Source organism: Molothrus aeneus, chromosome 6 (genome assembly GCF_037042795.1).
Source record: "Molothrus aeneus isolate 106 chromosome 6, BPBGC_Maene_1.0, whole genome shotgun sequence".
NCBI classification, from domain to species: domain Eukaryota; kingdom Metazoa; phylum Chordata; class Aves; order Passeriformes; family Icteridae; genus Molothrus; species Molothrus aeneus.
The window spans coordinates 3,914,921-4,203,278 of record NC_089651.1 but is presented as its reverse complement, the minus strand read 5'-3'; the positions used below and the strand labels follow the sequence as shown (position 1 = coordinate 4,203,278).

The 288,358-nt window shown below is 38.7% G+C and overlaps 1 protein-coding gene across 1 annotated transcript; it reads left to right on the top strand.

The window, feature by feature from the left end:
* The first annotated feature begins 75,541 nt into the window (after window positions 1-75,541).
* Window positions 75,542-261,903, top strand: SPON1 (spondin 1). The gene is made up of 16 exons (XM_066551448.1): window positions 75,542-75,890; window positions 82,264-82,370; window positions 111,697-111,830; window positions 132,778-132,851; window positions 133,553-133,675; window positions 138,590-138,738; window positions 229,509-229,573; window positions 249,540-249,741; window positions 250,578-250,718; window positions 251,055-251,130; window positions 251,574-251,756; window positions 253,129-253,299; window positions 254,348-254,515; window positions 255,401-255,565; window positions 256,810-257,073; window positions 258,208-261,903. The coding sequence occupies exons 1-16, from the start codon at window positions 75,668-75,670 to the stop codon at window positions 258,369-258,371; spliced, it is 2,409 nt and encodes an 802-aa protein (XP_066407545.1). The 5' UTR covers window positions 75,542-75,667; the 3' UTR covers window positions 258,372-261,903.
* The last annotated feature ends 26,455 nt before the right edge of the window (window positions 261,904-288,358 follow it).

Genomic DNA, 288,358 nt, shown 5'->3' with positions numbered 1-288,358 from the left:
CATCACAGCCAAGCCATGGAGCTTAAACAAATGTCTGGCTGAGACTGGATATTAGAGAAGGGCTTGGAAGAATGTAAATACTGTTTGTATTCTGACAATTCATTGCAGTTTCCACAGCAGTTTAATAATGTAGGCAGCCCCTTAGGTCTTTCCTCTTCCATTTCCAGTAGGATCAGCCAGGCTATTTTCTGGAATATTGTATTTAAAATACCCTAAAATAATCACATTACATATTCAGTAGCATCTTGATTTCCCTGAAGAGCAGAATATTGCCGTCCCTGGCACATTGATATGATCCACATGTAATCAGATGTGTAGAGTAACACCCTGTTCCTCAGAGGCCAAAACTGGTCTGAAGGCAAAGCCTCTGCACCCACCCTTGTTAATATGCAAATCCTGCCCCTATGGAGTTGTTATTCTAGGCCATTCTTGGCTCCAAGCTTTTCCCAGTAGTGCTGAATGAAGATGCTCTTTCTTCACTGTCCAAAGCTGTCCATCAGTGAATTCCTCTGTATCTAGGTAGAAACCTCCACTGCTGTTGAGGATCCTGGGAAATAGGATGCAAGGCTAAAACCCTTTTATGAAAATTGAGTGACCAAGCAGCGCAATACAGCCCTGTCTGTGAGACTGCCAACTTGTGCCAGCTTCGGTCAACATTATTCTTTGCTCAGAGGTTCCTCAATGAGATCAGATTTTCTAAAACACTTTAGTCTTGTGCATATATAAGAAAGGAAGAAGGGAAAACATTTTTTAGGTGGTGCTGATGTGTTGTTATAGTAACTCCAAAAGTCTAGGAATTTGAGGCAAAACCCTTTAAACAGTTGGCCTCTTGCAATATCCCAATAGCCAAACGTTCCCATTGTGTTATTTCTACAGCACTATCTCCTTTGTTGGTGATTCAGTGATTTATCCAATTCTCTACGCTTAGCACACATACTGGAGGTAAATTATAAATAGCTGTACTGGTCAGGCCAAAGATCATCTCAGCTGGTGTTTGTTATCCAGCACCATCCAAACAGAGGAGGCTAGGGGAGAATGGAAACATTGACCATGCTTCACCTGAGTCCTCTCCTTGTCTCCCAAATCCTCAGAGCCTTCCTCATCCAGGAATGGTTTCTATGTATTAAGTTATCTTTGTTGGATTCTGTTCCAAGAACATGGTTATTACTCTCTGAGCCTGTTAACTTTTAATATCTAATATTAGAGGAGAGGAATTAAATCAGAGGATGGGTTAGAACTGGGTATACTGGATGAAGTAATGTAGCTCTGTTCTTGTTTCAACCATTCTCTCACTAGGAGACTTTGGGAAATCATGTAATCTCTCTAAAGATTTAGAATACTTTCTTGTAAAATGTGACTAGTACTTACAAGTCTTGAAAGCATTTTCCCTCTCTGTACAAGGAGCAAATAAAATATTATCATTTTCCATCCTCATCCGTGTCCTCTATATCAAAGAAGCACTGTGTAAAAAGCATAAGCCTAAAAGGAGAAAATTTATTCCATTTAGGCAAATTGCTGAGAAAGAATGCAAGAAAGACTCCTGTGAGGGGGCATGCTTTTGCTTGAATTCCCTATTTTAAGTACCTAAATAACATTTCTACCCACACATTTGGGTCAGGTGTAGCCTAAGGTAAATTTGGAATTTCTGTACCCTTGTCATAAAGAATCTATAAGTTGTGAAATTGGTTCTTCTCAGGATGCCTAGATAATTTACTCCATCCTGGAGCAGAGATTTGGAACTGTGAACAAAGGATATTTAAAGGCTGCTTTATGCTAATGACAGTATCTTAGAGAAGGAGGCTGAAATTAGCCCTGTGTTGACTCTGCAAGAACTCTGCAGCAGTGCTGCTGTTGGGTGAAGGAGGCATCTGCAGGAATTGTGAACACTCCTCCAGTACAGGCACTGCACATAAGGATACAACTTCACAAAGAGTCTATGAAAGCCCTGAAATGCATTCTTTGGGGAGGTTGTGTGGTCTCCAGCTCTGGAATTTTTAATGTTCGAACAGGATAAAGTGCTGGGCAGCCATATCTGATCTCCTAGCTGACCTTACTCTGTGAGATCTCCTGAGGTCCTTTCTGACTTCAGTTATCCTTCAATACTATTCCTCTTGGACAACAGAGACAACAAGATCATATCTCTCGCATCTTGAATAGTGTCTGCTACTGCATTTAAAACAGAGAGTCAACAGATTTTTCTCTGACTATTCTTTTAGTAAAATAGTGACCCTGCTTTTGCTTAATGATAAATCTGGTCTATGGTGACCAGACTTAGGAAGGATTTCTAGGATTTAGTCTTGGAATGTCAGAGAGGCCTTCATCATCATCAAGTGTCTTAAGTGAGTTGGAATGGCAGAAATTATCTCCTCCTGTGTATTTTGCTTTCCAGTTAAACTACATGCCTTGCTCAGAGTATTGATATTATGAACACTTCCACTCAGCATGTTTGTTTTTACTTTCCTTTTCTGAGGGTTCACAGAATTTTGTTCAATTTATAGTTGGAACAATTTTTCTTTTCTGCTACTGAGCTGGAATCTGTTCTCCGAGTAGTCAAATTGGTGTTAACAGATTTTTTGAATGTTTCTAATCTGTTTTGATTCAGAACCAAAACAGATGAGCACAGTGTACCTTAAGTGTCAATTTAATATAACTTGGCTGTCTTCAATGTAATCTCCAGTGGGAGTTTAACTGCTGGTGGGGGTTAACATCTCAATTTTCCAGGGCTGTCTCCAAAAGAGCTGTGCAGCTGTTTTGTGATGGGAAGGGCAGGATTCAGACTTCCACCTTAGAGGCCAAAATATTGACAGTACTGTTCTCTCAGCTGCTATGGCAGAGTTCCTTTTCTTTTTCACAGTTTCTGGCTACCTTATTCCTCATGTTCCTCTGGGAAAATATGACTACTCCTGTCTCTGTTACAAGGAATTTTGGGAGGAGTTCACAACCAGGCCTGCCCCAGACACTGCTGTAGTTTTCTCTCTTAATTTCTGAACTGGCACTAAGACACTGTTGGCACTGAAGTTGTGAGAAGCAGTGACGTCAAAATGAGATTTAGATTTGAAGCTCAATACTTTGTAGAAACACAAAGATTTGGAGACAATAGCTGAACATATTTGTGTTGATGAAAAAGAGTTTGTTTGCATGCCTGTAGCTGATTGCTTTATTACCTGTGAAAACTTAGCCCTCTTTTTTCTAATAAGTGTTGAAAACCCCACGACATTATTTCCATATATTAATTATTAAATATATTACAAAAAAAGGGTAAAAAATAGCAAATATGTTATACAGGCATAAAAGACAGGATGGTCCACATTCCTAAGAGGCAGCAGGGAGTGACTTTCCCATTGCACCTTTTTCCATGAAGGTGTTCTTTGTGCAGAACATATATTTAAGGAACACCCATTAGCCTGTTTTTCCAGGGAAAATGCACCCCATCACACAGCATGCTATTCAACAAGTTGCTAAATGTGAGTGGTAACACAGAAACAAATCAGCCTAAAAGGGCTTTGAGGTGGTTTTGCATGTGAGTGGAACACGCTGCAAATGCTCTTTCAGAATCCTAATTTGTAGAGGGATAGAACATAAGAAAATAAAGATAGTATAGAAAGTAATCTTAGCCTTAAGGAGTTGCAGCTGGGCCAATGAGCAAAGATTAGGAGCAGGCCTGACTTTACCAGGCCACAGCTGTAAGCAATGAGAAGAAGAGTGCTATAAAAGAGTGGTGTGGCTGGGTGAGAAGGGAACTGGAGTTAGTTGGCTGCTTTGGGAAGAAGAAAGCATTAGCGCTCTGAGGAGCTGCCCACGAGAAAACACCAAGAAGGTATGGAACTTTTGTGATAAGGAGGCAGCAGTATGGAACCCCTGCAGTGAGATAGCAACCCTAATTGACTTTCCCTGACACAAGCACATTAACTGGTGGGGGATATGTTTTCTAACATAATGTCTTTTCCTGGAGGCAGAATTAACAAAATCTCACCAATGTTGCACTGTTTTTCATAGAGAACTGTTTCAAGAAAATAACACTGACTGAAATAAGGAGGAATCAGAATGATCTGTCTTTTACAGTAGTCCTTGAATTACCATTCTGAAAGACTATAGATAGATTCATTCTACATTTAACAACTAAAGTAATCCAAACTGCAGTCATGATACTTGCCCTTTCAGGAGCTGATGTTATAGGAATGATGAGGATTGATATTTCTCATGTTGCTGGCGGTTTTAGGTGGGGTAACAGGCTGAAAGAACATGCTTTCATGAATTCTTGGAGGGATCTTTTCCCTGTGTGTTTTCAAGGAATTTGTTTCAATTTCAGTGTTTTTGGAATGCTGTTTTATGTACACATGTTCCTTCCAGGCTGTGAAAAGCTTTATGGGTTTAGAAGAAATTGGAGGAATGTGAGCTCTCTTAAGATACAGAGTTCCAAATGTGGAACAACAAGAAGAAAAAAAACCCAACAGCTTCTTAGAAAGCTTCTTTGTGCTTTTGACCTTTGAATAGTGCTCATATTCTAATCACTCTGACAATATGAACATAATTGGTAGCTGAAAGCCTTCCAGATGCATAAAGGAAGTACAGTTACATAATATCAAAGCTTTTAGTTCAAAACCCCTGTTATATTGTAAAACAACTTTCAGTCATTTCAAGAAACACCCTTACAGCATTGACTTTTAGTGATTCTGAATCTCAGCTGACATATGTTTCATACAGACAAACTGGCAATTTATCCTCTCTATTCTTGTTTTGTGGTTGGAATAGGTCACAACATCCTACCCTTTAAATGGATAAATGGTATGGCCTGGTTTGGTTTTTTTCCCTCCTGGATATCCAGAGAATGGCTTGAATTCAGAGATGTCAAACATCATTTGTACACCTTCATCCACTTCTAGTCACGTTTTCATCTAGAGGAAGCCAGCCAAGGAGGAAAGTTCTCTTGTAGTAGGAACTCTACTGACAAAGAGGAGAGTCTGTTTCCCAGGGCACTTTCACACACAGGATCTGTCTCTGAATGTCTGTCCTCCTCCTTTGTGCTCCTTCCTTTCACAGATTCATATTAGCAAGGAGAAGAAGTTGACTGCAAATTATTTGCTTTGCCTTTTTCTCACTGTTTTATCCCCATCCTGTATAATTGTCACATGAAGTGTCCAACAGAGCGAGTGTTAGCTTTGTGTTTTTCCAGTGGAGTAAATCCCAAACTCTTTAATCAAAACATCTTTGCTACCATTATAATCACCCTTTAAAGAGTAGGCTTCTAGTATCAAGTTATAAGTTTTTAATTAAGAAGAAAAAAAAATCTATTTTATAGCTTTTCCACCCCAACCCATGCTATGCAGCCAAATTATTTTGCAAATTGGTAAAAAATAAAATGAGACAACATTTTTCTTCAAAAATGCATTTTATTTTTCCTAGCATCTTCATACTAACAATGTGCTTCAACTTTAGTGTTTGTAACATTTGCTTTGTGATAAATTTAGCTATTATATTCATCTGTGTAACAACACTTCAGAGATGCTATTTAAAAACTGGAAGGTAAAATGCATCTTCATAGGTAGAAAGTTTTGATTTTTTTTTTAATGTGTCAGCATTGCAGGCTGACTTTTTTCTAAGGAATTACAGTTAGTGTCTTGTCAACAGATCGAGTACATCACTGAAATAATGTTCTTTGCTTTAAACCATCTGATCTGGATTAATTATCCATTACAGCATCAAATCAAATAAAAAGCCCGTGTTATTTTGCCGGTCTGGGCAGAATGAAATGTGATTGTTTCCCAGGGACAGCATAACTTCAAGACTAAATACATAAACCAAAGAACTGACAATGGGCTTTGTTTACTTGAGTTTGCATTTCATAGGGAATAAAACCCTGAGGACCATGTTACCTCTAAGAGGAATATTCTAAGCTTTGAGTGCAACTCTGAAACTTGATACTTCCGTTGCTGTGTGATACTTTTTTATTTAAAGAGCTACATGAGAAAAATACTCTATATTTTACTCGTGCTATCATTCTATGAAGTATAATATAGTCAATTAATCAAAATTGAGTTTGAAACAGTCATGCAAGCATTACTTTATGAGAGTTTTCTCTCTAAGATGTCTGGCAGATCGATCATTCTGCCTTGTTTAAAAAAATCAACAACAAAACAACAGTAACAACAAACCCCCCAACACTGCCATTATAATGACTGAAATTGTATGCCCTGCTAGTCAGTCACCCAGTAAATGAGTAGCAAGCCTTTTGCTTATCCCATCAGACAGTAGCTTAACAGATACTTCAGTAGTGGGAGGTAAAGGTTACATGGGCAGCTGAGTTTCAATTTACATTTTTAATAAAGGGCTGTGCCTATAAAGGTGGCTGGATTCCTTTTTTATTTTTTTTTCCAGAGGAATTGTCTTTTTGTCTGAGTTATGTGTAGTGAGGCACAAAGTGAAAATACTTAAATACTTATACTTGTCTTTTCCAGGTCCTCAGACTTGCACATATGCTTCATTTTAAATACAATTTCTTATAAATAACATTATTTTAAAATGCAATGACTGGCAATAAAATTAATCACGGACTTAACTTTCAAGGTCAGTGACTTTGACTCCAAATTGTTCTTAATGCTTTAGGGGTGTGTTAAAATTGTCCCCAAAGTGGCAGCTGTGGAGGCTGTTCCCTGTCCGTGTGTCCAGAGTTACAGAGCTGGGCGAGGCGTTCCTACCTCCTGCCCAATTTGTTGCTGCCTCTCAAAGGAGAGAGATAGTAGTCGCTCTCCCTGGAATTAAATCAGGGTTAATGGAGTTATTAATTCATCCTTCAGAACGGGTATTTCTCTAAATTGCTGCGCACCATGACAGAAAATGAACTTCTGGATAAGTAAGGGCAGACATTTCAAACTGTGGCTAGCCCTGTCCTAAACTCTGCTGATAGAAATATCAGTGGGAGCTTCTACATCAAATTCTAAAGCAAGGCAAATGTTAAGTGCTTTGGAATAATAAAGAGTAGTTATGTACAACTGTAATCTTATATAAAATATTGTTTGAACTGTTTCAAGGAAGCAAAATGAACAAAAGTGGTATGTGCACAGTACCCTTAACATGGGTCTGTTTTATGTGAGGGGGAAAAAAATCACAAACAGATTTTTAACTAGAGCTCTCATAAATTCTCAGCATGTCATTCTGAATGTTGATTAAAGTTCCACTTTTAAAAGACATAGTACAGATGTTAATGAGGGAGATACATACATACTTTTCTTTGCTCCTAGAAGCTGTGACTTTGTAGCCTTTTTGACAAAGATGAACATGCTTTTTTAAAAAAAAAAGAAAAAGCAAACAAAAACCCCAAGAAGTTTTTTGGAAGCCCTGCTGCTGGAACAGCAGCATTTTCAAGCAATGTGTGAGATGGAGAATTGTATGAGTCATGCCTGAGAGCAGTGGGATGATCAGGTTATTTGGGTCACACTTCTGTGCAGGTAGAGAGCTCTCCCACTGTTGTTAGCATTTACGCTCTTTTCTGTTACGTTTTTGGCTTCCTGTGGATTTCAAGTTCCTTTTCATCCGAAGCACGAGTGCAGGCTGTGTGTGGAGGGAATCCTTGGCCAGCTGCCCAGTGCCCACCCTGCTGCTCTCTCACCCTCCTCTTCAGAGCTGGGAGAGAAAAGATGGGCGACTGTGGGAATCCTTAACATCTGAGGGTTTTGCAAAAGACAGGCCTCAGAGACAGCAGAACTCTGATTAGAGCTAAGCAGTAGCTATAAGACTGGTCAGCAGAAAAATTATGTAAGAAGTAGAAAAGTAAGGACAAATAGAACAGTGGTCTGTGTATTAACGCTGGTCTAGAATAACTCCCTAAGCTACACAAAAGTTTATCTTGCGAGATATTAGGAAGTTCTAAGCTTAATAATGGAGCTCTGTGCATTGTGTTTTAAGGCTTACAAGCAGGTATTGTAGTCAAAATAAGCAAGCATTGTTTTAACCAAAGGTACGTGTGCTTATAGTGATTAGATAGAACTACTGTCAATGTGCTTTTGCTTTGTGTGATTGGGCAAAAAACTTATAAAGTGAGTTGTAACATTAAGTTCTTGGTCTGCTGCCTGGGATGTGAGCTGCTGGCATCTTCCCAATGTCATAACCATGGAATGAGAGCGATGCTGGAAAATCAAACAGCTCAAGGCACGTTCCCAGCAGTCCCATCCTCTTTGTGATTTGTACAGAGACCCCGGCTGGCAATAGGGGAAAAGCTTCTGGCTCGTATTAAGGACAGGGACAGGATGCACCAATTTCTGTCGTGGGCAAAACAGGCTCAGCTTGCGAGGTTAAACTATTTCAATGAAAATAGATTTGTACAGCGAGGTAAAAAACAGATTAAAGCACTAATCCCGAGCAGCGCAGGGAGAGGGGAGTGGCAGCTCCTCCTTCAGGCTCTCCCAGCACTGTATGCAGGGACAGTCACGCTCAGTCACGCCTTGTCCCTTCCCCTCCGGCTCCTCCGATGTCACGGCTACTTGTCACACTTGTCCCTCACTCCGGGTGCCCATTTTTAAGTGCTTTTGTTTGTTTTTTGTTTCCCCCCCCCCCCCCGAGGCACTGCCAGCCGAGCCCGCGGGGCCGGGCCGTGCCTCCCCTCACACGGGCGCGGCCTAGCACAGGGCGCGGTTATAAAAACGCGGCACTCCTCCGTCCACCTGCTAATTGAGAGACCTTTCAAAGACAAGAAAAGGAAAATTATCTTTTAATTTTCCTTTTTTAGGCCTTATCCCTTAAAAGTGCTGAAATTGACAGCTTTTCCTACAAAAGGGAGCAATTGCTTGTGCTCCCTGTTTTCTGTCTGCGCTGAGGCTGCAGGAAAAAAAACTGTGATATTTTATGATTAAGATATCCATCCTAATCTTAATATCAATCTTAATCTTATCAGTTTCTGGGATTGCAGTGTTTCTGATAGAAATGATGAGGTCTGGGTGTGCATCACCTCTCCTGACAGAAACAATACTGGGACATCCACAGAAAACCAACATTCTCATTGGGTGCTTCCTTTTTCATCTTCGAAAATCCAAAGTAAACACTAAACAATCAAATAAAAATATACAATTTAAATATGTATTCTACTCCCCTCACTCCCCCCAAAATTTTGGGATATCTTAGCTTTCATATAGTATGGGGGGGAGGGAAATCACTGTTCATCTTGACTTTGCCTGAAAATGCATTTACTTTATGTATATTTCACTAACCAGTTTCATGTTTTCATTAGACAGGAAGACACAGGCAAAAAATTCTCTCAGTTTTTTCAAAGCAACATTTGTTCCTAACTAATTTACTTGATCAAAAAGATTTTTCTCCTTAGTCTCATAGAAAATTCTGTAAACAGGGTGTTCTGTGGAGCAGTATTTATCTGTGAATTGCACTTACATCAACAAAATCAATATCTGCTGGAAATGCCTTGCAGATAGCTGTGGCAGCGTCAATCATTTGAAAGTATCTTTTTATAGAAGGCTTCTCAGGCTGTCTTCTTGAACTTTCCTTTGAATTTTTTGCATAAAATAAATTAGTTCTTCCATCAGTAAATTAGAAGATTGAAGTGAGTAGCTGTTCAAATCAACATGTTGTTATCATTAGGCACTTCAGATCCATATTAAAATGTGGATATATTAGTTGTCTTTCCTCCTCATTCCCTCACACCTAATCATAAAGCTGTCTTAGGTGCACGATTTGCAGCTGAGCTGTAAAAAGGGCATCAGTCTCTTCAGGCTGCCAGGAAGGCACAGCTTCAGGTAGTTACTCTGGCCATGGGGTGATTGAACTAGGAGATGGAAAAAGGCCTAATGAAATAATGTTCTGGTCAGACAAAGCAGCTCATGGAAAAAAAGTGTTTCCTTTTGTTCTGGATGTTGTTTAATCTTCTGGCACTTAGCTTGCATAGAGCTTTGTATGGTTTAGCTTTGATCAGCTTTAAATGTGAAAGAAAAATCTGTGCGTTGGTTTCATGTCTCTCTCAGGGTGCTTTCCTGGTGTGCTTGGAATGAGGTTTTCTCAGCCTAATTTGAATCTGTTTTCCCTGCATTTGAATCAATCTATTCTTAACATCTTTTCTCCTTTCATGCATTGATATCTGTGGTATGAAGAGCCATTCTTTAGAGTTATTGCTAAAAGAGAGTTTGAGAGTGTTTAAGGCAAGGCAAGAGTTCTTAACTACTTTGAACTTAGTAAGATTTAACTGTTATGTTTTTGTGTCAGCTGTGATTGTTAATGTGTCCCGATTTTGGTTCAAAAGCCACTGTCAATGGGTAATTGTTTTTTAACAAGTCAATCACATGTATTTATACATATTGAGAGACATCACCTCTTGTCTTTGTAAATATATTATTAAAATATCCAGTGTCTTGTATCCTTGAGCCCAAATAAGAAAAGTAACAGGCAAGGGAAAAGACTTGAGGCTTCCATTTACCAGTTGCTCATAGATAACTTCTTTCATGCTTCTCTGTTATGTGTAGACCTTCTCAAATCCCCAGGACCAAATAACCTTTTTCTACTATTAAATATTCAGAATTTTCCAGGGAGCGCTTAGGTGCTAACGGGAATGTCAGAAGCACAAGTACAACTGAAATAGCCTCTTGTAAAGTATTTCATTGCAAGTGCTTTAGGAGTGGTCACACAAATGCTTCTGCAAGCCTGTCAGGGTGGCAGTGTACAGAGGAATAGATGCTGTTATCCCAGGAAAGACAAGAGAAATTATTTCCTTCAAAACGTTCTTTGTTTTGCTTGGAGGGAGCAGTTCAGGACAAACAGTGATTTGGGGACATGATCAAGTTCCTAAGCCAGGAGTTTGATTTAATATGTTGTCTTTTCTCAAAACACCAAGGGAATGCGTGCTATTAAAATGCTCACGTTGCAGAAAGGAAGCACTAAAAGCTTGCAGTTTGTGAGATAAGCAAGTTTCATCTTTGAGTACCTCTATAAACTTTGTGAAGAGAAACCACGGACCACTTTAGGAGTAGTACAAGAGGGAAGAAAAGGGTGATGGAGTAGATAATTCTTAATACATAAATATGGTGAAAGAGCTGTTTAGACAAACTCTTTAATAAATAGGGTAGAGCAGATAGAAAGGAAATTGTGCTATTTTGTCACTGACTGGAGCTAGATGTGATCTAGAGATATTTGAACCTAGCCTCATCAAGGTTGATACAAATGTGTATTGAAACTGACTTGCTGATATAAAAAAGCACTGCAATCAGTATGTTTCTGAAAGAAATTGAAGTCACTAATAATGATTAAAAAAACAAAACAGTTCTGCATTGGAAAATGAGTAATTTTTAGCCAAGTGTGTTTATTCAAATGTTTATAAAAGAAGGTTGTGTGAAGAAATTCCTCCTTTTTTGTGCTGCTGTGGTTGGTGCAGCTGTGCATGAATGAAAGTTACTTCAAGCCACTTCAACTACAGAAGGGAAAAGCCCCAGAAGGCAGCAGTGTCTTTAAGTGGTCTAGAGCTGTGTCACTCTGAAAGCTATCTGTAAGGATATATGATGCTGCATCTTAGGATGTACACTGGTGAAATTACTTTTTTAGCTGTGTGCCTGTATCTTAGGGCTTATTCAGAGACTTTTGGCCACAGTTTGTGGTTTTTCCTCTTAAGTAGCTATGGAATGACTGACCAAAAACTGCTGAAGTTGCTGAAAAAACTTATTTAAAATTGAGCTCAAGTGAGCCAGGTCTTGTCAAATCTTGAGTTGAAGCTGATGTCATGGAGCTTAAATAGTTCACAGAAAACTTTTCAAACCTCTTGCTTTTTAGAACTGTAATCTAGATACTAAACCATTTTTAAAAATCTTTTTTTTAATCCTTTCCCTCAAGGGCCCTTAATTCTGAAGTATGCTCCACTGAGTGATTTTAACACATTTAGGTGCGAGAACCAATTCATTTTCTCTCTGCAAGGTAATGATTACCGAAAAAAAGAGAAAATTATACCAGCTGCAATCACAACTCAAAAAGCAAAAAAAAAAAAAAAAACCCTAATAGCAATCACATTCATCAAGATCTTAAAGAGAGAATGTGGTTGTCCCAAGAACTGCTTGTGACTGGTAGAAAATGTGAAAATATTTATCTAGTCTTTAGGTTTGCTTGTGTATTGCTCTCAGTAGAACATTGTGTACAATCTGTGGACTTTTTAGAAGCTTTATCAGTTCCTTTATTGTGGGAGCAGCTTGGGAAAGCAGTGCCACGTGTGCCTCTCCCACAGGTGCATGAATGTCCCTCTCTCAGTAACACCTGCAGCAGCTCTGGCACCCACATGTGTGTGGCACACAACAAACAGGTGAGCCCCAAGCACTCCAGAGCAGCACTCTGCAGCATTTGGGATGTCAGTGAGGAATTCTGGTTGCTGTTCTCCACGTTTGGATGATTGGAGAAGTGTGATTTGCCTTCCATAAACAGCTGGGTGGGTTTAGGTATTTTGCTTATTGTCTAAGTGCTAAAGTTTTTGCATGTAAACTCTTGCGACCCATCTTAAAATAAGAAAACTCCTGTAGAAGGAAAGTATGGTAATGTTTTCTGGAAAAGCAAATTTTACCAAGTTCTCTTCAGCTTTTGATAGCTCTGACTGAGAATCTGCTGCTTTTTTAACCTATATGAACCTATAAGGCCAAGAAATAAGACTTCTTTAAAGATACTGGGTTACATCTTGCCTCTTGGGTACAAAGTGGAACAAGGATGTGCTGTTTGTCTACCATGGTAACACTTGGAACTAAAACCTTGGCTTAACTTGTGTTATTTCACAGCTGGATGAAAGAATACATTAAGAAAGATTCAAATCAGGATTTGAAGCACTGTGCTGCTTCTAGGGTAGCACAGGTCTAGGTGACTGTGTGGGACACCAGTAAAAAAAACCCAACTCTTGCCAAACTTGACTGTTTTCAGATTCTTAGCCATTATTGGTGTTGTTCAGCTCATGGTGGCTGTGTGTGGTTGTGCAACCAAGGGCTTTGCACCAAAACCAGCTCTGATTGAGGCAATAACTGGGTAGGGGTTCATCCTGCTCTGCTGTTAGCAGTTCTAAACTATGATACAGATTTGGTCTGGGAAGCTGTAAGATGCTGTAAAGCAAGGAGAGGAGTGGACTGGAATGACAAGTTAGAAGATGTATCCTACAAGGGGTAGATAGCCATTATAAATCAGTTAATACTGGAGAAACACAGTAGATGTTGTCTGAACTCTGCTCCATTAAAATAAATGGAAATTTTGTGATCAGATCCAAGGAAGAACAAGAATAAACGCTCCTGAAAGCCCTGTCCCTTGATGCCAGTTCCTTATCTACTTGGCATTGTTTAAATCTGTTGATGCACTCATAAATTGCCTCAGGAGCTGGCTCTTCTGTTTCTATCCAATACACAGTTGGACTGAGGTTTTCAAAGCAGATAATTCATTAAAACTGATGGGGAAAAGGGTTTCTAAATTATTTGTATGTTTTGAAAAAATTTAGCCTTTGGGTTTTAATGTGCAGCCTTTAATATGTCCTTAAGCAGAATTCTCACAGGGACTTTTGTTTGAGTGAAACTACACAGTTTGATCTTTTGGCAAGAAGGTTTTGCTGGTTGCTGCAAGCAGAATTTGTGCAAGAAAACTTCTAAAGTACATGAGAATAGACCTTTTCCCAATTCTAAGTAGCTCCATTCCTTTTGCTGATTGTGGTGGTGATGTTGTGGTAAGCAAGAATTTATTAACAGGTAATTTGAAATGCAAACAAGATGGAAATAATTGCTTCAGTTGACATTCTACATGTTTCTAGTTGATGCTTTTTATTTCACAAAAAATTTTTTCTTTCATGTGCCATTATAATTTTAATTTTCACTGACTGCTTCTTACAAAATAGAGACAATGTTTGCAGGGTGGTGAACATAACTGTGTGTGTGTTCTGCTTCTGTTCTGAAGAGATGTTCTCAGAAAGATGAGTGCCATGATTTCCTAAGCACCATCAGTAGTGGTGTATTCAGCTGAATCTAAACTCCAAAATTCTGTGTGTCTGTATATTTTTGCAAAGATATTTGTGACTCAAACCAACATGTAACTCTACTGTTAAGAAAATCCAATTTACAGGTTTGAAAGAAAGTAATGTTTTGCATTTTCTTTTTGGCAGTTCAAATGATACCTTATTTATTTTGAAGTGAGCCAGAGCTACTCTTCAGATTTATATTATGTAAAACTGTTAGAAAATTACATATATCAAGAAAAAAAAAAGGCAAGATGTTCTGCTGTGATTTAAATTCTGTAAGACAAGAATTTCCAATTTTTTTTCCGTTTTTTTCAGTAAAATAGTGGTGATGGGGGCAGCATCTCACTCTTGAAGTCTGGAGAAAGTGTATAGGGACACTGTATTACATAATGCAGTGCTGCACTTGAAGTAGGCCTAAAGCTTTTGTTATTTAAAGCACAGGGAAATTGCAATCCTGTAAATTCCAATACCAAAAAATTCCAGAGATGCCCTGCTCCTGTGCACCTGTTGGGTTTTTTTTTGCATCAGTACTCTTGGAGCAGGCTCTGATTTTGGAAATGCTTTGAACTGCAGTTAACCTCACTTCTGTTTAGAAATGATTCTCAGTAAAAGGTACTCTGAGAAGTGTCCACTGCCCTTTTGGATTCCTTCAGGACATTGAATGAGGGAAATATCAGAAAAGAAGTAGAAGAAGAGTGGAAACACTTGATTAAATAATGAAGTCTGTGTGTGTGTAGCTCCCCTACAAAACTGTCTTTCCTAACACCAGCGTATATTTTATTTCTATAAGAGTTCCTTGGTTTGGTGGTGATTTATTTGGGGAACTACCAAACAAATGTCTGGTGGGAAAGGGAAGAGCCAGGTGGCATTTGTCATGAGATAGTTTTAAATTTTTCTTGCTGACAACAGCGGCAAAGGTCTGTATCACACTTAGGATTTCCAGGGTTATCCTGACCTGTGGCATGATCCTGTCATACTTCTTGCTATGCTTTATCTGGCAAATCAATGATAAAATCCTGCCACAGGATGGGGGCTAGATTCAGCAGAATTCATCTCTGTTTTTACCAAGCGCCAAAGTTGAGTCTTGATCAAGAGGTATTGAGGAAATTCATGCATTATTTATGTCTGTCTGTGTGGAGGATGATTTTCACAATGTATCTGTGTACAGGAGTCAAAATGATTAATAGAAACAGAGCAGTCACTTTATAAGGAAGAGACAAGGCTGGGGAAAAAGGCAGCTAGGAGATAATAAGGCTGAAAGCTGATATGATCAGTGTTCACAAAATCATGAAGGTCATGGGTAAAATGAATACAGAGTTGTTATTTCCTTATACTGCAATGTTTGAGCTGCAGTGTATTGATGAAACTGTTAGAAGTTTGGTTTAAAGCTTAGGAGAAAGCACTTGGAATTCTGAGATTTATTGCCAAAGGAGGATGTAGAGGCAGATTCGAATCCATGGCCAACAAGTCCACACAAAGACACCAAGGGAATAGGCAAGGGTGTACTTTCCAATATCTTTCACTTAATAAGATACCAGTGAAACATCCCAACAGGGATATCCTTGTGTTCCTGCGTTTTTAATCTTCTGTATATTAAAAACTGTACCTATAGATAGACCCTAGGATTTGAAGGGAGATTTTGATTTCAGCTGGATTAATGCTTCGTTATTTCATGAGTAGAATAATAGGAAGGTCTATCAAGAGGGGTGGTTTCAATCTGAAATGTGCAGCAGAAATACAGCATTCAATAATTCTTCAGCATATTGTATGTGGATCAACAAAGGAACGCTAAGAAATTCTGAGGTAAATTTTTGGTGAATCTAAATATGACAGTGTGTTGGCATGGTAATCCTACCATCTTGCTGCTTTACTCTTGCTGTCCCCAAAACAGGACACTTGAAATACAAAGTACATTGCAGCCGAGCTAGATGGGGTGTTTTGGTGGCTGGAGCAGGGGCTACTATTGTGGAACAGACATTTTTGCATAATCAAACAGGAGCTGGTGTGTGTTTGACAGCAGAACAATCGTGGAGGAGACATCTCAGAGTCAACGTGATCTTGTAACAAACACCTGCCTCTGTGGGACCACAGGGTGTTGTGTGATTGTAACAGGAGAATTTCAGTGTTCTCACGTGCCCAGTACCACTTCATACAAAGGGTTAGTGTCTGACTGATGTCTCATAATGAGCATTTGTCTCTGGATCCCCTGAAATGGTGACAGCTCTGAAACAAGTGTCCTGGAGGGAGCTCTAAAGATTAGAGCTCTAGATCTCTCTAGAGATTAGATTCACAGAAGTGCTGTATGTTTTCATACCTAATATCTGATTTTGTTAATTTTCTATACAATGCATCCTTAGAGTTTGACAGGTCTTATCAAAGTTTCTGTGGTGTTTTCTTCTCTAACTTTAACCTAACCTCTATAAAAGTGAGGGCCTGTCCAGTCTTGGAAAATTTCAAGTGAACCTGATCAGCTTGTCATACTCCTCTGCTTTTCTTTGCTGTGCTGTACTTTTATCTATCCCTAAGGCATCCTAATTTACAACTCCTTTTTTACTAGGCTATTAAAGAGATTTTGTGCAGTGACTTTGGTTTATTATCTGATGCTCTGAAACACTGGGTCAGATAGAACAGCACTGCATCAACTGGAAATTGATTTGAGGCAGGGTTTTTGGGGTTGTTTGTTTTAGTTGTTTTTTTTTTTTTCCTGATTTGAAATCTGTCTGATAAATCAAGCAGTTGTTTTTTGTGACCTTGCTACATGGTAAAGTGGGCAGATGAGGGGAAAACTGCAGCTTCCTGGGATTCACTGTATGCCACAAACATGGATTTTCTTGTTGTTTCCTTTTATAACAAAGAGGTGGCCCTCTGCCATCAAAAAGTGTATTAAGAATCAGAAATTCATTATGAAAGAAAAAGGTGGTTAAATTGCAGTTGCAAATATTTTTTTAATTAAATTGTCAGACTTTCACTAATATGAATAGCAGAGGTGATCCCTTGTTGTGGGAGATTTTAATGAACTTTATTTATGGAATGCATGAACAGCCTAAAGTTTTTTTCCTTTATCCATCATTTTCTCATAGGGCATAAGACTCCTGTTTCTCTAGTTTTGATCAGCTGCAGCTGGAATATTTTTCAGCTCTGACAGAAAGATTTCTGACCTTGAATCAGTGATTCTGGCTGCTAGTAAAACCTGAATGGATTGCTTGGACCAGAGAACAATTGACAGCTGTAGCACAAATCTAAGTCTGCTGAACGCTGAATCTCTTGTGGTTGAGACCTCAGGCTGCAAAAAGCAGACAGTCCATCTGAAGTTTCATATTTTTTCCTGGTGAAGGATTTCTGAGAATGAAGTGGGAAGTTTTTTAGAAAAAACATTAAGAGGAACTAGATTCTGTAATGAGGTAATGGATAGGGTAATAATGGGATAAATTCTTAAGTACTTGATTTCTTACAGGAAAAAATCTGATTTCTAACAAAGAATTTTGTAATAGTCAGAAATAGAAGAGAATGCATGAGCTCTCTCACAAAGCAGAGAGAGGGCATAAAATACTGTCCTGGACACACTGGCAAAGGTATCTGTATGTCTTCTCAGAAACATCCAAGAGTTTAAGATTAGGAGAAGAAATGAGTAAGGCAAGAAAATCCACAATTGTGGCTGAAGATATGTTCTTCCACCCTTCCATGCTTGAACTCTTTCATGAGATGGAATGGGGGTGTAATTTCTCTGTCTATTCTGTAGCACATCTATTAATAGCATTTTTTAATTTTCTGTAATTGCTGTCTAGTTTTTCTCGGCTGATACATGGTCTAGCTGCTAAATAAGAGAGCTTGAATAGGTGGGTCACCATAAAAGAGGAGTAGTTAATGTATGGAGAACTTTCTGACCTACAGAACTGTGGCAGCAGGAGCATTGAGCAGTGCTGGCTCCAGGCTTCCAGAAACCGTTTCTGAGCAACAAAGAAAACTTGTTTGGTTAAAAGGAATGTGTTGTACATGTCACTCAGTTCTTAAATGAAAAACAAAAAGTTGTCAACAACTTGGATCCTTGTGTGTTACAGTCATTTCCCACTAAGAAATGATGTTTCAAATAACCTGGTACTTCAGGCTCGAGTGCCTTGTAAAAGCAGAAATATTGCCTGTGGCTGCATTATGATGTTGAAAATTGTGTGGTTCTGTGACTGCCAGTCCCATTAGAGGCTCTGTAGGGATCAATAATTGCTATGAAAAATCATGTTTTTGTGCTGGAAAACAGATGCTTTATAGACAATTAAAAAATAAAAAGGCCCCACTTTTTCTAAATCAGAAAAGATTTATAACAAGAAATATTTTTGGTTTTATACATTTGAATTAAACAATTCATTTACTTTTGTTGAGATTTAAGTAGTCAAGTATTATGTGTGCTCTCTAGCCAATATCCTTTTTTGTTCTTTGTACATTTCATATTATTGGATTGAAGCATTCTGCTGACCAGTGTCCTGCCAGTGAGGCTTTGTGTCAAAATTCCATCTGTGTTTTAAGGTAATCATTGCCTGGGGGGGATTTGTGACTGAAGAAGTCAGTGGGACTTGCTTTGTTTTATGTCCTGCTCTGCATGGACTAACAAGAGTATGAAAAGATTAAACATGGCTCCAGTGGCAGGTGATTCCAGGACTTAGGTTGGGATTTCTTGCTTCAGCATTAATTGGACATTTTATTAATTATGATTCATACCAACTGCTCAGAGTCACTGGAACCAGGAAGAATGGCTGGGCCTGGGCTCAACCCTTACCCTAGAGCTCAGTAAAGATTTAGTGATTACATATATGACAAAGATATTTCCAAGAGGAGTAGGAGCACCTCTGTGTCTTGATGGGGAAAATGCAGATATAGGACCTCCTTCCTTGAGACACTCAAAATTCACAGAATAGTTGAGGTTGGAAGGGACCTATAGTCTAACCCAAAATTTAGTGAGACAAGACTGTAATAAGCAAGCTGACTCATCCTTCATATTATCCTTAATTTATTGTTGAAGTTATCCCTACTCTGAGGAGAAGATAACAAAAAGCAAAAGCATAAATTCCACTGTGAATTTGTAGTTTCATACTAATTTCATAAAAATCTCATAAACATCTGTGAGGTTTCTGTTTGCTGTTTCTTGGGAATTCCTTCCATAGGAACTAAAAATCCTCCCAGCTCCTGTGTTTGCAGACTACTAATCCAAGTCTGGATGCTGTTTTGCTGTTCATGGGAGCAAGTACCAAAATACTTTTGTGTATACTAAATGCTTGAACATGTGACTTTTTGAAGAGCAAACAATATTTATGTCCTTTCCTGATGTTTCAGAGGAATAGCTTGTATGATTAAAGGGAAATACTGCAGCACGTGGACCTATTTTCAAAATTAAACAGATTTGTGAATAAAAGGAAGAGTTTGGACACACAGAAAAAATAAAGCCCTGAAGCAAAGCAATCCATTATGAAATCCTTCAGTAAAAATATTCCTTTGATGTTAATTTTTATGGAAATATTGGTTAAAGTTGCATGTACTTTCCAGAGAGGTAGGATATGATTTTATGTTAGTTATTAAACAGGTCATTAATATTCAGTGCCAAAGTCATTATTTTCCAGCAAGTAATGTAATTCCAAGCTGTCCAGAGAGAAGGAGTGAGTCTGTGGTGCACATGCTTAGAAATGTGGGTATTTGTTAAGGTATTGGGTGTTCCTGGGCACTGAGAATCTGTCATCCTGAGAATGTTCTATTCTAGTGCATTTTAATGAGCACTGCTGAAGCTCTGAATGGTCTGTCAGCACTTTTATTAAGCATCTTATTATTATGGAGTTTATAGCTTGGCTGTAAAGCCCTTGCTGTAGGCTAAAAGTAGTTAAATAATACTTTCAGAGTGCTGTTTTGTGCTAAACTTAATCCAGATAGCTTTAGGCATTTTTCCATGTTCGTATCAGAAGGCAATATTCAAGTTCTGATTGAAATCTTTTGAAGTAGGGCAAGGCAAAATACAAATGGCCTAGACCTGCAGCTTCACTCACAGGAGGCAGTAAGACAGCCTAGTGCAGCAGAATGTATTTTTCATGGAATAACCATATACAGGGACTGCAGCAGTGGGACCCAGTGCTTCAGGGTGAATGATAAAGTCCTTATTGAAACAGAATCCTGGTTTGCCTGGGTAGGGTCTTCAGAACTGGAGTACCCTGAGGCAGGCTGTGAAAGCTCTAAATGACTCCCTCTGACAGAAATAGATGACATTGTTTCAAATAAAAACTATTAATTTGAGATGCTCTTGAAACGTCCTGTTACTTTTTTTCTGAGTAGTACCCAGAGAACAGCTCAGCAGTGTAGGGAGCTTGCAGGACTCTGTTTTCCCTTTGTTCATGGAACAAATGCTCTCATTTTGTACACCAGCAATCACAGTTTGCTGGGGCTGTTCTGCCAAGTCAAAGCAAAGAATTGTCAGGAGGAGGTGACAAAAAGTACTGCATCATTTTATTTTCACTTCAAGACCTTGGACATGGAAGTGTACCCCTCTTAAACTTAATAAAGATTGTTATCAGAGAAGTTGCATAAGCCTGTTGCTAAAGAATCTAATCTTAACAGATAAAAAAAAAGATAAAATATAATATGTTCTGTGAAAACATACTGAGTGCTTGTTTTATTTCAGTACAACATGAGGGGACAGATTGCCACATGGAGTACATGTTGCTTCAGTAATTCTCACAAAGTCTTTTTATCAGCTGACAGTCACAGGCAAGTTCCTGAGGGTGAAAAAATGTCCCCATGTTCTTGTCAGCAGTGCTATGTCTGGAGAAACTTTTCAGAACTGATTGGCAGTGCCTTCCTCCCTAACCAGCATGCTGTGGAAATATCTGGTTGGTTAGAAGAGCTCTGTCACGTAGCAATGTCACCCTGGCCATGAGTTCCAGTCTGTGCAGGCTCCTGGGTGTCAATGGACACAGCTCTGGAGCAAGTTGAAATAGAAGTTGGTAGAGGTAGACAGGCTTTATTAACCCATTGGTGGTTATTTGCGGTTCTCTGGTTTTGGTTGTTTTTAAATTTTTTTTCTTTTTTTTCCCATAATATTTGGTCCCTGAAAGCATGGGAATTCAAGGAAGAAAATCAGAACCAAAGGAGTTCTTCCTTTGTACATCTCTTTTATTTACCTTTCATCTTTATTGCTTCACCTGTGTCCCAGCAAAGGCAGCTGCCAGTTCCAAGACAAACCATCACCTGGTAAATAGTTTCAGGGAGCTTCTGTGAGAATCCAACTGCAGTGGAGCATGAATTATATAGAAATCCAACCTATGCAATTTCTGGCTGAAAGCTGATTTGTAAGTTTTTGCAGGTTAAAGAATTGTTTTTAAAATTAGCAATGAGTGAATATTAAAGGTGAAACCCAAGCACCTCTGAACACAGTCAGGAACCTAATTCTAAAAATGTGGGTGTGATTAATTGCATCAGGCTATTAAGCATCACAACTGCGCTAAATGTTGGACAATGTGAGAGTATCAACCTCTTCAGTTCTTCCACTTTATTACAGTGGAGCGTCCTCTCTGGTAGCTTTCAATTTGAACCACAGGTTATTCCTGTTGTTGAGTTTTCATCAGACCAATGGAAAAAGGAAAAAGATAAAGAGCTCTAAAAGATTATTCAGTAGTCTTTCATCTCAATAAAAACTAGGTAGATGACATTCAAAATCTCTCAAAATTTCTCAGACTTTGAGAGCACCTTCAAAGTAAAGGAGCTGTCAATTGTAATTTAAAATATACCTTTCCTCCTGTCCTGCTAAAGAAACTTATTTTTCCAGCATCCAAGGCAGCTGCACTTGCCTTCAAGTGTTTGCTTCAGTATATTCCTGCACAGAAAATCTAATATGTGGTTGCTGAGCTGCATAGTTTACAAGAGCTCATCTACAATGTGGAGAGTTTTTCACTGTATTGATTTGTGGAAACAGGACTGGTTTTTTTGTCCTTCAGTATTTAATTTGTTTTTGGTACTCTTTTCATGAAGGGTTATTTTTGCCATGCATAAAGTGGGTTGCTTTGTTCTATACATATATTGAAACATAAGGTTTCAATTAAATATCCAACAGAACAAAGATGAAGAGACATGGATACTTCAGGTACAGACAGCTGGAGCTAAAAGGTACTTAGATCACAGGATGTGATTCAGTCTACAGCATTAATCTCTGTTCTATACCTAGAAACATTTTTTCAACTTGAGGAAATGCTCTTATTTTTGAGCCTTTTTGATGCTTTCGTGTCTTTGAAGGAAACTGGTCAACAGTTTTGGAAATGTTAGGGCTGGAGGAGGGAGACTGGCATAGAGGGTGGTCATGTTTTCTGTGCTTCCTTAGGCAATCAAGCTCAAAATGAGCAGGGAGGTCTGTACTTACACCGAGTTTGATTATATATTTCAAAGCCCAACTTTATGTGGAAGTGCTTTGATGAATTTTTAAACAGTCTTACAGAAATTCTGGAGAAACATTTGTACTGCCTGTTACTTCAAAAAAGTAGTACTCAATTAAGGTACTTTTTCTTCAGTTAGTAGTTTTTTGCTTGTTTTTTTTGTAAATTCAAATGCTAACTTTTCATAATTACATCCTTGTTTCAGATGTGATGATTGAGCATAAGAAAATTAGAGGTTTAAAAAATATGTATATTCATATAATATGTATATAAAGTCCACTGGGATAAAAGAAATATGGCTGTAGTTTTAAATAAATTATTGAGGCACAGGATGAACACCTTATTTACATCATTGCAGATCCTTATCAAGTCTATCTCAGTTTTATGAATGTGCAGAAACAAATTCTGTGCCTGAGAGACATTCTCCAGGTGGGGTGATGTGAGGACAGAAGGAAAAAATTACATTCTCTTGGATAAATACCCCAGTGGCTGCTAAGGGCTAGTCAGAGGAAATCAGGAAGAAAATTGATGAGATTAAAAAAATAAAAGAAATATGCCCAAGAGGGGGTGTTTTAAGTGCTGGTGAGACAATTAAAAAGGGAAAGAAGAGAGTGATAGTGAGCTATACACAGGTTCTCCTACTTTCAGGTGATGACAATCCTGCCAGCATCTGCACTGCCTGTTTGAAAGGGTATAGTATTCATTTAGACTTCTGAACTTGTAGTATTTATTGTTAGCTTATATCTTACCTTAAACAGCTCTAACTTTTCCAGTAGTCTGAAATATGTCAGACTATTGTTATATAAGCCCTGTAAGCAGTGCTGATTAGACAGTGCCTCTTTTTCTAGCTCAGAAGCAGAAAGAACCATTAGGCTTATCCAACGTGACTTTTTGCATCTCACAGTCCATTACATTTCATCTGGATACCCTGTTTTACAGATGAAGACTGCAGTAAACAAGTAAATTAAGCCAATTAATCTGGGAGATAGTACTTTGTACAAGACACCGAGTAGCAGGGATCAAGATGCATTTGCTGTCAAGCATCTGCAGCAGCCAAAAAAATGGAGTGAGATATACCTAGGTGGAATCAATTGCTGTTTGATAGATATTTCTGTTGCATTCCAGCTTCCCCTTAATCTGGGATCTTTAATAAAGAGGCTACCTGACAGCTGGAGATGTTCTTATTCTTTTTGTTATCAACTAGGATTTCTTGAAACAATAATGGATGTCTCCAAAGGCAAGAGTAGTGATAATTCCATGAGTCTTTCTGCTGGTCTTGTGGCTTGGAGTCTGTGCTTGTGCCTTCCATTTGTAAATCAAGAACTTTAAAAATTTATTTTAAGGGGTTCTGTACCATTTTATTGTAAATCCCTTCTTCCTTTGGTCTTTAGAACAGTTGCAATTGGTCTTTTACTTGTGTTTACTTGAGTCAGATGGTGTTACAGCATTTAGCTGCATTCTCTTTTCCTCAACTTGTTTTTTCAACTTCCCTGACAACCCTCAAAGACCTGTCCTATGGTAAGGGATTTTCTGAGCTTCATTTTGAGATATTGCTCTTAGAGGAAAAAGGCAAACTCCCCAAGAAGGAAAAAAAAAAAAAAGCTAAAAATGAATGCAAAATGCACCTTAAACCTTTCCTAAAAGATTGCAAGCCCTATCAGCTGTAGTGTCAATGCCAGTGCAGGATGTGGCTATCCAGTGGAACCTTGAGGAAGATCATCAGGAGAAAGGAAACATGGCCTCAAGCTCCAGGCTCACATTTGCATCTTTCAAATTTGCACAATCTGCATTTGATTAAGGTTTGCTGGCAATAAGGCAGACCTTAGTTCAGTTCTGTCTTTAAAATTTCATAGGTTATTCTTCCTGAAGGTTAAATAGAAATTACAACATGCTTGGTGTTTCTGAGTAGAAGAATTGCTTTCAGCAATTCTGAGCAAACTGAGAGAAAACAGGAAATGTCAAATAATTTGGTTTATGAGAAATTTGGCTTTCTATTTCTGCTGTTTAGCAAAGGCTCATATCTTGAGATGGTCTAATTCCCAGGTTACACCACCCTCACATCTCCACAAGCTCTTGGATCTAGGGAGAAAGGGAATGCTGTGCTAATACAATCCATCTCTGTGGCTTTGCATACTTCATATTTCAGGAACTACCTAAGTAAGGTGAACAGTGGTAACCTTAGTAAAAAGCAGGTATTGAGCCATTTCCCTGTGTAAGAGCAGACATTTATTTATTTATTTGACCATATTTTCCCTGCTGGTTCACTGGCAGGATGTTCTCAGCTTGTGGCGCACTGAGTGAAATTTGTGAATGTAAAACTTTCTTAAACTATCTTAAGTTCATGACTTTAATTTTTCAAGACTTTAAAGTACTTTTGACAACTGCCAGATAGCTCTACAATTTACCAGAAAAAGACCATCACACTGTGAAGAGACATTTAAGTGCATATTTTTTCATGCTAAAAATAAATCCAATTATCGTTCTTTGTATCACAGCAGGCACTTTACAGAAAACTAATTTGTGAAAACAGAGAAAAGTATGCCCACCAAGGAATATATTTTAAAAATCAATACAGCAAGTAGATGTATATAACTTCACTGCATCTATTCTCTTTTGCTGTATGTTTTTATGTCCCCATTCTGTCAGTCTGCAGTTTTAAACAAACAGTTCCAAATGCCACTGATATTTTTGCTTAAAAGACAGAATCTGTAACCCTTCAGAGATTATATTAATAGCTGCAGCACTTTGCTGTACGTGGTATTTTAGCATTTTCCTTACATGCACAATCTAGAAGCACTAAATCTGTAATCACTAACCTTTCTTCTCTTACTAAAAAGTACTCTTAAATTAAATGATGCATTATTAATAAGCATTCTTTAAAATGGAACCTAGGAAAGTTAATGCACTTTATATTCTATTACAAAGAATGAGCTGCACTGAATTTCTCTGTCCACCTGTTCTGGCATTACAGTGCTTCCCTGTTTATTGTTCACATGATTTATTTTAGCTTAATTTTTGCTATCTTATAGCTTATTCCTTTGCAAAAATATTCACATAGGCAAAGGAATTCAAGGCCAGGCTGGATGGAGCCCTGAGCAACCTGGTTTATTTCATAAACATATCCAGTAGGTATCTTTAGTTTTTAATCCATACATTAAAGCATAATAATCAAGTAAGATTATCGTATCCAAAGATACTTTTCCAATCCTCTTTATTTTGGGGGATGGGGAGGGTATTTTAAGGAAGGAGTGTTATGTAAACTTTCCATGCTCTTCAGTATTACCTGGATCTTTTAAAGCCACTGCTGGAGCTTTGTGGTGCCAAGCCAGAGGGAACTTTGGATATTTTAAATAATTTTCTCAAAGTTTGGACACAAGTGATTTATCATCAAATCAGTACCTTAATATGGCATTGATTAGAGAATGTCATATGTGCAAATCTATTATGAGTTTTGCATACTTTCCTCTTCTGATGTTATGAAAGCATTGGCATGCATGATTTTAGGTTAGTTTCTTCTCAGAGAGGAATAATGTCTCTCTAGTGGGCTGGTAATGAAAGAAGACCTGCTTGGAACATTTGCAATTTATGCAGCTTCGTGGGAATGTATTTTGTAGACCTATCTGGGTAAATAAAAGTAATTGCTCACCATGGCAAATGTCTCCTGAATTCCACAGCTCTCAGGAGCTACCAGTTTTTCATCTCAGATGGGTAACTGCCCTGAGTTTTGAAAAGTCTGCTTACCTGGACTTGAACTCATGTGTTCAGCTCTCATTTTGCAGAATATTTACGGTGTAATACATACTATAGCATGCATTTCGTGGGCTCATTCAATGGCCATTGCACACAAAGAGGAGATCCAGGATATTGTAAGATAAAGTCAGTTTATCTTGTAAATGAAGCACACTGATGATTTTGGGGAGATAGAGGCATGAAGCATTTTAAAAATAGCTTAAAAAAGAAAACATAAAAGAAAATGAAAATTTTTTTGCAGGGCTTTCGTTGTGTTAAAGAACACAAAGCTTGTATTTGAAAAATGCACATATGCTTGGACAGCATTGAGATTGACCTTGTGCATGGAGTTTTTGAAATGGTACCAAAGGAAATGTTACATAGCTGAAGTATGATAAAAAGATTTTTCTGTTTAACTGTTCAGTGGAAACATAAGACATGTTGGTGTACTCCTTGAGTCTTTTCTCCAATATAAAATTCTGAATCCATATTATACAGATTATCTTCCAGAAGCATTTATAAACAGAGCAGTGCTTGGTGCTAGAATGGTTGATGTGGTGGTTCAAGCTTCTCTTTAGAGCTGTGGCTGGAGGTAATTGAAAATCCAGGTGTGCTAACAGTGCCAGAAAAGCTGGAGCAGATTGGCTGGAAGTTTTATAGGCACTCCAAAACCCCTGCTGTATTCTAGGCACTGGCTTTGTTGTCTGCCTAGTGGTGAGTCTGATTTGGAGGCATTAGACTTCCATAGGTCGCTAAATAACTCAATTTCTTGGGGGAAGCTGTTAGGAATCTGCCTCTGTACTAAGGTTTATATTTTAAATTAGTTAACTTGCTGGTTCCTGGGATGATGCATTTCTGCCTCCTGATTTCTAAATAAGCCTTTTCACATGCTTGTGTAATGTCTAGCAGCAGTAACAGGTATTATCCGTAAGCAAACACCAAGGAACAGACTGGTGCATTTGTACTAGGCTTTAGTTTGGGAATTTTTCTTCTTGCTGTCACATCAGGAACTCTGGAGCTAAAGAGAAATTTTCTGTTTTGACCAGAAGGCTTTGGTTTTTTTCAACCAAATAAACAAATCTTGGCACACCTTCAGCCATTCTTTTTTTTAAGGCAGAATTTCAGATCAAAACAAGGGAAGGTGTCATTCCACGTTCCCTTACGCCACAAAAGTTACAGTAGGTTGGGGCTAATGCTAATATTCCCCAAGGGTTGGATATTCCAGTACAAAAGCTGGCCTCTTCCTAATCTAAACACAAATTTAAGTCCTTAAACCTCCCTTTCCTGAGTACTCTAAACAAAATTATCTCCATTTTGAGAATATAAGTGGGCACAGGCTTAACAGCTTTTAAAAGTCTCAGCTTGGCTTTACTGTAACATCTGAGATGTTTGCATTAGGCAGGAAAACTGTTTATCTTTCCATCTCATCATGACTGCCCTTGTATTATATCTAGCAGAATTTTGCTCTAGCTGTCCAGCTGTGTAAATTTGTTGCCTGAAAGAGAAAACTTCATATTTAATGATTGAGCTTTTGGAAAGTAAATGATGTGATTGTTGTAGCATTAATCTTTTCAACTTATGTCAGTTGATTTCTTTGATTAAATGACAAATAATTTTCTTTTGTACAAAGCTATACATAGAGCTTCCAGTTTCTACTTCCACGCTATCTTTTGGGACCTTTTGGTGCAATGATTAAAGACCTGCTTTGGAGTGGTTTTGATGCCTTTTGACACCTTTCCCCTATTTCCTGTGGCTGTGCTATGCATTGCAATCTGTCAAGGATAAATACTTAGCCAGAATAATAATGGACTTTATATACATTATTCTGTAGGTGGTATAAAATACATGAGCAATTTAAAGAAATCTTGAGGGGCAGTGTCATTTAAAATTCCATGAAACACATTGCTGAAGTTAAACAAGTCCCAGATGCTTTCATTTGCCATTCTAAAGAAAAAAGAGTTGTCGGGCAAGATTTCCCAACTTAAAAAGCTCAGCAGAAATGGAAAGTGAGAAGTTAAAAGGGAGCAAACCTGTTGGGAGAGATTGCCCAAACAGCGGGTGGGTGATTGGTGCCTCTCAGGGAGGAGTCTAAATACCACAGAATATTTGGGGTTGAAAAGGACCTTTAAAGACCATCTAGTCCAGCCCCCACTCCTCCTTTATCTCTTGGCTGTTTTCAGCTTTACTGCCCCAAGGAGAGAAAAATAAACAAATAAAGCAAAGCATCAGAACCCAACAGTGATGTTTTTCTCTTTTATTTAGGGTGAAAAAAGGCCTTCTGAGCATACCGAATGGCCAGGAATATAGAGCACTGCCATGTAAACATGACAGAAATTCAATGCTTTGCTATATCCTCCCGAGAGAGAAGGAATATGCAGGGTGGATGGGTGCACACTCCTTGCTGTGTTTTGCACACAGGGTGTCTATTTCTTTGGTGTTTGTATTTGGGGCTGTAAGAGGAGCTCATGGTGCAAGGACAGTGCCAGAGGCAAAAGAAAAGAACTCTAAGTTTATTCCTTTGCTTGAATCTTATCTTCTTAACAGAAGCCTAGTAGTTCTGACAACGAATACGGAGATTATTCCTATCAAGAGAGTACAAAAATCAACATAGATTACTTATAAGAATAAATAATAGATAAAGATAATAGATACTTAATTATAAGAACAAATAAATACTCTGACTATAGAGATTATTTATTAAGAATTATTTATTAAGAATCTATTTATTTATAGATATTATATATTAATAATCAATATGGAGAGTATTTCTAGCAGCTAATAGAGAGAATATAACAATCAATAAATATTCTTTGTATAAATCAATACAGGGACAATTTCTAAGTCAATACAGAAACTGTAAAAACTACACAGAGTATTTCTAGCAACACAGAGACTATTTGTAAGAATAAAAACTGTATAAAAACTCTAGAGGGTATTTCTAACTATCAATACAGAGACTATTTGTAACAATCAATACAGAGTATTTCTTACAACCAATAGGGGGTATTTCTAACAAACAATAGAGTGCACCATTATACAGATTAATTATAAGAGTCATTACAGAGCCTATTTAATCAATACAGTGACTATTTTTTTTTAAATAAATTTGGAGACTATTTCTAACAATCAATAGATACTAAATCTAACAATCAATAAGAGTCTAACAATCAATACAAAAAGAAAAGACTTATTAAAGCACAAAGCCTTAGTTAGTGGAATGAACTAATTTGAATGGGAATTGAAGCAGGCTACCTGCAACTACCCATAGATATCCTTGAGTTGGGCTCGTGTGCTGCTGGATCTTCTGTGCTGGTGTGGTGCAGGCTGTGCCTGAGCCTCCTGGGCACCTTCCAGGGCTGCAATTTCCCTCTCCAAGGGCAGCTGGTGATGCCAAAGCCTCACCTTGCACACTTTAATCCTCAGGAGTGTTACCTTATTGTATTTGCAGGGTGCCCCATGGCGGGAAGGAATGAAGACTCTGACTCCATGTTCTCAGAAGGCTAATTTATTATTTTATGATACTATATTATATTAAAAAATACTATACTAAAGAATGCAGAAAGGATACTTACAGAAGGCTAAAAAGATAATAATGAAAACTTGTGACTCTCTCCAGAGCCCTGACACAGCTTGGCCCTGATTGGCCAATGAGTCAAAACAACCCACAGCAGAATTAATGAAATAATATATGATAAATATATATATGAGAAATACATTTATTTATATATAAATTAAATAATAATAAATGAAATAAATAATGAAACAATCACCTGTTGGATAAGCAATCTCCAAGCACATTCCACATGTGAGCACAACACAGGAGAAGCAAATGAGATAAGAATTTGTTTTCCTTTTTCTCTGAGGCTTCTCAGCTTCCCAGTAGAAAATCCTGGGCCAAGGGATTTTTCAGAAAATATGAATGTGACATTTCCTCCCTGCCCTTGGGAAAAATTCAGTTTTTTCCAAGGGCTGCAGCAGCTGGTTGACGCCCACCACAGCCATCAGCACCAGGCACATCTGCAGGATTTCTGCACCCCTTGAGAGAGAGAGAAAGGAGGGAAGAGCCAAGAGTCAGCCTGTGTTCCCTCCCCAGGAAGAGAAAGGAAAGAGGCTCCCCACTGGAAGGAAAGCTCTGGCATCCTTGAAAGATCCTTCAGAAAGGCTGGAGGCCAGAGGGGCAAATTCCAAAGGCAGCTGCCCAAAGAGGCTCCATGAGCACGTGGGGAGGAGGAAGGGGAGGAAGGTGTGAGACACAGGGACACAAACCCTGAACAGTCAGGTTTGAGGAGAGAGAAGCTCAGCATGGAGGATGACAGGAGAAACTAAGCCCAGTGCCCCAAGCCGGGGGAAAAGAGGAAGGGCCTCCCAAGCTGGCTGCAGGCAGACAATGGAGACCTTGCCCAGATGTTCCCAGATGGGCTGGGGAGAAGGAATCCAGGGCCCTGCATTCCAGCTGCTCCCAGCACTGCCTTAAGCCAAGGCCTGATGGAATCCTGCTCAGTGTGGGCTGAGCCAGAGCTGGACCCTGAAGGGCTGGCTATGAAGTCAAGGCCCTCTTCCCCTCCCAACGCCCTTCCCTTGGCATGTTTTTGTTCCTGGTTTATTTGCATTAACACCCTACAAACTGGCTTCCTTAGGTTTAACACCTGCATTGGCAGAGAGATGGCCTCCCCTCCTCACCTCTGTGTAGCTAAGGTGGGCAAAAGGAGAGAGCACATTCTCTTGCTGCTCCGAAATAAAACAGCAAGGTGTGCAACCCCAATGACCTGATCCTCATCCTGTATTGTCTGAGCTGTGGAGAGGCAGAAGCAGGCAAGGAGAAACTCCCCTCTAAGATTAGGGTGAGAAGTGCCTCCCTCCCACAGGCCTTTGCAGGCACATCTTAGTATCTTAAGTTCTCTTGGTTTGTACAGTTGTTCCACCCCAGTTCAGCCCTCATTCACCACATTTGCATATTCTCTAGAATGTTCTCCCCTCCCCTGATCCCACTGATCCCAGTTTCCGGCAGTGTTCCACCCCTGCTGCCCTACAGGTTCCCCTGCTTGGCTCCCCCTCCTCTGCACCACTTTCCCCTGTTCCCATTGCCCCTGTCCCTCAGATCTGCCCCTTTTCCCCATAGAAAACCCTCTACGCTCAGTCAAAGTTTGTCTTTGTCCCTGGACTCCCTTAGAGTATTGTCATGGACATATTTTATGAAAAATCCTTTAGTTAGGATTTTTCTCCTGAGGAAGCTTCAGCTTCACCATGTTTTGCTGCTTTAGAATGTGATTTAGAGAATTGTTTACCCAGCATGTGAAATTGTTTTTACTTGATGACCAATGACAGCCACCTGTGTCGAGGCTGTGAGCAGTCACAAGATTTTATTTTCATTCCTTTCTATTCCTTGCTAGTCTTCTGATGCAATCCTTTCTTCTATTCTTTTAGTATTGTTTTAATATATAATTTTCTTTTGATATAGTATAATATATATCATAAAATAATAAATCAACCTTTGGAAATATGGAGTCAAGATTCTTGTCTCTTTCCATGTTGGGACTGCCTGCAAATTCAACAGAGTATCAGTAAACTTCCTACTGTTTTTCAGCAGTTGAAACTGAATTAGAATAGCAAGGAGAAGGAAGTTACCTCTGCTTTTCAGCCTTATCTCCAGTCTCTGTTTGTAATGATTGCTGTAGATTTCAAGAATGCAAGTTTTTTATTAATCACTGGTCTTTAACTGACTTACATTTACATTCAGAGATTAATGCAGTGGCCTTTTTTTTTTTTTTGCTGTTTGATACTTGACTGTTATAAGTAATCTAATTAAATCTTCTGTATTTGTTTTTTGTGTTGCATTAGAGGAACTCATTCATTTGTGGTTTTTTGTTTGGTTTTGTTTGTTTATCAAATTGTAATAAAACTCTACAGACACTTGGCACTGCAGCATTTAGCATGTTACATCCCATCACATATAGAAATGGTCTAATAAACAATTAAATTGTAGCAAAAAATTGCAGAATTAGAGTTGAATAAGGTCGGCACCCAAAATTTAGAAATACAGATTTGCTAATTATGGAAAACCTCAACTGAAATTTCCAACAGGTTCTCTGAAAATGAGATCTAGCTTTAATTTTTTGAAGGAACCACTGTCAAATTTTCAATTTTCTGAACAATATTTGTGATTTTATTGTGATGCTTTTGCGGGAAAAAATTCTTACTGCAAAAGTTTTATTTAATTAAAAATATTATTTGCCATCAAAGCCTTTTTTTGCTAGATCCTAAAATGTAGCATGGAAAACATACAGGTATTTATAAGGCAGTAATTAATCATACAATTGATATCAGGACCTGTCTAACATTTGTTCTCTTATTCCAATAGCTGCTCCCCAACTTCCATCTCAGGTGATGGAAAAAATGTTCTGTTCAACCATCATCAATGAGCTCTCTGTCACTAGGCTTAATCCACATATGGTTTTTTTTAAATATTTTTTTCTTTCTTTTCTTGTGTATTTCACGTCCTTTTACTCCCACATTATTGCCTTAATGATTTTTTTAATTTCTGGGTGACTGTTAGGAATTGTCTGCCATTAGACAACATCTCACTTTCAATATTTAAAAACCACAAAAACTTCTGATGTAAGTATTGTTGACTATTAATTAAAAGTAAATCTATAGGTTGCTCATATTATTGTTTTGTAATAAATGGAGAAGTTGCTCCTTCCTTATGTAAGGAACAGCTAGGTAAATTCAGTGTATTGCCCTCCTCAAGGGCTACTGAACACTAAAATTGGCCAAAAAAAACCTGGGAAGCTGTGTACCAGGTTAATTTGTGTCAAAGCATGACAACTGAGACACATCATCTTGTAGGAGGTCTTGCACATCTTCTTTTGGAAATTTATAGATCCTGTGGAGGTGTTTTTGAGATTGGAATCAGGGAAGAAACAGGCATAAAAATAAAACATTTTTAGCAGTTCCCAGTATATTGCTCTTGTCACTACTTGTTTTATTTATGAGCCTATTGGACCCAAATACATACTCACTCTTACCTGTGACAAACTGACAAGTGGGATATAAAAATGAAAAGTTTTTTCCCTTAGCTGGTGGCTAAGGAATCATTGATCTTCTCTAAACTAACATTAATCTTGGAAAGGCAGCAGGAGGCTTATAGGTCTTCCATGGACTTTGAAAGAGGTAAATTGGAAAACAAACAAAAAAACCCCTCTTTTGTCCATATTCCTTATTGTTGGGAATATTTTATGATACTGTGGTTGCCAGCTGGTCATAACTTATAGTTCATTAAAGTTTTATGCTTGAATCATAACTATACACTCTTTAAAATAATTAACTTAGGCAGGGCTCTACGACATAATTGATTAGAAAACTAAACTTCCTTTGCTGCCTGTGTCATTAATAGAAGCTCTCAGGTGATGAACTCTTAGACAATCCTCTGAAATGTTCCATGTAACAATCATTAGTGAGAAATTCCAAAACAGCAACAGACAGGATCTTATTTTCTTGGCAGATCAGGTAATTTAAAAGACTACAAATGTATATATTTTTAGCTTTCTTAAATCAAAATATCAGGACTTGGGAGCATGATATGCAGACGTTTGGGGGTGTAGGTTGTGTGTTTTTATTGCCACCTCATCTAAATTTTTCTTCTGCATTTCCCATCCTCAGTTCTGCAGGAAAATTTTATGTAACCTGTGATGGCTTATTTGTTGCTATGAAGAAGGACCTGAATTGGTAAAACTCAATTTGGATTCCAGCTAGGACACAGTCTTTTTGAAGAAACTGTGTTAGTATTTTAAATTTTATAAAATGAGTTTATACATGGTTGATAATTCCTTATTACACAGTAAACCCATGGACCTTGCTTTTTTATCTCAAAACTCCCCTAGAACCTGGCAGTAAATGCAAGAATTTTGTGTCTTCTTGCCTCTACAATAAAAACAAACCCCCTTTGCCAGCCCCCCAGTCTATCACGTTGCCATAAACAGACTTTGCAGTTTAGCAACTTCCTTTCTCTCTGGTTAGTAAAACGTGTAGGAAGAAACAACTTGTTCTTGTGCAACTTGAGAACAATTTCTGAACGCTGATGTTTTTATCTGACAGATCAATGAAGCATCTTACTGCCATTTATCTGCTCTTTCCTGTCCACTAATGCCTGTGCATGTAGAAAGGGTTTTTCACCATATGTCTGTGCTCTTCCATCTTTCTGGAGGCATTCAGCAGCCCCCTCACAGCCATGTCACCATTGCTACAGCACATGGACAGCTCCTGATAAAAATCTGGACATGCAAGCTGTGTGTCAGAAGAGTGGAAAATGACTGACAGTGAATAAAATGTCTTTCACTGTCCATCTTTGGCCCTGCTTTTTGGAAATATTGTCCATTTGGTTGCAGCTTCACCTCCATCACTGAAGTCTTGCTGATCTTTTATAAATATCCTTTTTTGATATACTTTAAGGTTCTGAAATTCACCATTTACTAAGACTTGGCTATCTTTGTTATTTTTGAGTGCCAGTTCAGAATGGGAGTTGGTTTTCTTTTTGTGGTAGCCCTGATTCAGATGGAGGGGGTGTCTCAAAACCCCCCTGAAGCTGTACTACATCGAGGTGCTGTGGTTCTTGATCCAAGGGAACCAAAGCCTGAACCATTCCTGAGTTTAACTTTGCAAATGGAATCAAGCAGCTTTTGGAGAAGTCCAAGTTCCCCAATTTACCCTCTTTTAAGCAGACACAGAACTTCACTGCTCTCTCCAAACTCCTGGAGGGAGATTGAAGCCAGGTGAAGCCTGGGCACCTCTCTTGGGTAATGAGAAACTGGACAGAAGGAAACGGCCTCAAGTTGTGCCAGGGAAGGCTGGAATTGAGAGTTAGGAAAAATTTGGGTCATGCATTGGGATGGTCTGCCCAGGGAGGAGGTGGAGTCACTGTCCCTGGAGAGGTTTGTGTCACATGTAGGTGTGACACCTGGGGATGTGGTTTACTGGGGTTGGCAGGGCTGGGTTAATGATTGGACTCAATGATTTTAGAGGAGTTTTCCAACCTTTTTATTTCACGTTTGAATTTTCCATTTTTCTCATCTCTCAGGCTGTTCTGGTGATTAAATCGTACACTATGATGAGTTCAAATTAAGAGTTTAAATGTTTTCAGTGTTGGCATGATTATTCAGTAAATTATAGATAAAACAATGTATAGAATGTATGCTGTAAGGTACCAAGTCATCTAATCCTCATTATGAATGTAGTATATTCAGCCATATGCAATGACATGACTGGATAAAGAAAAAAAAGTTTATAATTACAGCATGCTTTTCCATGATGAACAGAGGCTCCAATATCATTCTGGAAATGTACATATTATTAGTTTCCATTGTTCATACATGAACAAAATATTTTATTGCTAGGGGAATTAAATTCTTTTGACTTACTAATTTGGAGGAAAATTTTGAGAGCTGATAGGATTTTCTTTCAATTATGAAGCACATATAATATTCCAAATGTGAACTGTGACTTCTATAGGGAAAGAAAGATGAAAAGATCAGTTTTGCATGGCTGGAAATTTACTTGATACTAAAACTTAATGGATGAAGACACTTACAACAGTATGATTTCCCATCTTTTATTCATGTACAATTTTACCAAAGTATTCCCATCAGCCTGCTATTTTCATTTCCCATATATTTACATATACTTTCTCAAATAATGTAAAAATCTCTGGAAAAAAAATTGCTAAATTTCTTTTTTTTGAGAGCAAGAAAATCAAAGTGAAAGAAAAGAGCGTCAAAAGTTCAGCTCTGGTATAACATATCAAAGAAATTTCTGGTATAAAATATCAAAGAAATTAAAAGCTGGGGAGGCTGCTAGGTTTTAGCTCTGTATTTTTTATGTCTTTGTATTTCAGATCACTTATATTGGAGCACCTTTGATTCTCAGTGAGTTAAGAGCAGAACCTCTCTCCATATACCTCATTATGGGCTCATAGATTCCTATTTCTAAATATTTGAATATTTTGCACTCCTAGGACTATCTGTTAATGAACAGACTGTACAAGAAGAGCAAACCAGCACCTCATGGCAGCACATTGGTCAAAGGAAAAGAATCAATTACATATTCTGTGCTGGGAATGTCCCTTCATGGTGCTCTTCTGAAAGGGAGGAGAGGCAAAGTTAATTCACTGAATAATGTGTTGCAAGTGTGCGAGTAATCATTTAAAGGGAAAAAACCCTAAATTGCATTCATGTGGTCACTTTGAGGGCCTGAGAAGGGAGGGCAAAGCATCACAGTAGTTATTTGTCGTTGTGCAGAGACACAAACACACCTGGCAGAGAAAAACAGTAACAGTGAGTGATCTTTGCCTTGGGGCACACAAGCAGCTGCATGTCCATCACCTGGTGACTTCTGGTGGGGCAGGATGAGGCCAGGGGCTCAGAAAGAGCCCAGGAGATGGTTTTGTTTCAGAAATAAAATGCTTCTTTCTGCAGTCTGCAGTGAACATCCTAAGAACATCCTAAGAATCCTTCGCTGCCTCAAGAAGAAGGAGGTGTGTGGTTCTGAGGTGCTAAATGAATGTTGGACCAGGGTTATTTTGAGTTCTATAAATAACTGGTGAAAGGCACAGGTGTTGGAGAGGAAGTTTGGTGTAATTAACAGATCAGCAAATGTCTGTATTCAAAAAGGAAGGGTGTTCAGTGGGAAAGGTTTTTTTTTACAACCATTTTTATACCCTGGGAAGGAGGTGGAGATGGGTGGAACAAGGTGCTCATATATTAAAATAGACCTGCAATCTCTTTGGTTCAGATATTCTCAGGGAAAAAAAAAAGTGGAGAAAAGGAGGAAGCAGCTTAGTGTGCAAATATGAAATAAACCTTTTAAGGTCAGACATCTTTTCCAATGAAAGTCATGAATGGAACATGATGTATGGTATGATGATCCTTTCTTACTCTAGCTTTTAGTCTGAGTACTTCTTGTGCACCAGTTTTGACTTTCTGAAGACCAAAAAAAAAAAAATCTGATTGTTGATGAGCATAAAATACTGTGCTGGACTTAGAGAAAGGTTAATGTGTTACGGTGTTAAGCACTCTGAAATTGTTCAGTTATATATAAACCACACAGCATAATAAGTGTGAGTTTTCATGCCACATGTCAATTCTCACTTCCTAGGCTGTGACTGGAATTTTATATGAGTACAGCTGATTATTTTGAAATAATAATTGTCTATTTTGGAATATTGTAAAACAAGATTTTCAAGGGGAAAAACAAAGCTCTTTACCGTATGAATTGCAAAACTTTTCCAGCTCCACCTGGGTTTCTTGGATGTTTTGAAAACAAATTTATAATGATGAGAGGGTTATTTGGGATAGTACATGTTGGAATTCAGCCATTGTATATCAGTGAGATCTAGGGAAGACAGAACAGGCCCCTAAGGTGACTTAGGGTGAGTCTGGAAGCTGAAAGAGTTTGGCTGCCTCACTGTGTGATAGTTCTGTTCTGTCACAGATGAGTTACTAAAGTAACCTTGAGCTTATTGGTGTTCTTTAAATGGTCCAGGTCATTAGAGCTCAGCTGGTAGTCTCACTGTTGTTTGCATCAAGTTCATTTGCTTGCTTTTATAAATAGAATTTTTTTTTATTTTAAGGCATTTATTTGTGGCCCCTCTTTTTTTACATGATCATTTTCCAGGCATGCTGCTCACAATTGGTACAAAGGTAGATCAGATTTTGGCCTAACTAAACATAAGAGATTCTTTTACCAAGAATTTCAAAAGAACAAAGTCTTTTAAAATTGCAGAAAAACATTCCTTTACATGATGTCATAATTTAAAACAAAATGAGAAATTAGTACTAATTATTACAGTGTCGCATTCTGTGGGACTTCTGATTGCGAAAGTTTATGTTAAACGTTTCCAAGAAATTCATGGAATGAGCTTGTCCTAGTTTGTCTTGGCTTTCTGTAATATTTTTGCAAGAGACTTAGACAGTAATCAAATCCGGATCTACTTTGTCTCAGAGAAAATAGGGATTTCTCTTCTAAACAACACTAATAGTTATGAGATATTATTTTCATAGCTGTAAGGTCATCTGACCATGGGCCAAGCATTGTGCCATGTGCTGGGCAGGCAGAACAAAGCCTTTAGTCCACAAACAGAGAACCTGAGGGTGGGTGGAAGAGAAATCCATATAAGCAGGTCTGGTTGTGGTTTAACCCCAGCCCCACAGAGCCACTGGCTCCCCCCCCACCAGTGGCACTGGGGAGAGAACTGGGAGGGGAAAAGCTACAAAACTTGAGGGTTGAGATAAGGAAAGTTTAATAGAAAGAAAGGAAAACAGGGAATTAATTTCCTGCTTCCCATGGACAGGCAAGAGTTCAGCCTTCTGCAGGAGATCAAGACTGTCATGAGTAAAGGTGACTTGGGAAGGACAAACACCATCACCCCAAATATCCCCCTTTTCCTCATTCTTACCCCCACTTTATCCACTGACCATGATGCCACACAGTCTGGAATGTCCCTTTGGTCAGTGGGGTCCCCTGTCCTGGCTGTGTCCCCTCCCACCCTGCCAGGCACCCCCAGCTCCCTCAGCAGCGGGGTTCACAAAAAGCAGAGAAGGCCTTGGCTCTGTGCAATAACAACAACAACAACAAAAACATCTCTGTGTGATCAACCCTGTGTTCAGTGCAAATCCAAACACAGCCCCACACCAGCCATTGCAAAGAAAATTAACTCTAGCCCAGCTGAAACCAGCTCAGCCTAATATCACAGAGCAAGTGCAAGAATTAGAGGAGGAGAGATGATGAGAGACCTTTCTGTGTTGGATGGTGGAAGGAAAAGGTGGAAGAAGGGAAAGAAAATGAGCAGAAGCAAAGGAACCAGAACATCTAATCAATTCTTGTTTTGAATAAGCAAAATTCTGTTTGGGGTGATAAGTGGAAGGTGCATTTGAAAAGGTGGTTTTAGAAGAGACCTTATGGGTGTGGAGTCTGATTAAACTGGGTGAGGCAGAACGACTCAATTCAACGAGCTCAGGGACAACCACACAGCCAACATTTGGCAGAGGTAGAGATGCTGAACCTTGATGACTACAGGTTGTGATAACCTGGACTTGCTGTCTCCAGGGTCTTCTGGCTTCCTGCTAGCTTAAAGTGTGAATTTTATGAGCCACCACCATCTGCCCAGCTCAGGGGAACTCCTTCCTGTAAAGAGGAGGAATGATGGAGAGAGCTGAGTCTGTAGTCACTGACAGCAATACACGAGAATAAGAGCTACAAAGTTTCAGAAAACATAGGAGAAATGTGAGAGGAATTAAAAACTGAAAATGACACCAGATTGTATAAAAATTAAAAATAAAAATACAGTCTGACCCCCTGGCATGAAGCAAGAGGAAATTGCTGCAAATTATGAATTAAATGAGATAATAATGCATATCAACTAATATGATATCAACTAATGAATTTCATAAAGGTGGCTGAATTTATTTTAGAAATTGTTTTTAAAGTAGGTTATCAGATCTGAAATGTGCAGCTTTGTTTATTCAGTTATTTTATACCGCTATTTTCCAGAAAGCCCAGGTGTGAATTCCTTTTCTTGCTCTTTTTTTCCCTTTTAGTTACAGAGATGATTACAAAGGCTTTTGAAAAGTTTGCTTCCTCAACAAAATATTTCAAGTTCATTTCAATCCTTTTGAATACAAGATTGTTTTCCTGCAGTAAGACATTATATTGAATATAATTGAATTCTTATAGCTTACTGCATGGCTTGCTTGTGAATGTTTTCAAGTAACCAATTTTTCCTTCTGCAAGTTCATCCATAATAAAGTAGTTGTGATTTCTTTGGGCTTCTAGGGATGGAAAATGGGCTGTGCATGAACTGGGATCAAGATGCTCTGCAGCCTAAGAGCAGAATCAGCAGCTGTTGTGGGGAATTCTCAGTGACTGAATTCAGCTGGCCAAGTGGGTATGGAGCAGAAGTTTTTCAGAGTACTAATTTCTGTTTTGCCCTATGCTGACTTCCCAGTTCCATCCATGTGTCATGTGAGTCGCACTGTTACTCATCCTTTCAGCAGGAAAATCAAGCTACTCTTGTGAAGTCCAAAGACCACCCAGTCCAGCCCTCACTTCTTTCACTCTTGGCTGTTCTCAGCCTTGCTCCCCCAAAGTAAGGAAAACAAACAAATACCAAAGCATCAGAACCCAATAATGGTGTTTCTCTTTTGACCTGGGGAACGAAGGGCTCCTGTTTACTTATCCATGGATAATGGCCAGGAATATAAATAGGAATATAATTCCAGGAATATAATTCCATGCTAGCTTGAAATACTCAAATAAAATGTCCCGAAGACATGGAGCTGCTCTGCTACATCTTCCCCAGAGAGCAGAAATTTGCAGGGGTGGTTTTGAAAGACAGAATGAGCCCTTTAAACTACTGCTGCAAGTCTTCTCAAGAAGGCTTTACTTTATAACCGCAGTTCCCTTTTGATTAATCACCTTGTCTTGCACATGCCTTAATACTGCTTCCAGAAGGATCTACTCCATAATCTTCACAGAAGTGAGGTCTAGATTTCCCCAGGTACTTTTTTCTTCCCTTGATAAAAACAGAAGTTTCTGGCCTGTCTTGCGTGATCTCTTGTGCACCAGGATGGAGAGTCCTTGTGCTCCTAAGGAAAGTGCTCCTAAAATGTGGCCAGCTCAGGTCAGCTCTGCTGGCTCTTAGGAGAGCTTCCCAGGACATCTCATCCATTCATTATTTGAACAACTACAAGTTCACTCTTCCAAAATTCAGGGTCCTGACTTTGCTCTTTGCCAGACCCGTGTTTCTTGAATTCAGGAACTCAGCCAGGGCATGGTCACCACAGCCCAGGCTGCCTCCAGTCCTAATTTCTCTGATAAGCTTATCCATACTACTGGGCACCACATCCAGCCATGCTCCTACTCCATTTGCTTTGTCTCACACCTGAAAGTCTGTCTTGTTCCCCTGGACAGCTGTATTTCTTTCCCAGGAGATATCTGGGTGGTTGAAATCCCACATCAGGATGAGAGCTTGGGAGTGTGACACTTCCTGCAGCCAAAGCAAGACCTCATTGACAGCTTGCCCTGATCAAGGTGTGTGCTGTGCCTGATCCTTCATTTTCACCCACAAGCTCTCGGCCTGTTTGTGGCTGTGTTGGGAAGGATGAAAATTTGAAAAGAAAGTCTCACAGATATGTGTGCTTAGCAGAAAGATTTTTGAATGTAGAGTTTGTTGAAGGAATAGAGATGGAAGAGCAAGTTTTGATATAGAAGAAAAGAATTGCTGAGCCAGTCTTACTGGATAACCAAGGAGGCAAAGGGTGTGTTAGTTAGAAGGGTTTTTATGGCTTAGACCAAAGGATAAACCCACCTCAAACAAGATGTTTTTACCAAGCAGAAAAATAGCACAGGCAAATAAGTCAGCAAATGCTGCAAGTAGAAAAAAGGTCTCAGAATTTTCCACTGCAAGAAAACTGAAAAACAACTTCTGGCTTAAACTGTAATGTACTAACTTTTAGTGATTGGAGAACAGTAACATGAATATGGTAATTATAGTAGTTATGACAGGCTATAGATAAAAGTTAAGGTAGAGATTGGTTCTACTGTATTAAGATGCTCAGCAAAGAAAAATATAGAATGCATTGTAACCAAAACCAAAGGGTCTCCAGGCCTGCCTGCAGCTGGAGCTGACAGCTGTAGGCACAGCTCTGCCACCCACAACCCTGGACTGCTGTAACCTCTTGGATGGAATAAACTGCATTTTGGAGAGCTGCCTGGAGTCCCACATCCCTCATTTCAGCTCTTGCATGGCTGCTCTTCCCAATCTATCCATTCCTTAACACCACCTGTAGCACCTCCACCCCTCCTTCCCAGCCTCTCCTAAAAACAGTAGGTTCAGAAGCAGAGTGTCATTTCAGCAGCTTCCAAAACAAGATTATGTAAACACACAGGGATGAGTTCACACCAGGTGACAGAGAATTCAGTGGTGTTTTTTCCCCCTTGATCATATGCTTTGTCTAAATGTGAACTCCATATTTGTTGTGGGCTGACATGCTCTTGATAAAAAAATATTGGGATTTAATGAGCAAGCATGAGGTGTAGAATATCACAGGAGAAACAATACTTGAATATCAAAATGGTTCTAATGTGAAGCCTTCGCAGCATAGATGTAATATCCTACACAAAGAGTCTCTATAGGTAGCAGGATAATGTTCTTTGATGGTCTAACAGTTTCTCCTCATCAGGGATACCTCTTTTACCTTGTAAAAGAATCTTTGAAATGTTTGTATCAACCTATTTTCATATCCCTTGTCAGTTTTAGATGGTTCTTTTCAGTTTAGTTAAATGAATTTCACTTTTGACATATACTCTGAAGTGTAGTTCTACTCCATAAAAATGACACTATTGAGTCCTATATTTACTTTACTTCAGCAACTAAATGTCAAGTATATTTACTGTTGAAAGTGTTGCTTGATAAATCCCATATCTGAAAACTCAGGCTAGATTGTAGTGCTGCATGTTTTTTGTTCTTTTTTTTTATCCACTTTCACTGATGCTGGAAAAGTTCTGCAAGGGAAATTATGCTGCTGGACTTGTAGAAGTACAGCTGACCAGAACTCATTGGATAACTGTTCTGGTGATGCCCAATAAGGCAAATAAATCTATTTTCTTGCCCTTGTCCTGGAAAACATAACATAACATAACCTAACAGGTGCTGAAACTGCCTGGCCACAAATTTCCTGCTGCTTATGCTTGTGTGGCTTTGATTGAAGAATGAAACTAGTTACAATAATTAGTCACCTTTGCAGAAATTATGTGTTCAAAGAAACATTTCTAAGCATGCTGCATCTGCTAATAATTAAACCAAGATATTTTACTTAGTGGTTATTATAATGTGTTGTAATAAGAGCAGATGTTTTTTAATGAACATTCTGCATTTTAAAGGGTTTGAAAACAAAGCCATGCAAGAATTATGGGTAGTTGATAGTTTTTTAAAAGGCTATGCTCACTGGGATTTTATAGCATGCTTCCTACTGACGTGGACGATTTTTGTTTGAGTGAGCTGCACTGTTCGTGGTTTCTCAAATTTCACTTCCTTTCTCATCAACAAAGCTTGATTTTTTAAGAATCTGCAATCCAGGCATTCCTGATAATTTATCTTCCTATGTTTTAAAAGTCTGTGTCATTATAGAGTAGCTGTTGTCTTGCTGGTGTCAATCTGAATTTTAGACTGGAACCTTTTTCAGAGGGTGTGACATTTTAATGCCTTAGTCTTCATCTGTCAGATTATTTTGGTTCTTTGTACCAGGAAATATTCCTTTAAAATCATTCACTTTGTCAGGGAAAATCTATCTGTGAATGACTGGTTTTAAAAAAACCTGGCTCTTACCTAAGGAATTGCATATCTGAAACCTGGAAAGGTTTATCTGAAAGTAGGTAAACAAAGCTGCATGATGAAGTTTTAATTAGCATCTTAATCTAAGAAGCTGATCTTGCTGCTTTTCTGGCAAAAACTGTCCTGAGGCTGCCCCAAAAAATGGATTTCAGTGCATGGTTGATGAACATGCTGAAGTGGGATTTACCTATTTGATAAACTTGCTGATTTCAATGCTCCTCAAGTCAGGCTGACTGTAGTGGGAGTGACCCTGATGTCTCCAAAATATTGATGTATATTTTTCCACATATCTGGAAGTTGTGCTGAAATAGAGGCTGAGTGTATCAGAAGGTGAATCTTGTAGATGAAAATCAGACTGTTGAGGTGAAGGTCTGTTTTGACCAAATAACCAGAAATATGGGAATGTGTCTGAGGGTTTGGTGTTTTTTAATTTGCTTTGATTATTCAAGTAAAAAAATATAAATAGGTATTGATCTCAGTGTGATCCCTTGTGCAACTGTTTATTTGATATTTTCTATATTTATCCTTCTTGGGGTGCAAGGAAGAGATGGAAAGTGTGTTCAGCAACTTGTAAAGCTCAATATAATTTCTGGTCCCATATTCCCTTACCAAAAATCCTGAGAGAAGAATTTGTGGTCTGGCCAGGTAACATAACAAGCTATTCAAACAGAGGGTAGCAACTCTGACTGTGAATAATCCTGGGTGGATTTTAGGATAGAAGGGAAATGTTCACCCATAAATGGTGCTGGATTGTTGTATATATGTATTTAAAAATATCTAGAGTGATGTAGCACTAGATGCTGTGAAGGAAGACACCTACAGTGTTTGGCAGTGTATTCCCTAATTTCTGCTTCTGTATTCATTGGCTTTTTTTGTGTTGCATGTGGAAAGTGGGCCTTTAAGGGAAGGGGGTTGGGATGGAAAATGTCACTCAGTGACACAGGAAATACCAAGTGCTAGACAGACAGGCATTAAATACTTAATTCCTGTCTTAGAAATTGTTAGATAAGATTTATACAACCTATAAAAAAATGAGACCTTTTGTGTTAGGAGTGGATGCTGTTTGCCACAGGACTGGAGGGATCACAAAGGTCACTGGGAGAGGAGAGAGGGCTTTCCAGAACAGAGCATTCTCCTCAATGGCTGAGGTTTCAGCTGCTTCTTTCCCACACAACTGCTACCCCATTTTAATTTTTTTTCCCCACCATTCAGTCTTGACTGATTGATTTCAGCCCAGCTGAGAAAGATGCTGCTGTTGAAAATATTCAGCAAAATCCTCACAGGAGCCTATTTATTTTGGACACTGATTCTTGTGCTTATAGGGGCTGTGTTCTGCCAGCACAGAAATGTGTCCTGAAAAGCCAGAATTTTGTGTAGTTTATGATCCTGGTCTTGACTTTTCTAGGTAGGAGTTGCTCTTCTTACTTCTGTCGGTAGTTATGAATTAGGAATTACTATATTCCTACAGGTATGTAATCAAATACACAAGGAATGCTGTGCAGTGTGTCCAGTCAATGTTTTTGCAGAGGCTAGAGCCTTGGACATTTTGCAGCTTTGCATGTCAGTTCATTAGAGATTAGAGCTCATTAGCACTTTTCACTTAAAGCATGAAGGGGCATGAAAATGGAAATGCAGAGCAGACTGTGGATTGTTGTCATAATTATTTTAGCTCTGGGAGCTCTTTCTCCCAGATTCAGTGCTGTTCACAGTAAAACAAAAGTGGTTTCTCTCCTGTATGAGCTGCAAATTTCCTTCTGAATAAACATTTTGCAGATTTTATTTGACTAGAGTGTCTTCCTTTAACACTTCAGCATCATCAGCTACTTCTTTATTTACAATGTTTTTGGCAACACTTTGGGTTTGAACTTGACCCCCATGTTTGGATATTCTGCTGTATGTGGAGATTTGAACAACAGTAACTTTTTCTCTATTTAGTACTTGTAAACCTTAAAGATTTTTCTTTTAGAACAGGCTGTGAACAACCACAGGAGACCATTCTGCAGTTGCTCTATATTTGTTCCTATGCACACCTGGTTGCAAGGAGCCCTTGGTAAAGCTACTCTACACAATCACCATGTGATTAATAAGATTTGAGTTTTGGATTCTCTGCTTCCTTTTGGATGGTCCATCCACACAAATCTTTCAGTCTGCTCTATGTAAACAATCTGGTTTTTCTCTGAATTATCTGTAATATTTTAAAGTGCCTACTGGAAAACTTTGTTCCATTTACAGGCAGTACTTACAAACCCAAAGGCTTTCCCTATGGTTTCTCACTGAGGGAAAACATGGACACAAGGCTTCATTACAAAATGAATGTATTTTTATTTAATCTAAACAGGATCAGATTTAGAAGCCAGAGAATGGATGAATGAGGTTGCCCTATAATTGAAGCATGTGAAATGAATACAATTAACTTTTTTCTTTCATGCCTTTCTCTATTTCTAATTTTCTGTCAGTGTTGCTGAAATACAGAGATTAAACTGTATATCCTGTGTGATGAATTATCTGATTTTCCTGCAGGAATATTTTTAGGTAAATGTTGGTGTTACTTTGATGGGAAAGTTCCTCAGAAATCAGGCAAATGGAAGCAAAATTTTTTCTCTCATTCTTAAAATTAAATGCAGATACCCAACTTTTTTCTTTTTTTTTTTTTTTTTGAGTCAATGTGCTCAGTGTTGCTTTCTGTAAACTTACAGAACTGCTTATGAAGGTTAGAAAGGCAAATCCTGCTGTAATTTTAATTACTTCATATTGCAGCTCCTTCCCAGGAAACTTTACTGCAGTGAGTTGTGCTACATAGGATGTTAAACTACGGTTGGCACCCAGGAAAATGATGCGCATTACACCACCCATGGTTTAATGCCACATAAAAAATGACATTATGGGTCTCACAGAGTTTAGGAGGAGAGCAGCCAGTTGTTTTACAGCACCAAATCCTGATCCTGTTAGAACCACTTGCATGGGCTTGGTTCATTCCAAAATTGTGAAATTTGGTAACTGCTCAACTACAGAACAATAGCAGAAATATTTTCAGAATTAACAAAATATCAAACAAACCCCGAAACTATAAAATAATAACCCAACACCAAATAAAACACAATCCCCACCCAAAGAAAACGAAAAGCACCCCCAAAAACCCTTCAGTCCTTCAAAGGCTTTTTAACAGATCAGTGATGTTGTATTTAAGAGAGAAAACAGAGTTACCCATCTTCTCCTGCAGGCAAGGTTGGGATAACTTCATAGAGCTGAAATACAGGCTCACCTGGGAAGGTGAGGAAAAGGTGCCATAAAAATTCTTTATGGCCTACACAGGTGAAGAACAAAATCCCTGCCTCAACAAAAGCTTGAAATAAACACAAATTTCAACAAATGAGCAGTTCTGCAGGTTAAAAAAAAAGGGCAAACATTTCTTATTGGTAGCAAACATGGCTGCATATATGTTGTAGCAAATGACTGTTCCCAATGCAAATATTTCTTGCAAAAAAAATCACTTAATATCTCATTTTCCCCTCTGATCTTATGCCTTTCTTATTATTTTACTCTTGGCAATTTGCAGTAGATTTAGCTGAGCTCTCCTGCTTCAGAAGCAGAGGTAGATTGGCATCAGTAGACTGGCATCAGTTGGAAAAGCTTCAAAAGCAAATGCTCAATTATTCTGAATGTGAATGGCCCCCATGTGATTTGGAAAACTAATTGCATCAAAGTTTGTAAGGAAAAAAAAAATCTATTAAGGGTTTGAAACTTAGCAGAACTTTTCCACTGTGATGAACAACTAGAGTTATTTGGTTTTTTAATGTAGAAATTATTAGTGACTATGAAATTTTCTTCTAATTCAAGATCAATATGCAAAAGTGCAGCATCAGATCTTGTGTTATGAATTTACCCAAACGCTAAAATATTTTACGAGGGTCCAAATGTTGAATGAAACTTTTTTTACAGCTGGGAGAGCTCTGCAGAAATATTTCTACAGTTCCCAAGGTTTCTAAGACTCCTCTAGTTTCTTAGGAAATTTAAGTCTTGAAGATTTCTAAACTTAAATTTCCAAATTTTCTTTAGTCTTTTTGGGGACTCTTGTGTAATGTTATATTATGGGATTTCTAGCAATTATAAGCAAATGTAAAATTAGAATTTTTTGGTGGCAATTGTTTTTTATTTGTTTTCCAAATTTGACCAAACTTATCACACTTATGATATTTCTTGTAGTGTTGTGAGGTGAAAAAGAGTTACTGGTATTGCTGTGGTTTTGCAAATTCTTTCTCTTTTAAGGCTGGAGTTTTCATAAACAGAATATACTGGTTTCTGTGGAGTAAAAACTAGAAAGAATCTTTCAGTGAGAAGTGAATTGCAGCCCATTGTCAGAGACTGATGGTGAAATTTTTAGGGATGTGGGAAAAAAACAGTGAAGTAATTAATGATAGTTATGTTTGCTGTAGAATATGTAAACAGAATTTTGCTTTAGAGTCATGTTAAATATAACTTGATGATAGTAATTTAATTTTCAGAAAGTCCAAATAAAGATTAATTTTTGGTATTAAATTATTTCAGCAACTGTTTTTGTTTACAGGCAAAAGTTTTTAAGTCTTTCACATACATGGAATACAAGTGTAGAAATATATGATATTTATCCCTTTTAAACAAGGAAGTAGTTTTAGTTCTTCTTAATTACCATTTCCTAATTTTATTGTTCTCCCTTTTTTTTCTTTTTTGTGTTTGCTGACTATTCTTTTTGTACAAAGATTATCTAAATTCGAGAAAAATATAAAAATTTGGAGGCACTGTATCCATGGTGGTTATGAAAGTTTCACCAGGCAACATGAGCAAAACATGCCTGTTTTATATGTTTTATGTTTTAACATTAATTTTACTGCAGGTACTATTGGCCTTGTAGGTTGAATAATTCAGAAGCAGATATAGAAGGTTCTAGTATAGGCTAAAAAAGTGTTTTAACTGTCAATGAAGTTCTAAATATCTTTTCTATTTAGGTGAGTACAAAGAGCAAAACCAGGAAAAAATGGGTGTTAATTTTTAAATGAATAATTTTGTCTAATGTAATTTCTGTTCCATATGAATAGTTGAATAACTTGGGTTGTTTGAGCTGAAGTGCTTCAGAAAATAAGTGTGAAATGTAACTGTGGTCTGAGAAAATGCATAAAAATTCAGAAGGGAAGAAATTTATATTGGTTTGGATCTGCAATACTTTTTTTTGCATCATCTTATTTACAGCTGGCATCAGCCTCTCCAAAAAGGTAAATCCCCTGAGTGGAGGCTGTGATTAGTGATAAGCAAATGCCAGCAGGTGTTATGAACTCTATTATTAGTTGCTTCAACTCCTGAACCATTTCCCAGCATTCTGAGACTTTTATCAAGCTGACAGGTTGCCTGAAAATTAGGAAATTTAGGAGGGATTTTAATAGATGCAGGGCTAAAAAGAAGAAAAGTCTTCCAACAATGGTAACAAGGATGTATATGGGCATTTGTGGAGCAACCTTGGATAAAAAACATTTTGGGAAAGGGCATTGAAATGCAATAAAAAATGGACAGTTACCTTTGACAAGCACTTTTTCAATTTTTAACCACTGGAATAGAAAAATAACTGAAGGCTTCACAGCACTTCTAGAAGTGCCAAGTTTTCCTGTTCTTTCTAAAAGATCTTACTTCTGCCTCTTCCACATAAGAAAATACTGGAAATTGCATGTTTCCCTTGGAACACCTTTGAGAAGAATTATGCTTTAAAGTCATCGTTTTTTGGATAGTTATATTTGGTTTTTTAGAAAAGAAAACTGACTTTTCACTTGTGCTGATTGTCCTTAGCATACCCTTCTGTAACGACCTTTCTTTTGCAATTTCCCTTTCTAGGCTGCATCACTTTCTGACCCTTTGTGTTGCTGGGCCAGACTATTCTGTGGAAACTTTCATTACAGATGTTTTGGTCTAGAGTTGATGTTTCCTTCTTAAAAAATAACTGAATAAAGCAAGGAAGGGTCCACCATCATTTCTATGATCACATTTTAGTGCATTTTAAGCTATACTGGTCAAGTGCAACATTTTTTTTAATGACCAAGTGACTTTAATTTGGTTTGGCTTTCATTATCATTGTTAATGTGAGAAGGCTGTGTGAGTAAAGCTCTATTCCTTTAAAGCTGATTAAAAAAATAATAAAGTCTCCCTTCTGTTTCACAGTAAATGTGTTGCTCAGAGTAAATTATCTGAGTGAACTCATATTAACAAAATGAGAATCAAATCAGCTCATTTGCTAGGCATCTACAAGGAATAAACTAATTTTTGAGCTTTTAGGCCATGTAGAATTTTTTTCATTACTTTTTAGTTTTTGGTGCACACTACTAATTTCAAGTTTCAGTCATAGCTGCCAGGATCAAAACGAAGTGAAATTCTGTAAGGTTTTGCTTCTCTTTCAATTGGAAAGACCAAGAAATCTCTTAGGTCCCGTTCTTGTCACTATCTAAGACCTTTTGTACAAAAAATTGGAAGGATCTGAAGGGGTGTGTAGTGTTTCCATGACTAGAACATCCAGTCTAAATTCACCAATGAATAAAAAAATCACAAGTATCATGAGAACTGTCTCATGTACTTTGTATTTCTTCCTGCATGGCTCGAGGCCAGCAGACCAGTGCTGACATTTACTGGTAAAACTTGCAGGGTTTTTCACCCCAGGTCATTCTTGTGATCTGTTCTGTCTGCAGGTCAGAAATGTGGTAATGGATTAAGAGATCTTAGGGCATGCTATGATTTTTCAAGGCCATTCCTACTTCTTCTCTAGCAATTAATCTTCTGACAACAGTCAAGCCAAGCAAGTGACATGGGCTTGGCTAGAACATGGATATACTTGGATTTGCAAGAATTCAAAATCCTATAAATGGATTAGGTGACTGACTGCATCCCACTAAGGATTTAATTGTGGTACATAATTTTAGACATGTTCATATACTTGAACATTTTTGCTAATCTTGCTCACACCACCTAAAATTTATCTAAGTGTCTTTTTGAGGTGGAAGCCAAAAATTTCTTAGCAACACAGAAGAACAGAAATAGTCTTGAGGGTGGAAAAGGAAAGGCTGGATTTGGAAATGGGATGTAATGGGAGCAGGCAGGAAGCTGATGACCTGCACGGGGCTGGGGCACTGTGGTTATTAATTGTTGTGGTGTTGTTGTGGGTCCCAGGATGAGGTGAGAGATGAGAATAGATTCCAAGTTCTCACAAGGCTGATATATTGTATTGTATTACTAGAACTATACTAAAGATAGAGAAAAGGAGACATCAGAAGGCTAGAAAAGAATGATAATAAAAAACTTGTGACTGACCAGAGTCCCAGCTGGACTGGGATTGGTCATTAAGTAAAAACAATTCACATGGAACCGATCAAAGATGAACCTGTTGGTGAGCAACCTCCAGACCATATTCCAAGCAATCAGAAAATTATTGTTTACATTTCTTTTCTGAGGCTTCTCAGCTTCTCAGGGAAAAATCCTGGTGAAGGGATTTTTCATGAAATTTGTCGGTGACAGGGCACCAATTCAGGGCCTCTGGTTTTACCAGTTGTGCAAAATTGGTTTTATAAGTGATGGGTTTTATCCACTGGTGCTGCAGAGACAAAGTGGTTTGGTTCAGTTTCCTTCAGGAATTTCTCTTTCGTCTCTCTCTGATGGATAAATTAATGAAACTCAGGGACTGGTGGTAAAACATTCTGAGGGCTACAAACCTTGCCCATCAATGGAGGAGAAACTCATCTCTCTTCACAATTAGTGAATTAATTTTACTGTATACAAAGTCCCTTGAGCTTTGGAAACACCATGGCATCATCAGGTATTTAAATCTTACATTCCCAAAAACCAGGATCTGAGTGTGTTTCTTCCCCTCTTATCATTGTTGCTGCTTTTAATGAAAGGATGGGACCATTTTCAGGCTAAGAACGATTTATTGCTCAGATAAACATCAGCATCAGAGGCTGTGAGGTTTTAGAGGAGCAAGAACTGGGCCATAGCCCAGAGTAGTCCAAAGTTCTTTGTTACAAGGCAATACAGAACTTTCTAACCCAACACACAGTTGCCATAGGGTTTATTTTGCTTTTCTAACCCATCACCTTTATTAATTTTGCTGCACTGTGCGTATTTTTGCCCAATGGGCTTCTGTCTCACATGCACACACACACACACTTCTATTATAACTTCTAAACTCTGAGCTGCTCTCTACAACCACACCCCTGCACTATAAACCCTTCACCATCTTACCAATGCAGTCTCTCGCTTACTTAAGGCATATTCTTTCTTACAACTACAGAAACGTAAGTTCATTATTTTTCTGCTTAATATCTGTGTATTTTATTTCTACATCAATCCAAGCTTCTCCCAAGGCTGCACATCAAACCCTCCCGTGTCTGTGGAAGTTTCTATTTTTGTGTGTCTGTCTCTCTGTCTGTCCGTCCGGCCGATCCCGACTGTTCATGACGCAGCGCTGGGAACGGGCAGCGCCACCTGCTGGCCGAACCCCGCCACTGCCGGCCCCGGGCGCTTCCCCAAAGCTTTGCCTGCTAAACGAGCTTCATTAGCAAAGATTAATTAACGTTCCTTCCGTTTTATTTTCCCCTGGTTTGCTGCAGATTGAAAAGCTGGCCTCGCCACCTCGCCGCCGATGCTGTTGCAGAGGTGCTGGGCAATGCTTTGTGGAGCTGGGCATTGAGGGTGTTAGTGGGTCCACCTTTTAATTGCAGAGACTATAACTCTCATAACAGTGATGTCCAGCTTGCCGTGGTCGAAACCATAAATCCTTGAGGTGATGTTCATCTTCCTTTCTCAAACTGTTTTTCTCTTTTTCTCTGCTTCAATAGGGCGTGAGATAAGCATGTTTCCTTTATATTCCAAAGCTATAGTTTCAAGGATACAAGTAATATTCTAAAATTATACTTCAGAAGGTTATTATAGCTGAGCTCTTTAAGGATTAACTACAAGCAAAAAGCAAGATCCTTAACGCTTTAATGTTCCTAAATCAACCAGGGTTAATTGCAAACAAAAGATAGGTTCAAAGGCCTTTTTCCATGCTTTACTTTTCTCAGTTATTATTAGAATTCGAATTTGCAACTGTCCCATGGTCGGTCTCCACACATTTCGCAATCACAGATACACACGTTGCCTGTTTGTACCTGACACGAAACACAGCTTTGTATTTCACAAGGGAGAGGAAAATGCTGTCGTGTTGGACATACATACATGTGAGAATGGCAGAAATCTGACCCTCCAGATCCTCAAGGGTATTCCTGCATCTAATTAATATATTGGAAATAAATGACTTTGGGGAATTGGCCTCTGATTTTAATGGAGAGCTGCAGCAATAAGGAGAAGAGATTTGGATAAATGCTATCCATTCCCAGCCTCTTGGGATTACTCAATAAAACGGACATGTCTGATCTGTGTGAATAGGTGGTCTGCTTTGGAAACCCTTATTCTTTTGTGTGTGATAAACCACAAATTGAATCTTGTTTAAAAATAAAGTCCAAAACAAAACAACCAAACTTAAGGAAGTTTTTCTTTGAAGAGTTTTACAGCTGTACCATTTATACAATATATTTACCAGAGAACAAAGTGCTGTCATGACAATTCGGGATTTTACACCAATGTTGGTAAAAATTTCCAGATCAAGCGCAGTAATAAGCATAAGGTTGATTTTCAGAGTAAGAATGATAAAAATCTCTTCTAGTATATAGGCATAAGATGTTTTAATTTAAGAGGTGACTGGAAAAAAATCTGGCAAAAGTAGTTTTATGTCTTTCTGATGTATTACTTTGCAGTTCTATCATCTGTCATCTGACCTTACTCCTGTGTAAAAGACACAAAACACTGTCTTCTACTTGAAGCAAGTGCTCAATTTATATAAATCATAAAAAGAATAGATCATTTATATTTGATAGATATAAATAATAATTTTTTTTGGAAATGTGGAAATTTTGACTAAGTCTCCCAAATTCATTATATTTAGTCATGAAATATAATTCTGGTTGGTTTTTTAAAATCCAGATTGTTTTACCTACCCCTTAGAAATGTGTCAGAAGAATTAACTGATATTGTAAAAACATGTCCAGATCTGGAAGCAAAGGATGAAAATGGCAATCAAACTGTTTGAAAACAAGACTAGTTTTAATATCTTCCAGTTTTAATCTTGGTATGATAGACTTATTCAAATATCCCATTTCCAAATACAGCACCTGAACTGGAATTCAGCTTTCACTATTTTGTGGGCAGATTTATTGAAATGGTTCCCTCTGAGCTGCTTATTTATCTGATTTCCTGGGTACAATGTGTTAAGACATCAGAGGGGAAAATTCCAAGTGCAAGTGACTGATTCCTGGTTGCTACATCACTGAAATATTTTTAAGTGCAGCAGATTCCTTTCATTTTTGTGTAGTAGATTTATCTCTGTTAAGCAGAATGCTGGAGCTTCTGGAGGCTGTCAGGTTCTGGCACAGAATTCTTTAGCCAGAAATAAAGACTTGTTTTGGAAGCATTGGATACCTCAAGCATTGGTGGCCTTCATTCCTGTCAACAGATTTGGGGCTGGTAGAAGTGTCCCCTTCCTCACACCATAAGTGTTATCTTTAAATTTGAGAATCCTTTTCATGTTCTGTCAGGCTCTGGGTGATAAGAGAGAGATTAGAGAGACTTGGGGAGTCTCTAGAGAGGTAATACTTCTTTTTTTTTCTTTTTTTTTCTTTTTTTTTTTTGGTCCTATTCTAAATTTTAAAAAAGAAAAATACTAACACTGAAGTCTGAAATCAGGTGAAGATCAGGTTGGATGAAGTCAGTCAAGTCAAATAATGGTAGATATGACTATGGGGCTAAGGAAAAAAGCAGTAATAGGTTGTTATCTGTGACCTGTATAAATACCTTTGTGCTGTGATTGAAATAGAAATTTGCAAATATTCTGGTGTGTGTGTGTGTGTGTGTGTGTGTGCATGACTTGCTGGCATTGCCTAAATGTTGTTGTCTCCATACTTTGATAATATTTTTCAATCTCAGCTCCTCAATTCACAATGACAATTTTTCTAGGTCAGTCTTAAGGAAGTGTCAAATCTGGCATCAGAATTTAGGACAGAATTTATTCCTGTCCTAAATGTCTGCATGAGAATTTCTGGATTTTTAGTAGTCCCTGGAGGATCTTTAATTATCCCTGAGAAGCCTTAATGATGGAGATCCTCTTCCCACTGTGGGACAAGGGTATAGAGCTCTGTTGGTGCTTCACAAACCTCCTGGAAACTTCAGGCACTAAGACTAATTGTTGTTAAAATACCTTTTCTGACATTCACCTAATAATGCAGATTTCCTGCTGCATCCCACTCCACAGAATTAGCTAAGACTGCCTTGTGTTAATTGAGGCCTGCATGTTAATTGAGGTCTATCTGCTGAAAATTTCATAGAGTCTGAGTGGTTTTTTCATTAGAATTTATTTTCGGGAGTTTGGTTTTGTTCAGTTGGCTTATAAATGCAATTAGAGTTAGCATATATCCCTAATGCTGTAATATTTCTTCAGGGAATTGAATTTTCAAGTAAATAGAAATGCTTTGATTGTGTTCAATATTTGCACTTTTAAATCTGAGCTTGGCTTTTCATCTTGGGAATCTAAACAAAGCCCACCAGCATTTTTATGCTTTAAGAGCATTTGTGCTCTAGAGCTGCACTTGGTCTCTAGAATAAGTTATTTGCAAACCCCAAATACTGGAAGTTGAAATCCAAACATTTTCCTTGGTTTTTCTTTGCTCCTTATGCTTTCCTCTGAAAGTGCTAAATAGATTCAGACGTTTCTCAGGCTGCAGCCTCATCTTTGTTGAAAGCATTGGGGAATTTAACACACTTTTCAACAGACCAGCCTCCAGCTTTTGGTATGTAAATAAGCTGCTGCTTAGCTCTTGTGTTTTATAGTTTTGATATAACAATTAAGGAAAAATTACTTAATCAGCTCCTGAATAAATGCCCTTTCTAGGAACTGGGAAAGTCAGAGAAGTTAAATTCTAAGCCAGCAGGCAATTTGTGCTAAATCCTGAATCATAAAACCACTGAAGGAGTTTGGGTCCCTCCTTGTTCCCTGATCAAAGGAAGAATAATCAGAAGTTAAATGTAATTAGAGGAGTATTTGTTCCTTGTTATTTCAGGATTACTTTGACAAGCAAAATAGAAGTAATATGGTTGATAACATTAAATATTGAATTCTTTGAGTAATAAATCTCCCAAAATAATTTTCCAGAGAATTTTCTCCAAAAGTGACACAACATTTTAGTAGTCAATCCAGGAGTGACCTGGATTTATTAAAATTTGTTTAAATACCCCACACCTATCTCCTTTACAGAGATATTCATGGGAAATGCAGTAGACTTAGGAAGACTTGACTGCTTTTTCTTGGATTGAACTAAGCCCCCTGTTCTGCCATATTCTGATTGATGCACTGTAAAACATAAATCCTTGATCACTAGAAGTGATTATCAGGTAGAAGATTTGCTATCCATAAGAAATTGCATTATTCATGTGACAAAATTAATCATTGCTAGATTCTATGAAAATACAGCAGTGAAAGTCACTGCGGAGATGCTTTTAACAGTTCAATCAGGAAAAATTTGTAGAGATGGATGAGCTAAGCATATAATCTAACATAAAATTAAAATACATTTGTTTTTACCTGTGGTATTTACAGGGTTCCCCAGAGGGAGGAGGAATTGATGAATCTGACTCCATGTTCTCAGAAGGCTAATTTGTTATTCTATTCTATTCTATTCTATTCTATTCTATTCTATTCTGCTATACTAAAACTATACTAAAGAATAGAGAAAGGATAAGCCTTTAGAGAAGGCTAAAAGATAATAATTAAAAACTAGTGACTGCTTCCAGAGCCTCAACACAGCTGGCTGTGGTTGGTCATTAAGTCAAAACAATTCACATGAAACCAATCAAACAATGACCAGTTGGTGAACAATGTCCAAACCACATTCCAAAGCAGCAAAACACAGGAGAAGCAAATCATATAATTATTGTTTTCCTTTTTCTCTGAGGCTTCTCAGCTTCCCGGGAGAAGAAATGTTAGCAAAGAGATTTTTCCAGAAAATATGATGCTGACATTTACCTTTATTCCTTTCCTGACAGTTGGTCATGTTTTGTGGTTGACTCTGGCAATAGATTTATCTTTAAAAACCTGCAGAATTTAGTTTTTTCCCAGGGCAGGATGCCACTTCTGCAGCTTGAGCCATGTGGTCCTTGGCTCTATGAGCTGGCTCTGCTCTTCTTAGGATCAAAGAATCCCAATCCACCATGGCAAAAACTCTGGGCAGTGGCTGCTCTTGGAATGGAGTCAGGTTGCATTTATGCCTAAATATTTCAGGCCAATGCATGACAGCAACAAAAGAAAAGAGGATAAATGATGTATCAAGAAAATATAACTTAGTGGGACAAATTGATGAAACACAGTATTTTATAGAGAGAATGATTCAATTATGATTATGGCATAGTTGTATATATATATATAACATTGTTAACTTTATTTCAAATACACAAGATGCTTCAAGTCTGTCAGTTTTTACATTAAAAGTGGGGGGGGGGTTGTGATGCTTGGTTGATACTTGGAGTACTTGATATCAAGAAAATATAACTTAGTGGAACAAATTGATGAAACATAGTATTTTATAGAGAGAATGATTCAATTATGATTATGGCATACTTGTATATATATTAAAAAATTGTTAACTTTATTTTAAATACCTAAGATGCTTCAAATCTATCCGTTTTTTGCTTTAAAAGTGGGGGGGGGGTTTGTGATGCTTGGTTGATACCTGGAGTCCCTGGTCCATGATCTTGGCTTATATTTAATATATAATATTTTACATGCATAAAGCAGGGAGAGTGTGGTCTGTGAGAAAAAAACTGGAGATCAATGCAGCCAACATACTCAACATTGCAGCATGGATTAATTTATTGGTTTGGCTTCCACTGGAACCCAGGTAGTTTATTATACCATTATCCAGTTACAGTCCTGTGCTGCTGATTTTCAGGAGTAGTTTCTTTAAACATTAATCTTGCTTCTAAAAATTTGCTGTGGAATTCTAGATTTGATGAGCTGACACAGATCAGACAATGCCATTGCTTTCCTTGTCAAGCAAAGCAGATAAAAATCTGGAATGAACTCTGTGGATCTCTGCACAATTACCAGAGCCACCATCTGTCTCTTGTATTAAGGCAACCTCTGAGTGAGAACATGAAATGAGGGTTAGAAGAATAAAAGCTCATTATTGCTTCTGGTATAATTTTCATCAGCTCCAGTAGGAGTTAGAGTGGGTTTTGAAGCTGGAGTGAATTTTTCTGAAGACTCATCTGTATTCTGAAAGTTGGATAACTTTGTTGCCTTGTCCTGGTTGTTCCTGCACTGCCTACCTGCAGCTGAAAGCACAAATGCAGGAATGCTGTGCAAGGAGTTACTGCTGTGGGTGCTGTGGTCCTGAACAAAAATGAGGATTATTTAAAAGTAAATCTAATGGATTTTTTGGTGGGTTTTTTTTTAAGGTTGGGATTAAGTGGGTGAGATGGTATTTTTTGTTTGGATTCAGATGTTTATTAGTTCTTATTTATATTACAGTCTTACAAACTACGAGTTCTACAGTACTTTGACAGACTAAGAATGGAGTTGTATCTCTCTTTTTACAAGGTTTTTCTAAGGATAAACTGTCCCTAGAAATTAAGAAATGACATCTAAATTATTTTATTTTTAACCTCACAACTAACTATCCATGGCCCACAATGCAGACTTTTTTGTCTATTTACACAATACCACTTAAACTTATGAAGGAGAAGGTGAGGATGAAGGATTAGTTTCTGCCTTAAAACTTCTATCTTGTTTTATATATATTATTATATTCTAAAACTTTAAACTCTAAGTTTTCTACTATGTGATATTACACCCTTCTATTCAAACTCCACACCCACAATCCCAGTTCTATAATTTAATTTTGGAAGCCTTCTCCACAGCCTCAGGTCAAATGCAATGTTCTCTTGGGGGTCAGTGTCTGTCAGCACAGAAAGTCTGAAATTCTCAGTAACCAGGGTTCCAACACAAATCCACACTAATTTTACAGGCTCCAGGGTGAGATTAGCTAGAGAATTGCTCGTTATTGCCTCTCACTTCTCTCCCTTGGCATCCCTCCATAATACTTCTTGCATTTTATATTCAGAATCTGAATGAGCCAAAGAATGCTCTTCTCCAGCATCTCCCTGTTACCACAGGCACCTGAAGCACCAAGCTGCAAACACCACTTCCCTGAGCACATTCCTGTGATGGACAAATCAATGTGCAGGGAGTCCTTGTTCTCCCTTTGGTGAGAAACAGAATCAGAGCAGAGGGAAAACACCATGGTGACAATCTGTCAGCTGAGTCTTGTTTGCCTTTGAGTTAAATGTTCATGCATGTGGCTCATACTCATGGTTGAAATGAGTGATTATTGTCAAGGTATTTTTGATGAGTGGGAAAACATAAATTATGTTGTTCTTATAACATCAGAAACCTACAAATCCTGACATTGAGAACAAATGTAATTATAAATAACGATAGAAGTGCAAAAAAAAAAAAAGAATTATTACTATTATAACAGCTCATTAATTTGAAATTATGCCCACAGGCCTTTGTGGAAATACTGACTTCTGAGGCAAATATATAATAAAATTGTCATAAAGTATTTCTAAACATTGTAAATTGGCTTCTTCATCGTATCTCATCCTGCTGTTGAAAGAACTGAAAGTCAAAGTCAGCCTAAGTGACAAGTCCATGCTTAAACCGATATATTGGAAAAAACATACAGTGTCCTGGGTAGGGACTCAAAATTCCTTTCTATAGCCTAAGACTTATACGGGAACTATGGGCTCTATCTTGGCAAAATTAATAATTTAGGCAATATGGAACACCTTCATCTGGAAAGACCAAAGATTAGATAGAAAGTTTGTTCTGGTTCCTGGAAATTAAAGCACTGCCTCAAACAAATCTTGTGTTTCTCATGCTAAGCACAAACTCCATCAGAGTGAAATGAAATCCCACTTTGCACATGACCTGGCTTGCCCCAGCACTGCTTTGAGCTGCAGAAATAAATTCGGGGTTGCCCAAAAAGAGATCACAGACTGAAGCCTGCTGTATGTTATTAAGAGATTCTCTGGAATTAGGTGAATTCTGGAAGTGAAACACAATTTCTAAACGATGTTTTGTAATCCCTGTTTTTCCCTTTGGTGTGTGTGTGTGTGTGTGTGACAAATAATCATATTTTATAAAGTCACTGAAGGTCCAAAGCTCAATGAAGGCTGGGGGAAGTTAGCATAAAGTTTGGTCACTGCTCTAAATATTGTTACTTCTTCCAGCATCTTCCAGCTTTGACTGGAAAGAAAATGTTGGAGGATTTCTAAAAAAATGGGAAAGGGACACAAAATGTGGAGATCTTGCAGAAGTGTTTTTATGGAGCAAAATGCAGAGATCTTGCAGAAGTGTTTTTATGGAGCACATCCTTGTTCTCAAAGGTGAATATATTCTTTCATTTCCATACCAATTTGTATTAGAAGGAAAAAAAAAAACTGGTGGAGACCGTTTTCAACCACATTCATGATCTTTTTTAAAACTGATGTGCATTAAAGGTTCACAGGAGTTAAAAAAATACCAACACCCTCCTCAAACAGACCCTGTGGAATCCATCAAGTGATGCTGCTTTTAATTCCCCCTCCTCAGACTGGTTTGCTTTAATTATGATATATTCCTGTCCATGCAGCACCCAGCTAGGAGGCTGTTGCCCTATGCACTTAAGAACACTAAACAGAAATACATTCTGATGAAACTGAGACATTCCTGGTGTCTAGTAACTGTGCAAAGCATGTGGCACACATATTCCAAGTGTCTTGGGAGACAAGTGCCAGCCTTTCTGATTAGGAGCTTTCCTGCATGAATTCCTCCTGGAATTGCCCTGTTTTAAGAATCTGTTGTGATATTAAGGTTGTTTATTATTCTGTGTTGTTTCTCATAACTAGACATCTTTTAAGCATCTGGTGGGTGGGTGGCATTGACTGAGGATTTTGAGACTGTCTGTAATTCTGGCACCAGAGTTACCCTGTGGATTTAGCACCGTTTTTGTACAGGAGTCTGAAGTGACAGAACCCATAAATAATGTACAAAGCTGTACATTACAACAGAAGGATACAAAGTTATGCCTCCTGTTAGTATTTAAAAAAAAATGAGAAGGAGACATCTGAAAAGTGCAATTGTGAAATTAGAGGTTGGCTCACAGATACATGTGCATTTCTGCTTAGCTATGACCTAAGGTACACCTACCAATGGGTGTAATTTGATTTTTTTTTTTTGAAATCTGATGATAGAAGGTAGATTTTTAAAAGAATGGGTAAAATCCCTCTTAATCTGATGACAACATTCCACTTTGGACTGGAGATGTTTCAGCTTTCTCTGGTTAATTAGGGACTGCTGATGAATTTGCCAGACCATTTAAAAATATCTTGACAATTTTCTCTTGCAGGTGCCATGCCTCTAACTTTGACTTACACTTTCCAAACCCTGCTGCCTCTGGGCTCTAGTGTTTTCCAAGTCACGTTAGCTAGGCATGAAGGAGCCTTTTAAAACACTGAGGAAATCCCACTTTTAGCAAAGCTGTGCACAACACTTCTACTCTGTAATGTGGTATAAATCGTTTGATTAGTTTCTTGCACATACTTTTGGAATGAAAATATCTGATCCTTTCCAAAATTCTATTGCCTCACTGTTTCTACAACATTCAGTGTTGTTTTCTGCCTTCACTAAACATTAAGTGTGCACTTCAAGTTCTCTTTGCAACAAGACTAAATGTTTTAAGAGCTAACTGATAAAATGGAGCATTTGTCTGCCATTACAACCCAAAATACAGCTTTTGTCATTTGGCAGAACATATGTTCTGGGGGACGGACAGTGGTGAAGACCTACAGAAATCCAAACACCTAAACAAGAAGTGAAACAAAGCAGCACAAATTCATTAGTGGCAAACCACTTGAGGCACCAGTAGTCTAATGCTCTACTGCTGCAGACAGTTATAATCCCAGAGGAAGGCTTCCCCGGCAGCATTTCAGGGGAAGGCTTATATTTTCATTATGAGGGAGTACTCTTGAAAAATATCCTTAATTAGGTCAGGACTGACTGAGGTTTCTTTAGCACAAGCTACAAGTGTCTTCTTCTTTTTATTTTTACTGTTGTCCAGCTGTTTATTGCAATCTGTTCCATAAAAATCAGAAGAAAGGTGATAATATGCAAAGAGTGATGATTTGGACACTGGTCTGTTGCTTCACCATCTCTACTGAGTCACAGTCATTTTGTGACCTTTAATTTTCACCTTTTCTGAAAAATATTATTTTTCTTAGCTTTGGGAACAGTCAGTAGTAAGAGATGTCTTGATATCTTTTGTAGCTCAAAAATATGCAATTCTGCAACAGCTGAGTCATCAGAAACCTCTTAAAAAGTAAAGATGGAATTTTTACTGGGCTTATTTTACCACCTAAGCCCTGTGTCTCCACAAAGCCAGGCTCCTGAACACAGTTCCTTAAAATGTCCCCAGCTGTGTTTGGTTTGGTTGGTGTGGATTCAGTGCCTCTGTGAAATGCTAACCTGTTTTCAGGGGGGTTTACCTTCCATTTCCAAGGAAGCCTTCTGACCAAGCACAAAAACATGTGAAAAAGCCTTAAAATCAGTCTTTCAGTTACAAGAATGTTATGAGATGCCTCATATTCATATGAAGGTGGTTTGGCCATAATCTTGGAGTCATTTCTCCACATCCCAGAATGGGATATGCTCCAGCCACAGATCTCGCACTCTTTCTTCATCGTTTTCAGATTATTGCAAATTATTACTGTTCTTTCTCTCAGGGGCTCTGAGACCACAAGGACCTAAAAATTATCACAAAGTAACTTTGACACAAATGCCTCCTCTTTTCTGAGAATCTTTTGCCTTCACACCTCTAATCACTGAATTTGGATCATGTAAAAATCATGTCTTCCTTTATTTCATATCTGACTCACCCAAAACACCACCAGAAACACTCAGATACTGCCGATGAGTCCTGCAAATAAATATTCAGGGCTGCTGTATTTTGTATTTGTTTTACTCATATTGCCATTGGTTCCTGCAGTCTATACTGAATTTTGTTTGGCTTTGACAATCATTTTTTAGATCAGTTATAAATATGGTCCATCAAGTTCCTGTTCTGTGTTTGCCAGCTTCACTTTGAGGAGCACACAGTAATGAGGTGCTGCTTAAAAAACATATTTCCCCAACTTGTAAGGGTTTCTAGTTTTTTTTTCCAGAGTGATGTTTTTGCCTTTTGAATTTTTAAATGGATAATGTGCACCCTCAGAGGTACCACCCTTCATTATTTAGCATGTTATTTATGGTAAAATCAAAGTGTGACATTTATTTCTGTCTTTGAACAAAAATTGAAATGATGAAAAAAAAATCCAAACTGTTTCTAAATGCTAAATTTATTGATTTTCTTGGTAATTAAATGAATGCTTGGGCATTAATGATCAGCTACTGTAATGTCCTGCCCTTGCTGTAGTAAATGCTGATGCCTTTACAAAGGGAAGGTAAATTATGTTGTATATTTTCACAAATTAGTTAAGACTTTGTGTGTGTAAGAGTGCATAATTTAGCATCTGTGTCAGGTTGAACAAAGAAAACACTGAAGAAATGAGATTATTTAAAAAATGCAGCACAGCTAGGTTCTAAATTCTTTCAGGGTATCCTACTGATGACTTTGCAGCTTTAGGTGCTCAAGTCTTATCCTGATACCTTTCATCACCAGGCTATGGGCTTCAAAAAGCTGAAATTCCTTAAATATGTAATTTTAAAGGTGTTTTTGAACCCTAGTTCCCTTATGGCCACTAGCTCCAGGTACACAGGTGGGTGTTATTTACTCCTAGCTTCCAGGTTCTTATTTTTGATTGTCTATTCCTCCAGAAATCATGAAGTGCTGGGTTTTCTCTGTCTCTGGAAAATCCTACTCATATTTATCTTTTCCTCAGTATGTTTCAACAGTTGTAATTCAAACCTTTTTTTGTGTTTCCTATGAGCCCTCACACATTGCATAAATTAAATTGTGACGACCTGCATGGGACCGTAAATTCTTGCAATCAAAGGAAATACTCTAAGAATTTGCCACTCCAGGCAGTAATTTTAGGTCTAATTTTCTCACAGAAAAGCATTTATGAGTGACCCATTTTGTCTCCAGCTGTTCCTCATGTTGCAAGGTACTTTTCTCATGAGCAGATTTTTCTAAATATTCCACAGTAATTTTTCAAAAATGTCCTATTTCATCAAGTATAATTTAGATTTTTTCCTGTGTGTGAGGTATTCCTTCTTCAATAACTCATTGTTCTTTTAGAGACATCTTCCCTGTTTCAGTGGGAGAGTTTGGAAGGTGCAGGAATTCATCTTGAATCCCAAAAAAACTCTGCCTGCATTTTCAGGGTATGGGACAGTTTTTGCCTCAGAGGTTGTGAGTAACCTCCCTGTGTGGCGATTTGTCCTTTGATGAAATGTCCAGGTCAAGAAGACAGCTTATTTCATTATTTTTCTCTCAATTTCAGTAATCTCAGGCTTTGGCTTTTTAAAAAAAGGATATGGTTTCCATAGTTACAAGTTTAAATCACCTTTGATGCCACTACCTTCGTGCACATATCTTACAAAAGTATCTTGCTATGTTTTTAGATAGCTTCAATTTTCAAATAATTTCTGAGGACAAGCTAAAATGTATTTTCTCTTCCAAATGCTTTTTAATTTTCAAAAACTCTTATCTCGAACTTATAGTGAACAGACTGCAAGTGTTTTTTTCCTTATCAAACAGTGGAAAACAAAAATGTCCTACCAGGCTGGGATTTAGTTTGTGACAAACCAAGAGAGGTGCTTCTGTGCATGTTATTATAAACCTTAACCCTGCTAAATAATCCGTTAAAAGTTTTATAGCCTGAGCAGGGCATTCTTTGCTCTGAAGTTTCATAGGATTGCTCCTGTGGTGCAGTATCAATAATTGTTTTTAGGATTAATTTTTCATAAATGGGTCTCCTGTGGAACTGAGTGAGCAGTAACAAGATTTGTATCAGTGACTGAAAGAACATGAAGACTTTCCTTTCACAAAATACTGAAAATTTCACTTTATGGCTTCTGGATTGCTGTCTCAAGTCATTCGTGGTGTCCATCTTAATAATGGATCTAATGAGTGGACGCAGAAGTAGGAGATATTTATATATATATATATATATTTATTTATTTATATATTTATGTACCTCTTAGAGAACTAACTAAACTTTTCTGTGTGAAAATAATTTTTTTCATACATTTTACTAATAAAATCATTTAACTGTCAAGGAAGGGAGAAGGATGGAAGGATGCACCAACCCAACTATAAATATATTTCATCCCTGTGATAATGTCATTGTTTGTTAACCTTAAAGGCAATTCAGGATTTTCAAGGTCTTCATTCAAATAATTTGGGCAGCTGCCATGTTATGATGTTTATTTTAGCACAAATTTACTTGACTGGTAATTTTGGATAAGATTTCTGACAATTATAAGGACTTTGGAAGAGCAGTTTCTACAATAACTGTTTCAGGCCCATTTCCCTTAAGTTTGTTCTGACTAAAATAATAAAATGAACAAATTGAGCCTCTGCCATTTTTAGTCTGCAGTAATTTTAACTGCAGTAATTTTTTCGTTCTTTTTTTGTAATTTTAACGACACTTATTAATGTAATTTTGTAACTTTAACTGCAGTTATTAATTATTAATTATTTAAAATTAACTATTAGTGACTACTTATTTTAAATTACCTACTAGCAATAATGTTATTAATTAATAAAAATTATACATCATTATATAATGTACATCTATAAAATATTATTATATTACATAATAACCAATTATTTATTATGGGCATTTATTACTTGTACATTTATTGATTATGAAATATTTTTTATGCTGTTATTAATGTAGTTCAGTTCCACAATGCAATTTCTTCATATCCTTACATTTGAGAGTAAAGGACTGCTTATTTCTCATGGACCCTTTCATCATAACCTTCTTGTGGAATTGTTTTACTCTAAGAAAACCTTGACTTTAACAAAAAAAAAGAAAAAAAATTTAAAAAGGTAGTTTAGCTTGTTCTTGAGGGAGAGTACAATGCTTCTGAATTATATTAATTGACATTATTTGAGAGATTAGAAGTGAAATGAATCAGACTATTTTGAAAGAGGGTCAGAAGGGAAATGAAACAGCATTTTGAAGGATAAGAAGCAAATTAAGCATATTTTACTAACAGCAGAAACTTTTAGTTATCTGCATAGAAAAGAAAAGTTACTGGTATAAAACTTGGTTTTTTTGGACACTGGTATTTTACACTTGACTTTCTAATGTGACAGTGCGAAGTAATGAAAAATAATCAGAATGACTGAAGGGGACTGATGAAGTGTATTATGTTATACTTTGGGCAGGGGAAGGCAGGACAATTGGTAATTTGAGAAATCCATGCCCTGTCATTGCTTCTGTGATTTAATTTTAAAAAGGGAAGAAAAAAAGGCAGATATGTTTTGTAAATGTGTTGGATTCTAGGCTTGTTTTGTACAAGGGTTAGAGCAGCGTAAATAATTCTGTGTCCAGAATTTCCCTTGATAATTCTTTGGGTTCATCCAGAACCATTCCAAGTGAATTTCTGTCAGTTTTCAGAACCAAAATCTGGATGGAGCCTGCCAGACTTCATTGTCTGCTCAGGCAAAAACCTGACCTGGGAAAAAATAGATACTGAAAAAAAAAATTTAAAAAATAGAAGTAATTTGCTGACAACTTGCCAGTCCTGGCTGTGCTTGTGGTGACTGGTGGATTGTGTGTCAGGGAACGGGACATCCTCTCCCAGGGAACCTCTGGGGAGATCTGTCACTGTCATATTTTCTGAAAAATCCCTTCACCAGGATTTCTGTCCTGGGAAGCTGAGAAGCCTCAGAGAAAAAGGGAAACGATAATTATCTCATTTGCTTCTCCTGTGTTTTGCTGATTTGGAATGTGGTTTGGACATTGTTTACCAACTGGTCATCGTTTGATTGGTTTCATGTGAATTGTTTTGACTTAATGACCAATCACAGTCCAGCTGTGTTGGGACTCTGGAAGGAGTCACAGGTTTTTCATTGTTATCTTTTAGCCTTCTCTCTGTATCCTTTATTCTTTAGTATAGTTTAGTATAGCATTCTATAATGTAATATAATATAAAATAATAAATTAGCCTTCTGAGAACATGGAGTCAGATTCATCATTTCCTCCCCAAAAATGCCACAGAGATCCATCAAGGACCCCACTCCCAGCTGCCATTCCCAAGCATTTCCCAGCAAAATGCATCCCTGTCTCTCTCTGTTCATACCATTAAGGAAAACTTGGGAAATACTTCCCAAAGTTGAGCTTGCAAACTAAACTATAGCAGAATTTGGGACACCAAGACCCAGGAGCTTGCTGGAGATGTTGTTTCATGGCATTCTCCAGGATTGCTCTCCCACACAAAGTTCCCTTTATTCTGCAGGCTATAAAATATCTGCCTTTCACCAACCCATCACTGTCTTCCTCTCTTCATCCCCTTCATCATCCTCTTTACTTCACAGGTACCAATTCTCTCTCTCCTCAGAGATCTCCTGATGAGCGTGTGCCCAGCTAAACTCTGGGAGATGGCTGTGAATGTGCACTTGGCTTTGTAACATAACTCATTCTCAGACCCTGCAGAAGGGCTGCTGTGTTTGAAAGCTTGGAGATTTTTTTTCAGCCATACCAGCTGCTCTGGGAAAAGATATTTCCTCCTCCCACAAACCCTGTTCTGCATTACCAGCTTGCAATTTTAGCCTTGTATGCTGATGACAATTAAAATATGCCCACAGAACACACAATGAAGTGCATTGTTAACATACCTTTGCTTATTTGATCTTCCATCTCTTTACCAAGAAAGAAATGATAACTTTTTAATGTGTAATAATTTTTTCCCCATGTATATGAATATCCATATTTGAAATGGCTTCATAGATGTATATTTCACCCACTTGCTGTCAGATAGTTTAGATTCCTTTTTAAATTACAGACACAAAACTTCCTTTGATATAAAAATGATGTGGGGCTGCAAATCTTCAGAAGATTTCCCAAAGCTCCTTTAATATTTGAGCTGGAAATCTGAGATTTAAGAAACTTTCTTGGAGAACTATTGGGGTTTTTTTTTCCAATATCCCCAACTGCAGGGATTCTCTGGGCAGTCACTTTGTCTGAGCTCCTGGTCATCCACAGGAATATTTGTGGATCTAGCAATTCTTGGCATAATTTGAATTTCACAAATAAATAATTTCTCACTTTGTCTGAACTCCTGGTGATCCACAGGAATATTTGTGGATCTAGCACTACTTGGCATAATTTTAATTTCACAAATAAACTGAAAGAAAACTTTCCAAAAAACCTTTCACTGTGCACAAGCTGCTTTGCAGCCATGTTCTGATACTTGTAGAGCTTTAACAAATTGCAATAATAATAGGTATTGTCTGTTCTTAGGTGTGTTTTTACCTGGAGATGTTCTGCTACCCTGTCTGAGAAGGAACTGAGCTACAGAGAGATGTGGTGACAGGATAAATTCTGGAATTCCAAGTCTCCTCTTAGTCCTGCGTTCTCAGCTTGCCCATGCTCTGTCCTTGATGGGACCTTGTGCCAGATGAACACTTCCCCCCTTTAGAATTCATTGTATTTCCAAATATTTAAATTCCCATCAGGCTGGAGGCAGGAGTAGCTGATTTAGATTCCCAGGGACAATGGGCTTGTAAGGGAAGTGTCAGCAGTCCATAAACCACAGGAGTGCTGCACTTGGCAGCCTGATGCTCAAATAAACCTGCCAGCTAATGATGAAAGAAGATGCAGTGGTCTAGCATGGTACAGTAAATATTTCCTTTAAAAGGAATGGCTGCTGAGTGCAGCAGGAGAACAGGGGCAAAAGAAATTCATATCACCTAGCAGGAGGTTGTTGTAAAGAGCTTGCTTGGGAGACAATCCTATGCTGCAAGTATCAGCTTGAAGTGCAGCCCCTGTTCCCAAATGTGTCAGCCAGTTCACTGATGGTATCACCTTATATTTATCATTTATTCTTGATTTTTTCTGTCTTGATTTCATGGTCAGAAATCCCAAAGAATTTTTCATCCTTCCCTTATCTGCCTGGCTATGAGTTTATGTTGTTTTTACTTTCTGGGTTGGGTTTTTTTTGCTGTTTAGTTTTGGTTTTGAGGTTTTTTTTGGAGTCTGAAGATGATGTCATTCTTGCTTTAGGACCTGTTGTGTTCATGGGATGTGTTACTTCCACATTTTCCTTCCATATTTGCAGTCTGATTAGGACCTATTCTAACCAGAGTTGACTGAAGATTTAATTGCTATATCACTGTCAAAATGCTTTTTGGAAAAGAGGATAGATTGATTGAGTAAATAATGGGCATGTAAAAAATTTGGTGAGTGTCTTTTTATAAATTATTTGTCTAGATAGAAACCATTTATTTTCTTAGACAATGTAAGTTGTTTTTTTTATGTTCTTCCTGGCAAAACATCCAGCCTGAAACTTGGTAAAAAAAAAGATTTTTTTTCTGTATGCAAAGTTTCATTTATATTCTGACTTTGAGAGCTCAGCTACAGAAAAAAATAGGAACTTTATCACATACCTCATGTCTTGGAGAAGTACAAATAGAGGGTGAACAGGTGAAAGCAACAGCCAATCTGCAGGTGTTAAGCAATTCAGGGAGGAAAATGTGGTGATAAGAGAACACTGAACAGCTGACTCTGAACAGTGAACATGCCAAAAAGCTGAATTCAGTCTGGTTATTGCCCATTAGTATTTTAGCCAGATATAGTCAGGTTAGAGACACTGAGGTCAAGGCAGATGCAGAAGAACATGCAGTCACATAAAATCAGTGACAGGTGATTCAGTAAACTACTAAAAAGATGCTGAATTTTAGGTTGGCATTGAGGTTTTAAATTAACACAAATGCCTGCAGAGTTGTTGTGTGGCTTAGTTGGAAGGAGCAGAGATGCAATTTAGGGGGAGGTTTTATGGTTTTTTTCTGCCCTGTCCATGGAAACTGGGAAGTTCCTAAAGGCAAAAGCTGCTCAGGGAGAAAGTTGAGTGTAATTGGAGGGGATGTGACCTCCAAAATAGAAATGTGGTGATGCCCAGGTTTGCAGCAGTGAATTTCCTTAGGGGTAAATGAAGCTGATACTGGGCTTGGAGGAACCAGTTGTTAATTCTGCTCTTGGGAGTTTTCAGGGATTCCAAGATAGATCTCGAGTAGCTGTGTGGGATAAAGGGAGAGATTTTTTAAGAACATATTTACTTTCTGATATTGGAAGGAACCCTGAGCTAAATGTTCCAAGAAGCCTGGGTCTTTCCTTAGCAAACCTCCTCCCCAAAATAGACTCTGTGTGGAAGATAAGCTTCTGTCAACTTCTCATCTTGAAAAATCCATTCAAGAGCGGCCTTAGTTTAAATCACATTCTGCCTTTGTTATCCACAGTGCTGGATAGACTTTTCTAGATCTTTTGCAGCCTCTGTGCTATTTCAAAACATGGTTTTTGTCCCATAGTTTTCCAGTTTCATTGAGGTTTTGCCCCATTTGAGCCCAGGAGGAACCTGCACAGGGCTGCTCTATCTGCCTCTGTTTCTCTCAGCACCTTCAGTAATAAGCATGATGCTACTCTCACCATGTCAGGGACAAAACATTTCTATAAAATGCCCTGGAAATAAAAACTCTCTGCATTGTCAGTGTGAAAATATGCAGAGGGCATGCATGACTGAACAGGCAAATACAAGGAGCTGCTGGGAAGTTTAATTTTGGAGATACATGGTATTGACTGACAGTGGTGTAAATGGCAAACAGACCTCTGCAAACATTTACTGTCATTACTTGTCACTGCTTGGATTCTGGAGAGAAAAGAAGTGGAGAACAGTGCTACAGAGAAGTAAGAAATCATTTTAAGTGCCTCCCAAGCTCTTTACTTTGTCTAATAGGACAGCAGATATCTCTGCATCCCTTTCTTTCATGCCCTTTCAGACAGCATGAACTGTATGAGAAAAGCCTCATTCTTGCTGTAGGTACAGGGGGGTTTTAATAGCAGGAGGGTTATTATTCCATCTAAATCAATAGAGGGAGTTTCTGTCTTGTTTAAGAAAAACTGACTGTGACTGCTGCAGCGGTGGAAAAGGAGAGAGATGCAAATTAGACTAATAGCTAAATCTATAGTGAGACACAAAGGTCTGAAAATGAGATAAGCACCTTGGAAAGTGCAATCCTCAGATGCCCTTCTTGCCCTCACAGAAGGTTTTATTGCAGATTGTGTTGCAGTGTTGTTTCCCAGGCATCCAGAGCCTGCTCCTTCCTTCCCAGCCAGCCAGACCCTTCCTTTGCCTGAGCAGCAGCATCCTCTGCCCTGGCACCTGTGAGCAAGGGAATGTCTTGCTCATGAGGAAAACTTAAAAGTCACTTTTGGACATTTTCCTCAGCTTGCATCTCCTAATTTGGCAGAGGTATTCAGAATGCACTCAGGGCAAACTTTTGATGGTAGGTGACCACCTGAACCCCTGGAGAGCTTTTGATCCCAATACAATTCCCAATACAATTAATGTCTGAGGAGGAGAAGGAAAAGGCACCCTGGATCTATCTCCAGAAAATCCATTCTAATTGATACAACACCCACCATCTCCTTTCTTTCATTTCAGCATCAGTTCAACTTTAGAAGTCTATAATTTCTATGAGGGACTGAGAGTGCTTTGAGAAGATTTAAATTTTCACAATGAGCAGCTTCCTGAGAGATGAGGATCTGAGGACTTGCAAACCAAGCAAGGAGCTGAAACCCATTTGTCTCTGACATTCTACAGGAATATTTTAATCATTAGCTCTTGTAGAAGAGTGGGTAACATTCCAGACATCTTGTGAAAGACTTGTATCCCCCTGTTATTATTATTATTTCTGTATTTTTAATATATTTTTATATTTTTTATTTTTTATATATAAAATATATTTTTATGTTTTATACTTTTATTTATAGAAAATACTAAAGCTCCTGGGGTTAGGGAGGTAAATCCTACAGCCCAGGGAAGTTTTCAACCACCTGATGGTTGTGATATTTAGGGCACCAGCCATCCTGATGTGTTATTTTGGCTGGGTTTTTGGCCTCTTGCTCTGAGAGCTGGCTCTTTTAAGGGGTCTAATATTCATGTAATCAGTTTATATATTTACCTGAGGCACTGGTTACTTTGAGGTCTATAGCCTCTAAAATCGGGTGTTGTGTAGCCAAATATTGCATTGCGCATTGCTGCTTTGCAGACAATTCCCAAGACTTCAAACAACTAACTGAAATCATAGAAGCAGAAGGGAAAAAAACCTATTAAATGCCCCCTATCATATCTTCCAGTCAATGCAGGGGTATTCTGCAGTAGTTAAAGCAGCCTTCTAAAATGCTAATTGAAAAAACGGGCTCCTTTTCTGGGGAAGCAAAAAGGGAGAAAGACTGCTGACACTGCGGAATGAGTTTTGTTTGTTAGGAAAGTCCACTTTGTGGAGTGAGGGGGAAGGGAGAGAGAGTTCCCTGCAACCATTACAGCTCCATCAGATGCAATATTATCCCAGTGATGATTGTTATGCCTAATAGTCATGGACAGCAACTTTCTTCATCCTAGAAAGTGCACAAAGGAAAGCAGTCTCCCAGATGCAAGGCTTCCTCTGTTAAATTTGCCATGGATGGTTGGGCTCATCAGTCTGCATGCATCTCTGACTGATACACCATGCTGGATGCTTCAGGCAAACACACACTAATTGCTAGAACAAATAGAAAACCCCGAGGATGCCCATGCTTAATGACATTGCCCATACTCTACACTGTCTCTACAACAAATTACTCATTTCATGGCTGTAGGCAATGCAGGTTAATTTGTCTGTATCAGTTGCTATGTTGAAGCATTCACTTTTAGCAAGACACTGTGCTATGCCTTTCTAGGAAACTTTACAATGCTTTTCGACAAAAAAGCACCAAAAGTAACAGCCCAGGCCATTTCAGGAATTAAAAACTAAGAGACATAAAATCTACTGGAAGCTAAGAGTCAATAGATGCTGATGAAACAGTTACCATATAAACCCCCCAAAAATCTGAAGAGGACTAAAAACACTTTGAGGAGTGTTGAGTTAGAGCACAACACTGGCTCAAAACAAAGGTGGATTGTGCAGAAGCCTGTGCAGTTCCTGTCAGGAATGCTTTAGTCAGGTAATTGCTTTTCAATCAATCTCAGCAAAAGAAATGAGAAGTCAAATATCAAATTAATCAAATTCACAGGCATCTTTGGCTGAGGGACCTGCATAAAGCAAAGCTTATTCTCATAAATGAATGAGGTGAAGATCATGGTCAAATGAGACCCAAGAGTTTATGACATTGCTGAACTGTAGTCACTTAATTACCCACATGAACATGGGGCTTTGGAAGCATGAAACTAAATATTCTGCATTACTGTGCCAACTGAAAGCTTCAGTAGCAAAAGCAGGCTGAGTATTGTTGCCTTAAAGGTGATGGATTGATTTGCCCTCATGCTGCCAGGTTGGGTGGAGGGAGCAGACTGAATGGAACGTGGTGTGTGACACTGGAAAGTCAGGGTTGCTCATTCTCCCTCCTCCAGCAGTGTGACAGGGGTCTCAGGCTGGGGGAAGAGACAAGGACCTGACTCCATGTTTCAGAAGGCTTGATTTATCTTTTTATGATATATTTTACATTAAAACTATACTAAAAGAATAGAAGAAAAGATTTCATCAGAAGACTGGCTAAGAATAAAATAAGAAAGAATGATAACAAAAGCTTCTGTCTCAGAAAGAGAGTCCGAGCCAGCTGACAGTGATTGTTTCTAATTAATTGGTCATTAATTAGAAACAACTAAAATGGACCAATCACAGATCCACCTGTTGCATTCCACAGCAGCAGATAATCATTGTTTACATTTTGTTTCTGAGGCCTCTCAGCTTCTCAGGAGGAAAAACCCTAAAGAAAGGATTTTCCATAAAAGATGTCTGTGACACAGCAGGATGAGAGGAACAGGAAAAGCATCTTGTGCTGCAAAGACCTCTTCTCCTTCCCTAATCAAACTCTTTCCTCAGCAGTGGAAGTCCCTGCAGTCAGCCCCAGCCTCTGTAGCAGGTATGTCTAAGCAGGCATGTCCTCACTAATGGGATTTTACCACTCAGTTTGGGACCAGAGCTGGACTGCCACCCTTCACAGAGCTGGAGGGACATTGCCAGTACCTCTGTGTTTGCAGCAAAAGCTAACATCTCACCCAACCAATCCCATCTTTGTTAACATAATCTTTAGTGAATGAAGAATTTGAGGCTGTGGCAATTTACGCTCTTTAGAAGCATGTAACAGACTGAAATACAAACAAGTTTACACAGTAGCAAAGCTCTTGGCAAGTAATCTTTCAGAAAACAAAGGTCCTGCATCCTCACAGACACCTAAATAAACACCTCTATTTGACACACAACGTGAGGTTGATGCTGTGGTCTCTAAAATCTTTGAGGTCTATGGTCCCTAAAATCAGGTGTTGTGTAGCCAAGCATTGCATTGCACATTGTTGCTTTGTAGACAATTTGGAAGTTGCTAATCAACTTCCAAAGGTAAGTTTGGAACCCAAAAATTTGCAAATCTGATGCCAACAAATGCCTTAGTGGGATCCAGGAGGACTTCAAACTGCTTGCTGTTTCCCCTACTTCTTGGAAGCTGTGCATAAACGCAATTGTATCCATCCATCTGCTACAGTCCTATCCTGGAGAAAGGGGCTAGAAAGGGATTTGTGCCCTCTTGTGCATCTGTCATCCTGAAATGACCTGATTCAGGTCCTCCTTGAAGACCTTCCCTGCTTTCTCCTCCACTTACAAAGCAGTGGAGGGAGAGAGAGAGAGAGAGAGAAGAGCATCTTAGGATCAAACCCCTGGAGTTAGGGACCCCAGGGATCTAGGTTCACTTTCTTTTCTCCCACCGTTGTAATCTTCTTTTGTGGATTTAGATGAGTCATTCAGCCTCGTCTCGCCTCAGCGTGCCTTGTGTAAAGGCAGAATAACGACCCGTGCTCTCTGCTGCGGGCATCTGCTGGGATTTCCCGGGTGCTGGGAGGGGCAGACCTGCCACGCTCCCCGAGGTGAGCGGAGCAGCGCTGGCAGCTGCTGGGAGCACCCAGAGACCCGCACATCCTGCGGCTCTGATGGGGACGGGGACCTCGTGTTTGTGGCACAGCCACCTCCCTGTCCCCTTCTGTGGTACCCGAGGAGCTGCTGGGAGCACACACACACCCACACACCCTGCGACTCTGATGCGGGCACTGTGACAGGCTGCTGGGGACACGGACCTCGTGTTTGTGGCACAGCCACCACCCCGTGCCCCTCTGTCCCCTTCTATCCTCCCCGTGGTACCCAAGGAGCTGCAGGGAGCACAGACACACATCTGCACATCCTGCGGCTCTGATGTGCACTGTGACAGGCTGCTGGGGACACGGACCTCGTGTTTGTGGCACAGGCACCTCCCTGTCCCCTCTGTCCCTCCGTGGTACCCGAGGAGCCGCAGCGATGCTCCTGGCGCGCAGCGGGCAGGGCTGTCGGTCTGTCCGCGCTGTTTAGTCGGTGATGTTTATCACGTCTGCTGCTTCGCAGGAGGACGGGACGCCCGAGGGGGTGTGGGGGGAATTCTTTGAGCCTTGTTATCCCTACAGTAACTACTGACGACTTTGGCAGGAATGCGGGTGATTGATTTCAGCTCTGGGGGGCTCAGCAGCGTCCCCTGCCCCCCTCCCACCGAACCCTGTGAATTCAAACACCGCCGAGCCGCTAAAACAAAACAGCACTTCACTCCGGGATCTGGGCAAGATCACACTTCCCTCCCTCCTTCCTCCCCTCCCGCCGTCCCCTCCCTCTCTGCCCCCTCGCTGCTTTTCCCCTCCCTCCGCCGGCAGAGCCCAGCCCAGCCGTGCCGAGCCGAGCCGAGCCGGCAGCCTCACGCCGGGGCCCGGGGCTGCCCGGAGCGCTCAGCCCGAGCTGCCCAGCCCTGCCCAGCCCTGCCCGGCCCTGCCGTGCCCCCCAAAAGTTGTGCGGAGCGCCGAGGATGGGAGCGCATCTGCAGCCGCTGGCCCTGCGGCTCCTGGCGCTGACTTTCCCCTTGGTGGCCAAGGGTTTTCCCGACGAAACCTTGGAGAAAGCCGCGAAATCCGAGGGATATTGCAGCCGGATCCTGCGAGCCCAAGGCACCCGGAGGGAAGGGTACAATGAATTCAGCCTCAGGGTGGAGGGCGATCCGGAATTTTACAAGCCTGGGAACAGTTACCGGGGTAAGTTGGGCATCCTCCGCATCCCTTACTGGCGAGAATGGTGAGGATGAGGGGCTGTGGAGCTGTAGCGTGGCTCTGCCTGTCATCTCCGATCCCTCTTGCCGTGTGCGTGTGTGAGTGTGTGGGTTAAGGCAGGGCGATGCACCCCACGCATTACTTTATTGGGGATGCTGCTCCCATGGCAAGTGAGAGCAGTTGGGTTTCGGTGATCACTTTACTCCCAAGCACTCCTCCTCATTAAGAGGAATTTCCCTTCTTTTACGAACCCTCTGTACAAGCTCAGCGCTCGCACAAGATCGCAAGTTGCAGCGATGCAAAGTGCACTCTTCCCCGCTTCTGTGGGATTCCTTCCCATCCCTTTAAATATAACCCAGGGCAAGGGAGAAGCTTTAGCATTTAGCAGGGAGGAGAGGAAGATCGGAGCTCATCGTTCCTGCCCTGAAATATGAATGTTAACATAATGAGTTAGCATATGGGCAAACATGATGCAGCACGCTGCCAACTTCCCACATTTTCCACTTACGTTTATCCCACCCCATTTTTAAATTTTTTTTTTTCTGGGCAAATGAACAGATGGTTCAAACAGGAAAGAGGCAGAGACAGTGCTAACGACCACTGTAAATAAGAGATGGAGGGAGGCATTCGTTCTTCCCTGAGAATGTCACATACAGTCCTTGGAATGAACTTCCAAAGCACATTTGGGTGTATTTTACTAATTAATAGGCAAAGACAGGTTTTGGTCACTTTTTCTGCCTCACTGTATAATGCCTTCAGAAATAAACCTACTTGGAATGTAGTGTTACTCTTGTATTTTAAAAGCACTTTAAAGAGAACTTGGACATTTTTAGGTCCCATAACTCACGTACTTTTAGGAAAAAAGATATTGGGAAATCCTTCAAAGTGTTTCTTAGATCCAGGGTAAAGAGCAATGTTTTCCCATTGCATGAACATGGGAATCTCAGTATATATAGGGAGAAAAAAGTATGCATACATCATAATCATTCAAAGGCTGGGAAGTGCATCTGCAGCAGTGGTTCACCTGTTTTGAGCACCAGTCTGTAACTTTGCATGCTACTGATTTGATTTTTTTTCCCCCAAAACTGTTTTATTTTAACACACTGTGAGGAAATGCATGTTACCCACAAGCTGGGTAGCTGTTCCAGACATTGGGATCAGTACCTGGAGTCTAGAAGATTTCATGTGGTATGTCAGCTTGATACATCTACTAAGCAGCATAAAGATGTGCCAAATTTTTTGATAGTGACAAAAGCGAACATTCGTTAAAAGTTTTGGGATTCACTTCTGTGAAAGCGTTACTGGACATTTTCAGTCATCTACCAAAGAAGTTTCTTTTGCATAGAAATGTAGGAAGAAACTCCCAGATGAATTAGCAGAACTAATTTTCTGGAGATATTAGGTCTTGGCATTAGGAACTCAATTAATAAAATCACATTAGGCTATTATAGCTGCTTGGAAGTGAGAAAATTACAGCTAATGGTAAAAAGTTAAAATGTAGAACAGAATATGTGCCTGCATTTCTGATCCTTAGGGCTGAAGTATTCAGGTGGCACGATGGAGTGTGTAAATTATTCTTTGAGGGCACATTCCTGAATGCTTGGAAGAACACAGATAAATGTTGCTGTAACATAGCAGTAGTTAAAACTGACAATATACAGAAAGTTTTGAGAGCTTGCTTTCAAAGCCATTTCTACAGTCCAACTGGAACTTTATTACTATTTTATGCAAAGGATGGAAAATCTAAGCAAATATTAAAAAAAAAAAAGAGATGTCATGACAGGTCTGTGGGGTTTTGTTTGTTTGTATTTATTCATCTGCAAATTACTCTACATGCAACATGGCAGAAGACTTGCACAACCTCCTTAGCACTGGAGGTTTCCTGTTTCCGTGGCCCCTGCCTGAATTGATGCATCTGGATCCTTGGCACATTCCCTAGTGGGCTCTTGGAACAAACTAGGTATTTTCAAGGTGGATAACACAGGAATTATCTGTGCATGCAAGTGTGCTCCACAAAAGTCTCAGTGTAGGGACATCCATTTGTCTTCATGCCACCAGTGGATGTGACACTTGAGGCTCTCAAGGAGGAAATATCTCAGCACACTTGCAGTGCGAGAATCAGAAGACCACACTGTTTGGAGGAGTTTTTATGGCTCCCCTGCAGTTATTCACCTTTAGATCAATCAGAATCTATTTGCCCTGAGGAGGAAGCCCTGGGGGGAATCTGTGTGTAAGGAGCTGTGAAGCCTCGGTTTTCCACCTCTGGAGCTGTGATAGAAAACGGCAGCCCTGGGCACTGAGTGACTTCTCTGGGTGGGCATTCACCTCCTCTGCCTGGCAGCACTGAATAAGGGCACGTTCTCCTGCCAGACAATTAAAAATGTCTCCCTGCAGGACCAGGTTTGTGGCACACCATCCTAGGGTCAAGGTCCTCTCCTCCCTGCTGGGCACCTGGAGGGAGCCGCTCTGGCTTCCACTGAAGGTCAGGGTTCTCACTGCCTTCACAAATGAGCCTGAATCTGGATGGTGATACAGGGTAATGATCCTTGAAAATACTCAGTCCTGGCTTTATTGATTGTAGAGTTAGATTAATGATTGCATGAGATTTCCATGAAAAAATGAGGTGAGTTTTGTGCTATTAAAATGTAAATAAACTTGCTTCTACAAAAAGGCAGTAGTTTGCCCTTTTCACATGCTAACATGCAGCAGACCTACTTTTTGCTATTATATCATGAAAGGATTATTCTGAAGAAGAAAAGGAGAACTACACTAGTTATAGTCTAGTTCGTACATATACCTTCTGTGTGCATGCTGTTTCTGGTTTTAGTGGAATTTCCACTTGTAGGTTAGTTCACTTTCTCAGTTTTTGAGGAAAGGATCACTTAAGATGCTATGCTCCATTACATTGCTTTGGGGACTTTTCTTCTAAATAATGTTGAGTCTTTTTCTTTCCATTTCTTTCTTCCCCCCTCAACGTGCAAACACTTCGCAAGCAAGCAGTCATTCTGTAAGTACATTAGCCATTCCCATGTTTCACAAAGTACGGGTGAAATTTGGAACCTGTGTTTTTTGGTACTTGTGCAGTGTACAACACAGGATGTGTAGGATGAGAATAATCAGATTTCCTGCCTGAAACCAAAGGAGCAAGTGCTTTGATCAGTCCACCTTCAGCTTGGGACACTGGGGAAAGAGGAACGTGTTGAAGGCGTGTGCCAAAGTGCAACTTGTAAAGTAATTAGAGATTTGCCAGAGGGATGGAAGCAGACAAAAAGTAACTGCAGATTTGTAATCTTCCCTTTAAAGTGAAGTCCTTAACTCCGATCCTTGCAGGAAGTTCCTATCATTCAGTGAAAGTTAATTAGTGTGAAGGCGGTGTGAGCAGGACACAGCTGCTGTTCAAAACGCCGGAGTTTAGCCCAGGAACTCTCAGCTCTTATGCAACAAAGAGCCGCTCCCTTGTGAAAAACAGATGTGCTCTGACAGCTTCCCAGTGCTGCCCGTGCTGGAACACCCAGTGCGGGGCAGAGACTCCAGAACAGCTCTGGCTTTTGGGATAAATCCCCGTGTGCTGTGGTGCCGCCTGAGCGCGCCTGGTTCCGAGCACCGACAGAAACCTTCCCAGCCCAGGTGTTCCCCGGCGTTCTGGCCTAGCAAAGCACAGGCCCCGAAGGTGTAAATCCCAAAGCATACATCCCCGAAGGTGCAAATCCCTAAATCCCCAGGACTGCTCTGCTCCGTGCGCTCCCGGTCCATCCGTGCGCGGCACCGCGCTCCGGAGCAGCCGCGCACGGATGGACCCGGCTGAACCCCGGGGCTGGGCTCGGATTGTTTGGCTTTGGGGCTGGATTTGGTTTGTTTGGCTTTGGGCTGGATGAGTTCCCGAGCCCAGCTGCCTGGATGAGGCTGCTGAGTGAGCAGCGCCGGCTGGGGGTGGGCGCATCCCTCCCATTTATCCGAGGTTAAAATCACCGCAAACCGCAGCGGGGGCACTGCTCACCCCAGGCATTCAAAAGCCATGAGTCAGGCTTTGGAATCGCCTTCCTTTCTGATGTTTCTGTAGCGTTTCAGGTCTTCTCTCTGTTTTATAGGTAGGTGTTCAGAATTTGGAAAGCTGTTTGTGACTTGGTGAGGAAAAGGAAAACTTGTTGAGTCAACTCACAGCTGGATTCTCTGCTTACTTGCACGCATATTTGAGTGTTTCTGGTGTAACCTTTAACTCACAGTGACTCAGAGTCTTTAATTGCATATGATATGGAAAAATTTGTTGCATGTAAAAGGCCTTTATGGCAGTTAATTTCTAAGAATCACTGCTCAAGCAGCAGTAATTTGTTCATCTCTGTTGAGTTCAGCAGTGTGCTGTTCTCAGTCATCGCAGCTGAGAGGCTGCCTGTGGGTTTTCATTTAGCCAGAGCTGCAGAAGTTTGCAAAACTGAACTAATCATGCTAATTATTGGGCAGAAAATGAATTAATGGATTGGAGCAATACTTTGTAAAGTAAGCAGAAATTTTAATGGCATTATGCTGCTATCCCATTTTGGAATATAATATGTGAAATTTTCTTTCTCCCCTAAAATCACTACATTTAAGCTCATCATAAGGTTCCATGGAATGAAAATCTTGAGAGTTGGGGGACTTCTATTGTGCCCATCACTGCCCCAGATTTGTACAGGTGTTTGCAGGTTTATAGGTCAAAGAAATGGCACTTACACAAAAGTTTGAAAATTGAAATCAATCTCTCCAATCCTTTCTTTTTTCCACATATAGTCAGAAAAGTTAGGTGTTTGTACAGGCACCATGAGTTTTAGACCCAAATACAGCTGAATAATGCTATATATTTTCAATTAGCCTATTTTATATTTTCCTGCTACTGAATTTCTGGATCAAAGAGCTCTCCATATGTTCCAAATGAACTCTGGGGCATATTTTGAAATCCATATCTTTTAAGGGCAATCTGTAATTTTTAGCAGTGTGATTCAACCCCTTGCAGCCTAATTGTGTGAGAGGGAGTCTCTTGTGGATACTCTTCTATGGAGCAGCCTTGGTAGTTGTAATTTGCTCTGAAAACTGTGGGTGGTCTTCAGTTTTTATTGTGCCTGTCAGGGTTGGAGAGTGTAACAATAAAGTACCACGAGTGACTCTGCAATTTATGCTTAAAGTAAAAGCTGCTTAAAACATTGAGAGTTCAATTTTCTGTCTCTTTTAGTTTAATTGTAGAATAACTTCTTTTCCCCTTAAAATTTACCCCTGTTTCAGGAAAGGATTGCTGTAAGTTGTTGAAGAGAGTTTGGTAATTTCAAAAGCCCTGCCTCAAAATTCTGCTTCATTCTCTCTTTCTGATAGTGTTCAAACGAGCCTCAACTGAGGACCCTGAGATTATCTCAGCTGTTTAGAGCCTGGTGCTAAAAATGTGGCTTCAATCCCTGTAGGGGCCATTCACTTCAGAGCTGGATTTGAAGATCCTTGTGGGTGCCTTCCAACCCAGAATATCCCAGAATTCTGTGAACTCAGGTGCTGCTGATGGTGAACAGATCACACAAAGCTGTCTTGCACTGGCATCAAATCAGGGATTTAATCCTGCTACTGAGCATGGTGAAATCAGATTAGTCAGCACCACATTTGCTGTGCTCTGCTGGTGGATCCAGGGCTGCCTTCCTGCTCAGGACAGGTGTGTGAACAAGGAGGGTGTTTGCTGCTCTGTGGGATTGCTTTGGCAATCAGAGCTGGCAGCACAACCTTTGGGGGTCAGCTTCAGCCAGGAGTTTAATGTGTCCTGTTTTGCCCTGAGGATGAAGCAGAGGAAGGATATTTTGAGATTCCCCCCTTTCCAGAAGCGGGAGTGTTGCGTTGAGCAGGCAATGTGGTCATCTGGCATTACAGGCAGAGAGACTTTCTGTGCACTAAAGTACTTTGTCTGTGCTCAGAACTGAACAAAAAACCCATGAAATCAAATGTTTAGGGATGCTCCTTTACATCTAACACCCCCTCACCCCCCCCAAAAACAAACAAAAAAACCCTCACAAAGAAAAAAAACCCAAAGTAGAAAAACTCCTAACCCCCAAACCACCACCAAAACAACCCTTCTGTAGATCTGAGCAGATTATCAATCTGGTTTAAAAAAAAAAGTGGGAGGAAAAGAGGAAAAAAGCTGAGTTACTTCATGCCAGTCTTTCTCAGTTGATGTGGAAACTTGGACTGAACATTTTGTATTCTGTCTGGCTTGGCTCCCTGTTGTCAGCGCTCTAACTTTGGCTAATGCCAACGCAGAGCGCACACCTTTCAAGCTGTGAAACAACATGCAGGTGGCTGATTTCACAGCTGATGGTTTGTTTTTGTTGTTTCCCTGCTCATCACACCCCAGTGACGCTGTCTGCTGCCACTCCTGCCTACTTCCGAGGCTTCACCTTGATCGCCCTCAAGGAAGGGAAAGAAGGAGACAAAGAAGAAGACCATGCAGGATCTTTCCAGGTGAGAGAACTTTCCCTAACCTACGCCCCCAGGAGTCTTCTTTACTGTTTGCCTGGCTCAAAGAGAGGTTTTATGGGCACAGCAGAGTGCAGACTGTGTTTTGATAAGCATAAATGTTTGTGGGTGTTGCCATGAGGACAGCATAAAATGTTTTATATTCCACGCCTGTGGCATTTTTGGGGTCCCCCGTGGCAGGAAGGAAATGATGAATGTGACTCCATGTTCTTAGAAGGCTATTATATTATATTATAATATCCTATTCTAAAGAATATTCTATACTAAAGAATAGTCTATTCTTTAGTATCATTTTAGTATAGCATAATATATTATGCTATACTAAAACTATACTAAAGAATAGAGAAAGAATACAGCAGAAGGCTAAAAGATAATAATGAAAAACCTGTGACTCTCTCCTCAGAGTCTGACACAGTTGGACAGTGATTTTTCATTAAGTTAAAACAATTCACATGAAACTAATGAAACCTGAACCTCTGTTTTGGATAAACAATCTCCAACCACATTCCAAAGCAGCAAAACACAGGAGAAGCAAATGAGACAATTATCGTTTTCATTTTCCCCTGAGGCTTCTCAGCTTCCCAGGAGAAGAAATCCTGGCAAAGGGATTTTTCAGAAAATATGGCAGTGGCACCATGTGTGTTCAAGGAGTCAAGGCTCCTGTACCTGGACTGCAGGCTGCCTCCCCTCATTCCTACAGCTAAAAATGAGCATCAGTTATTTGAACTAGAGCCTAGGACACCTGAACCTTTTATCCAAAGTGAATATCACTATTGGTCTATTCATATTTTGGCTTTTGTGTTTCTCTGCCCTGATATTTTTGTCCACTGAGATGTAGAACCTGACTCTGAGAAGTGTTTACCATGGCTGTAATGACTGTTTTATCATTCATAAATTAGATTCTGCTGTTTTATTTATGCTCAGTAGTACTTTACTTAATGAACACATTCAGTGGGATGAAATGTTTGTTATTAAAAGGATTAGAATCCAGAGGGATGATTCACAAACTGGTATTTTCAGCCACTCCATGCAGGGAATTCTGGAAAATGAGAGTATATGTAATATTTATGAAAGAAGGTAGAAATTATTTAAGTAGGTTTGGTTCTCACATGAGGTATTGTTTGCTGTTTGATTTTCCAGGCTTATAAATATTGTTGAATTGCATTGATTACAATTTATAGTATGAGTAATAATATTGATAGTAATTTTAATAATGATTTTTAGGCGAAGATTTCACTTGCCTTGGCTTTCAAGGTTTTCAAGGGAAATACTCAAGTTTCAATTTTAGTGATCTGCAAGGAGCCAGAAATGAACACATTTTCCTATATTCTATATTTTTTGTATGTAGTAAATATGATGTGCAAACTCAAGAAGTAATTGCCCAGTTTTCTTGCTGAGTTTGCTTAGAGGCCTCTGTCTGATTTTCATACACTTTGTAAGAAAATCTAGAATAAGTGAGAACTTCTTTGAGGTTGGAATAACTCCATCTTCCTTAAAATGAAACAAATTCCTGTTTGGGAGTAATCTTTTTAATATGTACTTTTGATAAGGTTGGATTTTTAAATAAGCTGGTATTGAAGGATCAGCTACTGCTAAGAAATAGAAATAGTGATGTTTCATCTATTTTAAAAGAAGCTTGTTACCATTAATTTCTTCATTTCAGTCGTTAGTATCTCTGTGGCTGTGGCTAATGGGAAAAATTTGGCCTGAGTTTTGTCTTTATTTCTAATTCTGAGCAACTCACTAAGCTTTGCTGAAGTACAGAGGCATTTTGAAGTTAGCAGAGTGGGAAGTAAATGGAAATTCTATATAGATGGATAAAAAAAATCCCAGTGGATCTCAGTTGAGGGAAGATTGTTTAATTAAGTGCATTGTATGGGTTACAATCTGAACTCAATGTTCTTATGGGCAGGTGGGAGTCTCAAAGGTTATTCATAACTACATTTGTATATCTGTGGTTTAAACAGTACTCACCATGCTCATCCCACGTTAGCACAACTCCCTGAAGTTTATTCAGATGGTGTCTGCCTGTTCTGCCTCTGTGCATACAGATGTAAGATTCTCATTTAAGAATTCAAAGAATGCTTGCAGTGGTAAATACAGACATCCCTTGTACCATGGCTGGGTGGTAGCAACCAGGAGAAAAAAGATTCAAGTGTTTGCACTGTATTTTTATTAGAAAGTGAAGATGCCAAGGGTGGCTGAACAGCTGTGCAGAGTAAGAAAGAGCTGTGTGTGTACAGTAACGTGGATGCCACTTGCAGCTCTGTTTTCCCTGTGTTCAGATGGAGCATATGCCATCCAACAGCTCACACAGTGCAGCAGAACTTGGGGAAAATTCCTTAACAGTGGCATGAGACTGAATGCTGCTTTTGGACTACACCTCTGCCTCCATGAGGAGACACATCCACAGCCCATAGCCTGGTCAAAAGGAAGCACTGCTTGAAGCAAGTGTTTCATTGGTGTGGGATTCACATTCTCTGAACAGAGAGACAAAATTCTCTCTCTCAGGTTTTTTCCTGGAGAAGCAGAGAAAAGAATGATCAAAACACTTCTTATCTCATTTGCTGCCCCTGTGTTTGTGCACAAGTGGAGTGCATTGTGGAAGATTGTTTACCTGAAGGGATTTGGTGATTGGCTTCTGGTGTGAGTGTTTTGTTTTCTTGGCCAATCTCTGCAAGCTATGTCCTGACAGTCACTCAGGGGGCAATCACGAGATTTTGTTCAGTTGAGTTCTTGTTCGGTTTCAGTTTAGATGTAGTGTAATATAGTACAAAATAATATAGTATAATAAAGTAATTAATTAGCCTTCTGTTACAATGGAATCCTGCCCATCATTCTTCCTGCCTGTCGGGCAAAATTCCACCAATACACTGGCATCAGAAAACTTCCTGGTGTAACCAAAGAATGGCATGAAATGGGAGCTGACCAAGTAAGACTCTACTTCCATGACTTAGAGCCCGTCAAACACTTGATTTACATGCCTCAAACTGTGAATTCCAGCAGGTTTCCTGGAGAAGGCCTGGCTGCACTCTGTGCTCACTCAGGACCAAGCCCCTGGTGTCAGACTGGGCAGCAGGGAGGGCGGTACCTCGAAGCTCTGTGAAGGAGCATGTGCTGGTAAAGAAGAGCTGTCATGGAGTTTTTGACGGGGATGTGGCACACCTAGAATTTAGAATTACACTGTTCTCAGGGACCCAGTGCAGCTGGAGCAGGGGGAGTCCTGCAGCCCATGTGAGCAGCTGCTGTAACCCCCTCATGGCTCATTGCTCCTGTGTCACTCTGCAGGTCACCACGTACAGTCAGTCTTCATTAATCATCAGGCTGCAGGGTTGTGATCCTAAAAATAGCACAGCTGTTAAAATTTGTGGTTGGACAGGTATTTTTTTCTGTACACTTTCTGGTTACTCCTATACTTGAGACCTTTACAGATGTTTGGTGTGGACTCCACCATCCTAAATCTGTTCTCCTCTGAGAAAACTGAGACTTTAAAATCTGATTTTACTGTTTGTTTACTCAATGCAGTCAAACTTCCTTGGTTTTTTTGTCCTTGTAGTGCGCACAAGACACGATCCAGCCTTAAAATAAATTACTCTGTCTCCCAGAAACACGTGTTAAATAGCAAAATTAAATATGGCTAGGGAATCCAAGATGCCAAATCCAGTCATAGAAATCTGGGGATATAGAATAGGGCTCCTCCTTATGCCAGCAGTAATTGTACAGCTCAGTGAGGCCCTCTGAAAGCTCTGGGTATCTGTCCCATTGGCCTCTTTACACAAACCATTCCCAGCTCTTGTCATGCAGACTGCTGATCCTTCTCTTTTGTAATGTTTAGCAACAGTCTGCAAATCGTTTGGAAGGCAAATTAAACCCCAGGGCAGCAATCACCACTGGCTGACTGCAGAAGAGTGTCTGTACAGGCCATTTGAATCAACATATGCATGCAGTGTAATAGATTCGGTCTGATAAATAATGTACAATATCACAAATGTAGCGCTGAACCTCATCTCATCTATCTTCCTTGTTCTCTGAGGAAGGATAAATATTCCAAGGAAATTTTTGGTGGATGTTTTGTCAATCCGTTCTGAAGTGTTGAACAAGAAGAACAAATTCATCTCTCCAAGTTTAAACACTTCAATCTATTGTATTTAATAGAAAATTTAAGGAGAACTTTGTAGATATTTTACTAACATCCAAACTGAGTCTTCACTAATAGTGGTTAAATTGCTCTCTTATGAAATTGTTTTCCTGAATTAAGAATTTTCTTGACACATTATGAGGAAGGTAGTCTGGAGTTTCCTTTATTCCCCCTCCAATTCCAAACACACTCTACCTGTTCATTACTCAAATATTCATATTTTCATTGTATCTCCTTCCAGCTTTGCTTTTTCTGCAGTCGAGATTCCAGTCTTACATTCCTCAGAATTGTACACAGGAGTTGATCTGGACTTTCAGAATAAAATCACAGTATTTGGATACAGTTATCCCTGAAGTGGCACAGCTTTGGAGTTCCTGGTGTTCAGGAAGGATTTTCTCAGTCCGTGGTTTTTTGTTCTTTTTTTTTAATGTAGAGCTTCATCTGATTTATCAAGGAAGTTATGAGCTGCAATCCTGTCCTTCAGGATGCCATTCATTCCTCCAAAAGAGGGTACTATTTGTGAACATAGCTGATAATTAAACACTAAATAAAGAAAAATATTGAAATTTTTTTTAAATTAAGATATTAATTATAAATAGTAATGAAATAATATATAAAATATATAAATATAAAATAATAAAAATAATTTTATAAAATATTTATAGATAAATATATAATTTTATATACGTATTTAATTATATATAATTATATATAAATAATATAAATTTATATAAAATATATTAATAATTATATATAACAATTTTTATATAAATGTATAATTTGTATAAAATTATTTAATTATATATAATTATATAAACATATATAAATAATATAAATATATATAATACATATAAAATATATAAATAATTATATATATGTAAAATGGTGTGCAAACATGATCTCTTTCATCTACAGTGATAAGCTGAATCACAAAGACTCAAAATTAGGCACTTCCTTGTACTGCTTTGGCATAGTCACTTTCTAGATTTGTATCTTACACCTGCATTTTGGTGATAGTTTAGTGTTAAATGCCTTCAGCATAGTAGTTCCTCTGGAGGTGTCCTTTTGCCTATTTTTTGCTCCAGAGTGAACCAGAAAAATTCTTAGTTTAGGTGCCTGAATTTGACGACCCACCTGTGCACAAGCAATGTAAGAAAGTGAGCAGGCACAGCAGCAGCCAGAATAAAGGTTTCATTAAAGATGTGGCATTTATAAAAGCTTGAGGCTGTCCCGAAGAAGAAAACATTTAAGGAAAATTGGAGTAGTCAGCTAAGTAAGGTGAGCAAGGGGTCCTTTATCTCTGGTCCCTGCACCAAGAGCCCAGACACGTCCTTTGTTTTTGGTCAACCCATTCTTTTGATGCTGTTTAGTTGACTGATGTGCTCAGCAAGGCATTTAGATGAAAAGGTATTTTTACAACCTCTTGGAAAAGCAGCTCCTCTAATGCTCTGTTGCAGCATTTTATAGGAATCTTACATTTTCTTGATACAGTGCATTTTGAAAGAAGCAGTCTTAAAAGTCTTTCAGCCATTTCAAATGATTTATTCTCCTATTTATATGCAAAGGTTGTTTTATGGTTTTTAAGAGAATTAATGATTGCAATTATTTTGTAAGCCTTTAATAATAAAAATTCAGGTATACTTGGGTCATCTTGATGTTCTTTTAGGTTCGTATGTTTGGGGTTTTTAAGCTTGTATCCCAATATAAGCTCATCAGGCTACTTTGTAAATAGCCTATTCTGAGGTGCATGAATTGATGTAGTTTTCTTTAACAGGCCCAGAACTTCTAAGTATTTTGCTCATGTTTGCATTCTCCACATTCCCTGTCCCAGCATCTCATCACTGAGACAGAGTCTGTCATCTTACTGCTTAGAAGCATGTGGAGGTAATGATCCAAAGCTGTAATTACAGGAGTATTTTAAATGGAATATGCCAGGTATAGGATTTGTAGACTAAGCAGGTAGACATGAACTCTGAGTCTGTAAAATTTAAATCTCTTGTTCTTTTGCATTTACAAGAGTATTCCCACATTTTCTTTCTGTAAGAATCACTGCAAATCTTATTCTAGGCATAAACCCCCTATCTATCATGATGGAAAACCAAACTCCCGTTCACCTTTCTAGTAGGGTGGAATTGTTTAACCTTGATGAACACTTTCACACATTTTTTCCAGAACTCCAGATTCTCTATCCTTAATATTCAGGGATTAAAAATGAGCTTAAAAATAAAAATCCCCAAAAAAGTATTTGCCACTGCCAGTTTTAGCACTGACTGGAAAATGTGAACACTTTGAGTGAGATTAACTATAAATATCTCTCCTACACTGGAAAAGCCTCAACCGGAACCACTTATGGGCAATATTTTGGTTAAGGAAATTGCCTCAGGAGGTGAGGTAGTTATGCCTTGCTTTAGAGCAGTGAAAGGCGATGTAAGAGAGTGATGGAACTTGCAGAACAGAAGCAGCTTCGATGGTCATTATTTGCCGCTGATGAGGCTGGAGAAAAACCAAACTGGATCCCAACTGTGAAGTTTTTATTCAGTTGTTTTTTTTTTTTTTTTACATTTTTATTCAAGTTTTAGCTTGTGCTATGAATGAGACAAAAAAATCTTTACATGGAAATGTTTTTCAGGTTTTGCAAACCAGCTCTGGTTTGTTACACCTTGTTGATTGTGTACTGAGCTGCTGTGTCTTTTAGAATAAATGATTCAAACCATAAAATTTCACAGCCAAAATAAGAAAACATAGGAAATTTCTGAATACTGTTTTGTTATGTATTTTGTTACAGTGGATCTTTGAGCTACTAACACAGGTACAAAGAGGAAATAAATATTAAATTGTACTTGCAGTGTAACTTAGTTCACTGCTGAAGAAAAATGGGATTCAGTCTCTTAGGCTGGTCTCATTCTTCTGATGTCAACTTGCTTATCTCAGCTTTGTTAGAGTGCCTTTTCTGAGGGTTTTCTTGCTACATCACTATCATCACTTTAAAAACCAACGCTTTTAGTTAATTTGGCTTTAGTTTATCTTCTGACATTTCTTTTTTTTCGCTCTTTCCCTATCTTCCTGCTTGGCTGTGGAAAAAAACATCTAACTTCTGGCCACATAAGATTTAGTTCTCTTTCTTTAATCTAATCTAATTTTTCCTCTTTTCTTTATTTTAAAAAATTATTGGTTTTTTGTCTGCTGGGGAAATGCTTTTTCTTGAGAATGACTTCAAATGATGATTGTATCTCAGTAAGAGCTTATGTTTTTTGGAAAGGGTTATGCCTAAACAAATATTTAATTTGTGATGATTCAAGTTCTGTTTTGGAAAAGTACCAGCCAAAACACAAATGAAAGAAACTCTCTAAAAACAGTAAAACCAAAAACAGGAAGCATGTTTTTTGAGATTGGTTAGCTGAAACTCCAGGCTCCTCTTCAGATCCAAAGCTTATCAGAGCTGGATTATCTCAAGTGTAACTTCTGCCCTTTTTTGCACACTGCCAGTGCAGCAGAGCCAGACTATGTCATGGTAGAATATCAGAATTGCCTAATTAAATCCTCTGTTCAAGAAAAAATATCTATTAGTTTATTCTGTTCTTTGGGTTAGCATTAAACTGCAAGACTTCCTGGGTCTAGAGGAACTAGAAGGGTCTAGAAGAGGCTTCTAAAGAGACTCATTTAAGAATTGTTTCCTAGAATTTGGCACTGACACTTAACAAATCAATCCTCAAGAGAGGAAATTATACTGTTCCCTTCTGCCTTGGAGATCCCAGTCTGCTCCTCAGACACATCAGTGTTCAGAGTCCCATTCTGGGGCTCTCTGGGGGTTTTGGGATTATTTGATGCCTGAAGAGGGCTCTCTGTTCAGGTTCTTGCAGTCCAGAGGCCAGTTTTGCATTTGCAATTGTCTCACCCTGAGACAAAGTCTGGATCCTTCTAATTCTGTTGTATCAATCAGTGAGAGCTGTGTGTTCTTCCCTGGACAGTGTTTAAGTGCACATATCTGTCTCAGTGACTCTAAGGGGATTTACTTCAAATATCCATTTATTTCCAGCCTAGGTAAACTGCCTAATTCATTGTTATTCCCCTCTCAGATAATCTTTCTTCAGATGGTGGCACCTGGGCCATGTGAAATTTTAGTAAAGACATTTAACCCCTCTGGCAGCAGTCAGATGCTTTACAGGTGCCATATGGCTGCTGTCATGGGTTAGAACTCCAGATGTATGTAGGCCCTAGGTTCATTGGAACATCTATTCAGCAGCTCTTCCTTCATTTATAATGCTGCCATTATGCTTTCCCTCCTAGATTTCCCTTTTTGTCACCCATAATTCACCCAAGGCAGCCATCAATTCCTCTGGTTTGTTTCTCAGCTGAGAGAGATCAGCACACGTCTCTCTCAGCTCCTATCCCCTCCTGAAATGCCCCAAGAATTCCCTCTGATGAAGTTTTCCTTTCTGCTGAGACCTTCAGCACGTCACTTCCAATCAATGGGGCCTCAGAGCAAGTGTTTGTTCTTTGCACTTCCACTCTGCATCAGGTTAGAGAGCATTTATCAGGCATTGCCTGCAGCCTGGACTGTCTGAGCTATCACTGCCTGTAATCCTCACCCTGATATTATGGATCTGGACACCTGTGCTACCCCCAGAATGACACAGGGCTTTAAAAGGAAGGGTTATTCTGGGAAAATGGCTTCATTCCTCCACTTCTCTCCAAGCAAGCACTGTCAGCTTCCAGCCTGTAATGACAGGCTATGGGCATATGGAGTTATGCCTGTGCCTAAGAGTTTTTTTCTCATGATGTGTTTTCTTTTCCCATCATGTGAATTGGGACAGTGGAGAGAGAGGGGAGGAGGGTGAATGAAAGTGATGATAAAGGCTGAGGCTCAGCTTGACAGTTTCTCCAGGCTATACAGAAGAAAAAATATATATAAGAAAAAAAATATAAAATATAAATAAATATATTTATATATAAAATATAAATATATATAAATATATATATATAATATATATAATATATTATATATGTAAAAATATATATAAGAAAATGTAACAGAAGAAAACCCTGTTGTCAGTCCTCTGGACTTCTGAAGGTACACAGATGCCAGTAGAAAGTCTCCCAAATAAATTTAAATTGTGGTCCTTCTTTTATTCTTTTTTTCTTTTTTCCTTTTTTTTTTTTTGTTTGTTTGTTTGTGTGGTTTGTTTTGTTTTGTTTTTTTTTGTTTTCTGGTTCTTTCCCCCTCCACTGTGTTGAGAGGTTTTGGTGACTTCTAAGCAGAATGGCTATTTTAAATTCAGGAGTTTACCTACCTGACTCATTTAGGAATGGCTGCTGTAGGCAAAATCCATCCTCCAGGCTTCATGGTCAGTTCTCACTGCAGCTCACTGCTGAATTAATTGCTGCTAAACTGAAAGTACTGCTTGCTATGGCTGTTGTCTTGAGAACTGCCTCCTGAATCCAGAAGGCACTTTTGCATTATTCAAATGACAATATTTTTAGCTTCCATTATTCTAGACTGCACATGCAGCCTGCTCAGACCTAGCCCTGAGAGTCCTCCTTCTCAACTCTTCCCTTTCTAATGATGGAAGTGACCTCTCCGTGTTTGCCAAGGATATTGTTTCAGCTCCCACTGCTGCCCTGAGCAGTTGTAATTGATTCTTGTCTTTGCTGTGATGGCTCTCTCTCATGACCTCACAACCCAGGCTCGTTACTCATCTGATCACTGAGCATTTATTTATCCTGCCTCACAATGATGTAAGACCTGCCCAGGAAAAGAGCAAATCCTTGGATTCTGGCACGTTCAACCTGTTTGTCTTTTGGTGCTTTGTCTTTACAGACCTCCAGAGATGGTTTTGGTCATTTCACTTCATGCAGTGATGAGTGGAAATCTGTAATGGTGCCCTCAGAATGATGTGCAGCGGCTCACACAACTGAGAAATTTGCCCTCTCGTCCTAATCTCATCAGATATTTTGCTTCATTGCTGGCCTTTACTCAAGAGACTTTGCAGACATGTTTCTCATCAGGATACTTTGTTTTTCTCTGGTTTGTTTTCTCAGAAAACTGTGCAGTAAAGCTTGGATGTAGCTTTGAGAAGTCTTTTTACCCCTGGCCAGGTTGAGGCTGTTTGGAGTCTCAGACTAAAAAATCCACTTAATGTTGCTCTTTTTTTCCCACTTTTGCAGCACTTGCAAGGTGAAGAGATGAGTCTGACTCCATGTTCTCAGAAGGCTAATTTATTATTTTATGATATTATATTATATTAAAGAATGTTATACTAAAACTATTGCCTCATCTAGCACAATGCTGGACCACTTCAAGGTGAAGGGACCTTGTTCATCTCCGTGAAGTCTGGGATTGTAGGGATAACTCTAGCTGAAAGTGCTTACACAAAAGGTTCTCTTTGGACATACAGACCAAATTCAGTCATCAGAATTTCTCCTGGTCTGTTCTCTCCCATCCTGATTTCCTTCAATCTTTGCTGTCCACCTCAACCAACCTCTGCTTAGTTATCCCCTGAATGAGGTACCCTTCCCTTAAAGAGTTGAGGAAGCATTTGGACAAATGCTCTTGGGCACATGGTGGGACTCTTGGGGATGGTCCTGTGCAGGGCCAGGAGCTGGACTCAATGATCCTTGTGGATCCTTCCATGCCAGCACATTCTGTGATTCTGTGACCTTTCCTCTGATCCCAGCCTGTCCCCCTCTGAGGGAGTTTCCTGGTCATGGCCATTGCTGCTCTAAGAATAATGCTTTCATGGATGCTTTCTCACATGGGAAGGTGAGAATTTTGCTCTGACAGCCCTGCTGCCTGTGCAGGACTGACATCCTATGGCTGATGAAGCCAGGGGATGTGGCTTTCACTCCAGGCAGGAGATAAAGTTGTCTCTGCCTTCCCCCTTTGCTCCAATTGCTCTGACCTCCCTCAACACAAGGCTTACTTTCTGAACTGGTTGAGCCAGGTGCTTTCCTCTCATTTTTGTTCATCATAGCAGGGAATCAGCCATGAGCAGAAATGGCCTCACCACAGAGCCTTCTGAGCCAGGTTGTTTCTCAAGCCATGGTCTGGATGTTCCCATTCCCTCAGGAGTGACTAACAGGAGCTTGACTTATCAATCAAGCTCTAAATATTCAAGGATTTGTTTAGAAATAATGTACCACTGTTGAGTTAGTGAGGGTCCCCAGGATGAGGTGAAGAGATGAGTCTGACTCCATGTTCTCAGAAGGCTGATTTATTATTTTATGATATTATATATCATAAAATAATAAATATCAGAATGCTATACTAAAACTATACTAAAGAAAGAGAAAGGATACAGACAGAAGGGTTCACAAGAATGATAATAAAAACTCATGACTGACTCCTCAGTCTGACACAGCTGATGGTGATTGGTCATTAATTAAAAACAATTCACATGGAACCAATCAAACATTCACCTGTTGGTAAACAGCAAAACAGGGAGAAGCTAATGAGATAATATTGTTTTTTCTCTGAGCTTTTCATCTTCCCAGGAGAAGAAATCCTGGCAAAGGGATTTTTCAGAAAATATGACAGTGACATAGCACTTGCCGCTATAGTTCTGTAGTTCTGCTTTCTGAAATGATTCTCGACTCCTGCTCCAAGTAGTTGTGCCTTTGGAAGGACCTGTTATTGGGAGTTGCCCAAAATGGAAATCTACATATGAACAATCACTGAAAGGGGACAAGAAAACTTTCTTGTGAGTAATTGTGTTCCTCAGAAGAGGGCTGTAGTTTTTTTTAAACTTATCTCAAACCATCACCCTTCTACTCTGTTTTGTCTCCTTTTTCACTTGCTGTGAGAAAAACTGAAAGTCATATATTGAGTTTCACTTTTCCCATGGTTGCATAAGAGGCACGATGTGAATGCACACAACATGTTCTGCAAACCCAGAATTTTCTGGATTAGGTACTTTTGGTTTCAATGGATGTAGACAAGTGACTATACAATGAATACTGATACAGGCAAGATATTTACATAAGCCATAATTATTGGGAATCTGTTGAACTTTTGGCACAAAAAAGAATTATTTTATCAAACAAATTCTCAAACAAATATTTGCCAGAAGACTCTTTGTATTTTTAATGCACAGTTACTTTTGATTCTTAAAACACCATTGAAATTAATTTTCGGACGAGAATAAATCAAGAATAACAAAGAAATTCCCGATCCAGTTGCACAAAAGCTGATGTTTGGCTTTTGAGAATGCTTTTCAGAGTAGTCAGTAATTAGAAAGGGAAATTCCCTGCTGGTGTAGAGCTACCATTTTGTTCCCTGTTCCCTGCATTGTTGCTGGGGGTAGGGTTATTATGCAATCCCTCCCCAGCTCATCCTACCAGACTGCTCACTAATTTGTAGGCTGTAGGTGTAAATTGAAAAGCCTTCATCCTGCTTCTGTTTACTTCACAGATTGAACTGGGCTCCAATTATTCTCCTCTATTGAGTGAATTGAGGCACTGTTGCTGCTCTTGCCTCTTTTTTTCCTCCTTGTGGGTGGGCACAGTTCATTTGAACCTGCTTTTCTTTTCCAAGGAAACGTTTAAAAGACTGAGTGTGTAAGAGGTAGCTTTGGTACTCAGTGTTCTATAACTTTAATGATTATATATCTTGATACAGTCAGTAGTGTAGTAGAGGTTCCTTAGGGCATTGCCAATGTTTATTCATTATTTGTCAGGCACACATCAGGATTTTGTTCTCCTACAACCCATTTACTTTCTTCTTTTTTTTTTTTTTTCTTTTTTTCTTTTTCTCATTTTCCTCCTAATTTCAGCTGGATGAGCAAAGTTGACTCTGTTTGTATGGGGGACTTAATTATACCTGTTATTGCTTTTTTAAGCCTGTTTGTCACAAACTTATTTTAGCTAACAGACTGCTTTTAAATAGGAAGAAGACAGAGTAGAGGAGAGAGGGGACATAAAGTAGCAAACAAATTGTGAAAATGGAAAAATACTTTTCACCACAATCTCTCTTGAGCAATAGGTACTTTCCCAGGAAAATGAGCTCCCTATTTTATACCATTACATGAGGAATGCCTTCTGGAAGCTTCAGGGAGGTATTTTAAATGGTTGCTAAGGCAGCAGTTTGCCTCTTATTGCTGTCCTTTTGCTCTGGCCTCTCTTTACATGGTACTGTGGGAATCCCACATGGATGAGTAAATGAACAACCCCCAGTCAGTAAATCACCCCCCCTCACTAATCCTTCCTGTTAAGCAAATCTGCCCACACATTGTGATAAATCCCAGATTAAGATAATCATAAATGTTTTCTGTATTAGCTGCAGTGGGGTTTTTGGACTGTGCAAAGTTTCTTGGCTTCCTTTAGAATCTTTCAGTAACCCAGTTTTGTTGTCCATAAAGATTGTACAAAGTGCTTGTATGAATTAGAATTGGGTTATGATATATTTAGACACTGGCCTTATATAATGGCCTTAGCTTCAATCCCACGTGTCCAAACAATAATTTCTTAGACATTGTATAAGATTTCCCCAAAAGATGAAAAGGACCCATATGGTAGCTTCTCAAAACTCTCTATTTGTCTATATTTTTTTTCCCCTTTTAGTTCATCTGATGTTCCACTGATTACATTACTTGCAAAATGAATTAAAGCCACGTTCTGAACAGGCAGCTTTGTGTGTGGTGCAGATGTTATTCCACTGGCAGCTTTCACAGGAAGAACACTGTGTACATGGCAGGGTGTTCTTAGGCTTCTGGACCCATTTGCCCTCTCTCTGCTGACTGTGAGAGAGATTTGGGATTTCCTCTTGGGAGGAGCAAACCTGATAAAACCTGTGGAAAAGCTGGTCCTGGAGTTTCACCGTTTCTGGTCATGTTTTTACATCTATACACATCATGTCCTCTAAAAACTTGGGATATGCCTGAGCCTAATGAGCTAAATTTACATAAATATGGAAAGGAGTACTGCAGGATTAAAGACATGATGAACATATAAAGGGAGGATAAAATGTTAAGCTCATTAAGATACTTGAAAAATTCTCTTGAATTTTGAGAAATCCTAGCTAAATGTTTTCCCAGTTAAATTTACTTAGTCTTGTCCTAATGATTCTCCCTTGTCAGTGCTCCGCATTTGCACATTTATGGATATAATACAGCTCTCAAATATTATTTTATATTGTCTTTCTGATTAAGACTCCAAAGTTTTTTACATGAACTAACTTCCATAAGTATTTTTTTTTCCTGGAATGTGAATTTATGATAGGCATTTTGCAGAAGATTAAGTATTGAAGGAACTTGCTCAAGATTACATATCTCACTTGAGCCATGACCAAACTTCAGGGATCCACCTCCCAAGTCAGGAATGTTTCAATAATCATCCATCTCCTTGCATATAAATAGTGCCCATGCATTAAATAACAAATGTTTGTTAAATGTGGAACCTTCCAATCATGAATGTGAAATATAATACAGAGATTTTAAAATAGGGGAGCACAGTCTAATTTTATATATTTGGTAGGAGCCATAAGAACAGTTCCAGTAATAATAGCTGTTGTCCTGGTATGTATCAAAAAGATAAGCAAATCTTTCCTGCTACAGGACTAAAGTGATGAAACCCTTCCAAATACTCTCTTAGCACTCTTAGCAGGCTTAGTCACTTAAAAAAATAAATGTGTTTGGATTCATACTGTTTTAGTTCTTCCTGTTGCTTGGCACAGAATCAGAAACAGCAACATTTATATGTATTTTCTGATCACTAACCAGGATGGTGTAATGCCTACTGTGCTCTGTAGAACATGGAAGTGTTGGTTTTATTTTTTTTAAGTGAAAATAAGAAATAATAAGATTCCCATCTATTAAATCTGATCCCTCGCCTTTAATTTTAATACTTCTCTAATTAGTTCATCCTCCAGAGAGTAGCTGTCATTTATCAAGGGTTGGTATCTCCTGCAAATTAATTTTTCTTTTAGATGTGGTTGAGTGTCTGACCATCACAGGAGCTGTTTTTCCCTTTCTGAACCAGGTTTTGTTTTTATTCTTTTTGCTCAAGTTGTTTTACAGTTGTAGTCCTTATAGAATTATTTTCTCAAGTATCTGTGCAAAGTTTGTATGATTAGTCTCCAAAAAATGGAAAAGCACAGAAAAAGAACAGATCCAGGGTGCTGACTTTGAGCTTTATGCAGCTTTTCATTGAAATTTATTGAGAATAATTCAGAATAATATTGAAACTATCAAATGCCTCTGAATGAACACTGGTGTGATTGATTATCCCTAACACCTGAGACTCATTTCCTGCATCACCAAAATTCAGCTTTAGGAGTGAGAGATGGTTTAGACTCCTCATGAGTTAGAGCTGCAGGGCAATATTCAGTTTCTGCCATGAAAATATGAATTATTTCTCACTCTTCCATGTGCTGCAGGTGCTTAGATAGATGGGTAAGATTGTTCCTGCCCCTCATGGTGCAATTCTCAGATAAAAACTTTCACGGTTACACACTTCAGATCCTCACATGGGAGTCAAGAAGAAAGGGGCAGCTGTTTATATTCCTACACACCAACACTCCATCTCTTTGACAAGGTGGTTTTGTCTGGGCTCATATTTGGTGCTGCACTGTGTAACTGTTTTGGAGAGAAGCACAGAGAGAAAATGAACTCATCTGGCTGAAAGAAGCTTTGTTCCAGGTTGGAAAAACTACTTGTAGTAGATCAAGTGCAGGGAAAAAGGGCAAGGGACTGCAAAGATGCAATTTGCAATGCATTTAAAAAATGAGAGCAGAAATTCATTGAATGCCTACTTCATAAAATCACGGAGCAGTGTAGTTGGAAGGGACCTTGAAAGAGCGTCTGATCCAACCATTCATGTGAAAAGGAGTCTGGATTAAGTTATTTTAGTTATTTTGACCCTTGTCCAGCCATTCATTGAAAACTTCCAGAGATGGAGATTCTACCAAATTCTTGTGGATTGATTACTCTCACTGTGAATTTTTTTTTTTAATAGAATCATAAAACATGCTGAGTTGCAAGGGACCCCCAAAAGAAAATTTATTTACCACCCTCTCGGTCTATAATTACATATATAGAATTTCTATTCATCCTAATGAAATTTCAAATAGAACAACTTTATAATCTGGAAAAACATAATCATCAGAATTGAGATTGAGATAAATTTGTGGTTTTTTCTATTTTTTTTATTGTTGCCATATGTGGTAAAATGAGGGTACAATTTTTTAATTGGGAAGTCTACCCACAGCCACAAAATTGACACATATAAAGAAAACTGTTATTTCAAAACAAAATGTGCCAAAGCAGCAGGAGCTGAAAACTCAGTCTAATTATTTTATATAAGGTTCCTCTGAAGCTTCAGTAATCAGCTGTCCCTTATGCAGCCTGTCTTGGAAATTCATTTAGAACATGTAAAAAATGTCAGAAGCAGATTTAACAAAATCACTGCCTTTTATTATTTGGTTTTAAAAAATTGGTTTATGCCAAGGTCTTGCCAAAATTCATGGCCAGTGTGTAATATAGAAATACCAGTAAGTGAACTCTTCATTCAGTGTATGAATGAGAGTAGCTGAGTTATTACAGTGTTGATCTGTGTAGAAGTAGAATTTGTGACACTGCCATTTCATTTTACAGCTTCATTTTTAGAATTGTTCAATTTGCAAAGATTAAGAATTTTATTAGAAACCTTTACCAAAGTTGTTATTCTACTTTTTTTTCAGAATCCCTTTTTGCATGATTTTTTCCTCCAGAAATGGGGGAAATAATATATCATGGGGAAATACATTGCTGTATTCAAGACAATAGAAAACCTCTTTGGAAAAAAACACAGAAAGCCCCAAAATCAAACAAAACCACTGACACACAGACTCATGCAACCACTGAAGCTTTTAGTTACATTTCTATTGCTCATGTCATTGTTAGGTTCCCATAATGAACTTTTAGTGCAAGACACTGCTCCAAAAAGTGTCTAAACCATGTTTTAATGTGAGCTTTTATTTTAGTCTCAGCGCTTAACTGGCTTGGACTTCAGTCAGCATTTGAGGAGAGTTTACCAAACTCTTGAAAAAGATCTGTTCTGGCCACAAGAGTCTCCTTTTTGCCAAACTATGTTGTCTGAATGCAGTGTGTCTTTCTGAATCAGAATCCTCTCATTCTGGAAGGAAGAAAGCAGAACTTTTTGATTTCTTGCAAACTCTTAGCCTGCAGGTTTAATTTGCTGGAAGGGTGCTCAAGGTAACATGAAATTTGGCTTTATAAAGTGTCAGGCAGGCAAAATGATGGTGAGTAGAGGATATAATCTGTGATGCCCTGTAAGGAAGGGAGGAATTGGAGAAGCTGTGAATTAAATTCATCAGCATATCAAAAGTACAAGGAGTCAGAGCCTGGATTATTATCTCTTGACTCTGTCTGGTGTTCAGGCACACATTCACATGCACACAAAAAACGTGGTGGCTTTTCAATTGCTCACAGCTCCTATCAGGGCTGCCAGAAACCTCTCCTGACTTCCTGCAGCTCTTCTGCACCAGCAGCATCCCTGACTCGGCAGTGGGTGCAAATTGTTCAGCAGAAGATTTGAGAGCTTTTTTAAGGAGGCAATTGCCTTCTTAAGTTTATCTGCACCAAGCTTGTAGTTCCAGATCACTGGAATTTCTGCTGTAAACGTGGTTTTAGCAGTGGATTAAGTCTCTCAGAAGTAGATTATGTTCTGTACGCAGTCATCCAAAGGCTGCGAGAATTTGTGTGGCATGGGCTTGAGCTGGGTTGGGATGTATATTTTGTATATTTTGGCACTGAGACACTCAGGAGGAGCATGAACAGCACATGTGCCAGAGCTGCTGATGCTTTAAAGCTCCAACACTGAGCAGGACAATAATGCCATTAAAAATATGTATTTTCTGTAATCCTTAAATCCCTTTTTAAGCCAGGAGCTCCAAGTGAGGTAGCTGTTGTTGGCACCACAGTCACAGTGCTGAGTAGTGTAATATTTCCTAAAATGAAGGTTAGATGAAAAGCCTGAACAAGCTAAGAGACTGAGAAATGCTGATCCAGTAAAATGTGCAGACTCACATTTTACTATGTATTTCAGATGACCTTCATCAGTTCTGGTGTTCCTAAGAGCAGAAGAGGCAATTCCTTTGTACTTGTCTGCCTGTTTTCACACTGTATTGCAGAGAAGTGCCATCTCTACAATAATGTTATTACTGATTATGTTAGTAAAGAAGCCCCCTCTACCCTTAAGCCCATGCTGCACTTTTTACTCCACAAAGTCATAATTAGAAAAGGCTCCTTTGGCTGGCAATTAATGCTCTGACAAATGGTAATGAGAGAATGGTTGGGGAGGAAAGGAGTCCCTTATCATCCCTCTGCAGGGAAGAGAGCACCTGACACACAGAAACATGCCTCCAATGCTCAAGCTATAAATGTTTGACCAACCACTATAATATTTCTTCCTTACCAGGTCTTTTATGTGCCTCCTCAAATTTAATATTCCTTTTTCTTTGATCAACTGGTGTTGCAACTGCATTCTTATCTGGGATTTTGTTCCTGAAATAAAAAATGGCAGTTCCCTGAGTTTTAAATTGAATTGACAACAAGCCTGGATTTCTTTGCCACAGAAATGTAAATGAGAAATGCCAGCGTGAGCAGATGATAAGGTCCATGTCTTCTTATGTGTGAGTCCACAGCAAATATTTCTTTGGCACCCACATCACTCATTATGGGGCTAGAGATGTTGGTAACATCCAACAATACAAGTAAGATAATCTTATCGAAAGATAAGAGTGTAATTAATTTCAAATGGCAGAGACACCTCATCAGGATCATTTAACACCAACTTTATGAAACTGCTGTACTGCAGTAATTAGTCACTAATGACTCTCACCAGCCCATGTGCTTTGTTCTGATAGGAAGGTCATGTTTCCTTGGCTGCCCTTAGCCAAGCTTTCTAGAACTGATAATAAGAACGGTGGATTTAGGATTGGATCATGCCTTCTCTCAAGTATTGTTGCACTATGAACATGAGAGTGTCTTTTTTTTTTTTTTTTTCTTAAATTTCTTGACTGTTTGAGTGCTTGAAGCTTATTTTCAGGGTGAACAGAAGTTCTGGACCACTGAATTTGAAATATGTTATTGACTGGCCTTGAATGGTGAGCAGAGGTCCTTTAGTAAGTATGAAATATTAGTATGAATATAATTAGTAAGTATGAAATATTTATTAGTCACAGTGGAGGCACTTTCCTTCAAGCATTCATAAATGGAATTTTTGTGCAAAAAATTCTGTGCATTGACAGAGGCAAAGACACGTGGGCTCGGGCAGATAGCAAGAGTTGCTGCAGAAATTGAACAAAATCCTGATACTGGATGAAAGTATGAAAAGTTTCACATTGTTTTGATGAATTAAGAATGTGCTGACAAGGTTTTAATTTGCATTTAGCAAAAATTAAAATGCTGAGTTTTGCTCACAGCAATTAGGGAGTCCTTCAGCTTTCCACACACATGTCCATAAACATAATTCTTCTTTATCCTGGATTCAGTTGTGCCAGATACTGAGCACTCTGCATCAAACTTTTTAATGGCCTTAAATTGTATGCTTAGCATAAGGCCTGGAAGTTGATTTAGGTCCGTATTTGTAAATCTTTGGTTTGTGCTGAGATTGAAAGAATCTGAATTAATTCTCCACCACGTGGATTTGGAAAATGTGTTTGAAACATGCTTTATAGTTTGGTTTAAATGCATGTGCCCTGGTTCAAGACAACACAGAAGGCCAGGTCTGGGGAGGAAGCTCAGAGCCCTGTTTTGTCCCTTTTCAGACAAGGGTGATCAGAAATAAGTTCAAAAGGGAGTTCTGTAATTTGTTTTTTGATTGAACATTTAAAAAAGTTCTGTGTTAGCCCTCCTAGAACTGATGCAATTGCAGTCCTGGACTAGCAAGTCAATGCTAGAAGGAGTCCTTAATATTTTGGGGAAACATTTTGGTCTCTTGTCTCCCCAGAAATAAACACCCAAATATTAACCTTTTTAATGGATTATATAGATTTCACAGTTTTTTGGGGGTGGGAAAATTTTTCATCCAGATATAATTTCCAGGGTGAAGGAGCACAAATTGGAAAAGGATTTATACCTGGATGGGGAGGAGAAGGTTCAGGTGTCTGAGCCATTGGAACACAGATTGCACCAGAGAGGTTTGCACCCTAAAAGGTGCTTCTCCACTCAGCACCAGTCTCCTTCAGGACAAATTTCACTCATCCTCTTTTGTTGCACCCCTCTGCTTTGTAAAACGAGTGTAGAACACTTTACTAGACCAGCAGGGATGGCTCTGTAACTTGGGGGGGGAAAGTCATCAAAATAAACAGAGCAGAGAGTTAAGGACGCATCAGTGCTTTCTATCAGCTGAGTGCCAAGGCAGTGTTTCCCCTTGGTTCAGCACCTGTGTGAGGTAGAACAGCTCGGAAAAGAGGCTGGCTGAAGGCTACTCCTTGTGTAAAACCTTCCACTGACAGTGAACAGCCTCATTCAGAAGGGATTTGTGAACCTACACCTTGCATCTCACAAGCAGAGTCTTCAGTGCTGGTCCCAGAGCACACCCCAAAATATTAAGAATTCCTTCTAGCATTGGCTTGCTAGTCCAGGACTGCAACTGCATCAGTTCTAGGAGTGCTTACACAGAACTTTTTAAAATGTTCAATCAAAAAAGAAATCACAGAACTCCTTTTTGCATTTCTTTCTGATCACCCTTGTTTGAAAAGGGACAAAACAGCGTTTCTGAGTTTCCTCCCCAGACCTGGCCCTCTGTGTTGTCTTGAACCAGGGCACATGCACTTAAACCAAACTCTAGCAATGCATAAAGCATGTTTCAAACACATTTTCCAAATAGAATGTCTCAGCTTTTTCAGGATAAATAAGAGAAATAACTAAATAAGTTTTGTCTTCTGATCCCACTATGCAGCCAAATGAAAATATAAACAAATTGTTCACAAACAAAGGGTCTTTTTTTTTTTCACTATTTAAATTTCCTTTTAAATTTATCGTGCCACAATCCCTGGAGACACTGAAAAAGTGCTCTGGTGTAGAAGATGTAGTCCTCAAACTGCAGAAGCTCTGCCAGATTTGTTTTTGTTCTGCTTCCTGGGTTCTGTGAGCATCAATGCGCTGAGCTGGGAGATCTTTGATAGAATTTGGCTGTTCTTTCCACGAAAGCAGGATAAAGGCTTGGTACACAGGGGGCCACTCCAACTTTATGTCTTCCATGGATTTCCCTGGCTTAAATTCTAGTTGACTCTCTAAGCTACTTTTCCATTTAATTTGAGCAATTGGCGCATCGCAGAGGAGGGTGAAGGTCTGGAATCTCAGGTTTAATCTCTTCCCAAAGAACTCCTGTTTATGAAGCCTGAGAACAACTGGAGGTGTGACAAGCTGTTAGGGATCATAAGTAAGTTATCATAGGGCATTTAATATATTGGTTTGAAAAAAGGAGCTCAGGCTGCTTCACAGGCTGCTCTGAAATGGATTGCTTAGCAATCCAAGTCACGTCTCACTTCCAGTCCAGGCTTGTGTACACATTGCCTTCCTTTATATCACTTTCTTTTATGAGGCTGCAAAAGCATTTTGTTCTTTAAACAGCTTCCCAAAGCTTTTTTTACCTGTCTAGAAAATCAGATTAGAAGGCTCTCTTCGATATGAGGTAGCTGATTGCGTTACATATATCTGGATATAGTGGTGGGAAATACGTTTAGGAATTAACAGCAGTTTTCTCATTTTCCAGAAAAACGTATGTATTATGGACTTGAGTGAAATGTCCTAACTGTACAGACTGAACAAGAAATACACAAAATCCTTAAACTTTTACTTCTCTCAAGTGATTTTTATCTAAAAATTGTTGATTTCTATACAGTATCCCCTTCAGCAAGCAATGTTTCTCCCAGGTTAAAGCACTGGAGACATCATCTATCAAAAGCTATTTTTTACCAGATTGGAGTGGTGGCTATTTTTTGCCAAATAAATAATGTTCACACTGAAATAGTTTGACAACGAAACACTGAGCATAAATAATGTCTCTGTGGAAGTATTCCACACAGAGAAGCCTGCATGGATCTTTGTTGAGGTTTACTGTGGTTATACTCTCATCTGAAATGAGTGTGTTAGTTTTGTCATCTTGGAAGGACTGTTGGCACTCCGATTTCTCTATTGTATGGATGACAGAAATAAGGAATCTGTGAGAACCTTAAGTGGCTGTGCTCCATTTTAAAAGTTTTTTTTTTATTTTTCAATATTGGATTTAATTCTCCATAGCTGATATTTTAAAGAAGCTGCATGGATATTTGTTGAGGTTTATTGTGGTTATACTCCCATCTGAAATGAGTGTGTTAGTTCTGTCATCCTGGAAGGACTGTTGGCACTCTGATCTCTCCACTACATGGAAAACAGAAATAAGACATCTGTGAGAGCCCTAAGTAGCTGTGCTCCATTTTTAATTTTTTTTTGTTTGTTTGTTTGTCTTTCAATATTGGATTTAATTCTCCATAGCTGCTGTTTTGGGTTGGCCAGAGGACTGCTCTGACTGATGCTGACTCTGTTCCCAGGGAACTGCTAAGGGTCACCACTGCACAGCCTTCCTCCGTGTCCCCCATCATCCTCAGTGGCTGTGAATCTGTTTTAAGGCTGCAGTGGGACAGCTCTGCTTCCTAAATCTTGGAGCAGAGTTTTGGTAGTAAAATGTCTTCATTTCCATTTTACAATCATAAAATTTACTCTTTTTTCATCTGCTGTTTCATGCTTCCTAATTTAAACTATGCTTAGTTGTAAAACACCCTCTCATTTCATAGAAAAGCAAATCCATTTCTTTAGCTACTGCCTGAATATAATGAAAAAAACCTGTAACCCACAAATGAATGTGTTTGAATTGGTCAGCACAGAGTCTGACCTCAGTAAATTTACTCTAGATTTAGGTCTAACTTGATTAAATTGTACACCAAAGTGGGCCAAAAGTCCCATTTCTTTGAACTAAAATTTTCAGTCTGTCCCAGAATCCATACACATAATTTCAAATACTCTAAATGTGCTGTGTGGAGTGGACAGCAGGCAGTGGGAATGAAGTTAAGCCATTTGCCATGCAAGGCACAGAGTTACCCGTTGCTTTTGTATAAAATCTCACACAGAGTTCCTTTGCACAATTTCCTGGTGCTGGGAGTAATTTGTATGCTCTAATGCCAGGGTACTCTCTTTGGCAAGAGCCACTTTGGGCCTTTGTGTGCCAAGGTGTGAAAAGCAAGTTCAGTGTTCAAAATAATTCCCAGTTTCTGGTGAGCATTGCTGGAGAGCACTGGATGTGCTAAGAGGCTAAAATATTTGAAGGGATTTCAAAAGATGGTAGAATTTGTAAAGGTTTTGTCCTTCCCCTGCTGGAAATTAGTGTTTGCAAATTGCTTTTTAAATGTGAAATGAAAGAATTTTCCTTAGTCAAAGTAACTGCTTAAAGAAAATTGCTGATAGAACCCAATGTGATTTATAGCTATGAGAACAATGACAGCTTTCTGTGCCTGGTAGAGTTTCTTTGTTAGAGACGATAAAATTAATGTTATCTGGGAAAAGCTGGATTATCTACCAACCCCTCTCCCCAGTCATGCAGTCTGACAAAGTCAGTTTACCAAACTGCTCTCACAGAGATGTTAGTGTTGTAGTCAAGGAGGAAACTTCATGGGAAACAAAGATGAAACTTTGGACCTTCAGCCCCCTCTTAGTGACTGGTTAGATGAAAACTGCCTCAACTCACAACAGTCTGTGCTCATTCATCTCTTGAGTTTTACTGACAGCATCAACTTAATTGGCCATTTTAACTTTACAAGCATAAGTCTTCAGTGCAAGCTGTATAATTCAGCACCTTAGAGCTTTAAGTTAACTAAGAGTGGTTCTGAAGCAAGGAAAATATGTGGTATGACATTTTACATTTACTAAATCCTGTCAAGCTACTGTCACCTGTTTCTGGCAAAACACATAATCTCTTTACTCTTCTCATATGTATTAAGTAAAGAAGAAATTAAGTAAAGAAGAAATAGCTATTTTGTGAAGCTTCCCATAGCCAGGCTTGGGCAGGAGAAGCTGTTTGGTGTGAAAGCTGGTGGTGTGTAGTGCTGCATCTTTACTGCACTTCAGGCTCCTGTCACCCTGAACTGCTTTATTTCTCATTTTGTTTGAGTTACACCTTGAAACAGACCCGGCAGCAGCCCTGCAGGAATAAAAGACCTCAGGTTTGTTTAGACTGCAGAGCAAAACACAGCAGATTCTTCATTCCAAAAATATTTTTCCTCAGGTAATGATTACAGAACTAAATTTGATTTCTGATTGCAACTTTGTGCGAGATCTACATAAAATTTGTGCTAGAAGTTATCAGAACACAGCGATAATCTACAGGTGTATTTTAGCACTGCATTCCTTCAATAAATCTGCACTTTTCTCAGTGCTTCAGAGTAACCCTAACCCTTATCAGAGCCAAATCCTAACCCTAACCCTTACCAAATCCTAGCCCTAATCATTAATATATATATTTTTATTTATCGAAATCTATTATATAATTCAATATATTTATTAATATATGTAATCATTATATATATTATATATATGACATATTATATATATTATATATAATATAAAATGATATATAATATATATTAATATATATAATATATATATTATATGTTAAATTATTTATATATATAGATATGTATATATGGGTATAAAAGCCAGCCTCAGCCTTGTGATGCATTGCTAAGGATGGCCAGAGAGCCCAGCAGGGCTCAGGGATTCTGTACAACCTCCTTGAACCAAGGTCTGCACCAAGACTGGCTACTGACACTGCATAAAACATCCCAGCTCTGATCTTCTGGTTCTGAGCACAGACTCTGAGCCAAATGCTCTGTCCTTTAGTCAGAGAATGTGGTTATGTGAAGCATATCTTTGAGGTAGGGTTTTTAAACTGCCTTTGTACATCGTTAATTTTACGTTCTGTATAATAAGCTCTGTTCTAGATTAATCCCTAAAGGCCAAATATTATTGCTGTTACATAGACCCAATGTTCTTCTTTATAATTGGAAAGTTTCCTTAAGGAGAAGACAGTTTTGCAACATTCATATTAGCTCTTCCAAGGAAGAAATCTGCCCACAAAGATGCTTATCTTGTGAACTTTTAGCTGTGTCCTTTTTTTTTTTTTTCTTTCCTGTAATTCTATTGTTCCAGTAGAATGCAGCTGTTTCAGTGAGTGGAAAGTGGTGATGTGTCCACAGAGCAAGGAATGGTGCTGAAGGTCCCAGCCAGGGGTTCCAGCTAAGGAAGTGGACACAAGCCAGTAGAGTGTTTATGTAACTTCATCTTCTTTTGTACTCAGCACTAATCCCTTTCTTTGTGATGTATGGTATTTTGAAATTTTTAAACTTTTTTTTTTTTTCCAATACTGATATAAATTTAAGGATAGAGAGTATAACTGCCTGGTTTATTTGACTAACAGTTTAAAGAAACCAGAAACAGCAAACTTTGTCAGTCAGCATGAAATGTTCCAATTCTGAGAAAACCACTGTTTCTTTTAACAACTAAGCAGTTATCCACTCCTGCTTTTCAGGAACACCCAAAACTTGTCCTCAACCTCATCACTTTTTGGAATAAGCAAAGAATGCCTGGAGCTGGTAAATTTTCCCTTGTAAGGGAAAATAGCCTTACTTTCATGTTTGCAGGTTTATCCAAGTTCAGCCAAATTCTGCCTGTTGTGACACTAATTTGAATCCCAGTTAATTCCAAAAATCTTGTTTGGGATTTATGCTAGTTTTTCTGAAGGAGTAAATTGGTCCAATAATACCACAATCTTAATGGGGGAAAAAAAACAACAAACCAAAAAGCCCACCAAAACACAAAAAAAAACCCAAAACCAAAAATCAACCCCAAACAAACAAAAAAATCACCACACCAAAACCCAAATGGAATATTAAAATCTAATGTTATTGCATTTGTGGATTCAAAAGGATAAATCACATAGAGATTCCTCCCTCTGGGGGTTCAGATTCTTTGGCCAAGTGTCTATTTTTTGGGTTTAGGATTTTTGTCCGACATGTGGGTAATTTGCTGCCCCATTCTTGAAAATGTAAGGCTTCCCATTACAGATAACCTGGGGTTTAGAAGCTATAATTTTGCAAATGCTACGTTTTAATCTGTGTGCCTTTTCCCTGCCAAATCTTTCCTTCATGCCTATGTGGTCTGACTCGATTCCAGAAAAAAAATCAGGATTGTATTACACGTCTGTTTTTTCCCCCAAAGTTGGCCAGGATACTATTGCTTTTCTCCTACATGGGAGTGTAATAATACCATCCACTGCCCTAAAATATCATGTCATTTGTAATCCTGGAGTATAAATCAGGATTCCCTTCTTATCACTCCTAAGATATTTTTTATAAATAATTGAATCTCCGTGGATACAGAAAGAATCCCCCCCCATCTTATTAACAAATAAATTTGAGGAGGTTTATCTGAAATCCTAGAATTTGAAAAATTCTTGTGTTTATTAGATATGGTAAAATGACTTTCTTTAATCATCTCAAATCAACTTGCATTTGAGCCTTTCCAACTAATTTAGGAGTTCTGTACTTCATTCTGTCAGCATCAGGGGCCTTTACTGAGAAAGCTTCTGTCCAGTTTTTCTTCAAAGGAATGCTTTTTGGAAGACCTTATGATTTTCAGCTCAGTGTTTTCCAGTAGAAACTCATTGCATAAGCCTTCTGCTTTGATGGTTAGTGATGCAGGAAATCATGATGTAGCCTTGGGGCTCAGACACTTCCTGTTCTTCCAGGATCATGTTCTAAAATGCAAACAGAATTTTCTAATTAGTTTATTACAGAAATACTTGAGAAAACTCTTTACTTGCTAATTTGCAGGAATTAGGTCTGCAGTAGAAGTGCAAAAACCATTTCTATGTTCATTTTCTGCAACTGGAACAAGGATGTGCTTCAGTGTACTGGCTATCTAAAATCCAAGCACATATTTCAGCTTCTGCTTTTGCAGGCAAGTCATAAATTTGGCTTTTAATAACTACTCACAACTCCTTCCTTTGGTTGTTGGATTTGGTTTTGGGGTTCCTTGTGATTCCATTCACTGTTGGGGAAAAAGCAGGATGGATTCAACTGGAATAAGAATTTATTTAACATGCAAATGCACATGACTGCTGGAGAAATGATCTTTAGGTCTTGTTAAGAGAAAATAGTGGTTTTATACTTGGAGAACACCAATTCATTTCAGTTGGGCTTCTCAAGAAACATTAATTGGTGGGACCTGTGCCAGGCGAGAGCTCAGACAGATTGGGAACAAGCTCCATTGGTCATTGTGGAATAGCTTGTATCTGATCAATCCTATTCGTACTTACGTGTAATTACATAATCTTGACCTGGATTTAACACATTCTTAAAGTTTTTATCCAAGACTTTGCATCTGGCAAGGGAGCCAGTGTAATTTGTACCGTAATTTGTAATATTTCCATTTTTTAGAAAAGCTGTCCTTTTAAAGAACATTCTGATGACCTCCTAAGAACCTTTTCAATGGGAATTACCACGCTTTTGTACAACGTGCAATAGTGTTTCATTGTGTATGAGATGGTAGAAAATCACTCATTCTTCTCTCAGAGCTGCCACCAAAATTGAGTTTTGATTGCGGATGGATTGCTGTGAGATAGGGATAAAAGGTCAATTGATATGATCCTGGAATAATTGAGACAACCTTTCTGAGGGATGAGCAGGCAGTTTTATTTCTTTATTTCACTGATGCAGGAATAAGGCAGATGGAGTAAGTACAGTTGATGGCCGAAACTGAATTGTTGGTCAGGAATTTCTTGGTGCTCAACTTACATCCATTAAATTGTATCCAGCAGAAGTAGAAACTCTGCAGTCAGTTTAAGCCTCCACTGGATCCCGCACTTCCCACTGCTTCCTGTTGATTAAAAACCAGCAAATGTGCACCTTGTGTTTGCTTACACAGATTCTACAAAGCGTTAAAAAACTCAAGGCGTGTTAATGGTTTTAAATTTAAAACTCATTAGCCACTGCCCTATTGACCAGCTAAAGAGAGTTTCTCAGCACTCCTCTGGGCCAGCACCACTCCATTCTGCCACAGAAATACAGACATGTTTGTTGGCTTAGCTAAAAATGTTTGGGAATGGTGGCAGTATCATTGGGTGAGACAGCGAGGATGCCCACTCACTAAAGCAGATCTGGCCCAATTAAAGATATTGCCTCTCTTTTTTTAGAATGCAAAGGAGTTTTTTTCTTTTTTTTTTTTTTTTTTGGTAAAAACACTTGCTTAATCTTATGTTTGCTGCCAGAAGATTTGATTCTTTTCTATAGTTTAATTGGTAAAAGTGTACGTTTGTGTGTATGTGTGTTGTTATAACCAGGATTCTGAAAAAGCCCCTTCAGAGCTGAATCTGGCCATAAATTGATAAATACAGCTTTTTTTCTCAAAATGGTAAGGTTTGCAATTCATTGCCTGAATGCTGACCCAATATTATGTGAGTTGTGGCTTCATCAAATGAAACAGGACCACTGAGCATTTTGAAGAGAAATTTTGCAATATCAGAGCATTGCCTGTTTCCAGATAAAACTTAACAGTTTCTGATGAAATGTCTTTGAGATCTGATGAACAGAAGGCTTAAAGTACAACCCATGAAACACATATGCAGTGAGAAAGCTATTTTGACATGACACCTTTGAGTAAAATCCTTGGAACACCAGTTCCAAATCTGCCTCTCTGGCTTTTGACTTGTACCATTTAAACTTTTCTGTTAACCATCAATCAATCAAAAAAGCAAAAATAGCTGCAGTTTGGACTAAATAATGGAATCCCAGTCATCTGAAATGATGAATATTTTATTATTTTCAGTTCATTAATATTTACAGGAACCTCAAGTAATCAAGATCCACAAAAAAAAAAAAACCAACAAAGGTTATTTACAGCAATGCTCAGAAAAGCCTGAATTCTCTTTACCCAGAACTGACTTACTCTTCTATCTTTATTTTGTGAGCTTTTGGTCTTCAATTCATGCATGTTCTACATAAATTCACTGAAGTACTGCCGCGCTGAGCAGAGAGAATTATAAATATTCCACCCAAAGAAAACACCAAGTGACAAAACACAGGTGGAAGGTGTTGGCCATGCAGGTCCTTACCTTTTTCCTGTTCCTCTTCTTACATTTGCCTAGATCATAGATGAAGAAGAAACCCAGTTCATGAGCAATTGTCCCGTTGCTGTGACTGAGAGCACACCCAGAAGGAGGACGCGCATCCAGGTGTTTTGGACAGCTCCTCCCACTGGGACAGGCTGTGTCATCCTGAAGTAAGTATTTTAAGGCATATTAAAGTAAAATTCATTTAATAAGTTGAATATTTATTGGAAACAATGGAGATGTTAATTCTTTTAACTCTTTGGATGCATTTTACTAGGTTTAGTTCTACTTGCAGAGTGAAATGTTAGCAATTGTAAGCCTCAATATTCAAAAAGAAGTCCAAGCCTTCAATAACCGTTGAGTCAGCAACCTTAATTGAACTTGTTAGCCTTTAGTTTCACTTAAAAAAACCCCTAAAAGTTCTTAATTTTTATGATCAAAATTGCATTCCTCTGGTGGGTAAAAAACAGGCTCTTTGTTCAGATGGATAATAAAAATGTTCTGCAAAGTCATGATTGTCTAAATGGACTTGTATCAGAAAAACCAGATTTATTTAGTGGTGAATGCTTTCATTTTAGGCCTAGTGAACATTTACTGATATTTTACTATTATTACATACTCTCATGTGGAATCAAGCTTTTCAAGCAGTAAATAAAGATAACTCTATGTATGTTCACTTTGATTTGGGGTTACTCATTAGTCTGCAGAACTAAAGAGTGCCAGAGAAATGCTGTCCTGTCTCTTAAGACTTTCTTTGCTGTATTTAATTGGACAGATTGGTCAAATATTCATGGGCAGTTAGGATTCCTTTACTTGTTTTGAATCCATGTCTGGGAGAAGCCTTAAAAATTGCTAAGATGTGCCCTGCAGAAGTATTTCAAAGAGGCTTTTCAGCGCTGGGGATAGTGACTTTTAGGCTTTTAAGGAAGTGCTATCACAAAGGTTGTGTGCTGAAGATAGTTCAGACCAATTCAGGAAAATGTTTTTATTAGAATTGCAATTGATTTCTGGACAGGCTGTGAAATTGCCACCAGCAAAAATGGTCTGTGGCTGCTTTCCTTTCACCCTGTGCTTCACTTCTGCTCCTGCTGATGGGCACGAGACAGACACTGTCCTCTTCCACATCTCTGAGGGTTCTCTAGTCCCAACTCTGGCTGTGGAACAGTCTCAAATCTTTGGCAGTGTGCTTTTACTTGCTGCTGCTTAGTTTCAGTATGATAATTTAAAGAATCTCCTGATTTAGTGTGTACTAAAGCAGCTCAAGAATACACTTACAGTCTTTTCTTTAGCCTGGTACAGACAAGTGCACATTAGGCTGAAACAAAACCTGGAAATAAGTTTGGTAATGTTTATAGATGGAATTTTTTGAGTGTTCCTTTGGCAGTCCAGAAGATTCCTTGAGTGTTGCTGAGTTTTTTATCAGTAAAGCTCCTTGGTCTTCCCCCCAGGACTGACCCCCTCTTAGCTGTATAACCAATATTGCTTAGGGCACTTGCTATTTAAGTAAATTAATAATAAGGTGATGATGCTTTATAGAGAGACAAGATTTAAAATTTAATCCAGTAATGATATTCAACAACACAGGTTGATAGATCTAATTTTTTACCATTACTGTCCTAAATAGAATTGCAACTACAAAAAAGAAAAAAAAAATAACTAAGATCTGTATTTTACTCACTGAAACTTAAGACAACTGTGGCTGAAGTCAGTTCAGGTCTTGGCAGAGAAGGAATAAAGTAAAGTACCACCAACTGCAGGATCTTGATAAATGTTTCTTCTCTCTCCTCACTGCTAGTCAGGTCATGCTGGATGTTCAACACTGATTTTTTTTTTCCTGTGAAGTACTTGAATTCTTGCAGAAAAGTCAAGGGGGGCTACAAAATGTAACAGTTAGAGCTGCAGTTCTGATGTTCTGCACATGAAAGTGTGAAATTGCCACTGCCTCAGAGTGTGCAGAGGGAACCAGGGGCTTACAGCTCTCTCAGGCTGCTGGGTGTGCATCAGTGAGAGCTGAAACTCTGAAGTGCCAGTGAGGAGCTAGATCAGCTAACTTGTACCAGCTCCCAGAACCCACTTGGGAAAACAGAAAAGCAGCTTGGAAATGCATGTTCCAGGAAAAGGAAAAAATTTGGTGTTTATGACCACCTATTTACAGTGTGCTGTGGATGTCTTTGGTATGTGTGCTGCTGAAAAGTGGAAGGAAGTTGTTAAGTACCTTTCAGGAAAAATTAAATGACAAATAAGAGTTTCCTAACAATGAATGCTCTGTTGTTACCTCAGAAGGTAAGGAACAGCTCCATGCCCAGGACTGTTTAAAGAAAGAGTGACCATTATTGAGAGTTGCTGATGCCAGAGATGAACCTCAAAATGTGGCATTTGTTTGTGCTGCTGTGCAGCCCTCCATGGGCCCATGCAGAACAATCACTCCTGGCATTAAAAACATTCATATTTTCTCTTTTTCATGTAAAGATTTGGTGGCATCTGAGATAGAGTTTGTAGTCAGCCTTCTTCACAAACCTTCTTTATGGTCTGCTCCCATAGAATAGAATGGAAATTTTGGAAATTATTTAGAAATAATTATTGGAACATCAGCATTAGAAATAATTATTTCATGGTTATCCTAGATGATAAAAGAAAAAAATCTAAAATATCGTTTTGAAGAGTTAAGTCCAAATTAATAATGGAAAAATTCTGAAACCTTGAACTTCAAGGGAAACAAATGCTCTGTGTTTTTTCTTTCTCCTGTATGTGATGGGAGTGAAAATATTTTTTTAATAGTCAATACATATCTGTGGTGGTGTTTGCAGGGGTCCCAGGATGAGGGAAGAGATGAGAATGTTGACTCCATGTTTCAGAAGGCTGATTTATTATTTTATGATATATATTATATTAAAATAAAATGATATATTAAAACTATACTAAAGAAATAGAAGAAAAGATTTCATCAGAAAGTTAGCAAAGAGAAGAAAAAGAATGATAATAAAATATGGTGACTGACCAGACTCTCCGAGACACCCGGACTGTGATTGGCCATTAATTAAAAACAATCATATGAGACCAATCAAAAATGCACCTGTTGCATTCCACAGCAGCAGATAATCATTGTTTACATGCAGTTTCTGAGGTTTCTCAGCTTCTCAAGAGAAAAAAATCTTAGCAAAAAGATTTTTCATAAAATACGTCCATGACACATACCTGTTTCAATCCTTGCAGACTATGATATCTTTGTTTTAGAATTTCCAAAACAGAATGGCAACATTTTGGAGCCCATTCTGGATGATGAGGATTTACTTTTTCCCTAGCCCTGATCTGCTGACTTCAATATATTGAAAAGTTAAACCTAGTCACAAGTTAAATGTAACTGATCCATAAAAACTTACTACACTTTAAGTGCCAAATAATGCAATTTTTTTTTTGTAGTAGTGGTATAACTAAGTAGAGAGTCTTCCAGGAAGCTTTTCCTGAGCTAGTAGTGAGGTTTGGGAACAGCTATTTTTCTGCAGTTTGTGGAGTCTGGTGGCTTTGGTAGAAAGACTTGCTCAGATTTGTGTGGTAGCTTCCCACTGCTTTCTAGGCATAGTGCATGTGATCAGTGTGGCTGTGACAAGCACAAAATGACAGAGAAAAAAGGGAACCTGTAGCTGTAGGGTTCAGTAAGGGATCCTAAATCATTTGACATGTGCACACCTGTGTGTAATGCTAAATTTCTGGGTGACTGCAAAATTCAAAGTTTAGGGGTAAAAAAACACATTTGAATTTGACTTATTGTCACTACCTTGCTTTCTAAAACATCTTTCTCTCTGTGAAGACAGAATTAAGGGGAAAAAAGAAGAAAATGGATTAACATATGATGTGCAGTAATTGTTTACTTGAGAATAATTCATGCATTTTCTTCATTCCCAACAAGAGATGACAGTGAAATACCCTAAAGGTTTGAATCCTTCTGGACTCCACTGAAACTGCCAGCACTAAATGTGCTTTTGGGATGCAAAAATAGCTGAGGCTCCATTTATCCACACACTTAGGCCTGTGCTTGAATCACACTGAAGAGAAAAGACTTTTATTTTACACACTGCTTGGGAGACCCTCAAGCTTTAAGCCCTCTTTCCTGTTTTTCCATTTGGACCTTCCAAGCTGTCATGGTGTGCACAGCCTGCTTGTTTCCATGTTCACAGGGCAACCTCTTTCTCTTCCTATTTTCTTTCCCTTGTTTTTTGTGATTTATTGCACACCAACATGTCACACATCAAGATGAGAGGGGCCAGGTTGTTCCTTCTTTTTCTGAGAAAAGTTTCTGGTTGAAACTTCACTTAACTAGGTTTCTGAGCTCTTAGGAATGCATTTGCTTTCTAGCATCTTTGAAAACCCGCTGTTAAAACTTTCTTAAGAAAAATTTATGGGTTTTTTAGCAACGCGTAATTATACAGAAAAAAATTACAGAAACAATAGAGCAGTGGCAGAGCCTGGTGGTGTTTGTATCATCACAGGGAAGTAGAGAAATTTTCAGGGTTTTGAACCCCGTCTTGGTCAATCTGTTTTAATATATTGTTGAAGTGAATCAAAACTGTTTTAAGAAACACCTTTTTTTCCTTCATATAATCTTTCACACTTGGTTCAGCATATTCTACTTCTCATAAAAAGTAGAACAGTACACGTGTTTTTTTTTTTAACCTGACAGCTAATATTCAAAACTGTGCTTAATTCTGTGAAAAAAACAACTCCAAGCAATAGAAATTTATCTTGTTAAACAAGGAAAGTCTAAAATATGGATTTCAAATAGTGATTCATCCCATTGACCAATAAAAGGACAATAAAAGTTTATTGAAAGCTTCTTAGCAGTGATGGAAAATCACCTCTTTTAGGTTGCTTAGAGCCTCAGATTCAGCTGGTTTGTTGTATTCCTCAAGACTGTGTCTCAGCTGAGTGTGGGTAAAGGTCTCACCCAGGTAATGGGTGGGAAATACAGAATAGGCAGTTTTCTGCAAGTCCTGTAGAATTCTGTGCTTGAACACAAGAGTGAGGAAAATTTGGTCATGTTCTTAGCCTGTCACATATTAAAATTTCATGGTAGGGAGGATCTTGTTAATATCCAAACTGAGTAAGTCAGCTGGTGTAGATCTCATGAAGAGTCAAGTCCTGTGAGATGATAATTATCTTCTCCTCCTTTAGCATTTGCCACTGAGGCTGAGATTAATAGTTAAATGCAGTAAATGATGGCCACATGCAGATAAGTTATATTCAATTTACCATGTAGAGAAGAAACCACAGTTTGCAACTGGCTCTTGAACTAATTGGGCTCTCAGACAACTCACGCGACTTGTATGGCAAATGCAGCAAAAAGTTCCTGCAGACAAGGTATTTATTTCTGCTATACATATCGTGCTTAAACAACCAACAAATTAAAATCTGCTATCTGTAAATACTGTTTATTATCATCAGCACTTGCAGAAATGCATTGGGCTCATCGTGGTGTCTTTGCTGTTTGTTTCTGGGAATGTGTTCTGAGCCGTCTCTAGGGAAATGTTTTATAGTTCTTGAGGAAAAGTGTGGAGCTTCTTGTTTTCCTGAATATGTAATTATCATCATGATTTTAATTACACTGGCTCTTGTTTGCATGTAATGAGAGAGCAGAGGAATTTTAAAGAATTGCAGCCTTCTAAATAAAAAGTATGGCATATTTAGTGTATATCAAGCAAAATCTTTTAGATAGTTCTGCTACTGGAGCAAAGCTGTCAAATCCATAAGGACAAATTCAGTTCCAATTCCTGGGTCTGGGCCTTGGATACAACACTCAGTTTCCAACCTCCTTGTGGGTTCTGACCATCCTCTTCCTCTCAAGCTTCAAAGCTCTGAGGGTGAAGGAACTCCAGTTTTTTGAAGATTGACCTTTTGATTTCTTGTAGCTTCAAGCATTCTATCCATTCAGGTCATTTGGCCTGTCACTCTGAGTAAACACTGTGCTGAAATGTGTTGTATGAGAGACTAAAAAAAGAACCAAATGTCAGAAAACCTCAGGAGTTCATAACTGCACCTACATCCTGAAATGGTCTTGGTGTGCAGCCAAATCTCTTCCCTACACTCAAAACTCAGGATGAGATCCCTGGGCCAGAAACAGAGCATGAGGCACCTGGATAACAAGGCCCAAAATTCACAAGAACAGCTTTGTGGTGTGTAAATTAATATGTGATCAAATCCTTAACCCTGTGTTAAAAGGAGTGTTTATGAGGAAGGCCAAACTGAGGCGCTCAGAATAATTCTGAAATAGACTTTTAATCTCTCTGACTAAAAGTGTCGTTACTGTGATTCCCACAAAACCCACAAAATATTGCATAAATTTGCCTCCAACAGAAAAAAGTTCCAGTTGCCAGACTGCTTTACATAGGTGGAAGCTGCAGTGCTTCTGAAACTGCTGCCAGTCATGTAAAAACATCTGGTAGATGATCACAGAGCTGAATTAAAAAAAACCCAAACAATAAAGAACAAAGAATTATGTGCAGTTACAGCTGAAAAATTTGTTTCCAACTTTTCATGCTTGTCCTAAATCCCTCATCAGTATCAATGAGCTGGCACAGGGAAGAGAAGTTGGCCATGGTTTGAATTTATTCAGCTTACTTGACTAAGGTGATGAAATTTTCTGTTGGAATCCAAAATGCAAGGAACTCTCAGAACTTTGGGTCTCTAAGCCAAAGGTTAGAATTAAACATAGGATTTGATCTGAAACCTTGGAAAAGGCTTCCAAACTTAGGTGCTAGAGGCAAGAATGTGGATTTATAGCTTAAAGCAGAGACAAGCTTTACTTTTCCTTTACTTCCGCTAAGTAAAGGAAAGCTTAGAGTTTTAGAGTTTAATATATAGAAATAAAAGTAGCTACAAAGGTAAAAAAATGAGTTTAGAATGCAGCTCTGTAGGTTTGTGTATCATAACATGATTGGCTAAGACAGCTTACACTGTAGCATGGGTCCATAAGATGAAATAGTTAAGGATTGGATCAAAACCATAAATATTCTTCTTGGCAGTGTTTTACTGGTCAATAAATCCTTAAAATGTCTTGTAACTGAGGGTCTTGTGACCTTCTGAGCCATGCAGTGAAGATGTGAGCTGAACTCACCCTTCCTGACTATGCAGAAGATAAGAAAATAAACTTCATCATCAAAAACAACTCAGAGGTCCCATCTCTTAACTCATTCAAAATTCCTTTAAAATCTCCATAGTTCTCTAAGTAGATTCTTTGCTCCTCTCTGATGTTTTAATCACTAAAACATTTCTTTTTTTTTTTTTTTTTTTTTTTTTTTTGGTAGGGCCTACTTACCCCAATACACAGGATTTTTCTTGATTTGTTGGGATACTTTTATGAAGCAGATGAGGACAAGTGGCACACAGTTGACAAGCTATGAGACATTCACTATAAAGTTGTGCCTCTAAATTTTCCAAACATAAAACCTAGCAACAATGAAACCTAGAAACCAAACCTAGAAACCTTGTTTGTTTGAATCAGGTATTAAATGTGTTATTCTGTCTTTTCCATTCATGCTCTCAGATGGTGCAGACACTTCATGTCAACAGTTTTACCTGTTTATTAGAGGACTAACAGTGAACACAGCTGTAAGGCATTTACTGACAGCTTGCCATTATGAGTAAATAACAACAGCCAAGGAAAAAGAGAGACCATCCTGCCCTCCTTGCCTACAAAGGGCTCTGTTTATGGAACAACAGAAGAATAAAGTTTTCGTGTTATAAATAACTTTATTCTTTTTCCTAGTGGAATCAGTGAGTCTTCTGCATGCAGAGAAATTTTTATAATTTGTGTACTACTGTTTTTTAAAAAAATCAAAATCTTTACCTTCCAGTTAACTACCACATGACAGCATCTTCTGCACTTCATTTTTGATAGAGATAGTAGCAGTACAGCCTCCTATTTCATAGCTTAAATAGAATATTTTATACAGACTTTTTAGGTATTTCTACACAATTAAGATAGCAAACTAAGATATCTCTGTGCATCCTAACAGTCCAGAGAATAAAACCTTGATAGATAGAAAATGTGCCATTTTCCATGTGAGATCCTTTGGGTGTGCCTTCATTTTTCCCCATTCTTGACTTTTAGGAGATGTAACAGAAATGTGCCCAGCTTTAAATGGCCATGGGCATGGGTTGGGAATGAATAGATTTGGGTCCATCACTGTCCTTCAACACTGGGTTATTATGCACTACTCAATAAATTTTTCAATTTTTTTTCTGTTTTCTCAAGAGCACCTAGTGGCCAGTGATTCTTTATAAACTACTGCAGGATAGAAAAGCTTGTATTGCTATCCTGGTTCCTTAAAAATGAATTAAATATTGTCTTCATCCAGCAATTTCATTAAACAGATAGGACAAAAATTTAAACTTCTAAATGAAACTAACTTAGAAACCTATATTTTATTTCATAGATGAAACACCTACAGAGAGTTTGTGTTAGGAAAAAAGGGAAGAAAACTGCATTTTTAGATGGCTTCTAATTTATATCAGCTCCCCTATTAGGAGTAAAAAGGCACATTTTATCTCACTATATATGGTAGCAGTCCCCTGGATCTACTGACCCATCTACATTTAAAACCAAAAGCCATTTCACTTTCATTTTCTCACAGGTTTAATATTGTTCCTTTAATGTCACATGTGAATTTGGAAAGTGTTAAAAAAGGATTTTCTTAAAATTTTGTAGTCTTCTAGATAATCTATTTTATGGTGCAATAATTAAAACAATCCTATAAAAGCTAGTTAGGTTCATTCATATGGTGTTTTGTTTGTAAAGATGTAGTGTAGTAAAACAGCTTAATGGTTTGTTACTCAAGGATGGGTTTATTCCTTGAGGAGAGCAAAACAACAGAAACACAATGAGGAAAACAGAGTAAGGAGAAGGGTGGTGCACTTTCTTTAGCAGCAGAGGGAATGTAGTTATGGCTTTATTATGAAAGATAATATTTTAAAACTGTTTTACACTCTACCTTGAAAATGTCTACAATAATTTCATATTTTTACAAAAAAAAATCAGTGTTATGGCACTATTTGTGGTAAACTGAAGGCACGTGCAGTTGCTTTCATTGTTCCAGATATCTTTTGTTTTTTCACAAATGTCTTTTTGTAAAACAAGCTGTTTTGTAAGAAAGAAAAAGATTGTGCATGGATGTGCAGTGGGGTAGGAATTCAGGCGTTGGAAAAGTTCAGCATGCCTTATCACAAGACAGTGATATCAGTTACATCTTTGATCATCACTGTGTTTTCTCCAGACTTTGTGGGGAAATACTTAATAAAAAAAGAATTAATAAGGTTAACAGTGGACACAAACACAGAACCAGTAAGAATTCACCTGTACCCTAATTTGGCATTTTACAAAACCACACAGGACATTTAAAACTTCCATTTTTATTTTTTAACTATTATCCCCTCAGAGTTCTTTGCTCCTTCCAGGTTCTCAATGCTGTTCTAAGGGCACTGATGTGTTTAAATTGTGCACCAGAAAATCATGTGAAGAGGAAAATGAGGTGCTGTGCTTTCTAATGCTCCTACTTTCTGATCCCAAACTTGAAGATAAATAAGGAAGCGATAAAAAGTGATGACAGAAGGGACTTTAATGAACTGCCCAAGCCTTTTCTCTCTGACTTTCCTGGGTGATTGTAGTGTGTACTATAATCAAGCTTCCCCTGCACCTGTGCATTTACAAATCCAAATAGATGTAGAAAAACTCAAGAACATGTTTCTTCAATACTTTCTCTTATTGACAGAATTTGCATCAGAGCAAGGTAAATCCTCAAGTAATTATTAATTCTATTTACATATCCTAGAGGAAAATGCAAAAAAGGATTTAAGACGTGTCAGGAGGGACGTTCTGTAAAGTATCTTACACTGAAATCTGATTTTCTCTGACTTTTTGCTCCCTGCAAGTGGGGAAATAAAACAGTAAGCTGTGATTTCTTTCTGGCTGAGTCTCTAGGAGAGTCTGCATTTTCATAAATTTGAAATAGTGGGATGGAAGAAAAAAATCAGCTGTGTAATTTGCTTGTTGTTTGCTGTTTGTAATGAAAATCATTGTTAATTTAGGAGCCCGACAGCTGTAGGACATTTGCCATTCGGCAGCAGCTGTCAGTAGCACTCTGGTTTACTTTGCAAACAGATGTTTAATTTGACTTCAAGGCCATTGTCATTTTCTGAGGGGAAACAAAGAGAGAAAAGGAATAGAAATAATAATGATAGTCATAATTTGATTTCCTTTCAAAACATACAGAGTGTCACTATTGATGGCATCAGAAGCATTGTCATTTTTTTATTACTGAATGTTTGAAATCAGTTTTTTTTATAACTGCCTGAAGTTATGCATGATAATTCATGTTAAGGAATTGATTGGCCTTGTCTCAGGAACTGAAGGCTTTATTTTAATGTAATGTGATACATTTTTAAAATATGCATTTTATTCATGAATCAAAATGTCATGCTGTTTCTGCAGGTCACAGATAAAGAGATTTTGGTCTCTCTATTGAAACCATCACTCCACTGGGCTCAAATATGTTTTGCTTACTGTAGTGTGGTGGTGTTCTCATTGCACATCAGTGAATGTGAAGGGCAAATTGAGTACAGCAATGATGAAAGGAGGTAATTAAAAAGATAAGTAGTGTAATTTTTAGTTTTGGTAACAAATGATTTTATCCAGTCTGTGCCTAGTGATTGAGGCTTTAACTAAACCTGCTGTTATAACATTTTGGCAAGATCCTCCATTATTCAAAATGTCTATTGACCCAGGTAAAGGAATGCAGATGAGCAGTGAATGTTCTCAATCTTACAGCACACTGGTGGGTTCCTAGACATTACAAAGTCTAAGTTAGTCACAAATGGGGCAGAAATGGTCACTTGCTTTCTCACAATACAATCAGTATTTCAAGATTGTGTTCTGCGAGGGTGTGTAGGTAATCCTGCAGTTAAATGTAAGCTACACTGCATGTATGAGATGAAATTTCCATCAGAGAAACTTTTCTAGCAGGCTGATGTAAGAATTTGGTGAGGTGTCTGTGTGCCTGCAGAAATCCAGAGCAGCTCTGCAGAGCACATTGTGCAGTTACAACTTCTAGCACAGCTCTTTTCCACTGTGAAAGGCAAATGCATGAATTAACAAGGTGCTGGATTCTGGCCATCCTTCCTTGGGGTGAACAGTCTTTCAAGTCTCGTTTGAGTTTACATTTGTTATCTGGAGAGTCCCTGAGAGCTCAGTAAGGGTCTCAGAACTGAACACTGTATTTATCTTGATTCTTTGCTTCATGTAAAGCACCACAAAATCAATTCTGATTTGTTCCCTTAAAGGAGCATCTATTTGCATTATTGCAGCCCTTTAGAATTTCTGAAAGGCAGAAAAACCACCCAGAAAAGGAATTTTTCTTTGCATGAACCCGCTGTGGAATTGATTGTTTTTGTCTTTCTCGTTACCTGCGTTGACAATTTTAGGGGTGTTGCAAAAGGATCGAAACACTAAATTCAACCAATAATTGGGTGGGCCATTCCTTTCTTTTCCTTTCAGTAATTAGGTGCCCACTTTTTCCATCTTTTCTACACCATTAGACAGGCATTAAGTATCTTTGCTCTCTGAACAGCAGCAGCCTGGCCGCTTTTTCCCTGCTTTCCCCCAGAAATGGATTTGTTGCTCCATCAGTTCACTGCTCCAGCAGAATCTAGTTTGAAGCCTTGCAATGCACCAGAAAGCACATTTGATTTTTTTTTTTTTTAATGGTTTCTGGGTTTCATTTGCTGCAGAAAGGTCTGGGTTACAGGCCTGTGTCTAGGGAGGGACTGAGCTCTGCTCGTTAGAGGGATAATGAGCTTGATACTCCCTCACTGCTGTGTGTGGAGCCCCAGGATAACCCTAATATGAACCAACTCATTTCAGTTTTACAGATTACCTGTCATACTCTTGCTTGCCATAGATTTCTCCGAAAATGGCATATATGCCAGTTTTATACACAGAGAAATAAATTTGTGCTCTCTTATGATGCAACTGCCCGGCAGTGGTGGCTGAAGTAGATGCCTAGATGATACAAGAAGCTCATATAAAAAATATGTTCCACATGCAAAGGCATTGAAGCACCACCATCTCATGATTGCTCATAAAGACATTGCCTTGCTCATCAGGTTTAATTTAGACAGCAAAATATTAACGAAAGGCATGTATCTAATTTCTCTGAATTAATTGTGGCCAAAAAGTTGTCCTCAATATGGCAAAGAAACACAAATAGTTATCATTCTTCCTGCTTTTATAATAGTAATTTATATTTCTGCCACACAATTTTACTCACAAAAAGCTAAATATGTCCAGGCAAGTAAGTAAAATGAAGCTAAACTGAAGAGGAGGCAAATTTGACAGTGTTGTCTGCCTTGTCCTTTTCAGCAAGTGCCTTGGCTCAGTGAGAATAAAGTTCTAAGTGCTGTCCTTGTAGTTTTCTGGTTTTCCAGTGGCCACTCATGCCTCATAAGAAATTCAGGCTGCAATTCCCTTCTGATTAAGTGAAAGTGAAGTTGGTAATTGATTTCAGGAGAAGGTCAGTCAGGTGTCACTAGAGTGTCCCCTAACAGAAGCACAACACTGTGGGACACATCTGGGTTTTCCAAACATCCTCCACATCAGTATATCTGTAAATTTTATGGTTTTTGTTTTCAAAGCAGGCAATTTTTTTTCTGTCGCATTTTCAGTTTGAATGTTTGATGGCAACAAATAACTCCCTACTATAATAAACAAAATCACCTTATATTTTTGTCTAGAAGATCAGGAAATTTGTTTTCCTTGTTGCTTCAGTTTCAAAGCCTAGACCAACATTTGGAAATGTTTTGATGGCACTGCTTGGTTGTCAGTCTCAAACCCATGATGGATTCACCTGATTCTCATACAGGTGCCTGAAGGAGCATCCTGGCTTTTCTCCACAAGTTCTGAACAATGAAATCTCTATTTCCTCCTGTATCTCTAATCACACTTGGTGTCTCTCAATTATCTACATTAAAACATCTCCCTCTTGGAGTTTTTAATGAAGTTAAGAATCTCATTAACTGCACTTTTGTTCCATAAAATGTGGTAGGGATGAATTCCAGTACCTTGTCTATGCCTGCTTCTCAATATAAAGGGTGATTTATCATTCTAATCCCTGTCATTACTGCTTGCTACTGTTCACAATGCTCCTTTAATAGTCTTATTCATGTGCTCTCCCTGTCCCTGTGATTGAGGGAGATACAGAGCCTGGATCTTTTGCTTAATCCCTGCTCCTCTAAGCACAGTTGTAATCACTTCCTCTATGAAATGCTGACCTTTATCCGGATCAACGAGACTTCAGGAACCCCACTGAGGCAAAAAGCTTCTTGAGCCTGTAGGGTTTGTTTCCTCCCCCTGCTGCTGCATGTTGTTGTGTAGAAAATGCATAAAATCACCATGAAAAGGAACCACGATCTTCCAAGGAGTTTCATTACCCCAGAGTGATTTGGTGGGTTGATATTTATAATTTCATTATAATCACACCCACAGTCTGACAATGCAGTGCTGCAGAAAGGAGATATGGCTGGGTTTGGTTCTCACCCTTCCTGTGCACATCTTGGACAATTTTTGATCGATTTCCTAATCTGTTTCTGTACCCTTCAACACTGCTGTTTCCTTATCCCTGAGAGTATTTTTCTGATTTTCATGTGTTTAGCAATTCCTCTTTCTCCATCATTTTCTTTGCTCTGCTGTAGCCAAAGTGCAGCCAGTGCCACTGGTGTTGGCAGCTAATGAGACATGAGAAGGTTATATGATTTTGGCATTTTTAGGGCTGAAGTGGGAAGACCAAAGACCCTGATGTGCAAGTTCCCTGCCATTGCAATCTCCAAAAACCTGTGTGCCAAAGTCTGGCAGCAATGTTTGCTGCAAAGGCCTGCTGCAGGGAATTTTGGCAAGGAGAACGTTTGTGTGAGCTGGAGGCAGTGCTCTCACACTGTTCTTAGCCAGGAGCAGGTGTTAAACAATGGAGAAACTTGCTGAAAACAACCCTCATAATGTGGAAGAATTTAATGGATTCATTTGATCTGTCTTTCATAATTATGTGTTTCATAAGCAGGGTGGTCTTTCAGCTATTTCTTGAATACAATTTGAATTTGCCTTCTTCCCAATATATGATATATATTTGAATTTGCCTTCTTCCCAATGTAGTGCCCCTTCAGAATGAGGGAAATGGAAGAGTTACCAATAACAACTCTGTTATTGGTCCTTTATTTTCTTTCATTTCCCTGTACCCCTGTCTTTCAGCACGAACACCCAGCACCTGCTGGCATTATGTGGCTGAATGCTCAGTAGGCTGAGCAGCCCCAGCTGTCAGAGAGAGCTCAGAACAGCCCAGGTAGAGGAGATCAGGCATTAATTCTTGACAGATGAGATCTGTGTCTGGGCTGCACTAAAGAACTGACAAGTCTCTTCTGATGGCTCCAGCTCCACTCAACCTCGAGTGCTAAAGACATTGCATCAAAAACTTCCTCAGGGAAATACATTCATAACAGTAAGGTCTCTTTTAAGAAGCAGGATTAAGCATTTTAATATTAAGTTGTCTTTGTTTCAGTGGGTGTTAATTTGTTCCATTAATTGTGGAGTTCACCTTCAGGCTCCTGTTAATTCAAATGAAGTGAAGATTTTTTTTCAGATTTGAAAACATCAAATACTTTATTCCAATCTAGATTCCCGCTACTGACTATCCACTGATCAGTATTTGATGAATGGATGGGCTTTGTTAGGATATTGCTTTTGACAAATAAATTTTTTTCTGTGCAAGCAAATAATTTACTCATTTAAACATAATTTCAATATATTGCTAGTTGACAGCTTTTAAAAAAATAGTAGGAGAATGACAGCTCTTATTTTTTGTTTTATCTTCAAATTCTTTTACTTCATGCTTTATAAATATTAAAAATTTAGAATAATTTTTTCTAAAGTTTTGGAATTTTTTTTCTGGCTTCATTAACCGGTCAGTCATGGTCATGCTTAAATTTTGCTTTTGGGATTTTTAAAAAATATATAAAAAAAGTGATGGTTCTTTTTTTACTGCCCCAGCCTGGTGCAGGAGAAGGTGATTCAAGTGGGGAGGAGAATGTGAGTGGATTATAGAGATTAAAAGCAATGCTGTAAAAGGGAAAAAATGCTTTTGCTCTGTCTCAGCTGGCCTCATGGGCTGTGCAATCATGGCAAAATAACAACAAATATAACTATTATTATTATTTATTATTATTATTATTATTATTATTATTATTATTATTATTATTATTATTATTATTATTATAATTATTATTATATAAGCAGTGACCTCAAGTAAGGTAGGGAACCTGGGGACAGGTGAAGGAACAGATGTGAGGATTTGAGATGTGGCCTTTTCCTGTATGGCTGGATTTCTTCCCCACCCTGCTATATCAGGTGAAACAGGCTGGCAAAAGGGGCATGGTCTGAACACCCAAAGAAATGAAATATTTCAGTTCCCTGTGCAAGTGAGTGAGTGTTATAAAGGTTGCAGAGACCTTAGGCAGAAATAAATTGCAGCTTGATAAGTGGTTTTTTATTCTGCTTTGTTTTTAGGATTTGTTAGTTAGCACACAGGTGCTTTGCATTGGTTAGCTGAGTTTTCAGGTAATAGGACTTTGGGCTTACTAGCTTGAAAAAAATCCTAGAGTCCCACCTTTGGTAGATTGTTTCCATCTTCAATACAAAAGCACTACTTAGAATAACAAGATAAATCCATCCTCCAAACACTCAGTCCTATCCAGTCTGCTCTAATTACATCCTGTAATGCTTAGCTCTGAAATTCATAGAGATTGCTGCAAAAAGTGGGGACTATCAAAATCCCTGGTGAAGATATAGCCCATGAACAGCAATGGGCTTTAGGTGATGTTGTTTTTTTGTTTTAGTTTCTTTTTCCTTTTTATTTTGCAAGTAGCAGGTGTAGCGTTCCTGTCAGAAATTACTGTCTCCATACAACTTCTTATCCCGAAGATTTTCATTTAATATTTATGTCCTGTGGCCATTCAAGCAATGAACAGAGAGATTTTCTGAGGGAAAATATAAGACAGCAGCATGTGCAGGTGTGATTTCCCCCAGAGCTTTTTGCTGTGTTACATTCACATATTGAATATGATGGCCAAATTAGTCCTGAAGCTCCTGTGGGTGTGTGGTGGCAGCCCTGAGTGGGACATGAAGACACCAAAAGGATTTGGGAGCAAGAGGAAATTTGTAAGAAAACCTTTAGAGTCCTTTGCTCTTGGCTGTGACGCTTCTCTGAGTTGTATTTTCTGACAGTACATGTTAAAAGTTGAAAAAGTAAAGCTGGAGAAGAATACTCTGGTGTGTATTTATGTAGTGAAATTTTGAGAAGTGATCATGTTTGATTGTTTTGCATGGGGCTAATCTAGTGGAGAAAAGATCCTCATCCTGTGCAGGGATGTAAATGTGGAATTATGGCAACACTGGTGAACTTCATGTTAATTTTACTGTGTTTTATCCAACATCAAGTATCAAGTTTGGGTGGTTTATTTAAACTGTGTTAACAACACACTTAAAAACAAATTAACGAACAAACCCCACAAAATGACAACAGAAATTGCATCTTTTGTTTTAGCTTCTATGTTATGCCTTAAATACGAAACATTTTGCTGCAAATTTTTAGAATATTGTCCCTTGTCAGTGATGGCAGCTGACAGATTCTGGTGGAGATGGAGCCTGTCTTGGCTAAGCCAGCACACTTTCCTAAGTGAAAATTGTTTTGAAGAATGTGATTGTCAAATATACTGTCAGTGTAAAACTTGCTGGACATCTATTGGCTAAAGGGTTGTACAGGCTTTCAGAGGAATTTGAATTTCTTTTTGATAAAAGTCTCCTAAATATTAGAAAAAGAAGTAAACATTGTTGACAAACTTCTGGGTGTTTGTGCTTTCCCTGACCTTGTAAGTGCTTGTCAGAAATACAGGGCTGGCTTTTTTTATTTTTAAGACATAGAAGAAAATAAAATCAGAACATCCTAAATAATGCATTAGAATGACACAACCCGGTAGCATCAACAAAATTCCAGCAGATGTAAATTCATGGTTTTCACATCACTTTCTAGTGTTCAAGTAAATGGTATATTTAGAAATTCTTTCTCTCCAAAAATAACCAACAAACCCAAAAAGGAAAGCAAACTTAACATCCTGTTAATTGTTCTTAGTAGCTTTCTGGGTGGGAAACAACATATGCTGTAATTAAATCAGTGAGGCATGGAATACTTAAAGAAAATAATTTTGATTGCTAGAAGAGTACGTCAAGGTTAACTCATAGGTAATATAGAGCAGGAAAATTGTCTTATCTGCAGCTCAGTAAATTATTACTATTTCTCAACATCCAAGTGAAACTTGGAGTATCCTCACCAGCTCTGACAAAACCTTTTTATTCAAATGTAACTCTAATATTGTACTTAATGGTTTTGATGTAAGCTTAAAAAATGTCATAGGAACAATTCTTACAAATCCTCTTCCTTACTTCTTTTGTCATATCACTACGCCCACAGAGGTAATTTAAAATAAGAGTATTTCTTTTCATGCTAGGATTTGAAAAAGGGAGTGAGGAAAACAATCTAAAGCTGTTTCTATGGAAAAAGGAAGGGAAGGGACAGAAAGGACCCCAAACTGACTGTTTCTGGTATGAACTGGAGCATTCCCAAGGCTGGCCTGAATTTTTATGGTTTATGACATTTCCTGTTTCTTAATATCCCAAATGCAATTTCTGTGTCTTTGGCAGAGCTTTTCCCAGCAGGATGGCACAATTGATGTGGAGCTGAGCTGCAGAGCGAATTTCTTATCCCATGGAAATCTTTCAAGGCAGTTTTTTCCCACTGCCCTCTCATGTTGTCTGACCAAACTGAGCCAGGACAGGGACATTCCAAAGTGGCATTGCCAAAGCAAACATTACAGAAGTAACCAGATATTCTTTCCTTTTCATGTGAGAACTGAAACACAGAAATAATGACACTTTTTGGACAGTTCATTTGGTTGGTTTTCTTCAGTAAAGCAGGTGCTGTCAGGTGTAGAAATGTCTGTACCTGGCAGTTTTGCTCCTTAGTTTAGAGATGGAAAAGCTTTAGGGCAAATCCAGAAGCCTTGCCTTGAAGAAAATGGGAAACAAACAAGGTTTTTTGAGACAAATTTATTTCCTTTTGCCTTTATCCATCATTTTCTGATAGTCAGAGAGAAAAAAGCCAACAAGAAAAACAAGAAATTGAAGATCCACTTATATATATTAATATGAGAGGGAAAGCAATTGGATTGCTTCTTTCCCACAAAGTTCAGACTGCACTGGACATTTGAAGTGATGGGAAGGATTTATGTAAATTAAACAGATTAATATGTTGTGTAAATTCTTAAAAGCTTTCTTGCCTCTCTCTAGAAGCTCACCATTCCATTTTTTTAGCTGGTTTTTTTTAAGCCTTGAAGCCAAAGGAAAGAATCCTTAGTCTAAAGATCAGAACTTTTATGGAATAGTAAAAATTATGTTTAAAAAAAAAGGGAAAAAAAGTGGTTATAAAAGCTAGCAAATACACTGAGCAGATGTTTTGGTCTGTGTTCAGTCTAGAAGCTGATTATTGAAACAGTTAATATTTTAAAATTATTTATAATTGAGTATTTGTAGAGTTCTGTGCCTGCTTTTGATCTTTATGCAGCCATATAATGTGCCCATCCTGGTGCCTTTGGAATCAGTCCAAAACCTCCCATTTAAATTATTGGCTCACCATATAGTTTCAAATACAGCTGAAGAGACAATGGTTTAGAAAGCTGTGAAGCTTTTGTTATTAGAAAAGGAACTGTTCCCTTGACATTTTACAGTGACAAGCTAACTGCAGCAAAAAGAATAATACAAGTACACTTCAGGCTTCAAACAATCTTTCTCTATTTTCTTTTTTTTTTTCTAAAATAACTGCTTCTCAAATACCCATAATACTTTTGTTACCTGCAGAATTGAGATCTTTATCAAACAGCTGATTTCGTATGTGATGGTGTTCACAGGGGTTCTTGGATGAGGGAAGAGATGAGGATGTTGACTCCATATTTCAGAAGGCTTGATTTAATATTTTATCATATATATATTACATTAAAACTATACTAAAAGAACAGAAGAAAGGGTTTCATCAGAAGGCTAGCTAAGAATAGAAAACAATGATAACAAAGGTTTTGTGCCTCAGGCTCTGTGTCCAAGCCAGCTGGGCTGTGATTGGCCATTAATTACAAACATCCAACATGAGCCCAATCCCAGATGCACCTGTTGCATTCCACAGCAGCAGATAACCATTGTTTGCATTTTGTTCCTGATGCCTCTCAGGTTCTCAGGAGGAAAAATCCCAAGGAAAGGATTTTTCATGAAAGTTGTCTGTGACATTTGTGTTTGTGTGGATTAAGATAATGGAATAATTTAGATTGGAAGGGACTTCTGGAAGTCATTTAGTCCATTCTCCTTCTTGAAGTAGGTGCTGAACATCAGTTTGCTTATTCCCTCAGTAGGTTGCCAAGACATGGATCTGATCAAGTTTTGAATATTTCCAGAGACGGATGTTGCACGAATTGTCTAGGCAGCCCATTCCAGGATTAAATCTCTGTGATTATCCTGATGGCGTAAGAGGTTTTCCTTGTATCTGCACAGCATTTCTTGTGTCCCCACTTTCTGTCTCCTTGCAGTGTAGCATCCAAAAAGTCTTTAAATTTGGCTTTGGCTTTCAGTTTGAAGACTGGGAACGTTAAGGAGCATGCCACTGTCACAGGGTGCCCATTGGGCTCTTATTCTTCCTAGTAGTAGCTCTGGAAGTTGTGTTTGTTTCATTTTTCTCCCCCATTTATTTCTTCTAAGAAACCCTGAAAAAGGCTCCTTCAGATAGGATTAAGAGGTTTTTGCACCCTTTCCAGGTTGATGCAGCTTTAAGAGGTTTGCAAAAGCCAGTTTTTCTCCTGGGTGCTTTGTAAGGTGAAAAGAAGGATTCCTTCCTCTCCTAGGCTGGCTTTGCACCTTGGCAAAGAAAGCATAGCAAAACTGCCTTTTATTTTTGATAATTTTATGGGTGGGATGTTGTCAAAGGAGGGTTACATGACTGCAGCAACACATCTAAGCACATACAGTCTCACTTTGCTTCTCACTTTTTCTCCTGTCATGAGTGAGGAGTAGGTCTAGAAAGATTAGGATAGTTATTTGACAAATACTGAAGGAAGACGAGAAATTGGCCCTTGCTGTTTAGAGTGTTTTGTTCAAGTGATGGCACAAAATGTTGCTGGAAGAATGTGTACTTATGCTGGTAAACAAGGAAGAGTGCCAGCTCCCAGAGCAAGGCTCTCTGTCCATAGAATGGCTTTGAATTTGACCAAAATCTGGTTTTCTTATGGAAAGAATATAAAGCTTACATGTGAATTAAATTGATATAGTTAAAGATGGTCCAAGAATGTAGTTAAAGTTTATTTGGCATTAAATATATCCAGCCCCCTCAACTGAGGAACTGAGGCACCGAGGCTTAGTAATTTACATTTGGTTTGAACTATAAGCCTCAATAAAATACTCCAGATTTAATTAATTTTAAAGCAGCTTGTCTTTTGGAACCTGTGAATTGCTTTCAAAGACTTTACCTTATGCCAGCTTTTTTCCCTAACTTCTGTTTTACATGATATTTGCACTGAGTTGCTGTCATATATCTGAAGTACTTATCTCTTTAGAATGCCATGTAATTTCCTATGAGCAGCTGCTCACTATAGCTGTGCTGTTTTTTGACTGAAATTGAATACAACTTCAGTATTTTAATATAAGATTTGATTAAAATATTGAATGCTCAGTTGTCTGTCATGCATTTCAAGAGCACAGGTCCTCACTGTATGCCTATGACCACTTCTTTAGAGGTAAATATATTTCAGGTTTCTGTAAAATGTGATGAAATTAAAATGCAAGTTGAAATGAAAATATCTTATCTATAATCCCATGTTGTATTGTCAGTACAGGGAAGTATAACCATATCTTAGCAGTTATTTATGTTATTTATGACTCATTTTCTTTTTTCTTTGAGAAATAAACATATTTCAAACTTTTTTTCCTCCCCTTTGTAGAGCCAGTATTGTGCAGAAGCGCATAATTTATTTTCAAGATGAGGGCTCTCTCACCAAAAAAATCTGTGAACAAGGTAAGGTAAAGTAAAATGTCTCTTTGACCTCCTCATGGTGTTTTGCATTTTTCTTTTAAGACATTGTCTCAAACTAAAATTTGGAGGTCTTGAACAATTTCATCTGGGCTGAGATTTGGGCTCTTCCATTCAGTTATGTTCATCCTTATCACATATACTCCAACTCATAAAATCCTCCTTGCCTCTCCCTAAAGTGCTACTTGCAATTCTTTACCTGCTCTTTGTGTGATGCCCATTGGTTTCCAGGGCACTCGGTTATTGAATCCTGGGATATTTCATCCTTTCCTAAACCTAAATGTTGCACCTGGTTATTGCATCCCACTGGAGAATTCATTTACTTTGTCTGTTCAGAAATTTCAAGCCCATTGTGTTTTGAGATCAGCTGAGGTTTGTCCTTATCAGATAGAAAGCAGAAACAAACCCCCTTTGAATCTGAAGATAACTGAAATATTAATGCCTTCTAATTGCAAATTGTGGATTTAAACCACAATTGTAGATTTAAACCACATCCACTTATAAATATGGTACAGATATTTCAGGCTTGTCCTTTAGTCTAACACAAACTTCAACCTAAATTTAAAAATAACCAAACCCATGTTAAACTCAGATTTATTTCCTGGAGTATTTATTATGGCAGCTTCACTGTCCTCACTGGTTTGGAGTTGTAGCCATTTTCAATGGGTGCTTTGGTGCTTTTTCAGACTCAGCCTTGGAAGGTGTGACTGACAAACCCATTTTAGACTGTTGTGCCTGTGGCACTGCCAAGTACAGGCTGACTTTTTATGGAAACTGGTCAGAAAAAACACATCCCAAAGATTTTCCACGTGAGTATCCCTCTTTTGCTTGTACCACACAGGGGCCCTGAGGAGGGTTGGAGCAGGTTGTGTGACACAGCATCACTTATTTACAGCTCAGCAGAGTAAATGATGACATGCATGGGATCCTGCTGGCACTCAGCATTGAAAATCAATGGGTCTTTCTGCACTGTACATTACCTGCACATTCTATTGATTTGCCTGACATTTTGAGCTGTGTGTGAGGTTCTATTTGCAAGATGTCTTTGTGGGGAGAAAGGTTCTTTTCTTTTTTTTTTTTTCTGATTGAAAGCTTAGAATGGCTTACAGTGTAGAGGTAGGAAAGGAGATTTTAAGGAAAAGTCCACAAAGGACAGGCAACACACTAACATTTTGATTTTTCAGCCATGCCAATCTACCTAGTTTGTTTTGCTTCAAAGTATTTTGAATTATTTCAGTTAAATTTGATGAGTTTTGAGTCTTGCTGCCCAAGGATATTAATTGTATATATAGATCTAAGAATACTCTGTCTTCTTTTTCTCTGTTGGTTGAATACCCAGATAAAAAACACCTTCTGAACTTGGCCTCTCTGGATTTTTAAGTGTCTGAACTACAGGATCAGTATTTTTGTTGCAAGTTTGCTTTCTGCAGTTACCCAAGTATCTGTAAAAAGCTGAATTTACAAAATTGTGTATTATGCATTTGGTCTTTCATTACTGACTCCACAGCATGTGGGAAAAAAGGCCATGAAAGTAATTAAGACTATGAGTCTCATTTACAGGTCTTTAAACTCTGTTATGTTTTCTGTGGCTGATCTTTATTATAGAGGCTTTTTTATGTTGATTCAAAAAATATTATTATTGTCACAGTGTCAGAATATCCTCCTATAACTCAAATATGGTTTGTATCAGCTCAAATTTTAACGGCCTAAGCAATGTTGCCTGTGTTAGGTTTGAAGCACAGCATTGTTCAAATCCTATTGGTCAGCATAATATGGGGGAGATAAAACAAGCAAAGGCAATAATTGCAGGAATGCTCTTTCAGGCTGCTGGAGGATTTAAATATCTGCTGAGTGTGAACTTTATGTGCACTATTTGCATGGATTCAGCTGGTGGTTAGAAATAGGCCATGAGAAAAAGACTGAAAGCTAGGAAGCTACTGTGGCTTTTTTCTTTTTTTCCTTTTCCTTTTTTCACTTTCTCTTTCTTTTTCTTTTTCTTTCTCTCTTTCTTTTTCTTTCTCTCTTTCTTTTTCTTTCTCTCTTTCTCTCTTTCTCTTTCTTTCTCTCTTTCTTTCTCTCTTTCTCTCTTTCTCTTTTTTCCTCTTCCTCTTCCTCTTTCTCCTTCCCTTTTTTTTTTCTTCCAAGTTGATGAACTCAAGAAAGGTATGGCTGCATGATGGAAAATAAGCAAGTTGCAATAATTTGCCTGCTATCTCTCCCCAATTACAAAATGGTGAATTAAATCAATATTTTACTTAAACTGGAAAACTAAAAAAATAACCATTGGTACTTACACGATTAATCACAGCAATAACAGCTAATAAGATTTTGCATTAAAATTTCTGAAAGTTGAAGGAAAGATCTCATCCAAATATAGTGATGCTCAAAAAGGAAACCTAATCATTGGCATTATTCTTAAAGATGTTGACCTTGTGCAGTAATTACAAGAAAATAAAATGGTATTCATTGTGGACTGTGGTAAATCACTAATTATTTGCAAGCTACCACATAAAAAATTTTGCTCTATTCTTGTACCACCAGTAAGGTTGGAATAGAAAGCAGATAATAAACTTTGTATTGCACTATTGCACATCTTTTCCTTATCTCCCAATTTGCTTTAAAAAACCCTAAAGAGCATGCACTTTGTGCAAAGCAAAGCATTTATTTTCTCTGGGTATCGCCCATTTTTGACAACAGAAATCCATATCCTCATCATCATGATATGGCATGAGCACATCTCTGAGATGTGTCACAGGATAAATTCTCATGTTGTGATGGCACCTTGATTTTCCTGTTAAAAAATGCACATTTAAGTGTATTGAGAAGCTACTCAAAACTACAAGAATGAAGTGAAATAACAGCACTGGAAAGCTGTCAGTGTTCTGCTTGGTGCCTTAAGACCTGGAGAGTGAAAACAGCTCTGGCCTTGTGCTGCTCAGATTGTGTCACGCAGAGGAGTTTTTTGGTGGTGAGAGGAAAAAGCTTAGGAAATACCAAGTTTTCTCTTTGTTCTCGCAAGAAAAGGATGGGTTGAGGTGAGGAGTGAAACCTTTGCAGATGTAGCAGAGTTTGGTGAACAGTTTTGGGTGGGTTTGGTAGGACTTTGAGCAGCTCATTGGGCAGGAGCTTTCTCTGCAGAGCCAGTGTCTTTGGGAAGGGCTGTTGGGTGGAGCAGGCTGTGCCACGATTGCACAGGCAGCAGATGTTCCTGTCCTGGCCAGGACAGGGAGGGAGAGAAGCTTTGGAGCACAGGGAGCAATGCCTTCTCCTTCTGACTGAAGACTTCCAAGTGCTTAGGTTCCTCTTGTTGGTGACACATTTTTGTTCTGTAGGGACTATTCTCTTTCAAAAAGCTTTGGTGTTGTCAGCATTCAGGAACACATAATCACAGAATGATTATATGCAGGTGCTTTTATTGAAGAGCTCTGGGTGTCAGGGGTACACAAACCCAAATCTTACCTTCCATGGTTTCGGGCTGAACGTGTTTTATATTCTATATTTATATAACTTACATATTAATTATTAAACTTATATTGTTCTGTTGTATACATTGATTTCATCCAAGCATGGATTTCTCATGATCCCCCTCAAACCCCTAACGTAGTTTCTCATAATTCTTTAAACAATAATTATATCTAATCCCATCTAACAATTATATCATTTATCATATACTGACTACACAGGTGCAGTTTCACACGATCTAGCAAACACAAGGCCTAACATTTCCCAGGGCCTACCTTTAACATTTTCCCAGGGCCTACTAAGCCTAACTTTCTTTCTAGCCCCACGAATTTTCTGTGATTTTAAAATCTTTTACTATCAGTGTCACTGGCTGTGATGCCTTAAGGAGCTGGAACAGAAGCTAGATGAAGTTCAGGGGAATAAAGTGGATATTTATTGGAGTGCCTTCCAAGGCCACACCTGGCAGTACCAGAGTCACGGCCATGGCTCTGCCTGGATGCCTCCAAGATGGAAGCAAAAGAGGGCTTGGTCACAAGATGTCACATTTTTATAAGTTTTAGTCCATTTCCATATTGGAGTTAATTGTCCAATCACAGCTCCAGCCCATGCAGTCCCACCCTGCTTGTTTTTCTCTCTCCAGCCCACGGGGTTTGTGCTCTTGGGCCGAGATTGGGATCATTTGTCCTTGGTGCCCAGCTGGAGCAGGAATTGTTTTGTCTCCCTGCTCTGTGCACAGAGCTCACCATCCCCTCACGTGAAGCCTCAGAATTACACACTAAAGCAGCACAGAATGTGAAAAATATAAAAAGCTAAACCCTGAGGCATCAGCTGTGTTTCAGAGTGAGCTGGTGGTGCCTTGTGGGACAGCCAGACCCAGAAGGAGAGGATGGAGTTCCCATCACTGGGGCTGAGGGACAGCATCTCCCTGGGCTTTGGCAGGTGCCACTGTAGATTTCAGAAACAATTGCTAGATCTTACATCAAGAAACCAGCTCCTGACATTGCAGTCTCTTCAGCTATGGAGGAGGGAAGGTTTAGTTTTGTTTTTTTCCACGCAGATTACTGATTCATTTTAGTTGATTCAGAAAACATCAGGACTGCTACATTCAGAGCTCTGTAAGTGTATTTGGTCCAAGTTTAGGACTAGGGAAGCTATGAAGGCTGTGTTTGCTGCTCTGCTAGGCCATCTCCCTCATCTATCTATTCTGCTTCCTACGTTTTTCTATCTTTTTTCCCCTGCTGTTGGTGTTCATTTTTTATTTCTAATCTATTTTCTACTCTCCCATGATTAGGTTCCTGCACCTGACTTCATACAATTCTCTGCACTGTCCTTTTCAATTTCATTGTTCCACCTCTCACATCTTAAATTTGCATTCCTTTTCTTTACTTTGTTATTCATTTTTCGTTCATTTATTCAGTTTGCAGCTGTTTTTACTGCTGCTCTCTACCTTTTGCATTGTGAAGAGAAACGATAAATATTGTCTCACTCCATCATTCTGAGTCCCTCATCACCTACAGTCCTTGCCTTGTTACCAGACTGTCTGCTTATGTTAGCAGTTCATTTTCTCACCCTTTTCCTTTAAGCCCATATACCTGCAGAAGGTTACTTGACACTTAAGTGAATTCATTTTGCATTTCCAGGACTGTGGGACTTCTGTGACTTCTTATTTCTGCTCAATTCTCTTTTCAATTCCATCATACTTCCCTAACATCTTTTTCTTTATACTTTTTTTCTTTTTTTCTTTTTTTTTTTTTTTTGTTCAAGACAAGAAACAAGAATGGGAGTCCTTTTGCTTAGCTCTACAGCTCTTACATTATGAGAAATCTGAGCAAGAAAACTCAGTGAATATTGAAGTGAATACAGAAAAATTTACTTCTTCATTGCCTTCAGTAAAAAAAAAACAACTTGCTTTTCAAACTGAGGGTGACCACTGAAGTCTTCCCTTGCAGGTTTCCTTCTCAAAAGTACTTGACATAGAAACTTAAAATTAAAGGTTGCTTAAACTTTCTGAAGGGAGATCTTTGGTGAGAAAAAACTATTCTAAGCCTGTTTGTTTTGAGGGGCTGCTTTAAGCTCGATTTCTGTCAGTCACTGCCTTGTTCTCACTGCTCTGAAGATGTGTATTGGTGCAGTGAGAAGTGGCAGCATGCAAAAGCCTCATGAGTGGGGACTTCCAAGCTTTATTAGAAGTCAGGACTTACTGTTTGAGGCTGTCTCAAGGGTGGTTTGATTTATTTTGCTTTGTTTTTCCCCCTGAAAAGGACGCACCAACCACTGGTCTGCCATCATTGGCAGCTCCCACTCCAAGAACTACATCCTGTGGGAGTATGGGGGATATGCCAGCGAAGGGGTCAAGCAAGTGGCAGAGCTGGGGTCCCCAGTGAAGATGGAAGAAGAAATTCGACAGCAGGTAGGTGCATTTTGGTGCTTAATTAAAAAAAAAACACAAGGCTCCTCCCTTGGCCTGTGAGCAATTTGTCATTGGGAATGTAATTTTGCTGAATAATTCTCAGTTCGGTGGAGAAGGAGTTCTGTGTGTCTTTCTTGATTCATTCTTACCCTGGCAAGGTTTTTTGTCTAGGAAAGGACAAGTAAGTTGGAGCATCCTGAACTTAGAAAATCTGCGTGCCATGTAGAGCAGAAATCAGAGGTGGCAAAGTGAAAATCACCTTTCCAGGCTTAATTGTGAAGACACTGTTTTGAAAGAAAACTTTGAAGACAGAAAGCAATATCCCTGCCTTAAAATAGTGAATGATTATTTATCTTTTAGATTCACTTTGCAGAGTGCTACATTTTGCTTCTTGATGAATTGCCTCATTTTGTGTTATACAAATATCTAAAGTGCTGTGTTTCCCTGCTCACCATTATTTATGTGGCACAAGCATTCTTTCTGTAATAATCCCTTTTACAAAGAAAATAATCTCTTCCCTAATGTTGAAAATGTGCATTTCTTCACTTTTTCTACATTTGTGTGTGGATCTTTCCTATATTTGACACTTCTGAGGATGAAGTCAGCAAAAATAAAAGCAGAGTTCAGGATGATATTGTGGATTAATCACTCTCCCTTTTGGTAACTGCTGCACGTTAAGAACACAGTATTTTGAGACCTCCAGGATAGGTTTTATACAGGGTTACACAGAGAGACACAAAAAAATTTCAATTATATTTATATAAACAGCCTAAAACAACCTCAAAGACTGTTTTGAAAAAACTTGTATAGCAAAAGGCTTTGTGTGCTAAATTTAATTAGCTTTCTTGTGATTCTTAAGTGTATATAATCATGGTACAAGAACACCTGGTGTATTTGACAAGAAACTCCCAAAGCCAAGAAAAATAAAATAAAACCAGATTGTAACTTAATATATAAAAGGGATAGAAAAGGAATATGAAGGGGAAAAAACAATCTCAATGTGGGATGGAATGTGATCATGGATACATTGCCTCTTTAAACCATAATAAACCTTGGTATACCTGGAAATAGAAATAGGCCTTGCTTCTATGCAGAAAAGTGGCTGGATTTTATCCCAGCAATATAATATAAACCCAGATGGATTAAAATCGTAGTAGAGGGTTATATATACCACATGGAACTTATCATTTTTGCTGCTTACTTGGGAAATCAATATTTTCTTGTAGTAGGCCCATGTGGAATGAAGAAAATCAGCAATTTTTTTTTCAAGAAGAAGATAATTTCTGTTGCTGTCTTGGTGAATACTTTATAAACAGGGCTTTGGCATATCTGATTTGGGACTGTACAAAGATTGGGTCTTCTCCTGAAGCAGCAGGAGCCAGAGGAGGGTGTTGGGCGAGGAGCGAGCAGAGGTGCCCTTGGGAAAAGTCAGTCAGGCTGAGGACTGGGAGAATGGCAGAGAATTTGATGGGAATATGGGAAAAAAAATGAAAATCATGCCTCTGCTTTGTGGCTTCTTTGTCATCGTGTGCCACATATTTGCAATGAGCGGATGTGTTTATACACTGGATTTAAATCAGAGGAGATTGTGACTTTTAGAGTGCATCTAATAGAGAAATGGCTACAGCTTCAGGGCTGCTGAGATTGAACACGGAATTAGTGAACATCACAGTTAATTCCAACTTTGGGATGTCTGATTGGGCCAGCCCTGGTTCTCCTGGGTCAGTTTATCCAAGTAATCAGCTGGTATTCTGCCTGGATCTTACCTAGAACAGTGCAGCATGTCATCAAGTGCCATAACATTTTTGTTGAGTTTATTTGAGATTTTTTTTCTTTTTAACATGTGCTTAAGCTGCACTAATTTTTTTGAGAGATTTTGAGGTAAAATTCTGCAACCAAATCAGCAGAGCAATGCCAGGAGCTAATCTGCTGACATTTAAGTCAGTCTGGTATTTTTCTCTTTTTAACTGTGCTTTGTCCCTTGCAATATGCCCACCTGCCTTGAAATTTGATAATGTTGTTTCCTTCCCCACATGTTGCAATCTACCTCAGGATCTCTTTGCTCCTTTTCCATTTCTTATTTTACTTTTCTTTCCACTCTCTGCTGTCCTACCAGCCTTGTGTTGATGGGAGGATGCAATTCATTAAATTAATCACTCTCCAAGCAGCTTTGATGATTTTGAAAACACAGGAAAGGCAGTTTTGTTTAATTCTGCTGTCTGGACTCAGAGCTCACTCACTGCAGTTGGTGCACTTCTTCCAGGTCCACACTTGGATTTGGGAATTTGCTGTGTGTCAGATGAGTTTTGTAGGCAGTTTCTTAGGTGAGCACATAGACATATTTTATGGGAATCAGAAAAACAGAAACTTCCACAAACACGAAAAGATTTGATCTGCAGCCTTAGAAGATGCTTACATTGATGTAAAAACACAACACACAGACATTAAGCAGAAAAATCATAAATGTTTCTATAGTTATAAGTAAGAATATGCCTTAAGTAAGTAGGAAACTGTTTTAGGTAAGATAGTAAAGAGTTTATAATGTAGGGGTGTGGTTATATAGAATAAACTAAGAGTTTAGAAATTATAATAAAAACTTCTATAAAGACATGAGACAGAAACCCATTAGATAAAAATAGCCACAGGACAGCAGAACTAAGTAAAGGTAATAAGTTAGAAAAGCAAAATAAACCCTGTGACAACTGTCTATTAGTTAAAAAAGTTAGATATTGTCTTGTAACAAAGAAACTTATTACTACTCTTAAACTGTGACCAATAGCTTACTCCTTTAAAAATCTCACAACTTCTAAAACTAATGTTATCTAAACAATAAATCATTCTTAACCCAAAAATAGTCCCATCCCTTCATTTCTAACAATGATAATATTTATGTAACCAGCATCTCTCACTGACATTTCCTGAGGTTTTATTAAAGGAAAAAAATCTAATTATTTTTGGGTTTTATTACCAAAAATCTACAGTGTATCAAACAAACAAACAAAAGGTCTTTCTTTCTTTCAAGGAGCTTTGTTAAGAAGTGTCTTAATAATTATGAGTCATTAAATGGAAGATCTTCAAGCATGAACATTTTGCATTCTGTATTTACCAGCTTCAGACAGGAAAATTTAATGACCCCATTCTGCTGTGGAAGAATACAGCACTGCCTTACAAAACAGGTCATAAAATGATAACGATTCAGCTGAAATACTGAAATTACTTTTATAAAAATCAATCAGTCAAGATGAATCCAATGACAAATTTAATTTTTACCGTTCTTTCTTTTTTTAATTTAAAAAATACAAATCAGGACTATTTTGTAAAGATAAATGTTTATATGGATTCATAGCAATTACATATTTTTTTTCCATAGAAATTTTTTGCTGTTTCAGGTTTCACCTCCAATTCACACACACAATTTAAATGATCCTGTGTCTAAAACTTTACAAGCATCTTCCTGGAAAACAGAACTTGCTGTTCTGAAAGGTCTGGAGGCACACTCAGCTTTCATCTGAGGATGCTGAAGACAATCTAAAAAGTCATCCCAAATGAAGAATGCTGCATCCTCAGCAGCTTTTCCTCCTGCCTGGCACCTGGGGCTGCTCTGCTTTGCAAAGAGCCCGTGTGGGGTTTTTGCATGGATGCTCCTGGGCACTGTAAATTTGCTCTGCAGTTTGTTTATCTGGGAGCACTTCAAGGAACTAATCAGCCTTTTTGGTAAACTGTTCCTGGCAGCCTGGAAGGAAAGCCAGGGCACATCAGAGTTTTGCTAAAACAATCTGTCAAGTGGTTGATGTGTACAATGGGATAACTCGAGCGTTGGGCTTCAGGGGTTATAAATGAACAAACAAAGGATGAAAAAAAGGAGTTATGTGAGGGGGAGAATGTGCACTGACCTCACATCCCTCTGAGATGTATTCACACTTCCACTTTGTTTTGAGAAATTCTGGTTTCTCCCGAACCCTTTATTTGATGAACTGGCTCGTAGGGAATGGATGCAGAATTTGAAATGGAAATTCTGCATTCAAATTGGGATTGCTCTGTTTAAACACATGAACAAACAAACAAGATGGTTAAAGCATGAATCAGAAGGAATAAAGTGTAATTCTAAATCTCATGTACTAGGCTGATGAAAAAGGACTAAAATAGAAACATTATTTTAAACATCTCACCTTAAGATAAATAATTTGGTTTTGCCTAATTATTTCTGAATAAATATTCAGTCATTTTGCCACCAATTCTTTTTTAAACCAAGATAAGTAATATTCTACAGCTTACATCTTTCTCCAGAAAATGCAGTGTGCACTCTCTGCTCCCTGTGGAGCCACAGGTGACATTCTTGCAGGTTTGGTTTAATGCCCTCTGAAATGTCAGTCACTGGGATGACTTTTTAGATTGTCTTCAACATCCTCAGATGAAAGCTGAGTGTGCCTCCAGACCTTTCAGAACAACAAGTTCTGTTTTCCAGGAAGATGCTTGTAAAGTTTTAGACACAGGATCATTTAAATTGTGTGTGTGAATTGGAGGTGAAACCTGAAACAGCAAAAATTTCTATGGAAAAAGAAAATATGTAATTGCTATGAATCCATACAAACATTTATCTTTACAAAATAGATTTGGATTTTTTAAATTAAAAAAAAGAAAGAACAGTAAAAATTAAAGTAAATTTGTCATTGGATTCATCTTGACTGATTGATTTTTTTAAAAGTAATTTCAGTATTTCAGCTGAATCGTTATCATTTTATGACCTGTTTTGTAAGGCAGTGCTGTATTCTTCCACAGCAGAATGGGGTCATTAGATTTTCCTGTCTGAAGCTGGTAAATCACCTGAATTACAAAGAGGAACCTGCAGGATATTGATCACTTTTTTTATTATAGCACTGGGCAAATTATTGTGTTTACTGAAACAAGCTCAAAAGTTTGCTTTTTGAATCAGCTGTTATTGTGTGCTTAGGGAGGGTAAAATCTGCCAGCCTGGGAGGTTCAGCTCAGGTGATTTGTGCTTGACAGAAGAGCTGAAAATTCCCCTGAACCCTTCACCTAAGAGACCAGGAAACACCTGACAATCCCTGGGAATTATTATGGGAATTGCACTGGCAAAACTGATTTTTGTTGAAATAGTTCAGTCTGTGTTTTGTTGAAAGGAACTAAAAAATTAGTGACAACGTGGGTGGCTTGGCCTTCCTTGGAGGAGGGCACTGAGAGGAGTGAAGGGAATTAGATTATTTTGCCATGAGCTGAAGTTGATATTCCACCTGCTGTAGAAGGAATTGGCCACCTGGGATGTTTCACCTTTGCCTACCCAAACCTTCAGTGCATGGCATCAACATCCCCACAGAGCCCCTTTCTCCTCAGTCCTCAGGGAGGGCATTTTTGTTCCCATCCAGGTTTCAGAGGCCTCTCCCTGTGGAAAAGACAGGAAAACGATTGTGGCCATAAAGGCTGCTATGAAAAGCACAGCTGCTGCTCCTCCAGAAGCCCTTCAGGTTTCTATGTAAAGCCCACAGAAATTCAGTGCTTTTGGACTTTGGTGTATCAGGGAAGTAGCAGGACTCCATCCCAGCATGCTTTCCACTTTAGTTACAGCCTGACAGCATGGTTTTAATGGGGTATTTATTCTAATTCTGGACAGATCAAGCTGCTCGGTCGTAAATTGGCTTCTAGGCTTCTGTTTGCTCAGTCAGACTCCTCTGCACTCTGTGCATACACCTCTGCTGTGAATTATGGCCCTTTTTAATGCCTTTTGAAAAGGCTAGATGCTAGATTTATCATGCTTTCCTTTTGGGAGATGTACCTTATATAATGATTCAAAATCTCTGGCATTTTGGTAATTAGAAATTTTGAAACCGTTGTATACCGTGCTAAATTCCATAAAGTATTTCTGCCAGAAAGAAATAGTTGTCTACTTATGTCATAAAGAGAAGCTTTATGTGCCAATAAATAACTCATACAACAGGGCTCAGAACACCTCTTCCAGGGGGGCTTCCATCTCATAATAAACTTCTGTTGGAAACTGTAATTGGAATGCTTCAGTTGGTGTTGTTTTCTTTAAAAAAAACAACAAAAAATGTTCATTCCAGCTCCATTCTTTTTTAGTATCTCATGATCATAAAGATGCACTTCCCTAATAAGAAATGAACTGATGCTGCATTCTGTGCCACAAAACACGTTTTGCTAGTCTAAAAACCCTTGAAGATAATGACTCTTTCACAAAATTAGGTTCTGACAAACCATTTTTAAGTGGTGTATTATTTTCTGGGCCAAAACATGAAAGATTCAACCAGCTCAGCCAATAAAAACTGAATAGAAAAACTGGAGTCCTCTGAATATATCATTGTGCTGTGGATAAACTCTCAGTGATTAGGGCACAGTCCTTGTGCCACAGTTGCTCCATGTGTGGTTCCTCTGTCTGTAGGGTTTTGAGAGCTGGCAGATGTTGAACATATTTTGTACAAAATATTTTGTACAAAATGTCTTTTTTTATTATTATAGTCCTCTCCCTCATTTGGAACAACAGGCAGAATATAATTTTGAAGTTTTATTTAGCCTTTGGTCAAAACTTTAGCAAAATAGTATTATTTAATAATAATAGTTAATAATGTAAATAATGCCTTTTTTTCTTCATTTCTAATTAATTTTTTCTTCATTTCTAATTTTCATTCATTCATATCTAATTTTTCTTCATTTCTAGTTAATAATGCCTTTTTTTCTTTATTTCTTCCTGCTTTCCCTTATCCCTTGTCAGCTTAAGGCTTTCTTTCTGATAATAAACAGGGAAAGATAATATTTGGAAAACAAAACCTTTTTTTTTTGCTTTAATTTTCTGTGCTTTTAACAGCCATTGCTATTTGATTAATCAATAAGGCATCATAAGTTTTGATTTTTAAAACTCCACCTTGTGAGCTCTCATCTTTCTGTGCTTTTAACAACCATTGCTATTTGATTAATCAATAAGGAACCTTGATTTTTAAAACTCCACCTTGTGAGCTCTCATCTTGCTTAATGAATTCCAGAGGTTTCACACCTCTAACTTTTATGGGAGTCTTTGAGTTTTTGCCCTCTGAATAATTATCCAGTAATTGATATTGAATGATTTGCATAACCAAACAATGAGTTATGGTGTTAAGTTAGATCAACATTTAATTTCTCCTTCATTTTTACCTCAATTTGCCTTGCTGCTTATTTTCCTCTAACCATCACAGACCCTCCATTTCTGATAAAACAGGGAGAAACACACCTTTTCAGTAAAATCCACTAATCAGGTTCTCTTTGAATAAAAGGTCTTCAAACATTGGTGTTTTTTTGCAGAAAAATAAGAATAAAAAAGTAGGCTTTACTCAAAGACTTATCTTCTCAGTGAATTCTGATACTAAATTGTGTGGAAATGGGGCACATCAAAATTCCTACCGTTTTTCCAATCTCTGTAGTAGCTGAGAGGCTCACCAAAGCTTGTGAAGATTTTCTCTGGCTCTTTGATATCTGCCTGGATTGCAGCAAAGCAATGCCAAGTGAGGAAACACTTGCTCTTGATAGATCCATCCTTTTGGGTGGCATGCAATAATTTCAGTTCTCCAGCACACAGACGCAGAAGTCACAAGGAAATGTCACCTGTTTGGGACAATATGATTGGATTGCTGGACATCATTTGCTAATTTTAGTATTTTAAAATATCTTGCCTTTTCATTTCTTGCAGTTAGATCTCATCATGCTGTTCTGCTGCCACAAAATTATTACTTGTAGCAGATTCATCCAGTGGAAAGATGTGATGAAATTACTTTCAAATTATTTTCCTTCAGTCTATCACAGCAGTATTTTTAAAACATGAGAATTTCACATGATTCTTTGTGTGCTGCTGATACTGAGGGACAGCAGAAGTTCAGCACTCCAAAGGCAGACATTGTTTAGGGAAATTAGTAGTGTTTACTCCAACTATTCTGGTTTGGAATAGCTGCTCTAAATCCTGACATTTGAGTGACTCTGAGGCACTCAGGAGCTCTCTTGCAACAGCACAAGCAGAATGTTAAGTAACACAAACTGGAGAAGAGGCAACACCAATAAATTGAGTTGTTTGCCAGGCATGCAGAGCAGATGGTTGGGCTCCTCCTCCTGTGGGAGACCCTGCCCAGACTCCTGTGGGCTTCAGCAAAGTCTGCTTTTAAAGGGTCAGAGTACCACTAAAAATTAAATTAGGGACAAGTCGATTTCCCTCTGAGTGCTTTCCTCTGCAGTGGCTGGAGCTGTAATTAAAATGCAGTGGCTGAGGAGCTGGTGGCATTCAGCTGCCTCTGAAGGAGATGCTGCAAAGGCTAAACAAGGGTCTGAACCCTCATTAGCAGCATTTGTCAGGAACCACAGGATCTTCCTTGTTTTCTCTCTTGTTGCATGGTAAATATTGTTCAAAGGAACAGCATGCAATAACAGCTGAAACTGAAGAGTCCTACAGCTCATTTGCCTTGCAAATGCTTAATTATTCAGAGAGATTTTCAACATAAACAAAAACTAAGGAAATAACCCACAATGCAAAGACTGTCATCCTAGGATTAACATTTTTGGGGGGTTGTTTGCTTAGGAACCTCAGTTCAGAACTGTCACTTTTTATCAAATGCTTATTTCCACCTAAAATTCAGCGGAACACTTAGAAAAATACCATGTACAAACATCATCCATATGAACATTTCTTGGCCTGTGTCCTTTTCTAAGACAGCTCTTCTCAGAATACTAGATCCAAGAGACTGATTTGAAATTTATTTACTGCATTTAATGTTTAGAGAGCAGAAATGTTCAGGTGTTATGTTACATCTGTATTAATATGTAATGGATCAACTGGTTCAAGACACAGAATAGGGAGGATATTAATAAGTATTTAAGTGAAGTTTTAACTGTGTTTTCCTAGATTGCTTTTCTAGCCTGAATCCAAAAGGACTCTGATGTGTGGTAGTTTCTGTCAGTCAAAAGCAGTAGCAGGAATACTTATTTTTAGTAGGGGGGAGGTTAATGTTGTTGATTAATCTTTAGCTCAGGAAAGAATGACCTGCTTGCAGATTCTGTGTTTCTTTGAAGTTCACCCGTCAAATATGGATGGAAAATAACACATGCATGAATTTAGGGACTGGAATATCTGCTGCAACTTGAAACAGCTTCAAGGGTTAACTCAGGGCTGGGATGAAAATGTCTGATTTTGTAATTAACTGCTGGTCACAAACTCTCTAGATTCCTTTCAAGATGATGTTTCTGGATTCTCCCTCAGCTCTCTTGTTGAAACTCATCTCAGCTTAATTATATTCTTGCTTCAGCCAGTGAATTCTTCAAATAAATGCCCTCACTTAAATAATAAACATTATTTATTTTAAACATAAATAAAAATAAATGCAACCCTGGCATGGGGTGTGTCCTGCTACTCCAGGAACATTCTGTGGAAAAAAGGCCATGGAGAAGTTACTGGAAAGGAGACAAGAGTAGAGAGGGTCCTGTGCAAGCTGTTCCTTGCACTGACACACACATCACTGTTTGATGCCAATATTTTAGAAAATTATATAAAATGTTGGGCTCAAAAGTAGATATATTCATAACTAGAAATATTCCACAGAAAATTTGTTTTCAAATAAAAATGTGGGAATTTAAGGGTGATATTGGGCTATAGCACAACAAGGAAGTTGATTCTCTGCCTGGATAAACATCTGAAATGTTTATTTTCTTTCTGGGTGAGAAGAGGCCACCACTTTATCTGGAGTTGTCTCAGGGGTGTTTAAACACCTTAGACCTTACCAATAGAGGAGTTCATCAAGCTTAGACAAATCAGTTTATACCTCTTAACACAGTTTCTCTATAAAATACTCCTCAATCTTAGGAAAGGACAAAATTTTAGCTAAGAGACAGCATGAGTTAGTCTATATACAGAAATGGAATGCATCTTAAAATTGCTGTCTGTGCTATATTCCCCTGTAAGTTGGCAATAGTAATTTAGATGTTGAGGATGCAATGATTCTCTCTTTTTATAACCAAATCTTTGAATACTTTCAATACTTTTAGTGCATTCAACGCTTTAAAAATATCTTTTTTAAGAATAAGTATCAACAGAGAGATTTTTCTTTAAATTCCATTTTTGAATTCTGTTGAAATATGGAAAGAAGAATGAATTCATGAAGCATTTTTAAATTATAGACTTATACAACATTTGGGCTCCACGATTAATGATGTTATTTTAATTCACAAGCCAGATCAGTTATTGGTATTATTTGCAGGTTTGGGGGTTGTTTATTGAATATCTGACAGATGCACCTGTAAAGTGAGCAAGAGTTCAGAAAGAGTGAGTGCATTTGTGCTTTAGGATGGTTTAAATTGCTAGATATGAGATGGGATTTCAGTGCTCTTGTTTGGATATATATTCCTACATTAGTTGACAGTAGAGGGATAGGGGAAGAGAATGGATGATTTCTTGAAGATTTAATTTTCAGCATACCTTAATCAGAACTGCCAATTTTCTGTGAGGGTGAGAGGAATGAAGACAGGGAGAATGGGCAGTCATGGGTTTGCAGGAGGTGGAAGACAAACCCTTGTACTCCTAATCCAATTTGACTCATATCCACAGACTCTGCAGTGCAATGTTTCTTTTTCCTTACATCTATGCTTCAGAACATGAAAACACAGTATTTTAGTGTTCTTCCAAAACAATTAATTCAGTTTAAATACTCAGCTCTATCATTGCTGTTACTGCACACTCACAGCTTTAGTTTCTCACAGCACTTTTCAGAACATGTGAATTTTTTTACTGTTGTTCCTCCAGAGCTGTGTGCAGTGCTTTCTGCTGAAAACTTCACCATGTGATTCGTGCTTTTAAAACAAAAACCAAAGGAATAGAAAAAAACCAAGAAATAGATCTTTGTCATCATCAGCTAAAAGCAATATACACAAAGTGGAATGTGTGTGTGCAGAAATGTGTATAATTTACAAAGACCTACATGGCCATTTAATATACATAGTTTAATGTTTAGGCATGAGGAAACTGTTTATAATAATTTTCTTATCCATGTAAACTACATCAAAAGTCTTTAGCTAGACATAAAAAATGTAACCAGATCTACAATATCTGCTTGAGCATCACTAGCTTTTCCACTTTTATCAATCTCTTGTCATTGATCAATATACAGCCATGAATAGTTTGCTTTCTCAAACCCAAGATGCACACATCTCCCCAGCCTTTAGATTAAGAAAGGCATGCAGGAATTTAAAAAAAATTATTTTTCATTGAGGTTTATTGCTATATCTCCATTTCTCTTTGGCTCATAAAAATCCACAATGCTGCAAAGAAATAAAAGCTTTTGGTTATTTAAGCTATATGACAAGACTTTGTGCTGAAATACTCAGGAAACAGCTTGTGTTGATGGAAAAGTGAATAGTGATTTTTTTTTTAATATATAGGAATTTGAATCCCCCACACAGACCTTATTAGAACTGTAGCAGGGAGGTTTTTTCATTTTGCAAATGGAAATGCAATTTTTCTACATCCCATATAAATTCACTTTAATAATCACTCCCTAAAATTAAGGTTTGCTATGTTATTAGTCAAATAAAAAGGTTTCAATTGAGTTATATAGGAAAAGAACTATACCCATGGTAGACAACTATTCATAAGATTAAAAAACCTGTCAGTAAATTATCTGTCATCTGCCACTTTGGATATTTCCTGTTTCTTTTTCTCTCTCCATAAAATGCTGGGCAGAATTAGTGCACATCACATCCATGTCAATGATATTGCTGTTTCTTAATTCAGTCAGGAGCCTCACAGGTGATTTATTCAGATCACTGTGGCTCCTGTAGACAAATTCAGAGTAGGAGAATGATGGGGAGAGACTCTTTACAAGGACATTTAGTGACAGGACAAGGGGGAATGGTGTCAAATTGACTGTGAGTAGGTTTGGATTTGATACTAGGAAAAATTCTCTATTGTGAGGGTGGTGAGATCCTGGCACAGGTGTTGCCCAGAGAAGCTGTGGCTGCTCCTTCCATCCCTGGAAGTGTCCAAGGCCAGTGGTGTCCAAGGCTGGAGGGGGCTCTGAGCTGCCTGGTCTAGTAGAGGGTGTGCCTGCCTGCTGGAGTCCTGGTTACTGAGAATTTCAGAGTTTCTGTGCTGACCCCCAGGAGAACACTGCCTTTGACCTGAGGCTGTGGAGAAGCTTCCAAAATGGAATGACAGAACTGGGATTGTGGGTGTGGAGTTTGAATAGAAGGGTGTAATATCACAGGGGGGGAAACTTAGAGTTTAAGGGTTTAGAATATTGTAATATATATATAAAGCAAGATGGAGGCTTTAGGGTGGAGGCTGGTCCTTCTTCTCCTTCTTCTTCACCTTCTTCTCCTTCTTCTTCACCTTCTTCTCCTTCTTCTTCATCTTCTTCTTCTTCACCTTCTTCTTCTTCTTCACCTCCTTCACCTTCACCTCCTTCACCTCCTCCTCCTCCTTCACCTCCTCCTCCTTCACCTCCTCCACCTCCTCCTCCTTCACCTCCTTCACCTCCTCCTCCTCCTCAGGTTTGGATGGTTTTATGTAATTGGATAAAAAAGTCCTCATTGCGGGCATGGGTAGTAGGTTATTGTGTTAAGATTACAAAAATTTTTAGGTGTCATTTCTTAATTGGACAGTTCTTCCTTAAAAGGCCTTGTAGAGAGAGATGGGGCTCCATTTTTACCTCGTTAGAGTGAAGTGCTGTAGAGCTCACAGTTTGTGAGTCTGTAAGATAGAAAAGAACTAATAAACATCTGCGTCCCAACAAGAAATACCTTCTCACACATTTAATCCCAACCCTGGAGAAAAAAAGAAGATAAAACTTGACACCTGCCCATGGGAATGAGATTATTTTTACCATTCCTTCTAAGTGACATCATTCTATGGAGATCAGAATCCAGAGTTCTCTGTCCTGAGAGCTCCTGGAGAGGCATCTTTCCCTGAATTACTGTATGTAGTATCAGTGCTCTCTAGACTTATCTGAGAGGCTCCTCATCACTTTAATCACTTCAATCAGTTCTTCACATTTTCACAGCAGGCCCTGGAATTTTACTTGGAAAATTCTGTAAATTTTTTCCTTGGAGTTGGTGTGTGGGTTTGGGATGTACAGATCTTTTGGGTTGGGTCAAATCATGTCCCCTGAGAGGACAAAGGTCTAAAACAAAATTACTGAAGAAGCTAAAACCTTCCCATGTAAAATTCAGGTCATCATTTCGTGGTGAAATTCCAGGGCAGGCAACTATCCATGTTTGTATGGGGTAATGTGTTTTCAGTTAAGCATGATCAGAGTTTATTTATCTTTTTTTTACCTGTTTTTTTGACCAAAAGTTAGTGTCTGATTGATTCATGGAATAGTGTTTATACTTTTGCAGTACCTTCAGGAGAAATGCCACTCTGTCTCAGACCTTTTGCAACAGTGCTAAGGAAAGTAGATGGAAAAGTTCATTTTCAGTGAGCAAAATAAGGAGAAAGCCTGCAGTGTTCCATAGATACAAGTTGTTTTAAGTGCTCCTCTTTTGAAAAGTTAATTATGTGATTGCTGCATTACTTAAGAGTTGAGAAGAACATATCTGTAATGAGCAGAATCTGAGTAGATTTTTAATGCATCTCTTTCAGCTCTGCCTGTGGCTAGGAGTGCTTATTGAAATGTTCATTTACAATAGATTACTGGTACTTTTTTAAAGTACTTTCCCACTCTCCATAATTGATGTATTAGTATATCCCCTAAGCATATTTTCCTGCTCATCTTTACTCCATTAAGATTAAGCAGAATGGTCATTAGATCATAAAGCAATAAAATATTCACTTTGCTACTCACTGCAAAAAAAGCTGTCAAATATAAAGATTGACTTTGCCTTCAGGTACATTTTTAATGGTCCCTTGAATATAGCCCTGAACCACTGCAACACACAGTAACACATGAAGAACTTTCTTCATCAAGGGAATGTTTATCTTAATTAGGTGTCAGGCCCAGAATTTTTTGCTTAGCCCATGCTCTTCTCTGTGAGAGATTTTTATCCATGGTTAAATGAATTCTTGACACAGTTGCAATGCAGGTTAAAATTAGGGTGACAATTTAGCCTTTATTTCTTGCTATAGACTTCTTAATAGGTTTTAATTAAAATGTCAAAGATCATATATATACATATTTCTTATTCAAATAGCAGTGGAGAATATGAGTATGCAAAAATATGAAATAACCTAATTTTCAGTGTGCAAGCATAAATTGCATTTGCAAAAGAGGTGTTCAATCAGGAAACAAACCCCAGATTTTATGTTTAGAAATTTAGGCTTGCAGAATGGTGTGTGTTTCCCTTACTCACTGTAGTTCCTCATTATTTTCTCCAACACTATCTTCTTCTAAGGGAGAAAAAGAGAATGTTATAAATGGTAAAAGCAATTTTCGAAGGGCCTCTAGGAAGACATAGGATACTTCTATTTTTGTAATTGAATGCTAACAGGTATAAAATACAAAAAATACACGTAGCAGCATGACTGCAAAGCTGTTCTTGTCAATAAGGGTCATATTTACTACTCACCAAGCTAGATACAATTTGGTGTTAGTGACTGAGTAATTATTATCAGGAGAAATTGTAGCCAGATTTATTTTATTGATTATCTCTTTATTAATATTGTTGTGGCTCCAAAGTCTCAGTGTTCCCATACATTCTGAAAAGTATCAACATTCACTAGTTTTGATTGTTACTGAGTGTGAGATCTCTCAGTCAGTGCTGGTTCTGGGCCACTCTTTTGCCTGCCCTGAGATTACTGAAGTAATTAACAATTTGATAACACTCAGAATCATAATGAAAAGCTTTGGGATATTTTAGCTTATGTTTATTGGTTTTTTTTAAATGATGGTGCTAATGCCTGTAAAACTTGAGGTCTTCCAAGGGAAAAACCCTTTTCCCCAGGAGTCTGGCATGCTATAAAGGCATTCTGTGATTTTATTTTGTTGGAGATTGTCTTGGGAATGGTGATCATGAAATTTGATGTTTGATCCTTGAAGTAAGGAGGGGTGTCAGCAGGATGGCTGCCTTGGACTTGTGAAGGACAGACCTTGGCCTGTTCAGGAGACTGTTTAAAAGAGTCCTTTTGGAGGGATTCCTGAAGGGCAAAGGAGCCCAGGAAGGCTGGATATTCTTCAAGGAGGAAATCTCAAAAGGCACAAGAGCAGGCCATCCCCTGTTCCGAAAGATGAGCTGGTGGGGAACACCAGCCCAGCTGAGCAGAGAACTTTGGCTGCAACTCAGGAAAAAGAGGAGAGCTTGAGACTTTTGGAAGAAGGGGCAGGCAGTTTGGAGGACTACAAGGATGCTGTGAGGTTCTGCAGGGCTAATTAACCTTTAAGATAACCATTCTTTGCCATCAAAGCAACCAGTTCCTTCCATCGATGCTGCAGTTTTGTCACTGCAGATCCCTTCCTGAGTGCTCCCAGATCTCCAGGGCTGGAGCTGCAGCCACCCACAGTGGCAGCTCAGTGTTCTGAGCCCTGATCCCAACACTGCTGCCTCTCCCAGCCCAGAGTGACAGTGCTCTTCTCTCCCTGACTCGCTGTTGTGACACATCTCTCTCAAGTTTGGTCTGCCTTGTGACTGATTGGAAGCACAGCCCCTCTGATGCTTATGGCGAATGTTATTTCTCCCTTTTAGCAGTTTTCCTTGGGTGAAAGCACGTCCTGGCTCATTATGTAAAACAGATAATTAGCTGATTACTTGTGCTGCACTTCGCAGTATGATTGGATGTGTGTCACTCTTGTCAGTGGTGTGGAATGATCTTCAGAAGAGGGCAGCTTGCCTGGAGATGCTCTTCCATTGTCACCATCAGTATCCTGCTTGCTGTCTGCTGTATTCCTTGTGTTGGTCCCACTGTCTTTTTATGGCATTGGACAACTTTTTGTGGCATTTTATGGCTTCTTTTTATGGCACTGGACAACTGCAGCCATCTCTGTGCCCCAGTCCCCTCCTACCAAAGGCTCTGACAGAACTGTAGTAAGTGCCTTGATCACCTCAGTGGAACTCCACTGGAGAAAAGGAATTATATTTCTTATATAATTCCCTATAGAATTATAGTCACAATAAATAATCAAGATAATTTGATCCTTTGACACTTATTGCCATTTTCAGCATAAGCACTGCTGTTTCTCATGTTTTTGTTGTGCAAGCTAGAGGAAATTAGTCCTTTACCTGTTCAGTCCTACCTTTACTTTCCATCTCCTCTCTCTTTCTAATCCTCCTATATTTGCACTAAAAGCATTTTAGCAAACATTTAAGAACTTCTTCTGAAATTGTATTCCAGGGTTCTCTCAAAGAGCACCTATAATTCAGCCTCTCCCCAAGTGTGTCCCGTGATTTGGCCAATTCTTTTGTACTTTACTCTAGAACTTCCCAGAGTTTGAAAGGTATATATCCTTTTCTTTAAATAGATGTTCAAAGAAGTGAAAGAATTCAGTTGCAAGCCATTTCATTTATCCATAATATTACATGAGAAAAAATTTCACCCTGTTTGTTTTTCTTCTGTGGAAGGTATAATAAACTACCTTGCAAGTCCTTCATCAGTTTTTATTTCTGCCTTTATGTCTTTACAACATCTGTTCCAGAAACAGCAGGCTTTGTTTCTGTTCCAGTTTGTTTTGGCAAGTGTATACTGAAAAAAGGATACTGTTAAATTTACAAGTAAATTATATGAATTCCTGTATACTTCTAATAGGTTTTGACTGTCCAGATGGCAACTAAAGCTTCTAACTTTTTCCATGTGCTGGTGGCTTTAAAAAGAAGCAAAAATAACAACATAAACACCAGCCCCCTCCAACAAATGACAGTTAAATTAATAGCTTTTCTTACCTCTATACCACAGCTCTGGTTGATAAAGCAGCAAAAATATCTTGTCATTTAAGGAAAACAATAGATTTTTGTGATCCTGTAAAATTTAATTTTTAGGAGCAGAAGAGGTTGGGTCTTGTCCACCTAACAGAGCCCTGCCTTTGTGCCTGAAGCACGTGCAGCCAAACTTCCACCTAAGAAAATCCCTGGTATATGGGGCACTGAGAGGAGCAATAAACTCTCAATAGCTCGATGGTTACAGCTGAAGACCTTTTTGTTTTTCTAACCTGCTGCTGGCATGGAATAAGCTGAATTCTGGTGGATACTTTGAGCTGGACAGCAGTCCTGATGGCTACCTGTTGTTTTACTCTTAGATTGGCTCACTGCTTTTCCATTTGACCTCATGTAGACCCAAATTATTTCAAGAGATTAAGAAGAAAGACCTTAAAATATAGAAAAATAAAGGGATATCCAGTTTGGAGCTAGGCAATAGTCTCAGACTTTACTGAGCCGCCACTATGCTTGATATTGGTTTTTTCCCTTGGGATAGTCACTTTTCTCCTCTGAATTTTATATATTTTTTGGAAAAACAGAGATTTTTCATCCCCTCCATATTGTGTTGGGAGAATAAATTAAAATATATTCATTTAGTGCATGTTGGTGAAGCATATCAAAATGCAGGGGGAAGGGTTGGATTATAATTTTTTATACATTTTGTTTAACTGATGACATAGTTCCTGGATGGCATCTTTAAAACAAGAATTCCTTTCCCACAGAGATATCCAGTAATATTTTCTATTCACACAAGGTTCATCCAATGTTTCCAGAGCATGTTAAGACATTTAAGAAAATAAATTTCCTAATACTCAGGCAACTTGGTCTTTATTGGTGTAGAGTGGTTGAGTGCCTTGCATATTTTATAATTCAGAGAGTAAAATGAAAATTAAACTTTGGGCCAATTTATGGACAGATAAATTGGTAAAGATTTTCCTGGTTGCTCCACAGAAATAGTTCATTACCTCCATCAATAAGTATTTTTCACGTTGATGTCTCTCCCAGATAACTGTGTGTTATCTCTAAGACTGAATTGTGAAAGAAGAGCATTGTGTGCTAGTTTTAAGTAAAAACTAAAGTCAAAGGCTCTTTTCTTTGTCCACAGCCTTTGAATAGTATTTTTGACTGGTCATGACTTTTGGGGTTGCTTGAGGCTAAACTCCAATTATGAGGTGAAAGAGCAAGTTTAATTTGCATGGGAAGCTGTTGCTTAGGAGTCAGTGAGAATATTGACTCGTTAAACAGGATGGGTAATGTAGAATATATTTTCTTATTTATTTTTTTGTCTGAGGACACAGGAAGTTGTGCTGAGGCAGAAAACAGTTGGGATTCCTCGGCTCTGGCCATGCCATTGCTTCCCTCCATGCTGGGCTCTGCAGTTTTTCCTCTGGGAATTCCCTGTGGGGGAGGCAGGACAGGGATCTCCTGTGGCAGCTAGTGGTGTCTGTGCTTCTGCAAAGCCTTGCAGGGCATTGCAAAGTGATTTTCATCCTCAAGAAAGGAAATGTGGGCAGCTCCCCTTGGTACCCCATGCAGGAATGAAAGAGAGATGGAGCACTCCAATATTTTTAAGGCAAAAGGAAAACCACTCCAACACCATTTGAGGAGAAAAAGGAGATTTAATTCTGATAATTAAAATTCTATTAAAAATTTTGCTCATCTGCAAATGTGAAGGAAAAGATTTTCACCTGTCCTTTCCATGATAGCTCACACTTGATGCTGCTGCCTTCATTTCTCCCAGTTTGTGAGGCATGAGGAAATAAGATGGGTTCCAAGAAGAAGGATAATTCTATTTTCTTCACAGTGTGTGAGGAGAGAAAGGCTGCCATGTGTTGATGAGATCATCACTTTAATAGCAGCCATTTATCTCTGAATGCTCTCTGGAGGTAAACACAACGATCACTTTTAAAGTTAAAAGTATAATTCAGCCTGGTTATTTTCCTAATCCTGTTTTTATTGAGGTGGATTGGTTCACCTGATCTGTTTCAATGGTGATGAATGCAGAATATTTTTTTGAAGAATGCCTTTTATATTTGCTTCACCTTGATTTAGGATTCAAGAGCAAATTAAAAAAAAAAAAAACAAAAAACAAAAAACCAAAAAACAAACCAACAAAACCATACAACTCCATATCTTTTAAAGTAAAAAGCTGATTGGGCCAAGTGGAAATATACAGGAAAAAAAATACATTCTTCTTTATGCTGCACTTGGGAGGTGCAAAACTGGCGAAAAGTTGTTTTGCAAATGATAAAAAATAATCCTAAGTTCTCCTCAGGAACAACACAGATCACTGCAGTCAGTCTGGATTCTAGAAATAATGCTGCTTTGTACCCAGAGTAAACTGGTTGCTAAGGAATAGGTAGATTGAGCCATTTCACATTAAAGCAAGGACTTGTACCTGAGGGGGAATTTCATCAGAAGCTGGCTGTAGATGAAGTTAGTTTAGAGATAAAATTATTAGAAAAAGACATTATCCTCAAATCAAGAATGTAGTGGTCTTGCAAGAACTTAATCCAGCCTGATGTAAGCCCTGATAATAAATTTTTCTGCAGCTATTTTGGTTGCTGGTAGGGGGGAACCACCAGCTTTTGCATCCATACCTTCCATTTTGTACTTGTGAGGGTTTCCTACTTTTTTTTCCCATTCCAGTGAGATTTTGTACTTTCCTGTAGAGCAAGAAGCCCATCTTGTTTCTTTCTTTTCCAAGGAAGGAATTGAGCTGTTGTTCCCTTTCTTTTCCTTTTTTTTCTGGAGCTCTGCTTATACAGAGCAAGACCATAAAATGAGAATTGTGGTGTGATGCTGTGAGTCTTGTGGATGTTAGCCTTGTGTTGATTCACACTCACAATTCCATCCACAGAATTAAACCAGGATCTTCTCAATATTAAATCCAAGAGTTTCTCTCTTCAGAAGTATTTATAAATAAATAACTTTTTTAAAGGTCATTTGTCCCATAAAGAAGACTCTTTCACAGTCAGGTAGGACAATTTCTTGTCCTAAAGTGAGATAAAATTTCCAGGATGTCCATCAAAACATTCACCTTGTGGCAATTTGGGTTTTCTTATACACATTTCCCAAAATTTCACCTGTAAATTTTGCAAACAAGATGAAGTGTTTTATGATAAAACTTTTAGTGAATTGATCATATTTTTCCATAATTATTTATTCCCTAACATACTCCTTCTTAATAAACAGCTCTAGAAGTTTGAGATGTTAAAGTTTTCTCCTCCAAAATAAAAATACTGGTTAAAAATAGAAAAATCCCCCAACCTTGTACATAATTGTCTACTTATCATAGGCTTTTCCTTTAAGTTCTCACATTTACTTGACTTGAATTACGGAGTTTAATAATGGTCAAGATGCAAGTATAGACATAAAAAAAAAGGGATACTTAACATTGAGGAGAAATGTATTGATTTAATTAAATCCCTGTCATATGCCCTCGGAAGAAATGTCAAATTAAAGCCAGCTATATTGCTTAGATATTTCAGATGTGACACAAATGAAGGCTTTATTAATTCCTGGGTTCCTAATTGTTTTATTTGCATCACAGCACACCATGGCTCTTGGATATGGTCCTGCTCTTGCCCCCCCTGTAATTACTTAGGACTTGGGAGAGAGAAACCCAAGCCTGTCTCATCAATTGCTTGGTTTCCTTTAATAGTCATACATTATCTGCACGATTTATTTGTTGACCACTGCTTCTGCTGTTTCCTGCAGTCTCAGTTCAAAATGTCTTTTTTCTTATGGTAAATCTTGAGGCTCAGGACATGCTCTTATCTCATGTAGATATGAAGAACTGGGCACAGATAAAGTATAAAGTAGTTTATAGAAAGGGTGTATGTGAAATCTTTGGTTCTTTTCTGTTTTTGTTTTTTTTTATTATTTTACTGGTTTTTGTTTGTTTTTATTTATTTTTTTGTTTATTTTTTATTTTCCTCGTTTTGCTGTTGTATTGTATTTTGTATGTATGGTTCTCAAAGTAGCATCTGAAAATGCACCATCAGTAGTGCCATCACAGAATTAGTGACTTCAAACAAACTCACACACTTCAAATTAAGAACATAAATATTTTATTTTAAAGATTAATGCTTCTAACAGATTCTGATTTTTTTCCTAAATCTATGGATTTTGCTAAACTGGTTTTTTTTTTTTATTGTGATGGGAGTAGAAAATCTATTTCATGCATTAAAATGACCAACACAAAGAATATGAAGGAAAAATGTCACACCCACCCTATACAAACAACACTGGGAATCCAAAGATTTTATGTGGGGTAGAAAAAGAGCCAAAACAATTTGGCTTCTGGAACAAAATTTATGTTGAGTAAGATGAGGTCCCTGTGAGAATGATGGAAGGACAAGAGTTAAGGACAAGTCCGGTCCTGCTAAAGCAGTAAACTTCTAGATGTGTGTCACATTATTTAGAATTACTCTGGAAAACAGCAGATTTCTCAACTTCTGAGGGAACTCAGTTTGAGTCTTGATAGGCAGGATCCCCCCAAACAAATATCCTGAATCACAGTCACATATCTACCCTTGCCTACAGTGCTGATGCTCCAAAACCAAAATTTCTCTCTTACCTTGAAAGCCAATCTTTATCCAATGCACACATTATTTCCAAACAACAGTGGGAAGCCTGGGAGAAAACAGAATGAAAAGAGTCTTGGTTAGTCAAGCAATTTTGCTTTTGTCTTGTTGGTTTTTTGGGTTGTTTTTTTTTTTCTTAAGAAAAGAAACTACTTGTACAGTGCCAGACACAATTTTAGATTAAGATCTCTGCAAATGTCAATAGATTTTCGTTTGAATCTCCCATGAGAGCATTTCAGACCTGATAGCCCTGACAATTTTAAGACAATAAAATTTAAAAAGAGCTGTATATATTGGAAGAATTTTTTTTAAAAATTTCTCGGCTTGTGAGAATTTTATTTTGCTTAGCTGCAGCTGCGGCACAAGAAAGTTTTCTGTGTTTTCCTCCTCATCATCAATTTTTTTTAGTTCTGTGTGGAGCTTGCACTTGTGCCACTCTTGCCACCCTCAATCAAGCAAAGAGGTGAGGCCAGCACTGAGCCCTGATTTTTCTTGGCATGGAAGGAGAATGAGGGGAGCAGTTCTGTAGATCCCCCCTTGGTTTTGTGCTGCTCACAGCATGTGCAGGATCTGAGCCTGTGGAGCTGCGGGCACAGCACATCAGCCTGTTCCTACACCTGAATCCTCTCTCATCACAGACAGAAAAGGGTTTTACTTTCCCATGGAAAAGTTACTGCATAAATGCCTCCCTACTAGCACTGGTTCTGACCCTCAGAACCTTTGGCTTCCTGTGAAATTAGACTTTTCTTTAAATGTTAATAACTTTTGAGTGGCTTCGTGCCACCGGTCGCCACTTTCAAATGCAAAATTGTGTCAATAAGGTGGGAATAAATTTAATAGGCTTAATGGTGCCTGTAGAATAAAGCAGCTTGTCTGTGACCTTCTCATTAAGGTGTTTGCTGACAATGCAGACTAACAGCAGTAGGACATTAATACTACTGTGTGAGGAATTACTTTATTTTAAAAGACTTCAGCAAATTTTCATGCCTTTATCCATCCCCATTCTGTCTGGCTGCTAGAACCTGTCAGTACTTCAAATACCTTATCTTCCTCCTTGACAGGGAATTTCTAAACATACATAAATCTGTGGACCTAATTGCTGTTGAATATTTTTTTCAGACATGTTTCCCAGGAAACAGTCTGAACCATAAAAATGCTGAACCATAAAAGTGCCACCACCGTGAAGTTAAGGTATTTATGCCACCTATACCTTCACTCTTTTCTTTAGATTTTGCTATACCCATCTTCTTTTTGAAACAGTTAGCATTTTGAATGTAAAACTACTGAGCAGTTAGACTGAAGTTTAATCACCTGTTTCTTCTGAGTCAGCTCTGGCTTTATCTCAAATCAGAGCGTGCCTTGATGCAGCAATAGAGGTTCATTGTTTGTGCAGAAATGGTGTGTTTTGCATTATTCATGTCCAACACAACTTTTTTCCCACCCCTAAAATAGTTAAATGAATGTAACTGGGAGGTTCTGCAGTGTTTTGGGTGTGCCAGGACTGTGTGTGGCTGAATTTGAAAAGTGTGAGCCTGGTTTAAAGCACAAAGGGGCCACAGTGGTTTTCCAAATGGAACCTCTTGGTGCATAACAGCTTTTGCATTGGTCTCGTGTTGGAATGGTGGGAAATGCACTTAATGCAACAATTTGCCAGACAGAATTGCAAAATTGACTGAGAATGAGCAACTTCCAGGGAGTGATACTCTCCTCATGTCACACAAGCTATATCGACAGATGATGGTAATTGAAGCAAGATTGAAATAGTCTAAGGTGAACCTTAATATTTATGAATTTTGTCAAAAGTGAAAAAAGCCTCAATTACAAGAAAAACCTAGAACAGGATAATAAACCTTTGAGTTATACATAGCTCCTTCTGATTTAACAAAATCCACTAAGAGAGTTTAAAAAAAAAAAAAAGGAGCTCTAACCATGTGCTACGTGATAGTACTTGAAATTCAGATATTATAGATTGAGCAAGAGTATGGTCAGCGTTATTCAGGGAACTGCCTGTTGCCTTTTATTTTTCTCAAGAGCTTCTTCTTTTATTTCAAAAAGAGTTCTCAGGTGCTTTACAAAATCAGTTTTTTCTGCTGTTACAGCTCGAATTAGTGTTATTGTCTGGTTTTGTATCACTGATTCTTCATTTCAGCAAATCACAACACAACTGTTAACACTGACTGTAAGGTGAAATGTGAGGGTTCATTTTAAAACATAAATATTAAAATAAAAAAAAATTTAAAGTATATAAACATATATTTTTATGTATGATGAAGTTGCTTTTTCTTCAGAAATCTTTACACTTTTCAAATTCTTAAAATATTTCTTCAGAGTAATTTACAGGGAAACAATGAGAAGTCCTTGGTCATGGAACATCATTGTGCCATGTAATTTAGGGGTACAACACCTTTAATCCTTTATTATCTTTAGCCATTGTAGGTTTTTCTGGTTTTATCTGATCATATATAATGGAAAAATTATTAATGGTTTCTAATACAACTGCTTGGAATAAATAGAATTTTCTTTATGGTTATTGAATGCCTTAACTCTGTTTTTACAATTTTACTATCTTCCAAACCTATATATTACTTTGTATATTCCACAACAAATAAGTGTTGTTCTTAATCATACAGTCCTAAAATAATACACAATTTTAACCAGAAAAAAAAGAAAAAGGAAGAAACCAATCATTCCATGTCATGAAAATAATTTTAAAATCATTTGTAAGAATAGGGGAAAATGAGGTTTAGAAGAACTAGAAACGTCCTCTTTCTGTGAGTGGTCATTTTTTGATTATACATTCATATTTCCATGTATTGGGCTACAAATAAAAGAAGTGGATTTTTCTTTTAAATAAAGAAAAATTTAAAATTCACCCAACTCCTTGAGATTTTGAGAAAGACCTTGAAAGCTGTAATAGCTTTCATATAATTGCAAGATTTTCAACTGCATATTACCTCCCATCTGTCCATATTTTACACCCTTCTTTACTCTTTAAACAAGCCTCTAAACCCAAGACTAATCCCTGCATTCTTCACAAGGTATTTTAGGGTAAAATATGAGTAGGAAGCAGCTTGCCTCCTGCTGGCTCCAATATTATAAATATATATATTTATAAATTCCCCACAGCATGTTCTGTGTTCTGCACCTATCAATTACAGAGGCCAGGCCATGGCAGCACAAATGAGACCTCAGTTTCTCAAAGGACCTGGATGCTTGTTTTTCTTTGTCACACTTCTTTAATATGGATCTTGAACTGTAACACTGTGGTTAAAATATCTGAAAAGCCTCAATGTTCATTTTTAGATTGGTTTCCTAAGAAACTGCAGTTTATGTGATGGTGCTGTTCATCTGTCAGCTGCAAATCTGAAAACTACTGAGCAAACCTGAACAAAGGGTAGAAAGTGAAAACAAATTTGTGTTAGATGGAGATAATTAGGGAAGATTGTCAGGAGGCTAGAGGGGGAAGATGCTGATGAATTACCTTCCTCTGAGAGAAGCGCAGGACCCAGGGAGATGCTCCCTTTCAGGCTCTCTACTTTGTGAAGCCAACTTGGAGCTTGCCTTCTTGCTGTAGTCATGTTCAGCCACTTAGGTTAATATTTCCTATCAGAACAATATAAAGCTCTTTCCTGAAGTGTCAGTGAAGGATTCCTGCTTTGCCCTCCTCACATTTCTGAGTGGAGCTCGAGCCATTAGAACGTCTTCCACTGCTCTCAATTTTCTCTATAAATAAAGGCAGAATCTCATTTTGAACTTTGCTAAAAGGCAGAAGCAGCTGCTGCCCTTGCAGTCAGAGATCTGTCAGCTCAGGATGAATCCCCATCATGGATTTGGTTTGGAAAGAGGGACTGAAATAAAATAAACCCATCTCCCAGCCAAAACCAAAGGGCTCTCAGACTTTTATTCAGGTAGTAAAACTCAAATCTCTAAAAGAGAAAATGCTTTTGTTGGTCTCTGTCCTTGTGCTGAAGGATGGACCTGGTTCAGATGATCTCAACCATCTCATTGAATGGGTATTGTCAGGTTTATGCCAGACAGCCTGTTAGTTTGACATGTGGATTCCTCAACTGCCTCCAAACCAATAAAACAGATTAGTGACTCTCTGGCTTCATTAATTCTCCATGCATCAACAGCAAAAGTTTTCCCATATTCCTTGCATATTCTGAAGAATTATGGAACATTGCTGTTTATCTCCAAAAATACAGAATGGCAAAATTATGGACCCCAAATCTTAATGTCATAGCTCAGCTTTTATTATTCTTCTTGTGCTTCAAGTAACAACTTTAAATTTCTTCAATCAGCATGTTTGGGTCATCATTTGCAGATATATCAGTAATATTTCTCAAGATTTAAGTCTCCCCAGTGACTGGATTGGTCCTGTCCTCTAAATGGTTGAGTTTAGGGATCAAGGTTTCAAGGAGTGCAAAAATATAACTGTAGTGAGCTACTGATTTAAACCAGTCTATGATTTGCTTTGGTGGTTAAATCTAAAATGTTGCTGGTCATTAGAATAAGCCTGTTCATTTCTTTATTAAAATCTCATTTTCTCAGCTGTTTAAATTTTCCTCTTTTGGTCATTGATGTAGAACTTCAGGTTTGCTATTGTTTTCTGTTCTATATGCTGAGTATACCTAAAATTATGTCACTCTTGGTGTTGAGTCTTTTCCTCTTCACTTATGGTTAAATGAACAAACAAATATCTTGTCCTCCCATCCTTATTACCAACATTCAAATCAGAGATTCTTGGAAAATGTATGTGAAATATTTATTTTCCTAGCATCTTCACATTAGACAAGCTTTAAAATTTTGGTTTTAAGTGGTCATTTCATAACCTAATCATGCCTTAGAGAGCCCCTGACACTTTCAAACACCAGGTTTCCCTGTGCAGGATTTAATATTCATGAAGTCTCTACCAATCCTATTTATTTTCCCATTCTATCCTTTAATAAATATTATTTTCACCTTCATTATTTTACCTACTCCAGTATTCATAGGAATAGTAATTATCCTGTTCCTGGTTTTATTATTGTATTTTATATTAATTGCCCCATTTTGTCCTATATCACACTGAAACTTTATTTCTTTATGAAATAATTGACAAAAGTTGCTCTCTTCATGATTCTCCTTTTGGAGTACATCCCATGGTGCATACATATGTGTTTGTACATATATATATATGTATATATACACACACACATATATACACACACATATATACATACATACATACGTATCACAATAATATGATGTTTAATTTTATCTAAGACCATAAATACAGGCTGTCCTATCTACCAGAATAAAGTTGTTTTTTCTCTGGGTGCTTTACTGAAGGTGGCACTCATTCTGTTTCTCTAGAAGAGACAGCAGAGACTTGGTCTAATTGGATTATTGACTACCTGTAAATGCAGCTTTTATGCACATTTATGCCTCTCCAAAACACTTATTTAGCATTGGCACTTTTTATATTCTAGATAAAACATTTTTTTGTTATTTGAATGCCTGATAGGATTAACCTAAGTGCCGAAACTTACTTGTTTTTCTGTAAGGGTGCTGTGGACTGCCAGACTGATGCTCAGTGCATTGAGCATTCACAATTTTACCCAGGGTTCCTGTGAAACCACTTATGGAAATAAATATTCACAGCCTGCCTTGCTTTCTCAGTTACTTCCAAACAGGTCTGAGCAGGAAATCTGAAAAAACAAGGATAATCTGGCACACTAGAGGTGGGAAAGAGAACATGGGCCAGCAGTGCTAAGAAACCCAAGTTTGCCTTCTCTGCTTTATCTTGTAGCTAAATAATTAAATACCCTGGTTTGGTTTCTCTTCTGTACGGGGGTGACTGTGGAAATCATGCAGATTAATTAATTGAAGACCTTAATGCAGTCATAAATGGTATTACTGCAGCCACACATGATAAGAAATAATCAAAAGTTGCAATGTGATAAATTTGGAATAGTGGAAATCCTTGTAGCCTTTCTTTTTTGTTTTGCCCTTTTTTGTTTAAATATAGCCTGAAATTTTGTCATATAGATCTTGTTTTCTTGCTTTATATAGAATCACAGAATGATTTAAGTTGGAAAAAACTTTAAGGTTGAGTCCAACCTTGTGGTCCCTTATTTCTTCATTTGTCATTAATCAATCTGGTCAATCAAATAGTGGTGAAAAAAAGTAGTAAAAACTGTTTGAAGACTTAAATTATATTTTTAAGAATATCAGTAAATAGAAATCACCAAATTAATAAAATTTAAAGATTTAATTGCGATAAACTGGAAGAAAAAAGCTGCTAATAATTCTGGTTTTGGGATGCTTGTTACATGCTGAGGAATCCACTGATCAGTAAAAAACTGTGTAAAATATCCTTAATTAAATATTAGGAGAACACTAAAGTTGGATGCTACTGGTAGATGAGGCTTTTTGGTAAAAGAATTACAATATTAAGATATAATTAGGAAAAACTTGAATATGCCAAATATTTGGTGTGGTAATTCATAAGAACTTAAACCCATTGGATTAATTAGTATTAATTACATTTTTACAATGCAGGGAATTAACTGTGCTTTTACCACCAAATAATAAACATGGAATCAATGAAATTTTATAATATCTGTCAGGGCATGCTCTAGGGAAACAAGAAATTGTTTTCTTTTTGGAATAAAAGGAAGTGAATTCTGATCAAATTTTACAAGCATAAGACAAACCCTGCATCTAATCTAGTGAAAAACTGAATTTCTAAACAGCAAAGCTGCTTAGTTCTGCAGGCTAAATAAGCTGTAAGGATGGTGTTTTATTATTTTAGTCCTAGTGATGCTTTATTTTAGCACTGAAACAAAAGTAAAAGGAAGACATTCTCATTATTCTCCAACTTGTATGCAATATTTTTACATAGCATGAGGAAAAGGGAAAAGGAAAATCTGTTGAAAATAAAAGAGAAGAAAATCTGTCAGGAGTACATCTGACAATTCAGACCATTTCATCTTGTCATGCAATTACAATGTTTAAAATAATAAAAGCACATTAAAACAAATTTACACATTTACTATAATGCATCAGGGACAATGATCCTAAGGACGTTATTTTATTGTTATGGTTTCATTCAAAGACTTACTAGTCTTTTCATTTTAATAAAGGTGCAGTTTCTTGGTTTCAAAATTAAAAACCAGCCCAGTGAGCAGAGGGTCTGTTGGTAACCAGGTGAAAAGTCCATTTTCAGATCATAGCAAGGAGAGTCTTATGCATTGTCAGTAGCTTCCTTTCAGTGAATGATAGCCCTGGTCTGTGGATTTTTTGGGGTTTTTTGTTAGGGTTGGGATTTAATGTGTGAGACACTATTTTTTGTTTGGATTTAGACGTTTATTTGGTTTTATTTATATTATAGTTTTATAAGTTGTGAGTTTTATAGTATTTTATTAATAAATGATGAAACAGTTTTGTATCTTTAATTAGGCTTTTTTAAGATAAATTGCCTGATTAAGAAAATAGTTTAAAATTACTTTTATTTTAAACTTAATAACTATTTGTGTTTTGTTATGTGGCTTTTAAAATGTAATTATATAATAGTATTTAAATTTATGAAAAATCTGATGAAAGATTAGTTACTGTTTTAAAATTTTTATTTTGTTTATATGTATTATTATATATATTATTTTATTATTATATTATATATTCATATATTTATAAATATATTTATCTTTCTCTTTATTTTTATTTATTATATATTATATTTATATATTTATATATTATCTATTATATATATTATTTATATATATTTAAATTTTGAACTTTACAGCTTTTATTATGTGATAATATATATTTTTATTTAGATTATATATTTATAATTTTAGTTTTATTTTTTTTGAAGGTTTTTTTATGGTTTTAGGTTAAATGTAGTGTTTTCTTGGGGGTCAGTGCCTGTCAGCACAGAAAGTCTAAAAATTCTCAACACTAATCCTTGGGGTAAAGAAGATTTCACTTCTCTTTAGCCTGACTGCAGGAAGTTTATCTGGAGAGCTTTATCCCATCAGAGGTATCTCAGATGAGATATTTTTCTCCTGTATCCTCTCGTTGTGTATGAGCACCAAGGAGGCCTCTCCAAATTTTTGTGAAGGAAATAGCAGCAGTGGCACAAAGCAGCTCCAATGTGCCTAAGGCATCTTGACAGAACACAGAAATATTAATATTTCCCCTGCCTGCTAATGAATATATGGCAGCCCTAGAAGGCATCCGGGGGGAGGGGCTCATGACCAATCCAGGGAGATTCCTACACCTCTCCCTTGGTCTGTCCTCAACTCAGTCAGTCCTGCCTGCCAAAATCTTAGCAATTAATTTCAATTCTTATTCATTTAATCCTCCTATCTGCTCCTGAGCAGATCACCTCTCTTCCTCCAGCAGCTCAGCCAGGATATTGTGCTAATCCTCACCATGGGGAGCAGATCCAGCATGATCATCCCAGCAAGGAATACTTCAGAAGGAACAAAAGGAAAGAGGACAAAATGGGATCAAAATGGCACAAAACAGCAAGTGCTTGGGTGCATGTAACCCCCTGGCTCCCACTGTGCCCCTGCCAGGGTGGGGGGACTCAGCAGAGTTAATTTTTATCAGAAAAGGCTGATTCACAAGGGCTCTGGACAGAGCTGTGAGTGCTGGCTCATCCTGCCCTGCAGCAGCACACAGCCCACAGCTGTTGTCCTTTCCACCATTTCCTCAGCTATAAAAAAATAGACAGGGAGACTGTGAGATGGTCAAAAGGATCCAAATTTATTGTATTTGCGGGGTGCCCCAATGAAGGAAGGAATGGTGAATCTGACCCCATGTTCTCAGAAGCCTAATTTATTATTTTATGATACTATATTATATTAAAGAATACTATACTAAACTATACTAAAAAATACAGAAAAGATACTTACTGAATGCTAAAAAGATAATAATGAAAACCTGTGACTCTTTCCAGAGTCCCGACACAGCTTGGCCCTGATTGGCCAAAGAGTGAAAACAACTCACAACAGAATCCAATGAAACAATCACCTGTGGGTAAACAATCTCCAAACACATTCCACATGTGAGCGCAACACAGGAGAAGCAAATAAGATGATTATTGTTTCCCTTTTCTCTGGCCTCTCAGCTTCCCAGGAGAAAAATCTTGGATAAAGGGATTTTTCCAGAAAATATGAATGCCACACAAATTTTTTGTGGAATACCTCTCCTTATATACTATTTTAGGAAGACTAGTAATGTTTTACTACAGTGATAGGGTTAATCATCACATCAACAAACTTACGCATTATACAACATCTCTTGCTTGCAGAAGTTGATGTAATTATCTTTTCTCTGATTGAATCCTCTTGCAATCTTGATTTAATCCTCAAAGTTCCATTTGCTCTTGCCAAGGCATCCTGTTATCAAATCTCTTATGCTAACCAGGTCCAAAGTCCATCACCTGTCTTGTGTCCCAATATCTCCCCCTTCTCTTTCCAAATAAAAACCCCTCCCTTAGTGGCCTTATTAATCTCTGCACACATTGAAACAAGCAAGGTATCATGATTAATACAATTATGATCAAAAATCATCCCATACATACCCATCTTAAAAAGAATCTTTTAGTTAAAAACTCCAATCACTAAAGGCTCAGGCTTGATCTTTATAAACTAAAAACTTTCCTGATTGCAGCTGCAGGGGGGCATTACTGGATTTAGAAAGATTGCCAGAAGTACAATTGCACCAAAAGGTTTGATTCTTATATACAGGGTGATAGGGAGAAGCATCCCAAGCTTTATACTGATTTCTTCCTGTGTATTTAAAAATTAACACAAAAATCCAATTTCACAGAACCCAGGAGCTCTAATTCTTGGGGTTCCAGGGGTGTCTCAGGAGGGTAAGGGGTCAAATTTGATTTGATTTGATTTCAAATTTTTTATTGTAAATATTAGTGTAAAGTTCTGGAGGAGCTATACTCAACAAGGAATTTTTCCTGGTGGTTGGTCTCTAAAACCAGCTCTGATAGGGACTATCCAAATTTCCTGTTTCCTGCCCAACATGAAAAAAATTACTTGTGACTATATATTTTTTATTTTGAGGATATTTTTGGAGAACTCTGCACGTGGCATGCAGAAGCTCTCAACAGGAATGGAGGGGTATGAGGATGAGTAGGTGGGGTTTCATCTGCACCTAGAGGAGTAAAAAACCATATACAGTAAAATCCTGTGTGGAGCAGCTGTAGAGGACATTGCCTATTGCTGCCTGTGTCCCTAAATAAGAATATAAAGCAAAATCTTGTTTCATCCTCATGTGAGGAAACAATCTTGCAGTTTTATTCCATCACAATGAATTTCTACTCAAGCCCACATCTTGATGTTTTACAAGGCAGCATGATAAAGGATGAAAATCTGATGTTTCTGTGTGGCAGGTTCTTTGAGGTCTGCTTGTTTCAGAAGACAGGGCTACAACCTGTGCCAGGTTGTAGATGACACTGAGAGGCTTCATTGAGCCAGACTGCAAAGTTCTCCCAGGGACACACTGGAGTTTTCTCAGAGTGTGGTTTTTTGGGTGGATCTGCCCACCTGAGACCCTTGCTCAGTAGCTGCAGCTGTGGATAACCAAATAAAGCTTCACTTTCAAATGAGCTATGAAAATACCTTTTTTCTCATTCTTTTTAAACAGGGCAATCCACACAGAGCAGCCCTGCACAGCTGTATGTGAGCAAACCATGCAAAACATGAAAATCAAACAGCACATGTTCATAAAGAGACAAAGTCTCCTGATGACATCTATGCCACCAGAAATAATTAGTGAGCACCAACACCCAGGTCTGAAACTCTTCAAAAGGGCTGCATGCTGCTGCAGTTCTGCCCAAATCCATCCTGTTTGCACTGCTGTGTGGGTTTGAGCTCAAGCTGCAGAGGCAGTGTTTTACAGTCACAGAGGTTAATGCAGATTTTCTTGATGACTCTTCATGTTTTGTCACATTTTCTCATGCTGCTCCCAAGAAGACAATGCATCTTCATTCCTGTGACAGGGCAGGTGCCAGCTGAATGGGAATGGAGCTTGTGCTTATCTGTTGATAGCTCAGAGGGAATAGAGCATTTGTGAAATTCTTCTTGGCTGTCAGAGGAGCGGAGGCACTTTCCTCCTCTCCTCTCAATTCACTTTTCAATCTCAATAGCTTATTGGAATGACAGGGTATCAAAACGTCTGGAAAGCTAAAACCATACATCAAGCACCTCCGTATTGCAGAGGTCTGACAGTGCCAACAGAATAGATGGATTTTATATAATCTCTGTCTCCTGGAAAGAATAAAAGGAAAATTTTATAGGCTTGACCTGTGATCTCAGAGAAATAGTCTGAGTTTTGTCTGGGTGGCTTGGCAGAATTGGGTGCACTGAATACTGTTCCACTTGGTATTTAATAAGCAGAAATGCCCCATGTAGAGGAGTACTTGTGAAGATTCAGTTAAACATGAAGGAAATCTTCAGAGCAATGGTCCCTTTTCTTAGGGCTGTATTTCATTCCAGTTGCTGATCTTGTTTCAGGAATTTGAGTTTCATTATCACACTGCCTCTGACATGTTGATAAGCTGGGCATCTGAAAGAATCAAGATAACTTCCCTCATCTCTTTGTTTTTACTGAGACTCAGGAGAGCTCCTATTTTCTCTTTTCAACTGAAGTGAATTATTTGCTGCTTCTTTAACTCCATCCACCAGCTCCAAACCTCCAGTGGACATGACAGTGTGTAATATATGTGCAGCCCTCTGAATTCCTGGGATGCTGCCCAGAAGTCCCCTCAGAGAAGGAAAACAGTTGGGAAAATGGATCCCAGCATCCATGGATTCAAAGGAACTTATTGCCTTTGCTGCCTGCCCCTTCTTTATCAGTTTCTGCAGGGAATGCAATAACAGATGGAATCCTGTGCTTGCAGGAGAAGAGATGGGGTGGGATTTTAGGACGACCAAGTTGTTCAAGCAGAGCTTTATCTCACACAGCACAACTTCTCCTACTGGGGAACCACCAGCTTGGTGTGAAAATCCTTTCAATCTTGATTCAGTGTCGGGGTAGCTGGGAATTCAGAGCTGCAAGTGGTAAGAACAGATCACCCAAATAAAAACATCCCAGGAGAAGTGAGTGCTGAAAATGTGTATCAGATCTGTGTGTGTGTGTAAATTTGCAGGAGTAACATGCCTGTCTATCAAAGATCCTCGTGGTGTTGAATTGAAGCAGAAACATATGTAATGTGCCTGTGAACAAGGAGGTTTGGGGAGCTGCTGAATTATGCATTCTCTGGTTAAATTGCTACTTAGTGCTAGAGCTTGGCTTATAGAAGATGCAAATATGCAGCAATCTATGTAAACTTTGCCACGGAGGAAGAATGATGTAATGTGCAGGAAATCAATATTTCCTCGTGCAGTGTGAAAATTAAACTGAGTCAGTTTATCAAAATAGATTTTTCTACTTACTGCTGAGAGGGCTTGTTGCTAAGTTTGTTGTAGTGCCATATTTAGGAAATAAGATCATGAGTGGGTTGAGCAAAATTATGCTATAAGGAGTCTACTGTGCAGAGCACCAGCCTCTAATAGATGGAAAAAGCTATTAGCAAAAAATGTTTCTTAATTACTTCACCACAGAGCATAAATGCATAAGCCTGGGAGAATTTTTCTGTCTGATCTTTTGCCCTGGAGATGTTTTGTGCACCTGGCTCTGTTTCTTATCTGACTGCTGCTCACCACCTACTCTGGGGGTACAGCACCAGTTCTGGTAAGCTGCCCTCAGCAGTAATGTTTTTCTCAAGTTATGTTTTTCTCTACCAGCATTGTTGCTGAAATAACATTTGGAAAGTCAGGAACAAATTAAGGGTGTGTAGTAAAATCAAAAGTAACAATTTCTCCTCACAGACAATTAAAACATCATAAATAAAATCATGTGAGGATTTACTTAGGCTGGAAAACACTGGCACCTCATCATAATCTGTTTGTTTGCTCCAGTTGCCGCAAGCATTCAAGGACTGGCATTAATTAAAATACTTTTAAATGAGATATTACTACTGAGTTCAGTAGTAATAGGCTTATTTTTCTGCATTGCTGTTCCATTCATCTTATATTTGCCTTGCCTTTTACAAGCTAATTTGATGTATATTACTCCTTTACTATCTATAACTCCTTCAATGATTTGCAGAGCAGTGTAAACAATTCATGCTCATTGTGTGTGCGCTGCCTTAAAGTATGGTACATAAACCTATTAGGAAGATGGAAGCAGAGTATCCTTTATAGGAATATATCAAGTCATAATGGGGTTCCTTGAGATCTCAGAATTCACTTTGTAATGTTGTTTATTGTAGAAAAAGAAAAAAGAAAGAGAAGTTTTCTTCAGAAGGTGCCATTTTGAGAAATACAGGTTTTTCTTTTGTCCCACCAAATTCATAAATGATCTGTCCTGAGCTTGAGGAGTCCCTGAGCTCCTAGTTAAGCTGAGCTCTTTCCTAATGCTAAAAAAATGCAGTTCTTGACTGCTCCATGCCTGTGAAAGAACAATGAGAAATGAGGAAGGGAATGGGAGAGGCTTTAAATGTCATCTTCTGCAGAGCCACATGCTGATTTACTAATATTTTAAATAGCTGCTGGCCTAACCAGCTATTGTTTTCAAGTACTTCTCATTCTTGTTGTGCACTCTCAGTTATTTGGTCTTTGTTTTCACTTTGCAGATGGGAGGCTGGAGGGAGGTTCTGCTTGTGGAGCCTGGAGCCATCTCAATAAATGAATTTAATGGTGCCGGTATAAAATGAGCTTGTTGTAAGCAGGCAGTACTCTCAGAGCCAGGGATGAATTTCTGTGGTTTCTAAACAAGCAAAGTCTGTTCCAACCAACAGAACATCATGGCTCCCCCATGGAGGCAGCATGCAGTTGCTGCAGGATTTTCATACAGCACAGGAGAAACTTCTCTGACCATACGAGCACACCACACACATAAGAAGCAAAAAGCCTCTCCTTTGCTTGGAATTTATGGCTTCCTCATTACAGATGAGGAGACACTGTGATTTACTACTTTCTTACTTCATGGCACACTAACTTGTGATTATATAATGTTTGGGTGGTGAGCTCCAAGCTCTCAGCAGCAATTGTGGTGGAACAGCTAAACTAACCTATACTGTGAAGAATCAAAACCACTGTGCTTTACTGATCTTTTTTTTTTTTTCCTCCAGTATTGGAAAGATTTAAAGAAGCAGGAGAGTATTTGTAATAATATTTTTTCAATTTAGAGGTATCCTTCTTTGTAACAGGCATTTCCTACATCTGTGTATTTTTATAATTAGAGAAAATAGGTTTGATAGTATCAAAAAAAGCGGTTTTTACACTTTATTAATGTTATTCAGTGACCACTTTCTGTCCCTACCATCTTAAAGGGTACAAAACGTCCTAGGAAGTTATGTTCATGGTTTGAAAAATGTCTACTTGTGGATCAATATTTAAGGATCAGGATCTCACGTGTCTGGCAGACTTTCTGATTCACATCTTCAGTTTAACATTTGAAGTTAAGGGAGGAAACATCTACCTCTAACGAGCAAACTAAAGGTGATTTAGGAAGCTTTTGAAAGGATTTTGAACCTCTGGTAGACAAGAGATTGCGTTAAAGGAGTACTAAATCTTTAAGTCCTTTGTAACAAGTTTTAAAGGAAAAGAATGTATGTTGTTTTTTTTTTTTTCCCAGTGGTAATGATTATGACTATCATTTTGGAGGCAAATTTTTTTTCCAGAGATTTATGAAACACAATCTATAGAGACACCATGAAAAAAGTTGTCAAAATAGGAGTCTAAAATTTTGGCTTTACCTGTGAAAAATTAAATGCCTGGTAACAAAACTAGATGAAAAGCTGAGTAGGTCATTTAGCAGACACACAGCTTTTATTAGCAAATAAATGTTTAAAGGTTTATCTAGAAAGATGCATTCCCATGGTGTTCTAAATTTCCAGTTTTGAAAAATGGTACCAAGACCAAAATATCACTTGAGGCTTGTTCAGACTGTTGGTATCATCACTTCATGTCATCATGTGCAAAAATGGCAGCAATAGTAGAGTTTACAAAGAATTGTATTAGTATGTGAGATAAAGGAAAATATTTCTCATTTTCTGGAGTAGCACTGCAGTGCTAACAGCAAGGAGAAGTAATAAAAAGTAATTTATTGCACAAATGCCACTCTAAACACACCCAGTAGAACCTCAGATGAAAAATGGACGTTGTTTTTATATATATTAAAAAAATTCTCATCATAACTGCACATAAAAAAGTTATATTGGCTCACATGGCCCTTACTGTTTCCTAGTAAAACCTTAACTTTCTGGTCACTCTAGACTCAATAGTTCCTCTCTCAACTGCTCTTTTGTTTCTTGACATAAAATCTTCCAAAGAAAAAATCAACTGCACCAATCTCCTTTTCTTCCTCTTCTTATTTTTTTTCAGTATTCCTTGAGCCTTACCTTACTGATTCAATGTTAGTGACAAATTAAAGAATGAAGAGAAAAACTGTTGGGATAACCAGTATCTTCACAAAGTCAGGGTTATTTCCTTTAACATTTATTAAGATTTGCATAATCTTGCATTATCTAGAATCTGTATTACACATAATTTTCTTACAATAAGCAATGAGATGATTGCTCTATACACAGATAGACCTAAACTAAATACCTACATTTATTTTGATTCCCAAACCTGAGAATACACTTGTGTTGTTCAGTTAAAAATTCTGGTTTTAGCTTTCAATTTGCATAGAAGTGTTTCCAGAGCTGGCAGAGCCTGCCTGTGCTGTATATCTTTCTTGTACTCTCTGCTTTATATGCCTACTGAGATCCTGCACTGCAATTACTGCCATATGGGAAAGAAAGTTGAATTTTACAGTGGAAATCCAATGCTGGGTAATCACATTGCCTGTCTAGGAGCAGATATGCACTACAAGTAAAATCATCCTTTTAGATCTATCAAGCAAATCTCAGATAAGAAGAAGAGACTATGATTTTTCTGAGATTATCTTCAGAAACGTTAATGTTATCCCTGAAATTCTCTCATGTGGGTATGTTGTTTGGAATTCACAATCCTTTACTGGCTTGCCACCAAGGAATTGGAAGAAAAAGGGGAAGGGGAGTATGGTGGGCATTTTAGACCTTCTTGTCTATCCAATCTATTAACTTTCAACTTTTCCTATTCTGAAACTGGGTGAAACAGGGGTCAGGTCTGGTGCAAATGGGAGGTGGCCAGTTTCAGACCTGGCTCTTGGTTTGGAGAAGGAACAGCCCTGCCCTGATTGCCAGCAGATGGAGCAAGGCAGGAAGGGCTAAAGAGCCCCTCTTCTGCAGAGCTGAGGAGCTGGATGAGGCTAACCTAGAACAGAGGCAGGACAGAGCTAAAGAATAAAGCAGGGATTAATTCAAAGGATCTCCTCAATGGACACACCTTGGGCAGCACCAGAGCCCAGCCAGGGCTGCACCCAAGATGAACCAAAATGGCCCCAAAATGCACCAGCGCTCCCGGGGTCTCTTGTGGGGGTATAGAATGTAAGAAAATAAAGATAATGTGGAAGGCAATCTCAGCCCTGAGGAGTTGCAGCTGTACTGATCATCAAAGATGAAGAACAGGCCACAGCTATGTCCAGTGAGGATGAGTGCTATAAAAGCGTGGGTTAGCTGGGTGAGGAGGGAGTTGGAGTTTGTTGGTTGTGCTGTGAAGAAGAAGAAGTAGTCAGTGCTGTGAGGAGCTGCCTGTGAGAAATCATCAAGAAGGTATGGAACTTTTGTTATAAGATTTCAATAGTCTCTCACTTTTATAAATTCTGCTCCGTTGGCATATTGCAGTTAATTGTCCAGTTATAACTTTAGGTTATGAAGTCCTATCCTGCTTGTTTTCTCTCTTCAGTTTCCATTGTTTATGCTCTTGGGTCTGAAGCTTGGAACAGTTATTCTTGGTCTTAAGCTGGAAAATAATTATTTTGCCTGCCTACTCTGTGAAGAGAACTTACTGATACTTGATATGAAGCTTAGAGCTGCACACCTAGGCAGCACAGAATCTGAAAAATTTGAAAGCTAAAACTTAGGGCATTGCTTGTCCATGGGAGTTTCCACTCTGCCATTCCTTCACACCCACTGTGTCTGCTCTTCCCACGGGAAGCAAGTTCCCACAGCTGAAAGCAGGAGCATCCCCAGTGCCACCCCAGCCCTTGAGGGTCACTGGAAAGTCACTGGAAAACATGTGCCACTGCTCCAACGAGATCAGTTATCGAACAGATTCCAACATCTTAAAGCAATCCCTCTTAGCCATGCTCCTGCCCAGTGGAGGCAGTCATTCACAGAGCCTTTAAAAAAGTCCTTTTTCTTATGTAGTTTTTTATCTAGCCCTAAACTTTCTTCTATAACGGCAAGAAGCATTGTGTGTCCTTCCTTTTGCTGAAGTTTTATACTCACAGGCAACCTGCAGCTCTTACACGTGTAATAATTTAAAATTATTTCTTTTTCTTTTAAAAGCGTTTTAATTATTTGACTGACATTATGACCATTTATGTTGCCAGCATAGATGATACCAAAAAAGGCCTGAGGTGCTCTGCAGACATCAGCTTTGCTTTACCCCAAGCAAAACTGAGGAGCAAATCTCTGCACTGGGGAACAGCTCTGAGCAGGAGCCCTTTGGGCAGTGAAATATTTCAGTAAACTTTTCACTCCAAAGCCACAAGCCCCCAAATCTCTGTCAAGCCAGGAGTGATCCTTATCCTGGAGGAGCTTTCAAAACAGCTGCTTTTGGCCAAATTGGCAGCCTCTCTGCTGGGCTGGGGCTGCAGGCAGCACTGTTGGGGGATGTCTTGCAGAGCAGCTCAGCATCAGCCTATGATTTTAAGGACATTCATGGTGGTTAAAAAAAAATAAAATATGAAAGACATTTCGTGTAACTTGAAAAACAAGCTTTAAATGTTTTAGTGCAACTCAGAAAAGCAGTTTTCTGTCTGTTTAATGTGTTTATTCAAATCTACAGAGAGGTAAAGGTAAGGGTGAGAGGGGTCTATTTAAGGCTCTCAGACTCTTGATTATGTCCTAAAGGACATAATCAAAGCTGGATAACGTGGGATTATTTTGCATTATTGGAGAAAAGAAATAATTATTTTCCTAGTTTTGAAAAGATGTGTCACATGCCTGTATGGTACCACCACATAAGAGGCTCCTCCTCAGGATTCATTCATATTTGAAAGGGGCAAGGACATATTGAGGAAATATATAGTTAGAATGTTTTTCTCTCATTGTAAAAAAGTACAAGACAGATCATGGAAAATGAAGTGGAATAGCTTTCCTGTGAGGAAAGCACTTAAGGTTTCAAATGATCTTGTGTCATCTGAGAGGAAAAAAAATTGTAGCTTGGTTCTTAGAGCTTCTCATCTTCCTTTTCCTTAATTTTCTGCTTCATGTAGGTATATAGCCACTCAACACACACAAAGACAGCTATATAAACATTGAATACTGCAATTTGAATGAATTTTATTACTTAATGGACAGATGCCAAAAAGCTCCCCAACTTTCCTAAGTTAAAGTTGTGCAATTTCCGATAGACAAAGATGGCACAGAAAAGGTTTTTATCACCAGAAAATAATAGAAAAATCTAGAATCTGCTACTATTGTGCAAGCATCTTGTTTTTAAATAAAATATCTAACTTGCCAACCCTAAGCTACCTACCAGCAGCTAATTTCCACACAAATGAAAATCAGTCCTCTTCATTCCTATCTTCAGAGTATGTTTCCCCTGTTTATGATTTAATCTTCTGGATCAGTGTTTACATATTGCAGCCCAGTTCTTTTGGAAATCATTAAAAACAGTTACAACCTGTAAATATGTTGAATTGTAGACATAGAAACTTGAGTGAGAGAGCTGCAAAGTACTTGCTGAATAAAGACAGTATTTCAGTGATATTTTCATTGAAAATCACATAGTTTTATGCCATTTCTGATTATGGTGCCTCCTGTTTCTAAAGTATTTTGAGCTTAGTTTTTTCCCATTTAAAATTTTATTTTGTGAATGGCACAGAGGCTATTAGGATCTTGGGACAAAGTGCTGCAGATTGGAGCTGCTTCTGCATTGAGATGAAGAGGTCTTTCCCAGCCTTTTGTGGAGGAGGATTCTGTGATCCATTGCAGGATTTCTCAGGTTTATTCTGCTGGGTGCCTGGGCTGGACTGGGAGGGAGCACTGAAGTCCAAATTGTGGGAGTTGAGCTGGGTGACACCTGCTATGTTGAGGGGCCATTCCTCTACAAACCCAAATGTAACCAAGCCTCCTACATTTAGAATTGCAACATACAGGAAATTAAAAACTTTGGTGCCAAAGGTACAGCATTGCCAGGGATCATTCATTTTAAAAATACTTGTGTTCATGCTTGACTCAAGTTTTCCCTGTTGCTTGTTTTGAAAATAGCTGTTTTGGTTTTTTTTTCCCCCCCATACTGCATTGGATAATGCTTTGTGTGAATAACAAGGGTAAAGTGTGGTCTTTAAAGTTTTAGGACTCATTTTCCTGCACTCTTTTTGCTCTTTATTACAGTTTAGCTCTAGAGATTTATGCTATAGACTAAAAAGCCCTACAGGAGACTGAATCATGCATGAACTTCATACAACTTTCTGTTTGAACCTGATAGTTTTTTTCCATCTTTCTCATCAGAATCATCAGTGTTTTACTGAAATGCTGGCAGGCAGGGAGCAGGAATTGTGCCAACTGATGCTAACATTTCAACAGCAGCGGGGGGGGGGGGAACAAAGACAATAAAAGAAAGAATAGCTGGAGAGTATACCGTTTTTTCTAGAATTATGTCTTTTCTCAGAGTGCTCAGTTCTCCTTGAGCTCAGGCTGCTTCCAGTCATTTCTTAATGTGTGAACACAGCCAGGCTTGAAACTGTTGTAGGCTTCAGCTTCCAACTGTTCCATTTATCTCCAGCCTGACAAGGTAGCATGGTAACCATTGTATGAAGCCACAAGAAGAAAACTCCTGAGATAAATTGCGGCTTTTCCCTCAGTTCTTTACTCTTGTTTTTCTGTAACCATGTAGAGCAGGCACTGCAATGTGTTTGATGGAGTTTGTCGTTCCTGGAGTATGAGGATGATCAAGCGATGTTGGTTACAGTTTGTTGTGACAAATATTTATATTAGTGCAGCTTTATCATTTGTCCCTGCAGCTCATAAAAAGCAATAATGCAAATATTAATATGATGTTCATGACTTGCAGACAATGGTTCAGCCTGTGGAGGGCTATGCAGAGGCTGAGGATTTTACAAGTGATGCTGATTCCCTCACCAAACTAAGAATATAATCCCTGTGTGCCTTCCCCCTTGATAAAACCTTTCTGCTTTTGTTTTCTTTATTTGCCATGCAGTCTGTTACTTTCTGAGCATGTTCAGAGTTACATATTTTGAAATGAGATCTCTCCAAAAAAGCCCAACCTGCTTAAAGAAAGAAAGTGTTAGCTGGTGGTATTTGACACGGATAATTCCTGCCTTGTCTGTTAGAACAATATATCTTTATAAGTGGTCCTGAGTCATAGTTCAGCATTTCTCAGTCATTGAATTTCTGGTCTCCAGATAGATGAAGTTATTTTTTGTTTGCTCTTGCCCTGATACATAATTCTGTGCTATTCCAAGTAAATCTGACCCATTCATATTTAACTAGTGCAGACTAAAGCCTGAATTTGTTATGGATATTAGACTGACTTTTATAATCAACTTTTTAATACATTGAGTGGTGTGTAATGATATGTGTATGTGGGCATAAACCTCACAGTTAGGAAATCAGAATATAAACAATGCTTGTTTTACCTGCCTGATGCCAAATAAAGTTAAACAAAGTTTAATTCCTGCTATGTGCAAACTTTTTCAAATGTCCTGCTCTCTGTGGCTCCAGTGGGGATATTTTTATTCTTGCTGTTAGCTGTTCCTTTCAAAATTAAAATATTAAACTCCATCAGTCAAAATTTTGCATTCTAAATTGAGATTTCCATCAACTTTGTAATTAGAAGCTAACTAAGTACTTATGTAATAAATGAGCAAATACACACTGATTTAACAGGTGCTATTTTACAAAAAAAAAATGGAGTATTCTTTATTCCTCATTGACTTATGCCAAGGGAGGTATCTTTAAATATTCGATCATTTATAGGAATATTCAGGAGATCTGTCTTCTGGAGCAGCTGCTTGGTACCAAGGACAATGTCAGAGCCAGATTTACAGTGTCAGATTTTATCTAAAGCTATTTAGAATTCACCACTTATTCCCACTGATGTTTCAACAGGTTTAGTTTGAAAAAATTGGGTTGTAACATGTAAAATTTTTTCATGCTGTATCTAAAAGGTTTTTCTTACAAAATCATTTTGAGAAGATGTGTTTGAGCTCTAATGTTTTCTTCCAACAACAACTAAATAAACCACTGGCAGAATGGAAGTGAAAAGCCAGGATGACACATTTGAAAAAAAAATGAAATGCAGTTCTCAGAGAGTTAAAGTGAACCAAAATGAAATCTGAATCAAGGACAAAAGAATGGCTGTCCATGGAAGTATTTACTGAGGCAAATTAAATGTACAGCATAGTAAGGGGACTCATTAGGAATTTTACAAACAAGTAAAGTGCATGGGGGAAAAAAGATAAATTAATGTTTTTGTAAGAGACATCAGAATATTACTAGACAGTTAAGCTGAAATGGATCCAAGTTTCTTCATTGGTTTTCACTGCAGACAGGGTAAAGACAATGTATTCTTGGCAAGCATTTTATGTGGAACTTTATTAGAGTAGGTGTTATTTCCTGGAGGTTAGACTGACTGATGTGTCTAAATGACAGGAAGTGATTGTCCCTGAATTATAACTGAGAAAGGTTATGAATGGATTTTTTAGCATCAGAGGGATGCTAAAAGAATGGGTATGAGGTGTCATTGTCAGTAGTCTTTCCAGAAGAAAAACACTGAAAGGGTTAAATTAATACATAATGTAAGACTTTGCTCATTTGTTATTTTCTTTTTGTTAATTTGATAAATTAATCAGTTAATACATAATATCTCAGAAAGCCCACAAGCCATGTTAGAAATAAGTCACAGGGTTTGGCAAATATTGCATCCCTCTGGTGGAAGTGTTGAGTTCATTGCCATGATCCTTTTGAGGTCCTGTTTGTCTTGGTTTGAAAGGGCAGGTGTCTGCTAAGGAGAACAGGAGCCTCCCTTGAAATGGAAAATGTAAACCCCCCTCCCTCTGAATTATTATAATTTTGAAATTAAGGGGCTCTCAGGCAAAGATATGGGAGTAGGAATAGCAGTTCTGTACCAGGAAAATTAAAAATACAAATGCAATAGTACAAAAAGAAGCAAACCACTGCCAGAGTCAGATCAGTCCCTGTCCCCCTGTGTGTCAGGGTGGTGGCACAGTCCCATCCCATGGGGGCTCAGCCCTCCTGCAGTGCCAGCTGTGGCTCTGCTGGAGCAGGGATCCTGCACAAGGGGGGAGTTTTCCTCTGCAGCTCCAGGGCTGCTGGAGATGGGCCTGGGCTCCCTCTGGCAATGCAGGGCAGCAGAAAGCTGCTCCTCTGGGAATGCAGTGGGCAAAGGCTGCTGTGCTGTCCCAGCACCTCAGATTGGATCCAGGTAGGAATGCTTGGCTCCTCCCCTGGGCGGAGCATCTCCCCATGGGATGATGGAATTGGATCAGCCATGCAGGGACACTCAGTGGCCATGGACAGCAGAGATCTCCTGGAGGGAGGATTGGCTGTGGGAGAGATAAAGAAAAAACTGCCCCACCTCTGACAGATGGGAATAGAACACACACCCCCATTTCCAACCTAACTGCTCCAGAAATTTATTTCCAAACCTGTGATGAATGTTTATTTTTATCTTAGGTTGGAAATATTTGGCCCAACTAAGGATAGAGAAAAGCAGCATATTGAGATTTGGCCCCTAGTTGCCTGGGTTTATGAAGAAGAATTGTATCATAGTGGCTGCATAATTATCCTCCCTGGGTTTGTTATATGTTTTTGTGAAGGAGCAGGCTCTCATCACACAGGGCTGGATATATTGGAGTGTCTGTTTCAGTGATCTTGGCAGTAATTACTCAGAGACACTGCAAGACCTCCTTGCCATTAGCTCTGGTGGTAATTGGTGACAAGTCAAATGACTGAAATTTCCCAGCTTTTTTGGGATCAGCAGGAAGCTGCTGGAACATAGGCAGTCTCTCCATTTTTTTCTGAAGCCATATCTAGCACACAAGAGCTGCTTATCTGTGCACACTTACTGTCTTTTTTTCCTCTTGCTACATTTCAGCTTTATGGCTTATGTCCATCTTTTCTGTGAGACTCTGACAATTTTCAACTTCATTTTGAATATCTTTATTCAAATGCAGATTTTTGTCTTTGTAGCCAGGACTAAGTTGAAGGCATCTTTGAAGAAATGCTAATAAGAGTGCTGTGGTAATGCACTGCTTCTTAGGCATACCTTCCTTCTTAAGAACATTTCTTTGAAATCTAGACTATAAAAAAAATAAACCATTTTGCTCTTATCAACACTGCTTTAATGTGCTCAGAATAAGATGCCTGCATAAACCAGAAAATTGATAGGTGATAGTGAACTACTCCTTTACTGTGCTGAATGTGGGTGGGTCTGCTTTAGTGCAGTCCAGAAGGGGATTTTGAAGGAACAACTTTATGTTCCTTTTCTTCTTTATAATTTAGCTGATTAGCATCCTGCATTTCCTGAAGTGGCACAGCAGCCCTGAGCGTGAGATAAACAGTGCTAAAACCTGGTTTATCATCTGCAAAGTAGAGGTGCAGGATACTGCACCAAAGGAATTACTTAGCTGGGAAATGCTATCAGGGTGGCTTGAAATCCAATACATAGAAACTTATTTTTTCAGAAAAAGGAAAAGAGTGCAAAACCTATAAATGACACTATTGGGTGGAATTGGAGAGAACCTAAAAATTGCAGGTCCTGATAGATTCTGTCTCTTACAAGATGGAGAGGAAACTTTTTTCAGTGAGAAAAGATCAGCTGCAAAGAAAAATGCCACACACAAGTCTGCTCATGAGTTACTGTGGTTTGCTGCATTTGCCAAGTTACATGAGCATACTCAATTGCAAGACAGCTTTAAGGTTACAGAAAATCCCTAATAACTTTATTATTCTCTCTTAAAAGCAAGTAAAGTCCTTTTAACTGCATTTGGTATCATTTTTCATGAGGATCCACTAGAGTTAAATTAATGTATAGCTCAGTCATCCCAAATCATTTCTGTCTGATGTTCAAGCCTTTGATAGCATACTTTGAGCTTGAATTGAATTCTTGAGAGATGCTGAGAATGTTAATTAGGTTCTCTTTGTGCTCTAAGAGGAAGGAAAAGCATCAGGGATCATTTTTAACGTTTCAGTTGAGCAGTGTTTGCAGTGCCCATTCCTCTTTCCTACAATATTATATGGAATTAGAGGTAGAAATTTCTAGAATTGGCATGTTCACTGTGCTATCTGAATTTGCTAAAGGTGTATGTGGCCTTTGGATAATATGCATCGGGTACAGAGTAGCTTTTTTGAACTAAATTTTTAAAATGTTACCCTGAGTGCCTTATTTAAATGTTAATATATCTGGGTGCTACACCACTGGTTTACACCTCTGAAATTGCACAGGAATTTGACTGAGACAAAAGCACTGAACACATCAGCTAAACAGGGCGGGAAATATTTATGTTAGCTGATCCTTGTTTGCACAGCCACAACACTGTCTCCCAAATCAGTTTATACAAATGGGGCAACAACAGCATCAGCGAGGATGAGGAGGGGAGGCAAAGGGATTTGTCTGCCCTTCCCACGGGCACTGGAGCCTGAGGGCAGGGCTGAGTGCCAGGAGGCATCCCCAAAGTGCCCTGGGATTGGCACTGCTGGGATTGGTAGCAGCACTGGATGCATCACCAGATGCACTTGGGGAGGTGAGGACAAATTCTTCCTTCTGCAAACGTTGCTGTTGCTGAAAGCCAGAGAGCCAAGACCTTCCTGCATCTTCCTGTCTATGCTCCCAATTATGGAAGTTCAACAAATCAAATGAAAACAAATGGTAGATCATAGTTAGATGCCTTGTTTGAAAAACAGAGTTTTACACCTTAGCTAAAAGAGCTTACAAAATAGGTTTATGTGCATTTGTTGTTATTTTAACAGTGTTCGTAATGGTACCTTGTGTACTTCACTGTACACAACAAAAAATGAAACAAAGCCATCAAACAAGGTTTTTCTGTCCAAGAGAGAGGGGGAAATGTGGGAAATGGATTTGTGGAGAGTTGTCAGGGCCTGACAGAAAGCCCACACAGAATACGTCTATATGCAAATTTTGAGGCAAGAAATTGTGATTTAGAAATGCCGTGGAATAGGACAGATATTGATGAGAGAGAAATGGAGCTAGAAACAAGTTTCCAAGGATGGCCTTGCAAATAAGACTAGATATTTTTGAGAAATAGAACTATGAAAGATGCAGTGTAGTGGGGACCCACAATGAGTAATTTTAGATGATTGCCTTTAAGGCATTTTACAGCATGGTGTGGCAAAAAGCTGATAGGCCAAGAAACACTTATAGTGCATTGTAATTAGGAAATAGTTGGCTTCTGATTGTGATGGCATGAATTATAACATCTGTATTGTCTCACCCTTCTCATGAGACTGAAAATGGAATAAAAGTTTTTAAAATGGCTCTCAGTTGCCCCATCTCTGGGTCAGAAAAAGGTATAGTGTGACATCTTCCTTCTGCAAGCGCTGCTGAGGCTGAGATAAAAGCCAGAGAGGAAAGACCTTCCTACATCTTCCTGCTCACGCTCCCAATTCTGCTGCCAAGAGGAGAAATGAGGTAGAACAAAACAAATTCCCTCATTACTGATGTAAAGAGAAATGAAATACAGCCTATGAAAGGAGTGGTATTTATTGTCATGCATGCGAACAAGCTCAGTTGGCAGTGGTTGGTAACACCTTGAGGTATCAGAAAAACACAAAAGAAGCGCAGGGAGAAAACAGAGAGCAAGTTGTAACCTCTGGAACCAGCCCACACTGGCAGTGCTGGGGGCAGGAGGTGAGCCTGGGCTCTCTGCAGAGCTGCCTTCCCCTGCCAGCCCAAGAGGAGGAGTCCAGGCTCTGGCCACCAACAGAAACATCATGGGTCTGCAAGAAAAAAGGGATCTGACAGCTGTGAGAAGAACTGGCAGTAGGAATACTCAGTAAAAATTAAGCCCCAGTTGAAAGAGAATTGAGGTCAGAACAGGAACAGATGTGCACTAAAAATAGAAGGACAAGAAAAAGATAAATGCAAAGGTCCTTGCATATAGACAGATATTTACCAGAAGGGAGAGACATCTTATTAAAGGAGAGATGGAAAAGCAGTGCTAATACAAAGGGGAAAAATTGCAGCACAAATTAAGAAGTCTCTTCTTTTAATTTAAGTTGTTCTTATTTAGCTCTAACTGAATCACCCCTTGAGTCCTCAACCTGCATTATTACTCAGAAAAGCAATGAACCTTCTGTAAGGGGCACCAGTCTGGATGCTGTTGAGCACCTCTGCAAACTTGAGATAATGACATGAAGGGAATTAATAGAGTTGAAGTACAGCCTACATTTAGTTCTAATTAGACAGAAGATAGCAGCCAAATTGCCACTAAAATTTAGATAGAGAATCCATACAAGTTGTGGAAACTGTGGCAATATATGGCTTCTGGGTTTCGTACAATTCCCTGAAATCTCCCTACTTCCCCATTTTGCTGATTGTTCCAAATAATTTCATATATTCTGGGGAACCAGACCTGAGGCACAGCTGCATTTGAGCCCCCAGCAGGATGACAGCTTTCATGTGGCACTTCTGGGAGTAGGAAGTTGTTTCTGGAAAAGGGACAGGGAATGGAAGTGAAGTTTCCCTCCAAGAGCAGCAGAAAGAAAGAACCATAACCAACCCTGTCAAACTCCCTTAGCCTTTCCGTCCCACAAACACAAAAACCTGCAGCAGGAAAAGGATCAATTCCTGATATTTCCCTTTGGGTTCCCAAGTGGAGTAAGTGCACTCACCAGGCTGGTTGTGGGAGTTCCCAGAACTCCTGTGCACTAACCAGTCACTATCAAGCAATGTTTATCTTGGCATTTCCTATGAATTCCTCAAAAACTGCCCTGTGATTCCCAAATATCTAATTTTCTTGTTTCACTGAAGTTGTTTTTTAAAACAGGCCAAATCTGAGTTATAGCCCCAAGAGCATTCCTGCAGTGGGACACAAGGGCAGCAAACTGACCTTGGGAATTTTGTTGTTCCTTGCTGAGGAAGAGCAGTTTGAAATGATGCTTTGCATATAAGCTTTGCATAGATAAATAGTCTGTAATAGCAGGAAGAACAAATCTTTTTTTCTCTGTCTTAATGATCATTAATGAACAAAGATTTCATTTTCTTGTTCCTGTCATCATAATTTTTTTATGCCATGCTCGATTTTCTAAGAGCCAGATGACAGTAGTCTTACATGATTTTTTAATACTTTCCTTCCATTATATTCTCATGTTTACAGCAGCCTTTCTCCTGTTCTTCCCTCTAGGAGTTTTGTTATTATTCTGCTTTTAAATTCCTTCAAGTGATTTTCAGTAAGCTGGTTGTATGGTCTTTCATCAGGTACAAAGGGAACCCTTGGCAGATTCTCTGCAAGTAAAAATAACATTTTGGTATTTATGGCAGTGCTCTACAAAAAATATAGTACATTTTGGCCATTTAACAAAATTACTTTGGTAATTATCTCACCAAATTTCTGGTCTAGATATATGTTCTTCACTTTACATGGGAAGGTTTTCTTTATTAATTTCTCTTTATTTGTGGCAATTCATTAGCAGCTAATCCACAAGCAGTCTTATCCATTTGGCATCCATTTGGTATCCATTCCATGGACCTCATTATTCCATGGACCTTATCCATTTCATGGACCTCATTTCAAGGGGAGGGGTAGACCACAGAAAAGGCTATTTTTGACTGATCTCTGTCCTCCTGCCTGAATTTCTAATCCCCTTTTTACTTGTCTCTGAGCTCACATGTCATCTTTCCTCTGTTAATGGTTCCACAGCATCTCTTAGCTGCTGTTGTGTTGTTTATATGGAAAAATATGTGTGGGTGTAATTATAGACAGTCCTGAAAAGTAGCTAGTGTAAGAATTTGGGTTCTTGGGGGTTTCTCCAGGGTTTTTATTTTCTGTAAGAGGCCAAACCTGTCCATGAGCAATTCATTGATCACAGAGAGGAAAGGCAGGAGATAACACATAAATTTGAGACTGTGATAGAGGGAAGGTAAAGACAACTAGCTTCCAGAAAAAGGCAAGATGTAAGAAGTACAGCCTTGGTGCTCCCCACTTGCTTTGCAAGGCAGTGTGAAAGGGGACAAACAAATATGAGGCATGGTTTTGGGCAGAGGGGACGGTGTGATGAAGGAGAGGCAGAGAGCAGAGCCTTCAGCAAGTTTTGACATAGAGAAAAGGTAAAAATAGTACCAAGGAGGAAAGAGGAAACTTTGAGAAGTTTTTAGTAACAGCTGAACAGATGCCTTTGCTAAGGAGTTGTCCAGAAGGATGTTAAACATAGGTAAGAAAAACTCAAAAGTAAATAACCCTGGTACAGCACTCAGGTGCAGGGGAGGGATGGAGGGGACCAAGAAATGATTCCTAGGTGTCAAAAGCATGTTGAGGGCCATTAGAGAGCATGGAAATATGTTAGTAATTATTTGTACATACATTAAAACTCCTGTATTTGCCCCTTGATCAAATATCCAGAGGTAACAAGATAAAGCACACACCCACAGGGTATCCCTGAGTTAAAGGCTGCATTATGGTCATGTTACTAATTCACAGAAGTGGCTGTTTGCCAGTATTTCACTGACAAAACTTTCCATGATCGTAATTGTGGCTTATTAGTCCAGGGCTTTTTATTTAGTTAGGGGGAAGTCATTGACTTGGGACTCTTTTTGCCTCTGTTCCCTCACCAATTCTATCCTAATGAAACAAATTCCTGAAAGAGCTGCTGGATGAGTGAGTCATTTTAAAAACTGAGTAAAGATGTCAGAAGTTCTTCTTTAAGCTTGTAACTTCACAGTTAGGTATTTTAAGTGAAACAAAAAGCCTGTGATGGAGTCAAGTTTTTGATATTTAATTTACCAGTGCAGCCCAAGTCTCTCAGCCCCTTTTGGGAGCCACCTTTCAGGACTCATCCAGTCCTGTTTTGGCCACTGAGCTGGGGGCATTTTCTGCCTGGTGCCTACACCCAGCTGCAAGGTCAACAGCAATCTTTAATTGATGACACATTTTCAGTGTAGCTCTGGGTGGACTGAAGAGGAAGTGTGATCCCACTTCCAGAAAAGCAGAGCACTGGGTTGCATTTTGCAGCAAGGACCTCCTGCCTCAGGGCTGGGAAAACAGCCTGGCACTCAGGTGACCTCCTCTTCAAGGCAGAAACAAAAGCTATTGATGGGGAAGAAATATCTGCTGAGTTGGCTTAACTAATTTCTGCTTTTGGATCCTAAACTCTGTGGTGGAAATGACCCAGTGCTGGGCCAACCTCTGTGCACAGCCCAAACTGCCTCAGGGAAGGATTGTATCTAGAATTATTTATATTTGTGGTTTTGTTTAGTTGGGTTATAATTAATATTTTCAGTATACCTAGCCAGTGTAGTTCTTCACATGAAATGTGTTTGTGCTTGCCTATTCCTTAAAAAAAGTTTCAGCCTTTGGAGAAAAGTCACTGCTGAAGATTCCTTGTGCAAGTCTTAATCATATTTTTTGGTAGTGGATTCATCCTGCATGCACTCTGAAAGCAGCTTCTGTAGAGCTCTGTGTACTTCATTTTCAGTGAGTGTTAGGAGGAAATTTCAATGGATTTGAGTGGAAATTTTCAATGGATTTCAGGAACATCTGAAGTGTGAGGAAAGGGAGTTTAAAACTGGCATGCCATACAAATGACCCAAAGCTTCTATGACAGCTGTGAGCAGAGAATATCTAGGTGAGAAAACTCATCTTAAAAGGGAGTTAATTTATAGAGAAGCATCAGAGATTTATAATTGACACAATATATTGCTATAACAGTTTTCACAGGCATATTTGTAGTTTCCAGTCTTTTGATTTTGCCATCCATCAACTGTGCAAGTTTTCATAAAATAGTTTTTTAAAATTAAATTGTGTTCTGAAATATGGTTGGAGTTCTGGACTCTTTCTCAGTTCTTGATTTCTGTGTTAATATGTATTAATTGTAGAGAAAAGGCCTTTTCTTTCCATTTGCCTACCTGCAATTTGCATGTAGTCCCATATGTCTGTAATGTCTATATTTCCCTGCACTAAATAAAACTGTCCTTGACACTGAGCAAGCTGATTTTTTCCTAGATTATGGCCCTGATTTCAGTGAGCTATAGTCCTTGTTAGTTTGGCTAACTCGATATCTGACAAGAAATTTGCGAATGTTTCTGTTAATAAGAAGCAGACAGGCACAAGTTTGCTGAGATCTTTAACTGAGAGAAGAGGAATTATGAGAAAGATGCATTCTTAATTCTTCAATCACAAGATTGGACTCTGGTCTCCCCAGGGAAGCAGACTCACTGAGTGAAGCTGTCGGATGTTTACAGCTCAGCTTTTGAGAGCAGAGGCATATATAATTGAAATTATGTTTCAAGGGGATCTGTCAAAGTATTTTTGGCATATGGAATAACATTCACTTAGTGAACAATTTGGAGCCACTGTCTCTTTAGTCCCATTAAACATCCAGATGTTCCACACATTTATGTTCTTATTTGCAAGGCAGAGAAACACCATTGCCACTGCAGAATAAGGCATGGAAATGGAAATGAGGCAGATATTTGCTGCCTGTTTGGGGTGAGATGGCAATACAAATATTTGCAAGGGAGATACACTCTCTCTCTCTCTCTCTCTCTATATATATAGTGTATTTTTAATATATATAATATAATTGTTATATAATTTTTAATATATATATAATTTAAAAAATTTTCTGTATTAAATTCTCATAATGATCTGGCTTGCCATAAAATTTTATTTCCATATAGGAGGTATAATGGTGTGTGTAAAGGAGAGAAATGCCACAAAATGCTACACGTGACTTGTAATTAAGTGACAACTCTGTTATTAGTGTGATGGATATCTGAGGAAACTGAAATAAACCAGTAAATGCCACTGATAGGCCTGGATCCAAATGGAATTCAGCCAAGACAGCAGTGCTGGGAAATGGTGCATCATCAGCTGGGAGATGATGGCTATTTGAGAAACAAGCTTTGCATCCTCAAATTCCTAACTCATCTCCACAGCTTTACAACTAATGCTCAGGGCAGCTTTCCAGAGGAGATGCCAATGTTTAAAAATTCTGGTGATACATTATTCTCTGCCTTGTGAAAGTCATCCTGCTTCTGGAAAGTTAAAATGGAAAAACTGAATTGCATAAGGAAAACATAAAATCCTCAGCTCAGCTGGCCATCCTCTGAGAATGGTGTTAGTGGGCAGAGGAATAGTGAGGATCAAACTTTAGGACTGGAAAGTCTCTGTCTTTCACATGCAAAAAAATTATAATTAATAATAATGCAATATGATATAATGCATAATAAGATTATAATGCAATATAGTATGATGTAATAGCTGCTGAATGTATTTGATATTTAGGTCTAGAAATGTCAGTAACTTGGATCTGTAGAGAGAAGAGTTTCTGGAGTCAGAATTCTGTCTCTGGTTTTTCCAAAGCTCAGTGGAGCACAAGGCTTTTAGAGGGTTTTGGTGCACAGATGCTGACAGAAGGTTTGATGCAAGGGAGTTTTAAATACAGGGAATAAATACAGCTAAAGCCATCTAACAGTGCAGTAGGAGGCTCTAATTCTATATCTGTTGTTCTTATCTCACCTGAAGAATCCCTTCACTGCACAGCTCCTACCATAACAAATAACTTGACATTTGATATCCTAACAGAGGCTGTGACCTGAATGTAGCAAAGCTGTTTTCCTGTTTAATATCTGTTTTCACAGACCATAGAATCTTCCAAACCCTCAATTTTGAACAAAAATAATCATACCCTAAATGCTTCAAGCCCCAAAAAATCTGCCTCATCAGAGCTGAATTTCTCCCCCAACAGCTTTCAGACACTGGATGTTCTTAGGGCTTTTTTTTTTTGCCCAGATTGGATAATCCATGTTTTTGGACTTTCTTGCATGTCCCACTATCTGCACCATGCAGAAATTTTAAACCAACTGCTCCCAGCTCCAAGGAAACTGTTCCATTTGTCAGGATGTGCAAAGCACTGGAGGAGATTTCCATCAGTCTCCTGCTCCTCCCATGGAATCATGCGGGAGCCTGAGGGTGCCTCCAGAGGCTTTGTCCATGGGCACCTGCTGGGAACAGCATGCCAGTGCTTTTATAAGGACAAGAATAGCTCTGCCAGGGAGATTTCCAGGGGGTTGTGTCCTGGCACTGCCCCAAATGTGCCCAAACACACTCCTTGTATGAAGGAGGGTGCTGCTGCCATCCTGTCTCTGGTGGTGGTAAGGACCTGCAGTTTCCAGTTTCTCCTCAGGTCCAGTTTTCAGGATCTTGCTGGTCCCAGAGGGATCATCTCTCTGGGGCCAGGGCTGGCCAGGCCAAGAGCAGGCAGGTGGAGAAATCTGTTCCTGCAGGGCAGGGACTCGTTCAGGGCTTGGCACAAATCCCTGCCAGACAGGAAAGCAGCTCTGTGCTGCTGCTGGATCCCAGCCACTCCTGAGATGCTGCAGGAAGGTTGAGGAAAGAGCCAAGATGTTGCTGGGACTGCAGCTGGCCACGGCCATTTTGGATGCTTGACAACTGGAAACAGCCCAGAGTAGCTCCCTCTCCTCTTCCTTTAATTTTCTGGTCAAAGCTATTCAGCACACTTGTATTTGATGGGAATTTCTTAGAGGATTAGGACAATCAGACCACTATATCCAATATTTAAATATTTTGAGAAATTCTGGTGATACACTATTCTCTGCCTTGTGAAAGTCATCCTGCTTCTGGAAAGTTAAGATGGAAAAACTGAATTGCATAAGGAAAACATAAAATCCTCAGCTCAGCTGGCCACCCTCTGAGAGTGGTGTTAGTGGACAGAGGAACAGTGAGGATCAAACTTTAGGACTGGAAGGTCTCCATCTTTCACATGCAAAAAAATTATAATTAATAATAATGCAATATGATACAATACATAATAACATAATAATGCAATATAGTATGATGTAATATGCTGACTGTATTTTATATTTAGCAGACTTGTACTTGATCAGAATTTCTTAGAGGATTAGGACAATCAGACCAATATATCCACTATTACCAATTTAAGAAGAGGATTGTTGGTGGAAGAAATAAATTAGTTTTCTAAGGGCAGTTCTCTTTCTCAAAGGAAAACGTCAATGTCAATCCCTGTAGTCCTCATGCATTTAGAAATAACAATACTAATGGGAAAATAGTGTTTTCTCCTTGTTCTAACTGAGCAGATGTAGTATAGAAATCTGACTAATATTTTAGTTTGTATAAAAGCAAGCACTAAGAAAAAGAGCAAACTTTCTAGTCCTTACTAATTAAATTTCATCACCAAGAAGTCATGAACATTCACCCAGTGAATTTTTTCTGCCTGGAAAATAAGGGCAATGTATCCTGTCAGAACTGAGCTCCAAGCTGATCTCAGCTTAAGACAGTCTGGCAAGGAAAAGTATTTCAGGTGCTGCTTTTCTTTTATGCTAGTGATCACACAGGGCAGCAGTCTTGTTTTAAAATTTGAATCACCTAAGTGAAAGTACAAGAGTTTTAAAAATATATGTATGTAGGACTTGTGTGTAACTAGAAAACAGAAAATAATATAAGAAATAGTTTTTACATTTTTCAGATAGTGTTGGAAGTAGCACTAAATGAAAGCTACTCATTTTGCTCTATGCTAGAATACTTTTTACCAAATTTCTGCAGAAGAGTTTTAGTGTAGCCAGTTATGCCAGTAATTCAGAAATTCTAAATAATTGTAACTCAGCTCCTGTGTTTCATGCTCCTGTGTTTCCTGGAAGAGCAGGGAGATTTTTATAAATACATGGTGGGGCAGATACTGTACTGATATCTGCCCAGTGAAAATGGATTCCCCATTTGGCTCCCCACCTCTGCCTGAGATGATAATCACAGGAAAAGTGAGTAGTAGTGAAATGCCATCAAGTCTGCTGCTGCCACACTCTGGGGATCTTTATCTCCTGCTACATTTTTAACTCTGTAAACTCAGAATAAAATCAGGAGTGCACTGTCTACACCAGTTTGGAAATAGTCTGTATTTCCCAGTTGCTCTCATGCTCAATAAGGAAATATGGCAGATGCTGTTGTCAGAAAAATGATGTGATACAGGCTGTTTGGTTGGGCTTAAGTACTGATAAATAAACATATCCTTTTTATTCCCTCTGCTTTCCCACCCCTGCTTTGAGGTTCAGGATTCAGGGCACTCACATGTCCAGCTTTATATATTATGTGTCTAAAACGTTTGGCATAAAGCTACACAAAAGTGAATGCAGAAAACCAGCAAAAAATAAGACCCCTCTGAGTCTTAATCTTATTTTTCTTCTCTTTTCTGGACACCTACAAAACATGAACACCTCTGAGATGCTCTTGCTGCAAGTCAGCTTTTCATTCCTCCTCTCCTTCCGTTCCTTCCATTCACCTCTTACTTTTTTCCCTCTCTTTTGAAAAGCTGGGAGAAGTAAAAGCCCCTTTGGAGAGTTTAAAGTACTTGGGGTGATAAAACAGAAAAAACTGAAGCAGGCAAATCTTGCTTAGTCCTTGAGTAAGTGGAAAAAGAAGCAAAACAACTCCTGCTCCAGAGTTTTGCCATGCCACTGGCAGGGCATCTCTCCAAAGCTCTAACACAGGTCTTCATGTCGGAGAAAACTTTGGGGATTGGAAAGCTGGGCACTGCAGACTGGGACAGGTGGATTTTGGTCTGATTGTCATCTCTTCATTGCTTCCAAGTTGCTTTCAATAATATACTTGTTTAGAAGTTGTCTTAAAGCAAATTTATGAAGGTAGTAAAATGCCTTACTTCTGGAGAAGATTAATTCCTTGAACACGTTTCAAATAAATTTGGGTCAAATGCCATCCTCATTGATAGCTCTTTACAATGTATAAATAAAATTTGGGATTTTTTGGCTTAGGAGCTGACATGCTGTAGTGGTTTTGGTTTGTTAATTTGAGATTTTTTTGTTTAATGTATTAATGAGTGTGGTGGGTTTAGTGTTGGCTAATTACTAATGTACTTATTAGAATGTATTTATTTGTTTTTTGTGAGGTAGGATTAGAAGAATGGTAAAGTAGGTTTAAAACCTCAAAAAGGGTATAAAGAAAAATTCATTAGTAGTAATTAAAAGAAAAAGTAATAAGAATTAAGGTAAAATTTTTAGGACTTTTTTTATAATTTTTTAAAATTGATAATGTAAAGAAATAAAACTTAAATTTTAGTTAGTTTACTATTTTTAAAATATGGGTTTTTTAGTTTATTTAGGGAGAGAAGTTTTTTTTGTTGTTGTTAATTTTATAGAGACTTTTTTATAAGAAAATAGTTTTTTGTAGTTTTTAAAATTTTATGAATAGTAGTTGTTTGGAGAAATTTGGGGGAATTGGGAAATTTTGAGTTGCTATCTTGCCAGGGGCCTGCAGATGGTTACTTGATTTTGGCTGGGCTTAATAATTTGTGGCCAGAATTGTGGCTGGGGGGCATTGATGGCCTCTCCTCTCTCTTGCCTGTTGGTTGTGGGTGAGTTGTAATGGTGGTAGAATTTTGGCTGAGTTGGTTTTGCTTTGGCTTTGTGGCCACCCCTCTTTTTGTCCAGTAGCCAAGGAGGGCTCAGGCTTGTTGCAGGGGCCAACTGGCTGGGCTTTTGTTACTTTTCTGTTGGTTGGAAAAGAAAGAGGAAGTTTTTTTGTTTTGTTTTTTTTTTTTTTGTCTTAAACAGGTGTTTTTCACAGAGGAGTTTGTAGCTTTTTAGGGGTTGGAAGTTGGAAGTTTTGCATTATTTCTGTGAATGCCTCCCATGCAAAGCTACCACACGTGCTTTGGTTAATTAGTAGTGAGTGGATCACCTCCTTAACTCCACCTTAACTCCATAAATAGTTATGACTCAAACCTGACTACCCTGACACGTACAACTTCCCTTTCTTACTGCTTTTGTGTGCTAATGTGAGCACCAAGTCTTGCAGTTCCATCTTTCTGCCCTGACATTGCCACTGTCAATATACTGCTCCATCCCCCAATCCTCAGATTCTTAATAAGCCAATAATATTCTTGCTTAAATAAAATAGTTGCTTAAGATGCTCATAAAGATGGGTTTGTGACGAGGTTTCAAGCAAAGAATTTGGGCTCTGAGGGGAAGGCATGTATTGCAACCTGCTCCCAGGGCCACACTCGAAAAACTGAATAAAACTTTCAGGACTAGGTCACAAGTTGAAAAGTTCAGCAGTGCTGGCAAAAAAATTAAATCCTATTTTTGTTTATGTCAGTGACAAGCAGAGAATGTGTTTAGCCTTTTAAATAGATTTAAGCTTCTTGAATCACAGAAATAGCATTTGATGAGACAAGGACAGAAATAAAGAAGATAAGGTCAAGAAGAATTGTACTTTATTCTTTCAAAGTGAAGTAATTTAATTGTTTTAATTTACAAAAAGATGCAAGCAATAGTTGATTCATTTAGATAATGAAATTAAAACTCCTAATGAAAATCTTGAATGTATTTGCTGAACATGTTTAATATTTTCCTAGCAGATATGACAGGAATTTCCAAATGTTTCTTTACATGTATTTCTGATAGGTCTGTTTTCCCTAGTTCATGTAGTATTTTATTGTTAACTCTTCCCTTTTTTTCCCTTTTGTGTAATTCTTTAGATGGTGGCTGCAGAGATATGCTGAAAAATAAAAACTGTACCCCACCACACAGGATCTTAATGAAAGAAAAAAAATGTTGTTCTCTTTGCAAACTTTCAAGATGTCTTCCTAAAATAAAGACTTTTTAATGCTCTTGGCTATGAACTTACAACTGTCAGAAAAGCTCTTTTTCCTTTTAAATGCATTGGAAAAAGGCAAAGCATAATCTCCACCCCACCTTTAAAAAAGCTTTTATCAAGCTTTTATTTTCAGCTCTTCTCCATTTTGTAAGCTTTTAGGTGGTGCATTTAGGCCTGAATTGTGACTAGTATTGGCCTAAACCTTTGAATTTCCTCTTGTAAATCACACTGCCATTAAATAACAAAACCTAATAAAACTGTGTCTTCACTCTTAAAACAATAAAAAAATACGTGACAGTATTGAGGGCCCCCAAAGGCTGGCAGCAATCAAGATTTGTCCTCATAAATAACATTTGTCTGCATTAATAACTAATGCCATAAAAATCATTCCTTGGAAAACAGGAAAGAAGTAGCCCAAATGAGCAATTAGAAGGCCAATAAAAAAGTATGTTTCCTTCATATCTTTATGGGCTCATTTTCAGGCCATTAGGCTGCAGATACACTTATTTGGCTGAACATTTCACGTTAAAATTCTGAACTTGATGAGCTATTTATTAAACTCATTCTTTCTAACTGGCAGTATAATTATGCAAGGGATTATTGTATTTTAATTTATTTTTCTGGAATGATTAGCTTGTGATGCTATAAAACTCATTTATGAGAATGACGGATATTTATAATGTTTTAATTAAATTTGGAATGGGAAGCAAATGGGAAAATTTACATTCAATGTATACAGTTGTGTCAGACATGTTTGACAGCACTTGTATTTTTATTAGCTTAGAATAATTAGTTGGGGTATTTATGTACTAATATTACCTAATTAACTCAGCAGCAAGGTAATTAATTTAGTTACTGGCTGTCCAAGAAAAAAATAGTGTTGTAGTATAGCGAGATGCTTTAATTTCACTATATTCTTCTTGGTTAAATGATTCTTCAAATAGTTATTGTTTCTTAGAAGGATTCAGAGAATATATCTATTTTATTGGAGAAGGCAATTTTTGCATTTTACCTGTGATAAAACAAGGTCCAGTGTAAATCAGAGAGAGAGAGCAGAGGAATTGGATGCTGTTCCTTTTCAAAGGAGCTGTTAGGTAAGGTGTGCTCCATCAGCATCAATTGCAGTTATTCCATTGCTTTTAAATTCCAAATGCAATTAAAAAAAAATAAATCCCTTATTGCAACATCAAGCAATAACATATTGGGTGAGAATGTTGGGCACTGAGCAGATATTTAACCAAAACAAAAAAAAAAATATTCAACACAATGACTTCCCAAACTATGCATGGTTATTCCCATTAATTCCTTTTCTGTAGACTTGACCTGTCTCCCCCTGAATGGTTTAATGTGTTTTGCAGAGTCCTGTGACAGTAACCACATGTTTAAAAGTCAGTCAGGGGTCACACCTGGTCTTTCTGTCAGTTTAGAACCTGAGCACCATGAGCTTTATGTCCTTTAATTCTTGGAAAAGGTGATTTCCATCCCGGTGCTGAATTCCCTAAGCCTTGTAGGATGGTGCTTTGGCGTTGGGGGTTCTCCCACTTCATTTGTTTCTGTTTAAAGAGTATTAATTTATTTTCCTCTGCTAAAAAAATGTGAATATTCATGTTAGCTCAGTTCCTAAGGGTTCTGTGCACTAAGATTAGTCAAGCAGTACTAGTGGGTAAGAGATTTTTGCATCAAATAGGATGCAAAGAAAGGAAAGGTTGGGAAAAGCAGCACACCCAAATACCTAAAGGACTTAAATCAACAGCTGTCACTGAACTCTGAGAAGTGGTTCTGTGAAAAGGATATGGGCATCTCTGCCTCCCACGGCCATCTGGTCAGTGTTGGGGAGGGAGGAAATACCCACTCAAATGGCTTATTGACTTCACAGGCCAAAAGGTCAGGCCAGAAAGCTGCAGACTGCCCAATTAGACCTAAGCTTCTCCTTACAGATCTCTAAAAAGCTTTAAAAGAATATTTCTTCTGCCTTTTCTAGCGCCAGCTTTGGTATCCCTGTCATTGGGAAGGTTGTTGTCCTAAAGGAGCTCTCAGCTCCACACTTAATCACTCACATAACCTTTCTTTACCTTTCCTCACAGATGTTTTATTTTTATTTACCCCACTGAATGATCCACAGCAGAGCCAGTCTGGCTCTCTGCAGCTGTTTTAAACACCATCCTGTGAGCAAATTGTGTGCTAATGTTGATCTCTGATAGTTTATCATTATCAGAAAACGTTGTCATGCCTTTTTATTTGCAGCTAGCCAGTTCCAAGTGATATATATATCATACTAACTCATGCACCATCTCGTCTCAGTGCCTAATTAAAAAACTGATGACTTCAATTCATCAGTGTTTCTGCCAGTCCCTGAAATACCCTCTTACTTTTGTCATTGCTTCACCCAGGAGCTCCTTGGTTGATTCATAAGCCTACTGCTCATCTAAAGAGTGGAAAGTGAGAAAGTTACATTTCTAATTTATTTAGAGGTGGAGAGGTTGTTCCAGAATGGCAGGGTCAATAATTAGGCTTGTCTTACTTGAGCCATTGGGATCTTGTTGGTTTTGGTGGGGTTTTTTGCATATGAGATTTGAGAACTAGCTGCTATCTGAAGTATTTTCACTCTTAAAATGTAAAAACCAGAAGCCAGTTAATTCCATAACATTTCTGCAAAGAAGTTTGATAAATTTAGTCTCTTAAATCTTTCATTTAGAGGGTCTTTTTTACCTTATCTGGATATTTTTGCATTTTAAGAAAAGTTTTTTCCCTCACCGTTTTTTCACTTTTTAATTATTTTTTTTATGTGAGTACCAGCATTTGTCCACATACCAAGGTGACAAATACTGCAATTTCCCTTTTCCTGCTTGTTATTTACCAGGTTATACACAAAAGTCTGAATTAGTAGTCTACATGGGTCATCCTAGTTAATAAGTCGCAGTTTCCTAAGCCATTTCCAGCATTATTTTTCTGGGGTCCTATTCTTTGGATTGTATATTCTACATGCTTTGTTCCTAAAATCCAGGTATTATATTTCATATATATAACATATATATATATATATATAAAATAGAAATTATATTTTTATATATAAATATATATAATATATTTATAAACCTCTGCAGAGAGTGAATCAAACTGAACAAGTGATCCTTGCAGTACAGCTGATCTGTTCTTGACTTTCTGCAGCTGCCAAATTTTGCATCATACGAAAATTTTAATCAAAATTTCCATATATTTTTTCCCCAAATTGCCTCGGTGGTTATACACAGCTGTGTGCTGAGGATTCATTCTTAGCTGGGAAGTGGGAAAGGAGGGAATCTGCAGATCAGAGCATGTTATCTGTGTCAGCAAATTATAATCTTCCCTGGTATTGAGTTTGAGAACAGAACATTTTTATGTATTAATTTTAATAATAAAGTGATCAAAGTCTTTGTGTATTATTTATAATCTTCTAAAATGCAAGTGTCTCTTGTACCAATTTTAAAGGAATTTCCATATTCTCTTGTTACTAGGGAAATACCCCTACTTTATTATGTAAAAAATATTACGTTTATTACATAATAAAATAGGGGTAATGAATATTTCAGTAATGTAATGCATGTTTTGCACTGCCACTGAATTAGAGATTGTAGGATTCTCAATAAGTGGCAGCTCCAGGCAGGGATTGAGTCTCAAAACCTTTTTATTTTTCCTTGCACGCATTTCAGAAGTCTTCCTCAGTGAGGTCACTGATTGTTTAGGAAGAATTATACACCTTCAAAATAAATTCTTCAGCATCAGAAAGGCTAGAAATAAGAATTATGGGGAGTAATAACAAAAATTGTAAGGAAGTAGAATGAAGAATTCTAAAGATTTTATTGACCTGAGCTCTGGTAAATGCAATACCAGTTTCATTTCAGTGAGTTTTCTGGCCCGTTGGAGCTGTAGTTCATTAAGTGTGATTAATACTCTTCCACTGATAATTTTTATACAAGTCTAAACATATCTTAAATGGAAAATTCATAATTAACAAAAAAATTTAGATATCCACGTACAAAATAGTTCTTCTATTTTTTGGAGCCTTTAAAAATGCTTTTCTTCATTGTGCCATGCCCAGTGTGTATCTGGCTGTGCTGGAAGAGCATTGTTCGGCCTGTTCCCAAAATCAGAGGCTGAGCAGTGTCCTTCCCAGGGCTGCTGCAGAGCACAGGACCCTGGTGTGGAGCAGCCTGGTGGGTTTTCCTCCCCCTTGTAGTGGTGGCAGTGGGCTGGGGGCCACAGTAATCAAAGTGACCCTGACGAGGGGAGAGAAATGGGGCATGGGACTCCATGTTCTCAGAAGGCTAATTTATTATCAAATATTACCTATTCCATATTACCTATTGTTATAGTATATCTCATATATATATCTTATAATATATAGTATACAATATATAATAATATATTATATATTGTATATTATATATTATACATTATATTATACTACACTACACTATACTGAAGAAGAGAGAAAGGATACTTGCAGAATGCTGAAAAGCTGATAATGAAAACTCGTGACTCTCTCCAGAGCCTGGACACAGCTTGGCACTGATTGACCAAAGAGTGAAAACAACTCACAGCAGAATCCAATGGAACAATCACCTGTGGGTAAACAATCTCCAAACACATTCCACATGAGCACAACACAGGAGAAGCAAATCAGATAATTATTGTTTTCCTTTTTCTCTGCGGTCTCTCAGCTTCCCAGGAGAAAAGTCCTGGGCCAAGGGATTTTTCAGAAAATGTGAATGCCATGGGGGACAGGTGCAGTGTGGGCTGTAATTTTAAATAGCAGTGGTTGACACCTCTTTTAAATGCTTCCAGTAGCACCAGCACATGAACACAGTGACTAAGAGTGCCTGACAATTTCAGTTTTGCTGCACTTACTGCTTTGACAGGCCTTGACTTTCTGCCAATTCAGTTGGAAACAGGCTTTATATGCCTTTTGCCCCACTTGCTTTCCAGATTCTCTCTTTTTTTTTTTTCCCCTATCCACACATTTCTTTTGCTCACAACTCTGATTTCTCTGGAGTAGTGGCCACAATCCCCCCTTGCCCACAACTTGTGGCCACCTGTGCTGTCCCTGCAGTTAAATCATTAAGATAGATTCTAAGAAAGCAGGAGAGAGAGAGAAAATTACAACATTAAATGATCTTTTGCCTCAGTATTTTTTAAAATAAAAACATCTGACTTGAACCTTACATGCAATTTTTTGGTACTTCTAAATATTAAGAGGGAAGTCAACCTGTCCATTAACGGCCACCAGTGTGATCCTGTCCCCTTCTGTGGTGCCATGAATATGGTATTTCTGTGTTCCCTCAACCTGTTTGGATGACAGAGGAACTCCCAGAGATGACCATCCTTTTATCCTTTTACTGATTTATCCTTTATCTGATTCCAGGCATGGTGTGGGTATAAAACAGACAAAACTCTCAAAGCTATTTGTTGAAGAAAACCACATTTTATCAAGAAAATAAAGGGCAAGTTGAGGACCAAAGCTGAATTTCTCACTAATTCATCATATCTCCTTTTCAAACTTAAGCCCATGAGTGTCTGTAAATATTTCTAATTGTTACTGGGAGGAAATAAGGTCACTGAAGTGGGTCAGAGCACTTGAGCTCCTAGGTCCCAGCTCAAATGGGCAGCTAGCAGGAATTGTAGCTCTTCACAAGCTACACTAAAACGAGTTGCTGATGTCAACTTATTTTTAAATAGTCGAGTATGCACAATGCAAATCTCATTATCTCTTCTGTTCTGCTTTCTGGGACTACAAAGGCTCCCCTGGCACTGGGGGTTATTTCTTTGCTCTGAATGGTGCTGCCAGGTCTGGGCTGGTGATGGGCTGGGTGTTAGAGAAATGATGCCACCTTCTCATGTTCTCCAGCTTGTTGGTGGCTTTTTTATCTCTTTATTGTTGTCTTACAGTCACCCATTGGCAGAAAATTTGTGAGAAATATAGATGTGTTATTTCCCCGGGTAAATTCATAGCTCAGGGTTATTTGGGGGTTTTTTGGTGAGGTTTTTTTTTTGGTGGTTTTTGTGTTTTTGTTTTTTGGGGTTTTTTTGGTAGGGTTTTTTGTTGTTGGTTGGTTGTTTTTTTAGTGTTTATTTTGTTGGTTTGTTTTTGGTTTTTTTTTTTGTCCACATGCATCAGTTACTCATTGTTAAGGAGCAGTTAAAGGTTTAAGATACGATAGTAGGAAAAATACCAAAGGAACCAACATAAGCTTCCCCTCCCCACAAATTGCAACAATTTCTGAGCTTCCAGAATGATCTTTACTCGTGTCAGAGGCACAGTTCTCAATATGGATATTTTCTAGAGGAAGGTTTTGAAGGGAGAGCAGAATCCACAACAGCTGATCACAGCATGTGGGGTCAGTTGCTAAAATTAATTTTCCTTTGTTAACCAAATATCTTCACAGGTCTCCTGTAATGAAGGAGTGAAAGAACAGAGAATACTTGAGGGAGCATTGTGGAACCTGTAGAAAGAATGGCTGCTTATTGGGGAAAAAAACAGTTTTAGAGTAAAAATGTCTGAACTATTGGTACTCCATAATCATTATGTTGTGCAATAGCCTACAAACTGCCATCTGGCACAGAGAATAATGAATATAAATGAGATGTTCATAGTGAGGAAATTTATTAGCATCACTCTGGCGAAATGGCTGGATGTGGTTCCCCATTTGCTATGGTTTTTTAAAATTATCTTCTTCCTAGTAGCAGTGATAAAAGGACATGAAAACAAACTAATAGGAGTTTTAAGAGGATCTTTGTAATATTTGTAATTTCTCAGAAGAAATCTGCTGGGAGTGCCAAGATAATTTGGGCAACACTCAAAGCAGCTTGAGGATTCTCTTTTAGTATTTCCCTGAGGGACACCTACACCAATTCTGTGCTCAGTCCCTCACTACTGTCAGGAGATCTTCACCCCCACAGAACATTCTCCAAAGGATGGATGCAGGATGAGAAATTGTTTGGACAGGCACAAGAGAGACTCAAACAACATTCCATACTACATGGAGATTTGCAATCTAAGTCAGCCTTTTATCATATATTGACTTGAACATCTCCACTCCGTTAACAAACATTTAAACATCCAGGACGGTCTGGCCTTCAAACACATCAAAACTGAACATGAATTTCACATGCTTATATACATTTTTCTCTGGTGTTGCAGCTATGCCCCAGTTTGGAAGGTACTTTTTCATGTTACCCTGGATCAGGACAGAATTGTGCTTTACAGCTCTTTGATTTTGAAATCTAAGGCTTTTCTGAGAGATATATATTGGATAGTAGTTCACATTAAAGTTCAACCAGAATTTTATGGGGAGTAATAGAAATTGTACTGAAGTAGAATGAGGAATTCCAAATATTTTATTGACCTGAGCTCTGGTAAATTCAATGCCAGTTTCATTTCAATGAGTTTTCTGGCCCATTGGAGCTGTAGTTCATTAAGCATGATTACTACTGATAATTTTTATACAAGATGAAACATATATTAAATTGAACTAAAAATTCATAATTAACTGCACTGAAATGTCAGCTCAAAACCTCTGACTGTAAAACAAAGCCTGTATCTTTTGTTGTTAAATTTATATGACCAGAAACAACTGTACTGGGGTGCCTACAATTTATGTCTTATTCTCAAAATGACAAATTTTTATATTATTTAATTTAGTTTGCTAGAAATATTTGATCTTTCAGGTTTTTTCAGTGTAAATAAATTCAGGTAAAAGCCAGCTAACACTGGCCATTCTTGGATCTTCTGGAAATCATTACAGTAAGAACCATTGCAGTTTTGAAGCTGTTAAAAAACCGCAATTTTTTCTGTGCAAACCTCTGCCTGTATCTGGAGCAACAGTTAATTCTAATTAAAGATAATTAAAGAAAGAGTTACACTTGATTGATTTTTCCAGCTGCTTTTTGTATTTGGGTAGTCTGAGGGCCAAAGGAACAAAGCTCATTCACAGCTCTTCAACATATTGAAAATATTGTCAAATTGCACACCAAATTAAACCAGATTTTTGCTGAAGGTTCCTCCATGCATCATTCCTGAGATCAAATGAAGATCTCTTTGTAATGGCAGAGAAGAACAAAGATGCCTAGATGTACCTGTACTGTAATTATTATTGTTATTGTTATTATTGCTATGTATCCATCCTGCCTACCCATATGATGTGAGAATAAGGCATTCAGAAACATTGGAGTTAAAAAAATACCAGAAGAATTCTTTTCAGTCACATGCAAAGCAAAATGTTGTCTTCAATAGAATAGAAATAGATTTTTTGATGGAAATGTTTTGCATGCTAAATGGAATCCGAGAGGAGGCTGACAGAAACATATTCTAGTTAACATTTGATAATAACTGTAAATGAAATATTTAATTATGAGCATAAGACAACAGCTATGTCTGTAACCTTTTTTGCAGCTGGGTTGGTATCACTTTTCCTGTCCTTGACAAAAAAATTAATTGGGTTGCTGAAGTGTGAATTTAAAGCTGTTGAGTGTCCTTTGTTTTTCAGCAGCACTAGTTTATATTCAACAGTTGAATACAACTGGATGAGATTTGCTGCAATTCCAAGCAATGCTTTCCATTATTTCTTCCTGTGTCACAAAATTAAGTTTTTAGTTTAAGGTTTTAGAATATAGTAATATATATAAAGCAAGATGGAGGTTTTAGGGTGGAGGCTGGTCCTTCTTCTTCACCTTCTTCTCCATGGGTTTAGGTGGTTTTGTGTAATTGGATAAAAATGTCCCCATTGCGGGACATGAGACATTAGTTATTAGGTTAAAAGTAAAAATAATTTAGGCGTAGTTTAAAAATTGGATAGTTTTTCCTTTGAAGATGTTGTAGGGATAGATATGGGGCCATTTTGTGGCTTGTTAGTGAAATGCTGCAGAACTCAGGGTTTTGTCAGTCTGTGATATAGATAAGAACTAAGAAACATCTGAGTCCAAACATGAAATATTGCCTTGAGCACTTTCAATCCTGACCTTGACAGAAAGAAGTCAAGAACTGGCACATGGGGTTGTTTCTCCCAGGGTGCAGGACTTTGTATTTCCATTTTTTTGAACTTTACAAACCCCATTTCTCCAGCCTGTGCTTCCCACCCATGCGCTGTCCCTCCCTGTCCTTCCCGCTTTGTGGCAGCAGGGATGGGCCAATCACTCCTGTCCCTCTCAGGACTGTATTTTCCAAGCCCCTAATATTCTTTTTCCAAGCATGCAATATTCTTAGAGTACAAAAGATTTCTAAAGGATGGAAAAGAATTACTCTTACCTTTTAGAAATTGGTTGTGGTGGGAGAAAAGCATCTAAAGGCCTTTATGAATACTGCTGCAGTTTGAACCAGGTTATGTCTGATGGCAGCTCTGCAGCTCAGTTTCAGAATTAACTGTCAGCTACATCTTCCTTCACTAAAATGTCATTGTTTTGGTCTTGACTGACTTATTTCTCTTAATGTCTTAGGCTGTTTGTACCTCAAAACCCAAAAGCTGTTAAAAATATGATTATTTCCACAGAAAATCAGTTAGCAGTCTGAAAATACATCAGGTGAAAGACTGATTTCCTTGTTGAAGATTTTTTTAAATTATGTTTTTTAATTGTTCCACTTTTAACCTCACTCTCTCCAGAGTATCAAAAAGAGGCTATTCTGGTTTTATTTCTCATTCCACAAAGAAAGACATTTAAAGCAAACATGGTTGCAGTTTGTAAAGGTCATCTTAAGTTCCCAGGAAGAGAGGGGCTGCTCACACACAAGAACAGCTTACATTTAGGAGAGAACTTGTAGGGAGATAGAACATAAGTAAATAAAGGTAGTATAGAAAGCAATCTTACCCCCTAAAGAGTTGCAGCTGAGCCAATTATTAAGGATTAGGAGCAGTCCTGATGTTAACAGGCTGCAGCTGTGGCCAATCAGAAGAGTGTTATAAAAGAGTGGATTGGTTGGCCAAGGGGGAACTGGAGCTGGTTGGCTGCTGTGAGGGCAAGGAAGAGTCAGTGCCTAGAGGAGCTGCCTATGAGAAACACCAAGGAGGTACAAAACTCTGGCAGTATGGAACCCTTGCAATGTAATGATAATAGAACTCTTGAAATATAATGACAACAAAAACTACTTCAGAAAGACTTGTGTCTTTCTGAAACCAGGGAGGGCACTTTCAGAAGTGCTGCTGTGGAGAAGATGGGTTTGGAGTTTTTGGATGTGCATTACAGATGTGTTCAGTGGCTGATTTGAGGACATGTCCATTAAAAGTTTTTCACCTGTGCTGCGTGGTGAAGCTTTGTGCTCTCCTGGTGTGTCATTTATGTGAGGCAAAAAATGATCCTAAACCCAGCTGCTGCCTGCAGCTGGAATTTACTCAATTGATCAGTACAATTGAAAAAAGAAAAAAAAGGCCATCAAAATCCCCAAGGTCCAATTACTCCATCTGTCCAGTGTCTCTGAGGTGAACTAATGGAAGCTGTTAGTGACAAAAGCTGAGAAATCAGCAATAACTCCAGGCAAAAACTGTCAAGCCTGGTCACGCCTTGAGGTTCCTAAAGGAACTCTGGCATCCTCAGAGTGGAAAGAGCCTTGTGGGGACTTAGGAGAGTGTAGCAACCCCTAGATTTTAGCAAATAACATAATTCCACCTGCAGAACGGAATAAAGGGAAAACCTCTCACACCAGCCAGCCTTTCTGCAACAGCTGGAAAATTTTTGCCATTACTTTGATTTATAAATATTTTTCAGAGTGCTGTCTGTGAGTGGTGGCTCAGTCCATATGGATGCACAGCATCTTCCTGCAGCTTTATTTGTTGTTGGAAAGCAGCCTTAGTTCATTGGGGTGTTTCTGGAATGCTGTAACAAACAATAAGGGATTGTCATAGAGCAGTCTAATATAATGTAACAACATAATAAACACTATAAAAATCAAAATTACAGTTAAGTGACTGCTGAACTTAAACCCAGCAATAACTGAAATCTAGTGTCATGACAGTTCTGAAAAAAAATGCCCTTAAATGAAGCAATGACTAAAAATGACCTTAAAAAATCCCTATAAAACCTAATTTGGGTTGAATACAACTCAAATCAACCTCAAAACCTCGCTACTCTTTCAGTGTTTGGTTACAGTTTTGAGTGTGCAGGCAAAGAACATTCCACACAGAAAGAAGAGTAAATGTGGTGAAAAAGGACTTTGGGGGATGTTTGCAGTCTTTTTGGTCTTAGACCTACCAGGGCTCAGTGTCCCTGAACTGTGTTAAGGTCAGAGGAATTATGCAAAGTCACAGGAGCTGCCAACAAGTCAAATATTTTCTAACTCAGCATATGGCTCATGGTTTATTTTTTTCCACTCCTTTGGCTTTTTTATTATGTTTGTTTTTCTACTTTTTTTTTTTTTAATTGGGAGGATTATTTCATTTTAATGTATGGCTCATCACTAATGCATTTTAATCTTTGCTGCATCATCTGGGAAAAATAGAATATGAAAAGCTATTTAAATCTGTTTATAAGCATGTTTATAAACATGTTACTGAGCGCAGCTCTTTGCCAAGGGGGAAGCATCCAAGATGTTTTAATTGACAGCCCAGTTCAAGAACACACATCTCATTTGTAGAGATCTCTGTGTGTGAATAGCACTGCCATTTATCCTCACTGCATCCATTTTCATCATTATAGATTGGGTCACACATGGATGGTGGGTACAGGGAGCTGAGCAGGGAAAGTGTGCTATAAACACAGTGCACAGCAATAATCAATGTTCATTTTCACCAGCCAGGTACAACCTAATCAGTCACACAGCAGAACAAAGAGGAGGTTTTGTTCTGTTACTCAGGGAATGACCAGTTGAAAAAAAAAAAAAAGAATCTTCAGTGGATTTTAAAAAGGTTGGAATAAAGAAGAATCAAGTTGAAGAGTTCAGCTATTTTTTTTTTTCACAGACTAAAAGAGTTGAAAGCTTTTTACCTCTCTTCAGAGAGCGGAATGATTTGGAGTCAAATGAGGGAACTGAATATTTAAAAACTGTCAACAAAACACATCTTTGAGCATGTTCACATTTGTTAGGATCTCTGAATGTAACTCATTTTCTAGTCAACGTAAAATCTGATTTTTTTCTTTTGAGGCAATTTTGCATTTAAATGTGACAAATGGTGGTGTCTGGGCCGACAGGGTAAAACAGTTTCATTTGTTCGTGGCAGAGGGATGCAGCACAAAATTTTCCAATATGAAAATTGTGAAATACTCGTTTGGGTTAAGATTTTTACTCATAGGAAATCTGTGCTCCCAACTACAGAGTTCACACATCTTTTTTATTTAACTAGCTCATTCTCTAAGGGACAGATTTTCAGGTAGATTTCCATATGCTTATATATAACCAGACCATACAAATAACATTATTTACACGTGTATAAACTCCCCATTGCTGCAAGCATATCAAGAAAATTGACTCTGTGGGGTTAAGTACTGAAAGTATTATTTGGCTTAAGTTGTATTCAACCCAAATTAGATGTTATAGGGATTTTTTAAGGTCATCTTTAGTCATTGCTTCATTTAAGGGCATTTTTCTTCAGAATTGCCATGACCCTAGATTTCAGTTATTGCTGGGTTTAAGTTCAGCAGAATATATCAGCAGAAGTCGAGCAATTTTTTTTTTTTTTTATTTTTTTTACAAGTAGGGGTTATTCAAAACTCCAGCCAGAAATGTGCTTGGCACTACTTAGATATGGATATATGAAATTTGGCTGAGGAGAGATGAAATTTGGCTTGGTTGGCAGGGTGCACTCTTCGTGCAAGGCAGAACCACATGCTTCTCAAAAACCCCACAGAGCTTCCAAAGCAAGGCCACTCTCACACCTCCTCCTTGTGCATCATTCTAATTGTGTGTCTCCACACTATTTAGATGCACAAAGAGACAGAAATGGAGCCTGCTTTTCAGTCATGCATAATACAGATAATCATCCTGCCTCCCACATCTCTTCTGCATGCTATTTAAATGAGACTATTGCCTACTTTTTAGTCAATTTTAAGCCAAAATATCTAGTGGCTTAATAACAGCTGTTTCTCTTTAAAATGCACTTAGAAATCCTGTTTAGGGTGCTAATTTGCTTAAGGATGGAGCCAAACTACATTTTCTGTTTAATAAGAGCTCTTTTTGCATTTTAATCTCCTCATCAACAGTAATAAGCTATGGATATATGGAGGCAGGGTAGTGTTTTTAAAGAGGGGGTATTCCTAAGTACTTTTTTTGCATGATTTCGTGAAATGTGTGAAGCATTTTAAGATGTTCCTCCAGCATCTCAAGTATTTTAGCTCACCCAGTCAAAAAAAACCTGACTCACTGTGACATCCATGGGCCATTGGAATAGGGACTGAACTCAGAGTGGCCTAAAATAAACAGGCAGCCCAAGACAGCCACGTCAATGTCCAGCAGCACAGTATTTGCATTTCCAGTGGACTGGAATAGTCATTCCACTTCTGTGGGGCTGTTCTGTGGTGGGGCTTTTTTGTTTGCCTGTTTGTTTCCCAAAAAAGTGATACAGTGATGGCTGTCTTCAACTCCTGGAAAATTGGCCAAGGAAATGGAAGAGCCCCAAATGCAGGCAAGGCTCCCAGTGTTGCAAAAAGCCCACAGTTCCCCAGGCTGCTCATCTGGGCAGCTGCCTGTGGAGGTTTTATATGGGAGGTATTTATAGAAATAATGTAAAGGGTTTAATTATTAGAAGGTTGTATATGTTTCTGTGAAAAATATATGTTAAAGATGAAAAAATCTGAAAAATTCTTTTAAATCTAAAAATTAAATTTTTCAATCTAAAAATTTTATTCTAATTCTTATTACTGTTACTTACTATTGATACATTTTTCTTTATACCCTTTTAAAATTTTAAACCTACTTGACCTTTCTCCTAATCCTATATCACAACAAAAAATTAGTAAGTACATTGTAATAAATACACTAACAATTATCCAACACTAAACCCACCACACTCAACCAAAAAATTCTCAAATTAACAAACCAAAACCACTACAGTGCCACAGCCAGCAGGCAGCTTGGAGAGCCAGAGGATCAACCTCATTTCAACTCCATGGCAGGGAGCCAAACAATCCTAAAAGTCATGGCTGGAGTGGGGAGCTGAGTCCCTGTTAGGAGCATATGCAGTGTGCTCCTGGGCTTTAAGGACTTTAAGTAGCAGCCCTGAGCAAATTAAATGAGGTCCCAGGTCCCCAAGCAGCTTTCTAGATGGGAAACAGAGTGAATTTCCAGCAGAAATCTGCCCGAGTTTGGAAAGAATTCTTCAAAACAAATATGTATTTCTACAATCTCTTTTGATTTCAGCAAATTAGCATTGTTGCATTGGAAAATTGTAAGGATATTAACCCTTTATTTACCCAGTGTCTTGGACATTTTTCCAAATTTCCTGTTCTGCTATGAGCACCACTTAACAAGGAATAACAGGCTGCACTACAAAAGGATAACATAACATACTGCCTTAACCCAAATGGGCTCTTTTTCTCTCTCTTCTCTTTCTGGTCCTGTCTCCCTCAGTGTTCATGGTTCTGGGACAGGAACTTGTCACTCCTGACATTGTCCCTGTGTCTTGAACATTTTTCCAAATTTCCTGTTCTGCTGTAGGCACCACTTTACAAGGAATAACAGGCTGCACTATGAAAGGATAATATATTGTCTTAACATGGCTTTGATGTACTGCCTTAATCTAAATGTGCTCTTCTTCTCCTCTCTCCTCTCTTTCTGGTCCTGTCTCCCTCAGTGTTCATGGTTCTGGGACAGGAATTTGTCACTTCTGACAGCAGCACATGGTTGTGGCTTTAGATGACATGGCAAAATCTTGTGTTCATTGTGAAAGTGTTTCACCCTTTCTGCCAGCCCCAATTTCTGGTGTTTAACAGCACAAGGTCTTCTTTGATGGGCTAGGCTGGCTGAAAATCCCTCAGTCCACACCGGGAGCTGCTGAGCAGTGACTGAGGAATGTGGTGGGGGAATAAGCACGTAGAGAAGCTTCCTCTGCAGGAGCAGTGGTTTGGGCACACCGTGGGCTGCCTGCAGTGACCTGAGATGACTCCAAACCCACAGGAGTTTAACCAGGGACTTAGTCAGGGATGAAGGATGACCAAAGCCAGGTTCTGTGCATTGAAACACACACTGTGTGTGCGTGTCTCTCTTGCTCTTTGGTGGTCGCAGCCTTGTGCATGAATCCCCAAAATGGCTTTAAAGTTGGTTGCCTCTGGCAGCAAAGAGATGTGCACAAACTAATTTATCCTGCAGAAAGAAACCATCACCTGCCTCTCAGCTTAAATCCTGTTGGACAATCAACAGGGACGAAGCAAGGGAATTAGGAAGGAACTGTGTTGCCATACCTACAAGGCCATTAATTCCTAAATGGTTTCACATATAGAAACCTTCTTTCATTTCTGCTACACCAAGTATTATTGATTTTTGCTGTTGCAGCAGTGCCTTAAAGACCTGACCAGGGCCTCTAGGTATAGATGTGTTATATTTTTATAGGCATGCAAGACAGAGATAGTCCATGCCCTAGGCAGCTATCAAGTGACAAAGCAACAGGATGTTATAAAGAAAGGAGAGAAGAGGGGAGTAATGAAACAGGTAAACATGCACATGAACCAGTAGACAAGAATAATACTGAAACAGGAAGATGAAGTCGCTATGTCTCTCATACAACATGTGAAATTAATTAATGTTAATCGATGCAGTATTATGGGATAAAGCAGTGATTTTAGTGCTTAGGATGTGAATATTTCAGTAACAAAAGACCCGCTTGTTCTTGCATCAGGCATACAACAGGTCACTGTACACCAAATACCATCTTGTTAATGTACCCATGCTGGGGTGTTTTCATCACGTTTTGGGATATTAATTAGCTCAGGCAAGGTAGCAGGGATAGCATTTTTAATGCTATTGGAAGTATCTAAAACAAAAAGAAGGAAGTCACATTTTATTCTGCATTGCAGCACATACTCAAAACTGAAAAGCTTGCTAATAGGAATGAGGCTTCACAGATAAAGGCAGTGGAATTTATCAGGGTTAATTCCAGTTGACAATATTGTTTTGATAACCACTACATGTGGAATGTTTATACAAGCCTCCCAGGTCACATCCACCCCTCCTGGAAATCCCTGTTTCAGTTGTCTTTGTTCAGCAGCAGAGAGAGATCTGCAGCCTTTAAACTTCTTTCTCTGCCTTAGAGCACTGGCATATTGATTTTCATTTTTGGATCTTGTTTATTCAGTTAGTGTAATTGCATATGAATATTTCTTCTTTGTCTTCTTTGTCTTGTATGAATATTTCTTATTTTTCCTGCAATGTTGTCATGACTCAGTCACTTGGGAGCCCTGGGGGTGTCTGAGCCTAAGCTCCCTGACAGCACAACCTGAGAGGGGTCAAGGCAATCAGAGAGTTGGATCAGTGCTGGCATCCTCCTGCCTTGGAATGCCATCCCATAAAAGTGCTACCAAGAGTGATAAGAGCCCATTTTTAAGGCTCAGTTATCAGTCTTGTGCCTAGTGTGAGTATACCTTTGCACCTCTGTTTCATGCACAGATTATCTGTGCATTTAGGATATGCAGAAACTAGACCAGGACTTGCAGATCTGAAGTGTGGATACACAAGCTGCATCTTTATATTTTAGAGTAGAAAAATCTTGATGTTCTGATTCAATGTGTTCATTGAATAAATATCTTTTTTTATTATTTCTTTAAAAATCATACCTACATCTTCTGTTTCAGTTGATATAAAGACTCATCTTCCAGTTTTCATGCATGCTGTTTGCCATGTTCCCATAGCAAAAGAAGGAATTCCTTATAAATGTTCAGTTTGCAAAAAAAAAAAAAAATTGCTATAATAAAGGTAAATACTTGAATGAAGACACGTATGCAGTTCTTATGTGAAATAGAGTAGAAAGGAAGCCGAGAATTTTCTATTCATTATTGTTTGAAATACCATCGTGTGTGTAAACAGAGCCCTATTTATACAAACAATTCAATAAAAACACTTACATATGCTGTAATTCCTGATAAAATTATGTGTTTATGCAACACAGCAGATTGGATGAATGCTTGTTGGAAATTACAGCACTTTAACTGCAGGTTAAAATGTGTTATGGAAAAGTTTATTTTATGTTTTATAGATGAAATAGCCGAATTATATCAGTAGTACTAACTTTTAAATACTATTAATGGCTAGTGCTCTGTTATTTCATTAAAGAGAGATCTGGTTCTTCTAAAATCATCTCTCAAGCTGTCAGGATGGTTATTTCTTTTTAAGGCAATGTGTTAGAAGCACTATACTGCACATTATTCTGCACAAGAGCAGCTGTAATTCAAGAGTCACTTCTCCATTCCCCAGACAATAAGAACTTTATGACAAGAACTTTGCCTCACAGATATGTGAGTATAATGAATAAATGACAAGTTCTTACTAGATAACAATATTATATTCTTTATTGTGCTTGGGCCCTCACTTACAAAACAGCCAAGAAATGTCAAACACTTAGATAAATAAGCTCTTACTGAACTTTAGTTCTCTGGAACCCTGCACACATTGATGAGAACAAGTCCTTTACCTCCACGAGATAAAATACAGCTCACCCCTGAGGCAGAGGTTGCAGAAGCAAGGTGTGGATGAGAAGATAAGCCAGCATAAGGTGTTAATCAGTTCCATGCTAATTGATTAGCTGCCATTGCTGAGAGGAGATTGTCCTACAGAACCCCAGCCACCAGCTGCCTGCCGAGCCAGATGGAAATCAGTGGGGTGGGTTCAGTAGGGGATTATTTCAGGTGTTTTGTTTAACAAAATGACTCCTGAAGTTATAATGTATTCCCGAAGAAATTGTGCTCCAAAGGTGAAAAAGCAATTGATTATTTTCACTGAAGTTATTTTAAGAAAAGCTGTCTCCCACTAAAATGGAAAATCCCACCTTCCAGGATTGCAAGCTAATAACAATCTTGGACTTCCTTCCATCTCACCCTATAAATAGCAGCAACAGCTTGTGGTGATTTTAAAAACTGGGTTTTCCAAGGCCAAATTACTTGTAAGGCATTTCAGTTTCACAGCCTGGAAAAACACAATAAATACTGGAGGTTCTACAAAGTTTTTGGAAAAACACTGTAAATACTGGAGGTTCTACAAAGATGGACCTCTTGCCTCTCCAGAGAGCAGGGGTGCATCCATAGGCCTTACGTTAAAATACAAGCAAATGTAAATTTTCTGAGTGAATATAACAGTGATTCCTGTTAGATGTGCCTTCTGAGACTTTGTCTTCTTGGAGATCTGAGTTAGACTAATAGATGGCAGCATGTCCCACTGCAACTGGCTCTTCAGCTGGGAGGCTGAAGACTATTGTGCCTTTTTCCCAATCTCCTTCTTGAATGGTCCTTTTTTGACTCACAGAAATCCATAGCAATATATTTCCCAGGTATCACTTTGAACTAAATTGATCCACTGTTTCTTTCCCTTTTAAAATTTTCGGAGACAGATGTCAGCAATAACCTCAGTACTTCTCTGAATTTTTCCTTTCTCTTCTTTTCCTCTCTAAATGAATCAAGGTGAAATAATTTTTGCAGCTGTTCAGAACATCCAGATGTGGCCTACTAAAAGGGAGAATAGGATGTGATCTTCAAGAATCTGCCATAGCTCTTAACCTTCTGGTTACAAATCTCTTTCCATTTCATACATCTACCTAGATGGTTCTTTGATCTTGAAATACCATGGGGTCACCATGATGTGGAACCAGACCATCAAAAAGCACAAACGTTGCAAACACTTGTGAGCTGCTTAACACATCCATTTTATTTTGTTAGGCTTGGAACCCAAAATGCTCCAGGAACTTCTCAAACACAGAGATGGATCCTGCCTTTGACTTTGTGACATTACTAGCAAAAAAATCCACTGCGTTTTGTTGATGTTTTTGTCTCACTTAATACCATCCCTCATTATGGTATTCATCATAAATCTGTGTGACTGAAATTCTGTATTCACTGCAAAGCTCTTTTTTCACCTTCAATGTGTAGTTCTGGCATAAAGAAAACTTGCTGAATGTCCTTCCCCCCCCCAGCATGTTAATGGATTAGAACTAGAAATCATAATGATCGAATTTATTTTTTTAATGATTATGCTTCTGATAATTAATTCATAAGTCATGTCTAGGCCCTAGAGGCTCCTGTGACACATCAGAGCTAATGTTGTTGTTAAGATAATGGAATTAAGTGGAATGTACGTAGTAGTGATTCTGAAATGCTGGCACTGTGAAAGTTACATGAAGCCTCCTGTGGGCTGCAGAGTGATGGAGGCCCTAAATATCTCCCTCCTTGTTTGCCTAGGTAAGCAAACAGATGCATACCCAAAACATGCAGAGTTGGAATTCTGTAAGATTGAATTCTTTAAGAACTCCCTGCTCAAGACTAGTGAGGGATCACAGCAAGAACAAATGCTTGACCTCTTGTCTTTAATTAAACAAGTTAGATTCTGTCCTCAGAAATGCAGATAAATATTTAAATCTGAAATCAGAAGAAACAGCAGCCACAAATTTCATTTGGCTACTTTTCAATTCTGCACATTCAATTAAAAAAGAAAAACTTGCAAAAAAATGTTCAATACCTTGTTCTCTGTTCAGCCAGGTTAACAGTGGCCAGTAGCACAGAAACTGAAAGCAATCACCTGACCTGGAACTGGTGGACAGTTTTAAATCATTTGTGATCATAAAATTTCTATGTCATGAAAGTTCATCAAATATTTCATAGAATTACAGAAATATTTTTAATATCTGATACTTCATGTACATGTGAAAGAAACAATATGCAGTGCAGTCCCAAGATATTTTCTCATGAAGTATTTCCTAAAATCACCTCAACAGAACATGGATAAACCTGAACCTTCCACATTCACCAATGTACTCTTGCTTCCCCCTTCCATTGCCTAGAGTGCATTTTTGCAATGGATTGTAAAGTTTTTGTTTTTGCTGATTATAATCTCTCCCTGGAGAAATACCAGCTTACCTCTATGCTCAATATTTCCCCAGATGCAGCATAAATGTGCTCCTGCAGACAAATTGCATACATCTATCAGAGGCCAAAAAAGGAGCTTCTCCTAAGATCCAATCCCTAGTCTTTAATTTAGGTGAGCATTTGATTCAGGACTTGGCTTTGTGGCTGAAATAAAAAACCAGTAAAGCAGTCTCTCAGGCTTTTGGAAAAGAGACAGAAATAATCTTTGCACAGTCCCTGCTGGTCTTTTTAGCAAGAATCTCCCAAGAATGCTCTGCTAGGCCCCACTTCAAGGAAGTGATGCCCTTTGTCATCCAACTGAAATGTAAAACATTTGGGAATTGTGGTGATATTTTCATCAAGAATGTTATTGTAGGAAATTCTTTCATTAAGGAATTGTGAATTAGCTTGTTTTCCCTGCTCAGATGCTGAAGTTTCATTTATTTGAACACTGCCTTTAAAGCAGCTATTAGAAAAACAAAAGGACCACTCATCTAAAATAAAATAATTGAAAAGTAAATCACTGCTGACACCAAAGTGTATTTAAAAGCAGCTGCAGTCAATAAGATGGTTGGATTTTAGTTCACAAAAATGAAAGGCATGCACTCACATGGGAACAATAATGCTGGGTGATTTATTGTAGAAGACTTGTGCAGAACAAAGCAGCAGAAATGTGGACCTGAAAGTGGAAAAAGAAACTGTAAATGTTTAAGGCTTTTTGTAATTTCTTGTGGAGCCATAGGAAGCAGTAATTAAGAGAAGTCTTTGAAAAGATTGATACAATTGGGACTGGTCAGGAAGAGAGAGGCATTCAGAGCAGTTTAGAGATCCCTGACCCTAGAAAATGTACAAAGAACTACATATAAAACAGGTGGGAAGTAAGAAATCCTAATTACTTCAGAAGTCTGATCATATCTTATAAAGTGTTAAATTCGGATTCACCTGGTCATGCTTATAGCATGTAGCACCTTCTTCAAAAAGAGTCATACCTTTTGTATAATCCAATTATTTCAGAACGAAACTAACATTATTCATGAACAGTATCTGGCTTTTCAGATGTTCTTGCCTGTTGTACAGAGCAATTCTGACTCAGAAAATGAATAATTGATAAGGTGTAAGCCTTGGAGCAATTGGTGTCTTTTGAGATCTTTGAGAAGGAGATTTGCTTTCATTTCTAAAATGAGCAGAACATTTTGAAGAAATTGAAGCTGGGTGGTTCAGAGCATTAAACTTTGGCTCAGTAGAAAGTGGGTTTTGTTCCCAGAGTTTTCACAAATGTTTGTCTGATGGGAGGAAAGTCTACAGAAAGAGATCGTGCTTAAAATTTCAGGTAATTCTAAACTCTGAACACTGACTGTGTTCAATTAATTAATTAATCAGCTGGGTGGTGAGGGAAAAAGACCATGTGAGACACCAGGAACTGTTCATCAGCAGAGAGTACTGGATCTAAGGTCCCAGACTTGGAAGATATTTTGTACATTTTCCTGACCATCAGAGTAGATCTTACTGGAGATTGGATTTATTTTTTCCCTGACTGTAGGATTTCTTTCTAGATCATATTCTATCTTCCCTTTTATTTCATTTACAGAGTTCATGTGAAATGTTGGGTGCTCTGTTTGGATTTTTATAACAGCAAACAGCACTGTAGGAAGTCTACCAGAGTGCAGAAAACTTTGTTAGGACTGTCAAGACAGAATGGAGTGGCAAAAGGTCACTTGTTTTCTGACTGGGGTAGAGATGGATGAGGGTGAATTAATAGTTGGAAATAAATTTCTATTGAAGGCTATTTTTTTTTAAGCATAGATTATAATACAATGAAAACAAGAACAGGATGAGAGATAGCAGGTGTCCAGCTCTCTGGATGGTATTGGGGGAAAGGAAATGTTTAAAATTTTCGTGTCCCTTCTTTAGACAATGCCCTGGTTTATAAGCCAGTTCTAGCCAGGTCCATATCAAAGGAAATCCATTTCCTTTTCAAAGCTGTGCCTGTTCAGGGTCTGGTTTAGAGTGTGCCTTTTAGCTTGCTTTTACATGGGTTTTGGCTTTGTCAAAGTGGGGTTTGAGCCATAAATTACCCTTAGTTGTTTTGTTAGTTTACACAAAATTAATGTAGTTTGGGTTTCTCAGACAACTCAATTGTGCTCGCTGGATTAATCAATGGTTTAACCACAAATTCTTCTCTTCTGAAAGAACATTTCCATCAGTTTGTTTCAGTGTGCAACTGCAGGAGAAGGCAGGAAGGGACAACCCTGTGAATTTTGGGTGCTTTTGCATTGGAAACACGAATGCTGAAAACATTAATTCTGATTAACCACAGGGTGATGTGTTCTTAAAGCCACTCCAGTGGAGAGAGTCCAAGCACTGCCTTGGTAATAACATGTGGCATTTACCAGACTTTGCTGCTGCAATTATTAACCCCTTTGGAAGCTTGCCCTTCAATAAGGCGGCTGTTCTAATCTCTTTAGAGTTTAATTAAAAGAAAACAACCTAATTTTATTTCAAGGGATAGCAAAAGATTTTAATAAGTGGCCAAACACCTGGAACAGGACTTCAGTGGGGAGCAGTCTGTACAAATAAAATAGTGAATAATGGTGGTGTTAAGTGTTCTTCTGGAAATCCCTCAGCAGGAGCCTGGTATGAGCGAGGATGTCAGGGAGAGAAAGTAAAAGATAAGTAAAAAGTAAAGTAAAAGAAGCAAAATAAATGTCTGTACATGGTATCCTTGATTTAAGGGAACTGAGCACAGTTCTAACACTGGACAATCCTGATCACAGAGTTACTAGAAGAGACCTAAAGGAATAAAAATGAGATGATCACAACAGGACTATCGACCTAGGTACTTTACTAGGGGAATGAGAAAGAACTACCAAAGTTTATTAAACACGTAATTACTGTGCCTTTTTTTGGGACTGAACAGGCCATGCAATATTTAAAATGCCTGTTTCGTGGCATAAGAATGCATTATGTCATTTCATGATAACATGGTTAACAGCTAAACTTTGTTTATTATTATTAATAAACTCTGTTTATTATTATTTAAATTTAAACCTAACTTCAGAACATTAGGTTTAGAAATAAGCATATAAACAGGTCAGTGTACACAAGATTTCAAAACAACTACTGAAATAACAAAGGATGCACCTCCCAATAAGCATTTTTAGCTGAGGTAACAGCCTTGGGGTGTGTCCCTACCATTCTTTGGTATCTCACAGCTAAAACTGAAATACTTATGTTTCTCCTGACCTCACTGCAGTGAGGTTTGTCATTAATTGTTTCTCATTAATTTCTTAGAGTTAACATTGTGAGTACAATGCAACATGGCAAATTCCTGCTTTTAGAGTGCAAGCCCCTGTTTGGTGGTCTTTAACTTAGAACTATTCTAATAATAAAATACCTACATGAGTGCTGCACTCAGCAATTTTATGTGTATGGCCTTTTCCAGAGCACTTCAGGAGGCTCCTTAAGACAAACACCTTTCTTCATGTCTGGCTCATAACTGAGACAACATCAACCATTTATATCTGATCACTACAGGGTGACATGCAGCACTGTGGCTCCAGGGTTTAACTCCTAGTTTTCTCTTCTGTTTTGGCATTTCTAAATAAGCAAATAGGAACCCAAACAGTACTTTCTACAGTGGAATTAATAGTTCTTCCCTAATATGTTAATTATATCGAGTGCAGATGTCACTCTAGTAGCATCTCCTACAGTATTTAATGCTGAATTATGTAATTCCTCTTTTAATATTAATTCTACTCAGTGGCACATGGAAAGTGTGGTCGTATTAACTGATGTAAAGATACTTGGAGCTCTTTAAGCAACAGGTAGGGAGATATCCTTCATCTCACCTCCTACACTCCTCTGGGAGAACAGTTAGTGCTAAACAACTTTCAAAAACAAGCAAACAAACCAACAATCACCCAAAACCCAAACAAATCCACAACAAAATGCCATTTTCCTGCTGTTTAACTGCTGGAAAGCAAGGGTGAACCCCCCCCAGATGGATGACCACTGAAATTTCTAAGCAGGAAGGAAATTTTCAGGGCCGGTCTCAGTTTCTGGACTTGCCCCTGTGGATGGGGAGATGCACTTCTTGCAAGAGAGAAGCAACAGTATTAACAAGCCAAGCAGAACTAGGCCAACCTGGAGCCCTTCTAGGAGATGACCAAGTCTACAATGTAGTTGTCACAGCCCATGCTTTCATAATAATTTTCTTCATAGTTATAGCAATTATATCAGAGGGTTTGGACACTGACTAGTCCCTCTAATAATTGGAGCCCCAGACATAGCATTCCCACAAATAAACAACAAAAGCTTCTGACTACTCCCCCCATCCTTCCTTCTCCTCCTAGCATCTTCCACAGTTGAAGCAGGTGTTGGCACAGGCAAACAAACCAGCAAACACCCAAAACCCAAACAAACCCACAACAAAATGCCATTTCCATGCTGTTTAACTGCTGGAAAGCAAGGGTGAACCCCCCCCCCCCAGATGGATGACCACTGAAATTTCTAAGCAGGAAGGAAATTTTCAGGGCCAGTCTCAGTTTCTGGATTTGCCCCTGTTGTTGTGGATGGGGAGATGCACTTCTTGCAAGAGAGAAGCAACAGTATTAACAAGGTTCAATGATAAATTGCTCCAGTGGTTTACAAAGCCCACCTGAGTATTTACTGCACCAGGATGGGGTCAGACAAAAGTGTCAGGGAGAGGCTCCCACTGAGCCACAGGCTCCAGAAAAGACCCCCTTGCAAATCCTTGCTGGAAAACAGGACAGGAGAGTTCCTTGTCAGAGAAAAACAAACGCTCCCCACTGCCCTAAAAGCCAGTGCTGCCTGCAGGTTGGGCAGTGCATTCTCCTCTGTCTGTCTGTCCTCACTTACAGGGGTGCAGAAGCAAAGCTGAGACAGAATTAAAGTCCACCAGCAGAATCAGGGCTGCCAGACTGGAGCTGCTCCCTGTGGAGGAATGCAGAGACAGCACTTGGAGTCACACAGGGCACACAGAGCTGCTTTCCAAGGGCAAAGGAGCTGCAAGGGAAGGAGGTGATAAAGGCAGCCCCTGACGGGAAAAATGGCAACATCTCCACTTCTTGGAGAAATCCCTGACATTCCCCTTAAAGCCCTGCTCTCCTGAGTCCTGGCAGAGATGTAGATGACTTTATCCCCAATCCCAGCCCCAGGTGTTCTGGTCATTAAAGCCTGAAGCAGGTGAATGTCACAGCATGAGCTGTGAGGCTGTGCTGTGCCAGAGGAAGGCTCACGGGGCAGAGCTCTACTGGATGTATTGGGGGCTGGCAAGGGATGGAAAGGTGATTTCCCTAAGATAATATTCATTTCCAGACTACAGAAAATATGGATCTTTGATTCCTTAACTTGCTAAAAAGCTATATTCATTCTGGGCTTTTTGGTAAATTTTGGTTTGGATTTTTTCTTCTTGAAGAAATGGTAAAGGGTGGCTTAGGCATGTTATTTTACTGAAGGGAAATTAAGCTGTTGTGATTGCCTCTGTACAGCAGCTAAAGCACATTTACAAAATGTTATTCTACATCCTGAACGGAATAAAACCCCTACATTGATTTGTCAAAGTGCTATCAAGGGTCAGGAAAGCTCACCTCCTGAGCTAATTTGCTGGTCTTATTTAAAACCCCTTGCTATTAGCCAAATAATTATTTCTCCTCTGCCCAAGCTCCTGCATTTGGCTAATGTGGCAAAGCATCAGGAAGAATAATTGTGACACCTGGAGTCTCAGTGCCAGCATTTAGCAGATGACAGAATTGTTCTGTGCCCCCATTCCTTGGGCTACTTCTCAGAGCAGATCCAGCCTTCTCCTGAGCTTTCCTGCTGCTGTTTAAGCAGTTGAATTTCACTTATTCCTAGCATGCCCAATGCTTTCATCCCTGACTGTTTTGAGACTATTTCAAGGAGCCTGAACAGAAAAAAAAAAAAATGCTGTAGTTACCTGGATATGAATCTGATGAGTGAAACTAGTGATTTAAACCAGTTTTATCTTTATCTGCAGTGAATGCACGTTTTGTCTTGCCACTCAGTTGCATACAGCTGCTTTATTGCACACAGAATGTGTTGGATTGGTGTCAAGGGCCTTTTCCCCCCCATTTCTCTTCTGGTGTCCAATCTTCAGAGAATTTAAAATAGCAGTAGCTTTATAGCACTTAGCTTTAAAGGCCAGGTTAGCCTAAAGGATCTATGGAATTGGGAAAGTTAAGACAAGAGGAGGTCAAAAGGGTTTGTGTTGGATAAACCTATTAAGCAGAGGGTGGGAGTTGCCCACTTAAGGTCAGCTCAAAAATCTAGTTTGATCCCCTTTAAAAAGTAGGCATTTTGAACTGTAGTAAAAAGATTTTCCCTTGGGTGTGGCAAAGTGATTTAGGATCCCGGAATGTTTCTGTAGTGCTCGAAACAGCAAAGCATTGGATGTAGAACGAAGCAGTGTGTGCAGTAGAAAATCAACATGCAATCAAGAACTGGATTCCTGAGGGAGACTCTTTTCTAAGGAATCTGCTCAGGCAGAGAAAATGAGAGCTCAGATCCTCAGAGCATACCTAGGGCTCATTAACACACACTGCTAAGCTTTACACTGTGCAAAACATGAACTATTGCTTTATTGGGAGCACCCCAGATTATGTAACTGCACCTTCATGGAAATAAACCAGCACATCTGATTTTCAATGTTGCCATTAGCAACAGCTCTGTTATCAATTTCAGCCCACATTCACCTCCTGAAACCTCCACCCCAGTGAAAGGAAGCCCTGTGGGACAGGAGTGCAGAAGTTGTTAATGCAAAGTGAGCCTGTGCTTTTGGGATATAAACCCAGATTAACAATGAACACACTTCTTTTTGCATCCCATCCTCGTAACTTTTCAAAAAGTCGGGACTTATAATTCCTGTAACACCCTCAGAAAGCTTATTTTAAAACACACAATGTCAGCTGACATCTGTGCAATCACCACCCTGAAATGGTGAAGCTTTGACACATAATTCCTGCAAAATATGGACAATACCCACATTTGGGGGAAATTCTCAGCCTGATTGACTGACAGAGAGGTTTTTCTTTGTAGAAGTGAATACAAAATTGCCAAGCATCCAGTTCAGGAAAGCTTTCCTGTACAGCATAGCAGTTAAGCTGGGACTGACAGAGGTGCTGGGTTATTTGCTCTCCTGAAGCAGGGATGTTTTCAGGCAGTAACAGTTCAAAAATGGATTTAAATGCTCAGCTTTCCTTCTGTTTTTATTCAGTTTCACCCCAGCCGTATTTCTTTATCTATCTCAAGCCCAAAATTGTGGTTTTAGTAATTGACTGTTTATTATTAAAAGCCTGCAAATTCCTCCAGACTTTTATAATTGGTGAACTGAAAAACTCAGATTTTGTATTCCCTGAAATGGCATTACCTATTTTTCAAAGAAAATTAACAAGACTTTTAAATTAAAGAAACAGCTATTTGTACAGGGAAATATTGAATTTGTAGGTACTGTGATCAAAAAATGAATTCCATTCAGGCATATTTATATATCTTATAATATATGTGGCTTTCTCAGCTGCCACAAAGTTGCTGTCATAAACATAGAGAAGTCAAAGTAAAATGGGCAATCACAATCCTGGTATAATTCCACTGGCTGAAATGCATTTTTGCTCTTGCTTATGTTAATTCCAAACCTGTGCTACTGGCTTTAGGTATAATCTGCCTGAATCTAAGTCAGTCATAGATTTAAACAGAATTTAGTCACCATCAGATGATAAAAAGAAATCTTTGTCTTTAATTATGGGCATTTTTCCCTTCCAAATGAAGCAATTTGTGACTAAAAGCTTAAGCTTTTCAAAAATGCTCTTTTTTAAGAACTGGAAAAAACTAGTAGTTGTACATACTTTCCTAGGAACATCTCTTCATGTTGAACTGCGTCTCAGCTCTGCTTTTTTCAGAGAAATATTTTGTTATCACAAAAAGACACCTACTTCCTTTTTCTTTTGAAGTTTTTACTAATTTCAAAAATGAGCCTACATCAGTATCCCTTCTCATTCAAATACATCTGCAAAACTGAGCTAGGAAAGTTTTCTACTGATTTTGTCAACAGCAGAAAACATGCCATACTTTGAGTATTATGCCATGGAAGTCCTTTATTTGTTAGGCATTAATTAACCAGGTATTTTGCATTAGATAATACTTTAAAGGCAAGATTGGGTTTTTAACCTTTTCTGTGATTTCTGTGTGTTTGCACACAATGGAGGTGGAATAAGGACAATTTATACCAATCATAGAAGACTGATCAGATTTAAGAGCAGCCAACAATTCCTCCAAAGCACTACATCATTCTAATTTTTATAGCATTTGGTTCCCCACAGAACTGTGCAATACACTTTTTCATGCTCCCTTTATCTCTTTCTCCTTTAATAACAAATTATTTTTGAGGGGAAGGATGATCCTGCAGGGGAAGATGCTATCTTAGAACTCAGATATGTAGGTTTGTTTCCAGAAGACATTCAATTCATCATCTGGGAACTGAAGATAATGTTGCTTTTTTTCTACTTTTTGAGTCTTGTGAAAATGAATTCACTGTGGATAGAGAGGCATTCAGATAGTGTGAGGAGTGTTGTGGAAGGAATTAAATGTTCTCTGTTCTAAAACAATGGAATGAATGCCAAGCAGCAGCAGCATGAAATGAGTGAAATTGAGCTCTGGCCCAAACCAGGTGTTTTCCATTCCCACAGTTCATTGGCTCTGACTCTGATTCTGATGTCAGATAACACATTAATTTGTTTAGCTGATCCAAATCATATCATTATTGCAAAGTGCTAAGTGATCTGCACACTGATAGCTTCTAACATTATTTGGCAGACCTAAAATTAAAATTGTAATAAAACTTATCAGAATGGCTTGGAAATAGTATGGAATAGATGCTATTCCATGTTGGTTACCAAAAAGTAACAGGAGCACATGGAATAACTTACAGGGCTTTCTAGATCCTACTAATCTCTCTTTCACTCCAAAGGTATTCAGATCATACTTCAAACTTTTGCTGAAAGCTTTCATTAATTTTTAGATGGATTTTACCCTTCAAAAGTGTTGTTTTAAGTCCCCTTGGTTGGGAAAGACTTCAAATCAAGTTCTATCTTGAATGCTGCCTTTTTGAGCAATGTCCCACTTTCTGTTCTTGAAGTGAGGAAATGCTTTTAAACTTTTGTAGGTGCACAGTAAAAGGTTTTAAGTTAGCAGTGCTTTTATACCACAGGGTTCGTGTGTTGCCATTTAATTACTTTATTCTGCATCAGCATTCATTTATACATTGCAGGACCAAATGGATGGAAAGCAAAGGATTAATTTTTTACCAACTTCAGAGTAACAGTAAGGCTGTCAGTATCAGAATGACATTATCAACCTTTTAAAATCATGCCATTAGGACTTTTTGGAGAGGAGTACTTTTATAGGGAACAGCTATTGAGTCAAACACTCAGCCCCAGCTTAAACACCAGTGTAGAAAGTGGATGTGGAGAAAAGGAGAGTTGTTTGCAATTTTTTGCATGTTTTAATTTAGGCCACAATCCAAATTAAATTGAAGTCAACCTGGAAACCACTTTGGCTCCACTTGGACTTCTTGACCAAGTTTGAAGCCTGTAGAGAAGGAGCCATTCTACTTCAAATGGAAGCTGGAGTCCTGTAATTGTACTTAAAACTGAAACTGCAGAAGCAGCTTTGGGAGAAAAACCAAGGATATTGAAACAAGAGAAATTAAAAATTAAGGAAAATTTTGTTGTCAGAGACAGACAATGTCTTTTAACTTCAAACCTTTAACCTAATTCGTTTCATCAGTTACTTTTTAAACCACTTTGAGTGCAAAACTGTCTCTCTGTGGTGTTTGTGAGGTCCCCAGGACAAGGGAAGAGATGAGAATTTGACTCCATGTTCTCAGAAGGCATAATATATAATATAATATAATATAATATAATATAATATAATATAATATAATATAATATAATATAATATAATATAATATAATATAATATAATATAATATAATATAATATAATATAATATAATATAATATAATATAATATAATATAATATATTGTCACAGACATCCTTTATGAAAAATCCTTTCTTTAGGATTTTTCCTCCTGAGAAGCTGAGAGGCCTCAGGAACAGAATGTAACCAATGGTTATCTGCTGCTGTGGAATGCAACAGGTGCATCTGGGATTGGTCTTATAGAATTGTTTTGAATTAATGGCCAATCACAGTCAGCTGGCTCAGACTCTCTGTCCAAGACACAAGCCTTTGTTATCATTCTTCTTTCTTTTTCTATTCTTAGCCAGCCTTCTGATGAAATCCTTTCTTCTATTCTTTTAGTATAGTTTTAATATAATATATATCATAAAATAATAAATCAAGCCTTCTGAAACATGAAGTCAGATCCTCATCTCTTCCCTCATCCTCAGACCCCTGTGAACACTGTCACTTATATTATATTATATTATATTATATTATATTATATTATATTATATTATATTATATTATATTATATTATATTATATTATATTATATTATATTATATTATATTATATTATATTATATTATATTATATTATATTATATTATATTATATTGATGCTATACTAAAACTATACTAAAGAAAGAGAAAGGATACATCAGAAGGCTTAGCAAGAATGATAATGAAAGCTCGTGACTCCTCAGAGTCTGACACAGCTGGCTGTGATTGGTCATTAATTAAAAACAATTCACGTGGAACCAATCAAACATTCACCTGTTGGTAAACAATGCCCAAGCCACATTCCAAAGCAAACACAGGAGCAGCAATCAGATAATTCTTGTTTTCATTCCTCTCTGAGGCTTCTCAGCTTCCCAGGAGAAAATCCTGGGCAAAGAGGATTTTTCAGAAAATATCATGGTGACAGTCTCTCTATTTGTGAAAGTGTGGAGGTGAGAAGAAGGCTGCCCTAGATGAACCTGGGTGTGCTGAATCTCTCCTGCATGGACAGTGTTGGGCTGGTGCTGCTCACCCAGGGTGTGCCTGCCCAGAGGATCTGCCTGCTGTTTGATTGCTCCCTGCCAGCACAAAATTCTCTTTTTTCTACCTGTACCAGTGATGTGAGAGCTTGGTAAAATACCTTTATACTTACTTGCCTTTGTAAAGTTGGATTTTCAGTATATCTTTATACTTATTTGCCTTTGTAAAGTTGCATTTTCAGCTGTCATAGCTCAGGACACTTCATGTAGGATTTTCCCTGGCATCTGCATTTATAAAAATGATTTCCAAAAAGTGGCTTTTCCGTCCACTCAGGCTAAGGGAGAGGTCATGTCACATTTATATTCCTGAGGCTGAAAGCCTCCTGTGTCACAGAGAGGGCCGATCATCTCTGCAATGCCCTTGCTTTGGTGAAGGGAGGGACTCAGGGTATATTGAGACAACCAGTGGAACCTGTTTTTCTTCGAGCTGTGGTGTGGATGGACTAGGGCTGGTCTTGGGTGTCAGAACTGTTGCTCTCAAGCAAGAAATGGCTCTGTTATCACTAAACTGAAAGGTCAGCTCTGCTGGAAGTGCCAATTACTGGCAATACCTGAAGTAGGTTTCTTGGTCTAATTGGGAAATATTTTTAAAAGACAGTAGAAGTCATGGGAGTGAACTGTGAACTTTCTGTCCCTCCAGGTGAATTACTGGTGTGTATTCCTAAGGGAGAAGGGGAAAATGCTTCTGAAGAAGTGTGACAGATGTCTTTGGGGCACCTGAGCCTTGTTACTGCTCTCCTGCCTTTGTCCTGAGTTTATTGTAGCAATATAGAGTTTAAAAGTGCTGATGCAAAGATTACAGCAGACTTTAGGAAGTAATCTTTGTACAGTGCTTTGTGGGCTTCCACAGATGGCTGCTACATTTCACCCTGTGATTTTCACATGCACGAATGGAGAAGAAAGAGAATATGCCACTAGTGCAGTGCATCCACCATGGAGCCTTTCCATCCTTCCATCCATCCTTCCACACATCAGGATAATAAATAAAACATCTCACATGCTCTCAGGGTGTGCTAGGTTGCCCATAGCAGCAGCCTCCAGTTTTTATCTGTAGATCTGTCTTGTGTTAAGAGCACTTTTTCTGTCCTTGCTTTGTATAAAGCTTGGGAATCCCTGGTGGAAGCTTTCCCTCAGCTGATGATGCCAAACCACTGCTGCTGGTGTTTAAAGCTCATAAGTCACAGTTTGATCTCGTGCCTTGCACTTTTTTTTCCTGCTGTAAAACATATTGCACTCCTTTAAAAATGTTCTTTGTCTCTTTTCACAGAGTGATGAGGTTCTAACAGTCATCAAGGCCAAGGCACAGTGGCCAGCCTGGCAACCTCTGAATGTGTAAGTAAGTAGGGAATTGTCTGTCTCAAGAGCTTTGTGTTGGCTAAAGAAATAAGCTAAAATTTGTTGATAGATGAATTTGATGAGGTTTTCAACTTACTTTTTTTTTTCTTTTTTTGGTGCAGTGTGTTTGATTGGTTTGTTGCTTTGTTTTGTTGTTTTGGGGGATTTTCCCCACATCTGCTTATCTCTTCTCTTCCTCTTTAGCATCTCTCAATTTTTTACATGCTTTGGTAGGCAGCAGGACTATCCCATGGAGTTTGTGCTTCCCACACATAAACAGTGATATTTATTCAATGCTTTTTCAAATATCTTATATTGTTCTGCATGTAGTAGCAGCATTTTTGGCATCCTGTCTCACACTCTATGCAATGCACTGTTACAGCAAACCCTGATGCACCAACAGAAATCTCTCAAAGGACTAATTTTTCAAAATGCCAATCTGAAACACTCTGTGATGGTAGTGCATCCACCATGGAGCCTTTCCATCCTTCCATCCATCCTTGCATGCATCAGGATAATAAATTACACATCACACATGCTCTCAGGGTGTGCTAGGTTGCCCATAGCAGCAGCCTCCAGTTTTTATTTGTACATCTGTCATGTATTAAGAGCAATTTTTCTGCCCTTGCTTTGTATCAAGCACCAACAAAAAACTCTCAAAGGGCTAATTTTTCAAAATGCCAATCTGAAACACCCTGTGATGGCCTCCTGATCCTGAATCATGGCTGTTTCCCCAAGTGAGGCAGGAATTTGCTTCCCAGGGTCCTGGCTCTGGGCTCTCCAGCACTCAGCAGAAAAGAGGAGAAAACTCCTCTTTCAGGATGCTCTTGAGTTTCCTGGTGGCCCTTCAGGGGGGATGTCAGAGCAGAGCTGGTGGTTCCTGGATAATTTATCTACACTTGGCCCAAAGTTCATGCTCATTATCCAAGCCCAAATGAGTGAGACCTACAAGAAGTGACAAAAGATGTGGGCACAGTAAAAGGGAACTGAGCTGACAGACAGTTAAATCCTTGGAGGAGCAGGGCAATTCATTTACTGCAAGACAATACAGAAAAATAGTCCTGTTTTCTGTTTCCTGGGAGCAGGTAGTAAAGCACTGTGTCTGATTTTGTCACCTGTATATTCAGAAAGTATGTGAAAACTTGAAGGTTAGTTAAAAAAAAAAAAAACGAAAACCAAAAGCAAACCTGCAAAAGAGTTCAGTTTTCAGAAAACATCCCCAACCCTAAAGGGGCTTAGAAACTCTTAAGCAGCTTAGGACTTAAGCCATTCACTTTATCCTTTTCCCCTCTGCAAAAAAAGAGAAAAAAAAAGGAAAGAAAAAGAGGTTAGGAGGTGAGCTCAGCTTAAATAGTGAAAAGATTTCTGATAGCTGATCCCTATTTAATCTAGAGAAAACCACAACCCAAGAAAACAAATGAAAAAAGAAAGCCAACACCAAAGTATCAAAGTATGAAATCCCTCCTAGCATGGAAGCGAAGGAAATTCATGACAAGGAAATGGTGTGGGAAAGGACTTCAGCACTGTGACTAACCTTGAGAGCAACTCACCTGAGCATAAGATGGATTTTCCATGACTGGAATATATTTTAACCCTAAGACAGGGCTGTAGGCTCTGCACAGTAGCTGCAGGTTAGGTTTTTTTGGCCTGTGTAATGCAAGAGGTCCCAGTAATGGCATTCCTGATTTATGCTCTTATCCTGGAGGTCCAGGATTTGGATTTGGTAGTGTTTGCCATGGAGCAGCTGTGGATAGCACTTTTTTCCTTGCTGCCGTCTTTCCATTCCCTCCAAATTAAGACTTTAAAATGGAAATTTTCAAATGGAAACTTTTCCATTGTTCTGCTCTGGCGAGTTCTCCATCTCAAAAAAGCCATTTATTTTTTCACTCCAGCTCCAGTCCTAAAGCAACACCTCTGTCTGATGTTTCTGTTACCAAAGTGAACAATTCCACCTGGAACTGGCTGCTGCTTTGGCATGGAGCAGGCTTGTGTTTTGTTCACAGAAAGATGGAGAGAGGATCTCCAGCTCCAAAGTCTCAGTACATCAGCTTGAATATATTACATCACAAAAATTAATGCTAATTAAAGTGTCTTGCTCCAATCATTATTCCTAATTTTATACAGCCCCAAGAAACTTCATGGAAATCTGAGTGGGAACAACTTCAGGATCTTTCTTAGGCAGATTCTTTCACAGAGATGCTTGTGAATGTTTCTGCAACACCCTCCACATGTTTTTCCAGTCAATTCTTACCTTTTCTCTATGGCAGTTCTCACCTTTCAGTACCATCAAAAAGAATAAATCTTGATATTTTTGCTTTCAAATGCTCTGCAGGGGTTCCCCTAACCCTTCACTTTACAGGTAGTGTTTGATTTTTGGCTTTTTAAACAATATTTTTTATCATATTTTGACATGGTGTCCTGCTTTTTGATTCCACTTAAAAATATGATCTAAGCTTCACAAGAAGACAACATTTTCAATATCCTTTAACTGTGGGTAATTTCACGTTTTCTGTAGTGGCTTGTCCTTCTTGGAATTTAGATTAGAGCTGTGCAAGTGCTGAATAATGACTCCTCAGGATAAACATTTTTTTCTATTATTATACACAGCACAACCATCTTACTAATCAAGAATTGACTAGAAGTCATGAATATTTTATTTTTTGCATAGTCCTTGGTTATGTATGTAATGGATATTAGGGTGTGATAGTAGTGCCAAAGTGGCATTACAACGTGCCACAATAAGCACAGCATAAAACTCCTCCTGAATGTGCTTCACAGCAATTATAAAATGCATAATAGTGGTTTTTTACGGAGGTCTGTAGTGTCAAAAGTTGTAAAATTCGGCCTGCTCTCACTTCAAAGTTTATCTCATGATTCCACGTCATCTCCCAGTGTGATATAATGTGGAAAAAACATCCTGCCAAACTTCACTGTCAGTTTTTTGTGGATCCTCTCCTCAATGTGCCTGCTCCTTGTCACTGTTTGCCATTTTTATTTTAATTCCTATCACTCCTCTTCATTATCCTCACTTCAGTTTCCTAATTCAGGGCACCAGTGTGCAGAAAACTCTCCTGAGTTTTTCCATTTAGGACACAGCTTTGGGTGATATTTGTGAACCAGTTTTTATGGTTGCCTGACTGAAAGAGCATCACTGGTAGCATGAGAAGGATGAGTGCCAGACCGAGTAATAAAACATTTTTGCTGTTGCTGATATTTGAATCACCAAGTCTTGTGTCTGAAATTCTGACTTTGAAGTACTTCCTTGAGCACACTGGTATCAGTCTCCAGCACGCTGTCAAATCAAAGTAATTTTTCTTATCTTTCTTGTATAAACAAGTGCACAGCCCATTGCTCCCCTTCCTCAGGGCCGTGTTTCAGGCAGAGTCAAAATGTTATTTTCATACCCAGCTGCAAACCGTTGGCCTTTGGCGGTATGGAGGATAAAATACATCAAAACCAGATAGTGCCACTGGTGTCCAAATCTGCATATCTGGCACCTGTGAAATAAACAAGCCATGACAGAGAAATGTAGGATAAAGAAGGCAAGACTTTTAAAGTTAATATGCATCAAATTCACCAGGAGCAAGTATCTTTTAAAATTTTGCCTCGAATTCCCTTTCCCAAAAAATATATACCATCTTTTTTTTGTTTTCTTTTTTATTTTTTGGCTGTACTTGTTATTCCTTTATTCCTTTTATTTCAAATCTGGACATCACCATTGAGACACAAAAGGAGAAGTATTTGAATTGTTATTCTTGGGTCTAATCACTCTTCTGTATTCCCTGTAAGCTAGGGGAGCACGTAGCCCTGTGCAACACTGTGGAATCTGAAATTCCACGTACAGCCTACCACTGATAAACACAAACATGGATTCCATACAGGATGGAAATTATTCTCCAGTATGTAAATTTAAAGTTTAGTAGGTCAACCTATAAAGAACATATTTCAATGCAAAAAAATTCAAGGTATTTTATCTTGGCAAACAGCATGGTGAGAATACCTGACATATAAAGAGTTTAGCTGTTATGAAGTGTGCACAAGAATTTTCTTACTTCTCTCTCACTTTATTTTTTTTTCTTTGATGCAAAACCTCTTTTTCTTTCCAACGTTTTTATTGCCTCAGTCCATTCTTAGTTACAACCAATGTACCTTGAAGTGAAAGGCGTTTTTCCTTACTTTCATTCAGAACTATCTGAAGTTTAGAAAACTCTCCTTTCTTTCCTTATTGTCCCTCCTGTTTCCATTTCCCCTCTCCCTGCTGTTTGTGTGAACAGTCATGGTCCTGTGGTTTTCCAATGCCTCGGGGCTGTGCCCAGATCTGACTCTTTTCCTCACCCATTCAAGGAACTCTTTTTCCATTTATTTCAAAATTACCTGAGAATGCTCCAATAAACACTTGTGAAGCCTAGCAGAAAAGGAGGCCTAGTCCCATATAAATCCAATGGATGGAAGTATTTATATATTATTTATAGATTTATGTGTTTATATATTTATTTTTATATATATTTATATTTAAGTGTTTATATATTTATAAGTTGGTACGGCTACCTCATCATCTCCTAAAATGATCCCATCCACCTCTTTCCCTTTCAAGTTTTGCATACCTTTGGTATCTCTTATCTGACTACAAACATGTTGGGGCTGTTTTTCCTGGCTGGCATAGAGGATATCAGGAAATGGGACAGCCTATTCCTAACTATGGGTTTTTAGCATTGTTATAGGTAAAGTGACTTGAACTGTTCCAGAAATCAAAGAGTTATCTATAGAAAGTCAATGGAAAAAAGAAAAACTGCTCTGATCTAAGATAAGTTTGAGTTGACAGATCATACAAGGTAGAGGGGAAAAATGCTGACATACTCAGCTGCATTTTCCTTCCTTTATTCTTGAATAAAAGGTCTTTCAGTCTTCCAGAATTCTTCTGTCACCATTTGACAAAAAATGTTCAGAGTAGGTTTTGATCCTGCACTGGATTTGCTCGGATCAATAAATTTACATTACAGCATTTGGCAATTGGAAGCCAAGCCACAGATGTGTATATTTGGGCTTTCTGTATTGGAGATATATATATATATATGTATGTATATATATATATATATATGTATATTTGGGCTTTCTGTGGGTTTTCTGTTGTTTGCTTCTTACTTTACTTTTATGTAAAAACAAATAAATAAAAAATAAAATTTATTTATTAATCTATTCTCGCTTTTTTTATTTAAAACATTTTTAGAATTTTTTTACTTTTATTTTTTTTACTGAAATGTAAAAGTTTGGCTGGTTTTTTTTTCTTACTTCACTATAATTTGCTGCTGGTCCTGTGCCCATAATTTTTTTTTTTTTTTCCCTAAAGCAGCCTCCACACTGAGATCACTGAATGATGTGATGTTATTAGGTGTTGTTAGACAGAGAATGTCCTAGGTCAGACTTGGAACTCCTTACTGTCTTCTGAAATGAAATAAAATTACTCCTTCTCCTCATCTTATTCTTCTTGGTTAAAAAGCTCCATTTATTTTCCTGTAAACTCCTAATTCAACTTCTGAGGTGTTTACATACTAAAATAGCTATTAGCAACACTACCATATGCATAAAAAATACAACCAAAACCCCACGTTCAGTTCCTGGAGAACAGAAATGTCTGGCTCTATTTCCACCTTCTTTTTTCTTCTAAACTCCTTTGCAGTACTTAAAAGAGAGTGCATGAATTAGGTAAATTTGAAAAGAAAATACTGAGATTTGTCTCCTTTTTTTTGACTGTTATTTACTGAATTCAACTTAAAAACCACGAAGTTGCTGTTCAGCCAAAGATGCACTTTTAGAGTAAATTATAATTTATTTGCATTTAGTTGAAATTGATTTTCTATTACTTGCTTCATTTTTCTCCACTGACAACAGGAGAAAATTACAACATTTACATTAAAATAAAAATAATGGAGTAGTTCTTTGAATCAAAGTTTCAAGTAGACATTTCTTTTGTGCTGTCCTGCAAAGTATGTGATTTGAGGAATCTTTTTAAGATTTTCAGAAAATCTGATAGAATTAATCCTATTTTTCAGGATTTAGGTAATTGATCTGTTTATCTGTCTGTCTGCAGAATTAGAGAAATTAATTTCCAGTTCATCCATGTGAATTATCTATTTCTCTCAAAGTTGCATATGTGGATAAAATATGTGCATATAAATCACAACAAAAATTGGCATTTTTATTTTAATAGGACCTATATTAAAAAATATTTGTAGGCTGAAATCAAAATCAGTATCTTCTTGTTCTACCTACATTGGGAATGATTTATTTTGGAGAGATTAACGAGGACACTGTTGGAGGAAAAAGAAACAGATGTACAGAGTGGATTTGTGGCCTTGATCAGTGATTTTACTGGAGGAAAAAAAGATTTCTTTATCTCCCTGTTTAATTGTTGCCTCAGATTTTGGTAAAAGCAAGCTGCTTATTCCCTTGTATCATGTTTTAATTTTGAGACAGTCCACTGCAGTTATTTATTACAAATGCCCAGGTTCAAATAATTAAGCAGTTTATGCCATTTACATTTTTTAAAGCATGTCAGATAGTGCTGATATGTGCTGAAATGTACCTAAAATGGCCTTCCCACAGAGCTGCTTTCACTTTCTGCAGGGAATGCTGCACTTTTTGTAGGGCCAGAAGGTGTTTGCTAAGAGCTTTTACCATAAACAAAGATCATACAGCTGCCAAATTGCTCCCAACATATCATACCATAATTAATACCTTTGAACATTCCTCCACTTTCTCAACTACATCCACCCAAATTAATTCCCCAAAACCTCCCTCACCTTCCACCATAACCCAAAATCAGTTGGCTTCTGATTGTGATGAATTATAACATCTGTAATTGTGTAAATTATAACATCTGTATTGTCTCACCCTTCCCATGTGACTGAAAATGGAATATAAGTTTTTAAAACACCCCTCAGTTGTCCTATCTCTGGGTCAGAAAAGGCCATAATCCCACAGTGGTGTTTTTTTTGGGTTTTTAGGGAATCCACACATTCCAGAGAGGGCCCATTTGGTTGTGTCAGCACCACATGGACCCACCCAGGGATGCTCCTGTCCCATTCCCTGGCTCACTGTGGATTATATAGAATAAACAGAAGTCCTCCCTCTGTTTTCCCCTGGAGACAGAGGTTTGCTGTGCCTCCCTCAGAATCCTGAGTGCTGCTCTCTACTAAATTTTAATCAGCATTGAGAGGAGAAGATTCAAATCACCTTTCAGCGCTGATAACAGAGAGGCTTTAGATGAAAAGTAATGAAATAGCCAGACTGGAGACCTGGCAATGCCTGTTAATTCTGGGAATTTGTCTTCCTAGAACATTTTACAGAGAGTTGATAGAAGTATTCACAAGTACCACACCAAATTCCTCAGGGCTTGCAAACTAAAATTTATTGGAACTTTTTTACCAGCTCCTACCCATCCACTTAGAATATTTGAAATTGGGTCTTTATTTATTTTAAAATACTATGAAGTCACAAAAGTTTAGTTTTGCATTAGGGGAGTAAATTCTGAGGTTGGTTGCTTGCTTTCAGTTGATGTAACCCTTGTGCTGTCCCATTAAGAGGGATGAAATCACTTCCTGGCTTGCCATGGAAAAAATAAATAGCTGCCTATAAATAAAGGTGATTTTGGTATCAGAACGTAATTTATAAAATGTGCAATAGCAATGAGTAAATTATTCAGTTGCTCAATTAATCAGGTCCTCAGACTACCCAACTGAGATTAGAAAAAAACAAAATCCCACATTTGAACATGCACACTTGTGTTTGGGTTTAAATGGCATTCAGTAAGGCAAAATACGGATGAACTGCAATTAACCAGCTGTAATGGGCATTGTCTAAATTGTCTAAATAATTATATTTGTTGTTGTCTCCAAAGGGATCAGAAAAGCTCATATCATAGTCCTTTAATCATCTCTGCACTGGATGTCATTAATATTTGGTTATACAAATTGATTGTAAACATTGTTCCACCTAATGACTTGAAACATAAATCACGTGTGGATAATTTTCTCTTGTGTGACTAAGAGTCAAAAGAGGCTTATATAAAAATAAGGAAGATTCCTATTTATTTCTCCTTCTTATATTCCTTATAATGCTTTTTTTTTCATGCTGCTTGTTGGACATTTTCTCCTAGGTGAATACTGCATTAATCTGGTTTCCACTTCCTCTGTAATTTTAAAACAGTAAATCTGGTGCATTTTCTTGCCTTCCAAGTTTTTATATCCTTCCATAGCTGCATTTAAGCCATGGAGAACCTTATGTGTGCCTGGGGTTGAAGTACCTTGAATTTTTTTTTAGTAAAAATAAAGACTGTTAGCTCTTGTTACAAAGTTAGCAGCATCACTCCTTAGAGTAAAGTGGACAGTGTGAACAGCTCAAAAGAATAATTGGTTTAAAACTAAAATATAATAGAGGTAGAATCTCCTAAATATAATAATCTTTTAAATTATAATAAGTTAGAATCCAACTATTGCCTGAAGTGAATAGGCAATAGTTCATGAAACTTTTAGGGAGTCTTGGGGGCAGAAATATCCCATGTTCCTAATTGCAGTTAATATCTTGCAGCAGCAAAAGGTCTCTGACCCCACTTGGCACGTGGTTGGAAAGTCAGCTAAAAAGCCAATCCAATCATTGCCATCAGAGCAGCATCATCCCTGTGCCTGAGCTGCTCTGAATTCACAAGAACATCCTTGCCATCAACAGCAGCTGCATGCAGGGAAGCAGAACTTGCAGCAGAGAAATAATGACATTTGCACAAGCCCATCTCGTTGATAACAAGCCATCATGAACAATAAAAGGAAACAAAAACTGCTGGCAGCTAAGGCATGAAGAATTGAAAGCAGGAATAGGCTGATGAATTGTCTGAGCTGCAAATTCATTCTCAGAGGCTCGCCATTGTAATGAGTGAAATGTGGTCATATTTGACACCTCATTGGATTTATGTTATCCTAAAAGAAAATACTTTTTTTTTTCCTGAAGAGTTATGATGGGCTTTTCTCTTGACAGATGAGTTGATTTAGATTTTGAGATGCTTGAAAGTATTTTTTAAATTCCCTAAGTGGCTCTCTCCAGCTCCAGCTAGGCTGTTATAAGAATAAAAGTTGTAATGTTGTATTGTATGGGCCATATTTTCCCTTCAATAGGCACCTTGGGAATATTATAAAAAGATTTTGTGTGAGGTATGTCTTGTCTAAACTTAAACCCCTGCATGGTAAGTATGCAGATTGAAATTTTCATGCCAAGCTGGAGGAAAATATAATGTTTTACTTGTGTTTAGAGTGTTCTAATATCTGTTTATTGATTGAGGTTTTGTGTTGCCATCCTTTGGAAAAATGACTTGACAATTAGTGAGTTGAAAAACTCCTCCAAATCTGACCAAGTTTAATGAATGCACAGAAATCTGAGTGTTCCTGTGATTGCTTGCTAACATCTGGTAGCTCATTATTCCTTCAGAAACTGACCTTATCTGAGATGCCATAAATGGATGGACACAAATTCTGCAGAGGCCACAGTGAAATGCAAAAAATTGCAGAGAGAACTAAATCAGAATGCAGAGCTCAGGCTGATGTGGGAGACATTTTTGGATTGAAGTTTTCAGGAATGAAAAACAATTTCTAATAGTTTAAAGTGAGCTACTTTGGTGAAAGTGCAGGAAGAAGTGGCGGAAAGCATCACATGTGAATTGGCATTTGCACCCTGTATCACAGCTGGCAGAATTACTCCTGCAAGACATAATCAGGACCTGAATTTATGTTATACACAAACTGATGTAAATGTGAAAACCTCATTCTTTATCACAATAATGATGTTTTCCTTACATCAATTAAAAGTAAAAAAAAATAAGTCTTGAAGCCCTAAAACTGAAAAAAAAGGGCTAAATTCAAGCTGATTTCCTTAGAAACTAACTTCTTTAAAGTAAAACCATTTTCAGGAAATACAGCAAAGGCATAAAGAAGCCTTTTATCAGAGGAAAAATACATTATGTATAAAAGAAAAAGAAAGCACTTCAACTAAAGTATAAGTCTTGTTCAGATTTATCTACTCAATTTTTGGATGAGAACTTTGCCATAGCTGTGTGGCAAAAATGCTTCCTCACCAGGTGTTATGCAGTGATGATGAAAATGCTTTGTCTTTTAAAAACTCAGGTTCCATAGTCAACTCCTCAGAAAGGAACAGGAGTACAATCTTTAAAAAATAGTATTTCTAGCTTTGGATTTTCAATAGAACCAGTTAGACCAGTTAGAACCAGTTACAAGCTTTGGAAGCAGCAATTAATACTCCCTGAACTTTCTAGTCATTCCATGGTACTCACTTCCACAAAAAGATATGTCAAGGGAAAAAAAAGAATATATGATGTTCTCGTAGCTCTGATGTTTCTAAAATAATCTTTTATGTATGTGGATGTACAATTGGAGCATTAAAAGTTATATTAACTGTAATTGTTTCATGATATGCATCCCAGGAATTTAATATAATGAGGGCCTGCAAAGATATCTGTTGCTTTCCCCCAAATATTTTGTCCTATACAGCAGCTATTTTTATTCTTGGAAGGTAACATTTTGTTTCAGTGGTGCCACTACAGGCTGTGTCTTTACTTTTTATTTCTGTAAATCTCTTTTTTCCCCCCAGGAATCCTTATTTCCCTTGTCACCCCCCCCACTGTCACATTGTGCTGCCTACCCTAAAATGGGGTAAGAGCCAATATCTGTCAATCCTGCTGGAAATTAAGTTTCCTTCCCCAAAATGACAGTATGGTACCAGGAAACATTTCAAAGCTTGGAGGTTTTGTGTACAAAATGACAGGAGGCCAGACAGAGTCTCTTGTTTCTATGGCAACACAATGATGTGTCTGGCTCAGCTATTTTCTCCTTTTATGATTTTATAGATAACTGGGATTCATCCAGTGAAGTTTAATATTGTCAAAAATAGAATCCTAACCCCCAATCTAATCAGAAAGAGTAATGCAGAAAGGACAATCCAATATAAAAACCCCAAAATACAGGGGAAAAGTCAGCTGTGACTTTTGATAACGTGAAGAAAAATACATAAATTTCTCTGGAGCTGTGAAATAGTTTGAGTGCTCCAGCTCTGCATTTGGCTAATGGTTAAAGTGTATTTTATGTCAGAAAATTTCTTGTGCTACATCCTTTTTTCCTGCTGCATCTTATTCCTTCACACTGTTGGTGTCCTGTCCTACAGACCCCAAACCCTCAGGTGTCCCCACCTGTCTGACTTCAGAAGCTTTTTGTGTTCCTGAACTCCTGACAGCTGGATGGATGCAGGAGAGCTTTTTGTTGAATGAACAGATTATCCATCAGCAAACCTAATCAAAGCACTTTTGTTAAAAGGCTTTAACTTCAAAATGCAAACTTTCATGTAAGAATTGGACCTGAATGGAAATTCTTTTTTCTTTCATCTTGAAAAAACTAATTCTATTTAGGGTTTCTTTAAATATAAATTCTGGTTTTGTCCCCCAAAGTAGATATATTTGTGACACCAAAAATCTCAGAAGATATATCTCAGCGATAATACATATCTTAAAAATCCATATAGAATAACAGGCATTTTTATGTGAGACAGGGTGAGATTGGGCTCAAAGTGCATGTATATATTTGGATAATTAATGTAAGATAAAATCTTTAATCATCTGAATTTCCATTTTATTCTTACTTCAGGAACTTGACAGGAATGAGTGAACCCAACACTCAAAACTTGGTTGCTCTATTTTAATGCTCTTTACAGAGGTCCATTTAAATGAGAAGATAACTCAGTCTCTTATTTTTTCCCAGACATCAGGACAAATCTCTGCTGAGTTGTCTTTTAGCAGCTCAAGGCAACAAATTTCTGCCTCTCATGGCATCCATTCCCATGCTATTGTGAAGTACCCTGTTACCTGAATCCTTGTCAGCTGAGTGCCATTTAGAGTTATATACATTTATATAGCTTGATATACATTTATATAACTTTATATACATTTGTTGACTAAAAAATCCAAAAACTACATCACACTTATAGAAAAGAATGGTCTTTTAAGGGTATTACTGAGACCTAGGGAAACTTCATTGTCTGACAGATGGTCTGACACCCACGTTAAGAAATTCATAAAATCCAATCTCAAGGAAAAAAGAGTTCTAGGTAAAAACATATGTGTTTGTTGGAAAAGAAAAAAAAATTGTATAGATCTTTTTTTTTGTCAGAGCAAGCACATATGGCAGCTCCATTTTCTATCACCATTTACTTTCTACTTAAAATTCAAATGTCACTAGGCAAGGAAAAAAGTTGAGTGTTAAAACATAGAAAAGAATTAACTCAGAACAATCTCTGCAAGAACATTATTCTCATTGTTCATGGAAATTAAAGGCCATCTAGATAAATCCAACTTCCTCATCCCATTCTGCAAACATCTCATCCCCTTGCCTTTTTTCTTTCTCTACATGTTCCTCCCATTGGTAGTTACAGTTTTATGATTATTTCCCAACCATCTGCTGTCTTTCCTTGAGCCAAATAATTTCCCTTTATAATATAGTGAGCAATCACGTCAGCATCATTTCCCTGCAGTTGCACGTGTACTCACTGATTCTGCCTCCTCATTCCTGTGGAAATACTCACTCAGTAACTGCCATGATTTGCCACTTCAATTTCTGGTGAGCACAACTCTGCTTGCAAAATTCCAACCTGCTAATTGGTACCCCTTTGCACTTTGTTATTAATGAAATGGTAATTAAACATTTACTCCAGTTCCCATCTCCAGACACCAAAAGGGATGTGCATGTTGGATGGAGAGGGATGCTGGATGAACTGGAATGTGCATTTATTAATTAAGAGGTTACACTGGGACTGGAGACGGTCAAAAGGCTATTCTCATCTTAGGATATTTGCAAATTAAATGGTTTTGGGAAGTAGGACAGTATTACTTTCAAATTCTTTAAAGGATTTTGAAGGAGTATCCACATTTTTTCATCTATTCCAGTCAATAGTATTGATGGTGTCATTTGTTAAAGACACCATCAATAGTATGGATTGGAATGGTATCTTATGTTAAAAGGAGATCTTTGCTGTAGTCTAATACTCATAATGAGTTAAGCTGGTGGCAAATCAGAGTTCATTGCTAACCAGATCATAAATAGGTCTGTGCTGTTTATCTGATGCTGTTAAGGGGGGTGGAGAGGACCAGGTCTCAGGCTGGGATGATTTCAGGCTGCTCTGCCTCTGCTGCTTCTCAGGCCAGGCAGGGTCTGCAGACCGGCCAGGTGAGAAAGGAGGCAGATGCACAGCAACAGTGCTCTTGCAACACTGGGATTTCCTGTGTAAACACAGCTGTAATTACTCCAGGCAGACAATTTGTAGCCCCAAAGCTCCTGGGAAAAACAAAGAGAAATTTCCTGAATCTGTCCAGTGACTCCTGAAACGTGGTTTGATTGTAAATGCACAGTAAATAATCTAAGAAGGGGCACAAAGCTCTTCTAAGCAGGAGTAAATATTGCCAGCACCATAACCACACACCTTGTTTGTGACAAACTGCAAAGAAGACACCAAAAAATCCTCAGTTTCAGAAGCTGCAGTTCTAACTTGAGGTACCCAAGGTTTTCTTGCAGTGTAGAAATCCTGCTCACATTTGTTAATCACATCACCAAGGTATGCCCATCGATGAAGGAAAGTATTAAATCAAATAGCTGATATGTTAAAGAGAAAATATATCATTATTATGTACAGTAGCAATCCAGGCATGCTTATAGGACAATATGAAAATGCCTGAAATGCATGTGTGCACAAAGTCTCTTCCTTTTGTAATGCTTTCTAAAAACCCTCAGATAATTGATATTTTAGGACAGCATTTGTTCTGATGCATGGTTTAAATGCCAGTGGTCATGATATAATCCCCAAGTTCAATATGCAATACCATATCCACCCCTTTTAACTGGTTGCAGCAACATTCTCAGTTTAAAAGCTGACACACAGCAAGGTTTGAGGTTATTATGTAGGGATTTTTGTGTGCTAGATTTATAAGAAGTTTTATGTCTTTCTGCATTCTTTCCCTATGAAATAAAATAGCCAAGCTCCTCCTCTCACCTCCTTTGGTTTGATGCTCATAGAAACCAACAGGTTGACATAATGTGCTTTGCAACTTTTTATGTGGATATCAATCATATTTCATTGATTCAGTGCTCATGTTATTGTAGCTTTCCTTTCCCTAGCCCTTTGGGAACATACACATGTTTAAATTACTCAATAGCTAAAGTGCTTACCTGCCATTCATTTATTCAGAACTCAAGATTCTCCTCATCTTCCTCCTGTGCAACCTTGTCCTGGGGTGACAGGACAAACCTGAAACTCTGGGTTTATGGTCAGGTGTTGGTCCCTGTGCATAGAAGTTTGTTGTCCATGCAGGAACAGTCATTTCCATCACTTCATAAATGGTTTTCTCAGTAATACAACATCTAAACATCTCATCTAATATGCTCTGTTAGTTGCAGACTTCTAAGGATGTTTTCCATTCAGTTTGGGATCTTAATTCTGTTCCTTTCTTTTCTTTGAAGCTACTTCACTTTTCAGGATATTCTGACTTTAAAGTTCATTCAATAAAAGAGGTGTTGTGTAAGTGCTGCTGGTAGGAAGTTCAAGGGTGGGAAGTTTGCTTCCATGCTCACAGTGTTATTTGTATCAATAGCAAAAGGTTCTAAAGATGAATAAATAGGAATGTTCCTCCTGGAAATTGTAGCTGTGATGCAGTACAAGTCTCTAAAAAAAGAAGGATACTACTTTTACTTACTAGGGGTAGAATGGAAAGTTCATTTGGTATTTCTGAAAATACTCAGTTTTCATGGTCCTGCAATCAGCTAAACTCTTAATTTAAAAAAAAATAAACTCTTTTCTGATCATCGGGACCACTGAGATGAAAGCAGTGGCAATGTGGTCCACAGTGCTTTCAACCCCCTGCCTCTGATCAGACTTAGAATAGTTTCTGTGTTTCCACTTTTTTCTTCCTATTTGAAAAGGCAACTGCACCATCCTGGGCAGAAGTGAAATCAGATCCTGGTACCCTCTAATAAATTTAAGAATGGTTTTATAAACTCCTAAGAATGGGGTTAGGGTGATTGTACCTTAACACAGCTCTGTGAAAAAATCTGGAGAGGTGTAAGCTATTTCCAACAACCTTACTCTCCATATAGTTCTTCAATCCATGGTATATATCAGATTTTTTCCCTGTGCATAAAATCTATAATACTGCCTGAATTAGAATTTAATTTCAAAAGGGGGTAAAATCTCAAGACCCTATAAAATCTCAAGACCCTATAAATGGTCTTATTACCTCAAAAAAAAAAAAGAAAAAAGAGTATATGCTTAGGCTACCTTTTGCTTCTTTTACTGGCTTCTTTTATTTTGCTAATCAAATATCAAACCAAAAGTAACCACAAAGTTTTATTCTGCCAAGTATTATTTTTGCTATTTTTATTCAGCAACTCTACACAGCCACCTTCCTTATGCCTGCTCTCTTCCCTTTCTCATGGACCTCAGTAGAACACAACAATATTGATTCAACACTCAAAAACGTGTCTTGCAGCAAGCTGAGTTATCTGATGGTTTGTCAAAGACTTCCTTAACCCCCATCCCCAGCAGTGATCGCAGCTAGGTTGTCACTTAGGGAGAAAACTTGTGAAGCAAAATCATGTTTGTGCTCTTTCAGCCTTAAAAGGGAAAAAAAAAAAAGTAAAAAAAAGAAAAAAAAATAAAAAACCCACAGTCCAAAACAGAAACACAAAAATGGGGAGGAAAAAAAGAAGACCATTTTCCTACACTGCTCACTATATGGCATCCCTGTAGCTGGAGATGCTAACAGAAATAAAATTGGATAGAAATAAAGGAAATGGAAAGCATTAGGATGCAAGATGCTGCCTGGGACCTGGGACTTGCCTCACTCTGTGCTGTGTGACAGGAATTGCCACCAGGCTGCTCACAGTAGAAAATCACTGCCTGCTTCAGCCAGGGAAAGCAGGGCTCCCCTGCCCCCTGGGGCTCTCAGGGCTCTCACCTGGCACTTTCCTAATGGTCAGCATTTGCTCTCTAACTCTCATTTGCCACTGGTTTTAAGCATTTATTTGTGCAGGGGAAGGAAAAGGAACACATTTGTCTCTTGCAGAAAATTGACAAGTTATTTACACTTCAGGCTTTCCTGTGGGCTTTACCAGACATGCTCAACCTGTTGCAGAACACCTTCTAAAATTTTGAGAGAGGAAAAATATGATCTGAATTCCTATTTTATCCAAGGTGTTGATGATAGAAAAATGAAAAAAAAAAGTTGGGTTTGGGGTGTACTGAATAAATTTTTGCACTGGTTTCCTTCATGGAGATCCACAGTGCAGTCTTAGGGCATTTGAGCCAGATGTGTTGCTGAGGGATGCAGGAAGAATTGAGGCTCCTGCCAGCTTCATCAATCTGTCATTCATGTGGAGACTGGAAAGGGCTGAAATTTGTCAGATTATTCAAAAGCTGAAAAAAGCCCCCAGAGTTTTCTGTTGTATTAGCCCAGTCTGTGCCTATCCCTACATGTGGGCAGAAATTATGGGTGGTGCCTTGAATCAGCCCATTTCCCTTCAATTACAGCAACTCAGGAAGGACTCTGGATTTTGGATGTTGGGAAACATTAAACAACTGTTGTTCAAGTTAGTATCCATACTCCTTACAAGAATTTGTCAAATTTGCTTGCATTTGGAAAATGTCTGCACAGGAGTGGAGGGAGAAGAGGAAGAGGGAGAGGGACAGGGACAGGGACAGGGAGAGGGAGAGGGAGAGGAGAGAGAAGAAGCCTCCATTTGTCCTCTATGATTTTTTTATTTTCTTTCTTAACTTGTAGCAGGATAAAATGACCATAACATTATCTACCTGCCCTAACAAAGGAGCAGGAGATAGGTGATTTTGGCAAACTGCTCTGAATTGGAAAATTATGGCAGGCTCAAGCTTACACATCCAAAGTCTTGGAGACAGAGTGAATCTCACCCTGAAGTGTTCCTTAACAGAATTTCAACACTGATAGTTATAATTTAAATAATACTATTATTTAAATATAAATAATATATAATATAAAAATAAATATAACTAATACTAAATAATAATATTGCAATGAATAATAGATATAATTTAAATACAAACATATTTTTATTTAAATTAACATCATGATGAGTATGATGTTCTGCCATGTCCATGTTAGACATATTCTCCATCTAAACATCAGCTACACAAACACACATCTCTCTGATATTTTTACAGGGTATTGCTTACCCTGTTTGAAATATAGAGTTCCTATAGGGAATTCTAAGAAACCCTTGTAATGCAGTAAATCCTTTAGCTACTTGAAGTCAGTTAATAGGCTTTTTAAGACTAATCACAACTCTGTGCTTGACAAATATATCAGGATACTGCATTCACTGAGGGAAGTTGATACTGTCATTCATTATTTTATGACTTTGCATTAGACAAACTGAAATCAGACTTCTATCTCTAATGGAAAAAAAAAAGACGTAATTTGCATTTCTTTCTGGGAAAGGCAGGATTAATGACATCAAATACTTAGCAAGTCTTCTGCTCAGAGTCTTTAATTCAACATAAGATAATTTACACAGTAAGACAGAAACAACTTCTAAAGACTCTGGAACAGAAGTGGCCAGAACATTTTACATTTTAGCAAATTCTTCTTAACTTGCCTACTGAAGAACTAAACATGCTAACTTTTAGATATCTTTTGAAACTTCATGATAGCTACTGAAAAATCATTGTCTTTGAGCAGTTCTGGTTTTCTTAATGTACTAAGAGTGCTTTGAGCCAGAAAAAAGCCCCCACAAATAAATACGACACTTTTATAAGCATTTATAGGAAGAATAAACTCTTTATGACTACAGTAGAGCAGTGTCTGTGCACTCTTAAGCATGCAGGGGCATTATTATTGGTTACCTAGCTAAAAAAAAGAAGGATAAATAAGACTGTAAAAACTCTCACATTTAAAATAAATGTAGTCTGGAGATACTCTGAACCAGTGTATTTTGGCATAAAACTGAAAAGAAAAGAAACCAACAAAACCTTGACTTGACTCTATGAACCCAAGTCCTGTAGCTGGGGAAAATTTTCTTTGACATCAGACCAGAATTTAGAACAGAATTAGCAAAATAATATTTTAAATAATTCTGCATTTGTTGTTGCTCACGAGAAAAACGCCCTGAGGGGTTCCAGCTCCTCATCTCCAGCCAGGGCTGGTTTCATTGCCACTGGAATGGTTTTATTTCACTGGGATGTGGGAGCTGCTGTCAGCAGGGCAGAGCCTGGGCTGATGCAGCAGATTCCCTCCCCAGGGAATGTGGGATGAGCAGAGGAGCTCTCACACCCACCCCAGCATCTGCCAAGTCTTGGCTGAGCCCTCCAGGGCTGGCAGTAACCCTCATCTCTCATTCCCAGGAGCATTCCAACTCTATTAATGAGTTCTGCACACACAGTAGCCCTTCCAAGAACTTTTGGCATTGAAACTCATATTGGCTTTGGGGGCAGGGGTAAAAAGTAACCGAAAAATCAAGGTATTTCTCTGCCATTTTAGCCCTAATTTTTGCAAGTGTTTTGACAGATATTTTTATTATCCCACTAATGCATAAGCACACTACTGCAGCTCTGTATTTCTATGTTGTCGAATTAAGTTCTTTTCTGACCTAGAGATGGGGCAACTGAGGGGTGTTTTAAAAACTTTTATTCTATTTTTAGTCTCATGTGAAAGGTAGGACAATACAAATATTATAATTCATATACAATACATATTTATTATCACAATCAAAAACTATTTCCTAATTACATTACAAGCATTTCTTAACCTATCAACTTTTACCACACCATACTATAAATACCTTGAAACTAACAATCTAAAATTACCTAAATAATAACCTAATAATTACCTAAATAAATTTCTTAACCTATCAACTTTTACCACACCATACTATAAATACCTTGAAACTAACAATCTAAAATTACCTAAATAAATCCTACTACAATATATCTTTCATAATTCTATTTCTTTAAAGTATCTTATTGCCAGCCAGGGTCTCTGTACAAATCACAAATGGGACAGGACTGCTGGGAACGTGCCTTGAGCTGTTTGATTTTCCAGCATCGCTCTCATTCCATGGTTATGACAATGGGAAGATGCCAGCAGCTCACATCCCAGGCAGCAGACCAAGAACTTAATGTTACAACTCACTTTATAAGTTTTTTGCCCAATCACACAAAGCAAAAGCACATTGACAGTAGTTCTATCTAATCACTATAAGCACACGTACCTTTGGTTAAAACAATGCTTGCTTATTTCGAATACAATACCTGCTTGTAAGCCTTAAAACACAATGCACAGAGCTCCATTATTAAGCTTTAACCTTCCTAATATCTCGCTAGATAAACTTTTCTGTAGCTTAGGGAGTTATTCTAGACCAGCGTTAATACACAGACCATTGTTCTATTTGTCCTTGCTTTTCTACTTTTTAAATAATTTTTCTGCTGACCAATCTCATGGCTGCTGCTCAGCTCTAATCACAGCTCTGCTGTCTCTGAGGCCTGCCTTTTGCAGCTTTCCCAAAACCCTCTGATTTTGTGGATTCCCACAATTCCCTCTCTCTGTTCACTTAAAAATAAACTTTCATCATCTTTAAAACTTGTTTCTAGTTCCATTTCTCTCTCAACAATGTCTATCCTATTCTGTAACATTTCTAAATCAACGTTTCTCATCTCAAGGTTTGCATACAAATACACATTATGTAAACCTTCTGTCAAACTTTAAAAATTCTCTACAAATCCATTTCCCACGCTATTATCTCTTTTATGTATTGAAGTGCAATCACTCCTTGGGTGATGCTGCAGCTTTCTCGGTTCAGTTCCCTCTGGCTGGGTCATTGATGCTCTTTTCCCGCATTTGCAGGAGAGCTGCTCCCTCTGCTGAGTTTTCCGTGGATCGCCACCGGCACCTGATGTCCTTCCTGACCATGCTGGGCCCCAGCCCCGACTGGAACGTGGGGCTCTCTGCCGAGGATCTCTGCACCAAGGACTGTGGCTGGGTCCAGAAGGTGGTACAGGATTTGATCCCCTGGGATGCCGGCACCGACAGTGGTGTCACCTACGAGGTTTGGGCTCTACCTGTCATTTATCCAAATTATCCCTTCAGAGCAGTGCAGTAGGAAAGCAGTTTGATCCATGGTAATGCCTTTATGCTTTTTACTCAAATTTTTCTTAAAATGAAAGACTATTTGTTTAAAGAGATGTTAACTACACCTCACTGCCGGTGGCGTTGCCTGAGCTCCTTCAGCATTAGCACTCACGTGGGATGATGTGACATCCACCTGGGGTGTTTTTACCACAGAAGGACAGGATGGGTAAGGTTGGAAGGAAGACAGTGAGTCCAATCTGGTCCAATCTCCCTGTTTAAGCAGGGTGATCCTAGAGCAGGTTATAGGATTCTGTACAGCTCTTGAATAGCCCCAGTAAGGGAGGCTCTGCACCCACTCTGGGCAGTCTTTCCCAGGGCTCGGTCACAGCACAGGAAAGAATTTCTCATTTATGTTCACCTGTTAAATTTGCCTATTGCATAAACAGAGGGCTTTGGTCACAACCGAGCCTTTGGGTGCCCTTTTGTGCAGACCAAAGCAGTGCCATCATCAGCTCCAGTTTTAGGCTGTTTCAACCCAATGCCAACTGTTCTGTTTGGCACAGGAAGCTTCAACTATTTCTTTCAGCAAAGCAGAGCAAACCAACAACAGCAAAACCAACAACAACAAAACCACCCAAACAAAGAAAAAAACCCAAAACAAAAACAAAACAAAAAAATCCCCATACCAGTAAATATGAGTGTACCAAGTTCACCTCACAATGGAATTTTACAGTTTAGCACTTGAGAGAAGTTTTAATTTCTGTAGATTAACTATTAGTTTCTTTTAAAACATTTTTTGCTTTTTGATTGCAGTCTCCTAACAAACCTACAGTGCCTCAGGAGAAGATCAGGCCTCTTACAAGCTTAGATCATCCTCAAAGCCCATTTTATGATCCAGAAGGAGGATCTATCAAGCTGGTGGCCAGAGTTGTCATTGAGAGAATTGCACGAAAGGTAAAATACATATAAGCAAAATTTTCAAGCAAGAAAAATCCACTTTGTAAACAAAAAACCCTATCCATTCTTTCTCCACCTTCCCTCCAAATCTACACTCCTTACCCTACCCACAGCAAAGATAATGGCAGAAAAAATTGAAACTGTCTTAAGGTGTTAGTTCTCCTAATTCTGGCAATTGTTGCATCTGCTTAATCGAGGATTTTCTTTATGTACACCTAGGAATTCAAAGAGAAAAAGGTGCTGCAGACACAACAGTGTCTCACAGTGTACTGGTTTAACCCCTCATGGATGCGTTTCCTCTCCTCAGTGTTCACAATCATTTTTTTTTTGCAGGGGGAGCAGTGCAATATCGTTCCTGATAACATAGATGATATCGTGGCAGATCTAGCACCAGAGGAAAAAGAAGAAGGTACGTTTGAAATTAGTTTGTGCACTACTAATTATTTATATTTTGTTCCATTCTCTGCTGTCACTTGTAGATAAGATACAAAACTGACTTAGGAACAAAAATTCCACTCACTGTCAAACAGTGATTTAGGTTTTCATCTCTTCTGGTCTCTTCTATTAGCTCTCCCTTGTACAGAAAAGAAATTGCATGTATATCTAGGAGATGACAATAACAATGCAGGCAATAAAAGAGAGAAGATTTTGGGGTTCAAATAATTTTTTTTTTTAAAAGAAAGTTGGCAGTTAGAATTTTTTTTATTCTGGGCTAAAATGGAGAGGATAGAATGCAGAAGGAAATAATGTATTCTATTGGAATCTGAAGCAATCAAAAGCAATCATCAACCAAGAAAAAGGAAGAAAATGGAAGACCATTTTTAACATCCAATGCCTTTCCTTACTTTTCAGATGACACCCCTGAGACTTGCATATACTCAAACTGGTCCCCATGGTCAGCCTGCAGCTCCTCTACCTGTGAAAAGGGCAAGAGAATGAGGCAGAGAATGCTCAAAGCTCAGCTGGACCTCAGTGTGCCCTGCCCAGACACCCAAGACTTCCAGCCCTGCATGGGCCCAGGCTGCAGTGATGAAGGTAACCAGGAGTGGAAGGTGGAGGAGAAGAATGCCTTGTGGAGCTTGCTTCTGTTTTAAAGTTCTCAGGGATGTCAGTTGCTGTAGTATGGCTTGGGTTGTGGTGGCCAAGAGAAAATTGCTGAAGAACACGAATGGCAGCTGTCTGTGGTGAATTCTGCAACTCAGCTGTGCCAGGGCATGAAGTGCACAGAATTATGAAGGAGAGGAGTGAGGGATGCTGTGGAGGTTTCGTGAGTCTTGGGTCTTCAAAGAGACAGGAGCAGTTTTTGGGTGTAGTAAAGTTGTTTCTTGCATGAATACATCGGTTTCGAAGGCAAGAGTTCAGAGAGTTAAAGTCTGTGCTAAAAGTTTTCTGGCATAAAGTCCAGAGCAGAAACACCTGCAGCAGCTCTTTTTTCTTCTTCTTGCTTCCTTTCATCTTCCCTCTTTGCACCCCAGTACAGGAGTTTTATTAATAAATTATCCAATCAGCTAAAAACACAACTCTAAAACATTTTTTACACTATTCTAATGTGTGAAAGTGGTGACAGTTCTTACCCAAATCTTTGTACATAATTTTATCTATTTACCTGGATATTTCCATCTATTCTATCTAGAAAAGCAATGTTCTGCTATGTTTTTGTTATGCCTGAGGCTAATTTACTGAACTTTAAACTAGGCTTTAGGGCCTTTTACTAGCTAGCACAGTCTCTTAAGGCACTTAGGATATATTTCTATTTACTTAAAACTAAAACTTATACTTTTATTTCATGTCTATGTGGCTTAATATATTTCAGCTTCTCTAGAGGTTCTTATTCAAACCCTGCATTTCTTTTTCTCCCCAAGGGACTCAGAGAGGCTTCTATTCCATGCATTCCATCAGGATGGAGGAGAGGACAGTGGGAAAGGCAGCATAGGAGGGATGCTGCACACAACTGGGCAGCAACTCTGTCAATCCCTGTGGCCTCAGCTCTTTACACAGAGAGCAGCAGGCATGACTCTCTCCCAGGATTTTTTCCTGGGAAAGGCAGTGAGAAGCTCAGAGAAGAGAAAACAATTGTTATCTCTATTCGCCGCGCCTGTTGTTCAGCACATGTGGAATGTGTTATGGAGATTGTTTACCAAAAGTGATTTGTTAATTGGATTCTGCTGATTTACCAACTGGGTCAAAGCTATGTCCTGGCTGTCTCCAGACAGTCATGGGTTTTTCTTTAGTATTCTTTATTATAGTATCTCTTTAGTATGTAATTTAGTATAGTAGTAGTGTAATATAGCATAGCTTAATAAAGCAATTGTTCAGCCTCCTGAACCATGGAGTCAGAGCACATTATTCCCTGGCTGGGGGCACCAGATTGATCAATCCCCACCCCTGAGTACTCTCTGTGTTCCAGATGGCTCCACCTGCATGATGTCTGACTGGATCACCTGGTCCCCCTGCAGCGTCTCCTGTGGGATGGGGACAAGATCCAGGGAGAGATATGTAAAGCAGTTCCCTGAGGATGGCTCCATGTGCAAAGTGCCCACTGAGGAGACTGAGAAGTGTATTGTAAATGAAGAATGCTGTAAGTACTTCATTCAGCCTCATAAAATCCAGCCAATAGCAGGAACACTGCCCAAATAGTTTTTTATATGGGTCTTACTGGGGTCCCACAGAGCTCCATCTTAGGTCCTGTGTTCTTCAATACCTTAATTAATGACTTGGAGGCAAGATAGGAAGGGATACAAAGCAAATTCCCAGATGATTCAAAACTGGGAGGAGCTGCTGACTCCCTCAAAAGCAGGGAGGCCCTGCAGAGGGACCTCAGCAAATTGAGGAACTCTGCAATCACCAACCACATGAAGTTCAACAAGGGAAGGTGCTGGATTCTGCACCTGGGGTGGGCAACCCTGGATGTACAGACAGACTGGGGAATGAGGGGATGGAAAGCAGCACCAGGCAAGGGGACCTGGGGGTCCTTGGCAAGCTGAATGTGAGCCAGCAGTGCCCTGGAGCCAGAAGGGACATCCCTGTGCTGGGGACATCAGGCACAGCATCACAGCAGGGCAAGGGAGGGGATTGTCCCACTCTGCTCTGAGCTGGGGCAGCCACACCTTGAGTGCTGGGGCAGTTTTGGATGCCAAATGGAAAAAAAGTTATTGAGCCATTAGAGTGTCCAAAGGAGGCCACTAGGGTGGTAAAGGTTCCAGAGGAGAAGCCATGAGAGGGGTGGCTGGGGGCACTGGGTTTGTTCAGCCTGGAGGAGAGGAGACTGAGGGGAAACCTCAGTGCAGTTACAAATTCCTCATAAAGGGAAGAGGAGGGGCAGGCACTGATCTCTGCTCTGTGTGACAGTGACAGGAGCCAAGGGAATGGCCTGAAGCTGTGTCAGGGGAGGTTTGGTTTAAATATCAGAAAAAATCTGGGCGCTGAAACAGGGTCCCCAGGGAAGTGGTCACAGCACCAACCTCACTTCAAGAAGGGTTTGGACAACACTCCCAGGGACATGATGTGACTCTTGGGGATGACCCTGTGCCGGGCCAGCAGCTGGACTCCATGGTCCTTGGGGGTCCCTCCCACCTGAGCTGATGCTGTGATACTGATGAGCAATGTTCTCTGCCCGCTTTGAACAGCTCCCAGCAGCTGCCTGGTCACAGAGTGGGGTGAGTGGGACGAGTGCAGCGCCAGCTGTGGCACAGGCATGAAGAGAAGGCACAGGATGATCAAGATGACTCCTGCTGATGGATCCATGTGCAAGGCAGAAACCACAGAGGCAGAGAAGTGCATGATGCCCGAGTGCCGTGAGTGCCCAGGAGCTCCTCTCCCCTGCTCTGAAAACAAACATCATTTCTGCCACACTGCCCCAGCACACAAAGAACACAGCTAAAGCAGGAGCAATGCTGCTTTTCCTTGTCCTCCCTAAAATTGGGAGGAAAATCTTAGGCACTGTGCATTAATTAGCACATTCAGTATCAGGATGAGAGCTTCAATAAAAAATGTTCAGTGGTGTCCTGTTGCTGTATGACCCACACAGAGGTGTCTGTATCAGCAAGCCATACCTAAACAACTCTTAAGTTATGCAATATGAGGTATATTTGGCCATAAGGCTAGAATAGAACACATGAAACAGTGCCCTCCCCTTTTAACCCCTGAAAATTTCAGAAATTGAGGTGTTTCTTTTGTGCAATGGGCCAGCCACACCCTTACTGTCACTATTAATTTCTTATGAAATGTTACATTTTCATCAGAGATAATTTTAAAAATATTTTTTGGTAGATTAGATATGGAAACTTCACTTGTTAGACTAAATTAAGTTGACTTCCAGTTCTATTCACTGCAACAATCCTTTTGTTTTGGTTTTTTTTTTTACAGGAGTTGTGATTGAAACATAGCTCCTTAAACTATTTATTCCCCAGATGCACTGAGATCTAGCAGATATGACTTAGATACAGGAAAAGATAGCAAAGATATTTAAATCAAGCAAACCTTTCAATTTAATATGAAGTTTTCTGAACTTCTTCAGCAGCACCATTCAGCTTGTGACAAGAAAGTATAATTGGCTGATGACAGATGAAACATAGCACCTTTTCCTCTTGTATTATTTTCAAAGTGTATACCTTCATATTTTATTTATAGGAATAAATTGTTAATAATAAGATAATTATTGCATTTTTATTTCCTACCAGATACCATCCCCTGCCTGCTGTCTCCCTGGTCTGAGTGGAGTGACTGCAGTGTAACCTGTGGGAAGGGGATGAGAACCAGGCAGAGGATGCTGAAATCTGCTGCTGAGCTGGGAGACTGCAACGAGGAGCTGGAGCAAGCAGAGAAATGCATGCTGCCAGAATGCCGTAAGTTTGGAGAATTCCCTGGGAAAGGGAGGCTAATTATGTGTCAAAATCTATGGATCAAACCTCCATCACCACTTCTCAGCATCACTTCTTAAACAGGCGGGGTATCGAGCATGCATTGTTTAAAAAATTTTATTTATTATTATTGTTATCATCATAATTATCATACACTGTCAGCAGCTGAGAGCCGAAATATGACTGTGCCTTAAATTCAGCTTGCCCTACATCACCCCATGCTTATTATTATATTTTCATGAGAATACAGCTCTGCATGTTTGACACGCTGCAGCTCCAGGCAACTCCCCAGTAGGAAATAAGTCAGAATTATAAAACCTGGTTTATCACTCAAATGCAGACAGTGTGCCAGGAAAGAAGGAAAGAAGAGCTGAAATCACCTGTGGGATTCTTTCAGCTCAGAAAGAGCACAAAAGAGGCTTTCTCCACCTTTGATACACCTCTGAATGGTATCATTCTGCAACCTGCTACTGGATGGTGTGGAGGCAGCTGCAGAGACTTTTTTACCTTATTTCATTAAAATCCCCCACTTCTTGGGTACAGCAAATTTCTGGTTGCTTTGCAGTCTTTGTGAAGTGTGATAGCCTAAGGCACTGCTGAATGAATGAGATATGATTGCCTTTAGCATCCTGTTTCCAGCTGGTTTGTGAGGTTTTATCACAAATTACATTATTTTTCACAGAAATTATTGGTTAAAAGGGCTTTTACACTGTAATTGCTCATTCAGCTTTTCTTAAATAATATGAAATATCATTTTGATTTTTATTCACTGGGGCTGTAAGTGTTAAGCAGTGCTGAAAGATGAAGACTTTTAAGATATAATGGTATTAGTGAATGTGGCTTATTGCATAACACTGCCAGCAAAGCAAGACTCAGATCTCAGAGGTAGCAAATTATTTTTAAATATAACTCAATTTTCAGCAGCTTTTCATTACAAAACAGACAGATGGGTGGGAAAATTGAAGAAGGCACAGGAGAATTATTTATATGTTCTTTGTAATTTTAGTGATCTGCCAGCACCACTCTTGAAGAAGAAATCGAAGAGTGTGTCAAATAACACTTGTGCTAGAAATGGACTCAGAAAATTCTGACATGCAGCCTCCAAATTGCTGAGAAGATTGGAGGGTTAAGCAGAATCCGTGTAGTTGGGGTGCAAATGTTCATCAGGCACATCTGTGTGTTTCTGTGGATTGGGTGTCATTTTTTTGTGTGTTTCTTCCTCCCTGCAGCCATCCACTGCGAGCTGACAGAGTGGTCCCAGTGGTCGGAGTGCAACACCTCCTGTGGCAAGGGCCACATGATCAGGACAAGGATGATTAAAATAGAGCCCCAGTTTGGGGGAGCAGCCTGCCCTGAGACCGTGCAGCGCAGCAAGTGCAGGGTGAGGAAGTGCCTGAGGGGAGCAGGGATGGAAAAAAGGCGCTGGAAGGAGGCCCGGGAGAAAAGGAGAAGCGAACAAGCAAGGAAGAGTTTAGATAGTGAGCAATATCCAGGTGAGTGTCAAACCACTTTTTGTGGTTTTCTGCAAGACAGTGGTGCCTTGTGAAGGCTGAGCTAGAGGAGAGGCTGGACAGAGGTAAATAATAAAGTAGGGATTTATTAAGAGGCCTCCATGGATCCACCTTGGGCAGCACAACCCAAAATGGCCCCAAAATGCACCAGCGCTCCCGGGGTCTCTCCCTTGGATCAGTTCTGCTCCATTTGCATCTTGCAGTTCATTGTCCCATTCCAGCTTTAGCCCCTGCAGTCCCACCCTGCTTGTTTTTCTCTCTCCAGCCCACGGGGTTTGTGCTCTTGGGCTGAGATTGGGATCATTTGTCCTTGGTGCCCAGCTGGAGCAGGAATTGTTTTGTCTCCCTGCTCTGTGCACAGAGCTCACCATCCCCTGATGTGAAGCTCAGGCCCACACACTAAAGCAGCACAGAATGTGAAAAATAGAAAAGCTGAAACCTGAGGCACCGACAGGAGTTTGTGAGCAGCTCCAGCACATTCTGTGAGAGCACCTTCAGCACTTCAGTCAATAAAACACAGCCACTTTCAGTGCTTGCCCATCACCAAAATCACCCAGCCTAAGCTCAGGGCACATGGAGAAAGGCCCACATCTGTCCATGTCCCAGCACTAAAAATATTTCAGCTACTCCACACAAAAGTGTGAAAAACTTTAAACTTTACACCTGGCAAAGGACTGATTGCAGTTTCTGCAAATCTGGGTGGCAATCTTTACATCCTGCTAGCTTCAAACAGTTAAAATACTTGTTCCTGGATCTGATGCAGAATTTCAAAACTGAACTCATTTCCACCTCAGCAGTCTGATTCAGACTCAGGCTGCTCCAGGAGATCTGCTCAAACTGCTTTTCCAATGGGGACAGTATCATCAAGTACTGATTCCTCAAATCAACAAAACGTATCTTGTGGTATAATTAACATTATCTGGGTAGGAATTACTGCTAAGTTGTGGCTTATGCTTGTCTGACATTTAACCATTTCATCATTTTATCTGTCTTTTTAAATGTAACTATTAAATTTCTTGTACTTTGTTCAGTGTTTGAAAGATGCAACTTGGTTATTTATATTTAGCAGGCAGTTCTACTACTAAAAACTTAACCAAATCACTTATTTTTTTTCAGTTTGTAGGATGAAACCATGGACTGCTTGGACAGAATGTTCTACACTCTGTGGAGGTGGAATTCAGGAGCGCTACATGATGGTGAAGAAGAGGTCCAAAAGCACTCAGTTTACCAGCTGCAAAGACAAAAAGGAGCTAAGAGCATGTAATGTCCATCCTTGTTAACAAAACACAAGGTTCCAAGTGATGCACTCTGAGCTAAATGGAAAGTCAACCTTGGTTTGTTTTTTTAAAACAACAACAAAATATAAAGTGTATATTAGTTTTCATTTTTGCAGTGTGGTTTGCTTTTTAGTCTTGCTGGTGCAAGAAAAATATTTTATAAATATTTCCTCATGGATTTATGCTGAGAGTAAGGCTTTGTTACTCCAGCCAGCCCTTAATGCAGTGAGTTATTTAACTAAAATACAGACACATCTGTGGACATGGAATAGCCATAGAGAAATACCACTTGTAAAGACATGGGCTGCATGCATATTAACAAAACTAAGTTAAAGTGACAGGAAGTTTCATCTGTGGGAGGATTTCTCTCTAGATTTGATTTTGAAAATCCAAAGCAGTGCCTCTGTGATTACACAACTATGCCAAGGAGTAATGTCAGTAATGCTGGTTCAATAACATTAAAGATGCATGTTTATCTTTTTACACTATTGGGTTAAGCTGATAGTTATTATAATTATTATTATAATAATCTAAACACTTTTCTTCACATGGATGCTGTGGTCCATGAAAGAAGGTCTTTTTTTCTTCAAAACTTAAAAAAGAAATAATTTTTCTTGCTCAACAGTGATGTCTGACCACCACACAATCACAGTCAAGAGAGCACATAAAGAAAACATGCAAATATCATAATATGTGTACAGTCCATTGCCTTTCAAAATGGACACAGAACTAGTAGAAATTGCTCCAGAGGGTTGCAACAGCTGTGTCACAGGATGTCTTCCATGTAAGGGACACAAAAAAATTAGATTCAGTTTCACAAGGATTTTATTCACAGGAGAAGAGGGAGACAGGTTTATAATAAAACAAGAAAGGTAGAGAAAAGGTGAGCCAAGCTCTCATGCATTCCTTAAAACTGAAATGAGCCTCTGAAAGGAACAATGACAGTCTTAAAAAAACCCCTGATTATAGAGTGGCACAAGAATACATTTACAGCAGTGTCATTTATGTCTTTTTTTTACTCAGAGCATAGGGTAATCTAAAAATTACTAAATTTGTGAGAATTACCCATTTGTGCATTTCCTAGCCAGGTTAAATGCCCTCCCTGACTACTTAAGTGATTAAAAAACTGCCTGAGATGATGAAATACCTCCTCACTCTTCTATTTGCTATTTTACCGCATCTCCTGCAGAGTTTAGCTCTCATTCCCACACAGAGTCAGGTGTAACCAGGGAGACCCTTGGGTCCCACTTGCTATTGGAATACAATCTTTTCCTGCAATTCTATTTTCCTGTAATAATCTAACATTAAGAGGGGAAGGTGATGTGTTACCTCTTGGTCCAGGAAAGGCAGCATCCCCCTATGTCTCTTCTGAAGTAAGAGCAGTGCACTGAAAATAAAGATTGTTGATGCCCACGCTTAAGCTTGAGAGAAATGAATGGAGAGAATTTTTTTTTTTAACGGTCTCTAAACCAGCCTTAAGTAATTTACTCACTCCCTTAACACTTGGTCACTACCCTGAGGACCTGACAGCTGGGTTTTAAATATTGCTGTGCCCCAGAGCCCTCTGAGCTGTTCATCTTCCCCACCACCACTACCACCCTGGGGATCCTCTGTACCTGAACAGGCTCATTGGGCTGGTGGCATTAATTGTGGGACTGTTCATCAGCAATTCTCCACTGAACACTGCAAGGGCTACTCAGGATTTCCACAGCCATCACATCCTACATGCTCTCAAGATATTTTACTGCTTTCTGCAGATTTGGAGTTAGGGAAAGGCCAGGGAAATAATAGAACCAAGGGCAGTGTGAGCCCTCTCTTGCTGCTGCTAAATGAAATGGGTGCACACCCATAGCCAACCAAACCAGGAGAAAAAAAGAATACAACAAAGTTTAATGCTAAAACCAAACATTTTCCTTTTTGCACAGCTTGGCTCACTTAATAATATTAATTCAGATAGTTTGCCTCCTTGTGCCTGTTCAAAAATCGTGCAGTTTATGTTTCTACAGCACTGCCATGACAGCATAGCAGCAAGACTGTCCCTCAGTAGTGCATTTAGGACCTTACATTTCACTTGTATGACCAAAAATAAAGAAAACCCAATGAAAAAAAAACCAGTGGAGTGATATAGGTGCTGGAGGAGTGACCATCTGAGCATATTTTGGGTAAAGAAACTGCAGAGAAAAGCCACAATGATCAATGCCAGGGCAGGGCCACATCTCTGGCTGAGCTGACAGAAAGTGTCCCAGCTGAATGAGTCCATTCACTCAGAAAAGTAATCTCGGGCCATAAAATGAGTGGGAGAGTGCTTTTAAAGGCTTTGAAGAACCTGTGAGCCTGGGGCAGAGGGAACAGAAGAAGTTTCTCCTGAATGGAAAAAACGTGCTGAGTTCAGGAACCAGATATATCTCATCAACCACTTGTCCAAGATTATCTTGCAAAACCATTCCTGTTTCAGCAAATAATCAATGAAACCCAGTGTTGTATTTTCATTTTCACATTTGTTCCAGTTCATCAAGCTGTTTTGTCTACTAAATAGTCCCTTTGCCAAAGGCCCAAAGGCCACATAGTGCAAATACACTTACAGAAAACATACAACACCTTTCTGAACTTCCCCACAAAATTGTCCATTGAAACAATCTGGCATTCCTTTCCCTGTGCTTTTTACTAATTTGATTCTCCAGATCCTTTCTTTTTTTCTCTCTCTCTTTAGAAGGCTGTTCAGTGTGATTTCCAGTCATTTCTCTTAGGCTCATTAAAGTTCTGAATGTTGCAAATTGCTTTTTTCCCCACCTTGTTAACAGATGAAATGACAAGGTAATTGCACCGAGTCAGAAATGTGTGACCACTCCTGCTTCTGTTCAGCTCTTCACACTTGTTTTTCTGTCAAAACGTTTTACAGATCTCTTGTCTTTCTTCTAACTTGATACATGAGAAACATTTCGGCTTGTTACATTTTGTATAAAAAAATAAACACAAACAAAAACAAACTAAGGAAATAAAAAAAAAAAAAAGAGGTTGATTTTCTATTCAGAACAAAAAAAGAGAAAGCTCTGATATATGTAGAAATCTTGCATTGTTACTGTAAACTTTCTAGTAGTGTAATAGGCACAGGTTATCAGTCAATAAAAATAAGAACTGTTATTGTTCTGATGTCCTGAATAATCCTGCTGAACTCAAAGCACAGATGTCACACCAGTTTTGTAGACCTCAACTACCAGATCCTAGCATTGTCAGTACCTTTTTTTTTAATATACAAGGATAGAATCTTTACACATAATAAAAATGTTAGGGGCTTAACAAATGTACAGTAGGACTCTGTTTGTGCGACACATGAGTTAAACAAATTTGTTTGATTGCATTTTTAGATTTCCTTTGTTGTTTTTGTTTGCTGTGGAATTATGAAAAAAGCTACCATGAACATTTCTTACCAAAGTCTTGTGTAGATGTTTTGTAGCTGTCTGCCTAACACATTATTATTATAATTATAATTATTATTATTATTATTATTTTGGAATAAAGACATCTTTACTATGAATTTTACACTTGTATGAGATTCTGTTCAACTTATATGATTATGAACACCAAAAAAACATTTATTAATATGAGTCAAGTCATGTTCTTATTTACATTTTACTCCTGTTCAAGGTCACAGGATATCAGGAGTGAGTGGATTTTATTAGAACCCGTCATTCTTTCTACTCGGAAGTTGTTTGCATCAAGGTCTTTGTCAAATACTTTGTTGTTCTTTTGAAATCACAGGGTAACTTAGGAACATCACATTATGTATTTGTGTATTACTCTCATGTGGGTTTTGTTGCTGTTGTCGGTTTTTAATAAAAGAGAAACTATTTAAAAGAACACATTTTAAAGCCTGGTGGTACATGAAAGGAAAAAAATCATTAAAAATAAGCTCTCAAAAAGCCTGAGATTTTGTGAAACTTTCCACTGATCTTTTGTGCTACTGGAAAACTGGTTTGGGACACTGTGGGTCTGAGTGTGCCACTGAAAATTACCCTGAAATTTTGGAGGTGAGGGAAGCAACACAGCAATGCTGCTGCTCTAAAAATCCAATTGTCTGTAACATTTGCTGCCAGCTAAAAGCAACCAGCGTGTTCACAAAAACCCCTCTAGCCTAAAACTGAATTGTAACCAGGCTGAGGGGAGGCTGGAGGTAGTAACTGAAATATGCTAAAATCCCTAAACTCCTCACTACCATGTTTAAGGCACTTTAGTGGTCTTTGCTCCACATGCAAACCCATTTAATATTTTTATTGCATCACTTTCAACGCTGGGACTCATCCACTTCACGTGGTGTTGGGCAAAACAAAGCAATTCTGTTGAGCTGAGTGGTGTTAGTTCTGTCTCTCCTACTTCCCAAAAGACAGAACAATTTATGCCATAGATTTGTGGGTTCTCTGCTTCCTTTTTCTGCCTCTCTTGGGTCTGGATTGAAGACACCTGAGAGGATAGTTCACGTTCAGACTCAGGTGTTTATTGTTTCTTATCAATGTTACAGCCTCACAGCTGTGAGTTCTGCAGACTTTCATCAGCAACAATCTCTTGTTACAAGGTCTTTTGAGGCTAAACTACCCAATTATGAAAGGACACCTAGATTATTTTCCCTTTTAACCCAATAACTAATCACTCGAAGCTTGCAATGTGGACTTTGCTGTCCAATTACAAAACATCACCCAAACCCATGAAGAAGAAGGAAGAAGAAGGTGAAGAAGAACAACCTGCCTCCACCCTAAAACCTCCATCTTGCTTCATATTCTAAAACCCCAAACTCTTACATTTTTCATGTGATATTACACACTTCTAACCAACTACACACCCATAATCCCAGTGCAATTAATCAATTTTGGAAGCCTTCTCCACTGCCTCAGGTCAAATGCAGCATTCTCTTGTGGGTCTGTGCCTTTCAGCACAGAAAGTTTAAAATTCTCAGCATCCAGTGTTCCAACAATAACTGATGGGACATTTGTGGTGTTGTGAGGTCCCCAGGATGAGGTGAGAGATGAGAATTTGACTCCCAAGTTCTCAGAAGGCTGATATATTATAGTATGATATTATATTATATTAAAAGAAATTACATACTAAAACTATACTAAAGAAAAAGAAAGGGGACATCAGAAGGCTAGAACAAGAATGAATAATAAAAACCTGTGACTGACCAGAGTCCCAACACAGCTGGACTGGGATTGGTCATTAAATTAAAACAATTCACATGCTGGGTAAACAATTCTCCAAATCACATTCCAGAGGAACAAAACATGGAGAAGCTGAGGCTTCTCATCTTCCCAGGAGAGGGAATCCTGGTGAAGGGATTTTTCAGAAAATATCAGGGTGACACACAAGAACTGCTCAGCAGGCAGTGACAGTTCTCACATGTGGTTTAGGTGTCCTAATGCACCTAAAGGGTTAATGCTGGGAGCTCTGCATTCCCATCTTCCTCACTGAAGCCCTCAGGAGCCCCAGTTGCTCTGCCAAAAGTAATAAATTCACAAGCACTGATCCAGGAGAGCCCTCCCTCCCTGTGTAAGCACTACATTTGCAAAGGGAGCAGAAATTAAGCCTCTCACAACTCAGTTTTCTTCCTTTACATGGCAGGGTATTTGGAGATATGTCTTTTAAACTATATGTTTTATATGCACTTCAAAGAAAGACCAAGAGCCTTAAACCCTCACCCACCATGGCCCAAGTGCAAAAAGCACCCCAAAGGTGCTTGGTGTGCACCAAACCAGCTGTACCTAAAATGCCTTTTTATCTGAAAAAGAGAGAGAGCAAGTGCATACAAAGGAAAAGAGCAAAGATGGCTCAATCACAGAACCTTTCCAGGCAATGCTCTCCTTCCCACTGATGCTGCCAAAAATATTGGGATATTACAAGGAGAATACAAAGGAGCAGCCAGTGGCACGTCAACAAAGCCTCCATAAGTAACATTTCCAGATACAACTAATGAGGCTGGAGTTAGTATTTATTCTCCTTCATAAGCCTTGAGCCAAGGGAGCTGGGCTAACAGCTAGTAAAAACATAATAACAGATCCCATATTTTATATGGTATCACATATTACTTTATCCACAGAAGTTAAAAGGGGGGAAAAAAAAGAAGTTTTTTACTTAGAGTATCCTTAAGATCACTTGGGCAGTGAGGGAACCAAAGCAGTGTCTAGAAAACACACAGTTAGATTATAAGTTAAAAAATTTGAAAATGGTCTACGCCATGATTTCAAAGTGCAGAAAAGGTTATGAATGTTAAATATAATTTTATAACACTCACATTAAAAGATACATAGAAAACAAGGTGCACAAGTATAGAAACAGTACTCCCAGAGCAAACAAGCAGCTGTACTATTTAAAAAAATCAAAATATTTGTACTCATTCTCAAATGTCTTCAGTGAAGGAAAAGAAACTTTTGTCAATCAATCTACTTGCAAAGATACAATACTATACTTTTTTGCTATGTTTATATATGTATACACTATACATATATGGTTTTTTGCTACATTTCAACTTCCAGTTTACACACCCCTTAAACGTTAGAAATGAAGATAAATATCTGTAAATTGTTCATTCTCGGGGGACACAGTGTACAGAGAGGATCAATGCATTCACACACAAAAAAAGCTTGAAATGCCTTTTCTGGAGAAATAAAATGACATCCCACTAGATGGCACTGGAAGCCAACACAGACAGCCATGTGTGTGGGTTTAAAAAAAAATAGCAAAGAAAAAAGAACCCCAAAAACCTAACAAAATATAAACCCAAGTAAGCAGAGCATCACCGTGGGAAGGGACTCTCAGGCTCTAAATCAGCATTTTTCTCTCTGTAGCTGCCCTCTCCCTGCATCACCAAGGGCATCACTGCTGCTGGAATCCTGTCCCAGCCTTCCTTAATTCGCTCAGGAATGCTCAGGGTGCAAATCAGCTGGGAAGGGATAGCAGGGAAAGGAGCCACAGTAACACTCTGGTATTCTCTGCCACACCTGTCCCCTGCTCTTCCAGCCAGGCATCCTTGCCTTCCCCTTCAGGAAAGAAGTGGTTTTATTGATCTTTAGAAGCAGAAATCTTCCAACCCAGGCAGAGGGAGAGAAGAGGCCCAGGATTTCAAACACTCCTGCAAGGGAGGTCAGGGAGAGGAGGTTTGAAGCCAGGCATCCCTCAGTTTTTGTGCCAGGGTGAAGGTGATGCCTCAGATTTATCTTTTATATTTTTCATATTCTGTGCTGCTTTAGTGTGTGGGTCTGGGCTTCATATTCTGGGATGGTGAGCTCTGTGCACAGAGCAGGGAGACAAAACAATTCCTGCTCCAGCTGGGCACCAAGGACAAATGATCCCAATCTCAGCCCAAGAGCACAAACCCCGTGGGCTGGAGAGAGAAAAACAAGCAGGGTGGGACTGCAGGGGCTAAAGCTGGAATGGGACAATGAACTGCAAATGCAAATGGAGCAGAACTGATCCAAGGGAGAGAGCCCGGGAGCGCTGGGGCATTTTGGGGCCATTTTGGTTCATCTTGGGTGCAGCCCTGGCTGGGCTCTGGTGCTGCCCAAGGTGTACCTATTGAAGACTTCTAATGAAGACCTATTTTGTTCTTTAATTCTGTCTAGTCTCTGTTCTAGGGCAGCCTTCACAGGGCACCAAAGGCACTGGTGACTGATTTAAGTTAGAAATGGGAGTGTGTATTCTGTCCCCATCTGTCAGAGGTAGGGCAGTTCTCTGCTGTCCATTGGGCAGTTTTTTCTTTATCTCTCCCACAGCCAATCCTCCCTCCAGGAGATCTCTGCTGTCCATGGCCACTGAGTGTCCCTGCATGGCTGATCCAATTCCATCATCCCATGGGGAGATGCTCCGCCCAGGGGAGGAGCCAAGCATTCCTACCTGGATCCAATCTGAGGTGCTGGGACAGCACAGCAGCCTTTGCCCACTGCATTCCCAGAGGAGCAGCTTCTGCTGCCCTGCATTGCCAGAGGGAGCCCAGGCCCATCTCCAGCAGCCCTGGAGCTGCAGAGGAAAACTCCCCCCTTGTGCAGGATCCCTGCTCCAGCAGAGCCACAGCTGGCACTGCAGGAGGGCTGAGCCCCCATGGGATGGGCCTGTGCCACCACCCTGACACACAGGGGGGCAGGGCCTGGTCTGACTCTGGCAGTGTTTATTTCTGTACTATTGCATTTGTATTTTTAATTTTCCTAGTAAAGAACTGTTATTCGTACTCCCACATCTTTGCATGAGAACCCTTTAATTTCAAAATTATAATAAGTCAGAGGGAGGGGGTTTACATTTTCCATTTCAAGGGAGGTTCTTGCCTTCCTTAGCAGACACCTGTCCTTTCAAACCAAGACAGTGACCCAGGGGAGCTGGGGCTGGGGCCAGGATTCCTGAGGGAAAGGAGGAAAACGCCTTGGCTGAGCCCAGGGTTGGAATTACAGACTGGATTTTTGGGCCACTGTGGCTCAGAGGTCACTTTGGTGCCTGGTTTCTTCTCAGGCAAGGTGTCCAGTACTGGGACAGTAAAGCACCTTTTATAGTTGTGGTGAATTATTTTACTCCCTGATATTGTACAAAGATAAGCATTTTTGAGGTGGAAGCACTTCAGAACTGCCAAAAAAGCTGAACAACTTGCTAAAGCCTGTGCAAGAAAATCAGCCCTGGCCTTCTCCTGCTTAATTTGAGTGCAGTGGGCAGCTCCATCACACAGTTCTCCTACCTGCACAAAATTCCTTCTGTGCTCAGATAAAGCAGAGCTTACAGGTCTGGAAAGTTTGTTTGGGTTTTTTCGGGGTGTTTTTTTTGTTTTTTTTCTTTTTAAAAAGCCTGTGGGAAGCACTGTCTTTGTAGAGAGGCACCCAAGAAGAATTACTCTGTCCCGTGTAATGACCACCACACCATTGAAAAATGGCAAAGTACCATTTGCCATTTATCATCAATAATCATCAATAATGCAAAAATAAGAAAATCTGCAATGCTTATTCCATCCAGCTCATGTCCAGAGCCATTTCCTAAGTGATGCAGGCAGCATCAGTTCCCTGCCCTCCTGTGAGCAGGACTCACAGCACATGCTAGGATGCACTCCATCCCAGCTGGAACCAAACCAGGCTGGACCAAAGGCTGGGCCCTGTCCCAGCAGGGATTTCAGGCTTAGGACAGGGCTTGTTCAGTGTTCCCTGAAAGTTCTGTAGCTCTGAATCACAGAAGGGAAAATGAACCTTAAAAAAATCCATCTTTTTGGAGGTTAAACAAAACTTTAGAAAAACTTCATAAGGGAGTACCAATTTAGAAACATTTTTGCTGCAGCTGAAATTAAAAAGTTTAAATGTATGATTTAATTTCAATTGAGCTAACTGTTTCAAAACAGCTTTTTCTCTTTATTCACACTAAAGTACATTTTAAAATTAGTATCATCTTACAAGTCGAGAAGACAAGGGCCTTGTCTATTTTGATGTAATTTGAAAAAAGTTTCAGCATGAGTCACCTAACAAAGCAGAACATTTCAAGCTCTGTATCAAAAAAGATCACTTATTAAATATTATTTTTTTCTATTTTTGTCAATAAGGAAAATAATCACAATTTCAATAAGAGCAACAGGTACTCATATTATTCCAAGTACCTGTTGACAAACTAATTGTAATTTGTAAAAGACACTGCTCTGCTAATTAAGATACAAATTTTCACTGGTGATTGCAACACACAGTACTCAAAGAATACTCCTAACATTTTTATTTAAAGTACTTTTAAAAAGCTGGTTTTCTTATTTTAGAGTTTCAAATGTAAAATATAACTTCCAGCCAACTCAGTATTCCTTTAAAATAATAGATTTCTCATCAAGATTTCTTTTTTCAGGTTATATTTAGACCATTAGCTGAAAATTTATGGTATGTACTGGCTTACAGACAGCATCCTGCCCACCACAATTCAAGAAGGGCAAAGCTGTTAATTTGTGAGTGGAGCTGTAGTTCCATAAATTCTTTTGTGGCTGTAGGGATAACAGGACACGTGGGAAATTGGTTTAAATCACAGAATTTGCTTCCTTTTCTATTGCTAGGAAACAAAATGCTGCATTTATTCTAAGGAACTATTAAAAACTAACAAACAAACAAACAAAAAAAAAAAGCCCCACCAACCAAAACCGGTCTGGAGTGTCGCAGACATCTTTTATGAAAAAAGATCCTTTCCTTAGGATTTTTCCTCCTGAGAAGCTGAGAGCCCTCAGGAACAAAATGTAAACAATGGTTATCTGCTGCTGTGGAATGCAACAGGTGCATCTCGGATTGGCCCATGTTAGATGTTTCTAATTAATGGCCAATCACAGCCCAGCTTGCTCAGACAGAGAGTCCGAGACAGAGCCTTTGTTATGATTCTCTCTTTTTCTATTCTTAGCCAGCCTTCTGATGAAACCTTTTCTTCTATGCTTTTAGTATAGTTTTAATGTAATATATATCATAAAATAATAAATCAAGCCTTCTGAAACATGGAGTCAGATCCTCGTCTCTTCCCAAATCTGAAAACCCCTGTGAACATCATGACACTGGAGCTTGTCATTTCTATTTTCTATAATTTAAAATACATTAATAATTAAGAGTTTGCCTTCCTGAAGAAGTTTGCTCCCAGTTGAATTTTTTAGAGCTTTGCATTTCTGGGGTGACCAAACCCATAGCACCTTCTCTAAGCGGGGACGACTCAGTTCTACCTGTCCAGATGCCCCATTTTGTCTTTAATTCATTCCAGAAAAACAAAAATAATTGCAATTAATACCTGGAATTCCTTCAAGTACCAGCTTGGAGATGTTTCCAGGAGGGATGTGCAGACAGAGCCCCTGCCCTGAGTGTCCAGCCCGGACTGGAGCCTCCTGAGCTGCTGCGGCGCGGCTGCAGGCGGCAGCATCAGAGCAGCTTTGCAGCACAGCATCCTCTGCTCTTCCCCAGCCTCCCATGCTCCAGCAGAGCCCAGGCAGTGCTGGGAGATGAACAGCAGCAGGCAGAGCTCCCCCTGAAACAGCAGAGCCCTTTTGGCATCGATGTTTTTGGGCTCAGTGCACAAATTAAAGCACACTGGGCACAGCGAGCGGATAGGATGGTGTCAAAGCTGATGGGGCCCTTCAGGCTCCTGCTGATCACAGCTCTGGCCTGGAACTGACTCCTTACACATTCTGAAGTGTCACCATCCCTCTCATTTTCTTGAGGCAATTGTTCCAAAATTTTCTTAGTATTTTGGCCCGATTTTAACTCCATTGGAATGTGAATGCACTCAAAGTCACATCCTGCTAGCTCCCTGATCCGGGTCCTTGCTTTCTGGATCAGTTCTGCTACCAGCTCTTGGGGCATTGTCATTCTCTTGGACCTTTGGTGACTGAGGAAAACCCATTCTATGACCAAGAGAGGGTCCTTCTGGTCGTGGCCCTTTTTAGGTGTGCCCTTTGCCTTAGGTGTTTGTTTTTCCTCCCACTGGAAAATGATTCCATGGAGGTGTGGCGACTTACCTAAGATGATAAATTTGAATGGCAGGTCAGGCCGGCATCGGTGGGCCTGTCTTGTGGACATTGCAATCTGAACCTTTTCTAGAGCTTTCCTTGCCTCTGGGGTAATAGCCCTAGGAGCACCTGGGTCCTCTCCCTTTCAATAAATTGAAAAGAGGGGCAAGGTCTCCGTTAGTCAGATTCAGCCAAGATGAGAGTGAGGTTTCTCTTTCAATTTAGACAGAGCTCTGCAGCAGAGTCACTTTGATAGATCCAAAAAAGAAACCGAACTGTTAAACCATCAGTACTCTCACCCTTAAGCTGAAGGAACTGTTCAGCTTAAGGGTGACAATGTTCACCTTGTTCAGGAACTGATAGATCCAAAAATGAACCCAGAGTGTTAAACCATCAGTATTGTCACCCTTAAGCTGTAGGTGTGTGTGCCCACAGAACATCCCTGCAACAATACTCAGGCATCTGAAACTTCCTGCTGAGTATTTTGGAAGGGGCAGGCCTCTAGGAAGGGATCCCATCAATACCAGCAGGAATTTGATTGCTCAGCCCTCAGTTTCCAAACTGCTCCTTTAGGTCTTTTGTCTTCCCTGAGCTGCTCCTGCTGGCATAAAGGGATTATGGTGGAGCAATTGGGAGCTGGGTGACAGAAGTGCAGAAAAGCCAGAGCAAAGCACAGTGTCAGCAGAGCAAACTTTGCCTGTGATACAACAAAAGCTGTTCCCCCTTCCCTCCCCTCAAATCCAGAAAGACCAGAATGCTACAAAGGCAAGAACTAGGTTGCTATGACTACTATAAATTAACATCAACACTTTCCCCTTAACACTTTCCCCCTTCAAAATCTAATTTCTGATCATAGGAGCATTAATCTAAATTTTTGTGTCATGGTAGCAATTTAAGACATATTTAGGATTGTTCAGGCATTTCAATAATTCATTAAAAGAATACAGAAACATGTTGGAAAAGGCCTCTCAGATCATCAGGTATTGCTCTGGTTACAATTAATTTTTGCACCACACCATGCATTATAGCAGGGTCTTAGGATTTAGCAGGGAGAATATATTTGTAAAGGATTGCCAGCAATTTCCTTTCCCACTTTTTTGCCTGTCAGGGAGTGGGTTGGCTCAGGCATTGTTCTCTGGTATGTAGATTATGCAATAGGTCTTTACACCTTTCTTGTTCACTAAGTATTTCTTCAGTGTAATAATGATAATAATAACAATATCTGAAAACCTCTGCAGAAAGGGATCCTTCCCTGTAGAAAACAAGACTGACAAAGTGAATTGGTCATACTTTCTTCCCAAAACAGTGTTAAGGTAATGCATGTTTGGAATCCTGTTAGTAAATTGCATTATGTTATCTCTGTTTGGTACAGTGAAATTGCAAATTAACCCCCTTTAAAAGTGGGTCAGCTCCCATCACCTAAAAGATCAGCACCGTGTGATCAATCTTAATATGGTTATCAAGTAATCTGCAGAAAAGTGCTTGGCAGGCACTGCACTCTGACTCCCTGCCCAGGGCTCCTGCTCTGTGATTAATGGTTCTGCTATTCCCCATTTGAGCCCTGAGAAGTTACACCTGTCCACCACTTAGGCTGGCTTTGTCTGGAATTCATGGAAGCACTAAAAATTACCAAAAGCCAAGGGAAAAAAAAAAAAAAGAGGAGAAATGTTCTCAGTACTTACAGGAAAAGTTGCTGGAAGTTCACATTTCAGACTCACTCTCTGGCATTCATATCCTTCCAGTGCCTCCAGTGTAACACTTTCCAGAAATGCACAATACTTTTTACATGTACAACTCTGGATTTATTTTACTCTTTATCATTAAAGGTGATTTTTTTTTTCTATTACATTATCATCCAATTTGCCAAAACAACAAAAATTCATTGTCTAAAGATCAGACTGAGTTACACTGCAGTCATCCAAGTACTGTCTGGTAAATCTGTTTAATGCGTGAACAGTGGATATTTGTGTGATACTATTTATTTAAGCCATGGATTTTTGCCCCCTGATATTTTCTGGTGAGGTTTCTGGCTGAATCCTTGTTGATTTACTGCCATATGTGAGCCATCTCTTTTGAGTGCTTCAGCTCCTCTTGACGCAGAAGGCCAGCAGCAGGCTCCCAGCTGCTCAACATCTCACTCTGCCCTTTCAGTGGGGTTTATACCTGACAGTGGCTTCATTTTGGATTAAATGCAGCTGTGATTATTGTTAGTGATCAACATAATTATGAAACGGTTCCTTCAGCTCGTTGTTTCACATCATGAAATGCTGGGTGCATGAAAAGGCTTAATGGCCTGGACACCTCCTTGTTTTTGACTGGCTGCCAGCCCACCCCACCTCGCACAGCATTTTTGGGGGTCAAACTGGGTTCTGGGCACCATTCTGGCTTAAAATGGAAGCAAAAATTGGGGGGCTGCACGAGACTGCCCTGGAGCAGAGACAAACCAAGGCAGTGCCAATAGTCGTGAGCTGATATTGCCACAGAACACCTTGATGTGGCTTCAACAACACCTGGTAGCACCCATCAGGCACAGGAAGAATCATAAAAATGCAAAACATAATTTTCATACAGAAAATATAGAAATATAATATAAAAGATAGAAATATATAAATATAATATAAATATATAAATATATAAATATAATAAAAGATAGAAATATATAAAACTCCCATATAAATTAGAACTTCCATAATAACAAAAACCCAGAGCTTGGCAATGAAGAGTGCAAGGACAGGAACAGGGAGGAGTTTTACCTCATAATTAAATTCTGAGCCATTATATTGTTATGTACAGCTGCAATTTGTTTTATTTTCCTGACAGAGATTATTTCCTGATAGTTTTTTTCCAAACAGCTCACTGGCTGGTGGTGCCATGTGCTGGCATTTTACAGCCACAGCCACAACAGAGGGCAGAAGAGCCTACACATTCCCTGTCCTCCAAAAAGCTCTTTTAGAGTAAAGAACATGGAGGTTCAGCACTGGAAAAATATTTCCACCAAAATCTTACCAGGAAAAATAATGGCTGGGTGCTCTGAAGGTAATTTTGGTGTTTTGTCAGGCCCCACTTGGGTGAATTCTCCTCTCCATGAGTCTACAGAAGCCAAACTGCTTGATGTCTTCAGCAAGATTTCACAAAGGAGAAATAAGGACCATTTCTCATGCTTTCTTTGATCTTTCAAAAATTCTTCAGGGTCCTCTCTTATTGTTTTTGGTTTTAAGATTTAAAGAAATGTTAATCAATCTCCCTGGAAGCCCTATAAAACTGAGTGTATGTCTGGCTGCAAAATAAACCCAGAAGAAAATGTCTAAAAACAAAACATTCACGTGGCTGATACTCAACTTTTCAACAATTTCATAATTCCTTATCTCTCCAAATTACACATTTCCACCAGCCAAGAGATGACTAAAATGATTTAACTGAATTTCACAACTTTGCAGATAATAACTGAGAACAGCAGGCAAAATTGCAGCACAAAAAAACCCCAAAAATTTTTCCTCCCCTCCTCAACAGGACTTTATCTCAGCAGCTTGCCATACAAAATAAACAAAAAAAAACCCAGCATGAATCTCATGATTTTTAAATTAAGGCACGTGAGGGGTTTGTTTTGCTTATCTAAATCCACTTCCATGGTTTCTATCAAACACGAGTGTCCCATGAGAAGTTCTCCCTGGAACATTGGAGGCACTTTGCCTTGGGAAAAGGGGGGTTCTAAATGCAGAAAGATTCCTGTGAGCACAGATTCCTGTGAATCAAGTCCTGCAGGATTGATTCACAGGAATTTGGAGGTAAAACACATGGGAGAGGTTTTACAGTGACTGCTGTGAGCCAGAGAGAAGTTTGATAAGAGGATCCATGTTTGCCCCTGAAAGAATTTCCTACCAAGGTCATTGACACAAAAACCAAGAAAGAAAGAAGGATAAAGAAGAGAAACACACTACTTCTATCATTTTAAAGATATATTTAATTAGAGCAATCTGTGTTAGTCCGGTATATTAAGGCATGTATTAACAAATGAATATTATGAATTTCGAGTGCAGCAACAACACTTTCAGTTTCCAGTGTCGGTCAAAATAGTATTTCTGGACACAGATTCAAAGCACTAAAAACCTTAAAACGAAGATATGAATGAATGAATACCTGCAGAACAAACGCTGAAAGGGCAAATTCAATACTATAGCAACACAGAAATTTCACCATTTCACATTTCAAAAAAACAGTTCAGAAATTCCATCCATTTCAAACAAGTTTGGAGCCCACCACCTGATGAGATTAAAGCCTCCCTTCTTTTTATGTGAGACTCAGGAATTTTGTAAGAATGAATAAAAACCATTCATGCTATAATAAAAATGGGTTTGAAGCCTTCTGAAAATGGAGTCTTGCTTTGTATTTTGTCATCTCAGCTGGGACAGAAACATGCAGAGGTGTAGCCCCCACCTTTCCCCTGCCATCAGAACCAAGCAGGGTCTTTGGGAGCATTGCAGGTTGTGCTGGCAGAAGGGAGGAGGCAGGAAATCCAAGGAGGAATCACATGGAGCAGGCACAGCTTCCCAAGCTGCTCTCCCAGGACTGAGGAAAAGGGCTGGGATTGCAGATTCCAGATGGAGGAGCGAGAAGCTTCCATGGGGTGGCTCAGCAAAGACCAAAACTCCCTCTCCACAGCTCTCTGCTGAGCCCAGGATTTGAGCCATCTGTGCTAGATTCCCACAGCAATAATCTAATATTTTACTTGGCCATAAAGTTGGAAACAAGCATCAAAAAAAGGATGAAGTGTAACAAAAGCCAAAGATGTGAGAAAATAAATTTAAATGGCTGGGGAAAACAGAGCAAGTGCATAATAAATATCATTTTAATATCTCCTTGCACCAGTGATTTGACAGGCAAAACCAAGGATGACTCAGATATTTTTCAAAAATTTTTAAAAACAAGGATGTTACTCACAAATCACTTGATTTTATTTTTCTAGAGATCCTTTGGTTTTCTGTTATGTTGTGCACACACTTGATACAGGGATGGCTTTATTTTACACAGGAGCACAACAAAGTGCAGAGCCTTCCCATGCTCTGCTTCTATACCATGACCAGTTTTGGTGGCTACAAAAAGAGTTTTCATAATTTGTATGTAATTTGCAATTTAATTTGTAACCATTTTTTTTTTTCAGGGAGAAGAGTTATTTCTTTAGCATTTTTCCAAGAGAAGGTAGGCCAGGAAATCTTATTGCTCTTCTATGTTCCCATCCTCCTCCCACCCCAGGACATTTCATTGTCAATGTTGGACACTTGAATTTTTGGTGTCCTGGAGCTTTTTTTTTTTTCTTGTTTATTTTTTTTTTTATTTTGTTTTTGTTGGTTGATTGTTTTTGTTTGACAGTTTAAAAGCTCCTTAACTTTAACATCACAATGAGGTAAAAGAAAGTTTTGGCCTCATGGCATAACTTCACTGACTCTAGTGGGGAAGACCAGCAAAGATCAACCTGTTCTACACCATTCTTAAAAAAATAAAAATAAAATATCACATAACTTTCATATGAGCTGTAAATCTGAGGTATTGGATCCCACAAAAACCAAGGTGAATTTTAAGGTCCCTTCCAATCCAGGTCATTCTATGATCCTACTAAGAGTTAGAGAATTGATTTGTTACATTCATTTCTGTCTTTTGCCAGCTCTGCTCAGTCTGTATTTTGACCCAATTTATTTTGCAAACATGTTAAATTGTGAGCAAACATGAAGGGTTTAAATGGTCCAATCCTGAAAAATCAGCCATTCCAAGGAAAATGGGAAGTGGAAAGAAGAAGGAAGGACTGGAAGGAGAGGTGAGAGCCTGAGGAAGGAGGTGGTGGAGATGTTCTGCTTTAACAAAAATTCAACGTTTCAGGCCACCCACTCCCTGGCTCTGACCTCCCCTGTCTGACATCAACCTACATCTGTGACAGGATATATTTTTAAGCTGTCCTAGAATGATATCATACAATAGCCAAACCCCTGTAAATACGTTCTTGTCATCACCAGTGAAACAAAATTAGATTATATACCAGACAAGAGCTTTTAACCCAGCCAGCGACGTGATCAGAGAGGAAAGGAGAGGATAAATCTTGGGCTCTTCAAATCCAACACAGGTTTAAGTAGAAATCTTGAGTGCCTTAAAAGCAGAACCACAACTTACACTTTACTAAGAAAAAAGTGGAGAATTCTTTTCACAAAACAATATCAGCATGGAGACAATAAAATCTTGAACAAGGTAATGGGGAAGCCCTGAAGGAATAGCTCACAGTTCTACCACAAAAAAGGCAGGTAAGTTATTCTTCTGGTGTCTTAAATCCTAGCTAAAAATTGATTCCATCCATTTTTCTCCTGGCACATTCAAGCAGCAGTGGGCTCATCTACTTCATTTTCCATCGCTTATAGCAAAATTTTCTCCTCTTAAAAAGAATTCAGGCACTGTGAGGGCAGGGGAAGAGAAGGAAAGGATTATGCTAAAGGGAATATACGAAGTTATTGTATTATTATTATTTTATAACATTATAAAATATTATAATATTATAATATTATAGTTCATATATATAATTTATAATATAATATAATATATAATTTATAATATAGTATAATATTATAATTTATAATTATTTATTTTAGAAATAATATAATAATTTATATTATTTATAATATATAATATCATATTATGCTAAAGGGACTATATAAAGTTATTATATTATTATTATTTTATAATATTATATAATATTATAATATAATACTATATTATTATAATATTATATTGTATATTATATTAATATTACTATTATTATTTTATAAAAATAATACAGATTTTATTTATTTTATTTTATAAAATAAATATTTTATTTTTATGTCCATGTAAGAGCATAAAACAAGCACTGGAAAATAACAGAATCTGAACCTCAGCTGCTTTATGTACATCATGGTACTGTTTCTCCTGTGAGAGTGGTGCTGATGCATTCCTCATCTGCTCCACAGATCATTTTAATTAAAGCATTAATAGATTTCAGACTCTCAAAGCCAGAGCACCTACATCCAGCCTCTGTCAAAGTCTGTATCTTCACACACACATGCTCCCACATGCTCTGTTCAGCCTCTTACTGAATTAATCAAACACCACTCCTGATGGCTTGTGTTAATCAGCTGCATCCTTCAGGGTGCTCCCAGCCCTGCCACAGCCACGCTGCTGAGCCCAGCTGGGCCATGTCCCCCTGTCCCCAGTGCAGCTCACATCCATCCCCTCCTGCCACCAGCCACCACCTCCTCTTTGTCACCAGCAGGAGATGCAGCTTCAGGGCTGAGGCACTGAGCTGCCAGCTTTGGTGGAAGAGTGGCAGAAATTTCACCTTTGCCAAATCCAGAAAAGTGGAATTTGTAGCTGCCAAAAAGTACTCAGCTACTCTGTCGTGTTCCCCCAGCTGTTGTTTCAAGGGAGTTGTGTTTTCTCTCTAACCCTGAAATGTCTCATGCAGAGCTGCAGGAAAACATGCTCATATGATTAATTTCATATTTTTAAGTACATGGGAATCCTCACATTCTACAAACTTCACCCATTTCCAGCAAAATTGGATTTTGGTGGGTGATTCATGCTACAGTGTCTTCAGCTCAACCGCTTTGAGTGAATCCATCATTTTGGGCAGGATCATAAGCAGTGGTGCCTCTAAAAACCTAAATAACATACTTGAGTGAAACACTCATCTGTTATGTGCATGTTTTCCATCCAAATAACTTCACCTAATAACTCATGAAAGCTTTTAGCAGAGGAAAATGATGAGATTAAACATGATGCTTTTGGATACACTTGCTCCCTTCCATCTCAGAAGAACAGTATTAGCTAAAGCCATTCATTTTGTCTAAAGGGATCTCTATAATGCTTCATTTCCTAAACAATTTCATTAAATTCTCCATCCCTGGGAGAAATGAGGTTCAATTTAAAGCAGCCAGGGATTTTAGCTGCCCTTATCACTACAGGGGTGCAGCAAATCCATATTTATTCGGTCTAACATCTGTGAGATGATCTGTATGCTACAGGACCTCCCAGGATGTGACTCATGAGGCTGAACTCATGAAGGACAAGGTGCTGTCCCCTCCCCACTGCCATTTGTCACAGCATTGCCAAAATACTGGCACCAGACAAGTGCTGGCCAACAATAATTACAGCTGCATAAAGGAAAAACCACTGCAAACCAAGAGGCCCATAGTATGGAGGACTGAGACTGTCCATGTCACCACTGAATCTCAAGCCCCACAACATGGTTTGCTCTTTTACAGACACTGGTTTCAGAAGGCTGGAGAAGAGATGAGGCAGCTTTCATCACACCAAGCAAATTAGGGAATACTTTTCCTGCCAAACTGAGAAGGCGGAGGTGGGAATCTCTCTGCTGTGGTAGGAACATCCAGAATTCTGGCATTACCAACGTTTTCACAGGTTGGTTTGCCTTGAAAAAGCAGGTTGTAATGTTGTGTAAGGAAGGTTCAGGAAGACAGTGAAGACAGTGTTAAATATTTATATTTAACACAGAAGTTAGAAGACAGTGTTAAATATTGTGACTTCCATAGACAATATAGGAGACAAGTAAAAAAAAAAAACTCCAAAAATCATGGTGTGCTGTGCATACATCAGAAATTCAATCATACTTGACTGTGAAGACACTGCATCCTTCAGCTCATAAGGCAGCAGGAAACAATGTGTGCTAGAAATAAAATATTTTTTGGAAACCCAACTGCCTGCCTTGCACAGGGTGGGTTCAACACACAAAGGTGTTGCTTATGAATGCCAAGGGCAGGATTGCACAAAGCAGAGGCATTTTTGGAGTCACAGACAGTTCACACTCCCCTCAATAGCCCCCAGTCGCTCATCCAGCTCTTTTACCCAGCAGAGGGATCAGCTCCCCATGAGGAGGCTGCTGGACAGGAAAGCCTCTGCTGCAGAGAGCAGCTGTGGATCAGAGCAGGGGAAAAAAACTCTGCTCCCAAGTTATAATCCCCTGCAGGGTCTAGGGCTGTTCAAATATTCTCATACCATTGCTGCAGGGCCTCTTTTGGGGTTTGGAATTTTTTTTTCCATTTTTTTTCCTTCTCTGTAAATCCAATGCATGGTTTTGTCTCTGCTTCCAGTTTGAAGTGCACAGAAAGTTTTCCTGATGCCCACACAAACGTTTCCATACTGAATATTTAAATACAGGAGCGTTATCCTCATCAGTCATTACAGCAAACCATGCCCTCCTGAGGATGCACAGCACTTTAGAACCCAGCAAACAAAGTTTCAGCCAAGGTTTATAAAGGATGGAAACGCCACACCGGAACAAAATGTAGTTTTATTGTAATGAGTGCCCTTGGCAATAGGATTTAACCAAATCCTGTATCAGCCAGGGCTGCCCCAAGGAGAGCACCCACATCTTCAGCAGCACCCTGACTGAAACAACCCCCTCCCATCCACCCATGGACAAAGGGCTCTTTGATTTGAAATGCAATGTGGCTGCACAACTGAGCTATAACGACCCCAGAAAGCTTTTGAAGGTGCTAAAGATAAAGAATTCCAAACAGGGATTAGCAATGGAAGCTTCTGTGTGTTTCTCAGTAGCTGAATACAGCTGGCAAAAAGTAGCTTTGGGGGAGGGGGGGTCATCCCTGAAATAACAGAATAAGGAAGGATTTGGAAAAGCTGAAGACACAACGACTGAAAAAGATTCTGAAAATACTGAAAATATCAGAGTTCAAGGAAAGGGGAGCAACAAGAGAGGTGCTATGCATTTGCACACACATCTTCTTTTTTGAAACCCTCAGTCTGGGGAAAAAAAAGCTATTCTCAAGAAATAGTGTTCACCACTCCCCTGCCCTGATTTTTAGGATGCTGGCTGGAGGTCAGCATGAAGCAGGGCACTGTGACACCCAGAGCTCCAGCCAGAGGGCATTCCCACTGCAACTCACTGGAATCCATTTTTAGGTTTCATGCAACATGTGCAATATATTATGATACAATTTTCTATCTGAAACATGATTTGACATAGCTCTCCTGTCTTTATTATCTGACTAGGATCACTCTCTCTTTCCTCATACACGTCATCTTGCAGAATGAGTTTCAGAATCAAATTCTGCTCTCAGTAAGGGTGTATTATCCCTCTGTACAGAGCAGAGATGCTGTTTGAGGATACAAGAGAGGCTCATACTCTTGTTGCACAAGCTCCTTCACATCCGTGCCCTTTGATCAGAAAAATAAAAGAACTTTTCTTATCCAGGTGCTCTTCAGCTGCTGACAACTGGACAAACATTGAACTGCAAACCTATTTCCCAGATCCCATATGCCATATGGGATCCCAGATGCCATATCCTGAACCTGTTGCTGAGGTCTGACACTGATAACACACACCTCTGTCACAAGGATGAGCCCCAAAAGCACAGGGGATCTCAAAGGTTCCCGGTCCTACATCAGGGAATAAAGGCCACACAAAGGTCTTTCACTCAGCAGCACTTTCTCTCTGGTTTCTGAAAGCTTTCAGACCCAAATTCAGCCTCCCCCCAGCAGGCACCTCAACTTACCTACCTTGGAAGACAGAGCTGCGTGAGCAGTGAGCCAGGGAGCCCAGGGTTGTCCAGCCATGACACAGATCCTGCTTGGAAATCAGCTCATTCCCATTCTGAAATCCCCAGGTGTAGCTGAAGCAGCCCTGGAATGAGAAATGTTCTGCCAAAGGTCACAGAGCCACCAGAGATGCCCTGTTGCACCAGCATCTGTGCCTGCATCCCTGTGCCCAGCTCCTCGCTAGATCTCATTTCTGCTCTCCTCATTTTTAACCTTTTCTTGCCTCTGACCATTTTCTACTTCATTCCATGTCCCATTCCCCATGGTTTCTGCCTCCCTAAACCACCAGGATCTTACACTGTAAATCAGGACAACCTGTTCTTCTCTCTTCCAAGTTGTGTGGTGTATTTTCCTGTGGCAGATTTAGTTACAGACATTAAATTGTTACACATGTCTAGTGTAGTACACTAATGAAACTCCTGTCTCCTTTAGCAATGTCCCTTCCAGTCAGTCTTCCTGCTTTTCCTCCCACTCTGTGTTCCCTGTAGGTGGAGGAAGGAAACAGTTTGGGGGATTGTTTTTCCTCCTGGAGAAATCCAGGTTCCACCTGCATTATGTTTCTGTCATTTTCTGACAGATACTTAAGGTAACAGAATTTATATCAGCCAAAGTTTAACAAAAATTCAAACTTACTTATGTGAAAGAATCCCACAGAAATGGAAACCTATCATGTAAAGTAGGATTCCCACATTTAAAACACTGAATATTTTCTGAAGGGGAGAAAGCTTTCCTCTCCTTGATCAGAACTCACAGAAATTGTTGAATCTACAGAAACGAAGCACAGAGCCACTAAAACACTTCATTATTCCTTCTGAGCACTGTTCAAATACCAGTATTTACCTCTGAGGCTGCAACAAAATTGCATGTTTCTGCTCTGGCAGGAGGAACCTTCCAGAGTCAATATTCATATTGCTGTGGGGAAACACATTTAATCTCCATGTAAGCTCTCTGTAATTTTATTATTATTATTTATAAGACAATATGTTGGGTAAATAGCAGCAGCTCCATCCATGTGCAGGAAGCTGCTTTCAGAGAGCAGCAATTTGGAAATCAGCCTTTTGGAAATGAAGGTGAGAACAGAGGAGCATCCCATTGTATTTGGGTTGCCCATAGATGGAGGAAGGAATGATGAATGTGACTCCATGTTCTCAGAAGGCTAATTTATTACTTTATGATACTATATTAAATTAAAGAATACTATACTAAACTATACTAAAGAATAGAGAAAGGATACAGACAGAAGGCTAAAAAGATAATAATGAAAACTCCTGACTCTCTCCAGAATCCTGACACAGCTTGGCACTGATTGGCCAAAGAGTGAAAACAACTCACAGCAGAATCCAATGAAACAATCCCATGTCAACAATGTTTATATTTTCCTCAAATTTCTGTGTTAAACAATCCCCAAACACATTCCACATGAGCACAACACAGGAGAAGCAAATGAGATATTTATTGTTTTCCTTTTTCTCTGAGGTTTCTCAGCTTCCCAGGAGAAAATCCTGGGCCAAGGGATTTTTCAGAGGATGTGAATACCACAGAGCATCCCAGAGCCCCTGGGCATCACCTCCTGAACCTCTGCCCTGAGTTCCACACCAGCCTCTGGGCTGGGCACCAAGTTGTGCCTTCTCTCCAGTTCACAGACAGCATTTTAACAGAATTAAATATTAGCTCCAAGCAAGGATGGGAGGGGTTTTAATTTGAGCACTGCACAAACACAGAACTTGAAAGAAAGGCACTTTCCAGAGGAGTACAATTACCCAGATCATCAAACCTGGGAAAGGGTGGTGGCACCCAATTCATTCACACAAATGTACAGAGGTGAAGTGTGCTAATGGTTTTACAGACTTCTTGAGAGAAAACACTTATTTATTGGCTATTCCTGATGGTGATATCATATTAATCATATCCTTTTCCTCCAATTAAAGGTTTTATATTGCAATAAAACTGTAATCACAAGTAAAAAGGCGAAAAAAGGGATAGAAAATTAAGGCCAGCCTGCTTGGAATGTACAAGAAGATAAGCACTCATTATATCAATTTTATATAGTGGGAGTTATTAATTTGGCAATTCAATTGCTCAGGGGCTGTGTTGTTAATAATCAGGTGATTATAATGAAAACAACACTCTCACTTGAAGAGTTAGACAATGAAACAGCCCTAAAGTGGAAAAACAGAATTATAATGTTTATATTTTCCACAAATTTCTGTGTTAAAGTCAGTGCATGGACTAAATTTTGGTAGCAATTTCTTCTTTTATAACTGTATCACATGTGCCTGTCTTCCCTTTTTATTATTACTGTTAAAACCACATTATAAAAAGGACAGAGGAGAAATAAAGCTGGAAAATTTGATGAAGTACAAATTATATATTTTTGCTTTCCATGTCTTATCCTCTTTAAAATTAAACTCTCCCGTTAAACTAGCAGTGCCCTGTCACTGCACTGCCTTTAATAAAAAGATGCAAAGGAGGCATATCTGCTTAATTATCCCAATTTCCAAAAAGCAACCACGCTGAATTTAAAGAGCAGTAAAACTTCAGCAGGCTTGGTCCTCGTGCTTAGATGGATGTGTTTTTTTTTTCCTGCTGTGCTATCTCTGTTTTGGAGACTCTTCTTTCTTTTCAGATGTGACAAAAATTAAAACTTAGGAAGCCCCACAACTTCAGTGCACTTCCTAAATCTGCCAGGTGGTGTAAAATGAAATAAACAACCTGTCCTAAAATCACTTGGGTTGGAAAAGACCCTCAAATCCTCAAGTCAAACCATAAATCTGACCCATCCCATCTGAGCCTTCCTTGCTCCTGGATCCTTTGACAACAGAATAATGCCCAAGTTTTGATATCCCTCAGTTTTATTCTCTACTGATACGGTGAAGGAACAGGAAATACTCTTTTAAATTCCAGGTTAAAATGAAAGAAAGCTTGAACAAACAGTTGGTTTTCCTCACATACACAAGGGAATAAAAAAACCCACAAACCTTAATGAAGAAGCTGGAAGAGCAGTGCCCTGGGAAAAAGGCAACAATTCAATGTGAATGTTTGAGAAAGAAAGATCTCAGTACAGGTATAGTTTTAATTTTGTGTGAACAAAAAGGATTTAGATTGTACCTCCAGACTTTTGCCAAAGTACCCAAGACTTGGGTACTTTGAAATTACGCAAGACTGTAATTTCTGCTGAGCTCTTCAGTTTTTGTTAAATTTATTCATAAAAAGAGGTAACAACCCAAAACAGATGGCTGCTACTTTGTAGTAGTGTTGTTATTTTACTAGAGGGACACCCTCTTTTTGTCCTTTTTCCAGTGGCATGGCCTAAATTAAGTCAAGAATCCAAGAGTTTTGCTCTTTGCTCTGAAAGTGGTTTTCCTTGAAGTTTTGCTTTTGGAAACTGGATGAGTATGTCCCTATTGCATGAAAAAAAAAAAAAAAAAAAAAAAAAGAAGCAGTTACAGAAGGCTGGAAGAGCAGAGGGAAACCCATGTGCTGAGCAATCCCTGAGACAAAGGAAGCTAAACTCAGATCACTTCAATTTCCTGAAAGGTTTCAGCAAAGGTTACACAGGATTTCAAATACAGAAAGTAAATAGGCCAAGAACTGGCATTATTGCTGGCATTTCTAGCATTTACTAATTTGGGTGTGCAAACACTGGGAAATCTCTGCATGGTTTCACTATTTAAATCCATTGATGGAAGGTGAATTGACATTTTTGGTCAGTCAATTTGCTTTTAGTTCAGAAATAAGATTTATTCAAATTCTGCTAAGAGCTGCAAGGGAAAAGATGGAGGAAGAACAGATGATTTGTGATTCTGCCTTCTCTTGAAGATGGGTGATTTTTTTCCTTATTCTGTCATAGAAAAAAGAAGATAATGCTTAGAGCACACAGCAGTGACACTGTGCTGAGGTTCTTTTTTTGTTTGTTTTTTTCGGATGTTTGTTTCTGGCTTTTTAGGGTTTTTTTTGTTTGTTTGTTTGGTTTGATCTTTTTGGGGTTTTGTTTGATTTTTTTTGATTTTTTAGGCATTTTCTTTGTTTGCTTGTCTCCTTTGGGTTTTGGTTTTTGGGTTTTTTTTGTTTGGGGCATTGAAGAGGTCACCGTTGTAGTGTAGTTCAGATATTCTTCATTCCCTTCATTTGGGAGGTCTTAATTAGGACAATCAAATACAAGAGACCTCTTGGAATAAGAGCTCCAAAACCCCAAAAATGTATTTGTTTGTTACAATATTTGTAAAGGCAATAGTTCACAATACACGAAAACAAAGTGGAACTAAAATTCCCTTGATGCTAAGGAAAAACAGGCAATGTTCTACTCATTTATTAAAACAAACAAACAAACAAACAAAAAACCCCAACAAAATCAAAATTCTGCCAAAACCTATTACTTATACAGAATGAGGGCAAATTTTATGAGGTTTGGAGATCAGCTGTGTCAGTAATGCAGAGTTCATTGTCTTTCCAGCTCATAGTTTAAAAAGGTCATTTTTTATTCTTTTCTTTGATCTCTGTAGATTGTCCCTCTTTCTGTCAGAGCATACTGGAAATTTTGCTGATGAGATAATTGTAGAATTAATAAATTCAACATGAAACTTGATTAAAAACTGCCCACTGGGTTTCAAGAGCAGAAACACAAGAAATACTCAATTGTCTTGCTGGAATTCATCTAATTTGAGGGGGAAGATATAAAGACTGTATCAACAGGACTCAGAAAATTTTGTTAGGTTCATGCAAGGAAATTTCCTTTTAAGGAACCCATGAGAGTCTGGGCTAGAGGAAAAGCCCAAAAGAGACAGGGAATCTGGAAAAATACAATTTTCAGGCTTTTTGTTATCACCCAGATCACCATATTTGTTTTTTATATCAGTCTTGTTCAAATCTTGGCTTAATTATGGTTATAAATTTTATAAAATGCATAGATAATTTAAAATAGCACGGGTTTTGACATTGGTTGTATGATCTGATATTCTCTTTCAAATTCTCATGTGCATTTTCAGGACATGGAAGAGATGGTGCATTTTTGTTTCTGGAAAGAAACAAAAAAAGCTAAAACTTGAAGTAATCCCCAACACTTTCAGTTCTAATTTGTCAGATTATCTTGGCACAGAGTGGATAATAAATCACGACCCAGAAGTTCTTTTTCACTCAAGATGCCTCTTCTGAAGGATTCTTTCCTTCTGATTAAAGATCTGAATCTTTAAATTGCCCTGATTATGAACTGCCAGATGTTGGGGAAGATGAAACAGGGAAGCATTATAAATATGATTGCCTGGCAAGAGATTTTGAGAATATGGAAACTATAAGTGAGATTGAAATGAAAGCAAGCTTTGAGATACCTCAGTTACTGAACAACTGGAAAACAATGGTGTGACCAGCTGAAGGTGATCCCCTTTTGATGGAACAACACCCTCTGCTTGCAGACAGGCCCAAGGGTCAGAGCAGACCCTACAGCTTGGCAGAAGGGCCCCAAAGAGGAGTTTTTAGGGTTTAAAATGTAACACAGGATGGTAATGTAATGATTCTTATAGGCTGTATGCAAAAGCTAGAGGATTTGTATCTTGTACTAGATTGGTTAGTGAGAATCAGAATGTTCAACACAGAAGATGATTTATTGTAACAGGAACTCTTAGCTCTTGCCTTTTACTCTCTTACCCCTTTTACTCTCTGACCCTTTTGCGCTCTTTCCCTCTGATCCTCTCTGCCCCTCTCCTCTCTGGGGCCTGCTCTGAGCTGTGGCTGGCAGCTCCAGCAGGGCCCTGCACCCAGGCCCTTGGCAATAAACCACAAATTCAAGACCTGGCTGCAGAGATCTCTCGTCTCCATCTGTCCCAACCATGCTACCCCCAACGCTCTTACAGCCAGACAAATCAGGGCACCAAGCACACTAAAGTTCATCAGCACAGACCCAAACCCTGCAGGGGGCTGAAGGATGTGACAAAGGCAGGGGTGGCTGCACCCAAACCCAGACCAGGCAGTGCCCATTTTCCCTCCCTTCAGCTAAAAGAGCATTTGAGTTCCTTCACCTTCAGCTTTAAATCACACAAACTCTTCTCTTCCGAGGGGAGCTCATCCTGTGTGCTCTGTGCAAGTTGTATTTTGTCAGGCAGGTCTGACAACAAAAACAAGAAAGCCATCTTTCTTCAAAGAGCATTTTTGGAAAAATTAAGAGAGGCTGTTTCTGCTCCTGTCCCTGTCCTCTCCCCTTCTGCTGGCTCTTCAGCAGCAGGAATGCAGGCTGGGATCATACTGGAAACAGTCTGACTGCTGCAAGCCTGCTCTGTGTGTTTATATAAAAATACAAATTAGCATGTGATTCTTCTGTATATAATGGAAGCAAATTGCCTGGAAGAAATCCTGCAGCTACCCACTTTACAATTTACTTAAGACAAACATTCATTTGCAGTCAGGAACAACACAGTGATTTTTTTGACAAAGGTGACTGTGGAACTGCTGGAGTCTGTGCAAGGCAAAGCTGGTACCAAGGAAAACAAACATACATTTACAGAAGGAACTCTTATTTTACAGCTATATAAATTATGGAGTCTCAGTGTCTGGGGTGAACTGTTGTAATACTTTTGACATCATTGTAACAATTGAAGAAGCCCTCTTTTATTAAGGAAAGAACCAAACTCATTTTAGTCCCTGAAACAAAATTAAAATCCTTTTCCAAGCAAAGTTTCCTTTGAACAAAAAGGAGAGCAAGGATTCTGTTTCTGCCAGGAGAGGCCTTCAGACACATCAGGCAGGCACAGACAGCAGAGGGGAAACAGAGCAAGGATTAAGAATGTCCTGGTGAGTTTGCTTCCAGATCCCAGCAGGAAAAGCACAGCACAGTCAGGGCATTGTGTGTGCACAGCCACAAAACCTTGTATAGCCAGTTTTTGATCAACTAAGTTCACTCTGAGTTTAGACCATTTGAGCCACAAATACAAGACTAAGAAGAAAATAAGCAAAACAAATATATATTTTTAAAAATAACAACCGCAAAACAAACTAACGAACCCCAAAACCCTAAAAAAACCCCAGTAAATTCATATTTTCACATATGACTCTCCTACTAATAAATAAATTTTTAAAGGGACAGTTAGAGTAAATATTACCAACTTTCATCTTTGTAAGTGCTGAATCATATACTCCATTTTTTAACATTTCATTTTAGCGCAGTTCTATAAGGGAAGATTGATAAACACCATTTATTATGCAGAAACAAAGAGGAAAAGGGGTTAAAGTTTACTGTCACATTAGCAACCATCTGAGCACAAGCACACTAGAAAAACGCAATTCCATTAGATCCTAAACCCATCTCCTCCTGTCTCCTGCCCCCGGGAATGGGAAAAATGTTCAGGCTGTGCTATTTTCTCCAGCACACCCTGCCAGCCTTGCCTGAGCAACAAGGAAAAGAATAATGACATAACTGTGCTTCCTCTGCCCTGACAAGTGACACCTTTTGTTTAAAATGCTGCAGAATATTATCCCCAGCCTTTAACAGCCCCTGATTTTTACATTTCACACACCTAATTTCCCACACATGCACCTGGACCAGGACCCCAAAGAGATGTGAGCTGTGAGTTGTTAAAACAGGACCTAACTTTTGGGTGAAGGTCATTATCTCCTTACAGGCTGTGCTTCAGCTGGAGATACAAAGGTGTTTAAAACAAAGAGCTGGTCAGCATGTCAGTCTCAGCCTCATTTACTAAATTTAAAGTTTAATTTTACTACATTTAAAATTTAAATTTACTAAGTTTAATGTTTAGTATGTTAACAGGGGCCAGTGATAGCACAGTAAAGATGAAATCCCCCCCTGCCCAAAAAAAGAACAACATCAGTTTCACTAAACCAGCAGGAAACCCTGCCTTTTCCATTTGCCTGATTCTCTTTGGTTTCTTTTCAGTTTTAAGACACTGTCACTGAAGTTTATACATTGTGTCACATCCTCTCAGGGAAGCTG

Excerpts from the sequence above, each read along its gene's own strand:
- SPON1 (XM_066551448.1), top strand. The coding sequence starts at position 75,668 with ATGGGAGCGCATCTGCAGCCGCTGGCCCTGCGGCTCCTGGCGCTGACT. Across the intron at positions 249,742-250,577 it reads ACAGTGGTGTCACCTACGAG|TCTCCTAACAAACCTACAGT; the intron begins GTTTGGGCTCTA and ends TTTTGATTGCAG. Across the intron at positions 254,516-255,400 it reads GTGCATGATGCCCGAGTGCC|ATACCATCCCCTGCCTGCTG; the intron begins GTGAGTGCCCAG and ends ATTTCCTACCAG.